Raw genomic sequence first — 283,313 nt, 5'->3', positions numbered from 1 at the left:
CTCTGGCATTGGAGAGTCATCCAGGTTGAAGGAATGGTTGTTGACTGACGTGGAATCATCGACTTGTGTGTGGGAGGTCATAGGCATCACACTCTGAACAGCAGACACTTCGCCAATGACACATTTGGTGGGTAGAGTGACTGCATGATCTGTGGTGTTGCTGAGGACAACAGGAATCTTAGTTGCCGCCCTCGTATCAATGTTGATCAGTGCACATTGGAGAAACAGTCCACCTGGCAGGGAAGAAGATGTAGGTGGTTCAAGAACAAAAGTGCTGGTTTGACTAGCTTTCCGCAACCTTACATCTCCAAAGAGATACATTTTGTGTCTCGCTGGGATGGTGATGGACTTTTCCCCATGCACTCTCACAGGACATGCTTTGGTTTCACTTATGTGTACCTGAGCCACATGCTGGAGGAGTATGGCAAAGCTGTCTGATCTTCCAAGAAACTGGGACTTATCATGGCTTATTCCAAGTTCATATAATCTTAGTAAGACATTTGTGCCAACTAAGATTGGAACCTTGCTGTTGAACTGGTTCTCTGGGACAATGAGAGCTAAAACTGTCATTTCCTCTTCAGTTCCAGTAACATCTTCAGGAAAGGTCAACTGAACTTCTACGTAACCCAGGTAAGGTACTGTTTGACCTCCAGCCCCTTCGACTTGGAGAAGATTATGTATCGACTGGACTGGTAAGTTTGACAAGTGTTTCGAGTGAAAAGTCTCTGAGATTGTTGTTACCTGGGACCCAGTGTCGAGGATGGACTCACATTTTACATTTCCCACAGATATGGTTGAAGTACAACGTGGTCCCACAAGTCCAGGTGGCAAAGTGTGGCATGTATTATCACTGCTCCTCGAAAAACACTCATTATGCATCATCACAATGGGACTTATCTCTTTCTCACTCTCAGCTCCTGGTCGTCCCGCGGCAGGAGCGCCTACATGTTTAAAGAAGTTTGACTCACTGCTTGTTTAGCCCAAAATTTGCTTCTTTTTTCTTTGAGCTCAGCATTCTTTTTACGGACCAGACCAGGATTGGGCTCAAATGTGCACTTTGCGGCTATATGGCCATCACCCCCGCATTTGAAGCAAAACCACGGTTTTGGTGGTGTGGGAGATTGGGGGTTTGGGCTTCTGAAGGAAGCTTGAGCGAGTAAACTCTCACTCTGTGCAGTTGGTTCACTCTGAACTGGACGGCTGTGAATCTCCTCATGTTTTTTCTCCTTCTTGCCATGCTCTAACAGTTTTGCCACTTGTTGCCGCAACTCTGCAACCTCCTTTTCCAGTTTAGAACTTGGGTCACTTTTCTTTACTGTAGCTGCTACAGGTTCGGATTCAAATACAGGCATGCTCATCACCGAGTGAAGGTGTGCAGCAGCTTTGGTGCTTCCAATGTGTTTTTTCATGCGATCAAATTTTGCTGCTCTCCTGTCTTCCTCCGTTCTCAAAAGTAACAGTAGTTCTGGGAATGAGGGAGGATGGTCTTTTTTGTGCTCCAGCTGTAGACCAATTATCAGACTCTGGTCCCAACACCCTCTACAGAATTGTAGGAGCAAGTACTTGTCAGACTCTGCAGGTGGGACTCCCCCTCTAGACACAGCCTTGGTGAGGAGCACTTGGAGTCGGCTCAAGTACATTGAGGGCTTCTCACCTGTGTTTATATTGCAGTCCAGAAACCTAGCAAAAAGCTCCTGTCCATCTTCTACCATTCCGAATGCTGATTCAAGCCGAATGAGGTAAGCTTGTGGGGTTGCATTAGTTCCGAGTGGCCTGACATAGTCAGCTGCTGGGCTGAGGAGGCTCTCCAATATTCTCCTTACTTTCTGTGAATCAGAGAGGGACATGTCATTAAGGAGCAAATCTACCTGAGTGCGCCAGGCTTCGTAATCAACCTCGCCCTTTGGTACTGGAAGTCGGCCAGAAAATGTTCGGACCCTGCTCTGACTGTAACTTGAGGGTGTGGAGTCATTGCGAATGAAATGCTCAACTATGACCTTTTGAACATGTGGTGGATTAACTGTTCCTTCATCCAGAATTGGAGTGTTTCGCACAGATGCAGCCGGTATGCTGCGTGGCATGTGGTCAAAAACATGAGTGGGATTGTTTACTTGTCCATCAATACGTCCACTGTCCATGGTTGATGCAGCGACTGGGCATTCAGTGGGCTGAAGCTGAGTGTCCGGGCTCTGTGGAGAGGGAAGTTCAGCCGGGGTGCTTCGCAGCTCACTATGAAGCGCTTTCCAGAAGCCAGCTTGACTGCCCCCAGGAAGTGTGTTTAATTCAGCCAAATATCTCTGAGCTAATTCCCTTCCAAGATCCTCTTGGCATAACTCACGGATTGTTCTGATAGACCAGGTAACAGTTGGATCATTTGGGCTGGCCAAGTCACCTAGTTGAGCGGGATCAAGCCTGGAAATTGTTTGCTCTGCCGCGTATTCAATGAGGACGCGGCCTTGGGGCTGTTCTGGGTCACTGGGAACTCTAACAACTTTTTTAACGTCCCCGTTAACTTCAAAGAACTTAATAACGTCATCATCAGAATAGGACTCATCAATGCCTGTGACATAGAGACAACTAGGCCCATGAACATCAAACTGGTTACAAAGATCCATTTTATCCAAAAACTTTGTTGATCAAAAACTTATCAATACCGTCCTGGCTTGGAGTGGAGTCTATTAAAATACACGCTATACCAACCTCCTGGCTGGCTCGCCACGTTCTGTAACCCTTCAGATGGTAGTGCTATTGATAAGCGATCTGAATATCTATATATAGGGCTATCTAAATCTAGGTTCAATGAGGAGGCTGGTTGTGTAGGCTATCATAAAGGAATATGATGCATAGACTCCACTCCAAATGAAGCACAGGACAACAAATTGAAGTTTTAAACTGAAATATATATTCTTCTTTCTTTCTTTTGGTTCTTTTATCAGTTGAATCACATAAAAAAGAAAACAAAGGTATTACAAATTCCCCAAAACACTGAGATCTCAGGAACAACAGAAATAAATGTATCCTTGAGTGCACTTATAAGAGTTTTTCTAGACCGGTCATCACTTAATTGTCAAGCGTCCATTGCAAAACCTGATAGGACCATTGCAGCGCTGATGAGAGGAGACTCGGACGATAGAACCAGGCAGCAGATGAAGAGCAGAATCCAGCCTCAGGAACAGCCAACCAGGATCCAGCACAGAGAGGCCGGGTGCCAGGAAACAGGGTTCAGAAGGGCCCTAAAAAAAAACAGTCTTTTGGGCAACATCCACTGGTTGTAGACAGCCAGACTGTTTTTCTTATTCACCTCTTATCCACAAGAGAGATCTTCTCAACCACTGGGTTCTCCCACGTTTCAAACTCTGACACCTGAAGTATTTCTTTTCTTTCTGACTCAAAATCAGTTAAAAACGTTGTGTTTTCGTTCAGCTCCGTTCAAGTTCTTACAAGCTCTCTGCAGCCCATCCAAGATGGAGGACCCACGAAGAAGAACAAATTATGATGCACTGCCCCACAGTGGTGGACAAGAGAAGTGCACATATCCAATACAGAGAACATACATTTCAGGAACATCATCCAAGATTAACTATAAACAAAAAAATACAACTCCAACTATTGCATGGGAGAGAAATTAACAGGGTTACATCAGTATTATTTATTAGTAGTTTTGTACAGTTCCCTATGTGTTCTTATTTATAGTATAATCTAATCTAGATTATGAAACAACAGCGAATTCAGGTACACTTCAGGCACAAAATCACCAAGATACAAATCTGATTTGGTATGAGGAGTCGAGCACTTCTCACCCATATTTGGCATTTAAAGTTTGGATGTTATTCCAAAAAAAAAAAAAGGCTTTTTTTTTTGCAATATCTGAGGAAAGAATTTTAATTCCAGCATATACAGATTAATTCCAAAAAGGATTAAATACATTTTTCAGTCAAAATTCTGCCATATTATCTCTTAATGTAAAAAAAAAAAAAAGTCATTTGGAAATGCTTGGAAATTTATTAGAAATAAAGAAAAGCCTTGTCTTTGCTGATGCACCTTCGGCGGCCGTCAAAGCTGCAGGTCTTTGTAGATTTGCTCCACCTCTCTTTCAACAGTTTGACTCGTTTCTTTATGCAGGAACTTTCCAGCTCCATCAGGCTGGACAGGACACGTCGCTCAGCCTCAGATCTTTTCAGAGATGTTGGACCTGACTGAAGTCTGGGCCGCTCAGGGACTCCTCACACCTGTCCTGAAGCCTCCTTTGATATCTGGCCTGTGAGCTTCGACTCGTTGTCCTGTTGAGAGGCGAACCTCTCACCGCCTCACTCTGAGGTCGGAGTGTTCTGAATTTAATCCACTTTGCAGTCCTTTTTTTTTTTTTAAACAGTTTCCATATTATTTGCCCATTTGTATTGTTGACAGCAAAACCTGCAAGTGTATATTGCTCATGCTCAAAAAGGGAATTGTGGAGTTCTTTATCTGGCTACTCTGATTTCTATCTTGGCTTCTCAGGTCTGCTGGTGACTTTAAATTATGGTGCTGGTGGTTTTCTTTGTATTAGCAAAAATCCTTGTTTTTCAAATTCAGTGTTTTTCTTCAGGGAAATGCTGATACTTCATTTCAAAGCTTTTTCCTGCTCACACTGATACCTGTGTCGATACTTTCATGTATCGCTACTTTCTCACTAAAATCAATCCGTCTCGTGTTGGTAGAAGAGACACTAATGCACGCTTTTATGTCGAGCCGGCTAAACAAAGGGCACGCTGTCCTTCTAATCCACAGAGGAGAAAAATAAAAACCAACAAAGCTTACTCAAAAAAATCTGAACTCATGCTGCTGTCTTTTGAGTTACAATTATTAGAAATGACAAACGAGAGGATACACTGTGAAATAAAGATGGATTTGCAGGTGACCTCGCTTTTCACTAAAGAGAATTAAAGATTCCATGAAGAGACTAGATTACTTTTAAAACATCCACCATGTTATACAAAATGTTTTTGTCATTGTTATTCGTTTCAATTTTACAAGAGCCAAGCACAGGAAAGGAGGCAAAACATGGACCAGTTGATGGTTTTATTGTGAAGTGAGATGGGTTTTCCTGTTAGTCCCTGATCCATGCATACCTCTTCTGCTAAATTGTTTTCATCTGGCAGGGAGCCGTTATCAAAAACTTGTGTTTTCAGTGGCTCCGTGCACCGCTGTCATGTAAATGAACCCCAAAATGCAGCGGAAGTTGAGTTTTTTTTACTTGTAAACGTTACATAAACACAGTGTCCTCTCTCTCAGTCTGAGAGTGTGGTGGAAACACAGCAGCACATGATAAAATCTCTCTTAAGTTCCAGAGAGGGAAACATTTACAGAGAAGGTAAAGTGTACACAGACAGCGCTTCAAGCCAGCCGTTTCTGGGAACCATGGAAAAATAAAAAAAGCCTGTATAAATCATAAGTTGGCAATAGAGGATGCGTTGGAGTCAGGTTCCTCTCGGATATCTGCTCAGCGCATAACAGAGGTGGTCATAATGAATGTGATTACACAAAAAACATAATAGAATAACATTTCCATTATGAGAGTGAGCAATCCAGTCTAAACTTACAGGCTCCAGCAGATCAGGAAGGAACAGATTCAATTGAATTTTGCAGAATTTCCCAGTTTGGGATAATAAAGAAATACTCCACTCTCTACTCTAATTGTTTAAAGGCTAAGATGGAGCGGTTGTTTTTGAACTGCAAGGTTGCATCCAAGTACTGTTCTTTGCTGAAATAAAGGCTTATTTAAGAAACTGTGAAAAGACCCTGATATATAAATTCAAGTATTCTATTCCATTCTATTCTTCTTTGAAGCTTTTAGCTAAAGTAAAAGCGACAGTAAGTCACTGGAACTGACATGTTCTAAAAATGTAAGAACCTGCTAATATTGTGATAATTTCAGCATTTTTTTTTAATCTAAGTCAAAAAATGGAAAAAAAAAAACAATGCTGCATTATAGTAACATTTTGTCAGCAATGTCAAACGTTATTCATGTTTGAAGTGGCGTAAGCAAATGAAAAAATCAATTTACCATTTACCAGTCTTGCATTTTACTTTTTCTATCATTACTCAGTCACATTTATTACAATATTTCCTTCAATAAACCATGCAATTATGAATCGTTATGTTTCAAATGAAATAGCTCTTTTACCTCAAGTCATTTCTGATTCAATCACAACATGCACCTTGCTCATAATTACCATAAATCCTTCACTGAGGCAACAAATCACAATATTTCTTGATCGTCCCCTCTCGTCTGATTGCCAGGCAAGGGAAGTGTTCTCGGAGGGGTGCCAGAGGCTTGTGCTGCTGCGCTGCTCATTCATTCAACAAAGTTAATGTGTGTGTGTGTGCCTGTGTGTGTGTGTGTGTGTGTGTGTGTGTGTGTGATTGACAGTTGAAAATATCACTTGACCAGAGCTCTGACAGACTGTGATAACATGAGTCAATCGATTGCACGTCACTGCAGTAAATTCATTTCACACTTCGTCTGGCATATGAAATACGGCATTTCTGATTCCTCTTCCAAAGCCCGCACACTTCGGGAGACCTTGATTCATTTGACAGCAATTATGCATTCAAACAAAATTAGACATCGGCTGATGGGGAAGTTTCAGAGAAGCTCAAAGGAAAGAAGTGAGCGAGAAAGGAGAAGTGCAGTCGCGGGGTTTGTGTGTCTGCCCTACTTTTCCACTCGCTGGGAGTCGGGGGTTTAAACAAAAGAAAAACATTGATTGCCATCTCCAGCTCTATTTTTTTTTTATACAAAGGCCAGTGCGATTAAAGGCAGGGACAGATGCAGCCACCGGCCCGCTTTTAATCTCGTCCCCTCAGAGGTCCGTCTGTCTCTCTGGCTCTGAAATCTGGACGCTCGCTGGTCGATGGTGATGAATTTAAATGAGGCGCATGACGGCGTCCAGAGCAGCGGTGGGTCTGGGTGGGGATTGGTATTGATATCGTGAGCCAGGGCTTGCCGCAGCCCTTTTGTGAGGGTTTGACAATGGTCCGTTTTGCTGAAGACGTCATTTGACAGCCACTAGACAGGTAATTGCAGCTGAGGTGAAGTGCTGGACCTTCAGGCTCTCTCATGACAGCCGCATGGCAACACATTCCACACATTCCTTCTTTTGCTTTTTTATTGAGGAGATTCCTTGCTTTGCATGGTACTTTGCTTTTATATGCGCTAGTTATTCTAATCGTTGTCACTTTCTTTTATTTGCACTGAATGCACACGATTTTGTTGATCTTTTAATACAATGTAAATAAAAATTCTCATTCTGATAATTAGTTAATATGGCAACATGCAAGACACCTTAAAAAGTCTTCCTTTCAAGCACTGCTGATAGATATTGAAAATGACTTTGTTGTGATTTCCTTTTCTCTGATGGATTATAGCACACAAAAAAAGAAATTTGGCCAATTGACTTCAATTGAACAATCTAAAAAGAATCTCTTTAATGCTTTTCAGTAGATTCTGAGAAGTGGACAACATCACAATCAATGCTGCAATGATAAAATGTGAGAGAAGCTGTTAAAGCTAGGGTAGATGATGGTGTCCAAAAGCACTTTTTGTCATACTCAGTGAAATGCATAGGATTGTCCGAGTTGGAGGCAGACTTATAACTCCGCCCCACGGCTGTGCCGTCTACTTCGCCTAGCTCCGCCTACCTCTGGCTTTGCCATCGTGAACGCACCTACTGATTGGAGGAGGAGGAGCTTAGGGGGGATGGCTTGAGGTGTGCGACTTACAAATCTTGCAGGCTCTTCAACATCGTCTGCCCTAGCTTTCAGTGTGTTTGTTTTCTTTTATTCTGACAGACTGGGCCGTGAAGATTCAGTCAGAATATTTGTTTACCCATCCATCCATCCATCCATCCATCCATCCATCCACTGAGGGTCTCGGGGTCTGTAGTCAGTCCCAGTCAGCATTGGCTGAAAGGCAGGTCTCTGACTCTGGACAGGTCACCAGTCCGTCACACGGCGAGCAGGGGGAGGGGCAGCCACACACACTCACACACACCCCTGCGGGCATGTCTTCTGACTCTGAGGTGCAAAGGCAGTACATGCATGAATACTCCAATAAAAGCACACAATCAAATCCAGGATTTTTCCCGGCACTACACCACTATGTGGCCATATTTTCTCATTTTATTTATTGCGAAGATGGTTTGCATTGCTGTGCCAGCAGAAACCTTCACAGTGGACGAGCTTCACCTCTGACTTTTGACAGATTCTCCAGGAACACATTTCTTGTGCAATGCAGGTTTGACCTTCAGTGGATTAAAATTCTTGCAACAGATTCACATGTATTGAGTAACTTAATTTAAATCATGTGCAAATAAACAATTACTTTATATATTAGGGATGCACCAGTAGCTTTATTTTGAAGGAAAAATAGCTACCAAGACGAGTAGTTGCACCAAGCAACACAAAGACTATATGACAGGTATTACTTAAATGAGGAATTTCCCCAAAAAGTCACATTGATGCAGTGGCACTGTTCCAGTCGCTGGATTTAAATAAAACATTTTTAATTCACTTTACATCCAGAGCAGCTCAGTTATCAGGGACAAGGTTGCTTTAATGTGTAGATTAAAAATGTGTGTCTTTCCAATTTTCCTGCCACAAATTAACACATTTCAATCAGCCTCAAGGAACATTCAAGTGCTAATAAATAAATAAATAATATTGATTTAATGAGTCCGTGATTCATTATCTGTTTGCACAAGCCAGCCCTTTCATAGTTGATGCTTAATCACAATGTTTAATGTAAATAACTAATAAAATTTGCTTCAGTGCCTGGAAAAGAGGTTAAGCACACATTAAAATGACTGTGTCTGCTAAGGCTGTTGTTTGAGACAGTGTGGGGAAATTAGTCAGGTCGCAGTGACTCCTTCACTTAAAGTGCTCCCGTCTCGATGAGCGGCGGCCTTCTGGGCCCGGCGGCTGCAGGACTGACGAGTGGCCAGTGTTTCAACTGGAGCAGCAGGAGAGACGGTTTGAACAGGACTGTGAGGATAAGCAGTCCAGCAGAGGGAAGGTGTGTCTGACGCTCCGCCAGGAGGCAGTGGGCCACCGGGTACCTCCAGAATCAATCTGACATTTTCTCCACTGCGTGTGTGTGTGTGTGTGTGTGTGTGTGTGTGTGTGTGTGTGTGTGTGTGTGTTGTGTGAGATTTCCATGCAAAAACAAACAACAGCTCCCACTAATGGCCCAACTTCAAATCTACATCATCTTCAGTGTTCCTGCTGTTTGTCATACAGGCGGACATCTTTTCCAGAACGTTAAATCAAAAGCAATGAGTTTTCACTTGAAACGTTGCTGAGTGACAGTTTTTCGGTGCCTATTTTTCCAGAACTTTTTTCCTCATCGTATTTGTGAAAGCTCAAATCTTTATAAGAAGTGGCGAGGGAGCCGGTCCACACTGTGAAAACAGCATAACGCCGTGTAGCCAGAATGTGCAGAGAAACAAGTGTTGTGTGTTGTGTAACAGTTGCTTTGCAGCTTTCTTCCTCTGTTATCAACTCTCCTGTCTCTCCTGACACTTCCACCCCCCACCCCCCCCACCCCCCCACCATCCCGCCTCAGCTCCTGCTCACTCCTGCCTTTGCGCTGTAACCTTGCAGGAAAACTGTTACAAAATGTGACGGTTCGCAGCAGATGCCAGACTCCATAATTCACAGTTTTGTTACCAAAGCTTGCCAGCGTGTTTTTGCTTCTGGTAGTTATTTCCCAACACCTGGCAGAAGTGAGAAACTACTACAGCTGTGTATCCTTTTCTAAATACATTTACCTAGAACATTTTGAACATCATTATCAGTTGCTATGCATCATTAAGTGACTTTCTAAAATGAAATTGGAATTTTGGAAACAAGTAGAAGTCCCAAACACACAGGCACAGGGCAAGCAAACGGTTAGTGTAATTACAGGAAATGAGGAAACACAACCAACAACATGAAACACAAACATACCAAGAACTATGAAACCTAAGGAAAGCAGTCATGAATACAAATTTAACATATGAAGCAAACACCAGCACTAAAGCAGTCAACCTGACAGCAGAAACAGCCTCAAGAAATGTCCTTCAAAAGAACACCGTTTCATTTGGAGTGCATTTTACAGTCTGCAACTTTTTTTGTCGAAAGAGTAAGAAGAGGTTGATTCAATATTTCTACTTGAACCATTTTTACTTCAGAGCAAAGTAAATGAATAAAATGTTGCCAGGAGCTGCGATAGACACGATTCGGCTTTTCTGAGATAAAACACAAACAAATGCGGAGAAGTCTCAGATGATATAATCCCCAAAGTGATAGAGAAGTTTGTTCACATGCAATTCTTCAGTATGTTCTGTTTGCCACTTTTAGAAAAAAAGAAGCTCTTTCAGACTCTCAGAGCTTTAGAATCAGTGTCCTTGAATTTTTCAGTCTATCGAGAATGTCCTCAGCAGTGAGGTTAAGGATTCACACAGAAACTTCCTCAAGCTTTTCCACCTCTCTGACCCAGTTTTTCTCTTCATGTTTTTGCTAGTTTTCTTTCTGCTGGATGGACTTTGGGCCATGTGTGACACACTGATCTACTCCCAGGCTCCACCAGACCTTTTGGGGAATTACTGTGTCAAGAAGGGCAGCCAGCATTTCTCATTTTACCCCATTTTTCTGGATGCGTACACTGTGCTACCACCAGAGTGATTTGTGATTTTGTCACTTCTGTTTCCTGGTAAGCAGAGATCCTGTCCCTGGATTTAGCGCTGAGCTGACAGGCCGATGATGGCGCCTCCGGCAGCAGAGATGCTTCTCTCGCTTAATTTATCCGAGGTGTGTAAATCACCCTTAAGTGCTTCATATATTCAGATCATGCAGTCTCTTCCCAAATGGGCTTTCGAGGTCGTCTCTTCAGTGCGTCATAGCAGCCATGTCGCCCCTCAGCTGCGAGCGAGAGGCAGAATCTGGCCGGGAGATGCATCTGGTGGCCTCCCCTTGCCCACGGTATCCTCCAGGGCCGCTCCGTCTGTCACCACTCATTTTGCTTCTCGGGCAAAAGTGAATGCTCAACCTCGGGTGGGTGAACAGGGATTTGTGTTTCATGAAAGGAGGCGTATTGAAAAGCGGTTTAGATAATTGATTGTCCATGTTTTTGTCACCGCATCCCTCGGGCGCAGCCTCCACTCCCCTGAAATCCCTGACAGCTCCGCAGGAGATGTGGGGCCACTTTGGAAGTGCTTGTTGTCATTACATGCTGCTCCGCCTCTGAAGGACCACGTGAAGAGTAGTGCGCCAGTGAAGAGGAGAGAGATGCCTCCACCCACACACACACACACACACACACACACACACACACACATACACACACTGCACCTTTGCGTTGTCCCCTCATCACGGAAAGAGCCTGATGAAAGTTGCAGGGGTGCATCCATAATTCATCAAACAAAACAAACACGGAGTGGCAGGCGGCCTCACGCTGAGTAGTAATTGACTGGTTAAAGGTATAAGTCTTGCTCTCCGAGGGAGGTGGGGGCTCCTGAAGTTCCCACCCCTCATCCACCCCTCATCCACCTCCCCCCTCAGTTATTTCACAGGTAACTAAACATCCGCATTAACATTCATTGGTATTTTGTGGACGTGGATTAAAATTCAGCGGAGGTGTTTCGGTGGCTCGCAGCACGTCACCACATTGAAGCTGCTGCTTCTCTGCTCACGTATCTGAGGATGAAGGCAATTAAAGACTGAATTAATCAACTGCTGGTCTGGTTTTTTTCTTTCTTTTTTAATATCTTTGTCATGTCAGGATGGCGTCATCTCGAAGCTTTAAGGTTTAATAAAAGGTGAAGGGGAGAAAAAGGGTCCTGAATTTATTGCTAAAGTAAACTTTGTTTAGTTAGTTATCTGCTTTTGAGAATCACTCTAACAAATTTACAGCACAGCTTGGAGGAAGTCCCTGTGGCTGTTTTGTTGTTTGTTTCGTTCTGTTTACCCGCCGGGGAGGCAGCTGGACGCTATATGATTGCTGTGATTCACTCATGCAGCCAAATATCAGTAATTCCTCCCACATTTCCACACCTACCTGTCAGCCGCTGAAAGCCTCCAGAGCTGGACAGCTCTCAGATTCTCAGGAAAATGAATCCTGCCTGCTGAGCTGTGTTTGTTTTGCTGAGGACGCCAAACATGACGTCAGTCATTTGAAAGACAACCACACTCAGGTGAGGACACTCAAGGCCGCCATTGTTGTCATTGCCCGTGTGTCTGTGTTGCATCTGCCATGGCAGCGTCTAATCCTTCCACTCAGGACGGAGCCTGAGAAAGTGTTGTTTTTCCCCGTTACCATGACGACAGACCCTGTGCTTTCTTAAAAAGTTCTACCTTGGGAGCGGTATATATCCCAAACGTTGTGTTTTCAGTGACTCTCACCACCAACACCCGAAATGCAACGACAGTTTTGCTTCAGAGAGCTTCAGGATTTATCTGGTTATATTTCACTTTTACAACAATATATGTATTTCTTATCAATGTTCAGCTGAGAGAGCGTTTGGCAGGTCACTGCTGGCACTGCAAATGAAAAGAATAAATAATACAATTATATAATATAAGATCTCAAGTCTTGTGTAGAGGAGGAAGTGGGAGGAGTGGATTTGGCTGCTTCAGGGGTTAGAAGAAATTAAATTGAAATAGTGTTTTATCTTCTTAGGTTGGCGGTAAATCACTTTTTACTCATATTCAGAAATATACAGAACTTCAGGACATTCAATTTAAATAAATCACAAACTTTTAATTCTGTATTAATAATAATTATTATTAAGGCTTGTATAGATATAAAAACCATGGTAACTGTAAATAAGGTGTGAGCTGTTTTGTGTCACCTTCTGCCACCACTTAGGCCTTGACATATGTGTTAAATGTTTCTATAAATACAAATCTTGTCTTTCTGTGTTAGCTCTGATATGAACTTGTGACCTGTCAGTGGTTTATCCTTCTTTCAACCTGGATTAGCTCCAGTTCCCAGTGACTCTGAGTTAGATAAGTGCGCATTAAAGCGACAGACACAGCGACAGTTAAGGATTGTTATCTTCAGACACCCAGTTGTTTTCAGAATCGATCCAGAAAATGTCCCAAAATTGTCCTAAACAGTGAGTTGAGCGTGCAGTGAGACGTGTTTCCAGAAACCGTTTTGTGACTCAAACATGAAGTTCAGCCACAGTGTTGCCTGTGGATATAAAGTATTCTAACATTACCTTCTCTGAGAAAGTGTCGTGCTGAAATGAAAGCTTAGAGAGGGCAGCATAAAGCCAGAAGAGCCTCAAGGTCAGAGTTTGACTCCTGCGTAAAACCATGAAGAAATACAGCGATTTATTCATATTAGTGAAAAGAAAGTGGCTTATTCCTTCATCCCTCAGGCTTGTGAATCGTGGAAGCTTTCATTTCTATTCACACGTGTGTGTCGTGTGACGTGAATATCGTCTGTGCACTTTGACTGATCATCACATGTCGCAGCTTGTTAGGCTTTAATCAAGACAATAAATGTCTCAGCCGCCCGTTGCTGGTTGTCACCAATTTTCACATAAATGATGAACAGCATTAACGATCTATTACCCCGCTGATATGAGTTGATCAAATTCTGAGTGAGTGTCATTTGCCACAGAGAGAGTGTACTGATCTGTCAGTCACACTTTTTTGCTAGGAGTTTGGATGGTCATGTGTAAATTCAGAATAAACCCATATGTAAAATATATACCAGTGCATATGATGTGGGACCAACAGATGTCAGTGTATGACAATAGATTGCCGAGGATGCTCAATTTCTATTTTTTTTGACTGGCTGTGCAAGAAAACAAAAAGATAAAATGTCACCAGCTTCCATCCAATTTAAATGAAGATATATACAGTAGAAGAAGGACAGACGTGGGCGTATAACACATAAACTGTATTCGAGCTGCCGGCCAAAGCTTATTGACGAGTGGTGGAGTGCAGCTACATTTGAGAATTAGAAAAATGAATGCAAGTCACACACCACTGTAATTTATATTGATTTTTTTATTCTTCGTGACACATTTTTTGACAGATGTGACTTACACTCAAGTGCGACTTATCATACAGTAACCCAGCTGGTGCTTTATCTCTATTTTCACCTGTCTACTCATAACAAAACTGTATAAAATGTGACGTTAACCATTGAGCAGTACGAGCACATTGTCACCGTGGTTAAATATCCACTGTGGTCGGAAGAGGCAAACCAAAGAAGAGAAAAACTGCAGACTTATTGAACTTACAGTGAAACTTCAGACTGCAAATGGCTCTAAATTGAGTTCTCGTGCATGTGACTGAGGGAGAGAGACAAGGTGCACGTGGTGCGACTCGCAGTCCAACCAAAGGTTAACAAGCTGACTGCAGCCGTCTCCTCCTGCAGAGATTATGAGAGGTCAGGCGCTGACAGGAGCTGCCTCCAGAGGTGTCAGCAGACGAGACTCGATTCTCATTACCAGCAGTGGCTGCTTCAAATGTTCAGACAAAGCAAAGAATAATGCTTACATTCAGAGGCGGCTGGTCCTTTGGGAATATAGGCAGAAGCTAATGCAGCCCTGTCTGTGCACGTGGCGCCAAAAGAGAAATTTAACCTTCGATACTGTTTTGGTTTATTAAAACTAGTTGAATTCCTCTAAAGGAAAAGCTCAAACTGATTCAAAAGTAAAACCATGCCTGATAATATTACTATAAATGATCATGCTATAGAAGTCTGGACGAAGAATCAAGGTGTCGACATCAAAAAAAAAATCAGGAGGCGCTCTTCATGCACTCCAGAAATCTCAAAACAATGATCGATTTCACAGCTTCTGTTGTAAAATGTTTTCAGAATGAGATTACAAATTGAATTGGGAAGGACTCAAGGACTGGAAACATGTAAACCACTTGCTCAAGTAAGTTTTAGTTGTATGTAGGTGTTTTATGTTGCTTTCACATATAGATATTGCACCTTATGTTATTATGCACAAAGTTATCATGTGCAAACTGTGTGTTTTTTAAAAATGTTTGATGCTGATTATTTTATTCATAATTCATTACAGTCATTAATATTTTTGACATATTTTCAGGGTTTTTGTGGAATAGGGTATCTTATTTCAGATTTTTTTTGGCATTGACTTATAATTTTTTGAGTATGTAAATTGGGCGACTTGCCAACTTAGAAATGAAAGACAGAGGAAAAGACAACGCCGTTGGATTTCTCTTGCAAGTGTATGTTAATCACAGATGGAGGAGGCAGCCATCTGAGAGGGCGCCATGTTGGGTGGGGCTAGCTCTCCTTTGGCAAAGCAGGAAATGAAAGAAAGCAAGTACGGTAAGTCTACTGGAATCACTTTTCAAAAGAGCAAGTTTTATTTTTTTCCCCCTCATCATGAGACAAGGGCGCCAAGAAGGGTAACGATACATTACCACAAATCATTTCTGATGATGACCAAGTGATTAATGATGGAGGAACAGGCAGGGGAAGGCGGGCTGACAAACTGGAGGGCACAACCTCTTAGCATGGCCTCATTGTTGCCATGGATACAGCAGGTTGATGGATGACCTTGTAGTGATGAGTTTCTTCTTCCCCTCCTCACCCCGTATACAAAACAGGTCATTAAATTTCACCTCGTTCAGTGATTAAGGAATAAATGTGTGTGTGTGTTTGTGTGGAGGCATGGATGTGGGTGTCGCGAGGCTGAAGGTGCTTTAAGCCACATGGGTGTGGCGCCTGCAAAGGCACCATACCACTACATTTAATTCCTATAGTCAGTACGTCTAATAACCTTTCTATGCCTTTAAATATGTGTAATGATCACCGTTAAAGGGATCCGCAGAGGGAATTTCAATGACCTCCTCTAGATAACCCCCCAGATGTCTGAGGAACCACAGGGTGAAGCCAAACAGCGAATCGCTCCATCACTTCAGTGCTTTCATAATTACTTTTAACTCGCCCGGTGTCAAGGTTAGCTCCCACTGGGAGTTCAGTGGTTTCATCTTTGGTATTTAATGTTCCTTTCATAGGTGTGAAACAGTGTTTGTTTACCCATCACGTTGCTTCTCTTCTATTTTAGTTATTTGATCGTGAGATTTTATTGAGTAAGATTTTAAGATGAGTGGCTGTTTGGATCCTTGTTGAAAAGCATTAATGTTTTTGTGCTCACTGAATGCAGTTGGATGCATTTATTTATGAATATTTGATCTTTAGAGGAAGGTGCGCAACTTCCGCTCTTATGGTTTTGCTTCTGTGTTTCCTTTAAAACCCTTTTTTGAACCTGCGCTCTGATAAAATGAACTGCTTCACACTCCAGTCATTTCTTTTTAATAAATTCCTCTACAAATCTTTAAAGGAAAATCCTGCTAGTCTGCTCTCTTCCCTCCGACCTTCAGATTTTTCTGTTCTTTGGAAACCCCCCCGAACTTTAAAAACTACAGAATCAAATGTTCCACACTAGATATGAAGATACTACTTTTTTAGGATTCATTGATGATACAAATTTGGTTTAAAAGTGATTATTTTAGACCAGGGGTGGGGAACCCTGGTCCTGGAGGGCCACAAACCTGCATGTTTTCCATGTCTCCCTGCTTCAACACACCTGAAACGAATCAAGATTCATGGCCAAGTCCAGCAGAAAGCCAGATAACGAGCCTCATTGCAATCAGCTGTGTTGAAGCAGGGAGACATGGAAAACATGCAGGTTTGCGGCCCTCCAGGACCAGGGTTCCCCACCCCTGTTTTAGACGTATAATATTTATTTTTGATCCTTTGTTTCAATCAGGATCACTCTTGGACTGTCCTTCATTACAAATAGGTCAGTTATGATTATTCTATTAATACAATCAGGACACAATGTATTAATCGTCATTCTGTTGGATTGATAAAGGTTCAACGACTGCAGAGATGCACATATTCATTCCCATACAGACACAGTGGATGAGTGTGTCGTTCTCAAAATAGTCCTGTTATCTTATTCCACTCTGCACAGTCTCCAACTTTTCCTGCCCCCCTCCCCTCTGCCGTGTCACTATTGATCGATGGCTATTTGTATGCATGGTGGTGCTGACAGTCCCACACCAAACACCCGACTTTAATCCCAATCAGTGGCGTGACATGGGTGTGGTGGCTGCCGTCATGAAGACTCTCAAAGGGCCTGCAAACCAACGGCACGGCCACGCCTGAGTGCCCAGCTCACTTTGGAACAGCAGCTGTGATTCGGTGTTGAACACACACTTAAATCCACACATGTAGAAGATTTAGAGCCACCGGTGAACCTGGGAGGAAACTAGTTGAAGCCAATTAAAACAGAGTTTGGATTTTTTTTGTTTTGGTAATGAAGGAAAATGAAGAGATGCAGAAAAAATAAATATCTGCTTTTGTCTTTTGTAATTGTTCAATCTTCCATTACACACAAATATTGACAACACTTGCTGCATTTCCATCCAGCTGAATATGTGCACCATGTTGATGTGGGCACTAGATGGCACACAAGCCTCAATGATCTGCCAGTCAAAAGATGATTGGCTCATTTAAAGGTTTAGTTTTTGAACTTACTACAGTTTTAAAAATGCACTCCAACGTTATACCCTGGAGGCATGCAGAGCTTCAAAGGCCGAGGTTGTCGGTTTGACGCCTAAATCAGCTTTGAAGATGCTTCCTTGGTCTCGTCATCACGAACCGAGCGGCCCGTCTGGTGGTTAAACTGTTCTGACAGGAACCACGGCGGTGTCAGTCAAAAGACGTTTCAATATGATAATGAATCAGCTTACATATAAATCATTAAAACTTTACATCAAGGGTATTTATTTGTTATTAATTATCTGAAAAAGTTTCAAACTCACCACAAGCGCATGATTTTTGATTCATTGCTAAAATATGTGTAAATTAGATATATTCCTCGCTGGATTTCTGGATCTGTGCTTTACATTTTAAGGTGATATTTCCTGCTATGCTGCTAATCAGACACCTTGAATATGAGACATTTAAAGCAGAAGAGTTATGTTTCATCCTTATTCATATAAATCCTACAAAGGCAGCATTAATTTCAATGTTTAATACAACTAATCTTGCAAGTCTGCTGCAATTGTCATCAGATTTGGAGAACTTGTGTTGCTACACTCACACACACACAAAGCACCTGTACTCGTTAACTTTGCCGGGCCTGAACCTGAACCGCGACCTCTTAATACCTAACAAAAACTTTCCACATGGCTTGCTAAGTCAGTGAAATTGGTTTAAACATATAACAAAAGGTTTTCATGTGAGATTAAGCTCCAGATTTCAAAATCAACATCATTTTGCTGCGTTCGCCGATGTGATTTCAGTCATATGGCGACCGTATTGTGACTGCTCCACTTTCTGAGTTGTTAAACTCTTCTAATAAGGTTTATGTAATTTAGAAAAGCTGCCTTGGATCGGATCGTTTTAGGGCTTTAATGGATCAGTTAGCATGCAAGGATTAAGCGGCAGGAATACTCCCCTCTAATATTGTGTATCAGCGCCAGCTTGGGGGCCCCGCTCATCGCCTGCACACGCTGCCAGTCATTATGAGATGAGGTTGAATGAGAACAATTAAATGACCTGCACTGTTTGTTTTTGATGAGAGAGTTTTGTAGACATCATCACTGAAAAATGCATGAAGCTGCAGCGAGCGAACTTGATGTCAGTGCAGTTCATTGTTTTTTATTTTCTTCTTTCTATCAATCATTTATAAGTATGTGAGGAGTTTTAACTTCAAACAACGGTCTTCTGCAACATGGTTGACTGATTAAAATGAAGCTCAGGAGGAACCATTTACTTTAAAATTGTTTTTCTCAACATTTTCCCTCCAGTTCTCACTCAGTTTTCTGCTGTTGACATATTTAACATCTCGCAACTGCTTCTGGGAATTTCACAGAAAAAAAAAAAATCCCACTTGCCCAGTGGGAAGCTCCCAGTTTGGCAGTATTTTCTGGGATCTTTCCAACGCCCTTCTCCCTTCTGTTGGCAGTAATAAACACATCGGGAACATTGCCTCGGGGCTGCTTTTTAATGTAGGGCAGCAACTCCGCTGGTGATGCTTAGACAAACTTTTTAGCTTTAATGGCAGAAGGAGTTACTCAAATGTAACTGTGCTTTAATACTGAAACTGTAATTGAAATGGGATGACAATAGGCCGAGAAAATATATTAACAAACTCTTATTCTTTTGTTGATGTAGCCAACACTTCAGAATGGCTCCTAACCTCACCTTTAAAGTGCTGCTTTAATGCAGCTTTGAACTGAATGCATAAGTGGATGCTCACTGAATAAATGATGTGGTTTAAGTAAGATCTTACTCTTTCAGACCAAATGCTGTTCACAGTCCATCTCATGCAACAGAACGGTGGAAAAACGCTGATTGCATGAACAGGATTTGACATTTTTGTGATTTAAAACAGGCAACAATTCCCCAAAAATAGTGTCCAGATCAGAATGGGACACATGTTTTACACTTTATGACAGATGGAGACAGAAACCAGGTCTGTCTAAAGGGTCACTACAGGCCACACAGACGGCTGCAAAGAGTCCATAAAACCCTCCAATGCACAGATACTCATTAACTTTATGTTTGGAGTTGCAGACAAAGTTCACAGTCCTCTGTCTGCTGTCAGTTTATGGAGGATTGTGTGATGGCAGGGTGCCACCCAGTGGTTCCCCATATTACAAAAACATTAAAGACGCATCGTCCTGGAGATATCTGCTTGGCTTGTTCCTTTAAAAGAATGACGTTTCGAACCACAGTCATGGTTCAGTTTAACACACCATGAAGAGCGAATGTGTGGGATGTGTGTTTAATGGGATCCTGTCAGAAATATGATTTCAATGCTCTTGGAAAAGAAAGTGTTTTTGTTTCATTCTTGTAAATCCAGAATGAACTTTTACTGAGTGTTTTTGTGGGAGAGGCTCCCAGAAAGAGTAGAACTGCCTCTCAGCACGCCGAGCAGCTTTACAGTAAAGTATCTGCACTGAAAACATGGGATTAGGCTGAGCTGCCTTTGTCTTTCTGGCTTTTATCAATGAGCAGAAAGATGCACAGAATAGCTCGAGAGTATGTGGATGAACATTTTACTGACCTTGGACCTGCAGACAGCAGGGGATTCAGATCAAAGCTTCCACACTGAAACGTCCCGCATCTTTTATTCAGATTTACTGCTGCAGTTAAATGTAAGTCTGCAGAGAGGGTGTTTCTGGGATTTATTCCTCACACCATCTAGCATCATAAAATTGCTACAACTGAGTGGAACGACACTTTCATTTTTTTGCAAATGGCAAAATGGCATTAAATTCAATATCATATTCCCTGAGTAAAACAGAATAAGGATGAAATAACTGAGAAACGTTTATATCTTCAGTTGTTGTGTTTCAAATCAGCACTGAATAATTAGAGAAAAGATAATGCTGTGTGGAAACATTTCTATTAATCAGACCTTCGAGGTAATCAACACGTAAAATTCGAGCGACATGGAGGAGCCGTTTCTCAGCATGATTCACTTTCTTCTCACTGTTGAGTGAAATGTGAAAGTATGTCGAACGATGAAGCACATTTTGAGACAGAAAACAAAACTAGAACAACTATGTCAAAAGGCTTCCCAGATATCCATCGATCTTCTATAGCACTTCAACTCACTCAACTTCACCGTCTCCAGTCGACCTCAGTTTCATATTTTTTGGAACTGTGGGAAGAAACCAGAAAAACAATGTAAAGTCTACACAAACAGCCCGACACGGCGACACAACTGTTCAGCCTGATTATCTCGTATGAAGAGCATCAAACACTGGAAGACTTCTCCTTTTTGTCGATGAAGTCCAGAATTCAGTCAAGCAAAGCATTGTGGGTGAAAGTTGAGGGACGTTTAGAATACAGCTTTAAAAAAGAAAAAGACTGAAATCACACCGACGTTCGTCCTCAATGCGTTTTTCTTCATCAGACTGACTGATTTATTTCTTTTTCCCCGGCTTGGTGTGTGTGTCACGGCCGACTCACGGCCTCCAGCCGCCGGCCCTGAGCGGGCCATGTGACATGTTCAGTGACCGTTTCTGACGAGGCGCTAATGATCGACTGGCACGCAAGCGGGTCGTTAGCCAGCCGGACGAATTAGCAGGTTGCATGCAAAGGACTTGGGATCAGGCCAGACCGCAAAACCGTTGAGTCATTTTCATTCTTCCTCTCGCTGCCCTGGGAGGGAAGTGCGAAGGCAGATAATCTCATTAGTAAAACATAACTTTTGTAAAAGAGCTTTGCAGTAACCCTTGGCTTCATTGGAATCTCCCAAAATAAAGGGATTAGTTTTATCAGCCGGCTGAGAAGCTCTTATTTACTCTCACTGTGGAGTTTTATCTGGGCGCTTTGTGAGTTTTGCCTTGAGTGTAAAGGCCCCGGGATAACCTCTGACCTGACCCTGCAATGACGGATGGAAGCTGTGCGACCCCCGAGGCGCCGCACTCGGCTCCACGTCCCAGATCTGAGGATAAAGCACAAAATCTGCATCCTCTAATTGTCTAAACTTTTCCTTTTTATTGGTCACAGCAGTTTGAAAAGCCAGTTCTGACAGAGCAACAAACAAAATAGAGCCACGCAGAAGTTTAACAAGCATCGCAGAGATTAATCTCACTAAATAACTCAGGTTTGGGTCCTCGGGCAACACCGAGGGCAGCTTCAGCCTTAATTGTAGTTGACGCTCATAAGTGAGGAATGTTCTGGTGAAGTGCTGAGGCCAGGGTGGGTGGTCCGCAGATCGGCTTTAAGCCAACAATGGAAATACTCTGAGAAGACTTCAGGGTAAAACAGTGAGGTAGATCGTGTGTGTCTTGAATGATTGTCTTGCAGGATCGTTAAGGGTCATCAAACGGAGCCTACCAGCAGAGGGCGCTGCTGGTTTACTGATGCTGGAATCACTCTGCAGGCTGCTCTTCCAACACTCAGAGGTAAAGTTTGATTCTTTTTTAACTTCCTCAAAATGCATTCATATTTTAGTTGTAAATAACATAAGAAGAAACCGAGAACGCGCTGATTCTAATTAAATCTGCTCGTAGCTTTGAAACACAGATATGCTGGCAACTTTATATGCAACATTGAAGTTAAGAGGTTCACGCCGAATTCAATTGACTGTAAGACAACAGAAGGCTCATTTTTATATTTAGATAAATCTCTGCAATTCTGAAAGCTGCTTTAAAATAAATCAGTCAATCTGTTAAAATCTGCAAATAAGAAAAACTGAATAAGCAAAGTTTTAGAAATAAAAAAAAATCGAAATCAGATTAATATCTTAAGTTCACTAATGTTTAGCTGCAACTATAATATGAACAAGAGTAAAAGCAGAAGAAATATGTTTTGATAATTCTCAGAAAAAGTGTCATTTCAGTTCAAACATCGACAAACCCAGTCTTCTTAATTGTCATCAACGTTGAGCTACAGAATAGAACAACTTACATCTTTGGATTGTGGAGAAAACTGAAAAGAATTGACCTTTCAAGCACATACATTTTTAATAAATATGACTGCTTGTTTTGGAATATACAAATCTGAAATGTCATTGCTTTAATCAAGCTACAAGTGAATTTTGGGGATATTCAGTTTACAGAACTGTTGATGTGTCTGCTCCTAAGTCAGGACTGACTTCGGCGTCAGTGACTGTTCTTTCATCTGTACAGTTCATGCATCACAGGCGAATATAGATCATTTAATGGACTCACAGTGAAACTGCCTGTTGAATATGAAGTCAGTGACAAGAAGAATTAAAAAGAAAATCAGAGAACACTGATGACAGAGCCGATTCAGAGCAATATGACATCTGCTGTCGACATTCAATGGGGACATATTTTTTCTGGACACTTTGCTACTATTGGGTTCCTTTTGCCAACGAATTGCACCAGCAAGTGTGATTCTTTGATTCTGAATGGAGATCTTTGAAATTCTTCATGTCAGTGATGCATCACATCACAAAATCTTAAAAAAACAATAGTGCAGACTTCTCTCTTACAGGTTATTATTAATGCTCATATTCCATTCATCCCCCACCACTTAAAGTGCAATATTTATTCGTCTGTGTATAGATTATTTATAGATAAGCAATGGATACATTTCAGTTTGTGTCAGTGGTTTTCTTCCTCTGTTATCCCTGTGTTGTGCATACAGAAGGAACAATATGCTGCACTTTGAAACCGTTTGCAACTTCCCTCCATAAAACACATGTACGGTACATACACAAAACACAAATACTGCAGGACCTCATGAATTTGTGAAATAAATCAAAGTAGTCAGAAAACAGACTGGACTGGTTGTCTCAGCCTGACTTCACATGAAGAGAACCCCAGATGCAGAAAATCACCTCCAGTGCTTCTATTTTGTAAAATATACCACACGTGATACAGAAATCAATCTTGCCGATATATTCTACGCTTTACAGTGAAGGTTTTTGCTGCCAGGATTTATCCTGGCTACCGTGTGCCGGCCCCGATGTGATTACAGACCAATAATTCATCAACATGACAAACTCAAAAACTGCAACTCCCTTAGGCCGTGAGCGCTCTGCTCTTCGGAGGTCTTTCAGTCTGACCCCGGAAATCCATCTTCAGCTTGGAATATTCCTAAAAAAAAAAAAAAAAAAAGTCCACGTCCTTGGAGTCCATCCCTGACAGCCAATGAAATAACTGCCTCTGGGAGACGAGACCTCAATGCTGGTTTTTATCCCTTCAGCAAGCAGAAGTCCTGCGATCTCCTGGGAAAGGTCAGTTATGTAAGAGCTGGTGTTTGCGATTAATGAGGACGCTGTGCAGCAATGTCACAGAGGTAATGTCATTAGCCGGGAACACCTGGGGTGGGTGGGAAAATGGACTTTTAGGAATGACCGTCCACTTTTTCCATGTTTCTTACGAGAAATGAAAACAAACTGGTGACATGTCCAGCCTTTCTGATATATAAGGTGCTATAGTCACTGTTCTTGCGTACATCTACTATGTAAGAACAGTTTATCCTGTTTTTAGTCAGTCGTTGGCTACAGTAGGCATCATACTGCTATAGATGGATGGAGGGACGGATAGATAGATGGTTCCATGTTTCCTTGGTCCTGCAGGACCAACCATTAAGTAAACAGAGGAACAGTGTGTTTTCACTTGAAATGTCATAAACCTAGACAAACCGGTGCACTGAGAGAAGACAGGTGACTGCGATGGTCTCTCAGCCTTACAGTTATCAGCATGTCGCCTTGGCCATGGACCATGGTGAACTGTTTGCAGGATGGGTGAAATGGTTGAATGGTGGATTAACTCAATGACCTGAAAAAAGGAACAATAGCTTGTGACTTGTAGCAGTCTTGCAAACACACCCTCCTCCATTAAAACACGTCACAATAGGAGAGCAGGACGTAATATCAGTTCTAAAACTTTCTTCTAATAATCACCGTATCTTTTTGAGCCCAAATCTGCAACATTTCCTGTAACTAGACATCTTTCCAATATTATCCAAGTCTTTGTTTGTTGTTTGTTTCCACTGGCTGATACATGTCACTGATTATATGTTTCATACTCTCTACTTTCACCGTGATGTGGATGTGAACACTCCTATAGAGGGCGCTGGTGTGTTCAGACTGTCACTTGAGTTTCTGTTTTTCCTTCTGTCACTCTGTGAAGTCCTGATTTGAATGACTGTCCCATGGAGAGCAATATATAAAGCTGTGCTTTTTTTTATATATAAAGAAATACTTGTAGAAAATGTGACATTTCACAGACGTTGACTCTTATTGTATTGTTGGTCTTTTTAAAACTCCTGATGCACACTGGGAGTCTGTCCAAGACATTTTTAAAGTTGAGTGGGGTTTTGTGGAGAGCCAGCCATCACACATGATTGACAATCCAGTGAACGAGGCTGAAGCATAAGCCGTTATATTGCTTTGCTCCCCACGGTGTCAAATGGAGATGGGATGTATTTCACAGACGGAGCGTGGCGTGTTTCAGGTGCGAGCACAATGCCGCTCTTGAGAGGAGGACAGAGGTCGCAGCTCCGCGGTCATCGGCACTCATTCATAGCTCGCTCTCTCTTTTTGGAAGTTTGGAGATCTCTCCCTGCCCGCTGCCTGTTGTTCTACTTTACAGACACGGCTTTAATTTAACTGTGCGAACCTGAAGTGTAAAAGTTCCTCCAAACAAAGCGTAAAACAAATGGCCGCCAGCTGCCGTTTCTCTTCAGGGTCGAAGAGAGGAACCTGCTCGGAAACTTCCTGCAGATGTGATCGCATGACCGGCTGGGGACAGCTTATAAAAAGAGTCTCCGGGGCACCCGTGAGCCCCCCGAGGGGGAGACAGACAGACGGATCAGGAGAGCTCGGGGATAAGGAGAAACAGACTGAGGTCTTACCTTAAAAGGTAGAATTTCAAGTGCTGCAGGCCAAACTGACCTGGACCTGAATGCTCTGTGGTTTCACACACTTCATTACTATAACCATGTAACTCCCCTCATATTAAAGGCTTGCTGTAAAAACTATGTCTGCGTGATATAAAAGCATTTCTGAAGTATTCCCTGAACTGCTCAACAGTCTTGAATAGTTCAGTGGTGAATCCTTCCTCTTGAGGAAATAAGACATTCAGGAATTCATCATAACAGCAGACAGTAAACAGGAGGCCAGCTCTTCAAAGCCAACTCCGTTTTCTGGCAATGTGGCGGATTTGCTTTTTGAGAATTGTGAGCTTTACAGCCGTCCTCACAGGGGTTAAAACATCATGCTGACCTGAATGTAATAGTCTATAACTCAGCAGTCCGTTCACGGTCAGAGCAGCTGAGGGATGTAAATTTGATTCAACCAAATTCCCTCTTTATTTTTGGCCGGACCGACACAGAGCAGGAGTCAGTCCAGTGAACGCGAACGTCGTATAAAAGTGGATGACATATTCAGTGAAAGAGGCGGACAAATGAAGTCCTCAACGATCTGTTAATGTTGAACCTCAGCCAGCGGCGGATCTGGTCAAAGACAGATTCAGTGAGATATTAATAGAATTTAAATGAGAGATACTCAAGTTTGTCGTCGGTTATGCTGCTGCAACACCAAAGAAACACTCTCTTTCATCAGGCACTGTTTTTTTTCCATGATGCAACTTTTTTCTCCTGCATCCAACATTGTTTTTCAAAACACTTTGCATTAGGCAAAATGTGATCATTTACATGTGACAGAGCTTCTGCAGAGGAGATAAATCCAACATGGCATTTACATGGAACCACAAACAGGTTCACACTATCGCCTTTGATCCAGTTGTAATCCCAACTGGCTGCTGGAGATGGCAACATGTTCATTAAGTCATCAGTCTTAATGCCGATGCAGCGGCATGTATGTTTGACTAAACCATTGTCAGGACTGAAGGAATCATTGCGTCCAAGATATTGGCACGTCATTTCCTTCAGTGGGTCGCCAAACCCATCGGGGAATATAGAGAGAATTCTCATCCAACACTTGAAAAGCAATAGACTAAATCAATCATGAAGTGAGTGTCATAATTCAACGCAACTGATAAACAGCCTCTAAACTATTAATAGGAGAGCTGAGGGCCCCCGGTAAACCTCCACAGGCCGACTCAGTGACCCAGTCTGATGTTCAGATCCCAGAAGGAGACGCTCAGCAGGCCTGTCACTGAGCTGACAGACTCTGCTGATCAGCCACAAAACAGGATGGTGAGTGATGTCACCCCACATCTATGAGGGCTATAAGGGGAAATACCCCCCAACCACCCCCCCACCCCCAATACCCTGCCCCATCCACACCCTTCACTCTGCCTGGCATTAAAGGAATTCTCACAGCGCCGTCTGGAGGAAATGCATCAAAGAGCAAATATATAAATACTTCCCCTGGGTGAATATAGACTCCAGAGGAGAGCCCCAGAATGGACAGTTGCTGCCCTGGGTTAAGGGCGTGCCATTTAAAAAGAAACAAAATACAGGCACGGGGGATCTTAGAAAGACTTTCATCATGATGGCTGTCTGTGGTTTTCCTCCTGTTCCCATACAAGGACAGCTCAGAAACGTAGAGCGAAAACACGCTGCAGCCTCAGCCCGGTAAACATTCTCAAGTCTTTTCAGGCTGGTAAGAAGTGAGAAAGAAGAAAGAGAAAGCACAATCTGCCTGCAGCGTGGCCGCTATTGTAATTTACACACTTTCAGATTGTGAGCATGTAGTTTGTGTGAAGTCTGGTCAGGCAGAGCGCTCTCGCAGTATTTGTCATTAAGTCGACGAGAACAAAGTTAATATCAGGGACTGCAGGCTCACCCTCAAACAGCAATAAATATTATGCAGTGTCCAAGAGAAACGCTTGTACAAGATAACATATACTGTCTGGTAATTTCATCATTTTGCCGTGTTTCTTTATAACAAATCATCATAATTTAATGACAGAACTCTTCCCTTTTCTTTGAAACAGTTTTTAATGGTAAATATTTTGTCTAGATATTAGACCTACACACGGGGGATCATTTTTTTGTGGTTTGACACGTCCCTAAATATCCAAATTTAATGAAATTGTATGTATTTGTGTTTGTATCCACTGACTTTGAAATATTGTAAAACTAAAACAAAGCGAGTCCTGAAAGTGACTTTATCAACACACAAGGTGAAATGAAAAGATTAAATTAAAGCAGGTATTATTCAGATAGAAAACCCAGAATATCTAAACTCAAAGCAGAATGCAGAGAACAAAGCAGAAACGGGTAAGATTCTGCAGAACTGCTTGGAGCGACAGAGCTCTCGGCTTGATGAGACACACCAGACAACGATTAAAGGTAACGGCACACAGGTAGAGCAAAAACACACTGAAGACAGGTAGGGAGAGCTACACCGGACATCAGGAAACATCAAGACAAGACAAGACAAGGAGAAGCTCTGAATGAACACCGCTATGGCACAAGGGTGAAAACAGCCGAAGGGATTTCAAGCCATGTGGGAAATGTCCAACTTGTGTCCAGTTAACGTGAAAACAGTAGAAATGCTGAAAATGGTGGACAAGCAGAGTCTCAGAGAAGTTGTCCTCCAGAGTGTTTTTCAAAAAGTTTTGAAAAGCTTTGTGAAGACATTGAAAGGTCTGCTGCTTAAAGTAATTCACTAAAAAAAAAGGAAGCTGTTGACTTTATGTATTTTTTTAAATTATCCATAACAATAAATCTGTTTGTTAGGTTAACATATAACTTTCCAAAGAGGTGAACAAATCCAGGTTGATGAAGATAATATTTTTGCTCTCGAATGAAAAAAAAAATGCATGCAACCTCTTCTGTGCATCTTTTTTTAGCCTGTGAAAATGCAGCACAATAACAATAAACCTGCTTGAAAATGTGTCACCACTCTTAAGTCACCCTCAAAGTACCCGTAAATATCCAGGGTCACCATAAAAGCTTCACGGGTGTGTTTTATTTACATGAGAAAAAAGACGAGCAGCAACCAGTTTTAACAGTTCTGCCTCCTCGGTGAGTTTTCTTGTATTTTCAAGCTTTATAGAAGCAAAACCAAGTGAAACAGATTAATAAAATATATTTGTTTGACTTAAAAAAAAAGGTGACTTGTTTATAAGGTCATAAACCACAGGTTTAATCTTTGTGGGTTTGAAATATCTTTATAAATCATACACCTCATCTCAAAAGTATCTAATTCTGTCAAACAACTGGGAAGTCGAATTTCAGCCCTGAAATGTTTTTTAAATAGAGTAATAGCATCAAATGAAAAAGAGGACGCAAAGGACCTGCTCCTAGACTTGAAATGACTTGTAACCTGATTTCATCCTTTTGTTTCACCTCCAAAAGTAGCATCCCATTCATTTAAACTCCTGCAGTTCTTCATATAGACTTCATATAGTCCTCAGTTACCTACTGGTAGCAGTTATTAAATTACTTAAGTAAGCAATCCAAGACTACTCATGCAAATTAAATAAAAATCAAAGGAAAGTTTCCCAGGTCGGCTCTACAGTCGAAAACACGTCTTTTTATGTGCAGCCTCAGAGCACCACTCCACCCCAAAGGGCGTCTTTACCCCTACTTGGGAAAAGCTGATTAGTCCTCAGTGAAATGAAAAAAAAAAAAAAAAAGGAGGATCAAGTGTAGAGCAGCTCTTGTTTTGCTCAGCATTGCGTGGCACCTTGATTAGCTGGGCCTGGGTTTTGTCACTGTGGTGCCCTGAGGTGACACCCCCCCACACACACACACACACACTCACACACACTGCCCTCGTTTTGGCTCATCCCTCACGTGCAGAAGATACAAACTATCCTCGCTATGGTAACTGTCAGCCAAACAGCAGTCAACAGTGCAGTGAAGGTGAGGCATCCTCCGCCTGCCAGACACGAAGTGCCTGCGAGCTTCCCCCGTATCTGCACTGCATCAGGCTCCGGCTCGTCTTATTTACCCCTGAGAAAAACCTCTCTCCCTCCCCGTTGTTGTCTTTTGAGAAGGGGCTGCAGCTCGGCGCTGCTAGATCAGCAGATCTGCAGAACACTTGATTCCAAGCCTCATGCTCAGCATCTCAAAGTAAATGTTCCCAAGAAACTCCAGCAGCAAGGCCTCGCATTATTATCACGGCCGTGGCTTTCAGTTTTTGGAACATGTACAGTATGTATCAACAATCGAGGATATCTCCCTGGAAAGAAAAATAAATATTTAATAATCATAGTGCCGTGCTCATATCTCAGATATTTCCTCCTGCCAGGAGTATTGGCTGGGTGGGAAGTGCTGTATCTGTTTGCTCTCATTTCGTGCTTCAGGACTTTCGCAGTAGGTGGAAGACAAGGGAGCTTTATGCTCCCACTCACGTCTCTGCTGTCTCCGTGTGCAGCTGGTGAGGAGGGAAACATCTTATTAAAATTTCCCCTCTCATCCGCCTGACGCAGCTCTAGTCAGGCTACAAGGGGGCGCCTACACCGACACCTCTGTGTGAAAGACAGTGTGCGCTTTATGCAGCGCTGCTATGGAGGTAGGCTGGAAAATTTATGCTGGGTTTGAGCTGTGCTTTCTTTGGCACCGCTGGCCTCTGGGCCAGGCTCGTTCGTCTGTGAACTGACAGGTTCACCTTAACCCAAGGAACCCACGAGCCGGATCCCAGGGATTAGGCACTCCTCCTGAACGATTTACCTTGCAGTGTAACGGCAGAGGTAGCAGCCTTTGTGTTGTGGAATTTGACAGTTTGCAAAATAACACGTCAAATCTAGACTATTAGCATTTTCAGTATTTTCAGGGTCTCCTACAAACAAGTTCTATTGAATGCCAAAAAAGGGTCATTAGCATTAGCACTATAATACAGTTCCTGTCTGTGGGTAAATGTGAGGAACGCACAACATAAATGAAATACATTTATTCTTTGCAGAACAGGTCCAAGATTTGCTGGTTTTTACGTATATGAACATGTATGAATTTTCAGATTGAAAACTTTTAGAGACAGGTTTTCCGATCTTCTTTCATTTTCAAAACCACCAACACCTAAAAATATATTGTTGTGAAAATACAGAAAGTTTCACATTCACTCTAAATTGATCACTAAACAAGAGATGAAATATGTGATATGAATCTTGAGTTGATCAGTTTAGCGTCACTTATAGGCATGAGAGTTAACAGTCATGCTTTACCATCCATCCATCTTCCCTACTGTTTAATCCTGTGCAGGATCGCGAGGCGCTGGAGCCAAACCCAGATGACTGTGGGCGAGGGCAGGATGCATCTGGATGGGTCTCCAGTCCATCACAGGACAGACACAGAGAGACAGACGACCACACAGACTTACTTTCTCACTTCGAGGCAGCTTAGGGTTCAGTTGTCCTCACACGCATGTCTTTAAACTGTGGGAGGAAACCAAAGGACCTGCAGGGAGAACATGCAAACTCCACACAGAAAGTGAAATGGCTTTAAGTTAAGAAGAAGAGATGCATTTGATCCTTCAAACAGGAAAAAGGATTCAGCAGAAAAGAGTAAAAGAAGGTTGGATGAGATTGGTGCACCCCTCCAGCCCATATCCCCATCATCATACAGCTCTGGCTATGTTCAATGTGGTTGTTTAAAAGAAAAAGAAAAGAAAAGAAACATCCTCTGAAGTCGAATCAGGGTTTTTTTTGGTTTTGTTTTGTTTTTTTGAAATCCCAGACCAGCCTCTGTCAGGGTGGTGGTCTAATTGAAGCTTTGCACCGTATGAGCTCTGAAGTTGTGTATGTTCTTTTTCACCTTCCTACAGAACCGCAACTTTGAAGTCAAAGAGGCAGACTTTCAGCAATTAGCCTTCTTCTCTGTTTTTGCCCAGGCGGCAGCTGGTTGGGAAATTACAAGGCAGCAGGTAGTGGAAACTCCCATGTTAACTCCCTCCCTCTGCTTACATAACAGACTCGGTAGTTCAAAGTAGCACACATTTAGGTTATCAAAATGCAGCTATGCTACACTTTATTAAAATAAAGCATTTTTTCTTTCCATTGATCAAATCTGAAAAGACATTTCACCAAAGCAATAGAAAGAAGACAGCCAAGTCAAACTGAGCCACAGATGGGTCGCAAAACAAGCAGAATATTGTTACACGTATGTGGGTGTTCCACAAAGAGCTGTCTGAGTGCGCTGCTTGCTTGGCATCTCTGTCCCATTAACGTGGAATATGGTAGGAGGCTGGAATCAAGGTTTCTTTAGGTCAAACTTCCACTCTGGCCTTGTGGCTAATGAGAAACAGTCTTCCTTCCAGCCCGTTTTCCACCTTTCGCTCTGGTATTTTCTCATCTGCCCTCAGGATCCTCTGAGAACTGACGCCAGAAACAAGACAAGAGACTCAAGGACTCAAAGCAAGTTTCACAGTTTGGACACCAATAGTGTGATTTTCCATCTCTGGAATATTAGAAGTTCAACTTCAGCATAACCTTTACAATTGAAAGGGAAAAAAAAATTGGTCTCAAAAACAGAAGAAATCTTTCTCAGTTCTGTTTGTCATACTGTGAACTCCAAATAGTGAACATTAGTGGATCTTACGTTGAGTATTTAGATAGGATTTTGTAACGCACTGATATTTCCTGGTGTCAGAGAGCGTTGGGATCTATAAAGAAATATATAATTACACAATGCGTTACACTGTTGTAGTTTACTTTTGTCGTTAAGGGAGTTTGTTCAGGGTCGAGTGAAGGCCGTCATCAAGGTAGTGATGAAGAATGAGCGTAGTAATTCTAATTATCTCAGTTAGATAAGTCTGTCACTATTCACGCTTCAGCTCAGATTCTGAGTACTGAATGATATCTACCATGACAGTTTTTTTTTCCTTTTCACATCTGGTTTCATGGCAGCTTCGGTGGCCTCAGTCGGGCTGGTCATGGTTGTGTTCTGGACATTCTGTGGTATTTTGATGGCCTTGGAGAGGTCAGCCACGTTGGCCTGCCCCATGATAGTAATGCAGTTGACCTGAGGTAATTATTTGCGTATGAAATTAGTTACCCAACATAAGCAGAGTTGGAATGATTTTGTCTAAACAAGCATGGCTCCATGACACATGGGTTAATCTGGCCCGAGGCCTCTGTTGGGTCTTGTTATGACTTAGCCTTCATGTCTGCATTGGAAGGCCCATGGTGACGGGGGATCTGGCTTTGTGGTGGTGGTGGTGGTGGTGAGGGGGCTCTGCTGAAGGGTGGCTCGGTTCAAGAGGGCTGCATGTGAGGGTAATCGCTGTTCTTACAAGCTGTTGCTCCAAGCACTGCTGGGTCAACATGTCTTTTTTTGGGAGCCGGGCAGAACGCGCAGAGCGGCGTTTGCCTGTGGGCTGCGAGCGTGTGTCTTACAGCCTCATCCCTCTATATGCTCCAGCTGATGGATGGCTCAGCTCCACGCCAGAGCCCTTCTTCCTCGCTCCAAACAGCTGATTTATGTCTGGCCCCGGACACTTGCGCTCGATGGCTGGAATGCGAGGAATTTCAAAGACCCCTCCTCTGCTTGTCCCGTCCACACGCAAACAAATGGAGCAGGCGCCTGGTTGGGCAGATGAAGGGCCCACCGATGCTCCCACAGCGGGGCAGGGAGGCAGAATGCAAGGAATGTCAAAGGCAAGAAAATAAATCCGCCTTGTCTCCCTCTTTCTGTCAGTCGGTTCCTTTTTCTCTCTGCTTTTTTCTTTATTTGCATTTATTTTTAGTTTCTTTTGGAAACTGTTGGAGTTGTTACACAACAGTGGAAAATCGTTGCAGCATAAATTACATATTACTTGGCTGATTCTTAAGATTTCATGCAATCCATGAATGCACAACTTCTATTTCTGATACTGTCTTTATGGTGTCTTCATTCGCCTCTGATAATAGGGACACACACAAGATCTTTCTTTAATGCTTTTCATTAACTTGTGAAAATATTTTTTATACATTCTCAGCAGGAGCAAAATCTGTGGACACCCATGTGATCTCTGGCACCCCTATAAAGAGGTCTTGGACCCCAGGAGGTGAACCACTGATCTCAATCATTCAACAAAACAAGGAAATGTTGTGGTAACAGGAAGGGTCTCCTACTTGCGCAGTTGTCACATTCCTGTGAATTCCTTCAACAGTAGACCATTCTGCCATTGGTGTCCCGTCTCCCATGTGAGCAAAGGTTACACCACAGCATGAAACAGCACGAGGAGAGAATGAAATGCACATACAGTATAATTCTTCTATTAGTAATAATAATTTAATTACTGAATTTTTAACCACGTCACGCTATGTGTTGACACACTGCACTGCTCATGAGTTCCGTCGCCTAATGGCTCTGGGACTCGACGCTCAGTCATGGTTTGTGTATTGTGTTTGCTGCAACAAAGAGAAAAGGCAGAGTAGGAAAAAACAAATGCATTTATTTGTGTTACATTCAAAAACTTAAATATGCATAGTGTTCTCTTGTTTGAAATGTGGCAAGTGAATTGTGACAACAGTGCTTTGATAAACACGCTTAAACTCGTAAAATGAAACAGTCTGAGGATGAAGAATGTAAAAAAAAAAAAAATCCAACTAAAGCAGAGCCTCAGTTATCTTGTTTATACTGGAGGAATTGAACATAAGAACACCCATCTATCATGAAGCATTCTGACAGTAATTGAAACTCAAAGGCACAATGGCTGTGTTTTAGCTTTAACTCAAACGCACGTGCATCTTAAACAAGCTGCTGGCATGGCAAACAAACGAAAGAAGTGAAAGAAGAATGAACACTCCATAGAAGCTAATATAGTTAAATGTTTTGACAATAAAAACATAAGCAGCTTTCTCTATCGCAGCTGATTTTCATCTCAATGATATATCCAGACACCATTTTGATTGCTTTGGGAGTCTTTCTCTCCTCTTATGGCCATATTATAATAATTCCCTTTCTCCTCTGGGGGCCCCCGATGCAGCTCAAGGCCTGCTCTTCGCTGCGGGTTTATCCATTATGTTGAGCACGTCATCCAAGATGGATGGGCCAAGATCGAGTTCGAGAGAGAGGAAAGACCCTGTGATCTGGGCAAGGGAATCGTGCGACGTGCTCTTTTCTTTGGAAAACTCAAATTCAAAATCACAGATGCGGCCCTCCTCCACGCCGCTGTCTCTGTCCACCCACTCTCCATTGCACTTGGAAAGCTCCTGCTTGAAGCCCAGGGAAATATCGTTGTTAAAGTGTCCATATCCGTTGCAATTAGAGTTGCCATTGAGGCTCCCGCTGCCGTTGCAGATCTTCCCCTGGAAGTCCCCTTTAAAGCTGTCGAAGCTGTCACTGCTCGTGGTGCTGTTCAGGCTTCCGTTTGCTTTATAGGTGCTTTTGCTGTGGCCATTGATGTAATAGGAGGATGGCTTGTCAAATCTGCTTTCGCTCTTGTTTAATTTGTTGGCTTTGGCCACGGCTTTCAGCGCCTTGGAGTTGGGCTTGTCTGTGCTTTCCAGCAAGTCCAGGAGGACGTCTGGTTTTGACTGTATATCTGCAAGAGAGGGAGACGCGGGCTCGCTGCTGAAGACGTCTATGGTGCGCAGCAGGGCATCCATCTGCAGGATCTCTACCTCCTCTGTGCTGTCAGGCTTTATAACAGTTGCGGGTCCCATGATGTCCTCCAGTGGCTCCGGTGGCATGGGGAACACAGAGGTAGAGAGTAATGGAAGGGTCAGGGCCTGGCAACCACCGATAGTCGGGAGGGAGATTGCGTTCTTGAGTACTGGAGAAGGAGTTTCAGAGAAGGAAGCGTCGCCTGTACTGTTAGCTCGCAGGGCATACTGAGGATGAACATCCACTTTTCCTGGCAGGAGCTCATACTTCCCCTGAAGGAAGGACATATCACCAAACGCATCTCTCTCGCCGCCCCTCCCAATGTGGATGGTGTGGCGAAAGTCTCCCAGTGGCGGACTGATCATATCAGGGGACAACATATCCCTCAGGCGACATTTTTTTCCTTTCTTGCTGTTGTTGGGTTTCAGATATATGGGTGCTTTGGCTGGCATGGCGGCTTTTTGCGGAGGAGATCTGTTATTTGGGGTGAAACAGTTGGAAATGCTTTGTCAGATGTGAATGTTACAGTGCCCCAGGGGAGGAGCTCAAATTACATTCTCAGAGACATGCAACTCATGGAGGACTCCAAAAATAATCGCAGCATTGATCCGGAAAAGGCTTTCCGAGCGGGGCCGCTGATGTCCGGTGATCGAGAAAGGTCAAATGGGCACTTTTCCTGCAATCAGAGACAAAGACAGAAGAGATCTGCGTTTAATGAAAACACCAACTCAGCAGTGATAAACTTCCTGAAGGTTTCTTTGATGAGAACTATCTGTCATTTACAAAAACAAAACACTGCAGCTTTATCATTATTAAAAACAAATCTGGCAATGAACACAAATCCCAGAAATAAACTCATGAAAAAAAAAACCTTTCTCATCCTCTTTTTGCATCTGGCAAGCTCAGAAGCCAGAACACTGGAGGATGAGGCCTGCTTCTGAGGGCTCTTTTTGCTGCTCTATTCACATTTCCACACACGAGCCTCCTTTGGCCTCTATAACTCTGGATGTGCTAATGTGGAACAGCTGGACTGCAGATTGGGAGAGGAGAAGCAAAGGGGGGACTTTAGGAGGATCAGAGCAGTGCAGCCTGTTTTAGCAACGAGCTACTGCTCAGACACACTCAGGGATAGGAAGACATGGGCCAGATTGGGAGAAAGAGGGGAGGAGAGGGGGAGCCTTAAGGGGTTTAGAGGGGGATTGTGTGTGAGAGAGAGCAAGGGATTTCAGGGAAAGTGGATCTTAAGAAAGAAGGTGGTGCAGATTGCGATTTGATTTGGCTTTGATGAGTCAATGGTCAGCCGCAGCTTTGATCAGCGCCGAGATGCCGGCCAGGCTGCACAATATGTAAGGACAGGTAAATATTATTAAAGGATGCAATAAAAGGTGCCTGATTCTATTCTGCCTTCTATAAATGTTTCCATTACAAAGCCAACTAAGAATGTCACCGTGTTGGCAGCCAGCTTTACATAGCACGATCTCTGTTAAAAAGAGGGAGAGCATTGGTTGGACCATTTGAAATGACTTGGCAACAGAATAGAAGGAGTGTTTGTGTGTGTATGTGTGTGTGTGCGTGTGTGTGTGCGCGCACGTGCACGACGGAGGGGTGAGCAGCAGTAAGAAGAGAGCTTGCCCATTTATAGACATATTTACTTATGGGAGATCTGTCAGCAGTGACCGTCTGACAGAGTGCTCCGCTGTACCAAAGTGTCTGGGCGGTCAAGTCCACCCCAAAAAAGAGAAAGGGTTTCGCTGGGAAAACATCCACATTCCTGCTGCAACCATACAGACTCCTACAGGCGCACTGCCTCAGCCTTATCAGAGACGCTTTAAGGAGACTGTGTTTATTCAGCAGGAACATTAGTGTGGAGCCAGAGAGACTGTCCACTTGCTTTGTATTTGAAGTTACAAACCGGTTCAGGGGCTAAAACCATAAGAGGTATTATAGGATACATTTTCAGCTCAATAAAAAACGATCAACAAAAAGCAAGGAAACAACAGATGTGGTGCATCTCAGAGTCACACCTGCTGAATTTAGAGGGCTGTCTGTGCTGAACTGTAATACCGCTTTGTGCCACAAGTTGGTGTAGTGAGTCACTGTAAATAAGCAAAGAAGCAATGTGTTTTAAAACTGGTATAAAAGTATATAAGAACCAAACCACTAAAAACTGACCAGATGCTAAAGTGATTCTAAACTACAAAACACACAAATCGTTCAAACTGTAAAAAGTCGAAATTGTCTGACTTAAGGGGATGCCATTGCAACACAAATAAACCCGTCAGCCAACTAGTACGACGATTCTATATTTAGAAATGACAAATACTGGGGGGATGCAGAACACGTGTGAGTGTGTTGAACGACAATGCTGCTCTCCAAGGGTGCTTGTCTGTGTGAAAGCGTGTGAGTGAGTGTTTGTGTGAGGTGACTGAGATAGCAGATTTGAATGCACACCATGTGTGAGGTGAAGGAGGAGGAGAGCGTTTGTTTGCTAATCGTGAAGCAGGGAAAGAAGTGCGGGTGAGAACCGCCACAAAGTCTGTTTCAAGGTTTTCTTACATTTGTCTTTACCACAGTTGATATTATTTTTCTGTTTTGAGCATTTCTTTTCCCTATTGCTGCCACTCCTCAGTCCTTTCTGACCTTGACAGCTGATGCTCACTGCAGTGGGGAAACTGGCCTGAATAAGAAGTGAATCCAGCCAAGAGCTGCTTCCTCTGTGCTCCTGGAGTGCAGTGCAGTTTTTCTTTTTTTGGTGTTGCTGTTCTTAGGAAAAGAAGGCCAGAATTGTGCAGGATGGCTCAAACACTTTCTCTGGAGCATGGATCATTGATTATTGGTTTAATTTGGTGAAATTCGACAAATAATCAGCAAGTGCGTGCTGTGCTTGGACCCTCCATCACTCTCCTGTGGCATGGAGAACACCCAGCTCATGCATTACAATGGATGATAATGCTGGACGGAATCAATAACATGGACCGATATTTTTCCCTGAAGCAGAGAAATCTAACTCTTGCAGCTCTTCAAGGAGACATCTGCTGTGCATCCCACCCAAGGTCAAATTTGTGGCCTGTGAGAAGTCAGCTGGTACGGTGAAAGCTTGAAGTTTTGACCTTCGCGTCAGCCATCCAGCTGGAGCTTAGTTTGGTTTTTGTGGCAAACATGAATGGAATTCCAGAGGCCACCAGTCAAGTATGGGGGGAAACAATATCCTCACGCCAGGCTTTCATGTCTTTACTGCCTCCATATTGTTTATGAGAGTTAATTTAATGAGCGATCGGGTGAATGAGTATTGATCTTTGATCTGTGAGTACGAGAATCTTTTGAGTCACAGCAATGTTTGTTCAGCTTATGTTGGCTCATGAGGACATTAATCAATTACAACAGTTCAGGAAGGACCCCCATAGCCTGCTGATCCGGAGAATCCTTAAGCAGGTGTACGCTAGCATATCTCATGGCTAAGGCAAACTCCAATAAGAGGCAGCCTAGCAAGCGTCGAGAGGTCCCAGCCCAATGCAGACCGCGATCTTTGGTTTCACTTACACCTCAGGGGAAGTGGGGATCTGATGGCACCAGCCTCTCAAAATTGCCTGCTCCGAGCAGCCATCCAGTCATAATGGGAGCTGCAGGGTAAAAAACCACTGTGTCATCGGGTCAGCGACAGCTATCAGTCTGGGCATGAAGCAGTCTGGAGCCGCTCCAGCCTCTTTTAAAGTGGAGCGTTGCCTCATTGGTCCGTTGCTGCCCGGAGGGTTAGATACCAGCGAGAGGGCAGCAGAGGGACCGAGGTGATGAAAGTTGGAGGGTGGGAGCAGATAAATATGGGGTTGGTATCTGGTAATTAAACTAATGGCTCGTGATTTGTCTGGGTATTTCTAGACACCTCAAAGTCACGTGCGATATAAGTGGGTCAGAATATCCTGGGACGGAGTCAAATCCTCCGGTAGCCTAAATAAATGCCACAGTTCGATGACGCTCTACAGTTCATATGCTCAGCTAGAAGAGCAGCTGTCCAAAATATGACCTGTATATGACTTCCTGCCTCCGCTAAAATAGAAACCGTGCATCCCCAAAATATTCCTCTCGTGATGGGATTACTGAGAAGGAATTTCACATCAGCGCTGTTGAAAATTAGCAGGCTATTCTGAACTTCTGCTGCAGTTGTGGTCAGTGCAACATCATCAGGATGTGGGCGACAAATGCCAATCCCCCTACTGTCGCCGCACAACTTCGACAGAGTTTAATATCCACAAATACGCCACAGACATCTCATCGGGGCCCTGACTTCTTTGAATCACAAAAAGACCCTTTTTCAGGGATGTTATAAAAAGCAAAAGCACATACCACAGAGTGTAATGGTAGCCTTACAGAATAGATTGAGCTGTTTGCTACATAAAAAGAACCTCAATTATAGGCAAAAGGCATTACTTTCGAGGGGCCTGGTGGTGGTTCTGGGACCGGGGTGAATAGCAGGGTGGAGTATTTTGTTCTGTCTTTCTCTCTTGCCTCCCTTATGCCACCCCGCAAGCATGGCCGGCACTTGCCAAAGTTATCATTGGCAGAGTTGAGCAGGAGCAGGAAGCCGAATCAAAGGGTACGAAACATGAAGAAAATGTCAACATGTGCTGGCAAAAAAAAGTCCTATGCGAAAATCTGTTTCTCTTGAGAGATAAAGGCTCAGTCACAGCTCTGATTTTCAATAGAATGAGCCTCAAACATGTACCTTGAACAAAAAAAAATGACTTGCTTGGAAAGCTGGGAGAATATCATGTTGCTCAGCTCGTGTCGGAGAGCCAGACGAAACGTTTCCGTACCAGCTTAACTTACCATGCACGCATTCACTGCTTCTAACCACGCACTGTCTCGTACTAATGCTGATGAAAAGACCTGTGCAGTTAAATGACCGCAGGATATTTCTAGCATTGTTCTCATCAAGCATGTTCAGTGTCTGACTCACCTCGGATGGGAGAGATCTGGATTCTTCCCAGGGAGCCACTGGCGTCCTCTTGAATGCTGCAGCCTCCGGACTGATGTGTCTGTGTGTGTCTGTGTAATTGTGTGTGCTCAGTGGTTGCTGCGCTGCTCCTGTGGCTTGTTGACACTGCCCTGCCTCCTGTCTCAGCCCCGGGGCTTGCACTTCTGTCGATTGGGACGTCTGCCGGACAGCTGTTTTGGAATTGCTCTCCGGCTCCTATTCCCCTCTGAAGCAAGTCAGTCTCCTCCTACGCCTCCCCTCACTCCCCCTGCCTCTCTCTCTCTCTCTTTCTCTCTCTCTCTCTCTCTCTTTCACCAGCACCTGTGCGTGCCTGTCGTCTCTCTCCCTTAGAGCTTGGATTTTTTTTAAGCAACACTGTGGTGTTTGAGAACCCTCCTCACTTCCTGCAGCACTGAGCTTTCAGTCTGAAAATTTAGCACTGCGCAGAGAGATGCAGATGCCTCCTGGGATGTGTGGTTCTCTCTGTTCTCTAAAATAATCCCTCAATAAATATACTGCAAGTGTCTCACCCCTCTTCTTCTCTGCTGCACCCTGTCCACATCTGATAAAAACCGATTCTGTAAATGCAGCTGGCCGGAGATAAACTGGACTCACCCCTGTGTGTCGTTGCAGCCTCTGCTCGCCTGTCTGTGTGTCACACAAGCACACACACTCAAAAGGAAAACCTCTGCAGAATCCCTTCTATGTGAATCATCTTGCAAGTGGTTATTTTTGAAAGACGCAGCCAGGCTGAGGCGACACAGTGCGAATGGGCCAATCACTGCAGAATACTGCAGCACTGCAGCACGTGCGGGGCTGGGGGGGGGGGGGGGGGGGGGGGGGGGGACATTAGTCAGGCTAATGGACAGCACATGGCTGGCTGGAGTCAAAACAGACTTCCTTTCTGATTCTGCATAATTATTTTTGACAGGGACGAGAGACAGCATGTCCAAATGTTTTAACCTGATGGCCTAGAGTCAAGTACACAAAACTTTGATTTGCATCATTATTTTTTTATATAAAAAAAACCAACAGTCCCCTTGATGACTGGTGCAGCCCGGAGAAAAGCTCAAGGAGAGGTGTGTGCCTTTGCTTGAAAAAAAGGGGGAAAGAAGGTACATGTAGGGGGATGGGTGAAGTAGCTCAATCAATGTGTCTGCAAAGAAAAGCGCTGAATGCATGTCTTCATGAGCTGTAATGGTATTCACACTGTAATCCTCAGTATAATGCAGCACATCCGTCTGCAAACATCCACCCACCGTCTGCTTCCCAATAATTTTGGCCAGTGCCGCTCATTTTCCGTCACCTGCTTTCTCAACACGGTTGTGTTTTACGTGACTTTTGCACTTCTGTAATGACGAAACACATGTAATCCTTTTGAAATACTGAACGATGAAGTGAGTGTAGGGCTGTGTCTCGTTTGGGAGCAGCTTACGGTTGGAAAAGACACCCTCTATTTATCGTGCGCAGGCGTTATTTAGCGCCACTTAAACAGCAGTTGTGAATGGAGCCCTTTTAACGTGGCGATGTCGTGTTGCCCCCAGGGTGAAGTCATCGCGGCATCCATGTGGCCGGCACATGATCTGTAAGTAGAACACAGGAACCCTGTCTTCTCATTTCGGAAGACCATTAAACCCTGGAAACTCCAGTCCGTTTCTGTAGTTTGAAGAGGAAACGATAAATAATTGGCCCTAAAAAGATAAACAGGAGGGAGATGGGAAATTCCCGAATGTCCTCAGACACGGGGATGCCACTGTTTGATTTCCAGCTTCGATCAGGTGTGTTGGACCTTTGCAGTCGTGGCAACTGTAAAAAAGATAGTTCAAGTTGGGCAGTGGTCACAGATCGCTCCGGTTTAGGAAAACAAATGTGCATGGTCAGACTTTGAATCACATCCTGAACTAGTTAGCTAACTATGATGCACTGATAGCTGTGAATTACACGCTAGCTTACTTGTAAAACAAGCTTTCTTCAGTTGTTTTGTTACCGTTCCATCTCATCGTTATTGGTTTATGCAATTGAGATTACATAGCATCGTCCTGAAACTGATCTATTTTCAATGTTGCTGAAGTTTATTTTAAAACTTTATGACTTGTTAGTGTGAATGAACAGCTAATGTGCTATTTCTTTTTATAACAAAGTAGATTTCTTGAAAGCAATCAACTGTTTCTGCCAAGTAGTCCTTAAATTTAAACGTCTTTCTGTTTTCATGAAAGACTGACTACAGATGGATTATTGGCAGATAATAACTAACTTCTAAGAAGCATTGAATGTACATTTGAAAAGGGACATAAGCAGTATCGTTATGTAATCTAACTGATTTTTTTTCTTTTAAGACTATCACAGTAATTCCATCGATCATGTGCACTGACTGGGAGGAAGTCATGCTTTTCCAAACTCAACTTAATCCTGTTTTCTGTGAATGCCATGCATTCTTCTGGATGAAACAGTAGGAATGTAGTAGAAATGCGGAAGTTACCAAAAATAGTCTCTTTCATGATAAAAGGTTGATGAGTGAATCAGGTTTCACAGACTCACCGCTCAGTTAACGTGTCACAGCAGCACCACAACAATCCAGTCACGTGCACACCAGGTGAGCGTTAGACAGACACTTTAAAGAGCAAGAGTTGGTCAACTCAATTTTCATTTGCAGTGGTTACAAAAGTCACTTTCACAATACTGTAAGTAAGCACCAAATAATTCTGTGTTCACGGCCGGCTCCAGTCACGTCAGGGTTGAAAGCGCTTGTTTGATCCCTCCGTCCGCCACAGCCCGCCCCTCCCAGGCAGACTTCATCACTCGGTGTACATCTCTGAACTCTCACCACCTTTCATCGTTACTCGCACCACCAAACACTTCAATAAACATCATTTTGATCTGTGTAGTAAACAATAGGGTTCTTTGAATATCGAGACAATCTTCTGCAAACATCCAGAAACATTTCCCACAACAAATATTTCAACTTATCACAGTAGAACGACTCCCATGTACAGAGGAGTCGCTTCCATTAAGCCTTGAAAGTGTGACAACGATCAAAGCACAGCTAAGTGTTGACAACTGGTATCAGATGAGCATTCTTGAGATTGTGTGTGATACATGGAGGTGTGGCATTCAGCAACAAGCAGTTAACACCCTGAAGTCATAATACATCTGTAATAATGATATTCCACAACAAAGCAGCATCGCCGTTGATAGAGAAACACTAAATAAGCTGCCAATAAATGGTTTCAAAGCACGTTCATTCAAGAATTCCTTTACTTAATGGAAATCGAATGTGTTCACATAGGAAGCTGTATAAATACATGTTGCCAGACTGTGGGAAAGGGAAAACATTTCTGAACACTTTTATCCATAAGGCCTGCTGTTGTAAATGTCCAGTTGAGTGACTATTTTTACACATAGTATATTGAGCTGGCTGACGTTTAACTGCACTGAAGAATTCCACTGAATGTATGTTTTTTTTATGTATGTTTTTACAAGCATGAGTTACAGATGGCACACATTTTATCCATTTTTCCACAATAGATAGTGTTACAAAAACGTCACACCCACATGAAAGCAGATCGTGCCTGAGGTTTCTTTCTTTGTGCGGCAGCTTGCTTGTTGTTTCGGTGTGTGTTTCCTCCTCTTCTATCCTTAGATAGTCTTTCACCTAACCAGAGACAGCAGCTTAACCTAGCAGTGCTATTTAGTGTTTTCTCTTAAGAAAGCAACATTTGCCAGGAATATTCCTGTCATCTAAGTTTTATGTTTTCATTACAAGTTATGTTTGTGTTTTGGGAAGATTTACAGTTTTTTTTCTCTCTCTCTCTTTTTTTTTCAATATATTCCAGTTCAAGACTAATTTGTCTTGGCCTGTTGGGCCCCTTCAACAACAAGGGGGTTCTCTGTGAGCGCGGTTTCTCTGCCGTGTTTAGCTGTCCTGTTTGGACCTTTCCACTGATGTCACTTTTTTTTTTTTTTTTGCACTAATCCCTGGTCAGGTAAACAAGCCTGCGCTTGTCTGCTGAAGAGAGTCGACTCAGAAAAGCAGGATTTAAAAGCTTCTTGTGCTTCTCATTAACATGTATTGCACAGTGTCTCTGTTTATACATGCTGCATCTGCAGTAAGTGGAGGTAAAGCCTTTCTCCCGCGTTCCAGATTTAGCTTTAATTTCACGTTAGCACCTCGCTCGGGTGACGCGTCTCCAGACTCCTTCCGCCACACGTGTGTTCACACCCATTACGGAGTGAGCGCCATCATTATCACGAGTGCGGTGAGCAATATGAAACAGGAACACAAAGCACAGCTTCAAATTGTCCTTTGGTGCTTGTACTCTTTTCGTCTGAGCAAATATTTGAAATTAATGATAGTGCGGCTGGAACTTTGCCCGGTCCTTATGCACCCATTCATCATATGAACACAGCTGAAAAATGAGGTGAAGATGAAAGCATACATTATAGAAATAATAATAATATTAACCAGCAATTAGAGATGTATCAGGCATTTTAAGGCAACTCTACATCGGAATTCCTTTGCTTTCAAAGGGAGTAACTTTCGAAAAATAAAAACAGTCTATATGCTGCTGGATCAATAACATTCCTTCTGGAGGCGGGAGCAGTGGCGGTTGTCAACATTGTCATGCACAAAATGTTCTGTACAGTGGGTCCAACACAGTAAACAGCTGGGGGCTTGACTCCACATGTTCAGGGCCTCGTCGATAACGGCCCCATTTACATTCTTATTGAAGCCTTCTGTCAGCTTTGCTCTATTTCACCCAAGCTCCTCGTGCACGTTCACTCTCTCCTGACAGAAAACAACTCACGATGTTCTCAGCTGGTGCCGGGAGCACGCAGGGAGGGACCCTGCACTGAGGGCACTGGCCAGCGTTTCTGACAGCGGGAGATGTGCTGCCAGGCAGAGGAGAGGATTGTGGGTAGTCTAAACACCAGCCTGCTCTGTGGCTGTGTCCCAAAGTGTTTAACCCTGCGTGCGTGGGAGATACACCATCCTGAATTACAGCAGACCACACGCACCAAAGGCAGCACCTGGGCTTTTTGTGTCTGTTTTAGCAACGGGACTCAGTGTCCAAGTGAGGAGTAGAAGTTCAACTGTGAGGAGGCTCGAAGCATTGAGGAACAATAATGAACAAAAGACCTTTCTTTAACCGTAATAACACAGCTATCTGTGAACTTCTAAAGAGAAAGACTTCAGAGAAACTCCTTCAAAAGTGACATCTATAAGGCATCTGACTGACTGTTATGTTGCGATTGCTCCATGTGGCCCTGAAATCAGGCCTGACCTTCAACTGATAGACGTTTTTCTGTCTTTGACAAAAAATTCACTTTTAATGCCAATATGATGTTTTTATGCCAATAGATTACACTTTTGATCCACATATGGTGCTTATATATCAGAACTGAAACGTTCCACATTTCTGAGGTCAAGTGGGCGGGCTTTGGGACTGTTGCCTGCGGACCCTTTTACTCATTTGAAGTTAGTTTAGTAATTTAATTCAATGTGTTTCATATTAAACAAATTTGAACAACTGATTACGATGTGAAGAATTAGGACCAATTCAAAAAAATGACTCTACAGTTAAAGAATTTCAAAACCAGAGTGAACCATGGAGCTCTTAAGTAGTGATCGCAGTACTCATCCACTTGATCAGTGGGTGAATTTAGACCGGGTAACACATATGCAGGATTTGGTCATTTTCACATTGAAACACTGACAGTAATCCACTGATTGCACCTGTCTTTGAATCAAAGTCAGGGTAGAATAATCGATTTGCTCCCCTGAGCTGACCCCGAAGAAGATGCTGCTTTGTTGTTTACCTCCTTTATTCCTCTCATCCTCTCATGCTTACTCTGGCCTCTCGAGTTCGCCATAAATTTATTGCTTGAAAAGGTGCGCTGCAGTAAATCTCAGAGACTGATGATAAAGAAAGTTATGATGAGCATAAATACTTTCACTGCAGAGCCTTCAATTCCCGGAATTACCACTTTAAACCAGAAGTAAACATATCTATATATTTTGCATCTCATTTTCAAAACATTAAAAGCATGTTTGATGTGTTTATAACTTGTTTTCCTGACCAGTCAAACGAGATCCCTTCCAACTATACTGCTGCCTGTATCCGTAGACCAGAATGCAGAGAAGCCACAGACTGTTAAATCATCTTAATGGGACAACTCATGTAACAGTCACACACCTCTCCACTGACATGACGTCCAAACACAAACATCAGACTGAGACGGAAGGCGGAAACAGGAAAGAACCATACAAGAAATTGTAACTTCATGTAAAACTTCATCTTAAAACACCTCCAGGAATGCATCAAGCATCTCGGGCTGATGATGGTGTATGGATATAGAAGGGGGATTTTTCCATAACTTTTTAGAATTGAGGCTTTTCCTGTGCGACTGCAGTATCTGACCACATCCATGCTGGTGCGTAGATGTCTGGCTCGCATCCTTGGAAAAAGAGCAAGTGATACGTCGCGGGGAAAGCAGTGAGTCTTCCCACTGGAATTCTAGTCAGCGTGCCACAGGCCACCCCGGGTGCAATCAGCTTGCGGTTGTCCGTTTCCAGCAGCCCTTACATCCTGCTCCTTCCAACGCCGAAGCACCATTCTCGTCCTGAGAATTGGCAGGCTGCCCTCGCCCATACCATGGAGGAGCATGGAGCGAGTAGGATACCAGCTGGAGTCAAGCAGAGGCCAACTGGAGGTCTAGACGAGAGCTATGTTCAACTCACTGGCTGTGAGAACCGTCGTGAACCTTTCATGTCGGGCTGATAGAGATCTGCAGATAGGCTGAAGGACAGCGCGTACTGTACAGTGTCCTCAACAGATCTCTGATTCCTTCTTTTGCCCCTGGCAGAGTCTGTTTCTCATTAGTGAAGTGTTTCAGGCTCTGGGAACATATTGGAATTTGGAGTATGTACACAGCAACAGTTTCATGTGAGGAGATAATGTGAGTAAACTGATGTTGTATGTAATTATTGAATCAATGAAGTTTATAGTGGTGTATCATACTCATCATGAACGGAACAGGAAAAACATTCACTGTTACTGTGAAATACTGACTTAATAGCTTCTCAGTTCTATTTTTGAAGATGGAGTATAACACAAGGTTGTTGCATGGCTGCTTTGGGAGGGGGGCAACCTCAGCTCAAACCCATCATTGTTGAGTTCTCTCTAATTTGATTGAGTGATTGCTTTCCTGTTTTTCTTCATACCTTCATGGGTGTCCACTGGGACTGGAGTGGTCTCTGCTGTTTGGCTCATGAGGATCTTATCTGCCCAGTCAGTAAATAACATTCCTCAGTGCACGACACATCGCCTACTCCTTTGTCCATTAGAAAAAACAAAATGCTACTGAAGACATCAGCAGAAAAGATGAATCACTGACACACAGTTATGTCTTTGATTTCATTTGTTATGGACAGAGCCAGCAATAATAATGAGTATTTATGATCTCGATAAATGTTCTGCAGCACTGTACATCATCGCAGAGAGTGTGTGTTGGCTGCTGTTCACCAGCTTGAGCTTAAAGCATGCATGGTTTGGTTTCCAGCAGCAGTGCTGCGCTTTGCAACATCTGGCGAGATTATCTCCGAAAGCTCAGTTCATTAGAGGCGTTGGAGGGTTCCAGCTGCCAACTCACAACACACTTTGATTGAGTTGATTGCATTCATGCTTCTTATAAAATTGCTTAATTGTGTTATTTGAAATGAGAACACATTGTTAAGGGGTTCTCGGGCATTGTGTTTAGTTGCAGCTCCGTGCGTGCCATGCATCCCACAGTAAAGCATGTGAGCAAAGCACGGAACGGCAGAGCGGCATGGAATGATTGGACTCAGCATTGTTAAAGATACGCAGACGCCATCTGCTGCAGTCATTATCTCGACTGTTTTAATTTGACAGTTTGGGTCTTTTAAACACTGAGCGTAGCTCAGCATGCAAACCTTGTCTGACCTGAATGGATCCAATTCATCTCAATGGCAGAATGCGTACAGTATTTTCTGCATCTCATTTAACAACCACCACTTTTTGACAGTGTATTTTTCTCATGACCTTTGGCTGTATGGGGAATAGATCAATCACTGAATTCAAATATTAGCATAGCAATCATTGCGATATTATAAAAATTGGGTTGGAATTACTGTGAGACTGTTTTCATAGTGCTGGATGAGTTAAAACTCTAATGGTTTTGTTTTCACTTTGTTTCAGCTTTGTTTAATATCATTTTGCTCATTTCTTCTTTTTTTTTTTTCCTATTCTGGTCTCTGAAGAGCAATGCAGAATTTACCTCTTCATAAAACCTGATGATGACCAAATTATGAAGTATGCACACAGCAACTGAAAAGTGGACTCAGAAAGATTATATGAGTTGCATTTCATGTTTTTTAAGTTTAAAAGACACTCACATTTTAGGTGATATAGACACGGAAAATGCAACTCTTTGTAAACGCTCAGACTGTCCCTGTGTAGATGTACAGCAACACTTTCTGGAAGCACTCAGGACCCATCTCCATGAAGCCCTGCTACTGTGCATGTGCACCTTGACCACAGTAAATAATTCTTCCCATGCACAATATAGGCAATAACAAACATGGCAGCCTCCAGAGTGTCATGACTCCCAGTCCATATTCTCCTGGGACATGAACATCTTATCGCTGGCAGTCGGTCCTAATAGTTATCCAAATTGGTCATCTGTCAATATGAGTGTTCAAGTACTCACCATTGTTGATGTTTTTATTCTCCTCTGCTGTTGTGTCTGTCTAGTGCCATTAAAAAAAAAAAAAAAAAAACAGCACCCACTAGTGACGTAACATGAAAATAACGCTGTTTCTTGATGTGTAACGTGTTTGTGTAAAATGTGAAACTTTTCTTAAATGAAAATGCAAAAATTATGTATTTTCACTGAAAATGTCGTGTAAACAAGGCCTCAGAGTCAACAATTAACATTTCCCTTCGCTATGTAGCGCGTACTTACTTGCACAAACAGGGAGAACATGCAAACTCCTCACAGAAAAGCGTCCAGGCCTGGACTCAGACTAGAGAATTTCTCACTGTGAGGCTAGAACGCCACTGCATTTTATTTTGAGCGAGCGAGCAGTGATAAATGTTCTGTTTTTCAGAATTATTCCGGGACAGAAAACGTTCCATGCTGACGGCGGCGATATGACGGGTGACCTGTCCCAACCTGTCCGGAAAGGGAGTAGCACTGTGGGTAGTTTAGCTTGACACCTAACATCTAAACCAAGTCCACTGACCCTGACATTCCTCCTCGCCTTTGTTCAACCTCACAAAGTGACCCCTTATTTTACTCAACAATACATGCCACACACAGCAGCGCACTCTGCATTTTCTCAACTCAAACATAGAAATTAGCTGGTGGGAAGGCCTGTAATAATGGCTTGTTCCTCAGGAACTCTGGGATGTGTTGAAGGCAGCGGGAGCCGCTGCGGGGGTTGCGCACATGCCAGGGATACCTCAGCCTTTATTGTATTCAGAGCCAGTGAGCGTGTATTAAAGTTTTCGGACACCGAGCGTGTGCAGTGAAAACGAGCGTGTGCCAACAGCCGTTGCAGTGAGGCCACGGCCGGCGTGATGGTGCGAGAGGAAAAGGCATTTCACCGTGTGGAAATCCACTGTGTGTGGCACGAACACGGAGAGCATCAAAGAGGAGTCGCCACTGATAATTAACTGACAACGCCAGCCTTCCAGCTAACAAACTGCTGGTTTCAGAATCATTCGGCTGAGGTTCTTATGTTGCCTGTAACCATCCAATATTGAGAATTAAAGGTTCACTTAATGAAAGTCCTAAAACATTCGGGGCCCTCGGAGCTGCAGGAATATCATCACATCAGGTCCGTTCTTGGAATAAAATTTGTATGTTGCTATAATTTAACGGAACAGTTCAGTCCATTACAGGATACGATTACATTGGCTTGTTCTGTTTAGGGTTTTATGAACTAAATCAACTTGGAAAGATCAAGGTTTTATTAAAATAAAACATTTTCGCATGACATTACCTATATAAATGTACATATGTTATACACACTGCATAGCCTATGTATTTCAGATTCTCTTCAGGATTCTGTGTTTACAGCTTTTTTGTGCTTAGTTTTTTATTCTAAGTTTAAATTAAAAAATAGAGAATGCTCTGATTGTGAGAATTGTTGTATTGTGTAAGCTTTCACTCTATATGTTCACAAATCACAACTGGCACCAGCTTCTTTTCTCTGCCATTATCAATATGGTTTATTGCAAAATAATAGATAATAAGGCAGGTCAGAGAGATGCTTCTCTTCATACGACACTGTGTGTTGCTCTGACTGGGCCATCGCTCATCCTCTCCGCCTTTATCTGTGGTCATTTTTCAAGCTTGCTTTGTTTTACTGCAGCACAATGTAATGCATACTTCTAACCTTACCCGTCAGCAGGGTCAGAGAAAGAGCAGACGACTGTAAACGGAAGAGACTGAAGTTCAAGAACAACGCATCAGCTTTCTACCGCTGGCATCATGACAGCCCACACTTTGTATCCACCGCACGGTGAACTATGCTGACCTCTCTCGCTGGGTCAAACAGAGGAGCTCGTCAAAGCCCCATCTGGAAATCCTGAATCCCCTGAGGGGCAGATCAAACGGGCGATCCACATCTCTCCCATGTGGTATGTATTTGACATGGGACGGTGGAGGGGGTACAAACTCAGAACTAGTCCCCTTCATTGTCCCAGACTCAGGGCTAAATCATGTGTGCAGACTCATCCGGGCGGCCCCCATCTGGGCCCGTTTAGCTCCTGCTTTCTGGAGCCAAGGCGAGTCGTCAATCAGAGCCCTCCGCTGCCGATACGAGCAAAAGGTGTCTGAGCCGAGAAGTGCGCCGCAGTTTCGGGGATGGATGGTGTGAAGCTTTCTTTACGTCCCGTGGCTGAAATGTGCTAGATTTGACAGTATGGGTAATTTAGGTGAGTACAGCAGAGGGAGTGGGCCTCTGCAGGCCGTCATGCCTGTAATGCACAGTAGTGAAATACAGTAGGCCCAGTCGGCATGTTTCCAAACCATTAAAGTACAGTGAGCGTGCGTGCGGGAGGGGAAAGAGGGTGACAGAAGGGGGCACGGGTATTTGAGCGGAGATACAGCAGCAGCCCGTACAGTTTTTCAGCAGACGCATTCTTCCATGGTGAGTGTGTGTGTGTTTGTGCTTCACCAGGTGCCTGGAATGCATCTGGACAAACAGGCAATATTTCACTCATATGGCCCTTTGTGTCGCTGAGTGCTGCACATTTAAGTCGGCAAAGAAAGCTGGGGGAATAACAAATGTTAACTTAAGGCCTCCCTAAAACAATACCACTCTGTTGGGCCGGAGAATTCCCCCAACAGCCTGCCATTACATTGTTTTGAATTTATATTCTCCAGCGGTGCATTTTGCGACTGCGTTCAGACACAAAAACAAAAGGAATGTTTCTCCTTTCTTTCTTTGTGCCTCGAGGCCGTTAAACATTCATTAGTCACTGCATTCGGCTCAATCAGCCCCGTATAATTGTGTGATTAGCAACTGTAACGCCCCAAGAATGTCGGTGTTATCGTTAACTCTGATGACTGATGCTGTGATTAACTTCACCACAGGGTGTGTTTATCCTTTCCCCTCTCCGTGCTGCTTACATTTTTATACTCAGAAATAGTGTCATTCCTTTAATGCATTGCATTTTTTATTCGTTCCATTTACATTTTAACCACTTTCCCCTGTTGTCTAAGTGCTTTACGACAAGGAGGGGAAAAAAGACAAATGTTCTTTTGTTTCATTACAGCACAGATGCCAGATATGAAAGGTTTGAAAAGACATAGACTGAGGAGTGAAAAAGTCAAAAACATTCGCCAAAAAGATGTTGACTTCATAATAAATCCTTGTACAGAATCAGAGTGGGAACGGGGAAAAAGAAAGAAACAGGTTTGTAGGTGTCTGCTCATCCGGGAGAAAGTTTGAGTGACTTTAGATCTTTTTCTCTCTCAGACCTCGAGTTCGGCTGCTTTGACATTCACAGCACGGTCACACAAATTACAGAAGTGTGAGAGACAGCCGTATGAGGAAAAGGCCAGGAAGCCAGGACTGAAAGAGAGAGAGAGAGAGAGAGAGAGAGAGAGAGAGGGAGACAGGAATAGTTGAGGGTGTGTAGGCCCGGCTCTGACCGCTGGCATGCATGAGGAAGCAGCCTCCATTCCACAGGCCGGTGGCCGGTTCAGAAGCGCTGCAGAGCACAGCTTCAGCAGCCCACATGCGAGTCCACTGGCCTTCCCCACCCTGGGCTATTTCTGGGCCTCTCTGCCACCGCGGTGGACTTCACTCGGCAAGTCCACAAATATAACCTGAGCGAGAAAAACGTGATAAAACTCGAAGCTTGGCAGAGGACAGGACGGGATGATTGATTAGTGTTTTATATTTGTTTCCCACTGTCCTGCAGGTTGAGTTTTACGGGACAGCAGGATCGGAGATATCCAGCTGCAGACGAGGGTTTTGGCTGCAGCATCAGAAACACTCTTGTTTGAAGCGCACATGTGATTTATGCCTCACAAACCACAAATGTCGCTGCACTCTGCCGTCAGTTATGACCACAGTAAAAGTGGAAAGGGAAGTGAGGCAGGTCAGAGGAAAAGTTAAAGGTCAGTCATAAACACAGATCGGCAAAAACGGCGGTCAACGCAAAGGAACAAGTTTTCAAAAGCACTTGGTTAACAAATTTAAATGTTTTTTAGTACCTATCACTTTTTGTATGTCTGCATTGGTACTCTGGGATAAGTGGATGAACTTGGGAAAGCAGGCAAACGTAGGGAAAAAAGGTTTTAAAACAGGTTTCTTACTTTTCCATTCAACTGCTGTTTACTGGAGAAAGCACATATCTTTAACTAAAGCTCTTCAAGTCAAATCAGAAAACCTTTGTGCCGCTTTGAGTGTCTGTTTTGACAACAACGGTGCTCAAAATTACTGAAAACTCAATTTTTTGAAAACGACCAGCAAGGTGGAACTTTTCAAAAATACCCTGACTCTGTCTCCATTAAAACAGAATAAAGTTTTTAAAAAGGTAAATACACAACTTTTCTGAAATGCTGCTGCTGCACCTGCACACTAAAGACTTCTTCTGCACATGCACAAGTCGACGGACATTAACAGCAACAACAACCGAGAGTCATGATTCCCAGGGACGTGGCAGTTGGACAGCTGAGAGTCAACCGGAATAGCAATGCTTACAGCGTGTGCCACGTCTGGAAAACTTGATTTGATTAATAAAATCTTAAATGAATTAAATAATAGAATATCCACAAATCTTATTGATCAAATCTTATTATTGACAGGAAAAGGAAAAAGCATGTCAAATGGCGGCATGTATTTCATGATGTGGTAAATACCTCTGGGTGCTGTGTCTTCTCTCTTGGAGCTGGACACATCAGGTGGGGACAGAGTTCTTTCACCTGTATTGACAACATCAAACATATGACAAAAGTTCAAATGATACATTGGAACAAAATCAACAGTAAATACAAATGGTGATCAAGTGAAATGAAGAGGACAGGATGGAACTTATCAGAAAGTGGAGTTCTGCTTGGCCTCAGCGGTGGGCACGGTGACTCTACCTTGAGGGTGAACTGGGAAGACTGGTTAGGCCTTCAGAACTGCACTCTCTCCAATTACAACACAGAAATTGTCATATAAAATCAAAACACTCCAAGTAGCATATGCATTTAAACAATAAAAAAAAAAGAATTACCTGTGAATATATACATATATATTGTGGTGTTGAGCAGCAACTTGTGCGCAGGAAGTTAAACTAGAGAGCTTTCTATTCCACACTCCAGGGCTTTTATTTGGTAATGCACACCGGAAACCACACATTATGTTGGCTCGCAGGCCTCGGGTCATTCCTCCCCCCCAACAACTCCTGTTCATGGTCCGACATATAAAAGTGAACAGCACAAAATGAACTCAAAACACAGAAACACAAATGCAGAATGCAACCAGTAATAAAAGAAATGCCAAAAACACAAACAACTCCACCAAACAGCCCCAAAAGTCCCAAACAGAAAGTTCCCAGCATGATGACCCGCGGCATTCAGTGCACCACAGCAACCCCCACGGTCGCTGCTAGCTATAGATATATATGTATATATACATATATATGTATGTATGTATGTATGTGTGTATATATATATATATATATATATATATATATATATATATATATATATATATATATATATACATATATATGTATGTATATATATATATATATATATATATATATATATATATATATATATATATATATATATATATACATATAGATAGATAGATAGATATAGATATAGATATAGATATATATATATAGATAGATATAGATATAGATATAAACTGCTTTCTCGCCCACCCAGCAATAATTGATAATTGTATCTCCTTCCTCTGCAGTGCTGACGCTCCTGGCATCCGTAGATTATAATCCATCAAAATTAAATTAAAAATTGGAAAATCAAAAATGAAATACTTCAGCTATGAAATTTGTGACAAGAGAAGACAAGAAATTTGATTTGATTTAAAAACTCACAAAACTGATTAAGTTATGTTTTCTTTATGTTCTATGTACATATGTTTGGCTTCCTTATAAAAACAAACTTCACCCACATGCAGATCAGCTGATGTAGATGCTAACTATATCATCTTCAGTGTGGTTTTCCATTTCCATATAAGCAGAAATAATTTTCAAAACTTTACTGTTGCAAACGTGAAACTGTTCTTACTGTAAATAAACATGCAAAAACGTCGTGTGAACAGGGTCTAATTCCTAAAGCAACATGAAAGTTGTCTATCTGAGAGTAATATGGACATGTGACAATATGAATAGAGGCCGAATAAAGTAAACCCTCTAAGTAATGCAGTACAGCTTTTTTATGTACTGTTACTTTATTTGCATTAACATTTGAAAAAACAAAACTATTTTTTAAAGTAACTGCTGACTTCCGTCACAGACTAATTTCAATTTCAATTTGAAAAATAGTCACAGCTCCCATTTACGCCACTGGAAACTGAGGCTGATTGAAAAATTCATTCCCTTTAAAGTTTACAAAATGTCTTTCAACTTCAATTTCTGTTGTGCAGACAAATACACAACTTGGTCCATGTTTTTCCCTCTTCAGCCAACATTTGATCATCCAGGTGGTTTCTCCGATCGTATTTCATGTTTCTCATGTTTTCCTTGCCCTGTTGGTCGTTTCTGTAAATCCCTCTCGCCACATTCCCACATGTCAGTAATCACATTGGTGTGTACAGTGTTATTAAAACTTAAAGAAAAGGGGAAGAAATCTTAGAAAAATAAGATGCAGAACGGTCCTTGAAGGAAACGCCGCCCAGGTTAAAGCTGCGTTATGCAACACACTTACTTAAAATCCCCCCACCGTTAACGCAGTGATAACACAGCATAAACTGTGGTATGTGGCGCTGTCACCAGTCCGCCCACCGGAAACGAGGAGGTCGGGTGTAATCATGAACCAGTCATCCAGAGAGCATGAAAATGTGAGCCAGTGAACCACAAAAACTGGATTTTCTGTTCCAAGATTAATCAAACTTTATTTAAGGAAACATTGTCCACTTTATGTCAGATTCACAAAGGTCCATGAATGCCATAACGGAGACCAACAACACAGTTGGAAATTGCGCAAGAAATTAGAAAAGTTATGATATTAATGTAACTAACCATAGTAAGCAACCATGAATGACCGAAGGAATGAATGAACCACCTATAAGAACGAGGATAAATAAAAACAGTAAATGAGGCTGAAAAATGATCCACTCTGGGATAATTGTGGCAATATTGTACAAAGTAAAAACTTCTGAAAATGTTTTCTTCATGAAGACCAGTGTGTCCACTGCGTCTGATCTGTCCGAGTGTGTAAAATAAACCATGAATGAGTCAAATGGGAAAGAGCATGCCGATTGGACCGAAGGTGACTGAAGCAGAAAGGAAGCAGAGAATTAGATGATTAGTGAATGAATACCCAAAAAACTGACAAATGACACAGTTCACATCCCAATAAACAAGCAACCCGATGCCAGGATATCCGTTGAGCAACACCAGAGGAGCTGCTGTTTCCTGTCACTGCTCTTTCTGGACTGTTTTGCCTGTTTCTGTTCAACTGTCTGGATCCTTCTAACTTCTCTGGTCAGTTCGTCAAGGAACTATGTGATTTGGATGCAAGACATGAATAGATTGTCATTTTGAAACAACACACAGCTTTGTCCTTCATTTGGTCGTTATTCTTAATGTTATTATGTTATTATAACAAATATTACATAATCTAGCATCAACTACAGAAAGAAATGTGTCTTTCTTTGCTGACGACTGAGTCTGAGACGATGTCTAATAAATGAGTCTTATCTTCTGGTTTTAGTTATTCTTTAGGCTTATTCAAAACAGTTCTTTTGACAAATGTAATTCCTACTGTTGGACAAAAATGACAAATGAAAAAGTTCTGTTGCAAAACTAATGGTTTTTTTGCAGTCTATAACTACTTTCTTTGATACTGAACATTTTTTATGTGACAGTAAAAGCTGCTGTTTGATAAGGGAGCAGTTCATTTGTATCGGAAATGTAAGTCGTCTTCTTGGATACAGAACCATTGTCAATGTCGTCTCTTAGTTACTTTCATGGTAAGTTACCTATGACAAGATGAAAAAAACATTTCCCTCTGATGAAAAGTACTGTTTCACTTCTTTTTGCAGTGCACTCAACATACATTCTTTCAGAAAACAGTGATGAAAACAACCAAAAGTTTCAATTGCAATTTAAAGCTGATGGATTTCTTTCAAGTATTTCCCAAACACCAAATTACTAGTTTTGTTACCTTTTGGGTTTAAGGTGTAAAAATCTTTCCTAACAGCCAGACAAAGACCTGACTGAGCCGGGGAGCTTAGAGGCTCAAGTTTATGGGTGGAATGTGTGATTTCATGGGCCTCTAATGTGATTTCAAATAAATAAATCATGCATAATCATTCACCTGAAGTCAATTCATCTACAGCTTTCACTGAACAAGTTAAATAATTCACGATGCATTGAAAGACTTCACCAAAGACTTCATTCCATCAGATCATTAAAGGCAATTATCATGTTTTGGCCGACTTGACGAGAGCAAACATCATTTAACTGTCTTTAAATACATGACTGAGAGTGCACACGCACAGATGCAGGCTGGGTAATGTGTCTGGAGCTGTGTTTAGGTGCAGATGATCTTGGTCGTTGCCTGAAGCCAGCCTCTCAGTCAGTGCAGACTGGTGATGAAACCCACTCACCCACACAAGCAGCATTTCTCACTGCTGACATCTAATGTATACACCTGTGCTCTTCTCACACAGTTCATCCCTGCAGTCTGAACTCAACAGCAATTCCTGAGGCGCCACCTGCTGGAAGTGTTGTGCATGCACCCATGCAAACCTTTCTCATGCATTTACTGTATACAATGCAAGGAGTTTTTTTCATGCAAAAACGTTCTATCTTGGGCAGGTTTTTGATATAATAATTAAAGAGTGTACTAATTTGTAAAGGGAGTCACTGGAAGTTTGAATAAATTCAGGATGAAGAAAGTATTTCTGTTTCATTTCAATGTTTTGTGCTTTAAATTTATTAAATGTTGTCAACAAGTCAATAAAACAAGTTTCAGTTTAGTATTGTGGAAGGCGGAGCTCTCCAGAAACCTGACGGAAATCTGTGTGACTGATGTGTATCTGTGTTTCGCAGGAATGCACACTGCCTGATGGCACGGCTGATTGTCAGACAGCGGAGGACACAGGAAGGAAGAAATCATTAAGCCACAAAGTCAAAAGTCACTGAGTGGCCTCTGATACAGTCTGCTTGGCTTCGACTTTCCCAGAACTGAGGAGAACAAACTCTCCGCTGCCACCATGTTGCATAAGCTACTGTTAACTAACAAAAGTGAATGATTTGAGAGAGTGATACTGTATCCCATTCATTTCATTGCAACAATAAAACTTGATGAAATAAAAGTTTTACTTTAACCGAGTCCTCATAAGGTCTCTCCACTGTGGCAGCTGTTGCTGAAAATTCACTCTGTTAAACCAACAACTCTTTCAAATTGGAATCACTTTAATCCCAAAGTACACAAAGTTACTGTATTTCTGGTCACGAATCCATGGCTGAGTTTTTTTAAATCCAGCTCTGACCCCAGGTTTAGGATGAAGTAAACTTGCTTTACAAGTTAGTTTCAGATTTGTTAGATCTAAGCATACAAACAGAGACCTTTTCTGACACTAATTCATCTCACGTGTCCTTGAGCAAGACACTGAAGTGGACGGCTTGAGCATCTTGCTAGGCAGCCTTTTCCATTAGAGTGTGAGTGTCTGGATGGACATGATGAACAACGTAAAGCCGAGGAAAAGTGCTATAAGGTGAAATGCCTTCACTGTGTTTAAACTGTGTTTCCTGGTTTTATTGTAACGACTCCAATGTTTAAAGATGCCTGAAGGCAGAGCTCAGTCTCATCAGTGGAGACTGCACTGTCAAGAGCCTCTCAGCTGTATGTTGATTTTTGCTGGCGTTTCCTTGGTGACATACCTTGATATAGCTGAGACTCCTGAAGGATAAGTACACGGAGTACTTGGATGATGATAGGCATCAGCAGAACAAGTGTAGGCCTATGGGCTGGACTTCCCCAATTCCTCTCAAATGCTGGAGTGGAACGATATTGTGCCTTCAGTTACACAACACTTGCCACATCTTTATGGCTGAATGAATTTTTAAACTATCTGTAAACATGGCACGCAACTGCTGCAGAGGTTGGTTTTCCTTCCCCTGAGGTTGGCAGAGAGCACTCTGAAGACTGACAGCAAACAATCAGGCTTCACACTCCGCGGTGTGTCAGAGCCGCTCTGATAGTGATGCTGTGTTTCAAAAGGATTCTTCTCCTGTGTGTTGTTTGACAACTGGAATAGGCCTATGTCTGTGCAGAAAAGCAGATCGGAGGCTGCTTTCATTTCGCCCTCTGCGGTGTGGGAGTTTTGGTGGATGAAACAAAATTGTTGACAATATCTATTCATCTGCTGCCTTTGACCCAATGGCTGAATGCACCTCCTTTATCGTTATATCTCTGTCAGCAGGGCGAACCCCGGACCGCTGGCCAAGGTTTTGTATTTTTTTTTTTCTCACTGCCATGCCTCTGAGTTTCAGGTGGGCTTTTGTTCCCTGTGTAGGATGGATGCAGGCTGTGGGCGAAGGAACAATCCCATGTTCAGAGAGCAAGGAAGAAACTGCACGTATACAATCCCCACATGGTATTATGCAATGTGGTCATAAATGACCACGGCTGAAACACGGATACGCATGGAGTGGACGCATGCTTCTGTTAAATCAAGTAAACATCTTCATCCTGGAAGGAGAACATTCATGCTGAGGAAAACCTGAGCTCATATCTTAATACAACAAACTAACTAACTTAATCTTGTCAAATAATTTGCCTTATATAAATATATCCATGAATTTCACTTTATTTGAATAAGAAACTTCCAAGAACGCCTTTTTTTCACAACTAAGCAAAAACTCTCGACTACACTGCAGTAAGGAGAGGTGATTACTGTAATAAGATTCTAACTTTAACCAGTGCATCTCTGAGTCAGACTCAGTGAGCTGCTAGATTACAGTTTGGAAACACCTAATAAGAAAAAAAAATATTTCTATTTCACAATATCTTAAGTGATAACTGATGTTTCAATGCAATGAGACAGCATTTCTGAAAAGTCAATTTCACAAAATATCCTGAACAAGTTTTTACATCACTCTTAGTATAAAGTTGCACCCAGCTAGAGGAAGTTGCTACTTTTGGTCAGTCGTATATTACAGTATTTATTGTTTTCAGGTGGAAACCCATCAGAAAATGTGCCATGCTTGTGAAACATGACACATTTTCTGTGGTTCATAGGATGATAAGAGATGATACGTACCCTGCTGGATTATTCTTGCATGATGATAGCTTGGCTTTTACGACAGTAAACACATCAAATATTACACAGCTAAACACCATAAAACATCTGGTTTAATGGTTCATACATCCGGCCATTGGATATTGTTATAATAGAAGTATCTCAGGTTCATAGATCTTGGTTTATTTCTTTGTACCTCACAAGTTCCAATACCTCAGACATTGCCACTACACGATGGCACATCTAATGAATTTATGGTAAGCAGCACAGTGACTGAAAAACTGCCACAGACAAAACAGTCTAGCAGCTAACTGGGAGTTGCACACAGTCAGCATCAAGCAACAATTGCTATAAGCTATCCAACGCCACTTTTGCATGAATTGAGTTGAAAAAAAATAATACAGCAAAGGCAAATGATGCACAGCAACAAACTAACCCTGGAATGCAGCACATTTGACCTAGAGATAGTTTACCAGAGTAACCCAGATTAAGTACGAATTATGAAAATATGGGATTAAAACAAACGGTCTCAAACAGGAAATAAAAGCATATCAAAGGCCAAGACTGATAATGTTTTTATAGGATTTGCAATGGTGATGTATTGGTTACTTCAGCTGACAAACCTAACTTTATGTATAAAAGTATTTCAAATTGAGGTTTCATTGTTATTGCAGTTTTTAACCCTGTGCCCATTGTAGCACTTTGAGATTTGATTTCAAATGTAAAGTGTGCTATAAATAAAACTTATTGTTATTATTTCACCCTTTTTCATTTCATTAGTTACAAAACCTAACATCTTAAAAATCACAAACCATAAAAATAGAAAGAAATGCACTTCACGTTTTTTTCTTGTACTTTGTAAAACATGAAGTAAAACATGCCTATTCATCCTCACTTCAGGGAAAAGGACAGCACTGTGTTCCTTGAGGTCCAAGGTTGTGATAACATGGGTTTTTATTTCCCTGTTTTTTGGTTTTTTTTTTTTTTTTTTTTTTTAATCCCAGGGGACATTCTTCTCACTGCAGTTTCACACTATTGAGAGGAACAATTCACAATGGTAAGTCCTTGCTTCTGCTTGTTTCTTTCTATGGAATAAATGGCTGCAAGGTGTAAACATATATACATAGATGTTTTTGACTCATTTTTACCAGAAACAGAAAACTGTACAAACAAGAAAACAAATTTTAAGTCTGAAATGCAAAAGTTTAAATAGTATAATTGTTTGCATTTAGTTGATCTTCTGCTCCACAGCTATTATAAAACATGTGGTGATCTTTAGCTGTTGACAGTGTAATCAGAGCTTTCTCTGGACTATGACCCAAAGGAGAAAAACAAAAAACAGGAGAGAGTTTATCATATAAGGATAAACAGCATGAATACCACAAAGGAACTATGTGCATGGAGTTGGCATTAAAATGGAGACTTTGCTTGTGTCAGATCTAAAGTATTTTTTCTGTTACATTTTATAAGGATTAAGTTTCATTACTGTACATTCAAATCTGCTTCGAAATGCATCAACTTCACATTAAGTCAGCCATATGTATAGATGGTAAAGACTTTTTACTTGAGGAAATCAGCAATGATGAAAAACAGATTGAAGCTGTTTAACTGATTCTCCCAGTTATAACAAGGAGCAAAGAGAAGTAGGTGAACTCAACAAGTCACTAGCTTGAAGAATGGAAAAAAAAAGTACGAAACCTTTTTTAAAATGTACCATAAAATTTATTCATTATAAATTCATTCCAGACACTCCCAAAGCATACAAAAGAATCAATAAAGAAAAATAAATGAACGGATACATGCAAAAAATGATTCGTCATCATTCGTTTGAGTCGGCGAGAGAGACTTACATAACCTTGCAAGACTTCCTATTTATTTATTTATTTATTTATTTATTTATTTATGAGTGAGTGAGTGAGTGAGTGAGTGAGTGAGAGCGCTCACGTTTCGCAGACGCTATCCGGAACGTTTACGTGAGTCCTTGTTTCCGCACGATCTATAATGACCGTGGAACCACAGAGAGCATTTAAGTCAACAGGACTCTCTTCTTGTACACCTGTACTTTAAAGGTTCGTTTCAACTTCATTTCTCCTTGGAAGCGTGTGTGTGTGTGTGTGTGTGTGTGTGAGAGAGAGCTCTCGCTGTAAGAGTGTGTGACTGTCACTGAGCCTTCCGCCGTCCCTCGACCGCCCCACCACAGTGAGTTACTTTGTTTTGATTCTTAGCACAGCTGGCTAATTACTGCTAGCACCAAGAGCTTGTCATTGGCAGCTGATTTTACCTTGTGGTATTAATATTAACCTCATTGCTATAGAGCAGGGTTTGGTATGCTTAAGACGCTGACAGACTTCTCATTCCCCAGGTTGTAAGAGCTACTGACCGTTGGCAAACACGCTGTCTGGCTGATTATGTGCTGATCCAATTATGTGAGCTAGTTGGCCAGCCATTCTTAAACAGTGTGCTGGAGGCTTGTGACAAACCCTTCCAGGACACACACTTTCACACGCATGACTCATTTCTTTGGTGGAGAGTTTGCTTACCCAACAAGAGCTCAAAAGCTGAAGTAGGACAGTTGTGGAGTCAAAGGGAAAGTTGTTTATAAATGTCGTGCAAACAAATGAGAAAACAATCACGAAACCTGGATGTTCAGAGCCCGCAATGAGGTTTGGTTCCTGGCATGGTTTTTCTCTTTTGTTACCCGCTTAATTACAGGAGAGATTTACTGTAAATCAACACAAACTTGTTGAGAAAGGTGCCCTTTATCCTCAGAATAAGCATTTCTATCCTGATGACAGTGTTCTCTTCCAGAATCACAATAACCCCATTTATGATTCCTGAAGGGACACTGAATCGCTTGATGAGTGTGAAAGTGATGCAAAACATGTGATGTGGCCATCACTAATCACCAGATCTCAACACAGCTGAACAGGAAATTTCGAGATTGACTGCAATAGAGGCAACTTCAGCAGAGTGACTATAAAGCAGGGGTGTCAAACTCAAATACACAGTGGGCAAACATTTAAAACCTGAACAACGTCGCGGGCCAACACTGAACACATGAACCCTTTAATATGGACCCAAACAAATTTTGCTTTAACATTGAATATGGAACAAGCAACGCTTATTACCATACAGTACAATAGTATTAATAGTTACACTATAGCTAGCCTTAACAGCAGCCTCACTTTGTGATGCAGCTTTTTTGAACAGCCGAACTTCATTTCATCTCAACTTTCTGGCTCCTTTGAGTCCTGTCCAGGCACTTGTATTTGTCATGGTGTTTCATTTCATAGTGTTGTCTAATGTTGTACTCCTTTGTAACTGCCATGTTGACTCCACAAACAAGACAAACGGGTCTCTTTTTTACATATGTAAACAGATATTCTACATCCCACTTGTCCAGAAAGCTCCTGTTTTCTACCTTTCTTTTCGGCATTTTTGGGAAGCTGGAGCACCGTGACAGTTGCAGTGTAAAGTCGCTATGACTACTGTCACCGAGGAGAGGGCACTTCTGGGTCCTGTCCTGCTTGACATGCCAAAACAACAGCAGGGCATTATGGGATTCATAGTATTAGCGGTGAAAGTGCTGTACAGTAATATTAGGGGCCAGCTGTAGTAATCATTTGATATTGTCTTGCAGGCCAAATATAATTACAGCTGCAGGCCAGAGTTTAACACCTATGCATTGTGTATTTCATTGCTTGTTTTGAAGACTTAAAGGTGCATTAAGGAGTTTGCACGTTTTATGCAAAACAGCAGCCCCTGCAGGCCTTGGGCGTAATGAAGCTTAGTGAAAAACTCATGCCTGTGGCTCGTGTGCATGGAAGAGGGGAACTCCTTCCTCGCTCGTTTAGTAGCGCTCCAGTAAAATTTAAGTTTCTTTTACCTGGTGGAGTCTGTGCTGGAGCTGTGGCAGTGCTAGAAGCCAGTCTTTTCTTACTTTCTGGAAGCTCCTGCTCAGTTGTTGCTCACTAAGCATCTGGCGGAGTAATGGCGGACAAAACAAAACTTAAGAAGCCGGAGCGCGCATTACGTCATTCCTTTCAAATTCTCCCAAAAAAATACTGGTGTTGGACCGGCACTGCAACTTTCAAGTGACAATTTAGCGCTGTTAGAGGTACTTGTAATGAATATGTCAGGGCACATTGTACACATCATTAAAAATGTGTAACATATTTATGGTGGAAAATAAGTATTTTTAAGGTTGTAAAACTCCTTAATGCACCTTTAAAATAGGTATGCAAATCTGACTAAATTCAAATCAGACGTTTGATATTATGTCAGTTTCAACCAGCATGTTGCTAATCTAGTGTAACACAGTCCTAATTATGACTGACTTGACTCTCATAGCAACAGCAGTGTTATCACCAACACATAAACCTTGATTAATGAATATGAACTAAGACATCTGTGCATCTTCTGCACTGCTGTTGTGTGATCAAACCCCACACACGCACACAGAACATGCAAAGGCCCGGCCAGTATTTGAACCCGGATCTTCTTGCTGTGAGGAGAGAGCACTAACCACCATGCAGTCCATGAACTGAGTAAAGAGTAAAAATTATATTTGACAAAATGTGGAGCGTGAGACATCAGGAAACATATTTGGCAGTAACAGCTGACCCACGCTGGACTTGTTAAAGTTAAAGCATCCCTCTCCTGAATTCTTGTCTTTGACTTATTACAAAATAAGTGCGTTTTTGTGGCAATCTGTCAAACAGTAATCGGATGTCCTTTTTGCAGTAGTTGTATTGATTTGCCTTTTATGAATTTGACTATGGCATATCTTTGACTTTTTATTTCTAAACCGGTTTTCTTCCATTTTTTCCCCCCTTTGTTTTTTCCCTTGTAACTGCATAGTTATATAATGTGTGGTAACTTGCTTCGTACTTCGGTTGGACACAGTTAGAAACTAGGTATGTTCAAAAGACACTGATCAGTCCAGTCAGCCATTGACAAATTCAGAGCAGACGAGAATCGCACCCCATTATATGTTAGAAAAGGTCATTGTCATTGCTGATAGAAATTGAACCCTGAATCAGTTGTACTTGAAAAGTGGTATGAAGGAAATTGCTCTTTTTTTCAGTTACTCAAACTCTAACATTTTGACGTAAAGTACTCGTTAACATTTTAACCCATTTGTAAGGTCTGCAGCTCAAACTTGATTCTGCATTGAATTGTGTGCAGGCCTGCAGGATGGCCCAAGCCGACAGTAAGCTGCTGGTCCTGGGAGCGCTAGCCGGGGTGGCCGGCGTCAGCGTCGGCTTGGCCGTGGTCTACTTCCGGGGTTTGAGGTCAGAAAGAAGAGCCTCATGTCCGGGCTTCTACCTGAACCGCACCAGCGACCAGGGGCCCGGCATCATGGTAGTGGACGGTCCCGGCATGGCCACGGGTCAGACCGAGGTGCTGGATCGTCTCGAAGCCCTGATTCAGTGCGTGTCCGAGCTGAAGGACGAGATGAAGGCGCTGAAGAACGCCCTGCCCACGCTTCAAGATCAGGTGAGGGAGGAGCTGAGGGGACGCGACGAGGCGCGGCGAGCCACGCCCCAGCACAGGGCCACGCCCACACGGAGGAAAAGGGCGCCGGGTGCCATCAGTGGGGTCAGAGCCGAGACCCGGAGTTCAGAGGAGGCAGAGAGTGAGGGAGGGTGAGTTCCTCTCAAACTGGACTTCATATTTCATTTTATCATCACTGATCACACACCGGTTTGTCTTTCCCTACTATTCCTCACTCAGTCACACACAGACAGTCGGTACTTCATGTAAAGCCAGTAGAAGCAATCAGCTCAGCACGTTCAGCCCACAGCTTCACACCCAATCACTCTGTCCTTCGAGAGCATTTAAATTGAAAATGTCTCCATTTAACTTTCCATGCGCTTGCTGTTTTGACCACAGGCACAGATGCTTATTAATAATAATAATGCATTGGTTTTATATAGCGCTTTTCAGGACACTCAAAGACGCTTTACATTGCATTGCATTATTCATTCACTCTGTACTGGGTGGTGGTAAGCTACTACTGTAGCCACAGCTGCCCTGGCGCAGAGTGACGGAAGCGAGGCTGCCAATCTGCGCCATCGGCCCCTCCGACCACCACCAACCATTCACTCTCACAACTTTCATACTTAGGCAAGGTGGGTGAAGTGTCTTGCCCAAGGACACAACGACAGTTTTACGCCTGCGGGAGCAGGGATCGAACCGCCAACCTTCCGGTTATGAGACGACCCGCTCTACCAACTGATCTACTGTCGCCCCGACAGTTAGCCTGAACAGACTCCTGTGGGAGAAACACTTTCAGAAATTTGCTAATTAAATATATAGAAATATTTCTGTTGCTCTAATCAATGAAAACTGTGAATTTCCTGTAAAACAGTTCTTGAAATGTTAACTTCGTGTCCCTTCTGAGAAAATGTTTTGCTCTCCCACTGCTGTGACCGACTGAAACAACAGCAGAGACGTGACCCTTTAGCAATGTACGGTTACGAAAGAAGACTTTATCACTCCTGATATGAAAATTGTTGATTTTTTTTTTCTGCCAGCCGCACTATACAAAGTGATAGCTTTATAACTTAACAATATGCAGCAGCTCATTCATACAGGAAATGAAAACATTGAGAATGGCTACTGTTTTTCATCCAAAAATAGGGACATTTTATTCTTATCAAATATGATTTGTTTTGCTATAGACTCTGCTAAGTATAGTAAAGTGGTTTTATGCATGTGCTCATCTGTCTCTGCTGATCAGACCAAAGTGTTCCACATCCAGGGTTGGAAACCGCTGCTCTAAAATATTGTGTGGACACATTTTCTTGGATGTTGCTGCGCAGGACGTGTAAGTGAAGAGGTGGAGTTTGGAATAACAGAGAAGCAGTGTCACCATTACATAGTTCTACCAGCAGACTTCACTGTTTACTATATTTAGCAGCACTTCATGAGCCGTCGTTGAGTAATGACACAAAGCAGATGTTGCCTTTAACGGCTGTATAATAGCTGTGTGAAGTGTGTCACTATCTTCCTGTTGCTTCTCTGTGTCAGTCGGCCAGTTTGATCAAACTCAGTTTGACTCCTAATGTAAAGTCTTCCCATTGACACCACAGTAACAGTCATTGTAAGCCTCTCCATGGGTGGCAGCCGGTATTTGGAAATTGATTCAAGTTAATTTCTATTTGAACTACCTAATTTGTCCATGAGTATGTATATTTAAAAAAAGGTTTAGTCCCCTCTATTTTACCAGCCTAACGCGCTCATTGATTCCACACACTAAATTCTAGTTGTGACAGTGCGTACATTCGCCTCAGGTGCTGCAGAGAACAGCAGACTAATCAAGCATGCCCAATCATCCACCTCAATCCCCAGCCAAATCCCTTGAACTCATGCCAAACCCAGGTAACATAAACAGCAGATGTTTCTTTTCAAACATTTAAAACCCTCACCTCGTCCTACCAAAACAAATAAGCAACAGGTAAATGATGTTGATCAATCTGACGCCTGCAATGTCAGCACGGTCTCAAAATGTAAGTTTCAGCACACGGAGACCTTTACTGTTGCGATGGACCATTTTGACATCAGTCTGTGTTTAACCTAGATTGACCTCTGCCACGTTTCTGCTGGAAGTAGAGCGTGCAACGTGCCAACCAGACATCGTCACACCGGCTGCAACCGCACTGCTGTCCAGAACGCACAGAGCTGTATACGTGTCCTCACACACCAGTGATTAATTAATTGCCTTCGAACAGTTTTTTTTAACTTTACCAACATATACAGTAGTAATCATCTGTCACGCCCTGTATTGTGTTAAATTGTGTCTTCTAAGAATGGCTTTTCATGCAAATGTTATGTTGAGTGTGAGGGAAGGGATGTTTCGAGTCAGTCAGTTGTTGTATGAAGTTGGATGTAGTTCTGCGATACATTCAGACACATGTCAACACATCGTTTACTGTTCAAAAAAGATAAATTACACACCTTCTTCCTCCAGTGCGAGCGTCATTTGTCCAGGAGCAAGGGTTTTCTGGCGTGTTTCACACTAATTACCATTAAAACTGTTTCGGGGTCACGTACATTTCACGGCACTGGGAGGAAGGCAGTTCACGGAGAGGTAATAACACCGCAATCAGATGAGTCCTCTTTCATGATGGATAAACATTTTGCATCGCGCTGCCTTTAATCAGCACTGTTCATTGGCTGCTGGTGCAGAAGGCGGCGTGAGGCTGCCCTCTAGCAGATGTGGCCCGAATGTTTTGAGTGGCAGTTGTCGGCCGCATCAAATGCTTCTAATTACAGTCGGGGCCATTATGCTTGAAAAGAAATCGCATCACGCACACACCTCCCATAATTAAAGATACTTTCCTGCCGCTCTGTTATTTGTATGAGCAGAGGGCGCGGGGGTAAAGTGGGAATGGTGCCGCCAAGAATTTCCAGCCCCTCAGGGAGCATTTAACCCCCCCAGGAGGAGCTGGTTATCATCCCTAATCCTCACATCCTTTTAAAGAGCTCGTTGTGTCTGCTCAGCTGGCTTGGAAGATATTTTGTGTGCACAAGCGCTCACTAAATATCTCCAGTGAGATCAAAGACAGGGGCGTTTGGCAAAGAATATATTCAAGATTAGCAAGCTTAGTGCATTTGTAGCTTGCTTCAAGTTGTAAGTTTGCAAAAGATCTGTGCTGAGCATGTTGCTGTTTGAGAAAGGCTGCGCTGGTTTAAAGAGATTTCACAGTAGCAGATGGAGTGGGAAAAAAAACTTTCATTCGATTTGAATGCCATCAGTGTGTGGGCACATTTCCAACAGGGGGCATCACACATGTATAGTCGTAGGCCTTCAGCAAGCTCTCCAACCAGCGCTGTTGCAAACCATAAATAGATGCACAGCAAGAGCAGATTTTTAATTGTTTCTTAATTGTTTCTCTTAATTGTTTAATTGTGTTGAAATTCTGAATGGGCATTTTAGAGGTTAAAAAATTCACCAAATTCATTCTTTTTAATTGATAAAAGCAGTGTTTTTTGTATTTTACTGAGCTTATCAAGTGTGATCATTGTTGGAGCGTCAGTGCAGATCCCACCTGAGTGGAGGAGTGTGTGCTCTCTCTGCATGGCTTAGTGTCAGATCTGAGAAGCATGGCTGTGTCCATCAAAACGGAGCACGAGGTGGAAAGCTGCAGCTGTTTATGGCTTCACTCCTCCTGTGTCACAATAACTTCCTCAGAGCTACCTCTCTGCAGGCGGAGGAGACGCATCAATCACCCCATCGGTGTGCCAAGCTGTCAGAAGCCTCATTTCAAAGTGTCTTGTAGGAACTTGTAATTCCTTGAACAGTTCCCATTGAGTTTATTCACATCACGTCGCCGTAGCTCAAGGACATTACCACTTCTTTTTTCCTTTTCCAAAAAGAAGAAGAAAAAAAAATCACATTTATGGCACTGGATCGTTGTTGATTTAAGCAGATTTAGGCAGGAGGTCTTTGTTTAGTGACGGGCAAGTCCGATCAACACGCAGGAGATGTTTAGAGAGAGAGAGAAGGAGCTTATTGTCTGCTTTGTGATTAAAAGCTTTACTCTGAATTCTCTGTGACGTCACGGAGGTGTTGCTCCGCAGCTGTAGGCACCCCAGACGTTCTCAGGTATATCCTCAGACTTGGTCTTCAATGAAAGGTTTTCAGCCAAACAAACACGTATATTGACAGAGGGTTCTGGAGCACAATGTCTGCCGTGCATGCAGAGCAGACGTCTGATGTTGCCCGGCACACAGCGGCTGCTCTCTGACCTTTTGAGTTTGACTTTGGCCACCCACATCAAGTCATTTTTCTCCCGATGACCCAGGCAATGACTGCAAAAGGCTTCCATTCGGTTTCCAATTTTAAAGCAATTGAATCAATGTGTAAACTGAAAACAGGGTGCAATGATTTGCAATATTCAGTAAGCATTGACAATGTATTAGATTTTGGAGTTAATGGTTTCACCATTTCATTGCACATGAATTTAATGGTTGCGTCATCCTTTAGTTTATGAATTGATCAATGTTTTTCATTGATGAAATTCCTGGAATGCAGACAGTCCTCTGCAGCAGCCCACTCTTCACTGTGAAGCCATGCTGTTGTCATGGAGATAACGTGGTCCAATACTGTCCTGCAGGAACATTTGATTCTGTCCCTGAAAGAGAAGTCGTCTGGACAGAAACAGCTTTGTTGATAGAGCCTCTCATAGTAAATACTCAGCCATATGTACCAATGCAAAGATGGCGATTCTTTGAGCTTTTAGTTGACAACAAGCTGGATGATCACTTCTCTTTTGGTCACCAGGATATCATGTCTGCTTTCTGGATGATATGTTTGTTTGTACTATGAAATAGCGTATCTTCTTAAAGCAATCCTTCCAGAGTCCTGTGTCTTTTGCACACATGATTTCCTCCAGATCATTTAACTGTCTTCTGCTGTAAATACGGGATCTTTCAAATCTTGAAATTGAATGTTGAACATGTTTTTTTTTTCTTTCAAGTTCAGCACAGGTTTTCTTTGTTTTTGCAGTTTGGTGAATCATGACCTCTTTTAGTCTAATATACTCTCTTACTGCTGTGGTTATTGGTACTATCAGTTTCAAAATGTGGTAATGCTTGACATGAAGTCAAACGAACGTATTCACACACTCCTACACCACTGGGAAGGGTTGCATAGCAAGGCATCATTGGGTGCAACTTTGTGTTCATCGTCATTGATGACATTTGGACGTATGGTCATGGTGAGAGGAGGATCATTGTACCAATTAAACTACAAGTCTTCAACATTCCTACGTAGCTCCAGAAGTAAATCATGTTTTTGCACCAGTGAATGTGAAGAGAATGTTTATTTATGAAGAGATTTTGCTGATATCTGGGTTTGAGTTGTTTTGTTGATTAGTCTTTTCTTGTTTTGTCTGCTCAGTAAAAGCTGTGTGCGTGCACACTGTTGGCTGTCGTTCTTATTTGTTTTTGGTCTCCAGCATTTGGCGTTTTGAAGGGATCTGCTGAGTCATCGTCGATTGGCCTTTTGTCAAGAGCTCAGCCAGGAGTCCTGTCCGTCCACACCGTGGTGGACTGTTTCAGTGTCTGACAGTCTGGGATCCACGTCCAGATTTGCAGAGACCTCCTGAAGGATGAAGCGCCTCCTCTGTGCTTTGGGCTAGAGGACATGACGCTTCCCCTCTCGTACAGAGTTTTCCTCATTAATTTTGTCCTCTAAAGAGCCCCCGACTGGTTGTGTGACCAGCTCGTCCCTGTATTTACTAAACACGTTGTATTGTAGGAGAGAAGCCTCTCTGTGAGAGATAAATAGATGAGTAATTTCCCTGGCTCACCACAGAATTGCTGGGAAAGAAATAATGTTTTGCAGCACACAATTCACATTGAGTGTTCAATTTAAAAACATTGCAAGGTAAACTATTTCACCAGCCATCAGTTTTATTTGGAGGTTTTGCATTTCCCTGCAAATGAAACCATCTGTTACACAATTAGACTCTTAAACCTCAGTTGTAAACAACTTGTACACTCCAGCCCAAAGTTTTAGGACTATTCTGGAGAAAGTATGAGCAGACATTTGAAACACTGTCTGTAGCTGCAGATTGGTGCCGACAACATGAGCAAGTCAGATGAAATGCTGCTTTCATGACTGACTTCTAATTACATCTTGTATCTGTGAGAAATGCCCGATACCTTATTTTCACACATTTCTTTCGTTTTGTGCCGCTTCCCCAGCGCGGTGAGGGACCCGCTGATGCTGTTGGCTGGGTGAAGAGGTTCAGTCACTTGTGCAGCCTGTGGTGGGGGTGTGAAAGGGAGGATACAAAAAAAAAGAAAAAGAACTGGACTCTGTGCACTTCGCTGGGCATTAATGCCGAGCAGGCCTTTAGCAGATGGTGAATAAGCTGGCTGGCGTGCTCCAGGGCTCGGCGATGTTGGGATGGTAACTGGGGTTTGTTTTGAACGGGGTAACCACAGAGACTGCTATTGCTAAGCTCTACTGAGAGATCTCTGCTTTGCCCCTTTGGGATGTGCACACTGATTGGCTGCTCTCCCCTGGTGAGCAGTTCAGCCTGTTGGAGCTGAAAGTTTAAAGCTTTTATTGAAAGTGAATGGTAGAGGGGTCCATGCCTGTGCACAGCTGTGTGTGATAGGCGACACAAACAACCAACTAAGTTTTTCACCTTATCAATCAGTTTTCCATTTCAGGTAGAAATACCACTGCTGTGTTATTAAAGTAAAAACTAATATCAGCATTAGCATTATAAAGTTTTAATTATTTAGTTTGATTCAGAAAAAAAAAAAACCTGTGTATTGGATTTCAGCTAATTCAGGACAGGTTTTTTTTCCTATCACCAAATGGTGAAGTTTGACTAGTAGTGGTAGGAGGCCTCCGTCGGTCGGTGTCGACTATGGGTGATTGTGCCCTAGTTGGATGTCACGTTGGAGCCACAGCTCGAACAGCTTCGGTTGTGACTGGTGAGGCCGATCCAAGAGTGACAGACTCTGCCACAGCGGATGCAGATGTGAGCGGTCGCCGGGTTGTCTCCAGGTGTGCGCGCCTTCCGTCTGGCTCTCTTGTCCTCTGCCAGGCTCTGGATCTTCTTTTCGCCCGTCTTCAGCTGCTTCTTGAGTACACTGCACCATCTGCTGTGGTCAGCTGCTGTGGTCTCCCAGCTCTGTGTTGATGTCCAGAGCTTTCATGTCGCGCTTGCAGACATCCTTGTAGTGCAGCTTGGGTCAGCCAACAGATCTTGTGCCAGACGCTGGCTCACGGTACAAGACGTCTTTCGGGATTCGGCCGCCTTCCATCCGGCGGACATGGCAGAGCCAGCGCAACCTTTGCTGTCTGAGCAGCGTATACATTGTGGGGAGGCCAGCGCTTGTGAGGACCTCTTGGGTTTGGCACCTTGTCGCTCCACTTGATGTTGAGGATATGGCAGAGGCAGTGCATGTGGAAACTGTTCAGCCTCTGCTCTTGCTTTGCATAAGCCGTCCATGCCTCACTGGCATACAGGAGAGTGTACGATGGAGGCATTATACACTGCCATCTTGTTCGTGGTTGTCAGCTTGGGGTTTTCCCAAACACGTGTAGTGAGTCAACCAAGTGTAGTTGCAGCCTTCCCGATGCGCTGGTTGACTTCCGCATGGAGGGACAGGTTGTCGCTGATTGTGTATCCGAGGTAGGTGAACAGGTGCAGAACGCCTAGTTCATAGTTGTTAACGGTGGTGACAGGTGGCGTTTCCACACCCTGGGCCAACACATTGGTCTTTTTCAGGCTGATCGTGAGCCCAAAGTCTTTGCAGGCTTGAGAGAATTTGTTCGTGAGTTCTCGGAGCTTATGCTCTGTGTGTGAGGTGACTGCAGCATCATCAGCAAAGAGCAGGTCCCTGATCATGATCTCACGAACTTCAGTCTTTGCTCTCAGCCTGGCAAGGCTGAACAGCTTCCCATCTTATCTGGTATGCAGATACAGGCCTTCAGTGGCAGTCCCAAATGCGTGCTCTAGGAGCAGGGAGAAGAAAATCCTGAAGAGGGTGGGCACCAGGATGCATCCCTGTTTCACCCCGTTCTTGATGTTGAAGGGCTCGGACGTACTGCACCGTTGCTGTCAGGCTGTCCTGGAATGACCTGATCATGCTGTTTTGGGGTCATCCAATTTTCATCAGGAGCCAGAAGAGCCCTTCCCTGGTGACCGAATCAAACGCTTTCGATAGGCCAATGAAGGCAATGTACAGGGGCTTCTGTTGTTCTCTGCACTTTTCCTGCAGCTGTCGAAGGGAGAAGATCATGTCCACTGTGGAGCGCTCTGCTCGAAAGCCACACTGGGACTCTGGATACTACATGACGTCCTTTGTCATTGTTGGAGAGAAGGTGGTGTGCCTCAAAACTTGAGATGCCAAGATAGTCACCCTGTATCAGAACAAGGGTGAGACAAGGACTGACTGCAACAACTACAGAGGCATCTTACTTCTGAGCATCATCGGCTAAATGGACGCCCGAGTCGTGCTAGCGCACCTACAACAGCTAGGAGAGTGTGTGTATATATCCAGAGTCCCAAAGTTTGACAAAATTTTCCAATGAAGCTAAAGTTTTCTGTCTGAAAGTGGTTTGTTAAACACTCACTTTCTTTGAGCAGCAAATGTATTTTGTTTGAGATGGCCAGATATGTCAAAGGTCATCTTCAGAAAACTCATTTTGTGTGCTCTCCCTCTATATATTCCTGAACGCCTGCAAAAAATAATTTCAGTATTGGCTGTTGTGTGAGTCATGGCGGGGCCCGCGCCGCATCGTGCCCCCGGTCAGTGTTGAAATACTACTGACAATATTTAGACATGTTCTTTCAAAGCCACACACTGCTAGTAACATCGCAAGGATAATAATGGTTCCTGCACAAACATATATGCATTACATAAACACACAAAGTAATACAAATAGATCCTTAGCTTCTTTTTTTTCTTTCAACTCAAGTGATTCATGAGCCGTGGAATGGCGTGACAGGAATGCGCTGATCACTCAGTACTGCGCTGCCTGTCTCTCCAGCTCCACTGAGTAAATAACTGCGGGGAGCGAGGGAAAACGGACTGCTGAATGAATACAGGGACAAAAGGATGAATGAATTAGAGGATGAATGAACGACACAGGTCCAGCAATGTTCCTATCTCTTGCCACACACTTATTTGTTGCCAGGTACTCCTCAGTAAACTGGTGCAACCAGACAATAGTTCAACACAAAAGCACACCCGTTCAGAGTGTTTAAAGCCTGCTTGTCTTGGCCAATAAATGATTTGAGGCCTGGCTGCAGGTTTTCGGATTTACAGAGGAGTTAGTGAAGAGAGGAAGATTGTAGCAATGCTTTGGCACACTATCCCTAAATGACTGGAGATTAAAATAAAGATGCTGTCAAATCTTGTTCCTCCTGCAGAATGATTCTCATGTCAATGCAAAGCCACTGGATGTGCAAAGCACTCAGATGTTTTTCCCGTACTTCACTACTGCTCGTCTTAACTCATTGAGATTTTTTTTCCACCTTGTGCCCTAGATTTAATATCTTGACTTTTGCACAGACTCACCTTTTACATACACGTGAGATTCATTGTTTTTACAAACATATTGACTGAAACTTCCTTTCGCATGAATAAGAATGCGTTTGACCTGAACAGGCGGCATTACAGCGCGCCGTGAAAAGTCGGGCTGAATTCCTTCATCTCAGCACACCATCATGTTCCCGTTGCGTTGTTGACTTTGTCAGTCTCGGTGCTCTTTTTCTTGACAGTTTCTCTCTGGAGTGAAGCAGAAATGCCCTCACGTTGCTCCTGTAATCAGGTTGTAGGTGTGTGTTATGGGGCGGAGCCAGCGAGTGGCCCCCGGCGCGAGGCACCTGTTGGGCCCAGAGTGTTTCTGTCTGTGGCCCGCTCCGACACATCCCCTCAGAACCGTGGCTGGCAGCCCAGCATACTCTCCTAACCACCAATGACGCACATGCGGCCGCTGCCAGCACTTAATAGACGCGTTTCATATTTTTTACCTTTGTCTGCGCCTTTCATTTTCCCCCTGTATCGTTAATGTAGCTGTTTTTCTCCCCCCTGCTCCCTAAGTGTTGGCTCAAGGTGTCGGTGCACGCTCGCAGTCATTGAAAAGGCACCATAAAACATCAGTGCGTGCCCCACCTCGCTAAACAAGTCTCCCTGTGTCTGAAGAAAAGCCTTCAGGTGTCCGCGTTCGGACGTCACGCCGTTCTCAACAGCTAGCATTTATAAACAATTACGTGACCTACTTATATAAACAGGCGAAATGGCCTCGGCGTGTAAACAGGCTGAAGATGGGTCCCGTATAATCAGCACCTTTGAGGAAGGCAGCTTGTAAAAAAAAAAAAAAAAAAAAAAAAAAAATTGCTCCTTCTAACAGGATATTACGGAGCCCCGGACATGACATGGTAAAAAAAAAAATTTAATTGTGGCCACGAATTACTAATTCGTTCCTTCGAATTAATAAATCGTGCGCACGAATTACTAATTCGTTCCCTCGAATTAATAAATCGTGCGCACGAATTACTAATTCGTTCCCTCGAAATAATTAAATCGTGCGCAGGAATTACTAATTCGTTCCCTCGAAATAATTAAATCGTGCGCACGAATTACTAATTCGTTCCCTCGAAATAATTAAATCGTGCGCACGAATTACTAATTCGTTCCCACGAATTAGTTATATCGTTCATATACTGAACAGTTCAGTGAAGTTGGCAGCATATTGACAGATACGGACTTTCATTCTCAATAACTCTTTAACAAAACGTCAGTAACATACAAAGGGCACTGCATCCCATCGTTGTGAGGTGGACGATATGCTATAAGCTCATTTTTATTAAAAATATCTGTCTATCAAGCAGCAGAAACAATATTGATTTCAATCAGCACCCGGTAGTGCTGCGGGCTTCAGGGACCGTCTACAATTTACAAGACGCTGCAACAGTGAAGACAAATACCATAACCAATAAATTTGATAGGAGACAAATGAAGGTTGTAGCGGTTATGGTGGCACTGTAGTAAATCCCAGTGGTGGTATTACGTTTTTTTTGTTGTTGTTGTTTTAGTTGTTGTTTTTTTGTTTGTTTTTTTTAGCTATTTGTCTTCACTGTTGCTGCGTCTTGTAAATTGTAGACGGTCCCTGAAGCCCGCAGCACTACCGGGTGCTGATTGAAATCAATATTGTTTCTGCTGCTTGATAGACAGATATTTTTAATAAAAATGAACTTGTAGCATATCGTCCACCTCACAACGATGGGATGCAGGCGCCCTTTGTATGTTACTGATATTTTGTTAAAGACTTATTGAGACTGAAATTCCGTATCTGTCAATATGCTGCCAACTTCACTGAACTGTTCAGTATATGAATGATATAACTAATTCGTGGGAACGAATTAGTAATTCGTGTGCACGATTTAATTATTTCGAGGGAACGAATTAGTAATTCGTGCTCACGATTTAATTATTTCGAGGGAACGAATTAGTAATTCGTGCGCACGATTTAATTATTTCGAGGGAACGAATTAGTAATTCGAGGGAACGAATTAGTAATTCGTGGGAACGAATTAGTAATTCGTGCGCACGATTTATTAATTCGTGGGAACGAATTAGTAATTCGTGGCCACAATTTAATTTTTTTTTTACCATGTCATGTCCGGGGCTCCGTAGGATATGAATTGATCTGAGAAACTCCTCACCTGAGGTGTGTTTCCTCCGCCTCACAAGTCGAAGGTGCTGTTAGAAGTTTCTTTATTGATGCTTCCCAAGGCCAAAGTGCTGACGGCAGGAAGCAGACTGTCTGACCTGTTGACTGGAGTCGCCGAGGCGTTCGGGGCCCTTTTGGAATCCACATCAGTCGTTTAATTGCACTCGCTGACAAAATGCTGAAGTAGGATGTTTTTCTTTTGTGCTTTCAGGTACATTACTGCTCTGACAGACTCCGAGGAAGACGAAGAGCCGAGCGATGAAGAACAGTCTGAGGACAAGCTGTCCGCCCTCCTCGACAGGATCGATCGTTTACATCAGGGCAGCGAGTCAGACAAACGAGAAAGCCTCGGTGTCCTCCTGGAGCACAGGGAGGAGGTGTGTGTTCACTCAGTATAGAGATGTTTGTGTGTATGACTGGATCTGGATCTGTGTGGCTCAACTGTTGTGTGTTTCTCCAGTTTGGACGCAGCTCACCGTTTCTGTGGCGGCTGGTCCGAGCTTACTGCGACGTCCACGACATCAGCTCGACCCTGGAGGAGAAGAAGGCCCAGGCAGAAACGGGTAATCTACCAAAGCCTTGCTTTCAGGCCAAGCATCCCACTGTGGATCTGAAACCCTGTAATGTCATACACCCGACGGTTTGGCTCGCCAAGCCACAAATGTCAGTGTCTCATGTGGAAAACCCAGATCCGCGCGAGCTGAGATTTCTGCAGCGCTCTCAGTCAGTTGGCCGGATTAGTTCTGCCACAAAGCACTGATGAGGCTTTGTCAGTGGTTTCTGTTTACATTAGAACAAACAGAACAAACGGTCACAGTTAAGTTCTGTAGTGTATTTTCACTCCTTATACATGAAAAAATCCTGAATGGAAATCATTTATATTACACATTTCTATCAGAAAGAATAAATCCACATGAATAACTTCATAAACAAACAGTGTTTTAAAAAAAAAAAAGTATCATAAATGTATTTTATCAAATAAACTTTATTAGATATAAATACAGATATATACAGATACAGATATAATTACTTCAATGCATACTTTCCTTCTTTTTTTTAATAGACTAATATGCCAATATTAAATAAACGATAGAAAAGCTCCTAGCTGCACTCAACCATCACACTCTCCCTACTGTTGGTTCTGTCAAGGCCAGATTTAAACAATTCAAACCTCATGGAACAGGTATATTTAAGCTTGTTCTGCTTGTCGTTTCGAATCAGACACAGTACAAAGACCAGTTCACAGCATATTTATAGATAATACAGTTGCAGCAGTTGTGTCCAACAAGTTTCATGTGGGTTCACAGGCGTTTAATAAACATTTCTGCTTTACAAAGTCAGAACAAACTTTTTTCATTTTAGTGAGTGATTTACAAGCTGAAGCAACCACAAAGACAGATCTTATCAATGTCGGTTAAGTGTCAGGTATTTTTAGCCAAATGATGGAATAAAACATTTTCTTTTCTTCAGCACTCAGACGTTCACCGGAGATCACCGTGTTTTTTTCCCCTTATACAGAGCCTGTTTTGTGATTCTGCTGGAGTTTAGACCGGAATGACCTGTTTCTCTGTAATACCTCCTCATCGATGTGCCTGAGATCAGAGCAGACCTGGTGCTTCCTGCAGAGACATCAGTGTCACAGCATTTGACAGTTTCAGATACGCGGTTATATAAAGCAACGGGGCATCATATTTAACACTCATGCGGGTATTTATAGACGCATATGGAATGAGACGATTACCACTGAGTGATGAAGGGTTTAAACTTGAGCTCCTCTGAAGCATTGTATTTCACCTAACTTCTGTTGTCATTGCTTTAATCCATCGCCTGGTGATGTTCCTTGATTTATATGTATCCTGCTGTGTTTTCTCAGCTAACACGCCCTTTGATTCTGCTAATCCACACTTTCTTCATTCATCATGTGAACAAGAATGTCCAGGGCTCAGTGTGCATTGGTTTTATGTTTCAGTACATGATCACTATCTCTTTTCTTTTCTTTTCTTTTTTTTTTCTTGTCCCCCTTTCTAGGAAAGCGAATCGGGGAAGAGGCAGTGAGTCTGAACCCTACGTGTGCTGAAAGTCATCAGTGGTAGGTTTTATTTGTTTATTTTTCTTCCCATTTAAATAATAAAAAAAAAAAAAAAGACCGTTAATTAAAGATCTTAGAAAGAAAAGCACAACCTTTGAAGGTGGAGCTTGATGACTACTTGCCATAACTTATCACAGATACGTGAGAATCTTTGATAGTTGTTGCAGGAACTTTGTGGAAAAAAAGTGAAATCCTCTTGAGCTGGGATGAAAGCGTCGGAACAGGTACTTTCCCCAGATGAGAGGCGCTGCGGGGCCTGAGCGTTTGAGTGATGTGTCCCCCAGGAGCAGCTGCTGCTCTGCGTTTTGGACGGATGGCTGTCTGACTCGCGTTTCTTTTTGGGCAGTTCAGCAAACGTACCAAATCAAAAAGAAACTCACTCAGAGAGCAGATGAAGGATCAACCTAGTTATGTTTTGTTAGTTTACCAAAGCAAAAAGAAGTGAAATATCTAGAGGAAAGTGCATATTTAGTGAAATGAAAGAGTGAAAATGTGTCTTTCAGCGGAGCACTTCTGCATGCAGCGCAGACATGCGTGTTTACCAGATAACAGTAGCTTACCTCCCAAACATCTTCCTTCAGATCGCCCCCTCGTCCACCTGATAGCGGCACATTCAGCTTCAGGAATGTAAACACGGCCCGGGTTAACACGACTGTGAGAGAAACTGATGCGTGTACTGGAATAGCTCGCGTGATTAATGGTCCTCTCTTATTACAGTAGCCTTTATGTTGGCGGTTGCTTCACGGCAGGAGCTGCACGCTGTTATTTACACCTGTGTGTTTGCGGCGCTCGGGGATATGCCGATGATAAATGTCGCGACAAGGCGAGCGCTCACATTTTGTGTGTCCTCGTCACTCATAAATTGCAAGAAGTTGATGCCTGCATAGATGTTTGTGCGTGAATCTTTGTTAGTTTCTCAATGTTGTTATTTTTTTAACACTCTATTTCTAACAACTGTCTGATAACTTTAGCGTCACGCCGAGGTTAGGGGAATTTTGCAGCCAGAGGTCATTCGCAGGCAGATCCAGGAAAGCAAGCCGGCAGTGCCTCTTCTCATCCGCACCACCCCAGCCACTCGGTGACTCAGGCAAAAATCCCCTTGCTTTTAATTATCCGCGCGCAGTGTGGCCGATGGCATGAGTCCCGTTTGTATTTGTGCAGGCCCCAAAGCATTCCTACCCTGAAACACGGCTCATGTCAAAACTTGACTGCCTATCACACGTGGAATCCACGGCTGGAATAGAGAGATGAAGATTGCTCCAGACGCAGCTCTCAGATCGGCGTGCTGCAGGAAGAGCACCCTCATGCTCGGCTCCATTAAAGTGATGCAGGGCCCCCGTTCACTAATCCTGCTTCATTCTATCCTCGGCAGTGAAAAACGGACGTATCAGTTCAATACAGTCACTAGCATGTCGTGTGGGTGGGCTTGCTTTTGTAACCGTTTCCCATTGTGGGTATTTGTTACAGTTAATCACATGCATGAATTAGTGTCCTCCATAATTGAGCTCGTGTGGATAATTTTCTGCATGTGAAGTACGCTCATGGAAACGGGCGAAATGGCCCGCTCTATCCCCGTTTGCTCTGTTTGTCGGGGGAATAATTAGCATTAGCTCATGCACATACCGCAGCACTCCAGACGTCAAGTGAAATAGAAGGCCGTGTTTGTTTAGTTAATTAAGAGCAACAGCTTTGAAAAAGCTTAATGCTTAATCCCACATCCACTAATGGAATTTGTAAGATTCTTAAACCGAGCAGAAATGCTGTCTAAGTTGAATGGACAGGACAAAGTAGGTAAAGCCGCACTCGGAGAAGGGAGGAGGCAGGGAACTGGGGACGGTGCCAGGCAGTGTTGCAAGGAAGTTTATGTCTGAGGTAACTGTTTACTTAGTGTGCCGATGCCGTGAGAAAACTTGTCACCTGTTTTCCCGAATGCCGCTCAGCCCGTCACAGTTTGGCAGGAGTTGTAAAGACGCGCTGCCACTCAGTTCCTGCTCAGCCACTCAGACTACCTGCACAGGCTTCTCTCTGCACATCGCCTGAAGTACTTTTTAACCTCTGCATCACGACGTACCCGAGTGCAGTTTGTTCCAGCGGATCTGTTTGAGAGAAAAAGTTCAGCAAATTTGTTTTGCAACAGCATTTTGAAGTATCTGCAAAAACAAAGCGTATGATCGATGCCGATAGCTATTTACTGAAGAACTGGCCAAACTTATTGCAAATGCTTGAGTAACCACAAATACTTTCAGCATTTTTTAATTTGTCATGAAGTTATTTCACGTTCAGAAATCAAAGCTAATAAACTCTCACGACCTAATGTGTGTGCTGACAGTGACATGTGAGTGAGGGCTTACAGGTTGGGTGAGGAGGACAGTCTGAACCAACCGGCTCCGGTGTATCTGCAGCTCGTTTCATATTGAACGACGCGGCTCTGCACCCCCTCGGGGGCTGATCTTCAAATGGATCAACCCCAGCCGTACCTGAACACACTGAAACCTGAGGCGCGGTTATGTTTTTGCACCTTGGTGATTCAGCAAATGTCTCGTTGGTTAAGAAGCGATGTAATGAAATGCACTGAAGAGGGATTCAGCTGTAAAGCTTCACACTTTAATTAGCAGACAACACCAAAGACCAACCCAAGGAGCATATTCTGAGCATCTCAATTAGATAAATTTGCTTTGGTTCAGAATGTTTCTGAAGAATCAGCGACCCTACCAGTCTTTACACACTGATCTAACATGAAAACATTACTGATCATGCAGAAGAGCCTCGTTAGCTTGATGCCGCTCCCTTCAGGGGTCGCATCCTCTCCCTCTCTTTGATCCAGTATATCCTCTCTCTCTCTCCCCAGCATGTCCATTTAATCAATAACTTGATAACCATTGTCAAGCGCATATTTTTAGTGGCAGTGCAGATATTCCATATGTTATTCTTATGTAGGAAATACAGGTTTATTCATCTGGTGTGTTATAAATGAAATCGCCATTCGGCTTGACTCTGGCTGAAATGTGTGTGTCGGTCATAACACTGCCATGCAGTGGCCAACAAGAGTGAAAGCACCTGTTTTCTTTGAAGTTGGGCAAAAAATGTTTGTTGAATGTAAGATAAAGTGAGATAAATAAAATCCTACGTCGTTCTCATTGCACCACAATTTGAATGAAGTAGGATTTTTTTGGGAGAAAAAAAAATACTCCTGATATTGCCATGCTCGTTGTATCGCAAAATAAATTAAATCCCTCTAGAATTAATAAAGTATTTTCAATTTTTTCCAGTTGTTGCTTTCTGTGGTGGATTAGATCACAAGACTTAATGCTTACACCACATTTATCGGTCTGAAAGTGTTTTTCATGGTCATTTAGTCATCCATTTACTCTCACACCACTGAACTTCCAGGAAAACTAGCAACCCCTCCCTTCTTTGGGGCTAACGGGCAGTTTGCAGTCTTGCTAACTGAATCTCAGTGCAGTTATTGACCTGATTTTGATTCTACATCAATAAGTTGGGAAGGTTTTTTTTTTTGGTTGTTTACTGCAGGTACTCGTATAAACAGCCATCAAATGGAAGACATGTTTTTGCTCTTCATTTCAGGATGCAGTGTTAACACTAGTCGATTCGTCTTATTGAATTAATGCATGTTCAGCATTAGAGATTTTATCTGACTGGACAAAGATTTTCTTTTATGGTTGTATCTCTTTGCAATGTCAATAAAGCAATTTTCTATGTTTATCAAATTAAACATGTCCTGTTCATTCACTAAAGTCACACTTCATCAGACAGTAGTTGTAAATGAAGCCAACTTGCTCATTTTCAGAGTGAAATCTTTGTGGCATTCATCAAAATCTAACCTTTTTAACTTTTATTATTCATCCGTCTTCATGTACATTTGTTATCTTTGGAGGTGTTCATATGCAGTCAGGTAGCATAAAGTGGGATTGCCACACAGTTTTATTTCTTAACTACAAGTTTGAATACATACGCGGCTCAGTATCTGCATTTTCTGTATAGCACCCTCATGATGACAGATCTGAGCGTGTTTTGATAAAAATCCAGGTTAATGCTGGATGTCCTCAAACTTTTCTCATTGGAAACTGTTGATGTACAGCTACAAGTTTTCCTTTGTGAACTTCACACGTCAGAAAAGATCAGCCAGCAACCCTTGTGAGTCTGCACACCGGCTTTTTGAAGACCTGAAGTGATGAATGAACGTGATGTCCCTGCAGCAGTCATCACTTCTCAGCGGATTACGCATACTTTCCCACTCTGTCATGCAATAAATCTCTGCACACAGCCCAGGACAAGTGGATGAGCACTCTGTTCAGATCTGATGTGCGTGTTAGCATTAAGTGCAGCATTCAGATGGATATTACCAGTGTACTTTGAACCTCCAGCTTTCATATACTATTTTTGTAAATGTCTTTACTAAAAAAAAAAAAATGCTCTGAAGGTGTGCTTTTGTTTTTATATACATACGTATATATAAATATATATATATATATATGTGTATTATAATTGGACTGACAGTCTATGCCTGGTTTTCTAGTGTGTCCATCACTAACGGCATGAAGCTCCTATACCGTTTCAATATTAAAGGTGCTGTAGGCAGGATGACCCATCTAAGATGGCGATTTGAAACCCAGCACAGCCAATCCTGTCCTGTTTTCTCTGACATCACGCCCTTACGCAAGTTAAGCCCCTCCCACAAGAACGTGCGACGAACGCCTCTCAACCAATCATGGTTAGAGCCTCATGGGCTCTTCTGATTGGTCAAAGATACCTGGAGCTGTCGAGATTCCTTTTCAGCTCAGAACAGAGACAGATGGAAACGCTGCACCCTCGCGGTAGTGCAATTATGCTACACTCCTAAAGGATGATCAATGGATACTCTAACATCTAATCCAAAGAAAACACAGAAAAATTAGCATTGTTAGCAAAATCCTGCCTACAGCACCTTTAAGTCTGATATGTGATCAGCAAACAGAATGAACAATATATGATCTTTCCTCCTGCAGCACAGAAGTGAAAGTAATAAATTGTTCTAAAAAACTCTAATGGTATTGAATTTATTCTTTTTGTTTTTTTGTTTTGTTATCAGGTGATTGCTGTGGAATTAGCTGTGAGGTGGTGTGTGTGACGTGAACAGTGAAGAAAGAGATGTGTGTAAGAGCTGTGACGTGTATGGTCATATAATCTGTGGCTGCATTTCATCAGTGTCCGTGGTTACTACACGCTGCAGTAAAGGTTAACGGATAATGTAGTCATCCTTGTTTATCCTATTTTCTGCTCATGATTGCCAATAAGGTTATAGTTCTGGGAACATGTTTGGTGAACCTGCCAAGTACAAGGGAAAAAAAACCTAATAAATCTGTTCCAAAGAAACAAACGACCATCTTCAGAGTTTACAGAGAATGATCCAAAATAGTGGAAATACATTTATATTTTCATTGTCTTGGCAATAAAACAGGCTAGTTTATTTTCCTTTTCGATGACATATTTAAAAAGTACATGCATTTGTAGGATGAGCTACGGAATCATTTGTTTGACTTAACAATCGATTTGTCAAATCTTCTTTGCATTTACTATTCGTCCACAATCTTACATTGACACTTAAGCATGGTCAACATGCAGCAGATGCAAAGAGCGCTTTGCTGCATGCTCCACAGTCGAGTAGCATCGTTTCATTGGCGACGGTGAGAAAAGGAGGCTTCTCATTATTGTCATTGAGAAGTGAAATTAATTTCAGCACCAAGTTGTAAAACCATATCCCATATCATATATTGATAAGCTCTATTGTCAAAAAAAACCAGTGCTCATAAAGAATCGTAGACATACGTTCACACTCTCACCCTTGTAGCTGACACATCTTTGGATTGTGTGTTGGAAGCTCGGGTTCCTTGGTTGGAAACTGAAAATCTGAAATATATGCGACCTGGTTTGGATTACAGCAGAACTATTTGGTCAAACTCACTCAAATCCTTACACCCGACCCCGGCCAATTTTCCCAGTTGATGCACATCAACATGAAGGACAAAATGTTCATTTTCACCCACAATCCAAAGCTGGCCTGGTGTAACGATTTGGAATCTTTTGTGACTGCACTTTGTGCATGTTGCAAAAGGGGAAATAACTATCGGTGTGCTTTTAAAACACAGATATATTTGTTTTTGCTAAAGTATTAAGTTTATTTACTTTATTATATAAAAAATAAAAGAAAATTGGCGTATTCCTAAATAAAATGTTGACAAACCTCAGCTAGCATGTGGAGACCATATGTGGTCCAGCTCAGGTGGCTTTCAATGTGATGGTCTGCGGTTGCACTGGGGTCCATGGGGTGGGCTTTCGTGACAGTGAGCGTGAAGCCTGGTTGTATAATCTCAGCAGGCTGACGCCCGGGAGATGTGATTGCATGGTTGTATCCCTCGCTTTGTTTATAGGTGTGGTTTCAAAGATCCCACTGTGTGAAGTCAGCCTATGGTAATCCCTGACTCCAGGGCCTCGCTGATGGTACAAAGGCCCGTGGATTAGCCAGGGAGACCGCGGCAGTGTCAGTCACAGGGGGGCTTGGTGGAGGGGGGCGTCGGTCCGTTCGACCTCTGGAAAGACAACTTCAATTTCAAACACGTGGCCCCGTTGTTAGCGACAGCTTTGTACTCTGTTTTCAGTAGCCGTAGTAACCCGTGTGTGTGTGTGTGTGTGTGTGTGTGTGTGTGTGTGTGTCTGAACTTCAGACCTCACTGTGCTTGTGGCTCATCACTGTGGAAACACTTAACGCACAGACACCTCCTGTGCAAAAACAACACTGCAGCGCTCTGCCGTAGCGTTCTGGCCACTGACAGGTGAAGACAATAACACTGCTTCTCTCATTTATCCCTCCCAGTAACAACGCATGAAGGTGCCAGCGAACATTTTGTGCTTAATCTTGATTTGTTACAATTGGGTAACTGGGCTCACCATGAGAAGGCGTGCTAGCAAGATGTTTTATGGTGAGAAAGTAAGCCTTTGAAGGGGGTGGGACGCTTTGGGCTATGTTCTGCTGGGAATCCTTGGGTCCTGGATTCCTGTGTGTTACATATAGTCCACATTTCACCTACGGAAGCTTTGTGGGAGTAGAATTCATTGAGGACAGTGACCTTTTTGTGTATAATAAGCAATATTAAGTCTCATTTATAGATGCTCCACTTGTCAACTTACAATACTCAAAGGGTCTGGCGGTGGTGTCTACCAAAGCACATGTTAAGAGCCTTGGTATAGTCCATGTTCCAGTGGATGAGGACAGAAAGAATGGGGGAACTCCACAACAGGGAGTATGGGTTCTAATGTTGGGGCTGATCCATGTATCCTCTCATTTTTTTATGGACAAAGTGTATTAGTAAACTTCTCGTGTTCTCTCAGGTTGTTAGTTTCAGGTCTGAATTCCTCCAGTTCCTCCTGCTTTTGTGCAGGTTTTGGCTTGGCGGTCCCGCCTGCCCCTCTATGTTTGGCTGAAATCAATCTGCTGTTTCTGCCACTTCGGGCCTTTTGTTTTTTCCCAGTAGAGTCGGGGATTTCGTTGAGCCCATATAAAACCACAGACGAACCTTGCGCAATTAAAAGTGCTCCGTCCTCCTCTCTTCCTCTCCTGTCATCTTTCGTCGCCGCCCACCTTCCCTCCCCGCTTTTAATATTTCCCTTTTCTTCCCTAAGACAGTCGAGGAGAGATAGTATTTCAACTGGCTGCAGAAAGAAAAGGATAAACAGCAGCAGCGAGGCCCCCGAGGCCTGACACACCTCTGTACACCTTCACATCCCATCTCCTCATTTGCTCGCTGCCCCCGCTTCTCTCCGCCCCCACCGAGGGCCCGGTGCAGTTTCACACAGCGACAATAGGCCTGTTGCATAAGACCAAAAACAACACTTCATCTCCTGCAGGAGGTCATTGTGAAACTTCAGATGTTTATGTTTGACAATGAGACTTTGTGCAGGATGCAAGCTCTCAAGAAGGACCAACTTTGACATAATCCCACCTGCTGAATAGTTCTTTTTTTTTTTTTTATCTCCTGGAAGCAAAATGAGGTCTTGCACTTGGATGTTGAGCAATTTCTCCCACATGGCTCACCTGGGTACAGCCCGATCTCAGTAATGATTACCATCCCTCTCTGGTATGCTCCTCTTGTTGGTGTCCTCATCGGTTTAGATTTATTGCATTTAATCACATCAGCAAATTACAACATGCTCTTAACGGAGAGGAATGACTAAATGGTTAGTGTAACTCCTCCAAGAAAATTGTAGTGCCAAAGTCATTAGTGCGTTTTAGTTGTTTGGATTTGCAGAGGATTTTAGGTCATTTTAATGATTGACGATCAAGGGTTGGAGCGGCTGTGCTAGAATTTCATACGTCCATAATGCAGTTAAACATTTTCAGTCATTCAATGTATTTTAAATTAAGTTCCACATTTGGAGACTACCGTAAAGAAATGCAAAACTGGACGAACCATGAAAGTTTTCTTTTATAAAACTGCTCTGTCACAATTTTGTTCCCATCTTAAAGGGATACTTCAACATTTTGGCAAATTGGCCCATTTAGCGCAATTCCTTAATCATTTCGAAGAGCATACTTACCTTTTTTGTGAGGGCGCGCTATTGTATATTCAGAGGTGAGTCGGGGAAGGTTTTCGGGACGGACACAATGGAAGTGAATGGTATTTTTTGTTCCCCTCGTCAAACTCGTCAAATACACAATCCAACAACCCCAAAACACTTTGGTGGACACGTTATAATCCGCACGTTCACTATGCTGTGGAACACCAACAAATAATATTGTAGCGTTACGACACTGAAGCAAATACTGGGAACTACTTTTTCTTTTGAAATCACTACGCCCAGACGCCATGTTTAGTAAGTAGTTCCGTCTTGGCAATCTTCGCATAAACAACTCAATCTGGTCATTTTGCATTAATATTTCACAGCGTAGTGAATGTGCGGGTTATAACGTGTCCACCAAAGTGTTTTGGGGTTGTTGGATTGTGTATTTGATGAGTTTGACGAGGGGGAACAAAAATACCATTCACCTCCATTGTGTCCGTCCCGAAAACCTTCCCCAACTCACCTCTGAATATACGATAGCTCGCCCTCACAAAAAAGGTAAGTATGCTCTTTGAAATGGGAATTGTGCTAAATGGGTCAATTTGCCAAAATGTTGAAGTATCCCTTTAAAATTCTTTTCATCTCACTCCTGCCACATAATGACTTTTCAGTGCCTCCGCACAGTGTTGAGCCCCAGTAAATACGAAATATCATTTGTGATTATTTTGGACTGAAGCTACTCTCAGTAGTACTGAACTGGCATCAGGGGTTGAATATTTCCTGCCGGCTTCGGTTTCATCCAGCGTTCAGGACGTTTTGCTGCTCCCCAGTTCAAAAAACAGTTTTTTTTAAGGTTTCCATTTTACAACTTGGAGAAAGAGTAGAGTTCTGCTTCCTGCATCAGGAGCTGAGCGCCAGATCCAAACAGGGACTTCTCATGGCATGATGGGTTGAAGCGTGTACTCTGTGTTCCTTCCTGTGCAATTGGAGAGGTGCAATAACTGCTTTCCTCGGCCCCAGTTTCATTTTATTATTTTTCTCAGAGTGTTGTGTGCATATGGCACATCGAAACACAGTGAAATTTGCAAAACATTTCAGCAAAAATCGTCAAAAATCATAAAAAAAAATTCTCATTCAAAGCAGGTGGTAGTTTAGTGAAAACCGCTCAGAATCATCCCTCTTTAAGGCCTTAAGGCTTGATTTAAATCTTCAACGTTTCCACATATGTCCATTATTCAGACATGAAACCGTTTAAGCTAATTTTAAACTGTTGTGCCTTTAAGTTTTTTTTTTTATTTTCAACCGTTTTTCGAGCTTATAATGGCAACATTTTTTATCACCATGTGATATCTGGAAAGGCATCTAATAGAATAGATTTTCTTTGATTTTCAGTAAACGCAGTGTTGTTTGAGTGTAACACTGAGGTTGCACATGAAACCTCTATTCACTGATATTTTAAATCATTGTAAAGCTGTTGAGTCATCCCTTCTTGTATTGGAGCGACTTTACCTGCTGAGAGCAACTTTGCGCCGCCGTATGAAGTGTCCCGGCTCCGTCTTCCTCTCTGCGGCCTTTCAGTCCCCGCTGATGGACGTGCTCGCAGCCTTTCCTTCCAGGAGAGTGTTATCGTTGGAAGCCAGGCGGTACGACTGCAGACAGATAGCATCTCTGCACCTCTGATGTTTTGGAGCTCGCCACTCATCGAGCGCCAACCAGCGGCAGTGTGTTCGCACCCGGCGCCGCCTTGAGAAAATAAACATCGCTCTTTTTAGTTACAGTTACCCTTAATTCTGCCTTTGACCACTGAGTGAGCTTAAAAGTGATGCGGCGCTATGGTTTCTAATGTTTTTTTTTTTTTTTAATCTTTGTTCTGTTTCTCTATAATTGTCTATAGTCTCTGCCACAGATCTTCTTCTTATCCGTGCTTCCATCTGGGTGTTGTCATCTGTATCAGCATGCTGTGCTTGATCAGTCTGACGACAGAGCGGTGGAAGCAGTGACTGCAGTAGACCATCAACATGTTGCGCTCGCTTTAAAAATCCACACACATGTAGTAGGCACCTCCACTACCACACACACACACACCCCGTTGGTAGATTCCATCTTGCATCAGCACCACCGTGTCGGGCGATGTTGTCTGGCGACCTTTGTACACACTGATCCTTTATATAAAAAGGTGTTTGTGTCAGTCGGCAGTACCGAACAGAGTACCAGCAGGATGAAAAGAGCCCGGCGGTGAAAAGACTTTGATCAGCTCACTCCTCTCCTCTCCAAACCCTCAGCGTCATGCCGACTTACACATCTCCAGGCTGAACTTGGCCCTTTGTTTCTCCCTCCACCTGCCCGCTGGTCCCAGTCAGCAGTTTAATCACGTAGTGAGGGAGGGAGGCGAGGCGGCTTATCTCCGCTGAAGCTGTCTAATGAGGAGTCTCGCCGAAGGCCGAGAGTCGTGATTTTTCAGCAGCACTTCGTTAGCTCATTGCTACTGACCCAGAGGAAAGGTGGCGTGATGGAGAGGTTTTAGTGGAGGTGAAGCACAAAACGTCCGTCCGAGTTTATCGTGGTTCTCTTTGTTCAGAAAAGCAAGTCGGAATTTAATCATCTTCATTTATTGACTGTTACTTCTGAGCTGCTGTTGTGTGAAACATCCTCCCTGTACCTCTGTGATGTTTGTAATTCCAAAATGTATCTCACAACACACTTTCTTTTTTTTTTTTTTTGAACTTATGTAAGTGTGTTATTGTTTTCAGGTATGCCATCATGTGTGGAATCATGGCAGAGTATGACACAATCCAAAACAAGATCAAGAACGGATACATCTTTAAGGTGAGACGCCCCTCCTCTCTGCCCTTTACGTCAAGTTGGCCTGTTTACATTATGGCCTGCATAGCTTCTCTTCATGTGGAACAGCATCCTGTCTGTGACTGGCTGGGAGAGGAAAAAAGGAAAATAATTAACTTTTTTTTGCTTAAATTTCCTGAATGTTTTGTATCAGTTCATTCTATCTAAATTTGCAAATCTTAATCCAATGACTTACTTTTCATTCTAATAGTACTTTATTACCTTTTATGAATGCCTACTCTTTTCTTTTACCTGAGTAGTATATAGTATATATATATATAGTAGTATATACATATATATATATATATATATATATATATATATATATATATATATATATATATATATATATATATATATGCCGGATAACGATACTTTCAGGTTGCCGATCTAAAATCTCTGACATGGTTTTGTGGCGTCTCCTTTCTGGTGTAAAGAAATAAATCCGGATCAGTCTTCAGTTCTGCAAACGGAGAAATTTCACAGATCAGTTAAATTCACCTGTTGACACAAACAACCATGCACACTCACACATTCATGACAATGACTGATTTGCAAGGCACACACACACACTTTGTTGAGAAGGTGAGCTTTAACAGCCGAGCCACAGACTGACCTGCTGCCTAATGGATTTAAAGAAATCCAGTCAAACAGAGATGCTGCGGACTGAACTCGGCCGTCTGGAGGCTGAATGGCCGAACGGCTCAACACTCTTCCTGAACGCCGTGCAGGTCTGATCAGCGGCTCCTGGAAGAGCTTGGTTTTGGTTATTGCTGCCAAAGCAGGTTCAAGCAGCTATTAAATCCTGGCTTTACTTCCATTTAATGGTTACAATGCGAATGTTTGCTGGATGTTGTCATTGAAGACTTGAAAGCTCATGATTGTTAGTTTGGCATTAGATTAATCACATTGTGTTTGCCTCTTGTCTTGACTTAGAGATCACTTCACATTTTTTGACCGGTTCATACAGAAATCTGGGGCATTTCAGAGGGCGGCCTCGCCACTGTACGCGCCGGCTATAGCTTCTCCTGTTTGCTCAGACTGGAGGGGCATGGCTACTCGTATCACTTAAGCCAGCAGGCCACTCCTCCAACTGTTCAGTTGCATAAGATGGAGTGTGGAACAACGGCACGTAGCATTTTATCTTCTGTCAGCAGCTTACCCCCCAAACACTGTGTGCCTTCAAAACTCCTGACAGGTGAAAGAGAGGAAAAAAGAGAAAGAGAGCTGCTGAGGGAGGATATGAAGAAAAAAAAAAGAGAGGGAGAGCCTGAATCAGAGAGGAGGAGAATGGAAAAGAGCGAGGGAGGGTGCGTGACAGCCAGGAGTGTGTGGTGGCTCGGGTGAGATCGCGTGTGTGAGAGGTGTTTGTGAAATACTTGTGGGTTGGTGAAGCAGGAAAGATCAGGTCAGAACAGAAGGCAGTGGAAATAGCAGCCGTGTCATGAATCAACAGTGAAAATCTTCTCCGTCTTTCTGTCTGTCTGTCTGTCTGCCTGCCTTCCTCACTTTCCCAGGATCATCTGGATAAAGCCATCGAGCTGAAGCCCCGGGATCCCATGTCCTACTACCTGCTGGGCCGCTGGTGCTACGCCGTACGTAACGTTTCACAGAAACAAAGTCTGCGCGCCGCGGCCTCCGGCTTCCCCTCATTCATCCCCTCCGTTTGCTTTGTTTTTCCCTCTTCAGTGTCCACAGAAAGCTCTATGGGAGGTTTGCAGCAGCCATTGTTAGTTTCAAATCAGATTGTGCCAGGGAGATAATTTCATCCTGTTTCTGTTCAGCTCGTGTTCTTTCAGAGCTCTGGGTTGTTTTTGATGCAGCTGGCGATTGTTTTCGAGACGATCGTGCCTCATTTGGTAGTCTTCCATTCGCCAGCCATTTATTTAAAATTGCCTGTCAGGATGAATTACACTTTAAAAGTGGTCAAATGTCGGACCTGAAAGAAAGTCAGTCTTTGCTCTGATTAAATTATATTCAAGTCATTCCCGGCAGCGAGGGGACTGAGCAGCTTTAATGGAGCAGTAACACCTGATATTTTCGGGGATGGAGTTTTACAGGCTGTCTGTGCTGCGTTCACGCTCAACAATGATCTACTGTTTGCATTCAGCAGCGGTTCTGTTTGAAAGGTTCTGCGATGACGCCAGAGCAACGCTACACCTGCAATTAGACGCCGCTCTGATGAGTGGTGCGCGGCAGGAACATTACATGTTCGACCCAGGCTCCTGCTGGTCATTATCGTCTCTCGCTAACACAAAAACAAGGGGAAAGGATCTGCGTACGATGTAGCAGCAGTCATGGAAGTACTGGAAAAGTCACAGGAAATTGGCAGCAATAGTTAAGAAAAAATGATACATAACCAATCCTGCAAGGAGATTTTGTGGGGATTGCTTTCCATAAACGCGTTCCCACAAAATTCATTAACTTAGATTCCAGCGTAACTGTTAAAACACTTCATTTCACTTCTGGTGGCTTTGAATGGAAAAGTGGATGTGAAATAAAAACTGTGCATTATGTTGACTTTGTAGCAGTGGTAGAAAAATGTCTCACCGAGAGCTCAAAAATACAAATACTTTCAAGGTCATTTTAATAGGGTTCAGGAAAACAAACCCACTTTAGCGTTGTCACTGTGATGCTTGAACTATAAAGTAAAATGTGAGGTTTAAGGCCAAATTAGCAGCTGCTCTCTATTCTGCAGGTGGCCCAGTTGTCGTGGATCGAGAGGAAAGTCGCCGCAACTTTATTTGGAGAACCTCCGAGTGCCACAGTGGAAGATGCACTGAACAATTTCCTGAAGGTAATGCCATTCTTTACACCGTAGCTGTGTTGCGACAGCTCCACACGCTCAAAGTGTCCAAACTCTCGCTTCTCCCCATGTCTGAATCCAGAACTGCTCATTTCTTAGTTACCAGACGGACAGTTTTTAAAGATTACTTGTTTGTTTTCTTCAAGTTACCAGGGCATTTCTTTTCTTCTTTTTTTTTTTTTTTTCCACGTTCTTTCTCACACCGGTGATGGCAAGTGGTGGTTCATTGTTCTGCCCAATGGCACTTCAACATATTCCCACATCGGTACGACAGAGACTCTCTATTTGAGGAGTATTTTAATTACAGACCTTGAAATATCTGCATCTAACGACATTTAGATTTTTACTGCTTCTTAACCTCTGAAACCTTAACTGCTCCTCGTTCCCAGAATTCAGAAGTATTAGACAGTTGTGAGCATAAAGGCGCTACATTATCACCCCCAAGGATGTAAGGAGCTCTGTGAAGAATATTGCTTTGTTGAGATGGGTTTTAAAAATTATTTTTTTATAAGACTTAAAGCTTGTGTCCGGAGTTTTGAAAGAGAGAGGTTTTTTTTTTTTAATCTAATGTCTCGAGGTTCCCCCTCCCTCTACTTTCATGAGCGACAAAGCCACTCCCCTTTAATTGTGCACGCTATTATCCGTCGGGTGAAAATGAGTGCCTCCGAGTCTAACAGCATCCTACATGTTTAGCTGTTTACGGTGGATGTTCTCAGACCATGGATATACCTGAAGTAAGCGGTCCGGCTGCTGCGTAGCTAACTCACCTCTGCCTGGGCGAGTGGCGTGCTCTCTGGCTGCGCGCACATTTTGATTGACAACACGAGAATGCGGAAGCTCGAAATCTATTGGCTGACGCTGACCGGCGCTTTTTCAGATAACATGGGGGTCTAGGAGACGAAGGCGGGGCTCATAAATAAATTTTTATATTGCTATATGCTAATATTATATTGTAGTATCGAACCAGACTGACACATTGAAGCTCTGTTGAAAAATGATACATACATTGGAAACGAACGGAAACTCCGGACACGAGCTTTAATAATTGTAAAACACTGCTTCATGTTCCAACGGTTAAATACAGGTGATTTTTCAGTCTTAGTTAAAATCACTTTGTCTTAAAGCTTGCTTATGTCTTGTTCATTTGCCAGGAATTGTGTGTTTTCACACAGACTAATTGATTACCCACCCCCGATCATCGGAAGGTGTAATGTACAGTGGGTTTTTCTTTGCCGTAGTTTTGAGTTCTCCAAACCAAAACCCTCTTCGTTTACAAAATCTTAATCTGAATTCCCACATTTCACATGTTTATTTAGCAGAGAAAATACTGTTGCCCCTGGCCAGATGTAGAGTGCGGGCCTCTGCGTCACGTCGTCTGTATCTCACCCATCTGTTTCTTTCTGTTACAACACGTCACTGGTGACTGGGAGCAGGAGAACCTCGCTAACAAACACAGCCTACAGCGCTGCACCGGGCCCGAGCCTCTGATTAATACTTCAGGAGGCCACATGAAAAACAAGCGCCGAGGTGGAAAGTTGAACCAAAACACACCCTATATTTCTTTAATAAAAACAACAATGTTACGTGGTTTGGAAAAGCTACTGTTCCCACTCTGCATCTGTCATGTTTTCCTCTGTATATTTTTCTAGTAATGCAACTCAAATTATGAGAGTTTAATACCGCAGTGTGTTCACCACAAACTGAGCAGAAAGACAAATTCCTTTGACTTCACTACATAAATACTTCCATGTTTGAATCATCATCGAAATATGATTTCTGGTTGACCTCCTGCAGCTCTGTCAGGGGTGCTCGAAAAGCCTGTACAGTCGAGGTAATCTGTACTTGACTAGTAGTGCGTAGACATATTTTAAGAAAATGTCAGATGAATCAACATTTAAAAAAATAAATCCAGGCGTTAAACTGAATCAGTCAAACATGTATGGCTGTGCAGTGCAGCTGTGCTTCGCCCTGTGAGGAGAAGCTGTGAAGGCTTCAGATTCAGCAGAAAGCTCCTGAAGTGGGTGTTTCTGTCTGGTCAGTGCCGCGCTTCAAGTGGCTGTGGCGTCCTGCGAGCCGCTCGTGTCTGTCTGGATGAGTGACCGTCCCATAAACAACATGCTGCCAGTGGCATCTGCTGCGCTTGTGAGTGACTGCAGGCTGGAATCTACAGGAAGTCATATCCAGGAACGACTCCGCTGGGAGAGAGCTCCGTTAGAATGTCCGCGATGCATTAATGCCCAAAGATCTGCAGGCGTCACGTGACGTTTCCTCCTGTTTTCTGTTTGTGTTTTTGACATCCAGGTGGAGGAGATCCAGCCGGCGTACTCCAAACTCAACTACATCTTTCTCGCCAAAGTAAGCCGTGCAAACTTCAGAGCTGTGATCGCCTGTGCAGCGTCTCACCGCGGCTGAACAGCGCTGTGACCGTCTCTGGTCTTCTCGTTGGCAGTGCTACAAAGACCTGGGGCGGCGGGAGAAGGCCCGGGAAATGTGTGAAGCTGCTCGGTCCATGAACAGCGACTCCAAAGAGGTGAGCTTCACCGCACTCTGCCTGCAGCCTGCGGCTTCTCCATTGTGTTTCCCGTGTGTGTGTGTCTGTGTGTGTGTGTGTGTGTGTGTGTGTCTGTGTGTGTGTGTGTGGTTATTCAGCAGAAACACAGCTCCTGCTGCATAGAGCTTGTCAGCTGTCTTAAGTTGTGTTTGTTTTCCAGGATGCGGAGGCTCAGAAGGAGCTGGACGTGCTCTGCCCGGCACTGGGACTCTGACCACACACACGTCCTTAGAAATACAATATTTTTCCACTGTGTGTGTATGTGTGTATGTGTGTGTCTGTGTGTCTGTGTGTCTGTGTGTGTCTGTGTGTGTCTGTGTGTGTCTGTGTGTGTGTGTGTGTGTGTGTGTGTCTGTGTGTGTCTGTGTGTGTGCGTGTGTGTGTGTGTGCTATGTATTATGTATTGATAGGCCATCATTTCTGATTCACTCTGTGAGTGTAGGAACGTTCGTGTGGCGTGATATCATTAATGGGAGCCGTTTGCCGCCACATTCTGGTCCATCCTTTGTACTTTTTATTCAGTTTTAATATTCCGCATATCGAATTTTTAATCACAAAAGGAAAGCTCACTGGTTGTACAAAATCGGTGCTTTTGGTTTCCTTCTTTTTAAGAAAGTGGGCTGAGATTGAAGCATATCCGGTCCGTGTGTTGGTGTTTGTTGGTATTGTGTGTGTGCAGCAGTGCGTGACAGACACAGATAGCGACCGCAGCTCCACCGTGTCTCATGGATACTGAGTTTCCCCCACAACAAAGACCTGTTGGGTTTTGGCAAAGTGAGCCACGGAGGAACTCTTTGTCTTCTTCCTGTTTTCTGTTGTGCCTCCCGCCACACATTCAACCGGCAACAACAGAAGGACACCAGACGGTGTTGCACCCAGACGTCTTGGAATGCGGTGGCCACGGGGCGACCTCTGCGCCCGGCCGACCGTCTTCATCGGCATCCTGCCACACGGCGGCATCGTTAAACCGCCCTGGCGTGGAGCTGATGCACCACGGTTGTTGGATTTTGCGTTCGCTGCTTCCTGCGTCTAAGCTTCCCCTCATCGGGAAGCTGCAACCTTAGAGTGGCTCTAATATCTGAGTCGGCGATCAGCGCTTGGTCAGATATTTCCTGCAAGTCACATGATTGATTGTCACCCGTCCATCTGGAGCCTTATTTACATTTGATGTAGAGTTCATGTGTTTTCAAAAGTAATCTTCACATAGAAAATCTCACAACAAGGCAAAAATCACACAGTGACTTCAGCCTGATAGGGAAAGTGTTTTTTGCTTTGTTTACCAGTTGTTCTGTAAAATCTGTGATTGATTGATTTCCTTCTGAAGCCTTTTCTGAAGCGTCTCAACAAAACCTTCCTTTATTCTTAAACTCCGTACTGGAATATTCCAGGAAGGTTTTTCTTTCTTCTGAACTTTGATTTCCATCCAGTTCTTCAGAAGCACCTCTGATGTCTTATTGGTCTAAATCTCTTTTTTTTTTTTAGGACTTTGTCGTTTAAAACTAAATTTGTTTAGACATCTTTTTTTTCCCCAGTGAAGTTGAGAACCATCCAACGGCCACCACTCAAACTGGCAGCTTCATGTTTATAGAAAGGCTCTCATTGCTTTACACATATACAACACCTCGTTGTTCGACCACGGGCTCATTTCGGGGCCTGCTCAGATTTCACTTAATGCAAAAGACAGACGGACAGCGGCATGCCAAGGTAGCAGCCGCGTGGTCACATTCTCCGTCGCTGTTCGTAGCTGGGAAAGAGTCAAAAGACCAGAGTTCCAACAGGCATACAGTCAGCTTTTGGAGCTTCTCGTTGGAAGACGCTGAGCTCTTTGGTGCTTGTAGTGTGCACGGCTTTACGAGCACTGAAATAAGTGACGGCCGCTTAGCTTTACGTCTCTTGAGGTTGCTGTTGTTGAATCAGAGGTTTGTCATCCTCGGTTCGTCTTCGGCGTCTGAGTTTCCACCCGTCCTCTCGTACCTGAAGTCAGTCCCAGCACCACCTTGGTCAGGCCGCCAGTTCATCTCAGGGCTAACACACACACGCACGCACGCATCATAATACTGAGAGTGACTTCCAGTGTTTTTTAAAGATTAAGTTGCAAGTAAACACTAAGATTGCTTGAAGTTTTGTGGCTTAAACATTTTACCTCTGTTTTTTTTTTTTTTTTTACCTCCAAGCTTTACAGAGAAAAAAACACTTGCATGCTGCTGCACTGTGGTACAATGGGACTAATTAATGCACTGTGTGTCGAATAAAACGACCTTGTTGGGTGTAAAGAGGTTGAGTCACTGAGGTGGGCACACGGTGGGGTTCGACCATCACGGCTTCTCGCTTGCTGAGGAGGGTTCAGAGTGAAATCAGTGAGGATGGCAGACAAGAGGCGACCGATCCCGTCAGACCAAAGTCATGTGTGACAGTCGCGTTTTATCTGAATCATTCCCAGATGTTTTCTTAAAGGGGACATATTATTCTTTTTTTTTTTTACTTTGTGAAGAGTTTCTTATAGTAGTATGTGTTGCTGTAGCTTCATTATGACGTTCAGATTTGAAAACTGTCTGTTTCCTCCCTGTCTTGCGACACCATATTTTGTGAAAATGCCTGCTGAAACGGTTGAGTTTGAGTTGGGTCCGCTTATCCTGAAATAAGCGGATTTAACTCCTCCCCCTGACTGTGGCCCCACAAAGAGTGTGTGTGTGTGAGAGTGTGGACGTGGACAGATGCGTTCAAGTGCATACTGTAAAGCAGGCTCAGAAACAGCCTGCTCTGAGGAGGGCTCGTCAGAGCCACTTTTTAGACCGCTGAAACTCCGAACAAAGGATGAATTTGGGGCAAACAAACTTAAATGTTATGTTTTTGGGCTTCTGGGACCGATATGACGTGACTGAAAAATAGCATAATATGTCCCCTTTAAAACCGAATGTCTATTTGATTTAATGTCATGTATCATGTGTCTGAGAGTGTGTTATTACAGGAGGTTTTTTTGTTTTGTTTTGTTTTGTTATTTTTTGTTTTGTGGATGGCAAGTGTGTTAAATATGTGAAGTCTACCTGAAATGTACAAATGACATGGGAAATAGGGATTTTTTTTAATTATTATTATTATATCTAACTAGCACTACGAATGTTTTTAGGGTTTTTTTTTTTAATGCCAAAGCGAGTTCAATGTGCTTGAAAGTTCTATCAGATCTATCAGACAATAAGCTGTACACTATCAGAAGTTATGTGGTCTAAATTATTACTGGTACCGGAGTCTATGATTAAATCTGTGCAATCCCCAAAGAGCTGTCGGCGTGTCATTTATTCTGTTTGTGCCATCTTCAGTTTCGTGGCTGTTTATAAGGAATGGTGCGAGACGAGTTATATAATCTGTAACTCATAATTAGGGATTTCTTTTATAAACTGAATAGATGTGTTGCTGGTTAAGACATGTGGGCTCCTGCAGGAGTGTAAACGAAGTGAGATTTTAATGCATCTTTTCACATTTTCTCCTCCAACTGCACTTTGTGTGCCAGCACGGTTGGGAACTTGCTGCTGGATCAGATTCAGGTCCGATTCCCGCCGGTCTGGTCATGTTCCAGCCTCTTCTGTCTCGTCCCTCCTTCTCCACAGTGGAACCACTTTAAATAGGTGACTCCCCCCGCCAGCGCAGGTGTTTGTTTATACAGTCATGAAAACTTCACCTTTACCTACCGGCGGTTTTTATGAGCCCACTGTGCTCTTTAATCAGGAGCCTCGGCTGAGACGTTGGTTCCTAATGTCTGTACATGCTGGAGTTTCAGCTGCTGTTGATTCCTTCACACACTATATATCAACAGTAATCTTTGATTCTGGATCAGGAGACATCAGTTACTTGATATAGACAGAAAAACAGACATAGATATGAAGGAAATGACTCCTTTTCTGTCACGTTTATTAGTAAACTTTGAAAGATTTAGAATAATATAATTGTATATGCTAACTTCCGTTCTGATTTCTTCATGTGTGTTAAAGTTAATATCCATGTACATTTCTTGAGTGTCTTGAGTTTGAAGATGCAGATGAACTCCGATGGAGCGGCCTTCAGCTGTGTTATGAACGGCTGAACTGACACCAACACCTTGATTCCTTCAAACTCTTCTCACTGACACTTCTTTGCCCTCACTGAACATTCTAGGTTTTGCCTTCGGAGTCGACTTCATTAAGGCCCACATCTTCAGACTAAATACTCTGTGGCTGGTCTGTGTAACTGTAGAGCCGGTGAAGGCCAAACACTTGAGTTTCACTGGGCCGCGACACGGCCGTGGTGCAGGAGGTCTGGGAGAAATCTGGGTCAAGGAGTTTCCATGCATGTTACATATGACATTGTTCAGATGGAATTGGGAACATTTGGTGGTTTTGAGCGTCCTTCAGTAGACACATGAGTGCTGCACAACGTTTCAGCGAAACAGCTGAATATTCTTCATCATGTCAATACAGGCTCTGTCCACAGTCCAGGTCGTATTTTGTCATCAGACCTCAAACAAAATGAAGCTCAGAAAAGTCAAGGAGCTGTTTGAAGAGGCCGTCGACCTGGGCGAAGCTGCGCCTGATCTTCATTCTTCGTTTAATTCATGAAAACTAAAGCTTCGTTTGCACAATGCCACAGAAAATGGAACTTTTTGACTACACTCTCCATGTGGACGATAGAAACGCTGTAAACGGATGCATGATTCAGCAACAGTTGACATGCAAATCAGAAACCTATGAAGTTTTTACATATCAGAGATGCTCGGATGTCACTCTATTTATTGAACCATCAGGTTTACTACCTCCAGACTTCTGGTAGCTATTTTTGGATTCCTTCTCACTATTTCCAGTAGCAGTGTAAACACTGAGTGGCTGTGTTTACTAAAGGGATGGAATACTCAGATTGTTTGTGTGGTTTTAGGTTGAACACATGCTGTTTGTATCCGTGACTCAGATGCAGACGAGATCACATTTTCTGAAATCGGGGAAAATGCAGAAAATTCCTGGCTCTTACCACTTGATGCATTCTCCCGTTGAAGTACTCTGTTGCTACATGTAGATTTTTGATAACATTGGCACTTTTGAGTTATGCCGTCCGGATTTGTGTCAACCAGTCTTGATCGTTCTTATCCCGTCTGCCCTGATCTTTAGAGCTGAATTCATGAACATTTTCACTCCTGCTGAACAGAGAATGTCTGAGATAATCTGAAATTGAACTCTTTGGGACATTTCACTGCTACGGTATCAGTCCTGAGCTCAAGCCATTCAGGCAGTCTGTCCTCAGGTCTCCATGTCTCCCTTCCTTCACAGCCTGAGCCCGGCTTTGTCGGGGTTACATAACTTGCAGTCAGCAGCCGGAGGATGCTCGCATGTTTTACCTGCTTTCTTCCAGAGCAGGTCTCCAAACACAGAGGTTCATGCTCATCTTGACAGGTCTCCACCGTAATGACACAGAATAATGTGTTTCTCATCTACCACCAAGCATGTGCAGCACCTGCTTTGCAGCTTTAAATGACATTTTCATATTTCTTTCCTTTAAAGCTTCCTGAAATGTAAGGAGGCATGCAGGCACCGTAAACCTCCAGGGGTTTTTGCTTTTGTTCTGTCAGCAGCGATAACTCCGATTGTTTCCCAGCTGAATTTGTTGTAGTAACCTCGACATTGTAAGGCTTTCTGATGGTCTGCTGTCTCCATTTGAGAGTGTTTTCCCTCTCATTCATAAAGATTATTGTTGGAGCGCTGCCACACATGACTTCACTGCCATTTATTTAGTCTCCAGATTTAATTCTGTTTCTATAGAAGTGGAGATATGCGGCGATCTCCAGCTGTCTGATTTTGTCACGCACTGGCTCGTTGGCTGCCAGCTTCCCGCTGATCAAGAACAGGATGTTCTGGAAGGGCCAGATAAAGCGCCGTGCGTCGGGAGGGATCTCCCCAACACTTCCTCTTTGCTCCTACCTGACATGGCCGCTTGCCAGGAACTCCGTGCATGGAGTGGGTTATTAACGGTGGTCAAAACCAAGTTATATCTGTGTCATTTAACCTTTAACGAGGTCAGGAAAACACACCAGTGGAAAAACAAAAGAATAGCATCCGTTTATTATGGAACTGTACAATATCATTCAAAACAACTGTCAGGGTAGCAGATTGAAGAGAAACTCCAGAAGAGCAGCGTCTCTAATGTGGAGCCTGAAGCTTAGAGGACTGGAGTTCAGCAGGCAGCAGCTCTCAGGGTCTCTTAATGCTCTCTATCACTCACCTCATTTGTATATTTCTGGTTAAATTTGCAGTAAAAGAAGAGTTAAAGTTGGATTTGAAGTGTTTTATGTATTTTTTGTAAATCACAGAAATGAAATACATGGAATCCTCAAGTTATTGTACGATTGTGGATTTCTTTTTTGAATCATTTCTCTATTTTTGTTCTCTGTTATTTTCTGAAATCAAATCTTGCATTTTTTGATCATTTTTTTTAATTTATGAACTACTTTTATCTATTTTTTTAAGCTGTTTAGATCTAGCTTTGCTATATGATTATCTTTTCAATAAATTTGATTCACTGAGACTATCAAATTATAGTAGCTCTGTTGTCTTCATTTTGATGTTTGTCGATTATTTTATGAATTAAAAAAAAAATAGTTTTCAATGTATATCTAATAATTATTTCAGATTTTTTTTTAACAAATTCGACTGACTGAGACACATGACTGACGTAAAAGTGCTGCTAGTTTTAACGTCTAAAGTCGCCTTTAATATAAAACAGTATAATATAAAAAAGTCAGAGCATTAGTGTCTCAGCATAAGAGAGTAATCAGCAATTAGATGAGCTTAGAAACAATAAAATGGAAACTACCCCCTGTGTCCCGACCTTTGACTTTTTATTAAAAAAACAAAAAGATGATTTGGTTACTGGCACTTATAAAGAGATATGTCACGATTTTCCTAGTTCCAGAAATCTGCATCTGTTAATCTTATACAAAAAGAGTAGCAGGTGTCTAAATAACACTGATTTCATATTTTCATCCATGCAGTAGTTGCACAGCAGTTGACAGACACGCTCACAGCAGCTCTGCTCTTTCGACCCTTCATGCTCCTTCTGCCTTTTTATTTCAGCCTCTGCAAACCAGGGTTCAGAATATATTAAATTCTTAAAAATCGTGTGGGTTGAAATAGTTTCGGCTTCTCGTTTCAGCCTCTCTTCCTGAGTAGCGACACTTATTAGACTTACTGAATTGCACGTTAGTTGTGTATGTTTGCTATGAGCAGGCACAGGGCGGAAAGGGCCAATGCACTCCATGAGCTTATTCACCTGTTGTTCGGCCAGCAGTCTGACCATGGCACATTGTATTCATCATTCAACAATATAGCAACCTCAGCTTTTGGTGTTTACCTTCAACCGTCACATATACATGTATGTTTTAAGGAGAGTTCAACACACAGCATGAGCAAAAAAAAACAAAAAAAAACAGAAGTGACCAGATCAGTGATGATTCAGAGAGTGGGATTTCCTGTAACCTGACAGTAAAACTATTGATAGGAAAATAGAGAACAATCAGACGTCCCTGTACACACACTGGAGAGTTTCTACTGGATGATATGACAAAGTGGCAGTCAGAGAAACATCTGGAAGGCGTCCCGGAGCAGTGGGATCACAGTGCAGGTCCGTCCCAGTCTGGCTGCTCTTCTTCCGTCTCCGTGAAGCAAAGTGTGTGTGTCTGTGTGTGTGTGTGTGGCGTCAGACCAGGTGAACACACCGCCACGTCTCCTCTGAAAACAGCTGCCACGGCTGCTTTTTTTTTTTCTTTTTCGTTTTTGTTCCTTTCGTTAGAAATAAGTGAGTGATCACAACAGAACCTCGCCTGAGATTTCAGAGGATAAATATATTTTCAGCCACAGAATATTCTCTCGTTTAAGGTTTCTGTGCCAGCCTTCATTTGTTATCATTTTTGATTGGATCAGATGTGTTTTAGTCCGTGACGACACACTGTCCCGGCCCCCTAACTGGACGCCTGGCTGATGGCGGCGTCCAGCCGCGTCATGTCGTCGCGCAGAGTCACCGCTATGGAGTAGGGGTTCGGCTTCAGCGTCAGCCCGTAGCTATAGTCCAGTTTGGGCGGGCAGGCCGGGTCCGCGGTGATGTGGCACTGGTGCACCAGGAGGGAGGTGAAGAGGAACAGGTGCAGCTTGGACAGCTCCTCTCCGATGCAGCGCCGCTTGCCCAGGGAGAAAATCAGCACGCCGTTCACTAAGTCCTTGTTCAGGGCGCCGTCCTCGTCCAGGAAGCGTTCCGGGTCGAAGGTCTCCGGCTGCGACCAGATGGAGGGGTCGTGGTTGACGGACCACTGGTTGACGAAGACCACGGTGTCCTTCGGTATGGCGTAGCCCATGATGGCGGTGTCGGCGGTGGTGGAGTGGGGGATGGTGAGCGGGACGAAGCTCGTGAAGCGCATCACCTCGTAGATGAAGGCCATGACGTACGGCAGCCGCGGCTGGTCCTCGATGCAGGGGATGCGGCTCCGGTCCACCACCTTGTCCACTTCCTGCCGGAGACGCACCTGAGTCTCCGGGTACCTGCAGTCACAAGGGAAGGACGCGACTTCAAGTACGGAAATAACATACAAGGATCACCGCTGGGAATAATTAGGAGTTTGTGAAAAGCAAAGGTCTGGAAACATGATTCACACGTGTTACAAGTGAAACGCTGTACAGTGTCTGAGAAACATCTGCAGATGTGTTTTTACATGTAACTGTATCTCTGTGTTGTGTTACACCAGCATGCTGATCAAAGTTTACCCACAGACCCGATTAAACAAAAGGCAAAAAAAGATCAAACCTTGAATTCCTGTCAAATCTGCCATTAATCCCCTTTAGTAAAACGCTGACTGGGCACTTTCTTTCTTACACTTATATTGTTGTTTCTTTTACATTATTCTGCCAGTGCCTACCTGTGCTTCACCTCTCCTCTCCCCTGTTATGTAACAGCCTGCTGCTGAACTTCCTCAGGCCTGCATTCACTGCAGACTCTCATTTACTGACATTCTCCATCATGTGGAGCAGAGGTGGAGCTGCCGCGGAACTTAAAGATTAACCGGAGAAAAAGTGATTCGACTCTCCGCAGGACTTATTATTTCTTGCATGTCGTTATTTTTATTTTAATGTCATATTCTGTGATGATTGACAGTGCTTGTCCTGTTTTGCACCACTTAAGGTGTCCAGGGCTTTTTTTAAAATATTCTCATGGCTAGAATTTAATAAAACACTTTTGTTTAAGGAAAATAGATAAATAAAAAATCGGTGTGAATACAATAAATGAATCATAAACTACACACACGCATACAGGATATCTATCAAAGTAATCATGCATATTTAAATGGCGTTGTGCTTACTTGACCAGGATGAGGATGATCCAGTGCAGGGCAGTGGACAGCGTGTCTTGGCTGGCTCCGAAAATATCCCCGACTGCGGAGACCACGTAGTCCCTCCCGGGTGAGTGCTCCGTCTTGTCCGCGATGTGCTCCAGCGCCACGATCAGCGCGTCCGTCACGTCCCGGATGATGCTGGACTGGATGGACTTTCTGTGCTGGATGACCTTTTCGCGGATGAACTGTTCAAACTCCCGGTTGAGCTTCTTGAAGTTGTTAAAGATGGTTTTGATGGGGTTGGGGAAGTACTGGAGCCAGGGCATCACGTCCACGATGCTGCCGGCCCCCACGGTTTGCGTGAACTGGTCATTGCGGCCCACCACCTGCCGGAACTCCTCGTCCTCGTAGGAGTACCTCTTCCCGAAGCACACCGCGCTCATGATGTTGGCCGTGGACACCACCAGGTACGCCATGGGCTGCAGGTAGCCGTGCGCCTGCGTTTTGCCCACGAACAGCCGCAGCACCTCCCTGACCTCGCTGATGATGTGCTGCTCGAAAGTCCTCTTGGTGTGCGGGTTCCCGGTGGAGAACATGCGCACGGTGGAGTGCGCGGCTCTGCGCTGCGCCTTCCACCAGTTCGTGATGGTGCCGAAGGCGAAGCTGCTGCCGCCGGAGATGTGCTGGAAGGAGGTGAAGTCCGGTCTGCCGGCAAACTCGGGCCCCTGCTTGACGAGCGCCTGCTTGATGGAGTCCCCGTTCAGCACCACCACGGTCCGCGAGCCCAGCTTGATCTGGAACACGGAGCCGTATTTTTTCGTCATGCGCGCAAAGTACACGTGCGGCGCGCTGCCAAGTTGCGCGGCGTTCCCGATGACCGGCCAGGGGAAGGGGCCGGGCGGGCCCGAGCCGGGCCGCTGCCGGAGCCAGCGGCACAGGTGGATGGAGAACAGCAGGGTCACGCACGCCACTAGCAGGGCTCTGAGGGTCGCCGGCTCAATCCGCTCCAGTGTCACCTCCATGACAGATGTCCTGCAGGAGAAGAGCAGATTACATCTCAGAACTGGGATACTTCATGTCTCACACTTGATGTTGTTACACCTTGAAATATGGGAAGATCAAATACCTGTTTGTGAACTTGTTTCATTAAAAAAAAAGAGAGAGGAAGGAAAAAAATCACCAGCTTTTATGACTTGTGCAAAAAACTAATACTGTTGCCAAAAGAAAAAAAAATCCACATGAGATGTGCTTCTCCGACAGGTACATCTTACTGAACCTGAAAATCTCAGGCATCAGTCTCCGCCTCTGACGGGAGAGCGCGATGCAGACTCCTCGGCAGTGCGCGTTGCCGCTTGTTGCGCACCTGCAGACAGCGTGTGCGCTCGGTGCTCTCCGCGCGCAGCCAGTCCATGCTGTGAGGCGCCGGCGCTCAGACTCCACTCATTTATCCCCGCGCGGCGCAGCATCACTGCCCGTCTCCGTCCGTGCGCGCTCCGGCTTTTGTTACAGTGGGCAGGTTTGTTGCAAAGGGTGTCACCCCACCCCCCTCCACCCACCAGCGGCACCATCACCTCCGCCCCCTCCACCCCCTCCACCCCACCTCTCCTCCCTCCCTCTCTCCGTCCCTCCCTTGGCGTTACTGTACTCCTAGGCACGGGCTGTTGTTTTAGACACAAGGACCATTAAAAAAATAAAATAAAATTAATAATAATAATAATAATAATAATAATAATAATAATCTCTGTTGTGAGTCAATAACAATGGAATATTCAGGAAAATACTATGTCACTCCCAAGAAATATTAAGTCCATAAACGGTTTTTTTTTAAAAAGCAGATATTTCAATACATTTTAATAAATTGGATAAGCATATTTATTGTTTTTGTTCTCAATCTGTGTCATTTAAAAAATATATAAGGAATTATCGAGATAAATCTGTGACAAAAGAAATTTCAAGAGTTTCAGTCAAAGTTAAAGGTATAATACCTGGTCATTTCTGCTTTTAGAGGTTATTATTGTTGTTAAACAAGAAAGGATAGATTTTAAAAGAAGCATGAGCTGCTAGTGAAAACTCAATGAGCCCGAACCCCCATTTTCTGAAATAAGACGGATACAAGTCACGAGAGACTTGTGTACCTTTTAAAAATTCAGTCACATTCAGTTATTTTGCGGGCTTGAGGGGGAAAGGGAGAGCTGGAGTGGAAGCTGCTTTATGTCCTCTGATGGTTGTAGATGTACATCAGTGTGACACGCAGGGTGCGTTTTCCGGTCAGGCCACCAGGAGGAGGCGAACCCCGCGTTTTACCTCATTAATTCCTCCAATTAACACACAGACTGGACGAGAGATGAGTCCAGGCTTCATCCTCAGTCTGCTACAATTATTGCGCAAACATCATATTCATAGGAGAGTGTGGGAGCTACAGTGTCACAGTTGATCTCAGGTGATTACTGATAAATCTATTTCACAATTTAATGAAATCATGAAATTATTAGTTTTCTGTTTAGCTCTAAAATCATTTGGATTTCATTTTCGAGCATATAATGCGCAAAGAATGTCGGTTCAGGTCTTGAGAGGACACTTATCTGGGTATGCGTTTTTCTACATGGGTGATTTCCAGGCATTCTTGTTTGTTTGTTTGTTGATAATGTGCGGTTGATATGGAGGCCTCTGCTGGGGCTTTCCAGCTCGGATCAGCGGTGTTGCGGTGGGACTGTAATCCTGGAAAACCTCTTCAGCACCGCGGACAGCGGCTCAGTGTCCTCTGACCCTGAAGGCCGGCCTCTCACTCTGAAACACAGCCTGGGCTCAGATTCCGTTGGAATTAATCCAAAATAAAAATAATAAAGAAAAAAAGCTACTTTAAGATCTGATCAAATAAAACGAATTTAAATGTTTAAATACATCAATTAACAATTTTTCGGATACATTCCAGAAGAAGGCCCTTCTGACTTCTGGCCTATTTTAGTATATTTCATTTTATTTCACAAAAACTAATTTAATTCCATCATTAAAAATGCCATATTAGTTAAAATAAATTTAGGTTTCACACACGTAAAACGATTTTTCCTTTAAATTTAAAATGCCTAAAATGTTAACACAAACAAAAAAACAAAACAAAACAATTATCCTGTTTATGCTTTTTCTAAACTTAAGCCTTTCATGATATTCTTAAAAAAAAAAGAAAGATTTGCTGCAAGATTTATATTAATTTAAATTGAAAAAAAAAGCCACATTGCTTCAATGGTGAACAATTCCAAACTTAAGAAATTTCCTGTGATTTTGAAATGTATTGACGGATATTTAAAGCATGTAGGTGAAGTGAATGAAGCAGACTTACCGAGTCCTGGTCCTGCTCTAGTCCTGATGAAGCTCTCATCATGTGTGTGATAATGTGTGTGTGATGTAAAGAGGTCTGTGAGGGTGGAGACAAGCTGGAGCTGGAGAGCTGCTTCCAGCCTCCTCCACTGGCAGAGTCCAGATCACTCCATAATAGAATAGAATAGAATAGAATAGAATAGAATAGAATCATCACTGAACACCGAGAGACCCTAACTCAAACCCCAACATAGAGAATAAATTGAATGGAGTTGAAATGCCAATAGAACATAATCAAACCAAATAGGTAATATTCAATATTATGTGCAGGGACATGCGATAATTTGTGACCGGTGTAAGAACAGAGAATGGAATTCTCTGCCCGGATATGGAACTTTATGGAACTGAAAAACAATCAACATTTTTTATTGCTAAAATACAACAACAGAGAGAAGGGAAATGTTGTGTTTCTGTTGAAGGAGAAAAAAAACTCATAAAGTAATCTGCTCTTTGTTTCCGATAAAGCTTTGCAAATTAAATCGATTAATTCAGAAATCTGCATAAAGAGCAAGATGATGTTTAACACTTATCATCAGTTTCACAAACCTGATTATTCCTTTTGAAACGTTTCAAATTAAAACAACTCTATACTTATTTAAGTTGTTGATGGATGTGTTTCAAGATTCAACTAAAATGTTTCCAAAATTTTTTTAGAAGTTTTCTGCTGGATTTAAGTGTGCATGAAATCTAAAGCTTATGGTCCAAAAAACAGGTAAACTATTCTAGAAAACAACAGCCTGGACATCAAAGTAGTAAACAAAAGTATAAACACAGTATGTGAGTGAACACATCGTCTGTTAAAACACCATGAGCACAAAAACATGATGTGTTGCACAAATTATTCCAGTGATTCTTGGCGATACTGCTGCCGAAGTCTGCCTCTTCCTTCCCACTCTCCATCTACACAGTGCTCACTGCAGTAAGTCATTAAAATTTGCACACTTGGCTCATTTTTACACTGCATGCAATTCTCCCTGCAGCCTGTGTCCTCCAAACGCAAAATCAATAATTAATCTGCTGTGCCGACAGCGTTTCGCCTGTTTTTGTTTCTTTTAAAACTATAAGGATCGTGCGTTTGTCTAATGAAGAGCTGAATAATTAAAACTGTTCCACATCCAGAGCTGTCTTGCTCTAAAACCAGTTTGATTCTCTCTCTGAGGCTGAATTCCTCTCTGCTAACAGAGTGTTTGAAGAATCGGTAGCCTTCCAGCGCTCCTATTGGCCAATCTGCTGAATGAAACACAAACCATCTCCGGTTTACTGTTTCCTGCTCAATAACAGTGGCTTGGTGAACTCTGTGTGTGTGTGTGTGTGTCTGTGTGTGTGTGTGTGAGGCTTTCAACTCCCGCAGTGCTCAGAGGCGTTGATGTAATCCTCTCAGAGTTGCAGTGAGGTGACTGGCGTTGCAGATGGAGCTGCAGGGCAGGCGGGCCCACGCCGGGGCCTCCGCCTCGGGCCCCCGGAGCGCCTCACCGCCGACACTTTCAACAGCAGCTTCCCTTCCCGCTTGATTGACAGCTGAATTGCTCATCGCGTGTGAGTGAGCATGGAGGTCAGGGAGGGGCTCGGGAAGGTGTGTGCAGGGAAGGTGAAGGTACAGTTGCATTGTAAATTCTCAGCCACGCCGGTCTGGGAGCACGTCTGATTCCGACGGCATTCCCGGCATAGTTTGATACGGGGGGGGGGAATCAAAGCGAGCCACATCAGGAAGCTAATGTCATCCGAGGATGATAAATGGAACACGCCATTACTCTGATTTATGCATGTTATTAGTGGGAGACCTTGGCGGAGGAGCGCGCCGTCTGCAGGTCGGTGGGGGCTCATCTCACTCCTTCAGAGGAAAACAGAGGGGACGGCCCAAGGCCGCTCGAAAGGTGCCGAGCAGTCACGCACATGTGCTTCATCACGGGGGTGCCAACTGAAAGGAAAGCCACTGACAGCTCCACTAAACACACTGAGGTCAGCCTTTCAGGCTCACGCACACAATAGATCTCCTGGCTGTGTTGGAGGCTTTTTGAGGAGATGCTGATGTGACGTGAGGCTTTGTAAATCACACAACAGTTAACACATTTGCAACATGTTCAAGAGGAAATTGCAGTGAAAAAGGATTATGTGAGTGATAAAACTGAAATTTATTTCGTGAAAATCCTTTATTTTTAGACTAAATGTGTCAAAGACAAACTCAGACAGAAGAGTAAGGTGTGGTGAGTGCGAGGTGTTTAACACAAAGTAGAAACTTCTGACTACACACTGGCAATTACTTCTACTTGTCTTCGAATAGTAAAGTCTATTGAGAGAAAATTATAATTCCACCTGAGATAAAGTCCTGTTGCATGATCTGAGCAGCAGGCGAACTCGCCACTCATCTGGATCAGCTGGAACCTCACTGTTTTTATGCTCCTGTCCAAATTTGACGTTTAGTGCATTTAGTTAACAGTACAATGCTGTAGCTAAAATAAAGAACCTGATTCAGTTATAAACAGAGCTGAATTGTGGGTAGCTTGTCCCTCAACCTCCATGGAATCATTTCCTCACTTCCTCACTTGCTTAAAATTAACACTCATGATCTTGTCATAACCTTTTTCAGAGGCGTGACTGTCATCAACTCTAATATCAGCTATTTTTTTCATTCTCATCTGATATTGTTTGTCTCTTGTGAAAATAATAAGAATTTATTAAATTTGCAATTCGTCTATATTACACATCACTATACATTTATGAAATGGAGCTTTGAAAGTCAAGTGAAAATTTAAAAGACAGATATTTTACTTGTTAAAACTCCACTTAAGTACAGTGATAAAGCATTTGAACTTTGTGGCTTCCATGCGTGCTCTGGGTATAACATGAACTGACAAGCGCCGCAGCCTGGCATTTAACCTGACGCGACCCTCCGCCGTCCCAGTGTGCGCTTTAAGGAGAAGTTTACATCCCTCTGTCGGCCACTCGTCTACTTTAACCACCCGTAGCACGACATGTGGGCAAGTGCGCGCGCACACACACACACACACACACACACACACACACACACACACACACACACACGCTCATCGGGATTGTCTGTCCGGCTCTGTCTTGTTAATTACTCTCCATTAGGGATGAAACGGCCGGCCGCCGCGTGATTGGTCTGACTACCACCAAACCAAGCGGCCGTCTATCTTGGCGTCGAGGCGGGGAGAGTTGAGCGCCGGGGCAAACCCGTTCACTTTGGTCTGACCGCGAGCGCCTCATTACGACCGGATGACCCCGCTGACTCCAAATGTCAAACTGTCCCACAACAACGCTCCCCCAATATTTCCCAGAAGTCCACAAAACCCGTGTTTCCCCTTTAATTTACCACCGCCGAAAGAAAAGAAAGTCCATGAGAATGATGCTAATGAGTGTTTGGAGTATCCTAATGAAAGCGCCCACTGAGGTACCTCTATCTCTCTGGTCTTTTTTTGTCCGACCAGGGGCTACAGAGGCCCTCGCCAAAGCGTAGTCAGCAGCCCGTGAAGGCGTCTGCCCTCCACTCTCACACTAAAAGGGCATTTTTCCCCCCGAATCCTCAATCCGATGTTGTTTTCTTTCTTGTCTTAATGGAGGAAAACTTTTTTTTTGAAGGGTCCTCGGGGTCTGATTGAACCATCGGCGCTTCTCCGGAAAAGAATGGGAGGTTTATTACGCATTCAGCCGCATGACTGCGCTTTTCAAACCCACGCTGACTAAAAACAGCTTCGGTCCGCGCAAACCGTTGACGTCATTCATTGTTTTTATCGGCCTAATTGAGGAGACCGAAAAGAAAGCCCATGGAAAATCACCAATGAATGGGACTGGAATAGCTTTTAATGAAGGCGGGGTTGTTTTGTTTTTGTGAATTACTTTGAGAAAGGAATGAAGTGAGGACTATGTGAAGATGAACATCAATGGCATGTGTGATCAGGGCTGCAGTTAAAGTAAAAACTGGCCAAAATATATTTTTATCTCTTTGAAATTTGATCCCAGGCTGCATATAGATGCAGTTTGTTATTTTTTTCTTTCTCACACCAAACAGAATAGCCTCTGAGACGTGTGGTTTTAGTGCAAAAGAGGATACGGGTAAATGCTGCGTTCATTTGGCTAACACGGACGGATGCAGATGCAAACAGAGCCAGAGAGGCTGCCTCCTCTCCTGATGAGGCCTAATCCTATCTGAACTCAGCATGATGACAGTGTTTGCTATTCTAACCCAAACTGGCTCTGTCATTAAAAGTCACTGAAGCTTAGCCGTCTCCCCCCTTGTGTTTATCTCGTTCCCCCTGTGAGGGGTCAGAGGTGAGGCAGCACTCAAAGGGAAGCTCAGCCTCTCCCCTGCGACCCCCTGCCCGAGCCTGTCTTTGGTGTTTTTACAAGAAAGTAATGATGACGGACAGCCATGCACGATAGGCTGCGGTCCGCGGAGGTGGAAGTCACGCGAAGTGCTGCCTCTTGTCCCACACAGAGCAAACCATACGAGCTGGAGCAGGATGTGTCTGGAAAAAGGAGGAAGTAGGCAGCCGCGCTGAGCAGTAATTAGCCTGTAATGGTCCTCGAAGATGAAGAAATCCTGAAAAAGGGCAGCTGAGTCTTCCAGTTGAGAGTGTACGATCGCAATCAGTACAGATCAGTGGACTCAGAATGAATCAATTATACTGAAAACAAAATCAAAGCATCATAGGCTGATCATGTAAAAACTACATTACCAAAGAGTTCAATTTGCTTTTCTAAGGAAATGGGGGGCAAAATAACCTTCTTTTTCCTGTATACTCCACGTCATTGAATTTTGAATTAAATTATATTTTTAATATTACTCCTATATTTTCATATTAAGTGATATCAATGTCCGTTTCTGGTGTTGTCCAGCGCTCACTGGAAGCTTCACATGTGAAAGTAAAAGACACGGCCTGCAACCGTCAGCCCTGGAACATCATTTATTCAGTTTGAAATTGTTACAAATTATTAGTGCTTTTACGCTTTCTACTTATAGGTTTTTTCATCCTGATTACAAAGACAGCCTTCAGTTCTTTAGAAATAACAGAAAATGCAGCAAGTCTTCAGCTGGGAGAGCCTCTGGATCTGATTTCCAGCCGAACCCTGGGTTCCAGCCTGAAGAGCGGTCATAGGCGGGTGTTTTGGTAGAACGGAGCCCATTGGTTCCAGCGGCACTCGGCCTCTGTATCACATTACACTTGTTGTCTTGTGTTTGTGTCTTCATGGCTGGTAAACCCCAAACAAATGCGGCATCAGTCCTCTGAAGCGTTGAACTGTGACTTATTTTGCCAGTCATGTGAAAACCAACGCTGTATAAAAATGGCCGGCGTACAGCTGAGGAAGGAGCCCATCAAGGAGCTGAGCGCTGCAGGCAGAGCGGAGACAAATGCTTCCTTATTTTTTTTCTGATCTTTAATAATGCTGCATGAATCTGCGTCAGATTGCTTTTGTTTTAGTCTGAAGGGTGAAATCAGAGAGTTTGGTCTTCAGTCACTTGTTATTCTGACCTTTTTCTGGTGCGTCGAACCTCTCGGACTGTTTTCTCTGATGGTTTGGACCACTGACACCTGAGCATCCACATGCATCCACACGGACGACATGGAGATGTGTTGATTTGCGCCAAACTGCTGGAGAAGTCAAAGTTGCAACATGTCCGTGGATCTCAGTTGTTCTGTGTGAACTCATTGGGGAGAAAAAAGCAGGAGGACACATGCCTGTGGAACAGAAGGATGGATTCATTAATTAAACTGAGTTACGATTTGACGGATAAACTGAGCGTCGACACACGATCTTCATCAGTGGAGGTTTACAGAATGGACTCATTGATTAATCTCACATGGTGGAACTGCAAGAGATAATAGAAGACGGACTTCAAAGAATTAAATCAACAGAAGTATTTTCAAACTGAAGCTCACAATTTTTATGAAGTTTGATGCTTTTCTTGACTTCTGCACTCATGGTTTTCTTTATTTGTACCAAAGTGTCACCATGCTAAAGTGACCCTGCTGGTATTATTAAAGTATTCTGGCTCTGCCTCTGTTTACTGAGGTATTTATAAAGTTGAAGCTTCATATTCTGCTTCTGTTCGGCACGGTTCAATGAATTTTCAAGTTTCTTTCAGTTGCTCATGCATGCATCAGTTATATAATATATCAAATGTGGACATGATTTTAAAACAGCAAAACGAAATGATGAACCACATGCTTTAATTTAGTTGATGCTTTCACTTCAGACTCTGGAATCATAAGAGCAAAGTTTTCAAAAGCCATTTGAGAAAGAGTTCCGCCGGTGAATCTGCACAATGTTTCAGTGAATGTCTGAGTTTGCTCTTGAGGACCTTTTCTGTGTTTGTGCTTTGAGTTATCCCTGTGTTTGCCTGCATGATTTTCTTTCCTTTATACTACACCCTTGTACACATAATCTAAAAAGTGGTATTCGAGGTTAACCAGTAACTCTAAACACTCCTAGGTATGAATGTGTGTGTTAGATGGGCTCCAGCGCCTCTTGAAGATTAAGTGGTTTAAAATATAAAGTCTCCACAAATCTGTAATCCACCAACCTGGATTGCACTGATTCGTAGCAATGGTAAAAGAAGCATGTCTCTTTTTTCTGTGTTTGCGTGGCTCCAGTCGGGCGGAGTCCATCGGGGGCCTCGGGTGGCCGCAGGCGGAAGCCGCCTGAGTCTGCACTGAGGGACCTGTTGAGGCTGTGGACTGTAAGCCTCCAGCTTATTGTTTCATCGGGGGATTGGTATTTCCTCTGGGTCTGCGCACGCTGCTGACCCAGCATCCACATCCATCATGGAAGATGATGTATGCGGGTTTTTCATATTTAATACAATGTCTCGTTGTGAATGTGGGTATTTATCATGTGTGCAGGGCAGCAGGACTCAGGCCAAAACAAACACCTGCGGTCTGCTGATAAACTTCTTTTCTGAGTGATTTTACCCACTATACGTACATTCATTTTCATCATACTGTTCTCCGGAATTTTTGTATATTTTCAAGGAACTGAGGCTTTTTTCTTGTTACTGTAATGTTTTATGGAGCATTTACAGTGTTTTCACATGTTTTACATAATGTTGGCCCACTTAAGTGTTGGGGCTTCAAATGTTGCTCTGATAAATCAGTCTGTTGAGGTAAGAAGAATATGGCTGATTCTCATGAAACTTTTTTCCTGAAAGCAGCATAATAGGTACACACTGCCTATCTTAGTTTCCATAAAGAGAATGAACTCAGATCAAAAATCTATTTTTTTCAAATTTTATTCTATTTTTCATAATTATTTATCAAGATATATGGTAAATTCTCCAGATTTCTTGAAGTGCTTTTCTTTTCAATTCTACTAAGAGCCCTTTTGTAAAACAAAAAAACGAATAAAAACAAAATCCCAGTATTGAGTAGAAATGTGTGTATTTATTTTTAGGGACTGAACCCCGACGCGAGAGGACTTTATTGTAACTAAAATTGATATTCTTGAACCCATTGTCCTCATAAATGTAATCTAATTTCTTTGGCCTGTACTGTGTCTTTAAACTGTGTGACGACTCCCATGATGCATCACTTCACAGCAGAAGATATGAAATTGAGTCAGTTTCCTCTCTTTTCCCACAATATCAAGAATTTATCAAATCAGGTTGCTTACTTTGAGGCATTACTTGGACAGAGTTTGTGAGAATAGCCCAGATATAGTACACAGTATTGGGATTTTTTTTTTTAAATCATACTTTAAAATAAGCCTATATCACAAAAAACATTCAACGTCTTCTTGTTTCTTGACATTGTCTTTAACTTTTCATTGTTTGATTAATTTATCAGAAAATACAGTGAAGTTGGACTCCAATATGTTGGGCTTTTTTCATTCATTTAAAACAATGAAGAGAAATAGAACAAAACTAAAGTCAGTGTAATTAGAATCCAACAATGGGAGCACAAAGGTGCTTTTTATAGGAGGCCTACAATGGGAAAAAAAACCCTAAACTATATGAAGACAAATAAATATCAATGTGTAATATGTGAGTACAACGTACAGTGGAAGCAAACTATTTCCTCTCCACCCACATCCCTCTTCCCCCCTGAAGACCACCAGACAGAAATAAAACCCATTCCCAGCGGATCAGCTTCTATTGAGAGAAGGAAGGGTGGAGGAATACAGCAAAACATGGCTTATCAGCACAGCTGAAGTCTGCACACACACACACGCACACACACACTGACATACACAGATTTACTGTGATCAAAAGTCATGTGGAAACTGAATAAAAAATTATATATATATATATATATATATATATATATATATATATATATATATATATATATATATATATATATATATATATATATATATATATAGAGTTATTTGAAACATTTCTGATCAAGGGTCTTACACTTTTATTGAAACGGACCCCTGACTGAACTCTTAATTACATTTTACAAGTGACACTCAGTGCACATCTTATCGATCACATTATACATATACTTTTTGGATAGATTAGAATGAAAATCAGCATGCTTGTTAATAAAATCAAACTGTCAAAAACCTTTTATTGTCTGTGGCTACTAAAAACAGCCTTGCAGCACATCGCTGGTCTGAATCTAATAACCTCATACAATTATTATCACATCTGAACAACATTTCATCTGTCATGAATTTGAGGTTACATTAATGGTTGAAGTGCATATTCCCTGTATAAAGATGCTTTTATTGTTGATAATAATAACAATAATAATAATAATATTGCACCATTATTATTTTTGATGACTTACTTTCTCTGATGAATAGTAAAACACATTATTTCTATCAATTCGATTTGTTGTGTTTGTTTTAAAGTGGAGCTTGATCTCAGACTCTTGGTCACAGATGGGTTGGACTGAATTTTAAAGGAGCATAATGGTCACAAAAGAAGCCCCGCCACGTGAACAACGGGCAAAGAGCGGCGGACACCCGTGGCGTTCGGCAGGAACTGTCTCACGGACACACAAACAAAAAGACTCCGAGCTGACTGTGGGACGGTGGGGACGGATCTCTCAACCATGACGTTCTCATCGTGTTGCCACAACACAGTCAGAATGTCAGCGCTCCTCCGCATGGCGACGAGGAAGGTGACATAGAGGGTCCGGGCACAGTTGAGCAGTCAGCCTGAAAAGGGGGCGAGGGATTTCAGGGGCGTGGGAAAGTAAGCAGGGGGGCGTCTTTGGTTTATTTGAGGTGAAACAAGAAAAAGTTCACAAATTTTTCTAATAAGTTAAAAAAAAAAGCCATCAGTGGATCAGATGATTAATGTGCAACATGTCATTTTCAGCTCTCACCAATAATTTGCTATGAACAAGCTGTTTAATCAAGAGCTTTTCATGAATCTCTTGTAATGTTATTTGTGTGGTGAAAACCGGAACTTTTAGCAGGAACTTTAAATTCTGGGTAGATAGAGGACCCTAAATGGATGTGGAGCTCTATATTTGAAAGCATATGTTGGGCAGATGATTGAGGTCAGCTGTGTGTAGGTGCCTGAGTCACTCCTCGGGCGTGTCTAACGGCCGACATGCTCTAATAACCCAGACTAGGCTCTAATTGTGTTCTGGCGTTGGTGGGTCTTGATTTCGTCCCTCCCTCTTGTCCGGGCTGACAGAAGGACCACTGTTTTGCTCAACAGAGGCTGTCTTCACCCTTGTCTAGGTTTGATCCGACTGCAACGACCTCTGGTGCGATTGTTGGTTTGGCGCGGTCTTTTTGAAGAAATGGGCCACACTTGCCAAGTGTGAACGCGGCCGTCCACGCCCTGGTGCACCCCACACAAGCAGGTTCGGTCTGTCTCCCGACATTCATTGTGGAGCAGTAAAAACCATGTATGTTTGGCTGCATCATCCAGCGCCACAACCTTCATCTTCATTGCTATGCAGACGACACGCTGATTTACCTTCACCTCCAGAGCTGCTCTTTCAGGACTATCTGATGAGCTGCTGGGTGGATCCAAAGCTTCCCAAAACTCAGCAACTTAAAGTCTGAATTGATTGTGCTTGGGTCCTCCTCAGCCCTCGTCCATTGTCAATGATCTCTCCGTCACCTTTGATCAAAGGTGAAACTTCTATTAAATTCCACACATTTCATTTCTTTAGAAGAAAAATAAAATGTTGCTCTATTGAACAGAAGTAAATAAGAAATCTTTCTACAGAATGTAGCGGTGTTTTTCCATCAGATCCTCTCAATTTTGAAACAGATTGCCCAGATATTGACTGTAGTTTCTGTGATGTTTCTCTGTTGACGAAAATATCCTGTAAAAGTTACTTTGATGTCACACTTTCTTATACAATTCTTTTTTAATCCCGTCATTGTATCCTTCATTTGCTCATGATCTTGAGATTAAACTGTCTTTTGATACATTGGATAACTTCAGTCCTCCACACCGAAATTTAACAGCATGACGGTACCGAGGTTGTGTTTTACAATTGATGGCTTTATTTTGGAATATTTTATTCAGTGGTCTATAAACACATTCATGCACTACATTCTCAAAGAGCTTTTTGCAGCAGTTCTGTGCTTCATATTGTACTGAGGTTAAAACAAATGTTATAAAATCAGAAAAAATTGTTTATTGTTTCAAAGTTGCAAGAAGAGCTTCGGTAGTTCTGAAGGGAAGAGATAGGAAAAACAGACAAATCAAACAGGAACAAATTTAACCTCTTGCCTGTGGTTATGCCAAAGCCTATTGTCTACAAATCTTATCAGATACATCCTTGAATGTGGAGGACAGTCCTGAAGGGGTTAAAGGAACAGACTCATTCTCTTCTTTCAGCCCTGGAGAGGAGGAGGCCTTTCTCTGCTCTTGTGATGAATGACTGGACCATCAGTGTGGAGTTTGACCTGTGCTACACTTTGGAGGACACTTTTGATCTCATTGAGTTTGTGAAACCACTTAAGTACAGAAGTATTTACCAAATAGGGATATGAAGTGGGGTTTTTTTTAATAGCTTATATTGTTTTATCCAGTTCATGGTCTCAAAAGTTGTGCGCAGGACAATCACAGAGAAGCAGACCACCACACACACTCACACTGAGCATTACGGGAAATTCAGGGCATGCTGCCTACATCACTTTCAGTGTTTCTGATATTTCCGTATGAACAGACATCACCTTCAAAATGTGGTCACGTAAATGTAAAACTTTTGTGGAACGAAAACACAGAAACGATGCATTTTTACTTGAACCATTGCCGTGTAAACGGGGCCTCACAGTCACCAACTGACTTCAGTGTGTGAGATAACTGGAGTACCTCCTACACAGGGACAACATGCATGCTCTGCACAGAAACGCCCAGACCTGAACCAACTACCCAAAAGAGTAAGTCTTTTTAAAGTGTTGGGGTGACAGGAGTGTCTGGATCCCTCCTCTCTTTGAAGAAATAGTCAATTTCCCCCTCAAAGCATCATTTGTGAACCTCTTCAGAATTCCCTGCTTTATTGTTCAAAGTGGTCAGTTTTTCACCCATTGTTTGTTTATTCACTGTCAGAATAATGTAATAATATAGCTATATTAATACTAACTAAAATAATAATGACTATTTCCATGGAAGCTTTTTTTATCCAATATTTAGAAATATGCTTTTGCCGAAGGACCAGCAACCTCTCCTGCCTTACTCTTAACTGGCTTGGACTGACTTGAGCACCCTGCAGCTCTTAATCTGAATAAAATGTTCCAGAAGATGGACGGGCGTGTTGATCATGTTTATTTTATTTGATGTGTCCGCTGCACTTTATTTCCCAAGCTCGTCCATGCACTGCAAGTGTAACTTCACTGTTGCCAAGGCGCTTCCTGGTGCGTCCAGTGTGGTTGGGATTGTGTCTGTTTAAAGAACAGATTGAGGAGAAAAGAAGAAGTGTGTCATGTCTTCAGTACTCTGGCAGGGAGCGGCTGGCCTGTCGATCTGGATTACTTCTGTCTCAGCACGACTTTGACGAGCTCTGACAGCTTCAGATAACTTTTACTAGCAGGTGGAACACACGCTTCCTTCCTGTGTTTCGAATGACTCCATGGACACCAGACACACACACACACACACACACACACACACACACACACTGCTGACTGCATCTGAAGACCAACATGAAGTTGTGCACGGTTTTAGCTTGATGTCTTTCTTCTCTTCTGCGGTGCAGACTCACTCTGATGTTTTTCTCTGTGCATTCAGGCGTATTTATGAATGGTGTGAGATGAGCTTTTTCCCATTCATAAAACTCTCTCTGTTCTGTGCTTGGTTGACTTTTTTTTTTTTTGCATTCTTAGTAGTTTACATTCCTGTGTGTGTGTGTGTGTGTGTGTGTGTGTGTGTGTGTGTGTGTGTGTGTGTGTGTGTGTGTGTGTGTGTGTGTGTGTGTGTGTGTGAACCGAACAAACCAAACTGGACGGGTAGGGTTGCAGCAGCTCACAGCACACGCGATGCTCCGCAGTCCTCTGACTCTTGTGCATTCACGAATAACACGCAAACACACCTGCTGGGAGATGCACCCCGCAGCTGCAGAGCATGTGCATATGCCACCTCTGAAGAGAGCATTGGAAATGGCTTTAAAAGCACCACAATGTCACAGAACGTATGTATTTCCTTGCTATGCCGCATGGTTTTTGCTCAGCGTGAGCAGGGCTGGGCGGACGGGAGCAGACGAGGCTGTTCAGCGGTAAGATGAGCTGTCGACGAGTTATTGTTACAGAGCAACCATCACGTGTGGCGGCTCTGCCCTGACAACTCTCTGTTGCAGCGTCTTCTCACGAAAAGATTGAGCGAGGGAGGGGAGGATTTGCGGAGCGGCGCGATATCTGGCGAGGAATCTTTCAGAAGAGTCTATTAGAGTCTGGGGCATCAGATAAACAGGGAAGTTGTGGGGATGTTGAGATTTTAGCTGAATGCTCGGTGGGGCGGTGGGAAGAGCTGGAGGACAACAGAAAGGGTGACAGTTAGTAAAACCTGAATTTTGCCACATTATAGCTGTATGAAGCGTTTAAGCCGTAGACGAATGGAGGCACTGAGCCTGAGCAGCGGTGACTTCAAAATTTGTGCTACTGAACATCCAAAAAATATTTTCTAGCTCTTTGCAACCTTTCATGGTTGACTGCAACTTTTAAAATACACTCCTTCCCATTTGGTGCAATCATTTCTATTTTCCTCATAGGATCTATAAGACTTGTTGCATTTGTATTTCTTTTAGGTCTTGTTGTGCATGTTTGTGGTTGTTTTGTTATTTTCAGCTGCTTTGAATCTCCTGAAAGTCTTTAATGGGTTCATTTCTCATTTTTCCTTCAGTTTTGTGTTTTTCACATTTCTGCTTTTACTGTTGCTTCTTTTTAAGATCATTTTACTGTCTGTTCATGTTTTGTGATTCTTTTTATAGCAGCCCCACATCTCTGCGTTGCCTTGTGATTTAATAAAAAAAAAGGCCCGCCAAAATGAGTTTTTGCATTCATTTGGCATATTTTCTGTCAATGCTTGTTGTCTGTTGATTTTTTGCTCCTTTTACTGTTGTATTGCAACTCTCTGTTATGATTTCTTTAGGGATTTATTCATCACTTTGATTCAGCGTCTGGTTATTTTGTTTACTGTAGTGATTTCGTGGCTTTTGTGGATCGTTTTCAGTGTTTTTGGAGTTACTTTTTATGGCTGTCTCATTTCATCCTTCATTTTTCAGAGACTTTTGAACCTTTATGCAGTTGTTTTTCCTCTTTTATTTTTGTGTCTTTGAACCATTGTTTTGTATCACTGTTCAAATATTTGCTTGCTTTCCAAGAGTTTCACTTGTGTGTCTTTACACCGTTTTCTATCTGTCTTGGTCTTTCCCATGCATATTTGTGGAAGTTTCTGTGTTTTAGTCTATTTCCTTCTATTTCCAGCCATTTTGCTGCTTTTTTCTTTATTCTGTTTTTGAGCATTTGTCATTTTTGAGGCTTTAAGTCTTCGATAAGCTTTAGATTTACATTTATTTATTCACCTGAGTCTGCAGTAGAAAATGTATCGCCTTATTTTTGCATTTTTCATCATACTGTGAAAAACATAACTCACTTTGCTGAATATAAATATGATGTTCATGTTGCTTAACTTCAAATTTAAGGCTAGTTTACTCAACAATTTAAAGTAAAAATGCAAAACTTTCATCCTGTTTTGAGTGTCCAGTTACACAGCTGTTCTCAGATACACTGAAACACAACTTTCTGAAAATAATTGCCAAAGTACAATTTTTGCAAAAACACTCAGGTAAAAATGAGACTTTTTGAAAACGTCCAAGATTTGTTTCCTTTTTGATGATGGGAATGCTGCTTCTGGTCATTTGCACCACAGTCGCGATAAATTGTTTACAGTACATCCTGTTTAATGAAGCACTGTAATCTCTGTTTACCACACCCGACACTATATTGCCAGCTTTTAGTAGATTCCGTATGAAATTACATTTTACTGTTACTTTTCTATTTTTAACTGTGCTGCTGTCACTGATGCGGACTGCTGCACTGCTACTACTGAATACGGAGGTTCCAGTGTTGGGAATTAAGTGAGTGAAACATTATCTATGGACAATTTGGTTTGTTTTTTTTTTTGGTTTTTTTTTTCTTTTTTTTCTTGACAGAGGGACAGAAAGACAGGAAGAAAGACAGAGTCCAAAGAAGACAAGTGAACAAACAAGCAAAAGCGGAGAGAAGGAAGAGAGAGCAAAGATACAATGAGCCTTCAACTGGAACCGACACTCCAGACGACCAGAGATATAACAGAGAACATCTAAGGACTTTTGTTAGAGAACATCGCTGGTAGCTATCTGGGAAGTGCAGGCTGAAGATCCAGGCATCAAATTAGAAGCCAGGGCGTCAGGAGAGACCTGATGCAGATAGCCATTAGTCTAACAGCCCACAAGACAACAAGGTGACCGAGTCCACATGCAGAATATGAGGAGTGATCAAAGATCACTGTGATCATGCAAATGTGACAGTGATCATGAAAATTACCTTTGACCGCTAAGAAGACCAGAAGCAGGCCAGGAAGGCCCTCAGGGCCCAGACAACCGGCGGTAGTCCCAGAGCCAAGATTCTAGCCACCCTCCTCAGGAAGACATCCAAACATCAGACCCCCCCCCCACCCCACCCCCATTCCTTTCCACACAGGCAATATACAATTCACACCAGTTTTTAAACACACGCATACACACAAGCTTCAGTGCATCGGTGTCAGTGAGGTCAATATGGATCTACTTGTCGAAGTTCGTACAACTTCACACATCATTGTAGTATTTGTATTGTAAACATGGAACCTCCTAATAAATCATCATGAATTAAAATTAAAAGATGCAATTGGTGACGGTCGGCCCACAGCTTTAGCATATTAATACATCACAGTAGGTGTAATGACGGTAATCCATTAACTCGAATCTCTCAATTCGAAAAAATAAAAGACATCAAAGAGTGAGTGATGAAAATAAATTCAAAAAATGTTCTTTCATGAGGTTTAAACAACATGCAGTGGCCTTGTACCAGATGTCTGCAAGTGCAGCAACACAAAGACGCCTCCTGATACAATACATATTTACCATATAGAACACTGACATGTCATGAGAAACATAATCTGGTGGCAGGATTAGGGAATAAGACCCAACAATTATCTTTGCTCCGAGCTCGATGCTCCTCTTCAGAGACAATTTGAGTCACTAACATTGTTCCAGGAATGTAACCATAATCTGGGTCATCATCTGCAAAGCAGCCCTGACACAGCCAAGCCCCAACACATCATTACCAGCTTACTCACCATTCCTTAGTCATGGAAAAGTCCTAAAATCATTTTCAGCACCTTCTTTATGCACACCAGGGTTATGCAACATTCACAACACATGCACGAACACTCGGAAAGCACAGTTCAAGTTGATACAGAAGCAAGTCTGCATTGAGGCTGCATGTTTATGTTCTGTTGCACATCATTTTTAAAAGCCAACAAGCAGAAAAAAACTGAGTGAAGTGGAATTTAGAGGATGTTTTCGAGGTTTTGGGGTAAATTATCACCCTTCAAACCGATCACTGGTTTTTTTAAATATGGTCCAATTGTCACTGCTGATTAAGTTTCTGGTGTTGTGTGAGCTTTCTTTCTCTTGTCTTTTGATATTTTGGCAGAAGATAATTTACAGTCTGTCTTACTGTTGTCATTCTCATCAATATTTATCTGTAAACTGCAAACATGGCTCTTCTCTTGCGTACCCGCTGCTGCTGAAATAACATTATGTAGTATTCGTCAGGATGTATCAGGGAGATTTCACAAGTACCAAGACGAGTACTCCGTGCAGCATCGGACCCAGTGCTGGTATTGGCACATCTCTACATCTGGCAAGACTAAAACGCTTTAATGCTGTACCTCTATTCTAAAGATTTGGGGAAATGCGAATTTCGACAGTAGAAATATATAGATTCTGGAATACATAAAATCTCTCCTCATAATCTTAATAAACCACATGTAGGAGGGAATATAACTTAATTTATCCATGTTTCAATGCGTATTTGGCGTCACAACGTAATGCAAGACCTAATATATCAGATGTTTGTTGCTTTGGACTGCTGAAGCAAATTCCAGATCTGGATAGTGGACACTGACATGTTCAGACAAAAGAAAATGAATAAATTTGTAAATTGCACGAGTGAGCCACACTTTCTTCCTTAAAACATTATAACAATCACCATGTCATTGACAGCAGATCATCCCACTGCAGAACCTCAGTGGCTGAAAGCGCTGGCTTTACCTCTACAACTCACTGACACACTGATCAATGTAACCTCTGTTACCTTAAATATTCCCAGTTGATCCTTGTTGCTAACATTACATCATTTTACTGAGATACAAACACTGGAATAGCAAGTTTCCTTTTTTTCTAAAACTGACTTTATCTTCTGACTGGAGTGTGACTCTGTAATCAAATCAATAATGCATACAGCTTGAGAATGAGATGGTGTTTCAGCTGCTCCACCTCAGGGTCACTTCCATAAAGTGGGTAGATTCCAATAAGTGGCTGGATTGTACATCCAGTACATCATGAAGTGTAAACTTTTCAGCATTTTTCCCCATTTCATAAAAAATAAGCAATAATTTACATTGACATACAAATGAATGAAACATGGAGAAAGATTGAAAAACACCAACAGCAAAATTTGAATAAATAGCTTAAATTTGCAGTTTCATTATGAAGTGATCTCTGTTTTTGTTCCAGGGTCACATTTTAGGTAATTTCTGCTAAACCAATGTGAAAGTGAAGTGTCCTTGTCTCCTGAGCCAGATATTGCTTGTTTAAGTTTCATTTTGACTGTTTTATGAAGCCACTTGTGCTTTCAGAAATTCCCATATCGACTTCGCACGCAGAGGAGGCATTTGTTAGGAGTTGTATTTGTGACTGATCAAGATAAATCCGATCAAGTCAGTCAAGTCACTTCAGCTCTGAAACTGAACACAGCATGCTACTATTTAGCTCTCATGTGCACTATGTTCACCAGCAGCCTGTCTGCCTGTCTTTTGTTGGTATTTTGATTCACACCTACAGGCAAATGGCTCACTGACTGTCCTCACATGCATGTTTCTGGACTTTGGGAGTATGTCAGAGAGCATGCTGCAAAACCAAACATAAAGTCTTCGGTACGATATGAACCCATGGTCTGTTTGCTATGATGAATGCATGCTAACCACAATGTCACCATACGACCAGCCTGTGACCAGTAAAGCCACAATAATGACTAACTAAGCAAGATGTAGTGAAAATATAAATAAACTGGTGCAGCTTTCATAGCTTTGCAACCCTCAGTGTATTATATGATCTCTTATTTTTTCCTCCTCTGCCACATCAAGACTCGGCACACTGCTCAGAAGAATACAGCCCATATAAGTTTATTAGTTTGACCATATTATGGTGTGCAGCCTCAGTGAGCCATAGCAGGGCCGATCATTTGATATACCTCTGCAGATAAGCGCAGCAGCTGAGCCCACATGGTGGACTGACCGCAGCGGGGCACAGGTGTAGCGCTGTTGGAGCAGCAGTCTCAGATGAGAAGAGGAGCACAGTGCGCCGCCACAGAAGGCCTCTTTGTTGTCCGCCGTTACTGACACGCATGCATGACAAAGATTCCCTTTGAGCCCCCGCCGAGCCAGGCCAGAGGCCCTGTTCTTCTGGGCCAGGTGAGATAAAAGAAGTGTCCAGCTGTCAGGCTCCGCCGGGGCCCTCAGTCACCAGCTCTTATCAGCGCCTTGGATCCAGCTTCATGAGAGAGTCCTGTGAAAAGACCTCCAGGAGGCTCTGTGTGGAATGTAATCCACAAACCTTTGATTACCTACATAGAATCCCCTTTAAACTGCAATCAAATACTGGTCTTTATGCACTATGGACAGCATGTTGATGTGGCCTGCTCCAAATATGATCTATTGCCTGGGAAAATAAATCCACTTGATCCAATTATGTAATGACCTAAGCCGTATTTTCAGGCCTCGCAGAAGAAATCTTTGCTGACTTTTCCACGTCCTCCAGGCAAAGCATGCATGAGAAACATAATCCAAACTACCGCAACTTTTTCTTATTCTTTTGTGCCTCATACAAGTAATACGTGCCGTTATGTGGTTTCTGCATAACCTCCGACTGTAAACATCACAAAACAGAACCAAGAGCGGGATCAGCCTTATGTAAATGACTGGCATGGCTTAGTAATGATAAAGGTTTGGGGAGATGTCTAAGCTTGTGCTGAAATCATGCATGCTATGAACATGAATAGAATTTTCATCTCTCAAATGTTTTAAGTTCAGTTAAACTTGATCTGTGTCTTTGGTGGCTATAGGAGCTTTTTTCATTCTAACTGAGTCAGAAAGGCCTGCAAACATTTTTAATTTCCAAAAACCCTCAGGTCAGAGGAGGACCTCAGGTGATGCTCAACATTCTATTATCTTCGAAGTACTGAATGATTTTTTTGAACTCTCTGAAACACAAAAACATTTCGATACAATTAGATAACTGTGATATTCTCATTGAAGACATGGATCAATATGTGGTGAATGAAGTTGACAAAATAAAAAACTGGTCTCCATCCATCCTCTGCTTTCACTTTATTCAAGTGTGAACAGGTCAGTAGTCAATAAGACAAATCAACATCTGCATAGTTGCACCTTCAAACTGCATATTATTGCCAACTAACCGAAGAGACATCTCTTCTGTTTGTGAGGAAAAGCCTGCATATGATGAATTTCCTTCCTCTAAATATCCTGCGAGTATGAAGTGAGTGTGTGTGTGACGTAAAAACTGTTTTAAGTCACAAACACTCACCTGCTTCAATTACGGATTCCAAGAAAGCCCTGGTCAAGTGGAGGCCAATCCTCTGTCTAAGAGTTATTTTTGTGTGTCAGGAAAGTCAAACAGATCTAATGAAACAACAACAGTCTTCTTGTAGGATGTCTGATGTGAAGCACTCTTGTCCAAATAAGAGTGTTGGTTGGTTTTTTTTCCCCACCTCTTCTGTCAAAGTCATATGTCGGAGGTGATGGTTAGATGAGCTCAGAGCGATTTCACATACAAGGACAGGCAGGAATGACACACAGAATCCATACGGAGTCACGTCTCCTCCACGCCAGACCCTCCATCTGGAAGCCTCTCTGAGACTCCTGCAACTGACACAGGGCGCGTCATGTCATCAACACTCCTCCCTGAAGAAGGAAAAAAAAAACCTTTGAGTGGAAAGTGTGGAGCAACGAGACGCCATCTGTTCTCGCCGCCCCTCGCACTTCCAGCATGATGATCCAATCAGCGGGTGCAAGGAAAGGGCGACTGATTGGGTTTGTTTTCTCGTCCTTGAACAGAGCACTTCAGAGGGATCCCGAGTAAATGAAGGGCAGATGGAGGGGCGAGAGCAGTTTAGCTGAAAATGAGGATTACACAGGAGCAGAGTGCTGTTGGGATGTTTGTGTGGCTATGCAGAGCAAAAATTCAAAAGAAATTTCTTATCACCAGATATGTGTTCGAATAGGTTCGATTCCACCTGCTGAAAGTGTATGTCAATTTCTAGCAGCTCTGGGTTAAGTGACTTGCTCATGGACGTGTGGGCAGACAGAGATGGGAATACAACCTGAACGCAGCACCACCATCCAGCCCTCCTCCTGTAACGATTCATCCAGCTGGAGCTGATCCCGACAAGCACAGCAAATCCTGGACAAGCACAAACTATTCAAACCAGCGGTTCATTTCGGAGTATAAAGTATATTCCAGCAGGTTTTATGGGACGGAAGCCCATACATCCTCAAGGGAAGCATGCAAACACAGCCGATCCCAAAGGTCAGAAACAAACAGTGGATGTTCCTTCTTTAATAAATGAATATGAAAAAAAATCATGAAAATGAAAATAAATAATGCAAATCTTCAAAAAAGTGAATAGTATTTCATAGAAAAAATAAGTTATTATGAAATCGATGAATTTTCATTTCATTGAATCGATCTTGCATTCTGACTCAGCCATCGGAGTGTCGTTTCAGCCCTGTCCAAAATGACTGGTACTCCAGCCTGGTTGACACTTTGTGCAATTTTATATTCATTTTCAAAAGAAACATTCCGGGTTTTATGATTAACGCATTCCAAATGTCCCACACCTCCAATCTTGTCTTATCCAGATGGAAACGTCCTGTTCAAACCCCTGATATTAGAGTTTAGGGAAGGCAGGAGTCACAGATCAATTTCAGCTGATGAGTTGTTGGCCTCAAAGCTTTCTTTTCTTCTGGCGTCGTGTTCGTGCCACAACAGCCTGGATATTTGTATTGATCCCAACAATGAAAAGAGGACCCAACTCTTGTTGACGTGAACTTCAATCTTCCTCTATCATCACAGTCTTCTGAAACCTGACATTTGATTTGATATGGGATGATGCAGCTTGTCACAGGTTCGCCGACTGTGTCGAGGTTTTCGGTGTTTGTGTGGCAGACAGAAGCATCAAAGCCTCTGATCCTCTTCACAGAGTCGGCGTCTCAGCCTGTCTCATCTCGTTCTCGCTCAGTCAGCCTGAAAATTGCACCTCCGGGATACAGTGACGTGATACGGAGTCGCTTCTATACCTCCTCCGGGTTTATTGGAGCTCCATCACATATGTGCTCATTCAAGTGACTCCAGGCTACTCATACGTCATGATGAGTCTCAGAATGAGTGTAACTCAGGTGACGTTACTGTTTATAAAGACGTGTTTTGAATTCTGAGCCTTTGTGATTCCCTTTTATTAACTCTTTCAGAAATTGATCATTAACTTAAACATTTGACAAAAGTAAATTATTGACTAGGACTTCAGCCAGAATTACCTCAACGAAAGAGTTAAATTCTCACTTTTAAGACATCAAAACAGTTCAGAAATTGAAAAAGGTCTTGTGCATTGTTTCACTTTGTTTTGTTTTGTATGAAGAAATCGAGTATATCTTTAATTCCTTCTGACAGATCAGGCTCGCCTGTAATGCATCGCTGTTGCACGCATGTCACGGTATAACGAGTGAGAGTGACGTGCCAGCAGCTTAGTGCCAGATTTCCTGTTGGTGCAACCTGTTTGTGTTAAACTGAAATCAAGTCACAGATTGTACTAAGTCACAGTGACACAGCATTTTGTAGCTGTGTTTCAGCGTTCTGATTCACTCCTTGTCTAATTTCCAAAACAAGAAAGAAGTTAATTGTTAAGCAGTAACAGTCAATAGTTTCTTAGACGAAAGAAAATTACAAAGCTTTTTTAAAAAAAATTACTTCATTCTATTCTTTGAAACTTTTGTGTGGATCTGCTTTAACATAAAAGAGACCAATAAAACATGAAAAATTAAGAGAAATTCTTTCTTTGTAGAATCACTGAATTGGTTGTGAATGTAGTGACACAGACTGTGAACCACATGAACCAGCTACCATTTCGTTAAATGGTGCTTTAATGGCCATTGGTATGTTTTGTCTTTGTGATTTGAATTTCGTTTGTCTGTTTTGGAACTGGGCAACAGCCTTTCCAGAAAATAAAAACTGTAAATTGGAAATCACGGATGTGGCGTTTTGTAAAATGCATGATTTATGACAAGTGAGAACATTGGTAACATGTGGTGGAGTGGTTTACATTCTTGCATTGATCAGGCCCTTCTGTGTGAAGTCTGCATATTATACCTGTGCATGTAAATTTTCCTCCAGCTGACACAGCTTCCACATACAGTCCAAAAGGAACAAGCATTTGTGGCTGAGCGATGGGCTCACTGAATGGTTTTCAGAGGATGAATGTGTTTTTACACTTTTAAACTGCTTCTGCTAATATTTGATGCGATCAGAAAATATTCATGTTGCGCATTTGATGATGATGGATATTTGGAGAATTATCATTAATCAATCTGGATCAGTCATTTTTGACTGAAACAGGAGGACTGAGCTGAAATAAACTAGACGGTTAACATTTGAGTCTAAGGTTTTCTTTGTACCAATTCAACCCGCACTACATTAAAAAACAGGATTTTCCTAATTGAGCAGCAAAGATGTGTGAAAAATACAATTTCACAGTCAGTAGACTCTCTGTGCAGCATCCTGGCAAACAACACTGGGTTGTGAAAGGAGGATTTTCCAGAGTTTGGACTCTCAGTGCTATACTTCACTGACCACACATAGTTGGCCTCCCTCTCTGTTGCTGTGCTGGTTCAGTGGCCGGTCAGGAGAACTCAGGTGTATCAGGACAGAGACGGGGGCTGGTGGAGGCCCTGGCAACCCGCCAGGCAGCTATGGGAGGTCCTCTCTTCTCACAGTACCGGCCCTTCAAATCATAATCAGCCTGAAAAGTACTTCATGAAGTGACACCCATAATATGCTGGTGTGCTTTTTCTCACACTGGGTCACAAGCGATTGACACTGATGTGAACTCCTTACGACGGGACTGCAGGGCTCCAAACATACAATTTACATAAGCTTCACAGAGAAAGCTATCGCTCCTTGATCGTGGAGAGCATTGCATAACTGGCTGAGGAGGCACCATCCTGCCCCAGAACATGTTGTTTTTGTTTGTGTGTACGTGCAGGTTGCCAGACGCCCTCTGTTACCACGACAAGTGCCATTAGGCACACCGGCCTTTCTCTGTTTAGATTGGAGTTCATACATTCCCCCAGCCTCGATAAAATCTCAAATCTATGCGTGTGCGCGTCAGAGTTAAAGCTTGATTTGCATATCTCGTTGAAGAAAAAGACAGCTTTGCTCCAGTTATCACTGTCTTTTCTTTCGCTGCAGCGTCACCGGCATATTTTGATGCAAATCTTTCCAAACGCTCAAATATTTGGAGAGATTTAATGATGGAAGATAATAAATTGTGTTACTCAGTCAAAAGTGGGAATCCTCACATCATTTGACCTTACTGTTAAACATGTCTAGAGTCACGTAGCACTCTGGACGGGCCAAAAGATCAGAAACTCCACTATCCATACTTCACAATACTGGAGGAGGCCTGTTAGGCTCATTTCCAGGATATGTCATGAATTCTCCACATTACAGTAACTGGTGTAGCGTTTCATGATTAAATTCTTTAAAAACTTTTCCTGTCTTACAATGTCTCTTTAAGAAGCTTGCGCACACGCAGCACTTAGTGCTGGTAATTTGACATAAGCCTCTTTTGCTTGACTGTGAATGACTGTCATGACAGAGAAAAAGTATTATGTCTCCCTCTCTTTTTCTCTCTCTCTCATATTGAGCCTGTAGTTTGACACCAGCCTCATAGACAAATGCTTTATTGATCTTCTTTAGGAGCATATCTCTCCACCTGTAACCCATCCTGTTCACGATCAGACTGAACTAGACAGAGTAGAAGCAGTGGAGCTGCCGGGCCTTCCTCAGGGAGCCACAGTGGGTCAGGGGCTCAGAAGTGGGATTTGAACTTGAGGATATTAGCTTGTCATCAATATATTGTATTATTTCCTTTAATATCAACACTTTACACTTTGTTTTATATATATATTGAAGAATGAACATAGCAGCTTCCAAATCCATCAAGTCTCCTCACCTGTACTTTTGACCTGGGCCATTCAAACCCAATGCAATCTATTTTCTGAAAAAAATTATTTAAAAAGACCAAACGACAACAGATGCAGTCAGGAGTTATGGCCTCTTCTGCTGTGATGTGACTATAAAAAATGTAGCAGGTGTGGCGCCCCTCATGAGTGGCCTTTACCAGGACTGGTGCTCCTCTGAGGGATAGCGTGTGACTGTGCCGCCACGGCCACCCACACAGATAAAAGAGGAAAGGTGTCATGCAGACAAAGACACCAGGCCACACCGCTCCTCCGCATGCCACAGCATTCTTGGAAGTGTCACACAGATACAGTTAGGGAAGTAATTTGCCGCCGTTTTCCCCCTTCTTGACATCAGCGGGGAAATTCCATCTTCAGACTTGTGTGTTTGCTCTTCTGCTGTTTATGTTTCACTTCCTTTTTTCAGTTAAGGGTCATTAAAAAAGAGATTTTTGACTTAATTTGCTGCTTGTCTGTCATTTTGAAAAGCACATCTTCTCATGCAAGCAACAGGTGTTGTTTGTTCTGAGATAATAGCAGGTTCGTGTTGATTTTGATTTATAGTTTATCTTTGCCTCTTTTTTTTTTCTTCCAAGGCAATTGAAGCAATTATGTGAAGCTCCTTAAAGACGCAGCAATCAAAATGCTCAGAGGTAACGTGAGAAAGGCCTGCTGTGATTTCTGATTGGGCTTGGAGCAGCGGTGCAACAGGCCTGCACACTGTTGTGTGTGATCTTCTGGCCCGCTGCCAGATGTGAGACTGAGTTAAAGGACAGGTTGCATAAGAATTTAGGTATGTTTTTATCTTGAGAGGATATGTGTCACAGAAACTTTAACTGGCGAAATGCAAGGACGAGTCACGTAACCCATTTACTCAAACATCGCTGAGACAGACGGGTTTGTTAATTATCAACAACAAAGTTGATGTAGATGTCAAACGAGGTGACCTGCTCCATATTTTTCAAAAACAGGTTGAGGGTTCAGCTAAATGAACAAGATGACAGTGTTCTGTCCTAACATTATTGTTAAATACGTTTCTTGACTGCATCACAAATCGTTTCCTGATAAAATTGTCTGTGATACGAAATAAAACATATAAAAAGGTTCCACTGTGCTGATCTACATTCATCATTAATAAAAAAAACCTCACCTGAGGCATCTCAGTCCGTCCACCTCCTTCCTCTTTCCTCCTGCCTCATATTTTTCTTGCATCATCAGTCTCCTGAAAATATATTATCTCACATATCAATTATTATAAAGTACAAGGCTTAGATTGACTGAGTAAGATTTTATCCTGACATATGTGTGTAAAAGCTGTGGTATATTTACATTAACTTTCTTTTTATACTGCTGTTTTATTTTCACTTTGGTGGTGACATTGTGCTTATATGCAGTAACGAAACAATTTGTGTTGTTAAAAATCTGAAAAACTATACAATATTGAACTGTGACAACTACTGTTCAAGCTGAATTAAACTGCAACAAATGGTTTCCTTGCATGAGTATTTAGTGCCCAGACCACAAGTTTGCTTAAATGATACAGGACTTAGGAAAATAACACATTAAAATCTTGCTCTTTCAGTGAAATGTTAAAAATAAAGAAAGAAAGAAAGAAAGAAAGAAAGAAAGAAAGAAAGAAAGAAAGAAACAAACAAACAAACAAAGAAAGAAAGAAAAAGGGCCACATGGTGGCACAGTGGTGATTGCTTTGACCTTGTAATGATAAGGTTCATGTGTTGGCCGGAGCCTTTCTGTGTGGAGTTTGCATGTTCTTCCCATGTGTACATGGGTTTATTCCAGGTGCTCCAGTTTCCTGTCACAGTCCAAAAACATTCATGTGAGGTTAAGTGACTATCCTAAATTGTCCCTTGATTTGAATGTGAGTGAATATGGATGTCTGTCTCTTTGTTTTTGTCCTGTGATGAACTGGAAACCTGGGTGTATCTTTCCCTCACCTATAATTCACTGGGATTGGCTCCAGCAACAGGACGGATGTGGTGCAGTAGATGGATGGACAGATCAATCAATAAATACAATTTAAAAAAAAAATATCTGCTATATTTTTGTGTGGTATCAAGTATTATAGATTGGACATGTCTTCTCCATCTCCCACATGGTTCCTACTTCAGTGTATGGCTCAATTTTTGCAAGATTTAGTCAACTATTTTGTATCTTAAAATATTACATCGAAATGTATGTTTTCTCTAAAGGGTCACTTGGATTAGTGATTTTTATAATCTACTGTTTATAAAATTTACGGTGTACTTTAATCAAATGACGCCATCGCGAGGAGGAATGTCGTAAGTGCGTGAAGTCTGTCAGGACTACAACTCCCATGATGCATTTCAATAGGATGTACTTCCGTGAAGGAACCACTGCATCGGCGATGGACGACAAAGCTGTGAAAGCGATTTTATTTGACCTGGACAACACGCTCATTGAGACGGGTCGAGCTGGTGAAGTGGCGATTATAAAGGTAAAATAAATTAATTAATTTAAAAAAAACTTTTTTCAGGTGTTTGTTGAGAAGCTTTTCCAGTCTGTGTAAACCTAACCTGCTTTCCATGAATCAATGAGACTATATTGTTATGGCTAAGTAACTGCAATATAATAAATACTGATATTCATCTAGATATTCTGAAATGCATAAAGCTGTTTATTTAAGCGACAGTAAAGTCTATTGCTTCCCACTATGTCGCAAGAGTACGGAGGCCGGGTGGGGTCAGAATTTCTCTCTTCATAGTCACTTTAAACTTCACTAAAGTTTCGGAATATTAAATAACAGTAGAAATCAAAAGTTCTATTTTCACAGGGAGAAACAAGCAGAACCAGACAGGTTGAAATTTTCTTTTATTCCGGTTGAAGTCAGTGGCTAGAAAGAGAGAAAAGGAGAGGAGAGAGACAGAAAGCAACAGATTGTTACACCAAAGTCATAAATCCACTATAAGCAGATGTGATTCGATCAGGAAGCTCCAACCATAAACCTCTAGTTCTGCTGTCAGAGATCCAGCAGGGAGAGGAGAACCAGAGCACAGCAGGGAGACGATCTGATAGTGAAACATGAAGAGAAGAGAGGAAAGAAGCTCACTGCAGGAAACAGTCTTAATCTGTAGCAGCTTCACTAGAAAATGGTTCAGAGTGGCCTGAGCCCGCTTTAACTGTAGAGTTCAATAATCAAAACTTTTAATCCTAACCTTAATTTTTGTTCTTCAGTTAGTTGTGCAACTTTGTGCAAATTGTGATTATTCACTTTTACATCTTGAATTTTTTGCCATTTTGAATTTGCAGAGCATGAACATACAGTGCATGGAAGCATAACTGTGACTCTGATATGACTGTTGATAATAATAAACTCTGAAACGTCTGATGTTGGTGCCTTTGTGTTTTTGCCGTGTGTGAATTCTCCAGACCGGTGAGTTTTTGAAGACCGCTCTGGGGATCGAGGACAACGCCGTCGCCAGCATCTGTGACAAGTTCAAGCTGAAACTTTACCAGGAGAGTTTTGACCCCTCGGCCGGCAGATCCATAGAAGATGTGCGTGTGGGTCACTGGGAGGAAAGCATCAGAGAGACTCTGGGCAGCTGCTCGTCACCGTCTCTCGCCTCCCAGTGCTACCGCCTGTGGAAAGACAGTCGGCTGGAGCTCCTCCGCCTCTCCCCCGAAGTTTGCGCGCTGCTCAGACAGCTGCGCGGCAGATACAAGCTGCTGCTGCTGACCAATGGGGTGGCTAAGACGCAGAGAGAGAAGGTGGAGGCCTCCGCATGCGAGGAGTTCTTTGACGCCATCGTGGTCGGCGGGGAGCACGCAGAGCAGAAACCCTTCCTCTCCATCTTCACCCTGTGCTTCGACATGTTGCAGGTGGAGGCCCGGGACTGTGTGATGGTGGGAGACTCTCTGGACACGGATATTCAGGGGGGCTTCAACGCCGGAGTGCGGGCCACAGTTTGGATTAACAGCGCAGGAGGAGCTGCTGTGGACGGTTCAGTGAAGCCAGATTATATGATACCCACTGTGCTGGACCTGCCAGACATCCTGGACCGACTGCACTGAGCGACGGCCATGCGGCAGACTTCTCAATGAAGAATGAAAATATCGGGATCACTTTTACACATTTTAACAAGATTACTTGATGATTTTAGGAATGACGAGGGGAACTTTTCTTTGTTGGTCAGGTGTTCCATCTTATTTATCAATTTTATTGTTAAATCAATTTACGGTGCTAAATTGTAGGAGTTTTTAAGGAACAATGAAATTAAGTGGGAGTTTTTCCCATTGATCAAATAGAATTAAAAAGAAATCATGATTTTTTTTTGGGTCATTATTTGTAAAGATCCTTTTTTTTTTACTTTATAATATTTTTACATAATGACCATTTTGTCTGTTTGTATGGGCAGCTGTGACTCGGGGTTGGTCGTGCTTTCCTGTGTCCTTGAGTAAAACGCTGGTTGCAGTTTGTTAGAGAATGTGATAAACAGAGTTACTTCAGGACACATAAAGCAGTGTAAATGTACTTTGTAAACACAAGTGAAGTCTAAAGTATTAAAATATTAGTACTTTCCTGAAACCAATTACAACTGAAGATGACGACAATCTCAACATAAAGTCAATTTTAATAAAACCTTTGGTTGCAAATTACTGGTACTGTCAAGAAAGTGTCTCCGCTAAGCTTTTGCTTTATGCATGTTTTTGTATGACAGCATGGCTTTGAAGCTAGTTTGATAGCAACAACGTAGCTAGCTTTCCCAGCAGCATCACGGATATCTGAGTTCAGGCTGAGTGCCGTGTCTGCAACTCTTAAGAAATTTGTTCAAAGGAAAAAAAAATCAAGTTTTCTTCAAAATTTTTAAAATTTGCTTAGTGGTTTGCTGTGCCGGATTAGAGCCTCTTTTAGGCTAGCTTTGGCCCACGGGCCTTATGTTAACACCTGATTTATAAGACCAAAGAAAGCAAAATTTAACACTTGAGCTATTTGTCTAGAGAAAAAAAGTCCTCACTAATTTTATTTAATAGGAAATAGTAAAGAAAAACTAGAAAATCTGTTCAGTCGTGCTGTTCCTTTATAATAACCACCATTGAGGAGGAGAACGGTGGTGCGACACGCCAGTTTTATTTAGGAGAACTCAACACTGTCTCTTTTATACAAACATTTCCACAAAACAGACAAAAAGCTCTCAGGCACTTTGCTTTGCAGGATTCGTCTTTTGACTCCATCCAACTCAGACACTCTTCATCTGTCCTCCATTACGATCATTTAATGTCCAACTTGACTTTGATGTTCATGGCGGCGAGCTCGGCTATAAAGTAGCGGAAGACGTACGGCACAGACACCGAGTCAATGGAGTCACTTTTGCCGCACAGGGTGCAGACGGTCTTCCGGTGGCGCGTGGCCGACCAGAACGGCGGCGGCTTCTCCAGCAGCGGCGACAGCAGGCTGCCGCAGTCCACGCACACCTGCGCCACGGAGCGGTCCGAGCAGTTGAAGAGGCGGTCGTGGAGCAGGAAGGAGGAGCCGTGAGCCAGCAGGGCGTCTCGCTCCATCTCGCCGAAGCGGATCCCTCCCTGGATGTTCCTCCCTCCCACCGGCTGGTTGGTCACCTTGTCTCGCGCCCCCGTGGTCCTCACCTGGAACTTGTCGGAGACCATGTGGCGCAGGCGCTGGTAGTAGACCACGCCGATGAAGATGTCGGCCTCCAGCTCCTGGCCGCTCAGCCCGCTGTACAGCCGCTCCGTGCCGTAGTAGTTGTAGCCGCCCGCCCTGAGCATCTCGCCAAAGTACTCCAGCGCCGAGTTCTCCTCGGAGAAGGAGAAGGGCGTGGCGTCGTGGCTCAGCCCGTGCAGGGCGCCCGACTTTCCCGCCATGCTCTCGATCAGCATCCCGATGGTCATGCGAGACGGGAAGCCGTGGGGGTTGAACAGGATGTCCGGAGACATGCCGCTCTCCGTGAAGGGCATGTCCTCGGCCGGCCACAGCCGGCTCAGGATGCCCTTCTGCCCGTGGCGGCTGGCGAACTTGTCGCCGATCGTGGGGTTTCGTGGCACCCGCAGGGTGATGCAGATGCGTTTGAAGTGGCCGGAGCCGGCGTCGTTGCTGCAGACCTTCACGTTGTCAACGACGCAGCCTTCTTGGCTCCTGCAGACAGAAGGAAGAGTCCTGCGTTTAGGTTTGCATGAACACAAAGTCCTGACGTCCAGACACAAGACTGAACATTACTGCAGATACATTTAGCCTCTCCTGGCACAGTTCACACACTTCAATCAATTTATAACAAGCCTGTAGAGCAGTAGAACTAGAACTGCACTAGAACTACATGTATGCGTGCGTTGGAATACAGTCACGGGCTGGATTGGACGGTTCGGCGGGCCGGCAGTTGCCGACCCCTGCTTTAGCCGCCTGCAGTGGTTTCCACTTACTTGTAGTAGGCGACGAAGGCCTGGCCGGTGTTGAGGTTGATGTAGCTGTAGAAGGGGTCTCCGTACTGGAGCGTAGAGCCGATGAACGGCAGGCCGTCAGCGTCCAGCTTGCCGCTTGTCTTGGGGTCGTCCGGCTTGGTCCCGAACACCACGCAGTCCTCGCCCCTCACCTTGTCTGCCAGGTCCACCAGCTCCGTCTTGTAGATCATTCCATGGGCGAAGCCTCGCTCCCACGACGACTTGTTGACGATCTAGAAGAATCGCTGCAGCTCAGGACTGTTTTCTCCTCACGGGAATCAGAAAGAAGGGCATTTTGCGTAACTTACCATGGCGTCCTCCATGTCGTAGCCTGTGTATGATATAACAGCCACAATGGCGTTGGTGCCGCTGGGGTAGTTGTCCAGGTTGTAATGGTCGTACATGAAGGGCCGGACCAGCGGGCTCTGAGGGGTCTGGAGCCGGTACAGCTTGTTGTCTGAGCGATCCATGAAGGAGTGCAGCGGGAAGCCCATAGTCTGCTTACCTGCAGAGAGAACAGTCTCCAATAAATGACTGAAAGAAACAGCTTTTCACAAGCGACACATTTTAAAACCAATAAGAAGAGTCTATCATGGTGACGTGTGGCGCTTCAGACTTACCCATCTGGCACTGGTACATGTTCCTGGGACTCTGGTTGTGGTCAGAGTAAGGGATGAAGTTGGCCACCACGCTGAGCATGCTGTGAGGGAAGAGCTCCTGGTGTGTGGTCACGCCGGCTTCAATCTCGTCCTCCAGGATCCCCACGTTGAGGTAAAGCTGCAGCAAGACCAGCTCTGGTCAGCACTAGTCAGACACTTTGTATGATATTGGTGAAAACGCAGTTTTGAGAATCATTTCAAACGATAGTCCAGCAATTGGACCATCTTTCACTGTTAAATCAGCTTACTGTTGAAGTCATCACTCATCCTGTGACCTTTTCTTCAAACTGGTGATATCGTCCATCCAACAACATCAAATCAGTTACCTGCTCAAACGTGCCGATCAGCTCCTGCTTGCCGAGAGTCAAATTTTGTACCGGGCGCACCATCCTGCAGGGCGTCGTGAAAAGGAACAGGCCTGGATACAGGCTGGCTTTGCCTGTTTTTGGAACCAGAACAATCTCAGTCCAGGAAGGGATCTTCTTCTCTCTTTGTACCTGTTGGTATTGAAATTATAAAATCAGCTTTCTGTTTGGGTGATGTGCAGAATGTGGCTTTATGCAGGTATTTTACTTTGAAGGTGCGCAGTGAGTCGGCCACTGACGGAGCCAGGTCTGCCTCCACCCAGCCTATCACGGCTCCGTCCAGGATGACAGGGTAGCAGTCTGAGAAGGGCTGACTGGGAGATCCATCCACCGGGGTGACGCCTGAGAAATCAGACAGGAGAAACCTTCAGTGCAGCGGAAAGACACCGAGGCGGGCGGCGGTTCCACCGTCTCGGATGGCGTGATCGTCGGCTTTTCTTCTGCGTGACTTCAGCGCTCACCCAGAGAACAGAGCAGGGCGGGCAGAGACATGGTGGACAACGTCGGGGCCACAATCTCACAGCTGGCCGTCATGTGGTTCATCAGTCCGCACGGCTCCCCGTCCGGCGTGTGGACCGGACACAGGAAGCCCCAGGACTCGGGCAGCAGCTTGCGGACGGAGGTGGTCCTCATCTTGGCAAACGCCGCCCCTCTGTGCACGCAGCGGAAGTGGGACAGGTAGCGGATGAAGTTGAGCTTGTCGGCAACGACGCAGAGGCCGGTGTTCTGCAGCAGGCCGAGGCCTGTGGGCGGAGGGTCAACGACGAAGTGATGCACGTTAATGAACAGCTTCATTCAGATCGTTCAACAACATGCGGCACTTTGAATGAACTCATGGAAACCTCAAAGACTCTGGGCTGACGAGGCCGTACCTGTCCTGGAGTTGAGGTTGCCAGTAGCCAGCAGATACTCAAAAGCTTTGGTCAGATCCGAGCCCGTGTTGAGGATCCTCATCATGTTTTCGGCGCCCCAGCCACTAACCAGTTTACTGCCTCTTTTGTCAACAGAAAGCTTCACAGACACCAACCAGGCAGCCATTCTCTCCTGGGGACAGAGATGGAAATGTGTCCTTTTAGTTCAGTTCACAAATATTTCCACTGACACGTGCACATTACTGTGCTCAACACATGAGCATAATAATGTTGGGATTTCATCAAAATTCTCAATGGGAATTTGAATTGACAGTCCACTTTACTATTCCTGCGCACGTTCATCAAGACCAAACACTGATGGTGTTAGAAAAACTGAGAATAAAGCACACTTGCCTTGAGGAACATGAGGTAGAGCTGGCCGGGCGTGAGCACCTCCTGACACATGATGCTGTCGCAGTTCTCCTCCATGCACTCCTGCTTGGCGAAGCTGAAGAGCTTCCTGGTTATCAGGCAGAGCAGGTAGAACTTCTCCACGTTGGACTTCAGGTGAATACAGATGCACTCACTGAGAGAAACAACATGAGAGAATCCCCAAAAATATGTCAGAGCGCACTGCAGTCACCCGGGCAAGGATCAACACGTCTGTCCTCACAGTTTACCTCAGCAGGAAGTTGGCACACTCTTCGTCTGTGTACCACTCGGGCAGGTTCATCTTGACCCTGAAGCGCTCTCCGAGGTAATTGAGCACCTTGCTGCGGGTGGTGCAGCCCTCCTCCGACACAATGCGCAGCATCTCCGACACGCAGGTCTTGTAGAAAGAATTGTCCTCGCGGCCTTTGATCAGCTCCTGGTAGATCTGGAAGTCTGAGAAGTCCACCAGCGCCTGAAGAACGCAAGAGAGTATTTAACCTTTACATACTCTTCAGGCTAGTATGACTATAATAAAATAAAAGGGGGGGGGGAGCTTAAAAAGGAGGAAAAAAAAAAAGAAGCAAAACCTCTTAGAAAGAAATAAAATTGTTAAACTTTCTTTCTGTGGCCAAAAGGCCTTAAATCCTCCATCAGATAAGAAAAGATTTTTAACGTTGAAAACATGATTATTTATTCATGCCACCATCATGGATTTAGTTTTTAATTTTGTACTATAATCAATACTGGATGGAGTTCTATCTTCAACTGAAACAAGTGTAAAACTGTCATGACCATTTGAGAGATAATTAGATGAACAGTGGGATTACCGTAAATCCAATAATAATGTACCTGTATTCCATTAAAAGCCCGTCTCCTTTAATGACCGGGTGCGTCTTTGAAGAAAGCTCATAAAAGCCGCCTCCAAATACAAGCCTGTTTTTTTTTTTTTTTTTTTTCTCTGTGAAGCGCTACAGCACTGTACTGACAGTAGTCTGTGCTCCAGAGCCAGTCCTCCTGACTGGCGAGGCGACTGTGTGTATTACACCCGTCCGGTAAAAACGGCGGAGGGACAGATAACATTAAACTCGATGTTTTCAAGTCGATTGAAAAAATAAATGAGCTCAGTACATTTTACTGGGTTCAAATTACAACAAAAGATCTTCCTGCTCTTTTTGAACATTTTAAAATACAAGCCTCTCTCTTATACATGCCTCCTTCCATTAAAAGCCTGGTGCCAGCTGCAGCTGAGAGAAATAAAAGTCCCGGCTACTATAAGAGGATTTACGGTAAATACTGTGCCTTTCCAGCTGATAGAAATACCTTCAGTCCGAAGCCGAGAGGCAGGAAGTAGAGCTCTTTCATGTAGATGAAGTTCAGCATCACAGTCCCGTTCTCCAGATAATGCAGGTTCATGTTGATGGCTGTGTGTTCTTCCTTCACACAGCGCATAGAAATACCTACAATGAGAAAAACAGAATCAAAATCAACTCAAAGGTTAAAAAAAAAAAAAAAAAAAAAGACACAAGACCTTTTTTTCGCAGTGCTACAAATCCTAAAAGGTTGTATTTACCATACTGAGTGTATCCCTGGCCCCTGCTCTTCCACTTCGGCCTGCACATGGCGATGGGATAGTTCCTCCTCGGCATGATCAGCATTCGGATAACCTTCTCGATCCCGTTAACGATGAAGTAACCTCCCATTTCCTGTTGAGGTCAAACAGAATTCAGACTGATTCTACCTAATAACAGCCTGCTCAGGGTGCCATCGTCGCACCCTACCTCTGATTCCTCATGATGCTCGACAAGCTCCTTGGGAGACAAGCCATGCAGGTTACACAGCTTGGACTTCACCATGACGGGAAGGAGGCCCAGCGACTGCTTCACGATGCCTTTGGGGACGCCATTGACCGACCAGCTGACGTCTGCCTGAGAGAAAAATGGCTCTGTATGTTTGAATTTCACTCACTTTCAGTTCTACATGACCAGCAGTGGCTTTAAAGAATGATCACAAAGCGTTTTTCTTCTATTACACATAACTCATGTCTTTTTTTTTTTTTTTTTTTTTTCATAACTCATGTCTTACCACGAGCTTTCCTTTGTATGAACATCTTCGGCCCCGGCACTCTGCTGGAAATATCTTCATTTCCCGACAGATGTTCCCTTTGGCCACAGTTGGACTGTGCATGGAGGCGTCCACGAACGAAAGACTGATCTGGTCATTTTTGTACATAAACTCCAAAGGAGGAATGGCCTGAAAAACACATTTTTCAACACAGGGTTAATATTATGGACTTGTTAAGCCATGTGGCTCACTCTCATGTATTTTTAGGATAAGTCCATAGTTTCATTGATCATTATCTCAACTTAATTCAATTGGGTTTTGTTTTTCCCCCTTCTTCCGACAAGACAATAGGCTGACCTGATCTATTTGTTCCTCTTTTTTCGCAGTGAAGAGGATTTACGATTCATACTTCTAATAACCATAACTGATACACTGTGCACGAAATACAAAAAATAGAGAAATAAAGAGCATCTAATCTCAGACAACATTCACCAAGTGCAACATCAACTTGGACACAAGTTTCTCAAAATCAAACCAGAAGATTGAAGAACTGCCAGAGACTGAAAGTTGAGGTTATGTTGTAAAATGAGGCAGAAGCACTCACTCATTACACACCGTTTATAAAAACTACAGCAATAAAATCAAATGAATCCAGGCTTTATTTTCACTGACATTGAAATAAAAAGGAGAATATCTGTACTGCTGGCTTCTTATTGTGGTCTCAGTAAACATTTACAGTTCAATTCTTTTCTCGGGGGCTTTTCTGTCACAAGTTTGTTTTGTTTTGTTTTTTTAAGCTTTTTCTGGGTTTTTAGAAACTGGTTGTAGATGTGATGTTATGCCTCCCCGATGGATGGACAAAATGACAGACAGGAGGATGAAGTAAATAGAATCAGTGACATTATCAAGTCATCTGCCTAAGTCTGTATTACAGCAACTAAAATCAAAATTTTCACAATCGGATGAAGACACTCATATAATGTGATTGAAAGTTTATCTACTCTCGCACGGCCGTCATTTGTGAGAGTCGGGTATTTTTAAGTGGAATTATTCTTTTTTTTTTTTTTTTTTTTTTTTTTTTTACTAATTATTGCTGTCGTGGCTCTCCAAGAAGCCTCTACTCCACATTTTGGAAATTACTCATTCATATAAAGTGTGAAACAAATCGATTTTGCTGGGAGTGAGCAGTTGAAGTCTCCGGGCTGATTCTGACCTGCACGACGCGGCTCAGTCCGTCCGTCACCGCCTGGTCGAACGACTCGATGTGCGCCTTGGTCAGATCCTGAACGGCCGCGTGCTGCTGCTCCTTCAGCTCCCCGAAGCGGCCCTCTGTCAGGTTCCTCAGGCTCGGACCTGTAGGCAGATTACTCCACTTCTTTGAGAAGTCCATGCTGCTGGCAGTGCTTGTTTACCACACGTGCATGGCTACCCGGAAGTACTTCTGTCAGGCTCTTCTTCTCTGGAGGGTTTAGACTCCAGGTTGTATCTTGTACTGCCACCGTGTGGCCAGACAGTGTATTTCATAATTGTTTTTTTTTTATGATTAGAGGACAAAAAGGAGCAGAGAAGCAACAACATGCACTCTTTTTAACTCTTCTTCCAATGTGTTAATAAGGATGAATATCATCAACCTTTCACATGAAGCTTCTTACATACACTTACAAAAGAAACCGAAGGCCACTGTTTTCACTGTTGTCTTTAATTTATACGATAACAGTACAAAAAAAATGCAATATTAATATACTCAACACAAAAGAATCCAGGAAATAGGCTAATACATGATAATAGTAATAAACAACAAATGCAACAATCAACAGCAATTGAAACAATCAGTTTGCACATGTAGGTCTATATATAAGGTATAATTGCATGATGACATGCAAAAACTAACATTTTGCTATTTCAAAATTAACCATATAAAGAGCTTAAAAAACCCTGAATCCAAAGTTTATATTTATATTCATATTATTTCTGACGGCCCAAGATTTCTTAAGACTCTCCAAGGTGCATTTGAAGAAGGGAACGTTACGTAATAATGATGATTCCAAGACAAAGAAAAAGAAAGACCTAACAGATACGTTGCCTACTATGTATCTACAATGTACAATGTATTTTTTAGATGCATATTCAAATAGATACAACTTTATTGTCATTACAGAGAAATGTTGATATACTGCAGTTTAATCTTGCATGTGGGAACGCTGTTATGGAGTATTAATGACAATAATGTGTCTTGATTTCTCCAGATAAATAGTGAAAAAAGTCACATGCATTAAAAAAACATACAATAACATGTATTTTTCAATAAACCAACAACTAAAAATGCAACACTGACTCAATGTATTTGGGTTATATCACAGGCACAAGGAACTGGGTATTAGGTCTCCATCGAAAACCACTGGATCAACACTTCTCAAATCTGGACTAGGTTATCATCTTTCGTATAATAGTCTTGAGAAGAGTCAGTCGAGTAGTTTTCAGTCTGCACCTGATTCATTGTGGTCTGTCTGTGAAAAACACAGTCATGTATCCTGGTTTTTCCATTTTCACAAATCCAAAAAAGGTTTCACAATTCACAAATTTTGTTTTAATTAAAATTTAAAATCTGCAGAGTTACCTAGTCCAGATTTGAGAAGCACATCCCTTAAATCAGAATCAGGATCAGATTTACTTTCTCAATCCCCAGAGGGGAAATGTCGAATTGGAAGCTAAATTCAGCCTCGTACAAAGAATCAGATTAGAGAACAGAAAACAGTAGAAAGCTTTATCACTTTAAATAATTTTCAGATCGAAAATCATGTTTTTGAAAAGTAAAGAAAGTAATAAAAAACAAGTAATTACTTTTAAAAAAGTAATCGGTAAAGTAACGGGATTGTTTTCTTAGAGAAGCAATCCGTAACTAACTGACCAACTTGACCAACACTGAAGAAACACTGATTTTGCGGATGAGCTTCACATTTGTATAACTTTCTATCTTTGACAGTGATTGTTGGTTATGATTCCCAACATTGTATTGCAGGCATCTCTCCGGAAAATCTACAACCAGTCAGGAATTCCAGACACTGTCTCTCGTTCAGAATAATTGACTGATGTTGTTTCACAGATCATGATCATTAAATTGACAGTTGTAAAACTCACAGGACAGTTCTTTTTATAATATAAAGGACTCCCCGCAACTGCAGTTCCTCGTGTGTCCAGTAGGAGCCAGTATAAAGCTGGAGGTTGTTTGTGAGCCTCCAAAAAAAAAAAGAAAGAGAAAAGCGAGAGAAGAAGAAGAAGATGCAATTTTGGAGGCTGTTTGAAGCTCGTGAGAGTCTCCTCTGTGTTGTCGCATCTCACAGAAGATTTATTTCCTCTCCTGCTGCAACAATGAGTTCAGTCCAGGCTTTGAGAGAGTTTATAAACGAGCGACTCGCTGCCGCTGCGGGAGAAATATTCACCGTGTTTCAACAAAGTATCGTGCAGCTCGAGGAGGAGATTGATCGACAGCGCGTGCTGCTCCAAATCATCCGAAATCCTCAAGTCAAGATACACAGAGCAGGTAAGCACATTTTTTGAAGCAGAAAGCTACCGAATTAATCAGAACATCTGTATCAGAAACAGAGGAAACGGTGTTTGTGCTGTTTGCAAATGGTGGAAGTGTCTTACTGCTTTTGAGTCTGAGTGACAAGTCAGGCTGTTGTTTCAATGATGCGTTCAGGTGTTGCTGGAAAAAAAATCAGATCCAGGTCAAACTGGAAACTTCCCACTTCTAAAGCTCAGAGAAGCTCATGTTGCATTCTAGTCAATTTTCTAGTTTTTTTTAAGCCAACCAGTTATTGTCAAAGGGAGCAAACTTTTCATTCCTACTAGTTTTTATTTTAAATGGAGCCTGTTTTGTCTCATGAATCCATTACTGTCAGATGTTGAAATGCATCAGAGGACTAGTGTTTGTTTCATTTTGCTTGGCTTCGTGCTGTCTGTGGCTTCTCCTTAAAACCACGCACTCTTGCTGAAAACTGTCTTGCCCTTCAAATCTAAGGTCAAATCTAATCACAGTTAAGGTAACTGTGGAGATACTTCCTTAGATTCTTTCTTGATACAAGTGAGTCTTCGCCACTACATTTTTCAGGCATGCTTCAGTCATAAGGTGAACTGCTGACCGAAGCACAAGCTATTAGCTGACTTACTATTGATGCCACCTGGTGACAGCGGTTCAGTTTGGCCTAGGTTAAGATTTTTAAATGAGGATCATTAAAATCTCATATCTAAGTAGTGGTGTGAATCAATTCAATAAAAACCCCAAAATTAAAGAATTAAAAATATTGCCACAATGATCCAAGTACTCCAGTACCAAACATGCATGTCAGGTTAATTGGTAACCCTTTATTGCCCCTAGGTGTGAATGTTAGTGGGTGTGTGGCTGTTGTGAAGGCTGAGCTGAAAAAAAAAAACACAATTCATCCTCACATATGTGTATGGGTTGGAATTCATGAGACTGTTTGAGACCTCGTGAGCTGGAAAGCCAATGATAAATGCTAAATGTAAACCTCCATAAAACTGTTTTGGATCACATTGGACAGAATACGCTTGTTATGGAAAATACCCTGAATCAGTCGAGCAGGACATTCCATTCTCACTCCATCTCCGGTGGCCTGGTGATCAATTAACAGGATGCTGTACAAACATGAGAGAAGCTAAGTTAATATATAGCACAGAGAAAAAGTTCCTCCAAAACAGCAATGGCTAATCCGTTCAGCTATTAAAGGTGCACAGCAACTGTATGCTGTTTTTCAAATTTGAATGAAGTTTTCAATTTCATCGCTTGAGTAATGTAAGTAACCATTTATCTTGTACTTTTTTGTCCATACAGAACTCCCACAACACCCTGATTGTAGGGAGGAGCAGCTGTTTAAACAAAAAACAAACTGCTGTGTAGAGCAGGAAGAACCAGAACCTCCACTGATCAAAGAAGAACAAGAAGAACTAGGAATTCAACAGTCGAAAGAGAACCAGGTGGAATCAGAACCTTCACAGAACGGAGAGACACAAGAAGAACCAGGACTTCTACAGTTGAAAGAGGAACAGGAGGAACCAGAATTTTCACAGATCAAAGAGGAACAAGAAGAACCAGGACTTCTAGAGTTGAAAGAGGACCAAGAGGAACCAGAAATTTCACCGATCAAAGAGGAACAAGAACCAGGACCTCTACTGTCTAAAGAGAACCAGGAGGAACCAGAACTTTCACAGATTTCAGAGCACGAGGAGCTGGGTACCAGCCAGGAGGGAGAGCAACTTATACTTAAGTTTGAAACTGATTCGGTTAGGGTTCCTTCTACTGAGGAGCAAAGTCACCTGAGTGAACCAGAAGAAGAACCAAACACTGAGCAGTTCCTCTCTCATGACTCTGAAGTCCACCATGTGAAACAAAATCATGAATCAGAAACAACTAGAATTGCAGAGCTGGAAAAAATCAGCATAATTAATAGTGACAGTGTGGAAGACTTACCTGTGTCAGAGAAGCAGACTGAATGTGAAAAGCTTCCTTTTGAGGAAAAATGTGATAAAACAGTCAGTAAAAAACATAAATTAACAGAGAACTCAGGAACTGTGGCTGTTAAGAAGAAGAAATTACATTGTGAAGTCTGTAGTAAAAAGTACAGCTTTCAGAGTGAATTGTTGGCTCACATGAGAATTCACACAGGTGAGAGGCCGTTCTCTTGTGAAACATGTGGAAATAGTTTCAGTCGACGGAGTCATTTGTTGACCCACGAGCTAACTCACACAGGTGAGAAGCCACATTCTTGTGAAACATGTGGCAAACGTTTCAGTCAACAGAGCAGTATGTTGCGACACATGAGAACTCACAAAAATGTAAAGTCGTTCTCTTGTGAAAAATGTGGAGTAAGTGTCAAACGGCAGAATCTGTTGTTGCGACACATGAAAACTCACGAATGTGAGGAGCATTTTTGTGAATCATGTGGAAAAAGTTTCAGTAAACAGAGCGAATTGTCACGACATACAAGAATTCACACAGGTGAGAAGCCTTATTCTTGTGAAACGTGTGGGAAACGTTTCAATCAACAGAGCAATTTGTTGGTCCACAAGAGAACTCACACAGGCAAAAAGCCACATTCTTGTGAAACATGTGGGAAAAGTTGTAAGTCACAGAGGAATTTGTTGGCCCATATGACAACTCACACGGGTGAGAAGCCATATTCATGTGAAACGTGCGGGAAAACTTTCAAGGCACAGTGTTATTTCTTAACCCACATGAGAACTCACACAGGTGAGAAGCCTTATTCTTGTGAAACATGTGGGAGAAGTTTCAGTCGACAGGATACTTTGTTGGTCCACAGGAGAACTCACACGGGCGAGAAGCCACATTCATGTGAAACGTGTGGCAAAAGTTTCAGTTCACAGAGTAATCTATTGGTTCACTTGAGAACTCACACAGGTGAGAATCCATATGTTTGTGAAACATGTGGGGAACGTTTTCGTTATCTTAACTCATTGAAACGCCATAAAGAAGTTCACAAAGAGACGACGTCCTGAAAGACTGTGTGTTTTCACACCAGCCCTGTTAGGTCGAGACCAGAGACCACTTCAGGGACTGTCTGGGAAAGTCAACTTCATTTGTACATGTGTGAAAGCTCTCCTGAAATCTGAACTTGGTGAACGCTGGTTCCCTTGAAACCATGAGTTTTAGCTGCCTTGCAAGCGGCAGAGTTGGAAAATGTCTGGTGGACAAGGGTTTGGTGAATAAGTGTAGGTACTCTTTGATATATGGTCCGAAGACTATATATCGCAGCTGCCGGTGCCAAACAGCTCGCTGGTTAGTGCGGTGGGGCTGCTGCTTTCAGTCTAGATGAATGTGTGAGCCGGGTTTCTGCTTCATCAGGCTTCACCGCCTCTCTGGTCAGTGTTGGTTTCAAGCAACAGTCAAACCAAATGAAGGTGTGAAAATTCAAAAGTGACCAAAGTTCTAGACTATTCTGGTGTGAAAGCAGCCTAAGATTCGTAATGCAACCAGGGGAAGCTTTGTCAGCCCTCAGCGCTGTTCAAAACCAGACGTGAAAGATGATGTGCTGTCTGAAAGCTCACAAAGAGATGAAGACATGAAAGACTGAGAGATCTGTCATTCAGAAAACCCAGCTTGAGCCCAAAACCACAACTTTTTTCTCCAGTTTAAAGGAAATGTTACTGATTGAAACATTTGAAATTGTGATTCAGGAAAATATTTTGTTCCTGAATTGTCACAGCAGAAGATTTAAATAAATTTGCTTTCGAATGACGCAGAGGCTGATGAACCACCCCTTGGTTGCATGATGACTCCAACCTCCGCTAGTGAACAGTGCAGCCGATGCAGAAGTGCATAAAAGCTGTAATCCTGCGGAAATTCCAGCAGGGGGCGATGATGTTTGTTTGAAAAAGAGCCTGAGTCCTATTAGAACCCATTCAAAAATGCTGCATTTCAGAGAGCAAATAAACATGTAAATGACTTTCAGACCTTCATTTGGTTTAATTTGCTTTCAAACTGCACTTTCGATAGTGGATCGAACCACCTGGACAATAACATGCAATTACAAGTTGCCCGTTTGGGGGTGTGCTCGCCCCAAACAAACACTGAAGCAGTAAAACTTGGCAAAGAAGAAACCCAATTGGACGTTAATTGGTCCAGACCGGAGTAGGAGTCCTGCCTCAGTAGCCACAAAGCCCCACGCAGCAGCGGTATATAGTCCTCTGCCAATCTGTCCATGAGGACCTGCACTTCCTCATCACTCCACGTCTGCCCACAAGACATTTTTCAACTTTCTTTGTGGCTCCTTCGGACTCATGCAATTGGCTTTGTGTGTTTTGCTACCCAAAATGCATTGCATTCAATGTTGTGTCCTCTGACTTAAGCCGCTGGAAAGTGGGCTTGTGAGGAAGTTGAGACTCATGGTTTCAAGCAGACCGGCATTTGTTGTCTGATCCAGATCAGGGGAGCTTTCACACATGCCCAAATGAAGTGGACTTTCCCAGAAAGCACCTGAAGTGATCTCTTTCTGGATACAGTTACACTGCAAGTCTTGGGGGGAATGCAAGTAGATGCTCCAAGCGTTTGTTTTGGTGTGCTTACGGCCAGCAGTGACCACGCTTGGAAGTAACAAACCGGCGTTTTGATTGACAACCTCTGTGTGATTCCTTTGACGATCATGGGCGTGTTACAGTATTGTTAAACAAAATTAAATAAATCACGTTTTAAGATAAACCAAAGTTACCGAACAAATAATGATTTTGATTGAACCATTAGGGTTATGTGTATGATCCTTACTTTTTTTTTTTCTCTCTAAAGTTTTTTCTTTTATGCTTTCAGCATTGTCAACAAAATTGTAGGAACACTCGAGCTGCTGCACCCTGCAGCCTCTCCGAACAACTGGCTATGTGATGATCGCTTTTCCTTTACATCATGTCCCTACAGCATGTTCGTGTTTGTAAAATCATGTCCAAAGTTCTAAGATTGTAATAAAAACTTGTTGCCAATTGTGATGGAAATTTCTAATGAGTACATGCTAAATTGATTTGTAATGCTTAGATTTACTTGTTAATACTAACCGTAGCTCTCAGATGTGAGGAACTGCGAGTGCTTTGTTTTAGAATTTATTTTTCCTGATCATCTTAGCTGAGCAGCTGCGGGCACTCTGGGGAGTCTTCCCGTATCCAGCCTCTGGCTGGGTGCAGTCAAGGTTCCTGGGAGTGAACATGGCGGATAGTTATTAGAAATTTGCACGCCCCTGCGAGGGCAGAACTCACCCTGTTACTTTAGTGACTTAATACATTGAGACCACCAAGAGATCTCCATTTGATGCACTTTATTAAACTGCCATTACACTGACTATCTTAGGACTTTGGACGTATATATATATATGCTTTCTGTATTTGTATATGACACTAATGGATACTAAGCTGCAAAATAATGTACAACTCACCAAGTGCCTGTGTTAAAACAGACCCCAAGTTGCCCATCCTCTGGTCATTGGAAAAGAGAAGAGACCAGCCATTTGTTTTTGTGGTGGGAAGAGTTGAAGTGAAGTGTCTGAGTGTTATCTTTCCTTTGATATCAGTTCTTTCTGAATTGGTAGGTGGAGATGTTTTTATGTCAGCTTTAGAGCAGAGGTGCTGAGCTGTGCTGGAATGAATGTTTAAGCAGTCACTTCAAATTCAGAATGTTTTCCTTTCTATCCAGTAATCCAGGTTTGTGCTGGCAGTATTCACATCACAGGTGATACAATCTGGTATTTTACAGAGGCACAACACAAAGACAATTATCTGAGAAATTCCAAATAAAATGCTTTTTGAAACAGTCCAAATATTGGTATTCTTTTATTGAACGTTCCCTCCAGCATTTTAACTTTTTGCATCAAAGTTGAATGCTGCTTTAGTCTAGATCCTGATTTCTAATGAGAGCGGATGAAACACACACACATAAAACAGGACTTAAAAACACATCAAAATGAGATTTATTGTTGTTGCTAAAGCAGATCAAATGAGTTGTTTTATCCCATCCAGACTTTATATTGATTGAGCTGTTTCTATTCAGACTCTGACAGATATCTGGCTCCTGGAAACAGAAGCGAGGATCTAATGAAACAAAGTGAAGCTGGTTTAAAGGATTACTTCACATTCAGCACACTTTTCCAGTGTTTGTGACAAAAAACAAGCTGTAAAGAGAGAAAGGAAGCAAGCACAGTACCACTCCCAAAAAGATTTGGATTTCCATTGAGGAGAAAGCTTTGCAAGAAAAAAGTCCCTAACAGCATCTAGTTTTGACAGTATCCTCAAGATGTGAAAACATCCAGTGAACAAAAGACTGACTGAAGTTCATTATTCACTGCATGTGTGCGGAAAAAAAAGTCCATTTGAAGATGACTGTGAAGGAGCAGATAAAAAATGAGCATCGACGCTCCGACAGCCTCTGATGAAGCTCCTTACAACAGATTCAAATGTTGTTTTCAATTTGCTGACTTCCCATCTTCACTTGTCTTTCTGTGGACGGAGAGAGAAAACTATAGAATATATCTAACATGAGCACGAAGGAGTGAGAATAGTGATGTGTTTGTGCTCAGAACTTACCTTTTCTTGTTTGTCAGCATCAGCTGAGCCTGCAGAGAGACAGACCAGACAGCAAGGTCACATACAAAAGAGAACACGTCCAATCTTTGACTGTTTTCTTTTCATTTCACTTCTTTCAGGATTCTTGTTGTTCTGGACCAAACTTTAGACAATTTCAAAGAAGTGACTGGCTTTAAATGAATTCTTTCACACTTCATTCTGACCTGAGCTGCTCAGACTCCACCACACAACCTTGATGAGGCCGTAGAGCACGAGCGCCACGCCAACCATGGCCATGGAGTCCTCAATGGAGGGAGAAGTGAACCCTGGGAAGACAAACACTTCATCCATTTGTGTTGTGGTACTCGAGACTGGTCTCAGTCTCAAAACTGGTGTCGGTCAGGTCTCGGACTCTGACAGGTTGCCTAAAAACTCCACCAAATAATAGCTGAAAAAAGTGGTTAAGTTAAATTTGATTACCGATGACACTGAGGCTCACGCTGGCCCGTGCCGTGCCTCCAGGATGGAGCGCCACACAGATCAGCTCCCCTCCCCTGCCCAGGTCCAGCTGGGACGTGTGGAGCTCCAGCCGGCTGCTCTGGCTGTAGGTGCCGTCCCAGGCCTGCCTGTGGCCCGTCATACCGCCTGATCCCAGGGACCTGCGCTTCCCATCAGCACCCTGAAACTCCCAGCTCAGGTCCAGGGAGAGCGGCGCGAAGCCAGACGCCTCACACTGGACGCTGAGCGTCTGACCGGGGACAGCGAGGGCCAGAGGGGAGGGCTGTAAGGAGAGGGAGGGGGGTTCTGGAGGGAAGAGAGCAGATCGTTTGGCTTTCTCCTCAAACTCGCCACTCGTCACCGTGAAGAGCACACATCATTTTGCTCACCTATGATCTCCAGCTCCACCGCCACCTGAGCCAGCAGGTACGGCAGATACACCGTGCAGATATATGTCCCAGAGTGCTGCACTTCCGCCTCCCGCAGGATCAGGGACGCATTTCCTTTCTGCTGCAAAGCCTCAAAGTCCAGAGTGGCTTCCCCCTCTCGTGTTTCGGTCACGCGGTCCGTCTTGCCGTCGTAGGCCAGCACGAGCCGTCCGCTGCCTCTGAACTGGTACCGCCACTCCACCGCAAAACCCGTCCCGGACAGAGGCGAGGAAGGATCGGCCCAGAAGCCGCAGTCCAACAGCACCGGTTCCCCGAGTCTGGACGTGACCGACAGAGTTTTACTGCTCACGCTCAGGGCCACTGAGGAAACATGCAGCCAGAGAAAGAAGAGCAAAGTCAACATGTTGCTTGAGCTGAAAACAGCTTTTTCGAAGCTTTTCTGCTTCCCATCCACACATTGATCACTGCTGGGCCTCAGCATCTGGATCTGGAAGCGCAGTGGAATTATCAAACATTCTGTGTCAATTCAATATTGTGGTTTCACATCAGACTGTTTCTTTCAAAGCTTTTGACTTTGTCATTTTCACTTATTTTGAAATTTCCAAAATAATCCAAGCGTGGAGGAAACCTTTAGAGTTTTTCTTAGATGTTTGTTTAGAAAACAGGATTTTTTTTTTTCTGCTTGAACTTCTACTGTTTGAATCCTCCCATGGTCAGAGACAGTATGTGATGTTTGCCACTTGCTGAGTCAGAAATCATTACCATTGGTGTCTTTGGATCCTGTGGGTGCTCGCAGGATCGTGGCACCACCAAGCTGTGAATGAAGGCCCAGATAGGAAACTGACAACCAGTCAGCCTGCAGGTAAACGGGGCTGATTGCAGACTCTGTGAGCGGTTCGGTCCACTTCAGGGTGGCGGCCTGGGGCACAAAGGAGTTGATCTCACACTGGGGCTTCTCCACAGAGCCTCTGGGAGGGTTGAGAGAGTCGTGGCAGAGAGTGGCTGCTGGGTCTGAGGAAAACAGAACATCAGGAAATATCAGTACCACAGTACACACACAGGGACAACATGCAAACTCTCCACATAAAGACCACCAGACCTAGAATGAAAGCAGAAATCTTCTTGCTGGCAGACAACAGCGGAAACCTCAATCCCACCATGTGGCCCAGACACCAAAACCACAGTCAAATATCAAGAAATGAGTCTTTCCAGCTACTGGATGAAGCATGTGGACTCACCGCTGACAGAGTAGATTCTTTCGGGGTTGATGTCAGGTGGAGCACGTTGAGACTCTGCTCTGTGGCTGTGTGCGTCTCTTTGGACATAAAAGAGGGATTTTTCCTGCTTTGGAGCTCCAGTTAGTCCTCCTCCTCCACCTGCTTTGTCCAGCATAAACCAGCACTCCAACACCGGACAGCTGCTGCTGCAAACTTAAGCAGGGAGAGGATTCCAAATGAATAGCAGTGGAAACATCAAGGGGAATCCTGAGAGGAAATTTGATTGAATTGCTGCGTCATATTCTACAATTAATTGATCTTTTCTTTGGAGTTCAGGCACTTTCACACAGACTGAAGGTGCTCAGAAGAATTCAGATAAAAATGCTTCTTGTCACAAGAATCTTTTTCAGTGGACAGATAAATATGGAAAATCAAATGTACATTAAAATACTATCAAAATAAGTTTGGAAAAAGCATTTTTTTGCCTAAAAGTGTTTGTAAACTTTTCTGCATTTATATTTGTAGATTTTTGAGTCTTCTTAAGAAATATCTTGAAACCCAAAATGTGTTTGTGAAGTACAAATGTTTTTTTAACATAAGTTTGACTCCATAATTTGGTCAATTCCTGACTGAAGACATGGGAAAGTTTTTTTCTTTAAACTTGGAGCACAAAAAATGAGTCTCAACAAATGATCATGTGATGAAGATTCAGACAGAATCATGAATAAACATGGAAATCATTGTCTATTAAACATACCAAATAACACAGTTGTAATAATCACTGATGTGTTAAAGTCAAATATGAAAGTTCAGAAGGAAAAATAATCTTAATTTATCTGCCTCTTTTACAGAAAATCAAAACACCTTTCACAACGAAACAATATCAAATAATTTCAACAACATAAGTCAACCCAAAATCTCAGGATTTTTCACGATTCTTCTGTAAACACATTAATTGAATCCAATTTTTTTTAACCAATCAAGTTTCAGTTTCGATGAAGGGTCAAACTATGTCTGTGTGCAATACCGACTCTGACCACCAGGCGGCAGCCGAGATCACTAGACAGCGATTCACGCCAGACTCCACAGAGAAACTTGTGTCTTTCAAGAAACTCTTGGAAAAGGGGGACTTACATGCAACTAACACATTATTGAAGAAGTCACACTAAGTATCTCGACTTTCTGATAAAAACGGCCCTTACATGGCACACAAAATATGAACATTACGATATTTACAAGCCGAAAACTACATGAAGTATTAAAGTGCATAACACCTTTACTATCATTTATGCTTTAAACTCCCTTTACTAAATGTGTCTGAAGTGCAACAACAGAGTGACAGACCTACCTTGACAGAGGCACGTGAAGGCTAGCAGGGAAATAAGATAAATAGAGTAAAACTTGTCCATGATGTTCCCTCTCCTCTCTTCTATCAGGTAATGCCACACAGGATAAAAGATGATGTAGAAGAGGCTGGTTTTCCCCTGCTGCTCACTTCACTTTCACTTTCACACTCGCTGATCTGCTGTGGATTTAAAAAGATCAATATAGAAGTGATGGCTCACCAGGAATGCTAATGCAAACACGCCAGAACGATATGAAGATTCAGAAATGTATTGAAAATTTGATGTAGTGTCACTTTCGTTTTCAAAACCTTCGTCTGTCACCCAGCAACACTCACTCAAGTCATTGGTTCGACACCGTTCCGCCCGGCGGACCTTTAATTATAGTTCCTCGTCGGACCAGTTTCAGTGACGGAGAAGAAAATCATAAGTTGGCTCCTTCTGAAAACTTGCTCAGATCTTTGCGCCAAGACAGACCTCCACTGTCGCGACCGTCCCTTTTCACTGTACGACTCCTCCGCTCTCAGGACCGGAAGTTGATATGAGGCCTTTCAAAATAAAAGCGAGAATACCGGAAGCATGATTTTTTTGTTCCCCATGAAAATACGGTTCATTCCTTGGATTTTTATTCAAATGGGCATACAACAAGTAGCATCTATATTAGGTTTCTGGTTGGATAAAGCAACTTGAAGCCTAAATTTGCCTGGAATATGAATCAAATGCAAACGATTGACTCGCTGTCGCTCCATCCACGAAAGTTGCTGATTTTAAGCCCATGCATGCGCACTCTTTTCCAAATAAGGCTACACACAACATGAATCCATGACCAAAATCACAGAAAAACTTTTTAATCCAGCATCTAAGCTTCTTGATATTGTTGTTGATCTGGTGAAGTTGTCTGCAGAAGTTTGGGGAAAGGAAACTTCCACTGTATGTTACTAAAAGGCCGAGAGGGGCGTTTACAGAAGCTGAACTTGTGGACGATTCTTACTGCTTTTTTCTGCAGGATAGTCTTTGTAGTGAATTTGCATAAGTGTTTCCTCATACTTCCACACAAGAAGTTAATTATGGGAAAATCACATTAACATTGACTTTAAACATTTTATCTCAATGAAAGGTGGACCTGAATATGTAATTTTATTCTTTCTTGTGCTTCATTTAATCTTTCAGTCCTTTGATCATTTTTGTTAGACTCAAACAACCTCTTTGTATTCAAACGTGCCAAATAGCAGGCAGTTTGATTGGTGAAAGAATTGCGGATGGAGGGAGGGGGTGGGACGAGATAAGTTTCAAGTTATTGACCCTGGATGGCTGGATTATTAAACAAAGTGGCACTAAAACACACACACACCCACACAGACAGGTTTTGCCAGCATGTGCTGTCATCTTGTGGTTTCTTAGAGTAACATTCCTGCCCATTTCATTCCAGATGCACCCTGATAGAGTCCAGGGACTTTCCTTACAGCAGTTCATACCCTCTCTCTCTAGCAATGTGTTGAGCATCAATAAGTATGAAGTACAGCAACAGAGAGAACGGACTCCCAAGAATAAAACTATTTAACTGGCAAAACCTCAACAACCAACTCCAACAATGCCAGAAAGATTTCTTTTTCTGTGTTTTGTTGAATTTTACTGACTTGTGAAGTTATGGTTACAGCAAAAGGGTATAGAGTACATTCTCCTGGCCACGGTAACCTCATGTCTTTGAATTAGCATTTCATGATTTTCCATACAATAGTTGTAGCCACTGTATTAATTTCGAGAAGTCTCCCTTATAACGTCACATATTGCTGGGAAACCCCTTTGTAGGCACAACCTATGACAACAATCAAGTTTCTGTTAGGGGGATTCCACCATATTGTTCCTGATATGGCCCAGTGTCCGCTCTCTGTGGGGGTTCCTAAACTTCCATAAAATATGTCTGTTTTTATGATATCAGAAAGCACCAATATTGAAAAATCTTATTTTGATCAGTAACACATTTCCAAATAGTAAAGAATCTCTTTTTTTTGGTCAAAAAGATAAATCCCAATAAATGTACTGAATAATAGACTCCAAGAATACCTTTAAACTCTTGTGGTTTAGAATTAAAGTGCAAGTATCAAATATCATTTAGCTTTTAGACAGTATGTTCCAGTCTTCTAAATTTTAATCATTATTTTCACTTTCCTGGAGAGTATGATTTCAATGTTTTTCACTTTCGAACTATTGACAGGAACTGTTGAAATGGTTTCACTTTTTTTTAGAAATTACTGAAGTGTTAAATTGACTGTAGACAGCAAATAAAGGCAAGCAAATTACTATCTTTCAGTATCTGTCTCAAGTATCTTTGAGACAATATGAGTGGAGGAGGAAAGATTTAAACAATTACAGCTAAAACCCAATAATAAACAAGGTTTTGTATTTACATCATCTTGTCCTGGCCTCCGATTTAGTATATGATGCGTGTCTCTACAGACAGTTGTTTCCTTTGAATTCTCACTTCCTCTTGTTAATCCCCCGATTTGTTGTCTTTACTTGTGAATGATCAACGATAAAGTAATCTGTTGTTTTAGCACACTCTGTTGTGCTTTTTCTGCTTTCTGGAAGCAGGATAGTATTTAATGGTAGATTCAGGGTCAAACAACAGACGGCATTGTTTTTATTTTTTTTCCAACACAGTATTATAAAACTACTTTACCTTAATGACTGTGTCCTCTTTGGTGGCAACTCTGCTAGAAAAAAAGCAAACAAACAAAAAACCTGCAAACAGCATGTCAAGACAAATAAACATTCTTTCAATTTCATGATCTAAGAATCTGTTCCATCGTAATTAATCAGTGAAAAAAAAAACTCCTAACTTATAGAGATCTTTATTTCAGCTAAAAGAACCAATAATATTCACGGAACACTACTGAATAGCAGAGTTTATAATTAACAGAAGCTATTCAATGATTCCTAATTTTCATAAATAGAAAACATCTCTTTGATTTTAAATATCATGATAATATAAACAAATGTTTTATTCATTACGAGTGGCAGACTAGCAGTTGGGAAAGTCCCATTTCCTAAAATAAGTCATTTAGCTCCCAAAAAGGATTTAAATAATAAAGAATTCATCATCATCTTTATAAGCCCACATACACATGAAATCCCGTAATGCTTGTGAAATAAAAATTATTGTTAAATGCTTGATTGTACCGAGTCCTGTTTACCTTTCTGAGTGACTCTTTACTCATTAGTAACGACAGGCAGTTTTTACTTTACCTACAGTGAGGCTGGCATACATTGTCAGGAAATATTCTTTCTCATGTATACGGACAGAAGCTGAGAGGGTTGAGTGCTGCTCCATAAACTTCTGGAAACTCTCTAAAATTTTCAACTTTCCTGCTGTATGCTGCTAATAAGTCATTGTTCACATGGATTTTCCCATGTCTTTCTGAATGCATGTACTGTATGTATGATGATATAAACTGAATTAGGACCAGCAACCAGTTATCTGATTTTAATTTGGTGGAAAAAAAAAACTTATCTGGCAACTAGAGGTGACAAATTGGCACTTGTATGGTTTAATAGTTTGCTTTTATTGATAATGGCAGAGGTTTAAGAGAAATTGACAATGCTCTGACAAAACAAAAATGGCTAAATTTGTTTAAACTAAAAGTTGCAAAAACATGAAACTGTTGAAATTGCGTTACTTGCTGTATTATTCTAATTATGGAACTTATTTGTGTATTCTGTGGTGTAAAGTGGGTAAAACAGCTTTTTGAGTCAAGTCCTCGACCACACACTGTTTCACCTTCCTGGCAACGCATGATGCGTCAGCAGAAGCAACCAATCAAAAATCAAGTTTGGAACAATCCCGTCAGGACTCGATGTGATTGGTCAGATAATCCTTCACAGTTATTTCGCTGTCATTAAATTTCAGTTCCCTGTTTCCTCTTACCAATAAAGGTCAAACTTCACTGGATTCGGCCATTAACAAGAAGAAACTTCTGCCAGCCTAACCTGATCTTTTTCAAAAAAGGTATAAAATCTAATTTAAATCGTTCCTTAATGACATGCACCTGTTGTCTAATTTCAGTGAGTTTATCCTGAAAGGAGTGTGTTTATCGAGGTGCTTGCGTGTTGATCCAGGTGTGCGCGCGTGTGAAGATGTCGGACCCTGATACCCAGCGCCTGATGAGGGCTCCCTCCCAGCAGACCAACGTGGACGTCGAGACTCCGAGGTGAGATTTAGTATTTATATTTACAACAGATGTGTTATAGGAATTATAAAACTCAGAAATGCGTGTGAGAGTCAGGTAATCATTAATTTAATAGAAACATCCGTGTGTGTGACAATGTAAACTAGACTGTCGACTGTAACAAAAAAACAAACAAAAAAACTTAGTTTTTAAAAAGTGAAAGTGAAGAATCCAATTCTGTAGCTATAGAAGAATAAAAGTTAATGTTATGAAATCGACTAAAACATTGAGATATACTAACACATTAGAACCTACTTCAAATAAACTTTTGTGGGGTGGTGGTGTCAAAATATGTGTCAGTGTGGATACACCTTAACATTTATACTAATCACAAATCAGGTCAACAACTTCCTACTGAAGAATATTAGAACAACCTGGCTGGACTTAGCATAAAACACAGTGAAGTCCATTTAAAAATTTTACTTTGAAGAAAAGTATTATTTTCAAAATATTAAGCTTTAATTTTCAATGTAACCTGATCATTTCCGCAGTCACAGCCCTTATCAGCATGGACACCTTGCTCTCTGAACCTTTTGATTTAATGTTGAATTGAGTGCAAGTTACAAACCATAATGTGCTTTTTGGGTGAGAGGAGCGATTGAATATTGTCAATGCCGTATCTAAAAATCATTATTATTGAACGTTTGGGTTTGGAATTTTTATGCTGAAGTCCCATCTGAAGCACAAAAATGATTTTAAGTCAGTGTAATGTGGTAAAATCCCTTTAAGTGAGTCCTTAATAAAGATCTTACAATGTTTCACAATACATGTAGGTATAACAGAATATTTGAAGCTAATCTGTGATTGTCAGTGATGCTCAGTTGAGGTTTTGAACACATCATTAATTCATTTATATTTCAATTGGAAAATATAGACTTTATTTAAAACGTTACAAAAATGATTTGTGTCTTAAAACATAATTGTATTAAATTGTACAGTTATCTTGAATTTTACTTTGGGGTATGAAAAATGTGTTCGTATTGGGCTGATTTAGTCCAACATGATTATGTTGGTTGCTTTGGATTTGGACTTTTGCCACTCAAAATGTAACTACAAATAAAACCCCAGATGCAACTGATCCTGGAGGAGTCTGTTTGACTACAGATGATGCCATCGCTCACCAAATTTGCTTTTCACATACCTTGACCACACATCCTGTTTCATATGAAACAGGCTCCATCTGCTCTTGAGCTTTGGGAATGTAATGAACAACACATACTCACAGTACTGTGAAATAAATAAACAAAAATGAACAAATCAAAAGTCATAAAAACTGGATATCTCAATCTTGGGTTTTATTTAGTGACCGTCTTTTTTTTTTTTTTTTTAAATAAAATAGTGTTTCTGTTTTTATAAATAGCCAAAGCAGAAGTGTTGTACAGTGTTGTAGCTTTACATACATCACCTTACACACATCAGCTTGTCATTATTTATAGGACTCAAACCTTTAGTAGGCAATAGGTTTATTTTTCAATAAAGAAAATTCTAGCATTATCACTGCATCCTTTGAAAAGTATCGTTCTCAGCTCCTCTCCCTGCGTCTCTGTTCCAGCGCCCGCTCGGGACGAGCGTACAAGGTGGCCGGCATCACCCTGCTGGCCTGTGTGCTGATCGTGGGTCAGGCTGCCATCGCCTACTTCCTCATCAGCCAGAGGGGAGACATCAAATCTCTGCAGGAAAAGAATGACGAGATCAGGGTGCAGATGGGCAGGCCCAGATCCGGTGAGGGCCACAAATTCAAGGCTTCACAGACAGTTTTCTGTCAATATGTTGTTTTCGGTTACTGAATAGAATCAACCAGAGATTCTCAAACTTTAAAGTGTTTGAAAAAAAAAATTCCATGATGATGTGATTATTATTATTTATTTATTTATTTTTATTATTATTTTTTTTTTTTTTGCACTGCTGGATGTACTTTAGTTCTGACTTCAATGCTTTCCTGAAAAGAGGAGTTAAATGTTTAGCTTATATTTCTACTGTTGGAAATTAAGCAAATTATTTTTCAATAAATAGTGAAGAATAGGTACGCCCTTGACATGTTGCTCTCACTCATTTTCAGTTTATGCTTCTAGCTTTTATGTCAATCAACATTTTATATTCTATTAAAAAGCCATAAAAATCAGTCATTTGATAGAGTGAACCAGGAAAGTGTAATTCATTTGTTAGCAACCTGTTGAGCAACTGGTAAAATAATCAGTAGTTATAGGAAACATCCTGATTTTTTTCGTCCATGTCTGGAATAAACTGTGCTTCATGTGTAGGCTGGCAGGTCAGGACACGTCCTAAGTAGCTCCGCATTTTCCCTTAAATATAAGTATCTAAGCATTTTTCAGATGTGAAAGCATTATTACGACCTTTCTCTCACCTGTGTGGTTTTTCCCTCTGTAGCTGCTGTTCCTGTGCGCATGCAGATGCCCATCAACTCCCTGATGACAGATTTGATGGATGAGGTAAAAACACACAAAATCCTACCGTTAAATTAGTTTTTTTCCTTTAATCTTACATTATCCCTTGGAATAGATAACAATATACAGTAGGTATTTAAAAAGGTGTGGATTTCAGAATCATAGCATAAACTTCATAATTTAATACTTATTTTAATTTCATTAGTAATGTCAGTTTATTTGCTTATGACTTGTAAATTATTTTTGTTTCACCAATATAAATTGATTGTTTTGCAGGAGTCTTCCTCGGACGGTACCAAGAAAGGTATATCTTAAACATAATTAAAATGTTGTGATTATGCATTTGCAAGTATGTTTCCTGTCGCTGCTCGTCCACTTTCAGACATACAAGAAGTATTCACACCAGGTCATAGTATAGATATTTCTTCCAAAAAAAAAAAAAAACATTATTTTTTTTGAAACTTATAGTATTAAAGGTATCATGGATGATTTTCTCGAAAAAGTCAAAGCCAAACGTCTGTTACTCGCTTTTTGAAAAACGCGCATGCGCCAGACCATCCTACCTGCTCTGCTGCTCCTACGAGCGCTTGACGGCGTTATGCAAGCATTTCTCCAGCGTGATTGACATGTTGGAGGACCAATAGTTAAGACTCGCATCACGCCATTAATTGGCTAAAACATCATCCATTATACCTTTAAGCCACAAACACACAATTGTTTTTTTTTTTTTTTTTTTTTTTTTTTTTTTTTTTAATTCTGTGTTGATAAAGCTTGCCTCCACTGTTCTTGCAGAACCTGTCCCCCTGACCACCTGCCAGCAGGAGCGTGCAGGTCAGAAGACCCTGCCGGTGCCGGGTTTCTACCCCAAGTGTGACCAGAATGGTCTGTACAAGGTCGAGCAGTGTTTGAACGAAGAATGCTGGTGTGTGAAGCCTCTGACTGGGGAGCAGATCCCCGGAACGGTGACAAGGGGACCGGCCAGCTGCGGCTTCACTGGTAGGACACCTGCTTTTGAAAAAAATCTTCATTATTTAGAGATTAAATTTTTTTTAAGAAATGATGTACAGTGCAGATATTAGTTTTAGCTATAAAATGTCATATTTTGGCACAAATGTTTTATGGTTTGGTTTCAATTCTGCTAAATTCAACATGCATGAACATTCAATTATTTGAAGCCAAAAAGCAACTAAAAATCAAATATCTGTCTTTGTAGGTGTTCGTGCTGCGCTGCCTGTGCTTAAGGCTGCAGAATAAATGTGGTGAGTAAATATAATTACTGTTCCTCTGTGGAAATATGTAGGGGTATAATATTAATCAGAACACAACATGTACATTCATTTTCCCACAGTGTATATCAGACTTGATTTATTATATAAACTGAAATATATTGATCATCTTTTTTTTGGTTAAATTTTATCTCATAAAACAGATTAAGATTATTTTGAAACATATCTCTGCCATGACTATAGGAATAACGAACAAAACCTCAGTGCGATCTGTACTAGTGCTTCTCTGGAATGTATAATTTGTCTTCGATTTTGACCATTTGTAATCATTGAAAGTTGATAATGAACCTCACTTGGTGAGGTGATGTATTGAAACTATGAGTAACCCTATTTTCTCTCTTTCTCTAGGTCACTGAAGCTGCCACATATCTGATCAACTCAGAATTAAAAGTTGCAACTTGCATAACCAAACATATTGCTGATCAATTATTAAACTGCTTGCTATCATCTATTTACTGCAACTATATATCCTGTCTTTTGACCAATTACTATATTCAGTGGCTTTTAAAAGTCAAAGATTTGAAGATATGCTAACAGTTGCTCAGTAAGCTTACTTTCTATGTTCAAGTTTGTCAAAAGGAGAGAAAATGAAAAGAATAAAGTGCATGTAGCAAATAGAAGCAAACTAAAAAATGATTTTTTTTTGGGGTGTTTCTTTTAGATTTGAGTAGTGACAGATATTCGGACACAATCTGGATGTTTTAGGCAAGTTTTCCCATTTTATTTGAAATAAACTGAGTGGTGACAGAGTGTGGTTTTTATTTCAATCTGTCTCACAGTGTGGATGTTCTGTAAAGTCAAGTTGAATGTTATCGCGTCGCAAAAACAAGTAATGACCACAAAGCACCATCGACTGAGTTTGTTTTCAGCAAAAACTATGGCAACTCCCCAAAAAACATGCAAAGACAAAAGAAAAAGGAAATTCTTTTCAACTAAACCTAGGCCATGCAAAACAAAGATGGACACACAATGATTGTCAACAGGCACAAATAGTTTCTGGGTTCCAGTTACAACCAACATCATCAGTACCTCAAACATGGGTCTTCTCAAAGCTTCTGTCTTTCACAGCACGATTACTGCTGCTTAAAGGAAGCAAAATAATATCAATAGTGCAACATCATTTCCGACAATAATTTGAGTGCAGTTTGATTTCTTACACAGAAATCTGTTCGGTCATTTGTGCAAAAGCAGTATAAGTTGTCATTATAGCAGAGTGTCATTTGGGGAAATATTGTCCTTTAATCTTTGAAAGTTGGAGTGTTTTGGTATTATTCTGTACAATAGTGTCCTGCAGCAACAAAGAGCTCTCATTTGGAAAAAGACAACCTCAAACGCATGCAAACACCACATTTCACAGCCCATTCTTGCCGTTTGATAGATTCTGACAAAAACAGAGAAGTAAGAAATGTAACATATTTCGATCCCTGAACTTCCCACTGTGCAAAACATGTGGTTTCCAGCATCTGAAAAAAAAAGGTATCCCAGTCCCATCAGGGAAAGGTCATTGCACACACAGCATGAGATGATAATGTGGAGTCCACACTAGAGGAGGCACTCTCAATGTCAACTTGACACAAAAATACTCTAAAATCCCCAAGACCATTGGAAACTATGATCAATATGGCATGCATCTTATAATCAGCTTCCTGTGTTCCCTCAGTGAAATACTTGAATTCTCATCTTAAAAGTTAGAAAAATTACAGATCTATGTATAATATCTTTGTACCTGCAGAGTTTCCTCACTTGAGATGTTTAACGTGATAACTTATACAGTGCAAATTATTTAAGGCTGTTATTATGGTTTTCTGACCACTAGGGGGCAGCAGATATTCAAAGAAAATTTCTTAAACTCCATACCAAATCTTGATCAAATGGTTTTATAAAAAGATTACTTTCGAGAAAGTCTGAGCCAAATTTCACATGTAAGATTGAAACTGAACAGATTTAAAGCTCAAGAGTCCAATCTGAATTTGTCCTCAAAGGTTTGCTACTTTAGAAACTTTCGACATTCATCCGTGTTGAAGGTGAAAACTATCTGTTCCCGTATGTAATGGCACCTTCTTCTTAAAGACATCTGCCTTTTTCTTGTCTTCTTTATGTTTCTCCTTATTTGGATCCAGTCAGGCTGCGCATGTAGTCTTTGATGGTATTTTCCACGTTAGGGACTTGATAATTTTGCGCTGCATAAATCCCAGTGCATGTTCCCACTGCCACGCCCAGCAAGGCAGAGGAGCGTAGCCTTGCAACGACATATCCAGCCAGAAACCCCTTCAAGAAAGGAGAAGCCAGCAGACTGCCTCCCTGGAGAGGAGACAGAAGAATAACAATGCATTTATTTGGAGGTACAAGTTTGGTGTCTCAAGATCACTGTTTTTAATTCCATCAAATCAATATTACAGATGACCTGTCCCCTCTCAAGATAGAACCATTACTTTATCAGATAAAAGCATATTAGGTGCTGTAGGCAGGATTTTGCTAGTCAATGCTAATTTTTCCTGTGTTTTCTTTGGATTAAATGTTAGAGTATCCATTGATAATCCTGTAGGAGTGTAGCATAATTGCACCACCGTGAGGGCGCAGCGTTTCCATCTGTCTCTGTTCTGACCTGAAAAGGAATCTCGACCGCTCCAGGTATCTTTGACCAATCAGAAGAGCCCATGAGGCTCTAACCGTGATTGGTCGAGGGGCGTTCGTCGCACGTTCTTATGGGAGGGGCTTAAAGGAATACTCCACCCAAAAAACGATTTGGCCTCATTTTCTACTCACCCTCATGCTGAGAAACACTCTGGAGCACTTTTTTGACGTTTCAAATGCAGTTGGAGATGTTTGGGGATTTTCGTTGTCAACAAACAGGGACCGACAGAGCCCGACAAAAAAAATGGTCCATAAAGTCCACAAAACATTCCCATTTTCCTTCATACTGCTCGTCCGCTGTAATCCAAGTGTCCTGAGCGCGTAACGTCCATAATTAATTCTTAACGAGCTCATTTAGTACATTTTAAGAGCCCAAACAGTGCTCTCTCGTACAGCTCCATTGCATGTCTGCACGCGCACCCTGAACTACGGAAGCCGCGGCAGACCAAGCCAGACGCTTGCGCGCTTTCAGCGACTACTTTTCTAAATTGCAAGCGTAGAAGAAGAAGTTCCGCTGTTTATATTCTGCTGTGAGTGACCGAGCTGTGGACAATCACAAAAGTGATTGGCTACTGTTTTAAAGCTTTGAATTCGGTGTCCTGCTGAAAGACATGCAATGGAGCTGTATGAGAGCGCCCTGTTTGGGCTCTTAAAATGTACTAAATGACCTCGTTAAGAATTAATTATGGACGTTACGCGCTCAGGACACTTGGATTACAGCGGACGAGCAGTATGAAGGAAAATGGGAACATTTTGTGGATTTTATGGACCATTTTTTCTGTCGGGTTCTGTCGGTCCCTGTTTGTTGACCACGAAAACCCCCAAACATCTCCAACTGCATTTGAAACGTCAAAAAAGTGCTCCAGAGTGTTTCTCAGCATGAGGGTGAGTAGAAAATGAGGCCAAATCGTTTTTTGGGTGGAGTATTCCTTTAACTTGCATAAGGGAGTGATGTCAGAGAAAACAACAGGATTGGCTGTGCTGGGTTTCAAATCGCCATCTTAGATGGGTCAAAAGATGCCGAATCCTGCCTACAGCACCTTTAAGTGTACAAATGCTCCAAAACATGAGGGCTCACACAGGAGAAAAGCCTGAAGACTTTTGGCCAAATCTGTATTTGTGTGCGTGGAACTTACAGGAGGAACCCCAGCTTGTATTTCATCCTCCATGCGCTTCTGGATGTCTTCTAGCTGGTCCTTCAGCTCCACCAGGTCTTTGAGATGGTCCAGGGGATTCTACACACACACACACACACACACACACACACACACACACACACACACACACACACACACATATTAGCACATATTAGGAGGCACATATAAACAAGCAGAAAAACAACTTATGGAGCCTTCATTGGTGGTGCACAAATTTAACAAGCTCAGTGAATCCTCTAAGCTGTTTTTTTATCATTGCATTCTTGTCAGGTTGCTTTGAATCCCTTTCTGATTTCAGACTATGCTCATCATAGATCCTCTTCAAATTGTATTAAGTTTTGGCCCACTCTGATCTCTGGTGGCCCCCGAGGTAGTCCTGGACCCCACTGGTTGAGATCCACTGCTTTTTGACCTGACAGAACAGCAGAATTTATCTGATGTGACTGGCAATTGAAAATGAAATAGTGGCTCAAGAGGTGTATCCAGGATTGAGGACTGTGAGTGTATTATGACACGCAGTTTTGTTTCACACATCATCTGTATTAAAGAGAGTGTCTTTCAATACAGCTATAAGGAATTTGTTTTTCTAAATGAGTTCAACAACGCAGAAAAAAGCAAAAAACAAAAACAACATCCAATTGATAAATGCAACAGCTAATCCTCATATCAAATCTTTAATACATGTAAAATATACAGACCATTGTCTTGTTTTTGAACATCTAAAACAAAGTTAAAGGGTTTTTCTGCACTAAAGACAATACTCACGTTACCTATTTTAATGTTCTTATTACATAACTACATGTCAATTGTATGTGTAATTTACGTGAAAATGCGTCTTTTTTAAATGAGAAATTGTATGTACAGAAATCGTGCCAGAGTGGACTTCACTATTTCATATGATGGTAAAGTGTCATCTGTGACATTTTCATCTGTTTACTAATAAAAATGTCAACCTTATTATTACAAGATGATTGAACATTTCATTATAATATCAACGACAATATGTGCTTTATTGTGACATTTGTAAAACACATTAAGAAGAATCACTAACTTCCAAACTATATAGGTCTTTGTTAAGTTTGACACAGCAAGGACGAAAAAGACCGTGAGTTTGCTTTATAAAACTAGATATTTAAATTATAACGAATATTTCCATAAAACTTTTTTGACGCCACTCAGCTCGTAGGGTTAGCAAATCTTTTATTTTAGCTCTAGCTAATTAAACGTGACGGTGTTGTTTATGACATTAGCACCACACCGAAGGTACTTTAAAAAAAAAAAACCCACACAAATCTTCTATTTATCATACTTTCAGGAAATCAATCTCATTAAACGATGGAAGCTAACAGTTGAGCTAACTAGCGTGAGGGGGCTACACTTCCTTAGCCTGCCTGCTAAGCTAACAGCTAACGCAGCTAGTAACTGTGCATCGAGTTAAACTTTGAGTTAAAAACCGTCTTTATGAAGCAGAAGCTTCATTTTAACATGAGAAACTTTCCAAAACTTTCACACCAACCTTGTCGTTAGCCATAGCTTCACTACAGTGTTGATCTCCCTCTTCTTCTGCTCTCTCGTCTGCTTTCGGTGGAAAGTGAAGCTTACTACCCTCTAGTGGTCACTCGCAGAACGTGCAGACTCCTGCTGTTTAATTTAAGAAGAATAGAATAGAATAGAATAGAATAGAATAGAATAGAATAGAATAGAATAGAATAGAATAGAATAGAATAGAATAGAATAGAATAAATAGAATAGAATAGAATAGAATAGAATAGAATAGAACAGCCATATTGCCATTGTATGTGTCTGTCAGGCACTTTTGAGGAATGAAATGGTGCATCCAACTTCAGTGCTGGAGGTAGGTGACACACATCTCCAACCTTTCTAATGTTTAACATTCAGCAGGCGCAAGATTGATAGAATGCAGCCATTACATTTATCATTTTAAAAGTTTAGTAGTTTATCTACAACTTCTGGTCACTGGGTCTTTTCATAATAGGGGTGAAACATATTTAAAATCTGTCTTGATGCTTTTTTCAAAGTTGGCACTTTGTTGTGTAAACACGTGTGAATGTGTTTGTGTGTAGGGAGAACAACAATAACCGAGTTACTGTCCTACAATACTTGTTTTTTATTTCATATCTGAGTACAGAGGGTTTCTATGTGTTCATACACACACTGACAAGAAAAGGAACACGATTTCCCATGTTGGTTTAAGAGGGGTTTTTTTTGTTTGTTTGTTTTAAACAGAAGATCAGTGTGAAATACATGACCATTTATCCAACTCTTTTGACACCCCACAAATGCATATTGCTGGCACCATTTGAAAATGGAAGTAGTCAAGAATTTCAATGCTATAGCAGTGATGATAATTTCAACAACAACAACAACAATAATAATAATAAAACAATCAGTTAATATTTGTGTGTCATATATTATGTTTTCATGTTTTCTTATTGGGGGATACTCTGCATCTCACATGAGATATCCTTTGAAGATATTCTCTGTTTGAACATTTTATCTTCAGTGCACTTGGTAAATTTCCCTTTTTGGCACTCTGAGATAACAGAGGAAGCCGACAGTCGTCGCTCTGTCTAATTAGCTGCTGCTTCCTGCAGGTCTGTGGAGAAAAACAAGACGAGGAGGAAGAAATAGGAGTGTGTGGAATAATTGTCAGTGCAACAGCACGATCTTACTGCTACGTTCTTCTCCTCTCACCTGTGGCCTCCTGAGACCCTGGAAGACGGGTGTCAAGACGCTGAACGACTGATCCTGGAGTCACAGAGGCGAGAAAGAGGTCGAGAAAGCTTTAAAGACTCGATAGATAACATGACTTATTCCCAGGTGATACAGTAATAGGACCAGACTGAAACTGTAAAAAAGGGCAATGTGTGAGAGCCTCCGCTTTAGATTAAATTGAACAGATTAATCTTCTACAGAATGTAAATGATTCACAGTAAAGCAGTTTCTTCTGTTACTCTATAGGACATAGAAAAATGTTAATCCTCACTCTCATCCAGACAGAGAGTCTATTAACCTTCCTTTATTCTGGGTTATCACAGGGCCAACCGGATATGGCCCGGGGTATTTAATGGTCCGTTCATGCTGGAATGAAGCAGTCTGCATACCTTGGCTGCACTCTCCTCTGGACTGCAGGTGTTTTCAGAGCTGGAAGCTGCGATGGAGGTAAGGTGTCCCTCCCTGTCACTGCTGTTGATGGTTTAGGAAGTTATCGATTCTGGCTGAGGCATATTTGGCTGACTAATCTTTGGACACCTCCGTGAAGGAAAGGTCACGGAAGGTTATGGTGCAGTCATTACAGTGATGTGCTTTAGGGAAATGGGCATTCAAGTAGATTTATGTCCGTGTGGTCAGCTCGACGTGAGACACTGGATAACAAGCTCTCATAAGGCATTTATGAAATGACCCGCATGATCACAGGTTTTTTTTTTTTATATATTAGAATGCATCAGAACAATAAATAACTTGAACTTTTCTGACACTGAGACTGAGGCTTTATCTATTATTCAACAGGCAGAGATGACTTTATACACAAGAATAATGAAAATGGGTTGTAAAACTGTGAAGGTTGTTGGTGCAGAAATAATTCAAAAGGTGGGAAAATAAAGTGCGCCCACCGAGACATGAAGGCAGTCATCTGTTTTGCAGAATAACAAATTAAAAATTTACTAAACAAGCATATACAGTGAGAAAAAAGTCTAAAGGCACAGTTTAGAATGTGCAAAACAGGGAGAAGGCAGATGGTTTCATTAGAAATGAATCTCTTATGACAGCCACAGCGATGGCTGTTAGGTGTATTAAAATACTGAGAGTGAGCTGACTGAGCTCTTCATCAGTCCCTCAAATGTGATTCCAGGCTTTGTAGACCATAAGGCACAAAGAGGGAGTGATTCTAATCTACACCAGCAGTGAGTTGTGTGGTTTGAATCTACCCTGGGTGCTGCACAATGAGGTGATTTCAGCCAACAAAATGAGTTTCCAGTTTGAAATTGCTGAGGATTTTTTTGGAACAGAAAGAGTTTACTTAAAAAAAAACAAAAAACAAAATAGGTTTCTGTTCTTGAGTTATGGTTTGATAATATCTGTTTCTTGCCTCAGCAGCATTGTAGCTCGAGCAGTGTGATGTTGGCAGAATGCTGTGTGCTTCTTGTTCGGTTTTAGATGGGATGTTGTTTTGATTTTGGAAGATAGTACTTTGCATTTATACCTGTTAAACATCATAACGCCTCAAAAACAAAACAATTACCATAGAAAATGTCTGCAATTTCAATATACAAAGCCGATTTTGATGAAATCTTCCCTTGCTCAAATTACAATGAAATGTCCCAAAAAATGTCAGAGTTGTTGCGTCATGCATGTTTTCATAAGCTTAAGCTGACAGCATGACTTTGACAGCAGCAAAGTGGCTACTTCTCATGGCAGCATCACCAATGTGTCAGTTTGTTTTTTTGTCTGCTATCAAGAAATTTGTTTAAAAAAATGTTTTCTTGGAAATTTTTACCATTTGCTCGTTGTCGTTGTCGTTTTGGGCCGGTTCAGAGCTTCTTGAAGGCCAGTGTAGGCCCATGAGCCTTATATTTGACACTCATGATCTAAGTAATCCCTGATGTATGAAAGGGCTGATCTCGGGAGAAATCCCAGGTGACGTGGGATGCAGAGTGGGCTGCCGGATGAATAGAGGATGGAAGATTTGTTCCAGGATGCGAGACAAAAACAAGTTACTCTAACAAACTCTTCACCAGAGCAAATTCTCAATCTGAGAAGTATTGGAGGTCTTGAATCCATAGAAAACTGATGAAATGAAGTGAAGAGCAGACATTGTAGATCAAATGTTTGGCATTCAGATCTTTACTGAAGGCAATAAAACCTCAGAGAAGTACCACGGCATGTCCCAGCCATGATGCTACTCCTGTTTCCAGAGAGAGGTTCGCGTATAGTCTTTTATCTGTAAGAATCAACCTCAGCACGTACGCTGATCAGTTGTAACTGTGACTTTTGTATTTGTTGCATATTATCTGTGCGTGATTCCTCTGTGAGAGACAGAGTGATGCTCTAACAGGAGTGAAAGATGACACGATGCAAACTCAGACAATCCCGCAGTGAGTGGAGTGAGTGGTTGACGGCTGCTAATGAGGCAGGTGACCATTTCCACCGAACACAGAGAAACGACAGAGCTCAGATCGTTGCACATTGTGCCGGTTGCTAAGTGGAACAAAGTTCAATTTTTTTTTTTTCCTTTCATCGAGTTTCCTGAACCTGGAAATCCCTTCTGATTAAACGAAAGGAAAGTGTTTCATCAATCAAAACACCTTTAAAAAGAGCCTTTATGATGTGATGGATTTCTACATGGCTGGAACCCAAAAGCCTTTCAGGGAGGTTGCAGCGTTTTTGAGTTGCTGAGCTTGGCTTGTGTTCAGTTGAATTTCCCTCATTAACCTCCATGTTATGTATTCCGCTGGCGTTTTCCGCTGATAGCCACTCGTACTCTCTGCTAGTGCAGAGAAATGTGACTGGGAAACAACAGGAGTGAGTAAGAGGGAGTGGGACTTGTTGGAAATGTGTTTCCTCATGATTGTGCATGACTCAGCTTTGTGGAGAAAAAAAAATACAACAGCGACTGAAAAAAATTCTCAAATTTCATTGATCAGAAGAGAAAAACCTGAGCAATACAGACCTCCCACACATGTTCAGGGAGAGTCTGTCTGACATTTCAGGGAAACGTGCGATATTGATTGAGCTGTAAGTGATTGATCATAACCCATTTTTCCCCTAAACAGCTCGTCAGGTTTGATCCAGAGCTGTTTGTGGGAGCAGACAGATTTTATGCTGCAGCACCCTTCAGAGTGAGTTGTGCTTCTTAATTCTCCTTGAGGTCCATTTCCTGAACACATATATAAGGTTTTCATTTGGGAATAAACAGAATAAAAACAATCTACATAAATCTTGTTTTCATGTAAAGACAGTTGCCAGCTGGGGCTAATGGATTTTCTCTTTCCAGCTGCTAAACAGCTGCTGACTGGAATGCAAAGTGTTCAAAACTAAAAGAGTGTTTTTTTTTTCTTAATGCTCGCATACAGGATGTCTTCATGATAACTGCAGCATTTCTGCATTTTGCATCATAATGCCATCAGGTATTATTGGTGTTACTACTGTCAATGAACTCTGCTACCTCTGCTCCACTCAAATCAGACAGATCAGTTTGAAAATTAAAATCAACAGCTCTTTTATTTCACAGAATCCAATGTTTGCCTCTTTTTTAAAAAAACAACAAAAAAATGAAGCAGTAGACATATGTTTTGCCATTCTGTTGCAGGCAGCTTGAAAGCCGGGAGTAAAGGCATGCAATTAAAATGGATTGCATCCATTTCTGTGAGTTAAGGCTCGGTTGCTGTTAGCCTCTAATGATTTCAATGTTTAGATGGAGGACACATGTGCAAAGTGGTATTACTCATATTGAGGGGGACATAAATCTGTTTACACAACCACACTGCAGGGACCAGCTTCTCATCTGGGAACAAAAAGTACATCGCCTGAACGTAAATTATCAAGTTTTAGTACTTGGTTTAATGTTAGGTATAGATTAAGGAATTAGGGTCCAGTGGCAATATGGTTTAGGGTTAAGGGAAGATGTTTTTCATACATGGACATGTGCTCTTGGGTGGATCTAGACCCTGAAATCACATCTTCTGTTCCAGCTCACTGGTGGGGCTCAGTCTTTTGTCTGTTTTTTAGAGCCAAGAAGTATTTGAATGTGGTTACAGACAAGTGAAAGCTAAACAAAGACTCTACAAAGATGTGTGTGAGTGTGTGTGTGGCATATATAGGGTTTGTCCATATTCCAGGTATAAGCCAATTACACTTTTTAAGCTCTGTTGCTTCCGTGGCATGACGAGGAAAGCCAAGGTAAGAGAAGAGAGGTACTGCAGCCTCACTGCACCACTCTGCTATGATGTGCCAAGGTGTGTGTGTGTGTGTGTGTGTGTGTGTCTGGGTTTGTGTGTGTAAATTTAATCACAGGAACATGTCTGTAATGAATCACAGGAAAGAAAAACTACTGAAATGGGAAAGTGAGACATTGATTTGCCAGTAATTGGAGGGAATGACTACTCCTGGGTTCTCAGGAAGACGACGGTCAAAGAAAGTGAGAGGTTATTAAACCGAGAAATACTATAGAGAACATGAGTATATAAGAGGGAACTGCTAAAAGAAGTGGCAAGGTTAAAGACGGAGGGGCCATTAGGTGAAAAGAGAGTTGGAAAAAAGTGTTTCGTGCAGGTTGGGGTGTGCCCATCCAGTTTCATTAGAGTCTCTCCTATCACCATCACCACAACTCTCATCTGCCGCCCTCCAACCACCCACCCTCTCTCTCTTTCTACCTCCTTCTCTCTCTCTCTCCACCCCTCCCTCCTCCCCTCTCCTTTCCTCTCCCTCATACATACGCTCCGCACACCGGGGAAGCCTGAATCGGTGGAAGTCCCGATCAGTGCTGCCGGTGCTCCCCGATCTGCCGAGAGCTCAGCCTCAGCCTCACAGGTCGGCGCTGAGCTGCAGCTCCCTGTCTGGCATTGCTCAGCATATATCAAGGATCCCTGCTTGGTCATGAGAAGGTGAAGCTCTGATTTATGGAGGCACTCAGGAAAAGGATTTCCTACAGCCTGTGGAAAACTGCCAGCAGAAGTGAAGACAGGGATGTTCCCACAGAATGGTGACGGTGACAGCCATTGACTGATGGACTCAGATTTTGTTTAACTGACTGAGTGGAGGTGAGAAAGGTTCTTTTTTTTTTTTTTTTTTTTTTTTGATGTATTTTGATGATCATGAGAAAATGTATTGGAGCCACGTGCTTGCAACAGAGAACTTTAAAACAAAAATGATAAGTGCATCAAAATGCATGCATTGACTGTTTTTTGTCCCTCAGTACATAAACAAATAAAGTGCAGTCGAGCAAAATGTCCACAAATCGATCGATCAAAGGAAGATTTTTTTTTTCTCTACTAATAACTGGAGCTAATTAATCATTTTTTGCTGAAAGAGTGACACTTTGCTATTCACCGAGCTGCCCATCCATGGATCTGCGGGGGCCCCGCGGGCCCATGATCGGCCCGGACCCCAGGGGTCAGGGGTTAGGCTTCGGCTTCTCGGCCAGCGGGATCACAGCCAGCTCCGTCATTACTGCGGTGCAACAGCAGGACTACTCGGCCAGCGTCTGGCTTCGCCGACGGGACAAACTGGAACATGTAAGTTCTGATCGCTGGAGCTGTGGGATGAGAACCAGATGGAGGCAGGGAGGTGAAAGGCTGTGAGTCAAGTCTAAGACAATGAATATTCAAGTGATGCAAATGTGTTTAAAGTCCATTTAATGAAGGTTAGGGAGGACACAGAAACAGAAAGAGAAACAGAAAAAGATCAACACTATTATACAAAAACATGCTGTGTGGGGAATTCTTTCCTAGCTAAAATATTCATCTGTGCAGCTCCAGTGGAGCATATTTCTACATACTAATAATGATTTATTTCAGCAAAGTAAGGTTTGTTGGTCTGAGAATGTGTTTCAGACTGACAACATCAGAGTGGTTCAAACTGTGATAACATCTGAGAGAAAATTGATTCTGGTGACTGCACATGTTGGCTGTATGGTCCAATCTGCTGGAGACCAGGGATTCGTCTGGAGCAAAATATCTTACAGTAAATACTAAGGCTTGTGGCCAAAACTCCCAAGAGCCAACTGACTCTTCAACACGTAATAAGAGCTAAAAAATGCCCCCAAAAAACTGCTTTTTATGCCATTTGTCACTGATAATTGAAAATATTTAATTTGGGATTGTCACTTGCGAAAACGCATGACAATGGATTTATTATTGCAATTATTCACAATAGTGACTCATTTCATGAGCAAAGAAAGGATTGCTTGTTTTATTCAGAAAAGCATCTAATTAATCCAGAGCAACTCTGAGAGGTTCATCTTGAAGAAAAGGTTCTGATAGTGTGAGCTGCTGGGACAGCAGTCCAGGGGTCTGGGGGATGCCTTTTCAGCAAATAATGACAAATAATTTCATTCATGAGCTATCATTTTGGCAATATTAGCACTATTTCATTCAATTCATTTCAAAAAATGAACTTTATTCCTTTGTTTTAGCCTGGTGTTGTGCACTAGCCGTGGATGACTGTGGAGCAGGCGCAAACTGCTACAGACTTACTGCTTCTCTTGAATGAGGATTGTTTACTTTCCTGTACTTAATCACCCCCTACATGCAAATAAAACCAGAAGTTAATTAATTTACTTTTTTTGTTAGTTCTTCAAAGTGTGATAATGAATGAGAAATGTTTGGAAACGGTCAGAAACGAAACCAGTCTTCAGTTTGTTTTTTTAGACAAAAAAAAAAATACTAGCATGACATCTCAGAAGAAGACTCAGCATACACTTCATACTAGTAGCATCTAAGTACAACAGGAAGCTGTGCTTTTTATTACCTATGGGTCAGCTTGTAACGTTAACATCGTATAATGTGAAGCCATTAGGAAGTCTGGCAAACGACCAAGAGCTTGTTACTATGAGACAATGCCTGTGCAGAGTGAGATCGGGTTTACTGTGGGAGTTGGGGTTCATTCTCCCACAGTTTGGTATGGTGCAAGTTTTAAAATTTAGCATTAGGAAGGCAAAATCATGCTGTAAGTGTAAGTTCTTTTTTTCCTTCTTTCGCCAGCAGCACAGAGCCTTTCCCTTTGTGTTTGCGGTATTTAACAGTCACTTTGGTTTTCTATTAGAAAGGAGTTGAAAGGTCCTCGGGAGACTTTCTGCTTGCAAGTAAACAGTATCAACATTCTGCAGAAGGCCTTTAGGTGTCGAGATTTAACGTCCAGCAAAGCAGTGAAAAAGGTGTGCGTTGAATATTTGATGCTGGAGGCGAACGGCACAGCGTCCGGAGTGCTGCTTCTAAGTCTGTCTGCATAACCAACGAGGACGGTGATGAAGCAGCCCGTCCACTTTCTGCAGACTTGCACGCACACACACGCACAAACACACAGCAGTTATCTAGAGGAGCATAAATCACACACACACTTACTGTGAGTGATTATATACAAACAATCGCCTGCACACAGAAACAGACACTTAAGAAAAAGTGTTTTTTTGAGGCTTCACTCAGTCTCAGGATACACAAAGACCCTTTCACTTCCTCCGTGCAACATTGAAAAGAAATCTTGACCATATGTCTTTGAAATCAGACAGTGTGAGTCTTTTTTTAGGATTGTTTCTTTGGCAACATTTGAGGGATTCGATTGCTTATTCAAGTCACAAAACAACCCATTATTTTAGGGTGGAATTTCCTTCAGCAGATGCAGCTCTTACTGCATACTTTTAAGAAGAGAGGTGCTCTGGTGACAGCGATGATAAATAGTGGGGGAGTAGAAGGAGAATGAGATAAGAAGTGAGCCCGTCAGGCACACTGAGCACCACCGTCACAGCAGTGTGCTTCCAGTCACAAGTTCAACACTGTCTTGTCAAACTCTGCATTTACCCAATCTAGTGAAGTAATGAGACTGAGGGACAAGAAAAGCAAGCAAAACTGATCTCCACATCCAAGCTTTCACCGTATTTGTGCTTTTTCTCTCGTTTCGAAAGCTGAATGATTGGTGCGTGACAACACTGAAACAATGGCCAATTTTCCACACTGAAGTTACTTAAAATCAGTATTTTGTCCGTCAGACATGTCATAGCGAGAACTTGAATCCTTTTTGAGTTTAGAAATGATGCACAACAGATTGCATCACCAGGAAACAACGGTGAGAATAGGGGATAGTGTAGGCTCATTTTTCTCACACAGAGCCCTCAGTGAGTGACAGTCACCCATTCAGCCATTATCTTTATTGGGGATCCACTGAATGAGGTCTCCCATTATAAAAGAAAACCTGGCAATTGCGCAAGTAATTCACTGACCATAAAGTAATGTCAAGCCAAGTCCTTGAGAAATGCTGCAAACTTAGAACCAAGCTCACGCATGGCGACTGCAAATGCTCTCCAAACCCCCCCAATCGCAATATATATGAAACATCTCAGAGAATGTTGGCAAGCCAGTGCTATGCAGTTGCCAGAAACATACTTACTCAATGCGTACACTACGTTGACGTCGTCATCCTTCCCCTCAGCAGACCTACAGAGGCCTGCTATCCTTTTGATTAGATTTGATGCATCGGAGTTGCAGTATATGTTGCTGCAGCTTATTTCATTTCTGATCCATCATTTAAAGCTCTAAAAGCATTATTGTGGCACAACGGTGGATGTTTTCATGTTTGGAGTTCATTTTAGGTGCTTTAGTTTGTCTTAAGATCTAAAGTCTGTCCCTTTGATTAAAAAAAATGGCTAAATGTAAAGTTATCCTGTTAGTGTTCAGTCTTTAAACATCATTACGTCCAGGCTTAGAGCTTCAGCACTAAAAGTCATTAGCCAGCAGCCTCTCTGCAATATTTTCTTTTACTCCTCTCTCTTTCCTGTTACCTGAGCTTTTCACTTCATGTGCTGTGAGATTTCTGTGGTTGCTTTCCTAAAACTATGTGAGTGCATTTAATGGCCCATTAGGAGTCTTTGCTTTATGGCCGGATGGATTCTTCTTCTTCTGTTTGCATTGTTCTGCATCACGATGTCTCTAATGAGGGCTTATTTCTCACATGTGATCTTGAGATGCATGCGTGTTTGTGCCCAGATGGGTAAAGCTCCATTTCAAGTTAATATTAATGCTCCCGTGCGTTCACTGTACACTGTTTAGGTGGCCGTATATGAAACAATGAATCAGCAGCTGACAGCCAGGCTGCATCAAAGACAGTCAAAACTCCCAGAGGACCTTCAAAGACTGGCAGCTCCAAGAAGAGCTGGCTCCCTTCTCTGATTGCATTTTCAGCTTCATGGCGACGGTGCTGATAAATAAGCTCAACTCTGAGGTGATACTAGTGAGTGAAAATTGGGCCCTGCGGATTTCCCTCCCAGATACAAACTACTGTTATTTCTCTTTCTGTGTTCAGTCTTATTGAAAACAGTGGATCACGACGGTGGAAACAGTGATTCTGATGGTGCTAATTGCTGATCTTTTTCAAAATACATTTTGAGAGGATAGTGCTTTATTTTTTTGAATTATAACTTTTGGATAGTTGAAGCCTGGGACTTTTTGTTTGTTACTACTCTTCTTATTACGTTTTGTTCTTTGGGGGATACGCTTTTATTACCACTACTGTCATGATGAAGTAAGAGGAACAGATATATTAGCTGCACATCAAGTCGTCGTGACATGTGTACCAAGCTTCTCAGTTCTACTGCTAAAATGTGAACACAACATTCTCTGGAGATAACAACACTCACACATTAGTGTCTCAGACATCCTTGAGGCTGGTTGCACTCGCTGTCCTGGAGTACTAATTCTTCCTGTGGCTTCCTGTAATTGGATTTTAGCCAGCTGAACTTTCAGCTCTCGCAGCTGTGTCCTTTTTTGCTCCTGCTCGCTCTGTCTCTCTCGTTTGTTAAACCATTGTCTGCCTGTGGTCTCAGGAACTAGGTCCTCACACAACATTGTTGTTGCATCAGTCGTGATTTTACTGATGCACAATATATATAAATTATCACAATGAAAAAGGGTTCGACAGACACGGATGGTTTTGTCTGATGTGGTCTTCAGTGGGGGACATAGGGTCCTGCTATCCACCACGTCAGGGATGTTTGGGCTTCAGCGGTTTCGTCCGTTTCCCCGTTTCCAGTTTAGAATTTGGTTTTGGAGACTTATTATCTCACCCTGTGTGTGTTATATGTGGTTTATAACATTACATGTGGCTATATAGAGAGAAAAGACTAAGCAGTCATCACTTACAACTTGTAAGTGAAAATCCTATTACTTGTAAGTTACAACTTGTAACTTACAAGTATTAGGATTTTTCTTCCAGGCCTCTGATCTCCGCCCAAACAACAAACAGACCGACGTCTGGCAGGAACTTTAGAAAAGAATTTTGTTTATCTTTCAGTTGGAGCTACTTTGTTGCTGGTTGGTGAAGACAGGCTCGTCTGGAAAAATCGTGGTTTTGAATTAACCTAGTACCCAGAACAATCCAGGCCACGGCACCGTTTGTTGGAGCCTGGGACTTTTTGTCCGTCACCCTCCCGGTTATTTGATTATTTTCTTGGTGTGAAAAATGCCAAACAACTGACTTGAGATTATTACTGTTTATTTAAGTATAGTCAGATGTAATGGTCAGCATGTTGGACCCAGCAGGGAGAAACCCTCTCCTCAGAAGGATTCTGATCTTTCATACAACAGACCTTTGATTCCATTTCCTTCTGGGCAATTTGGTATTGGGCTTGTTGGAAACAAAAACAACAAAAATTTATCAAAAACCAGACAAGTAACCAAGTGAAACTGTCAAGGAGAAACTTCTAACCCTTCCAGACTCAAAAGTTTGCTATCATCTGTCTCGACAGTCTGCATTATGTGAGAGTGAACAGAAATAATAGAAAGCCTTGACTCCAGCAGCCTGATAAAGGGAGTCTAATCAGCTGCCGAGAAAAACAAGATTTCTCAGAAGGGAGGAGTCACATGAGTGTTTTGGAAACTGAATTCAACAAGATGACACATTGCTGTGTGTGACAAGGTTTTTATGATTCTTCACAGCAGTGTCATTTACCTCTCCAATGGAGGTTATTAAGATATAATTCACTTTACTTTAAAGAAAACCTTTAACAGCTTTGTCCAGAATTGCTATCTCAAGATAATCTACAATCACTGTCAACAGCTTTTAACATAAACAACAGGGATGTCAGGTATGAAAAGCCTTACCAAAACACCGTAATGAGCTCGGTTATGCTGCTGTGCTTTCTCCAGATGAGTTAAATGATTTACACCCACCAAATGTAATCTTTACAAAGCCCTCAGATAAAAGGTGATGGTCCTGTGGGGAGCGCGGAGCGTCGTTAATACCGCCGTCGTCTGTGTGCATCACTCCTGCGGGCTGAATAAAGAGCTGCTGCTCATCCCCATTATGTGGTGATCGCCTCAGATTCTCTCCTGTCTGTCAGAGCGGCTCAGACCTGACTGCTGCAGATAGAGACGGACGTGTTTTCAGACTTCCTGCGGTTTCTGTTTTTATCTCGTGGTCATGTAGCAGGAGAGAGGACACGCATTTAGATTTTTCATATTAGATTCAAATCAGCTTCCTCTTATTGCTTTTTGATGTCTTTGATCATTCAGAAGGATGCTCAAAATGCCACTTTCTGCTCTTCGACACGAAGCAATAAATACAACACATTCTCTATTTCCTCTGTCTGACAGACACTTGAAGTTTTACTACGCTTTCTACAAAGACTGTGGCTGGATAATCAGATGTGTTCTCTCCCAGCAGACTCACAGGATCCTCTCTCATTGTGTGTAGTAGACGGAAGATAAACGGCGAAAGAAGTCATTTGAAAGAAAGCACACTTCATTGGCTGCAGGGGCTGATTTACATGACATCCTGCCGCATTTTCGGATTATTTTCCTCCTGCAGCACCCTTCAAACAGAAAAGAGGACACAGGGAAATATGTCTTTATATCTGCACAGGCTGCTAATCTGCAAGCAATCAGACTCTATAGTCAGTAGAAAATCCACTTCCCATGTTGTTTATATGTCGATGTCTTCGAGCACAGGCTTACAATCACCAATCATTTACTCTCTCTGAGTTCAGTGTTGGATACCAATTAAATTGATGCTTGGGGTATTTGGCTCTCTGTTTGACAGCCTGGCACAAGTTCAGCTTCACTTCACTATGACAGCCTAACTTTGTGTCCAGGCTTCTCTGCTTAATTAACGTTTTTCCTTCTCCCATCTGCTCCAACTGTGAACAGAACACAGTCTTTAAACAATCTGCACATAAGCATTTAAATACTGGAGCTCCAGTGGTGTATTAGTTAGCACTCAGAGAGATTATCGGTCTGAGTCCAGACTGGGCTTGGTGCCTCTCCGTGCGGAGGTTGCATGTTCTCCTTGTGCACACGTGTGTGTGTTGTTGTTGTTGTTGTTGTTGTTTTTTTTCAGGTGCTCCTGAATCTAAAAACGTGCATTAGATGTTGACTGGTGACTCTAAATTGTCAGTTTCTGACTCTGAAGTGGTTATAAAGTGGTACTGAAGATCAAAAATACTGAAACCTATTTGAATTCAAAAAGCAGCACTTCAGAAATGTGGCTTCTTCCCTGAACATACTTATTCAAATGTAAGCAAACGTAGAATTTTTGGTCTTGTAATTTGTATTTGTAAATCATTGGCGATACTTCCTTCCAACAGATAGACAATAAAACACTTCGGGTGCTTGCCAGATGGCGCCATGCTGTGTAGGTTAACAGAGTCTCTTGACACTAAGAAAATGCAAGTTTGCTACCAAGCTGAAGCCTCAGGGGAGTTTGCATGTTCTACTTCAGCTTGCATAACTTTTCTTGGGCTTTCACACACAATAAAATATAAGTTTGTTTTAACAAAAGAACCAGTAATGACAATAAGCTTCATAAAGGGGTGCATTTATGAAATGTTTGGTGTCTCTGGCCTGTCCAGAGTGCGTATGTCTTTTGAAGACTGGGATCGGCTCGTCATTGAACCCATACTAGAGTAGGTGCACCTATGATATCTGACAAATATTTACTTAAATCAGCTACATCAAATCTACTGACCCAAGTTGCTCCTGGTGCTAAAATATCCGTCAGTGTGGTGAATGCTACATTCATACAAAATGTATTATTATTTACTTAAAATCTTCCAAGCTAAATTTCTACTTGCATTGTCTATAAATGTAAGTAAATCAAGAAAAATGCACTGACAACAGCTGACATGATAATAATAATCGGAAGAAGAAGAAAAAGAAGATTTTTTTTTTTTTTTTTAATTATAGCTGCTGATTTGTCATTAAATACTTTTGATCCGAGTTTTGTTTACTCACTTGTTCCTAATGTAGCTCACACAGTTACAGGGAACAATTAGATAACTAACAAATGACAAAAAACACCTAGAAATTGCTTCCAATTTGAAAAATAGCATCAAATCTATTGCAAACTATCCTTTAAAAAACAATCCATGTATCGTTTCTTCAGGTTTTATGGTTGTTAAAGTGCTAATGAACATCAGTAGTGGCCAATGAACCACTGTCAAGCCCAATAATATATTAATATTAACTTAAGCTCTGTACGTATATTATGCAGTATGCTGCCCAGGTATAGACAGCAGTCAGCCAATACAGTATTGGTTTTTGGAGTTGAGAAAGGTTCATTGCATAGTATTTGTAATGTATATGAGTAGGGATTATTCTGTAATTATTATTCATTGTCATAGTGTTATAAATTCTGGATTTGGTTGCTTCAACTCCTTTTACTCTGGTGTCAGCGAACATAATATACAAACTACAGCTTCTCCTGCTGTATGTCACTAACTGTCTGTGAGTTTTACAATTGATTTCAGTATTTCATTACTTGTTAATAATCCATAAACAAGCTTTTAACTATGTGAGCCTGCTGAATGAGATCCTTGACTAATCTCAGTTAAAATCCTGAATTATCAGATGTGAACCTCTGCCTTTGTGAAGTCACCACCTCAGATCGACTGTTTCCTTTTTTAAAATCTGCTGTTAAAACAAAGTTTTACTGTGGTTTTTATGGATTGATGCCTGGATTAATACTATATATATATATATAACTCTGAATTTTGGTAGCACATTCACACATTGTGGTGGCCTGAGCTGACTACACTGAGGTGCTTTTGTCCTTCCACTTAATGTAGAGAGGTCAGTCTTTGTGGCTATAAACAGTGTATCTATATGCATGGATATAAAGGGAAACAACAGGCTCAGCAAACAAACTGCAAAAACAACACATCCATCAATCTTCTTGACTGCTTTCTCCAACTTTGGATAACGGAGGGCTGGAGCTGATCCCAGCTGGAGAGCTCAGGGTCCAACCTGGGCAGGTTCACAGTCCATCACACACGCATTCACGCTTATGAATGAAATATACTGTTTTCCATTAGAAAAACATGTTCAGCAAAATTTAATTCGACTTGTGTTGTGGCTTTCCGAAGAAGTCCTCCTTCACATGAATTGCCGACTCAGCAGAGGATGCTGTCGCCCAACGTGACAAAAAAGTGCAGCCAGAGAAAGTTCCTTGTTGACAAAGACAGCAGTGTGTCCCAGTTCACACTTGACAGGTTCTGTTTAGGTGAGTGGTGAATATAACGTACAGTGATGATACACTCCCGTTTGAGCACTAATTAAATGTCTTTCCGGGATGTGAGAGTTTGAAGCATGCTGACTCTCACTTTCCTATATGTGAGCTCTGAATCTCTTTCACCTCAGTAATTGGCTGTTTTCTTTCTTATTTTTGTTTTTTTTGGCTACTTTCCAGCAAAATATCTTAGATTTAATTTTTTTCTTCCATCCAAATATAAAGACGTGCTGTGAATTTGTACCTAAAATCATTAAATCAGGCTTGTCATGAATGATCAAGACCAAGATCAGCCCATCAGATTGCCATGTCCAGCCCATCGATGACCTTTAGCTGAAGTAGCTGCTGTCTGTGGTTTATTTATCACACTGGGAACAGGCAGAAAGCTTGAAAAGAGTAGCAAAGCTCACAGTGAGGTTGAATTTGGACAAAGAAGCATGCTGAATGCATTGAATTTATGCAGACTCAGACACCTGTTGCTTTTATTGTCACAGGCTATGGTTATGGAAATTTCACTGCATTTTGCTTAAAAAAGCCACATTATTTTTGTGCAACTTACAGCTTTTTTCGAATTTGTTAAGATACTGTATTTTATCAAAGTTCCCTGTACATATACTAAAACAAGGGGGAAACACTTGTAGTTGTGCTTCTCTCTGAATTATTAGAATCTCATTTTAATTTTCTGGCCCATTCTACATCAAAACAGGCTCACTCTCACAATTATATTAGCTGGAACAGTGTTGTAGAAAGGTGTTAAAAGCAGCGTTTCCAGGTGTGAGAGATGAAAACAGGCACATAGTAAAAATGAGCTGGAAAACCAGCCCATTACCAGAATTGAAAATATGCCCAAACAAAACTACAAGTACTGCTCGTAAAACCCAACAGTGTTTCATCACAGTAAAGTGTGAAACAGAACAACACCACAATTATTCAGTGGGCAGGAATTGGAAACATTTTCCCCAAAAAACTGCTCTTCCACCCACCTCCAGATAACTTCTCCTTGAATCAAATGCAAGATATTACTCACAATTCAAGTGTTCAGCTCGATGTTTTTCTCCGGGTTTCATATTTATAGACCTCAAACAACGTAACAGTGACGAGTAATTTCCATTTCACTGCATCATTCTTTTGTGTACTTCCTCATAATTTGCCCACTTACTGTGCAAAATGTTTCTCTCCTTTGGTGTTGACACCGTTTCCATCTTCTCTCTGTCTCCTCTTCATTGATTTCATTGATTTGCTCTCACCTGAAGGTGGACGAGTTCAATCACTGTGAGGGCTGCAAAACTTTCATCCTCACTTCAAGAAGAGTGAATCATGACTGAGCACAGCAGCCCCAAGGATTTATGAGGAATAAGGAAACTCATTTTAAAAAAAGAACTAATTGTATATGTGTAATTGTAATCAATTTATGTGCATTTGAAACATTCACTTGATTTCTGGTTCAAATTTAAAATAGAATTAAAAATACTTTATTAATCCCAGAGGGAGATTCTTGATCAAGTGGAGGCAGCTGCCATGCAAGATGCTCTATTCACTGATTGAGAACAGTCTGGGCTTTAAAGTCCTGCTCAAGGAGACTCGTGGTGGGAAATGGGGAATTGAACATACAACCTTCCAACTGAAAGACAACCACTCCACCAACCGAGTGACAGCAAAACAAAAACAAATGTTGTGGAGTGACACTAATCATTACCCATGGAAATCAATGAATAATTGGATTTCTTTGAGGAAAAGTGAGCAAAAGCATGAAAACTATTTTTATGCAGATTTTATCTACACATATCTTGTCTGCTCAGGTGTAATAATGTCATTCATTTCTTCCAATCTTTCCTGATAATCTACTTGAACAGAAGAGTCCCAGCTTTGGGGGACGAGTTGCAGGAGATCCATCCGTCTTCTGCTCCATTTTCTCCAACATGGGGTCGTTGAGAGTTCTCTATAAATGATCAGAAACGGCTTGGAGTACAAGACAGACTCCTGGAGCCAGAAGTGAGATAAACTGCCTCGTGGTCATGAAGCAGCGGGACACTCTGACCTGAACCCATCAGAGTCAGGGAGGAGTGGATCAATAACAGCTGATTCGTAACCAAAATATCAACATGAAGCACCTGAATACAAGGACGCATGACGTCTGTTTATGTAACAGTGTGATGTGAGTCTGAGACGGTTTCCAGCCACATGCCTGGAGCTGAATCCTGAAGAGCGGCTGTGAAATGACCTGAACCACACAGCGAACTGTCAGTATCTGAAAGGGTCAAGCAGCGGGTCAAACAAGTTGTTTATTTTGTCATGTCGTGGCGAGTCAGCTTTGCAGTTCAACAGAAAAACAAAAACATCCTGTGCAGTCGGATGGAAAAGAGGAGACAGATCCCACTGAACTGAAATGTCACTGCTGCTGCTGATGTGCGTTTTATATACAGTCATACAATGGTGTGTGACACAACCACAAAGTGACACATCCTGAAAATATCTGGACATTGTGTCTGATCCAAATTATCCTATTTTCATGGACTATTCAGTTTTGATGCATCAGCTGTTGTGAACTTTTTCTGTGTCCTTGAAGTGGTTGGCGTATTCCTTTTTCGTATTTGAACATATCTTATGATCATATGAACAAGCTCATATTATCACATTTCGAGTGAAACTTTATTGCGCTGATGCTTTCTGCTTCACGACACTGCGGTGAGAGCGCCCTCCAGTCGTGCCGATGTGGTTGTTTGCAGATTGAAAATGACGTATTTGAACAGTAGCCTGTGTAACCAACTGATAATTCTAAATAAATGTACAGCTATGCTGATCAGGACTGGAGTTGATTCAACTCCAAACAGAGGTCCGAGCTTTTCATGTTTCCCTACAGACCCATTGTGGCATTTGGTCCCTATTAAAGACATGATCCTAGTGCAGCATTATAGAAAACTTTTTCTTTTAAATAATCAATGGCAGATTTTTCAATTACAGCTAATTTGAATGAAACACCAATAATTGAGCTCGATTCAGGTACAGTATATTCTGCTGATGTTGACTTCGAACAGCTGGGATTTCACATGCCTGTGATTACTGTCATGTCCTTTAATCTGTTGGAATGAATTATTAGATGTTGCTCTTCCAAACAGGTTAAAAATATTCCTTGAAATTTTTTTATTTTTTTTCCCAGTATATTTATGTTTCTGATAAAAAAAAATCAAGAAAAAGACCTGACTAAATTCTAGATTAATTGATGATATTTTCTTCTACTAATGAGCGAGTTTAACAATCTTGAACTTGAGCTCAATGTGATATTTTTAGTCTCATGAATGATCTGTGAAACCTGCCGGGGTGTTTGTTTATGGGCTGTTATTGCTTTTGCAGTAAAGTTGTTTCAAGCTACAGGCTGCTGGTCGGCCATAAAAGTCAAAAACAATGAATTGTAAGAGCTTTAACTTCAGTCCTGTCACGACTGACTTAATTTGTTGAGAAATAAAGCTTCTCATCCACATGCTGCCCATCATAATACAAAAATCTGCTGCACAACTATTCAATCGAATACCAGATTTACTGGTGTGTCACACATTTTGACATGAACTTCTGAATAATGCTGAAATTTTAATGGCATTTTTTTTTGTCCAGTTATCATGGCTTTAATACTTTTTCAAATAAACTGAATCAGTCTAGCAATAAAAATAGTTTGCCTGGGAAAACAACCTCATGTAATTTTAATATGTGCTAAATTTCCTTACTTTGCTCTCATCGTGACATGCAAGACATGCAAGAAAAGCAGTGCTGCAAAATTTTAAATTGGAAGTTAATAGACTTAAATGTGCAATATCCAGTGCAGTGTAGCCTCAGAGTAGCTGTGATTGGGCATGGATAAGAAAAATTGTGCATCCGAACTCAATGAGATCAGGGGCTCAGTGGGACTGAAGCAGAGTTCTCTGCAGCAGCAGCTGGAGCCACTATGGTGTGGACGATAAAAGCTAATAAACAGCCGTTTCTCTGTATTTTCTCAGTGCAAACCCTACCAGCTCAGCCCCCCTCCTCGCCTGTTCTTTTACACCTGACGCGCTGTGATGTTTGAGAGTTGAGCAGTGTAGTGGCGCCCCCTGCTGGCTCCTCTGTGCCAGTACACAGCTGCAGGGCGGTGAGACTGAACCAGATCTGCATCACTTCAATGTGCTGCCATTTACCTCACTGAATACCAGGAGGTGGAGGGCTTGCTTTGTGTGAGTAAAGCCTCTGAACTCAAGCGTCAGGCTTTGTTGATTCCTCTCTCGTCTGCCGTTCAGTCTCAGCTAATGCAAGTCTTTCACCAGGCTGGATACCTGCTATTTTATTTTTCCATGCTTTGCATCATCATCTGCAGCTTTCACTGGGTGTCTGTGTCAAGATCTGAAGGAAACACACAAGCACTGACAAGAAGGATGACTGTAATCAACACAGAAAGTAATCAAACAACTGTAAGAACAAAAGACTGTCAGGAAGGTAAGAGGAGACACAAAAAGATGGACGAGGGAAGAGAAGAGCAAGTCATACCATCTATTTATTCTCCTCCCTCTGTCTATATGGGAGAAATGTGAGCTTTCTATTCGAGGGAGAGGGTGGTGAGATAGGAAATGGGAGAGAGATGAAGAGAGAGAGAGAGAGAGATGGAGAGAGGGAGGAGGACAGACATGCGATACGGCGAGATGAGAGGAGAGGAGGAAAGTGAGACAGAGAGGAAAAGGGAGTGAAGGAGGGATGACAGGAAGCACATAAGAGGAAAGGAGTATCAGATGATAGAAAAAGTATTACAGCAGATAGATAGATAGATAGATAGATAGATAGATAGATAGATAGATGTTTTCATTCATACAGTAGTAGGACAAACTAGGAGGAGCAGCATTTTACCTCTCCACACACACACACACACACACACACACACACACACACACAGACAATCTCATGTCATCTCATACACATTCACAAACACCATCACACACATTTTTGCTGCGGAGAGGGACACACTCCACTCCCCAGTGACTCCAGGAGGAAGAGAGAGGGAGAGAGAGAGAGAGAGAGAGAGAGAGAGAGAGAGAGAGAGAGAGAGAGAGAGAGAGAGAGAGAGAGAGAGAGAGAGAGAGAGAAGCAGCTCACACAGACTTACACTTTTTGTCTCCTATCTCACACACACAGGCACACACATGCTCATACACACATACACAGAGTAAGAAGCTCACATGTGTTTCAGAGTGGATGAGAAACGGAGGGATGCATCATGAAGGTGAGATCTACTTTCTGCAGATATCTTAATGTTATCTATCTATCTATCTATCTATCTATCTATCTATCTATCTATCTATCTATCTCCATCCTTCCATCCATCCTCATTGAGAGTGTTTTCAGGTGTTCAGGCTGCTGCTTGGCTTTAAGTGTTTCACACTCCAGCGTCTCTTTCAACTCCTGGCGTGGGGTGCATGCTTGTGCATAAAGTGCAGTGTTGATCAGTCAGTGTCGTGCTGGAGGACAGCTGTGCTGGCGCTGCCCACTGGGGTTCTGTACTCCCCGTGCATCCAGGGCATGCTTTTGTTGTCTCCACACTCGTGTTTTTTCATCGGCAGTCACTCGGATGTGAAACAATTGCCTCCCTTCGGTGCACCTCTGAGCCGTTCAGCCTTGAACTCATGAGTAGAGCAAAGTGCTGTTTTGAATTGGTCGTGTGGATTTCTCATTCACCGGTTGATACATTTCTCTGATACTTCCATGCACTTGATAATCACAGAATGAAACCAGTCTTGTGCTCGTGCCGTTTTAAAGCAGCTCGGCAGGGTTTTTTTTTTTTTTTTTCTTTTTTTTTTGAACTTCCAGAACCTGTGAAGAGCATCTCTGATGCTGGGCTGAGGCAGCAGGCGGAGGCAGCTGCTTTGTCTGGCAATGGGAGGTAAATGGATTCAATGCTGTTTCTCATTTATTTATAGTGTGAATCATTCCTTTTCTATTTATTTCTCTGGGGAGAAATGCAGACTTTAAGATTGCGAGGGGAATGAGCACAATAGGTAAATTTACAGCATGTAATAAAAGTGTTAAAATAATGATTAGGCGACACAGTTATGACGCTCTGGATAATACAATGTGAAAACACATGTTCACACTCATTGATCCCACAGCTGAGTCATTATTGTTGTTGGATGTTAATTTTAGCGTAAATTGGATGTTGCGCCAGACGCTTATAGTGTCACATATCTTCTGCACAAATTAAAACACAAGTAAAGAAACACTGGTCTTTATTTACATTTAGTGGTTAGCGCTTTCAAGACTTTTCTTTGGGAGCCTTTCTGTGTAGTTTGCATGTTCTTCCTGTCCAGACATTGATTTATCTCCAACAAGTCCAAAAACATGAATCTGCTGTGAACACTTCCATCCAGCAACTATTAACAAGTATAGAAGACCCTTGTCACTACAATAATGGCTGAAACTTGAGTCTTATGCACCAATTTGACACAATGTTCTGTCCAATCATATGACAATATGATGGGAACTGATTTATTTACTAGCATAGACAGGCGCTTTAAGGCGTAACCCTAACCATTGGTGAATACATGTGATTCATTTTGTTTAGAAAATAACTAAAGCTCCATGAATAAACTCGTAAATCAAAAGATAGTACAATGATTATTTATTTGTAAACTGCGCAACTTACGGTAGTTTGACTCACCTCTTTTTAAGCTGTTTCAGATAAAACCACTCATGACTTCTCAAATCATAACTCATGCGGACATCAGGCATGTTTCAGCCCTTCAGAACTGATGCTTCATATCTCAACCTCTGATATATCTGTGGAGTAGTGTCTGCTGTCATTTGCTGCGTAGTTTGGTGTGTGTGTGTGTGTGTGTGTGTGTGTGTGTGTGTGTGTGTGTGTGTGTGTGTGTGTGTGTGTGTGTGTGTGTGTGTGTGGAACAAAGTGGCAGAGCATTTGCATCAGAAATATGACAAGTGGGTGTGACAAAATTACAGCACTTAGATTTTGGTGTTTGGTTAATCATTGGTTGTGGGAGTTGAGTTTGGAGCATGCAAACTCTTCTTGTAGCAGAGTTTTCCTGGTTAATTTGTGTTTAAAAGTGTAACGCGGCCGTATCTTTACATTGTTTTATGTTGTTTTAGAGCATTTCAATTCGGGGACCATCGTTTTATGAGGTGAATGGGATTTGATCCAGCAGTAACTAACTCTTAGGGCCATTTACATGAAGACTTCCTTTCACCATTGCTCCTTGTTTCGCTCAGTCTCAGTCTCTGATTCCTCCTCTTCATCTTCGTTTGCCTCTGTCTCGTGGTGCCATCAGTCTCTCGGCCTGGATGCACACAGCACCGGCTGACAGGTGTGCTGCTGGGCCAGGTCTGGCCTGCTACACCCAGACTCACTGCTCTCTGCAGGGGGCATGGTGGAGGGGATGTAGTGATGGTAGCAGAGAGAGCTGAAGATGAAAGAAGAGATGAAGTAATTTGAGGTAAAGAGGAGTATAAGTATAAAAAGCAGCATGGGAAAGAGAGTTACAGAGAGAGACATACGTAACTCTGCACACAGACGGCATCAATTTGCTGAGTGCACACACACACACACACAAACACAAACACACACACATCCAAATGCATGCACACCCACAAGCATGCAAGGACACAAACACACACACACACACACACACACACAAAACACACCCAGGAGCCATCAGACCATGGTGCAAAGCATCAGTGCACAGTGGAGCCCAGGAACACCTGAAACGGTATCCATGGCAACCAAACTACTGGCTTCTGCGTGTTAGTCAAAAACATTGGAACGAGACCAGCGAGTGTGTGTGGTGTGTGTGATGTTTCTTCAAAGACGGGGTCACTCAGGCCATAACTTCAAGTGGAGTGTCTGCAGTGAAGGTCAGAGCTTCAATTAGCCGACCTGGAGGGTAAAATCACTCCGACCGGTTGCGTTTTGACTGCAGAGGCTGCCGTGTTATGGCTCCGTCTGCCATCTCCTCTTCAGCTTTTTCTGTTGCCACTCCGAGAGAGAGAGGGAAAAAAAGAAGTGGCGTATTCAGCTGACAAGCTGCACACTACTGATGAAAGGCTTCACAAAATATTTGAAATGTGATTAGCAATGAGTCATATGGCAACACGGAAAGCACTAAACATGCAATTTCAATTTCATCCAATTCAGGTTTTATCTATACAGCAGCAGTCAGAACAGCCATCTCATGTCACTCTGCATTCAAGTGAAACGGTGACAGCAGAGATGGAAAAACTCAGTTTTGATGTGAAGAAACCTCCATTAGACCGGGACGGGACTCAGAGTGACAGACAATAATAAGAAAAGCAAATATGATTGATTGAACAGATGGGATAGTATGAGGGTGGTGACAGTAGAACCGTAATGTTTAGAGAAGTCACAGATGACAAAATACAGACTAAATCACTTTAGATACACGTTTTTAGACTGTGGAAGGAAAAAAGTTCATAATTATTGTACAAAGCCTGAATATTTGGGACGTTCTTTCTCTGCTCCGATTTTATGACTACATCTCTAACATTCATTGGACTGGTCAGATTCATAAGCAAAGATAGTTCACTTGAAAAAATTGGATTAGAAAATATGTAGTCGACCACGTGCTCAATAACGTCTCACAATTTTTCATGATATTAAAAAGGAGAAGAAATACTTGGGTAACAGAGCATGGAGGAGATTTATACGTCATCCGCTGGGAATGCAGTTGTTCAAGGTGCACCAATGTAAAGACTGACGTCGATATAGTGTTTGCCTCTGATCCTTTCGCCTGAGGACTGCCCTCTGGTTCCTTACTTGCATGCTGAGCATGTCAGGAAAAATTGGCTTGGTTCGCTTTATTTTTATCTCATAATTCCAGCTGGAAGAAAAATGAATTTAAAACCAGAAAGTAAGGGGAATGCAGTGAGCAGTGGATGGCTGTCGTCTGACAGTTTGTGCTGTGATTGCCGTCACTCTGACAGTTGTCCAAAGTTTGATATTTAGCTGAAGTAACGCTCCAGCAGAGTGATTCAGAGCTGCATGATTTATTTGTTTTGTAGCCAAATACTTGCACAAAATGAACAGAAGAAATAGATTTTAGTCATTCAGAAACAGTTTTGTGACATTCATACACCCAGAACTTTATTTTTAAAACACACTCATACATAATTAACTGATCATCATGCACCTGCTGCCTGTAAATCAGGAGTGTGCAGGTCTGAGGTATACATAATGTATGCAAACAATATATATTGGAGCTACACTGCAACCACATAAAGCACAAAAAAAAAAACAACTGTTGTATTATAATGTATTGTTTTGCATAATTTAAACTAGTCAATCAGAGCAGAGGAGTTTTAGCCACACTCTTGTCTTGGAGTGATGTCTGAGAGCAGACCGCCTCGCTATCACCGCCACTCAAGCCCCTGGATCACTGACAGGAAGGCACAGTCGAGCAGCAAAACATGATATCTTATACACTACAGTGGCTGATGAGGCTCTTGGGTGATGTTAATGACAGTAAATCCACAGGAGCCTCCTACCGCCAGCAGATATTAGCTGACGATCAGCCTCGCAAACAGGAGCAGCAGCTGTGGCACCAGCCTGCCATAACATCAAGACCAACTAACTCATGTCCAAGATGCTTTTCCTTTCGCAAACTCCAATGCATTGTGCATTTTAAACCTTTCTGAACCAAACCACCGTTAGCTTAAAGTGTTTGGTCGTTAACTTTCCCTGGATCACTTTTGAGAGCCACACTGGGATGGATGGATGGATGACAAAGAAAAATTTCACACTGTACCTAAATAACTTTGAGGGTTTTTTTTTCTTTCCTGTATGCATATGTTACTGGCTTCATGACTCAGGTCTTGGTTCCCTTCATGTCTTTCCTGTGGGTGTTGGTGGTGAACGTAAATGAGATACAGAGTGATGTTGCTATTCTTGCATGGTGGAGTATGTTCCCGTCGTTAGAACCTCCGACTCAGTGGTGACATTTGCCTTGTGTTGCTTAGATGTCCGCTGATACTCGCGACCGGCAGTACTCTGTTTCATTTTGTGTGGCTCTGTCCCACTGGATTCGGTATTCATACATCAAGCATAGAAATATCTACACCCTGTCATTATACCACACTGGTCAGTCTCACCAATGAGACTCTTAAAATCGCACCAGCTTTTGAAGGCTTAAGTCATGATTTTTGAGGGGAAAATGTTCACTTTCTGCCTGTTATTTACTACACATACACAGTTGCATCATTGCTATTTACTTCACCTGTCACTGGTCGTAATGTTATGGCTGTCAGTGTTTTGTGGAGTGGAAGTGAAAATGGGTGTTTTGGACATAAGGAGGCTTTCAGGTCACTGGAACAAAAAAGCTCACAAGGAAATCTGGCCGACAATGAAAGCAGTGAGTTAGAAACTGGGACCAACAGACATAAGACTATAAACAAGTCAAAGTTTGAGACGCTGCTCTGCAGGTTTAAAGCCATTTCCAGACATCCAGTTCTGCCTGCGGTTGTGAAGTTGGCTCTTCTTATGAATGAAATACAACCGAATACTTTTGTTTGTACTGAGGAAGAGCTAAAGCGAGGAGAGATTTCCATGATGTGTCCGTACTGTTTTGCAATGCTGTGAGCAGCTGAATCGCGACAAATGGAGGACAGGAAACAGTCAAGTGGTGTTACCACTTCTGAACCATTCAGTCCCATTTAAAGTAACTAAAGGAACTGCTTCAGGTGTTACATCCTAACTTCAAACACTTCTGCTGGTTCACTGTAATCTCAGGTCACTCTTAAATAAGAAAGCTTGCTGTCCTGCGAAAATACTTGAGTCCTTTGAACCTTTTTCTAGTTTGAAGGCATTATACTTTAAAAAAAAAATTGGCGGAACTCACCAAATATTAGGTTAATATTTAGTCCACTTCACCCCTGCACCATGGAGCAAGATTCACTTACTGCAGTGAACGGTGCAGTAATGAAGCCAGATTCATTTCTCTGGTTTCCCATGGAAAGCTGAACAAACAAACCCTGCTTAACAACCATTGTGTGAATGCATGCGTGTGTATGTGTGTGTTTGCTTGGTTGCATATTGTACTTCTAAACAATACCTGGTGGTTTTTATGACGCATGCCATGAGCAGCAGGCAGCTTCAACGTACTTCCGGCTCCTGATTGGACGCTTTCTCTCTCCTCTCTTTGTCTCTGTCTGTTGATAAACACATTATTCATCATCGTGTGCGAACAAGGCTTTAACAAGGAAAAACAAATGACACATCTCAGAACATTACAGGATCTGAGCACAGAATGCACAGTCTGATTTACCAGAGCATTAATTATGGATGAGGCTGATGGGGAGGGAAGAGGAGAGCTGTCCGCACTGAACTGCATTAGCAAGACAAAGTTGAGGATACAAAAAGCCAGATTAAATTTTATTACAGTAAGCATGAGAAAAACAATATACATGTTAACATCTGTCTCAGTAGATATGGATGTGTATTGGTAGTTTAACTTTACTGTATTTTGCTTCTTTTTCTCATTGTTCCTACATTATTAAGAGACTTATATAGGACTTGTTTTACTTTTTTGATTTCCTTTTTTTTTTTGTAAGTAAACTACTGAAGCAGGCCTGGCATCATCAGGCTCAGGCGCTATATGTGGGACTCATGGAGTCACTGGGAAATCCTTAATCCAGTGAAAAAAACTGTTTTCATTGACTTCATTGCATCTAAAATAGTCACATTGTTCACATTACTGGCCATCATTCCATTATTCTATTATTAGTTGTGTCTGGCAAATTGTTCCCTCACAAAATTAGTGTTTCACAGTGGAAAAAAAGGTTAATGATGCAATATAGTTTGTATTTACTCATTTACTGAACTCAAAATTTAGAAAAATGTTATCATGATTTCCAGATACAGGCTTTATAAGAAAGAGTGACTGAAAGCAGCTATAACTTATAAAATTCTGTTTAAAAAAACACAACCTGCTTTTTATGCAGCAATAATTGTAAAATTAGTTGCCCAAACCCAGAACTAAATGATCCCATTAAACCTCCCTAACACTGAGTGAAAAAAACATGCAAAACAAGTGTTTTAGATCATAAGATTAATGATGGCATGCGTACATCTGTATGAACCAGCACTTTCGTTGCTTTTGACTTCATGACGGACGGCTCCGTCGTCAAACCTGCCACGTGTGTTTTTCCATTGCTGTAAATCATGCACGTGATCAAAGTCAGGAGACGTCTGTCCTTGATTCATGTCTCTCACCGTGAACTGCTGAGTTCAACACAAAAGAGAAGACACTTCCACGATGAGTCTGTGTCGGCGTCGCCCGACATCATTTCTCATTACGCTTCTGTCACTGGCGAATTAAAAGCTACATTAATTTCAACACAGTTAACCAAGCGAGACACAACATGCAGAGCGATGATCAATTTTCTAAAGTGATGTGCTGGATAAATAATCTGTGTTTTATTGATGACTTACTGTGATCAAAACACTCAACAGAGTGTGTTCTTTTTGAAGGAAATACAACTTTTAAGAATCAGCCTTATGAGAGACTTAACATCCTCACAAGAGGAAAAATGCAAGTCTTTTTCATTTTCTTTCTCACTGTTGATTAATCACCTGCAGTGAATGAGCAACAATAGACTTAATAAAATACTAGCGTGCTGGAGTATGTTCCCTTTGGGAAATTTATCAGTAAGCAAAACATAACATCTCACCGTAAAACAAACCCAAAACTTTGCACAGACCCCAGGAGACTCCATAGACAACTAAAAAAGCACAATTCCTCAGCCTCAGGCAATGTTTTGCATTGTGCACTTTAATGGAACAGAAAAATGAAAAGACATCGAATAAAAACACTATTAGGCAATAAATAAATGGATGAGCATGCGAGCGACCTACCCAGGCTCTCCGTGTTCTGCCCATTGTTGGATGACAGTCTCATAAATCTGCCTTGAATAAAGTGAACATAGAAGATAAATGGATGGATGCACTTAATAGCTTTGTGTTAGCTTTCAAAAAACAAATATCTGGTACTAAACACTGAACGAAGAATGAAGTCTCCACATAGGGTGCAACCTTTGCATGTAGGTGAGAGTGAATGTTTGGCTTCGCTGTCATGTTTTAGTCAATCAGATCTCGATGATGGGAGATGCTCTTTAGTGAAAACAGAAACCTTTTGTTGCATTTTACGGGACCATTTACACAACATTGATAGATAACATCATCAGTTCCGGTTCTGGAACAGGAATGAGGCAGCCCATGGCGAGTTCAAATCTCTTCATTACTCTGTTGAGTAACTGTTGATACTGTTGAGGAATTCACTCGTTAAAGAATTTAGTGGACACATCTATGGGCTGGATGTTACATGAAGACACACGTCTGCAAATAATTATTTTAATGTTGCCTATTTGGGACTTATATTTGAAGTAGTTCTGCTTTAAAAAGTCTTTGTAGAGTTCAAGAGCTGTTTGAAACGAAGGCTGACCTTAACTGTACCAAAGTGAGAGGCTGAGATTTTTACTGTATGGACTGAAACTTTAATGGTCCCATCTGGATTTGTTGGAGCAGAGCAGATAAGGTGCAGCAGGTGAAGGTTTTTGAATGTAACAGCATTATTATCTGTGCAAAGAAAGTCCAGACTCAGTGATTTTAAAGTTAGGAGCCTGTTCTGGAGTTGACTCTGCTGCTAAACTTTTTTTTTTTTAATGTGCTATCTCATTACTGTGAGTATCAGGGTCCCTGGAGCCTGAATGGGAGGAAGAAGGCCAGAGACACAAAAGGCTGACAGACTGTCAGGGACATACAGTCAATAAACCTCCTGTCATATTTCCTGCTTGAGGTAGAAATGTAGTGCCAAGGAAAAAAAAAATTGGCTGCATGGAACAGTGACAGACTGCAACAGTAAAAAGTGTGCCATGATTAAAAAACTAAGAGCACAGGAAGAACATAATAACCTTCCATCCAAAATTCACTATTTACCAGCAGGTTTGAACCCGGAACTTTGTTTCTGATCTAAATATCTCTTATTCATGCAGAACCCCTGTTCAGCAATACATTACATTACACAGTGAACAAATAAAGCTGTAAAGTTTCATTTTCATGTATTTTTTTTAATTTCTAATATAGTTTTCAGAAGCCACACTGTGCATATGTGCATCAGCCAGTGCCATCCAGCTTGTTGACAACGTATCTGAATAGGGACTTGATAATCCCAGACTCAAGCACTGGATCATGAATGCAAACATTCAAACACCTGGAATTAAACCAGTGCTTCAAACTGTGCTGCAGATCACCACCGAGTTCTGATCAATGTTGGAAAATCGTCCCTCATTCATTCATTGTCTCCTTGAAATCAGCTGAGACGTTCGTCCAGAACTTCTCCAAAGTACAATAATGTTTCAAACCTGTCAGTTTCATTTCTGAAAGACCTGCCTCAACCCTGCATCCATTATTTCTACCAGGGGTCGGCAGCCTGTAGCTCCGGAGCCACATGTGGCCCTTCAGCCCCTCCGCAGTGGCTCCCTGAAACTTTCAAAGTATTCTATGTAAATAAGCATTTTGCTTTCATTCAGTGTGCATGCCACACTGATTTTCCAAAATAACCTAATCCCCAGATGAAAAAAAAACAGCTGAAGAAAGCAAAGCAATTGGAACAGAGGGAATTGTTCAAAGCAGATTAAAATTGCTAAAACTAGTAAAAAATAAAAATAAAATACAGGAAACTGCTAAAACGACTGATAACATTCAAAACATGTTAAAATTGCTGGAACTGTTCTAGCTATTAGGAGATGCACAGTGGCTGAACAGAATAATCAAGATGACTAAAGTGGGAAAAATCTATGAAAAACTAGAAAAAACTTACAAAAGCAAAACAAAAAGGAAAAATGTAATGAAATATGTCTAATCGTACCTACGAAACCATTTTTTCCAAGAAATGTTTTGTTAATTTCAAATAATATATCTGATAACATGTTTTGTGAGTCTAGAAAAATTTTATATGGTGGAAAATTGCAAGAACGGCTCTTTTCATTGCAGACCCCAGATCTATACCTACTTAATCCAAACAAGGTTAGCGAAGGCCCGAAGACGTCCTGGATCTCTGAGAGTGGGTGAAAAACAGACAGACTTTTACTGGACTAAGACCCAGAGGCAAGCAAACACACACTTACGCCTTTACAGGAAAACTGGAGTCAGCAGATACTGCTGCAAAAATGTCTTTGGATTGTAGGAGGATGTCAGAGTAAAGCTCAGATGGTGGAATCGCCACGTCAGGAGATGGAGTGAAGGTACCTGCATGGAAACTCTGTCACTATGTGTGTCTGTGTGTGTGTGTGTTAAAATAATATGAGAAAGCTAAAGCAGTGACAACATGCTATATCAGTAAAATCTATTTACCATTTGCCCTTCTACACAGACAAGGATTGGGTTTCAGCAGTGCTCCTCGCTGAACAATCATCACCTTTAACCTCAGCCCGTCCATTTATTCATCCAGTCATCCATCTTCCAAACCTGATTCATCCAATTTAGGGTGGCTGGAGCCGATGCCAGCTGATATCCGGTGAAGACAGGGTTCAATCTAGATCTATCACAGGCCAATTACAGCAAGAGGAATCAGAAAACAGAGACAGACCACCACACATACAATCAAAACATACAATTTAGAAACACTTCAGTGTGCATCTCTGGACTGTAAGGAGATTTTTTTAAGAAAAAAACAAACATTACCTGCAGGGATAACGTGAACTCCACCAAGCCCAGCTCTGGCTTGCTTGTCGTTGTTGTATCGCGATGACAAAAGTTGTCACACACACTTTATTTTGATTTGTTCGAGTTGTTCAGTCATGTCAGAGTCCAATCATTTCAACTTCAACTTCTCCACTGTAAATGAAACCATGGATATTCTTGTTGACAGCGCTAACCACTACAAACCGGTGCGAGCTTGAAGATTTGAGGTGCAAATTGGCTAATGCTGCAACACACACACACACACACACACACACACACACACACACACACACACACACACACACACACACACAACGCACACGCTGTTCCTGTTAAGTGACACTTCGTCAAAGGACTGCGGCTTCCCAATTCATTACTGTCACACTCACTGACAGAAACACACAAAACACTGCTTGATATAAAAAAGAAGGAAAGAAAAAATATTAGTGTTGTAGTCTCTAAAGGACCTGCTCTGTGAAAAGTTGTGACAAGTCACAAGTCTCTTCAAAAGGTCACAGTGAAGTTGCTGCTGAGTCGTGTTCTCGCTGCACTGCAGATATTGCCCCACAGCCCCCGAGCAGTTCCCTTCGTCCCCAAGGTGATAACTTTACTACGGCAATAAAAACACACACTTTGAAGCGGGAAAAGGACTCCAGTCCTGAATTCTGATGAATCCTCATTGGAGACCGTTCACAATCTAAACAGTCACTGGAATACTCATATGGTACGCCTGATGATGTCCTCATTCGACCCCTCAGAAGTCTAAATGAATGAATTAAACAAGAGAAGACTGAGGGCTGGGCTCTTATTGTGAATCAATTCATGACAGTCTCTCTCTCTCTCTCTCTCTCTCTCTCTCTCGCTCTCTCTCTCAGCCTGTCTTTGTTCCCTGCCATTGTGGTAATTTAGCCGGGGCCTGTGGCTTGTCGAGGGATCAAGTCCAAGTAGCTCTACTGGCAGAGCTTTAATGAAACACTTTTGGCTCTCAAAGTGTGTGTGTGCTCTAGTGGTTATGATTGTGTGAGTGCGTACGTACGTACGTACGTGTGAGTGTGTGTTTATGTGTGTGTGTGTGTGTGTGTGTGTGTGTGTGTAAGGGTACTCAGTAAACCATCCCCTCTGTCTATACACACCGGCTGAGCCAGTGTAATTGAACATCCTGCTGATTCCACCACAAACACACACACACACACACACACACACACACACACACACACACACACACACACACACACACAGGGACACAGGTGGTGAAGCGGCGTGACCAGTGGCAATAGGATACCCTCAATATCACAGATATGCAAAACAGCGTAGGATCAGGAAACGCCGTCAGAAGATTGGAAGTGTGCAGAAAAATGTGCAAGTCTGCAAAAATATCTACTTTTTAGCAATATGAGACTGTAGCTGAAGCTATAATTGTGTAGTCAACAAAAACACGTAGCCGTCTCACGTATCTCCACACCAGCAGCATCTTATTGTAGGCGTGGCATTATTAATGGTCTCCGGGTATCAGTTCTGTTTGTAAAGTGAAGAAATTGCAAAAGGGAGGTAAAAGAAGATGAGAGGGGAATTTCAATGCCGTCTGTTCAGTATTTCATGTGTGTGACGGAGGGAAAAGGCCATCGTCATCTTGTCTGAATACTAATATTATGAAGTTGTCTCTCAGGGAAAGAAAAAAATGCTAAATTTGTGTGCAAAACTCTGTGTCAGACTGAACAAGATGGGAAGTGGGGAGAATAATAGTGCGGATATTGCAATAGGAAATGTCACAAGTTACACAACCAATTACCTGTTCCCTGGTTTCCACTGTACCGGAATAAAAACAGTTCAATCAATAAGAAAAGATCAATACAAGTTATTGAATTTTAAGGTTGGAACAGGCAGTGAGGTTGTTAAGTATGCAATACTTTGAATAATGTTTACACTGTATTATCAAAAGCAGTGTTTTTTTTTTGTTTTTGAGTGCAATTTAACCATATGAAGAAACGGTAACACAATGGAAACTGGAGCTTCATTTTTCATGTTTGAGTTAACTTGGTGCAGCGACTGAGGGTTGACTGGAAGCTTTAACAAGGGGCTCAAGTCTCATCATGGTCAGCACAGTTCTCGTGTCATTTAATGGGACTATAATTGACTTATTGATTCTGCTGGAAACACGGTGCACGGCTGAGGTGGGAAGGAGGGAGAAAGACAGAAGTACATGTCAGCAGCCGGAAACAAATGTAAGAGCGCAAACACAAGTGCAACATGTGAAGATTTTACTGCACATTTTACAATGAAAAAGTCTGAGGTTTACAATATTTATTCATGAGCCGCTTCAGTGTTGAGTGTTATTTATCGATTGCTTTGAAAACTACATAGGAACAGGTTCAAAGAAGACCTTGACGTGTAAAGTGTGGTTTTGTAACCATAAGAGTACAATGTCTCCAGGAAGAAACATCACTGTTGATCAGACTGAACAATATTTCATGTCAAAGAAAATGTCATAAAGGAACGAAGTTACAGTACAGTATAGTAGGTGATTATTACATCAAAAAGTGAATCCAAATGCTGTTAAATGCCTTTAAAGCGATACTTCAACATTTTGGCAAATTGGCCCATTTAGGGCAATTCCCTAGTCATTTAGAACAGCGTACTTACTTTTTTTGTGAGGGCGAGCTGTTGTTTATTCAGCGGTGGGTCCGAGGAGAGCTTCACGGCAGACATAATGGAAGTGGATGGTACAGTTGCTTCCCTCGTCAAACTCATCAAATACACAATCCAACAACCCCAAAACACTTTGGTGGACACGTTATAATCTGCACATTCACTACGCTGTGAAATATTAATGCAAAATTCCGAGATTGAGTGGTTTTTGCGAAGATTGCTAAGACGGAACTACTTACTAAACATGGCATCTGGGCGTAGTGATCTCATAAGAAAAAGTAGTTCCCAGTATTTGCTTCAGTGTCGTAACGCTACAATATTATTTGTAGGTGTTTCACAGCGTAGTGAATGTGCAGATTATAACGTGTCCACCCGAGTGTTTTTGGGGTTGTTGGATTGTGTATTTGATGAGTTTGACGAGGGAAGCAACTGTACCATCCACTTCCATTATGTCCGCCGTGAAGCTCTCCTCGGACCCACCGCTGAATAAACAACAGCTCGCCCTCACAAAAAAAGTAAGTACGCTGTTCTAAATGACTAGGGAATTGCCCTAAATGGGCCAATTTGCCAAAATGTTGAAGTATCGCTTTAAAATGAATTTTTAAAATTATACTGATGAGACATTTCCAAATTTGGCTGGGACTTGTGAGGTCTGTGATTGTGGTTTTAGAGTAAACGTAGCCTCAGGCTTTCCTCGGATCTCAGGAAAGTTGACATTATTGCTTTGTTTCAGTGAAAATCATTTTCAGAAACAGTCACTATTGACTGTTGACAAAGTCATTATTTCTTGTTCGCAACAATCTGTCTGCAGTAAATTTACTTAATTTTTCTTTAAGAAACTGAATTGTTCTCGGACGATCTGAGTCATGTAGAAATGGACTCACACTCAGACTGATAAAAATATACATTTTTGTAGTTTAAACAATATTTGCTACTATCAGGATAAAGTTCCATCTTGCATTTAGGGACATGTGCTTAAACTGTCCTCTTTAATGTCTATAAAATAAACCTACATACATTTCTGCACTCTGTCCTCTTCTCCATCTTTCTGTTCACAAGAAGACATTTTAATGAATAAACCTGCATTTGTAGATTATCTGGACCAAGTGTACAAAGAAAAAGAGGTTAAAACAGGGATACATGTCATGCACATGCCAAAATACCTTTTTATTCACTTTGTTAGACCAGAAAAAATGAGAGTAGAAGCAGAGAAACTGCAAACTCTTTAAAATATTTTTGTATTAGATGTGATGAATACACTCTGACTCCAGAAGTGGACTTTATGCATGTTTTATTGGTTCTCTTGCTCTTAAATTTTTCAGATTGTTTCGGGGTAACAAGGCCAATGTGGTGTTGTCAGGTTAAGTTTCTTACCTCCACAGCAGAGAGACAGTGGAATGTGGCCTTGCAGAACAACAAGGTGTGCGTCCAGAGATTTCTGCAGTTTTATCCAGAAAGAGGCTCATTTTGAGTGAATCTTTCAAAATCCCTGCTTTTCAAATCAAAGGTAATCAATTAACTGGAGGACCCCGCCTGAGTTTGGACCCTGGTGGTGGTGGTGGTGGTGCAGAGCGACAGATGGCTGAAGGAAGAGATCTGCGGCTCTGTGGCTGACCTGAATGATAACACGGTGATGGGGGGAGGCGGGTCCAACATCAGAGGCGGTATAAAGTGCAAGGACCTGGACTGTTTGTCCCTGAATGCACAAGAAGTGAGAATAAAATCAACACTGAGTTGAGTTTGAAAGTGTTGGAAAGCAGAATGAAGGAAGACGAAGATCAGAATGTGAATGAACCAAGCCTCTTTGTTTAACTGAAGCAGAAGTTTCCTCCAGTCTAATTGTTCTGGATGGAGGCTCCTATCTGCAGTGTGTGTGTCTTTATCTTCAGTAAGACAGTGTGCTGTTGCTGTGTGACTCCACACTGTTCTGAATTTTTACATTAATTTTATAACAGGCAGATTTAAAGACATCATGCACACACAGAAAGAGAAATACAGCAGCTTGAAGTAAAGCAGATGAGACTGCCGCGGAGAAGTCCCAGGGCTCGCAGAACACAGCAGATTTATTTTAACTCTACTCTCGGCTCTGCTCTTTATAAACTCAGGCTCTTTAAAGGCAAACCGCTTTGGCCCAAGGACAAGCCCACATATAAGCACTGATTAGTCTCTACTGTGTGTTAAATCGCCTCAAAGGAGAAGATGAATGCATTTACACTGATAGAAAACATCTCAATGTTGTAATTCTTTCCTCTCTGGAGATTGAAGAATCAATACTTTTTTTTCTGGTCTCTCATCTTTTTCTGCAAGTTTTAGCTTGCCGTTATCTTGATGAAAGTATGAAGCCTAAGCTTGATGTGCGAGTCTCTCTTTTCATTAATTCCATTTGATGGTGCAGTGGCTAACTCTCCTCTCACAGTGAGAAGGTCATGGGTTCAAACACCTACCAGGCCTTTCTGTATGGAGTTTGCATGTTCTCCCAGTGTGTGTGGGTTTCCGCCAACAGTTCAAAAACACACGTGAGGTTAATTGATGACGCTAAATTGCCGCGAGGTGTGAATGTGTGTGGTTGTCTTTCACACTCACACACACACCAACAGGGCCTGAGTTGGCTGTGAGTGTAAGTTTCTGTACTTTCTGGTGATTGTGTCTTTCAGTGTCGGCCCTGTGAAGGATTTGCTATTCGTGTCGGCTTGGATCGGTTCCAACCTTTGCACCCTATCAAGGCTGAAGCAGTGCGGAAGATCGATGGCTACAATTTGTGATTTTGATCGCGTTGATTTTTTGTTCATTTGACATATAAAGATAAATGTGAGCACTGAGAGGGCAAACAATGAATCAAATAAGCACCCATCACACTTATGTGCTGCCATTAAATCAGTCCAGATTGGTTAGGAAACACACACCTGCCCAGCCAGGGTCAGTAGATGTGTTTTCGCTACAGAGGCCGACCTGTTCAGAACAGGAGGGTGCATCAGTCACATCCCGTGGTGTTGTGCCTGTCTTCCCCATCATTTACTCTGTATGACCGCTGCACTCTGATTAAAATCATAAATTCCAGTTTTCATTGCTGTGTAAAAGTTTCCTCATCTGCAGCCTCCAGGCTTCTGTATCTCATTCTGCTGCGCTTGACGATGTGACACATGGGATTAAACCGGATGACGGATAATTCCAGTTGGATCTTGAACAATCCATTGTGCTAAGTTTCAACACAGAGCAAAAATCGGGAGGCATGATCTCGGGATGAGGAGTAGGGATAGAGAGATGCAGCGAACAGATTCAGAGACTGCAGCACGCCTCCCAGCTGAGCGGGGATTGATGAGTTTTTTTAGTGAAGGTGTGAAGGTGTTCGACTGTCAGAGTAAATCTGCAGGAGATTGGAGCCGCTGGGACAGTGGAGCTCCAGGTCGCTTGTTCTCACACTGCCTTGAGAAGTGATGGATTGCAGCCCTCTTCTGCCCTTAATTGACACAGAGGCAATTCAATTTAAAGTAGCTTTATTTATACGGCTGATAAAGGTACAAGAAAAAAAAGGGTTCGTACGTCGAAAGTCAGCGTGTTTGCAAAGTCATTTATCACATAAATCAAATTTAGAGACACAAAACAAACTGCGCGGCACCTTATTTGACTTATGGGCTGATTTTAATGATTGAATCAGTCATCAGGCGCACTCGTACAGTGACAGCTCAGCTAATGTGGCACAGAAATGCAGCTACATGCAGACTAATAGACATGGCCTTTGTGGGTGGAGTTCACATGTTGTCACCAATACTTTAATGCAGATACTACCTTGGTAGGCAGAAATCAACACTTTTAACTGACATTATACATTGCTGCTTTATTCGTTGATCTCACAGCCTCTTTTAATACAACTATCAGCAAATTGCTGTTCGAAAAGGGTTAAAGGAAGAGTTAATACTGAACTTTTATCATCCAGCCCATAAAGCTGAATTTAATGGTAATATAATCCTCTCTGCACTGAAGGAATAAATCATCAGCTGCCTTCTGACACATTTGCAATCCGAACAGTTTTTATAAGGCAATAATAATGTGTGCTATTGTTGTGTTTATGATATGTTATGCAGGCCCCATTTGGCCATAAAATCATTCTCGGTGGGTTTACAAGCTACTGTATGAATACAATAAATCAAATTTACAGATGTTATCTGGAGAATAGACAATTGTATTAATCCAAGGGTGAATTTCCTTACAGCATTGCTCCACAATTAATATAATATTAATATATTAAAATTCCAAAAATGTAGAGAATAAAATATTGAATAAGTATAAAAGTTTTCTCCGCTCTTGGACGCTTCAAGGTTGACGCTCCATCTGTGAGAGCTGCAGACTAATAAATGCTCAGGGTTCATGTCTGTGGTTAATGTTCGCTGCGAGCAGAAGCTGACTGTATTGTAATTATGTGATATAGAAGCAAAGAGGGAATACATTAGTGCAAGGTGAATGTCTTTTCTCAGATTTATAACTGCTGCTCCTGAGCTCATTAAGCTGGATGTATATGAACTTCTTGACTTTGGGGGATCAGGAGAAAAGCTGTCTGATAAATAAACATGAAAATTAAAAGATTTGACCCTGGCAGATCTGGGGTGCCAAACACAATTTTACTTCATGGGACACATGCAGCTCAATTTCATCTTGTGGGTCAGACTGGTAAAACAGTCCCATGATAAACTTTAAATGTGAACTTTACAGTTTTTCTTTGTTGTTGCACAGTGTGAGATACAATTTTTTTTTTGGAAACCCTAATAATGACTACAGAAAATGACAACAATCTCAACATAAAGTCATTTATAATCAAACCTTCTGGTGCAAAGTCTCGTGAAATGTCTGCAAAACTTCTCCATGCATGATGCATGTTTTCATTTCAGCTCACTGTGACAGCATGGCTCCGAGGCTTGTTTGGTAACAGTGACGACACACACCTACAATCAGTGTGTCAGTTTTCCTTTTCCAAGTATTAAACTTAGTGCTTTATAATGGGTTAAAACACAGCTTTTGTAGTTGTAGATGTAGTTGATTAAAATTTTACTCTTTCAATAAGATGATGCCTGGTTAGAGTCTGTGTTTGAATGCTTTTCTGAGTTTTCCATATGTTTCTTTCTGCAGTATAAAAACATGTCTGAGGTTTACTCAGGGTTGATTTCAGAGTCATATTGGTAAAATATGAGCATTATTAACCTTAAATATAAAATCAAAACTGCAAAAAAATCCAAATATGTTCTGACAATGTTCACTTAATTCAGTTTTTTTTTTTTTTTTAATTTGTGCTAAACAACTAATTTCTTAATAGAAATCAAAAATCTGAATTCATTGTGCTTTTCTCTCAGACTGGAAAAAGTCTTGTTTCTCGTGTTTACACCAACTCGCCCCCAGAGTGAGGTTTTAGTGGATTCTTTCATTAGCTTCAGCTGTTCAGTTCTGGTTCTCTGTGTCACTAAAACTTTGCAGACATTTAACAGTTACATTCATTGACAAATAAATCTGTTAAAGCTTTATTTGTGTGTGTGTGTGCGTGTGCGTGTGTGTGTGTGTGTGTGTGTGTGTGTGTGTGTGTGTGGATTGGTGTAAAGAGTAAAATGTCTCTCTGTCCCTTTAGCATTCCAGCTCATACTCCGCTCTGTTGTGTGTACCTGTCTTAAAGACAGATTGTGTTCCTGGTTTTATTGATTGGCTCGTGCGCATCGAGTCTGAAAGTGAAAAAGACAGAAGTTGGCGTTAATCCAACGTCGGTTAGTCAAAAGATTTTCAATACATGTGCTGGTTTTTAAAGCTGACACAGAGATAAATGGGAGAGCGGCTATGCATGTTTATGTCTTTCTATTCTTCCATTTAATAAAATGAGAGGATAATGGCTCCATCAGTCCTCAGCCATCAGAATGCATTGAAAATCTTTCTTGGAGAAGCAATAGACCAAAAAATAAATAAATAAATAAACCTGCCATTCATTATTATGCTGTGTGAGCAAAAGGCCATCTGGCCTCTTGGATGCATCACAGTGTTTTTTTCTCTTAAATCGCATCTGAGTTTGCAATATTATGAAGCATCAAAATACCATGACACAAAGTGTAATTTACATAAAGCCAAGCGGAGCAATAATGAAGGCCTAATAAAGGGACACGTGGCGTACAACAGGACAAAACTCTCAAGACGTGGTTTTCATGACAAAAGCAAACGCAGCGTGTTTGAAAAATACATGAGTCATATGCTATGGCCTTCACGATCCCCACAACTCAGCTGTTGTTGCAACTGTGAGTCTGACCGAGCCAGGTCGGCCGTTTCATCCCGTTTCTTCTTCTTCTTCTTCTTCTTCTTCTTCTTCTTCTTCTTCTTCTTCTTCTTCTTCTGGCTTCTGCACAGACACATGAGTGCTATTGATCTTCTAACTCTCAACAGAAAGGCCAATAAACATATTTCTGAAAATGTCAAACTGTATGAAATATCATTAGCGGGAAGGATATGTCCCTTTTAACTCGGGAAAAACAGCAACAGAAAGTTTACCTGAAAGAGCAAACCCTGACAGCTGAAAAGGTCTAAGGCTGAAGAGAGGGACGTTTCTGATGTGCCGGTCGAACGAGAGAAAAGTGAGCCCCCACTCTGACAGCAGTCCCGGTCCCAGCGTCAGTGGTTCGTTCTCTATCGCTGCCTGTTCAAAACCAAATGACTGAAGCTGCTTCCCAATGGTGGAAAACTGCTTTGCATGTCAGCAGTAAAAGCTTCAGAGCGTTTCAGCACTACAAGGCTGCTGAAAGAATAAATACGGAGCAGTTAGGTGACATTCATTCAAAGTATCAACATTAACATGACATATGTAGTTTTTTTTTAAGCAATCTGCAAATTTAGAGACGAAACTAAAGTGCAGCTTGTTTTTTCTGTTGAAGTTTCTGTTAATCTACATTTGGGATAAATAACCGTAAAGAAGAAAGTTCCATCACTGAAAGGTTGTGTGGATGACTCACATATTTAATTCTTAAACAAATGTATCTATATTCATGTAAAGCATAGTAATATTTACTATTAAGATTACCGTTTTTATCACCTTTAATAGAATTATTGAAAACATTTGAACAAACTACGACAACCGAAATTACTCATCTATCTTTCATCTATAATTGTGTTTCCCAAACTATGGACTTAGACACAAACTGGTCACAGAGCGATTGTGAGTAGGGTGAATATCCTAGAACCGTCATTCACTTCTGACCCTGGTGACAGATCAGTCCACAGAATAAGTTTGTTCCTGTGTGAACAGCAATGAAAAGTCTGTCTTCACTGCAATCGGCATCGTATGAACTAAACAAAAAACACGAGAAGGAAAGGTGCTGGGCCACAAAAGTCTGACATTAATGACAGGGTCAGATGGTGGATGTGAAAGTATTGAGGTCATTGTGTCTGTCCTGTGATGGACTTGGCGTCTCGTCCAGCCCGTCTTCTGTTTTCCATCCAATTCCACTGAGTTGTATTCCCGCCCAGAAAACTTCATCTACTCATCTTTTCCTTTGCTTTATCCAAAGTCGCTTGGTGCTGAAGCCAATTCCAGTCGACCACTATATCCTCACATTTCTTCCTTGAATAAATCAGTGTGAAACTGACGAATCGATGTTTTTCTTCTGAGAGGGAACAATTGAACCACAGCTACAGCCGAGCATTTTCTGTAGAAATTGTCATGTACGGTCATTACATGATGTGAACACTCTCATCATCATGTAACTTGACAGGATTTAGAAAAAAAATCTAATCTTGTGTTTAGTTGCTATTGTGTTGTTTAGATTATCCTGACCTCTGTTCTCTGCCACTCGGTGTAATCGCAGACTGCTGTTGAGCTCCGGGCTCTGCGAGGACAACACCATCTGTTTCAAGGCTCCCTGTTATCCTCGTTAGTGCAGACAGCTTTTTGTGACTGTTGCTGTTATTGTTTCCCTGCAGAATTAATGTGAGATCGAACCTTTCCTGTTGTCGCTGCACTATGGGGAAATAGATAAATAAATAGAGCGTACCAAGACAAAACTTCACTCCAGGACTGTCTGAGCTTCACACCTCAGAGGTTAAATGAATCAAAGCAACAAGCGTTTGTGGGAACAGCTGCGTTTCCACAGTCATTAACACAATAGAGAAAAGATGTATAAGTGCTGTCAAGCGGAGTGATTGTGGAAAATCTTCAAAGACTTGCTGCTCTGGGCTTCCAGCCATTACGAGCCGGGCGCCAAGTGGCCGGCCGTCCCTTCCTTTCTTTGATTTGACCAGTGGTGTCAAGCTGAGCCGATTACTGTTCCTCCTAGATTGAGCAGAGATGGAAAAACGGCCCTCGGCCATCCTGCTTCTGCCCTCCTAATTCAAACTTAACTCCATTTACTCTGGAGTTTTTTTCATTCTCAGTTGCTCGTTGCGTAGCATGAGCAATGGGAGTCTTTATGAGCACCCTGAGTGAAGGTGAGCTCTGTCATCATGGAGTCACTTCCTTGTGAAGCGGCCGCCGTGGCGCTGCAGCGCGGCGTTCACTCAGGAGACCCCGGCAGTCAGCCCGAGCTGAACTCGGAGCACACCGTCTCCCCGGAGAGGAGCACTCACTGTCACTTTCTATGAGGCAGAGGCACGGAGGTGACGTGCCATGACAGCAAAAATGGTACCGCAAACTCCGTTTTCTTTCTTTGGGTTTTTTTTTTTAGAGGGGCCCAGAGTAATTGTTTCTCCTCTGTCTCTGCTGAAGTAATATTAAACCCTGCAAAGCTCAATTTAACAATGACTTCATGGAGATTAGGAATAATCTTCTCTATGAACAACAAATCAAACATAAACCCTAATTGGTTTCACTGATGGAAGGTGAGATATTTAATAAATGTTTTGAGTATGTCATCTGTGATAAGCACTGAAAGGAATCTCTATATCTTTTCTGCAGTGTGAAATAAAATTTCAGCAAAAAAGCCATTAACATTATTTGCAATTACACCAAATAGAGTATTGGTTTAGTTTTATTCAAGGTTAAAAGAATAAGAATGAAAATTAATGATTAATTCAAAATTTTCTTCTCACACTTTCACTCCTGTATGATTCACTGGTGGCTGATTTAAAAAAGGTAAACAGACCCTTTAACATCCGGCTGGGCCATATGACAGTGCACATATGAGTCACTAATTCCTGTGATGAAACAGTGACTGCATGTTTCTCTTGTAACTGAGTAATTATACACAGTTACCAGTGTGATGATCTACAGCTCAGGACTGTGAAAAAACACAAAAGCCAGTATATGATAAGGGCGCTCATGTAGGCGGCTCTGCTCACAAAATGTTTGTTAAATTATCTTTTAATATGAATGTTTTATATTTCTTACATCATTACATAAGAAAAGCCGAGGAGATATTTTGTTAAAGTTAAACTTCCTAAAACAAAGTGTTATTCAGAACATTTTCTCATATTTATTTCATCTATTTATCCATGAAGACTTTAAAGGTTTGCTGTTTTTGTTACTACCTTGGTTTTCTTTGCAGATGAAGCTTTATTTCTCACAAAATCCAGTTCTGCATAAAACTAACCCAAACTAAATGTGAGTCAGATAAGACTGACATTTCTCAACAGACTTAAACGCCTTGTTTTTAGATATAAAAGCATTATCACCTGTAGCTTCACAAGAGTGACGTGCGCTGACATGCTGCCACTTACATCCTGTTGGAACTGCTGACGTTGCTTTTATGAGTCTCAGGCATGAGTCCCTTTGGAGGCAAGTGCTTGCTGAAGAAAATAGTTCACCTGCAGAACAGCCAAAGATTATTTTATGCTGACCGTTTATGAATTCAGTCATTGTTGCTGCATGGCTACATGGTTTTCATTTGCTGTTGATGCAAAGTAATTTTATTATATTCTACTTTCTAGAAAACTGTAGTCATAATAAATGCCCATGCTCATGTGTCGCACATGTAAAGAGAGCATGTGACAGAAATCCATTATGCACTGAAAACCACTCTGCCTGTCACTCCTCTGTCAGTCTGTGTTCCTTTAAATGTCCTTCACATCTGTGTTCACTTCACTTCTGAGCAGAGAGTGGCCAACATTAACGTCTCTGCGGTCTGCTTCTCAGTTTCTCATTTTGAAGTCCTGAAGCTACAAAACATTTTTTCCTGTCCTTGCAGTGAAAAATAATGAGTCAAAGTTAATGTCTTTGAAGATCATTTCAACGTCCATCTTTGGAAAGCTTTGATAAATTTCCAAGAGGCCATCATTTCTCCGCAGCCCCGAGTGAAACGTGTTACCTTGATCACACACTGTGCCAAAAGACTTGTGACACCTCATGATGATGAACAACCGTCTCAGGATCAAACATCAAACCATGAATCCTTGTCCTCTGAGCAAAATCATTCCAAACTGTAACTACCGCCAAAGACAGATGAGGGCTGTGGGTTAAAAACATTCAGGAGGCAGTCCAGATCAGTGTCAGATTCAACATTATCTCTCATCAAAACAGTCACTTTGGAATATTAGTAATAGTCATTTAAATAGTAGATCTGATCATGGAACAGAAACTACAAGTGATGCAGGTCACACCTTAGCTGTTTCCAAACTTTATAGACAAGCTGCTGACTGCAGTGTTCATTGAGCCGTTCACATGCACGTGCAGAAGGACTCTTGATCACAGCCGTGGTGCATATGTACAAAAGCAGTGTTTCAAAAAAGTTGCATTTTCCCTCGTTTCCACAGAGCTGGAGTGTTTTGGAAACGTCCCACCTGAAAAACCGTTGTTAAAAAGTTGTGTTTTCAGTTTCTCCGGGAAACACTGTTATAAACGGACTCACAAAAGTAACAAAAGCTTCCAAGCAGTCAGCATGAGTGCATGCAGAGATGTTCATCCCTGAGAGCAGATCCTGTGTCCACCCTCTTCTCACCTCCCAGCAAAGCGTGTCAATCAGAAACCTTATCTGGTTCCTTACACTGCAGAGAGAAATCAGCACTTTGAGCTCCTCATAAATTCCACTAACGTTGCAGGGTTACTTTTATTATTTATTGGGTCTTCACAGAAAAGCTGAATTCCCAAAATGTGGCGCTTTTTGTGGATGTAGCAGAAACATAAATTCACTCCGCGAGGGATAATGTCCAGTTGTCACAGGCTTAGAACTTCAACAGAATAAGAATATGTCACTGAATTTGCTTCTCCCATTTTATTTCTTCTTGTGATGAAGAATGAACACATCGGAAAGAGAGAGAGAGCAGGCAGAGATAAGAAACAGAGGAGACAGGAAACAGACATAAACCCAGACGGTACACATTGGATAATAACAACCATAAATTTAATAAATCTGGCTTACCTCAACATGCAGAAAGCTAGAGAGAGAGAGAGGGAGAGAGAGAGAGAGAGAGAGAGAGAGAGGGAGGAAGAGAGAGAGACCATTTATTGGAAATAAACTGCTTTCCCAGCATTTTGCTCAAACCATAAAGATGTGCACACGCACGCGTGCACGCACACACACAAGGTTTTCCCACCTTTCGGGAACATTGCATTGACTTATATTCATTTGCGGCACACACACTTCAAATCTGACCTGGTCCTAATATTAATATTGTCATAAAAGATGGCTTCACCTCAGTAGCACACTTTGATTTAGTAGAAAAAAATGACGAAGCAATAATTTTTAAAAAAAACAACACTTCTTAATGGAAGTGAGTTAACAGATTTGGTAACACTTTACTTTAAGCACCCGGTATAACACATTATAAGTAGTTACAAACACTCATACATGATCACAATGCTTTATAGCTCACTATACAGCACTATACAGCATAGGATTAGGGTTAGGATTAGAGTTAGGGTTAGGTCCTGGCATTGTGATCATCTATGAATGTTTATAGCTACACGTGTTATAATGGCATTATAATGCTCTATAAATGTACTTAAAATGTGTTATACAGGGGGGCTTCAAATAAAGTGTTACCACAGATTTTGCTCCCCAGTAAATGTATACTGAAACGCACACAGATACATACACAGCACACAAACTTGCTTCCTCAGCGCTTTATGGGAGTGCGTGACATTCTGCTCTCTGATGTTGCTCCCAGCTGTCAGTCATTCTGCACCTTCAGCATTCAAAACACACTGCACCTTCATACACACAGACACACAAACACATGAAAATACTGACTGCCTGTTCAAGCACATACATTTAAATTCTGGATTTACTTAGTGATGCTTTTTGTTTCAACTAATGACATTTAATGAACGTTATGTTCATTGGTTCATGGTTGGAGGAGTTCACCAAAAACAAACACCAACAGAAAAATGTCACTTTTAATTAAAACCTGCTGCCAAACTCTGCCAAACCAACTATATAAATTACTGTATATTGTAAATTAGAGTTAAAAAAAAAATCACATAAAAACACAGCCTTTATGGACATTTTCACTGACTGCACATCAGAAACCCGAACGCTGAGCCTAACATTTATACCGATGCTTTTAGTTTGCCTTTATTTTCATATCAGTAGCAGATTAGTTCATCAAACCTAAAGCGTATAGTTCAGTTTTTAGCGTTTTGAAAGCTGGTAAAGCTGAAATAGGTGAAAAACTGCACATTTCTTCACCTGGATGTACATTTTATGTTCATTTAACATTCATGAGAGTGTTTCATGATTTTGATGAATTCGTTGGTATTTTAAGTCAAGACTGATGAGAAAACAATGAGATGCGGTTGTTTGCCCTTTCCGTGTTTTCGTTGCTCTTTAACTCTGCAGCTGCAACTTAAATACCATTCAGAAAAAGCAGTTTTTGGCTTTTATGAGTCTGTGCGGGAGACAGGATCAGCAGCTGCACGAACACTTTTTATTTAAACAGTGCAAGAACTCTGTGATTTTAGTTCTGTGTCATTTAATAAAATGACAGTTTCTGAGGATGACTACCAAGCAGAGGATTCACCTCCAATGTCATTGTGAGTGCATCCAACATTTAATGTGCAATTTTCCAAACATTTTTTGGAACTTAGAATTGAGAAACCATGCACTCTCTACTATAAAACCATGCATACATTGATCACATTTGCAGTTCTTGCATAAGACATAGAAATGTTTAGGGAGCGGTCACCATTGTTAGATGATTTGAAGTTGTAAAATAACTGACTTTCACATTCAGTGAGGTATGTTTTATGAAGTATATGGAGTAATCAGGGTCAGAACTCTCAATTTTTAATGAGAATACGTATTCCCAGGTCAGCTATTTGCTCTTTCTGCACTGAGTTTGTTTGCATGTTCCCCCCTATGGAACATGCAAACTCTGGTTTTCTTTAAGTGTACCCTGCTGTCCCTTTGAGGTGACTGTAAATTGGAAAAAGCACTATTTAAAAAAAAAAAAAAGTCATACGATGAAGCTCTGCATCTTCTTTGTGACCAACAGCTTGAACATTTTGTTTTATATCATATCAAGTTATAATAGTCTGGCCACTGGGTGTTTGAAATTTAAATAAAGTTCAGTTATAAAACAGTACAAATAAGATAAATCCTAAAAATGAGCAGGATTGAATTTGATTTAATGTCTTTTTGTGTCTGGCTTTGATGGATTGAGTGTTTTTCCTGAAGTCACTCTGGGATGGATGAATACAGCCTTACATGAAGCAAATAGTGACCTCAGTAAACAGTAAATAAACAGTCTGATATGAGTATATTGCATTCACATTATGACTGGGGCTGCAGGACAGAGATAATGCAGCAGAATTTCATTTGATAGGGATAGTGAAGGAAAGAAGACAAGACATAGTGTGAGTAAAATCAACCAAGGCTTTCAAGACACAAACCAAATGTATTCTTGTCCGCAGCACGCAGCTTCTCTATACCCTTAATAAAAATGCAAGCTGATTTTACTCCACTGAACTCTGTTTTAATTTGCTGCTTGGGAAGAGTTTTTTGCATCTCCTTTCCATCAGGATGACTGTCACTTCGAACCTTATCGAGCTGCTGGTAATGAAGGAGTGGCTCTAAAGAAACCACTGGGCTTTAAAACTGACGGACCGGTGCAGAGCTGCAGGACAGATGAAAAGACAGCTGCAGTATAAAGCTGGGACACCGTCTGTGTTCGTCCCAATAATCAGAGATTTAGTGCTGTGGGATGTGCAATAGATTTAATCCTTTGGTGCCTTGTTTTTACTTCAGATTTAGCCATTATTGATCTGTAGGTCATGAACCTTGAAGCAATTCTTAGAATGGGAACGATCGGAGCCTGGAGCCAGATACGTTTTTATTTTACTTTACTTTTGTTGTTGTTCGAGTTGCTCATGATTCATCCGCTATGTGCTTTTTTTGTGAGTATGCTCCAAGCAGGATGCAAAGAGGAGAGGTTACATATGAGACTTTGTGCAAAAGGTTGCAAACCTCAGGAAAACAGAAGACAATCAATGAAGAACTCTTAAAAATGGAAGCATGGAAGCATTCTCGTAACTGAAAAAATGCTTAGATTTCATAATTGTTTCAGAAACAGGAGGAGGGGACGATTAAGGCTCACATTGCACCCAATCTCTGCTGCAGAGCACAGTCACGTTTCCTTTTTTGTCATGGATTAATGCAGCGTACTTGTGAGATAGAACCAAAATGCTGATCAAAGCAGTCAAAATTGTGCCATGCCATGAAGACTGTGTTGCTGCGCTGTTTAAAAAATAATCGTGCAGATTCAGCGGCGTAAACACGTCGATTACAAAAAGCATCATGACAACAAGGTGAAAAACATGTGGAAGGCGTCCGGCCAAGCGATGGCTTATAGAGACAAGGTTATTGAACCTTGAGTGCAGCAGTATTGACAGCTCAGAGTTTGATTACCACTCAATCTTCACAGAATCTGTGTCATCCTCAACTCTCCACGCAACAAAAGGCTTATCCGCCTACATTTGATGCATATCTGGACCAACGTCTGTGTTTGCGGTTGGAAACAAACTCGACTGCTCGCGAAGCACTCGTTATCAAGCTCCCAGGCGACTTTTTGAACTCCACTCTCCCTTCATCAACAGAATCTGCAGCGCAGCAACGAGTCACAAGACAAATTAGATCCAAGATGTGTAGCTGGTCTGTCCGAGTCTCTGTTTTTGTGTTGCTGCTGTAGATTCTTCTTCCCCTCCGAGCAACATGGGTCCTATCTGTCACCATCTTTCAGCAAAGAGGGAGCACAGAGGAGAGGATAATTGGGCCCCGGACACAATCCTCAGGAGAAACTCATTCTGTTTTTCTTTAAGATCTCCTGAAATGTACTGTGAAAGCTGCAGGGACCATCTGCTTTCTGCAATGTGTTTACCAGTTTACTCCCGCTCTCTGTACAATGACACAGAAAAGTGAGACGATGGATAAAAGTCACCTCACTTTGTTTTCAATTTCACTTGTAGATGTGTAGAATGAGTCACTCTTTCACTGTACGGTAAAGGACAGACCTAAATCAACTTAGAGGGTTGACAGAGAGCTGCAGGAGAAGGGCAGAGAGAATCTGTTTAAAGCGTCCGCCTCTGATTCCTGCATATAAACATCCAGCTCGTGTGGTTTGGCCTTCACCTCCGTCTGCGCCTGTCTGTGTGCACAGACGTGCCAGGAGACAGCTACAGTCGTAGTACGTGTGTTTGTTTTAATGTGTGTGTGTGTGTGTGTGTGTGTGTGTGGGTGGGTGTGAGTGAGTCTGGCTCTGAGCCATCCACCTTGCATGGCCCTTTTTAGATGGACTCAGGGGAGCTTTTTAAAACAGCCAGCGAGCAATTTCACTAAACCATGTTACTTATGAATCGCTGTTTTGCAAGTCACTCAAGGCCATCTTTGCTTCTGGTAAGAAGAGTGGGATTTTTTTTTTTTTTTTTTTTTGCCTACTTCTGTGAAATAAGAATAACTAAGATTAAACAGACAAGAAAAGAAAATACCCTTAAAAGCAATAAAACACAAAAGCTTTTCATATTTTAACTTGGAAAACGATCTGAGTGAAAATCAGATGTGAGGAGTGAGCATTGGAGATGAGACTTCCACAGATTAACAGCTTAGTTTAAATTGAAACATTATAAAGGAAGCACAACCAATAGTGTTTTTTCAACAGGAACCTATCACCCAATTCAGAAAGCAAACTTCCTGGAAAAAGTCCCCCCTGAAACTATCATTTTATAGCATCTTATAGTCTACAAAGTATGGCATACATAGCATAGATTGTACGATATGGTGTTCATACATATGAATGATCATGGTTATTATTTATTGCAGTAAAAAGCTGCCATAATCACACAGCTGTTCCAGATGTGTCCTAAGATAAATGTCTTTGCTCCCACTGCAGGCAAAAGTGACAAAAATCTGACATGTTTGATGTAAATCCAGTTTTTCATGACGGACTAAACAACACAACTGAAATGTTTTCAAATCAGGTCCGGTTTGCCTTCATGTGGTTCTTATTCAGATCCGTATTGGATGATTTTCAAGTCTGAACTATCATGACTCATTTATTTTATGACTGAAAGACACGTGGTGCTTTTATACGTGGAGTGGGAAGAGAACAAGGCACAGCTGACAACAATCAGGTGAGACACATGGCGGGTGGAGCAGCAAGACAGCTGAGATGATCTGGGAGGTGATTCACATGAACGGACTCATTAAACACAAGAAACCATGGGAAACCGAGCAAAGCATAAAAACATTCAAACAGCACCAGGACCTTAACAGATATTTATGATACAGAGCAACTTTTGCAGCTGAGCTCCATAAAACAAACATTTTCAATAGAAAACGCTGCAGTGATGTCTGCAGATGATCGTTAAAACAAACAAATCTTTCTGAATTTATTTTTTTGTGCACGTTTAATGTGCAATTAAAACTACTGGAGCAAATTAAATTTGTCTGATGGATGACTGAAATGCATCACAACTACAAATACAGATTCAGTTTAATCTCTTGTAAAAAAAAAAAAATGCATGCAGAATCTCTTTGATGAAAAAAATCAATGAACTCAAGAAAGGATCCATGAAGGTCAAGTAAAGCCACTATTGATGTTTTTCATTCTGCATGTTGTGCACAAAGTGCTCCAGTATTATTTCAGTTATTGCGCCATTATGTAAAATATTTTTTAGATAGGACAATAAAAGTGAAAGAAGCAACAATCAACTTCAGAATGTCACATAATAAAAATGTAACACACTTTCCTTGAAAAACTGAAATTAGCTGCTGTTGTCCAACAGATGAAACAGGTGTTGTTAGTTATTAGAGTTAATGACTGTTATATTAAAAAAGGAAACATTCATTTGAGAACGAATGGAGACCTGTCATCCATTAGGTTGAGTCACAATGTGAAGGTCTTTAGTATTTTCTCTGTTTCAGTACCAGAATATTGGAGATCTTCACATTTTCCTTCTTTCTTTGGCTCTTACTTGTAAAAATGTCTTTATATAATTCCAAACGGCTCCAGTATTTCCTGTAACAGACGCTGTATTGATCCGTGGCCCGGTGTGAATGCAGCAGCAGCACTGAGCCTCGCTCTCCTGCAGGTAAACCTTGATCTATAATTGCTTTTATTCCACTATATATGCTTCAGCTGATGAGTGGCAGTTTTGCTTTAACCTCTGTTTGCCCTGTGAGTGTGTGCTGAGTACGGGCTTGTGAAGTGCATGTGGTTAGAGGATAGTCTTTTATATATTAACCTTTATGTTTGAATCAGGTTTGTTTTGAACCAGCTGCCGTTTGGAGAGGTCAAACACTTTCCCCTTCATGCTGCTGTAACCTTTAGAAACACCTCTTACAGCCATGAGGAGCAGAGAGATGACACTCTGTTGTGACTGCTGTTACGGATAAGAAACAATATAACAGGGAAGAGAAAACACTATTCCCTTGTCAGACATCGGCTCAGACTCAGGGCGTGGAGCTGAATATCCCTGCCAGCGGCTCTCCATTGACTGGGCAGTGGATTAATTTAATTCCCAAACGAGGATCTATGAATCTCTTTAGCCAGATAAACACTGTAAGCTAACTCAGGCTTCGTGTCGGTGTGGCTCGCAGGGTCGATGGCATATGATATGAGGTTTGTCTCTGAGGAGGATGAGTTCGGCTGAGTGTGCTAATGATCGGCCGTCTTCAAGATAATTGGTTTTGGTTCCACTGGCAGCCTTCAAAGTGATCGGGAAACATTTGTTATTGTTTTATAAATAGGTGGGGTATGTCCAAAGAAAGTGGGTCACATTTACTTTACAGCTCAACAAAGGCAAACAGGCTCGACAGCATGGTATTGACCATCACCTCAAGAGTGAAGATGTGATTTTACAAGTCTGAAAACTTCTGATTAAGAAAAAGAAAACATTTTGTCAAATCCCACTACATAAAATTTATCTCAGTCTGCAAAAAAATGTTTAACCTTAATTGGAAAAACAATACTCTATTAGTGGGTAAACAATCCATCACTTGATGAATTCAGATTCTTAAAATATTTAGCTCTTGGAAGAAGTATAATTACTGTCCTCCTTTTATTCTGTTTTGTAATGATTCCTTCATGCACCCCCACATCCCAGATGTTTCCTGCTGCTGTGAATTCCTCAAAAGGCTCTCTGGTGCTTTGTGTTTGTGTAGATGATATTTTGTTTGTGAAAACTATTTGTCCTTATCTGCCAACTTTTCCCTTGACCTTTGACTTTTTCTCATGGATGTACTCGCTTCATGAACACTAGCATTGTGATTAAATGTCCCTCTTGGATGTAAAGAAAGCCAGATGTTTCAGGACACTCACATGTAATGGACATGCATGATTAGATTAAAGGGGGGTTGAGACAGGATGTGCATGAGAACATGAGGGCTGCTGTATTTTTATACAACATACTATAATACATGCAAATGTTATTCAATCCATTTCACTTCGATCTTTTATATATATTTCACCAATCGCCCCGATGCGACTTATAAACTATGCAGGAAAACCTCGGCTTTCAACAAATTTAGGCACTTTATAATGAAGAATACACACAATTTTCAAGGAGATGGTGTTGATAGAGAAATCTACTCTCAATACTTAAAAGCAGCTTGTTCAGCTCAGAATATGAAGAGTTCTCATCTTCACAATAAATAGCCCATCTAAAGGACCTGAGCACTAATGATTAAAAGTGTTTTTGAATTTGATATGAAGTGGTTGAAATTGTTACTGATTAAAGTGAATCTCTGACACACATTTACCTGAATTCAACATGGTTGAATTCAGGTAAAAAAAAAAAAAAAACTTTTAGATTGCCTCTGTTTTAGTGTCATGAGTGGTTTTGTTTTCATGGCATAATGCTAGAGACAACTTTACACAGTTATCAGTTAACACAGCAAAATATTCTCAGAAAGAAGCAAAAAGGCTTTTCCCTTCTGTCAACAATGAAAAGTGTGTAACAGGAAGTAGATTTTCCTCCATTGGGACTGTGTGGCTGAGGTTACTTAAAGTTGACCAAATGAACATGAAACATGAGCCAAAAAAATACATTTTGAGATTTTGCAGAGCAATTGAACCAGCAAATTAAACCTTTTTTTTTTCTTTCTCAGTCGCTGTCATTTTAAGAAATAACATAGACAAGACATACTCACACACCAAACTGTAACACAAAGCCATTCCATGCAACAATTGCAAAGACTAGACATATCAGATGTTGTTTTTTGCTACGATCCCAGTTTTACTTGGCTTCATCTGTGCTCTTTTCCTGCTGATACAGTGGTGTGATCCACCATCAGGGGGAATCCTAGATGTTGGGTTGTCTCTGTAGAAACACCAGCTGGTGGGTGATCTTGTGTGTCACATCCTCTGAAGGCAGATGGACGGAGCCGTAACAGCTGGGAATCACTGCCCTTCATCGTGGTTCTCTGGGCCATATGGGATTGTTCTAAGTTAATGAAAACATGCTTCGTTAATGGATAAAATAACATCAAAGAGAAGATTGATCGTCCACTGCTTTTCTTCTTCTCTATCATTTTCCTTGACCTTCAGTCTTTATTTCCTCCCTCGCAGTGCTGGAACTTATAAGGTCAAACAGAAACCTTCTGCATGTTTGTGTTAAAGTCTCGTCTATCATGCTGTGACCTGCTGAGCTGTGCATTAAATCACTTCCGTCAGCCAGCCGGCTAATGGCAGCCGAGGTACGGGAACTTTGGCCTTGTTTCTGTTGCCGAGATGAAGCGCAGAAAAAATAAAACACGCTGGTGATCAATGTTGTTTTGCTTCTCTTTCTTGCAGTCTCAGCAGAAGTGCATTGTGATCTTTGCCTTGGTGTGCTGCTTTGCCGTGCTGGTGGCGCTGATTTTCTCGGCCGTGGACATCTGGGGCGACGACGAGGATGGGATCACGGAGGAGAACTGTAGCAGGAGCTGCAGGTGAGAGAGCTGGACAACCACGCGGCATATGAGACTACAAAAGTAATGCCCTTCTCTGCAAGTTACAGGAAATAAGTCTTAGGCTTGTGTTAGTAATGTGCATGTAGCTGCATTACCGACAATGCTGCGGCACATCAGCTCAGTGAGGATCTGCCTGCGGCTAACAGGCTCCCTCTGACTTATCGGAGCGTGGATTTTTTATTAATTAAAAAGAAAAGATTTCTTCTTCTTCTTCGATCAATGCACTATTCTTACATCATTTATTTGGAGGAAGATGAATAACAATCAGGATGGTAGCAACCCCTGAGAGAACCTGCGTTGTAACTAATGATAAAAACACCACCGCACGCTGCTGGTTACTAATAATTTGCTCGTCACAACCTTGCTTACACAAGTGGCTTTTTTTTTTCTTCGCCTTGACTTAACTTGCAAATTAAAAAACAAATCACCACTACTGTCCACAAATGCCTCCCAGGTGAAATGTACAGCAGTTATTGAACACCTCTTGAAACAACTTTATAGCACATCATATTTTACATCAGAAAACATTCAAACATCCCATAAGAAATAAGAAAATGTGAGGAAACAGTCATTAGCCCCTAATATTATAACCAGAGACAAAAACAACAAGCATCATTATTCCTGACAGCTGAGTTTTCCTTTTAAATAGTGATTTAAAAAGCAGATGACAGAGATACACTCAGGGCTGAGCAGGCATCAGGAGACTGGAAACATTAAAAAGTCAGAAAACAAATTCAGGGCAACAAAGTGTGCATTAAAAACAATCTATTACCTTAATATTTATGATTTAGTTTCTAGTAATTATTAGTTTATTTCCCTTGATTTCATCATGTTTTTGTTGACGCATACAAGTCTAATTTTGACAACCTCAGAAGAGCCTTGTGTGACGTCTGACGGCCCCACAGCTGTTCCCGAACCCTGGCTGGGAACTTAAGCCAACTTTGTCAGGTTCCTTCCCACCAAAATAACAATTGCTGAGGTGAAGAAAGGTCTGCTGAAAAACAGACGCAGTTCTCAGAGCTCAGCAGCTTCTTGAGATGCTGTCTGCTGCTTTCAGGTGTGTCAGAGTAGCATTGCTGATCTGTGAAAAAAAAGAAGACAGAAAGACAGAAAGACAACTCCCTTCGAGTGAGCCGAACCTGGGTGGATGTAACACACCCTGACACCTTTATCCTGCGCCAGTTATACGCTCACCTACTGCCCTGAAATGCTTACTGCGCTGTTATGAAAGTAACTTTAAGCCGGAGCAAGTTCTCGCCGTCTTGTTGGAGTTTTCAGAGTTTGAAAACCACGGCGCCGAGCCGCGGTTCACAGTGAAACTGGCTGATGCAGCAGTCCTGCTCTCCGACACTCAACTTCTAACTGGTTTTTCTCCATTACACTCTTATCATTCAATTTAGCATTCAGTCTTGAATTACCCCCCTCCACCCTTCTCTCTTTATCCATGTCTGTGTCCATCTACTGTCTCCCTCCTCTTCCTCAAATCAGCCATTTAACAAGCTTTCAGGCTCGCCTCGTTTCCTCTTCAGACTCAAAGTACAGTCCTAACTTGTAAACCTGAGTTGGACTCCTCTTGTGTTTGGAGTAGAATGAAAGATGAGGACGAAATCGTGGGGTGGGGGGGTGGGGGGGGGGGGGGGGGGGGGGGGGGGGGATAATTGAAGGAGGGTGGAGCAGATGGAGAGAGGAGGCGAGGATATCAGGGAGCTGAAATGAGCGAGCAGTGAATCGATGCATCAGCTGTTATTGGAAGTACAGTCAGTGGAGGATTCACCTCAGAAATGTGTGCTTGCTGTCACTTTTAGGTGTGTAATTACCGATCCAATGACGCATTTCTGCTCAAAGCAAGTTGTTGCGCTAATAGAAAAAGGGATCTATCAGCGTGGGACTGACACTTTTATAAAGGAGGTGCAGTGAGGCATGATCAGGCTCACTCTTAAAACTCCTACAGCTACGTGTAAAAGCAAATGCATACAAAGCCCATCTGGCATTTCTTCATGTTGACTCTGAAAAGGACCCAGTGATTACTAAAAATTTAATTCAGCTCTAGAACCAAAACACAGCGGAGCAGCTTCACTGGCTTTGATGCCATTTCTTTCCACTCACTTGAGAAAAAAAAGCTTCTTAGCTGCTATAATATTGACTCAGCAGCTTTTTGTTTGCAGTGTTGTCATTTAGACGCGTCGGCTGGATGTTTTGTTATGGAGATTTCTTTTTAATCTGTTTTTGTCTGCATAATAAATGATAATCCTTGTAACACGGGAACAGGAGACGTGAGATGTTTTGTTACTTATGCACAGAAAAAAAATCTATTTTCTCCCTCTCACCGATGTGAATAGTTTCTATTCTGATCATTAAGATTTCCATCTATGTTTGTAGAAAATCGTGAGTCCTCTCAGACTTACAGCAGTCTGTGCTAGTTGTTTGTTTGTTGCATATTGTCTCATCCGATGGCAGCCTAATGCGTCCCTGATGCACACATGTAATTACGTGGTGTCAGACGGCTGGTAAAACGGTTAGTATTGATTTACAGCTACTTTGGGGAAAGGTAGAAATTATATTAGGGAAAACTAGATGGACACAAATCCCAAATATGACTGAGCTGTTGCCCGTTTCAGGATACAATGCTTTTAATGTGCTTTACGATTCACATTCAGGATTTTTCTCAGAGAGATTTTAATCTAATATAGGTAACTGTAAAGCCAACCACAGAAAGCCTGAATACGGTATTTAGCCAATCTAATGTTTAAGCAGGTTCTGATCAAAGTTGCAGCAGTAAGTCCGCCATGCAAGTTACAACGACTTGCTGTAAAAGAGACACGGTAAAATTGTCCATCTATCTTGTATATGACTTTATTAAACTCAAGGTCCTCGGGGGGAATGAACATCGTAAACACAGCGTCATTCTAATCTCAGGGAAATTTGTTTTCCTGAATGTTTCTCAACAGAAACAGGAAACTACAAAAAAAAAACAAAACAAAAAAAAAAACCTAAATGCACATGGGCAGAACATGCAAACTATGGTTTAGGAACAGGATGTCACTCAAGTTCATATGCAGTCAGGCGAGCAAACACTTTTGGCAATATAACAATATCTTGGCTTTTTATATGATGTTGATTCTATGAAGAATTTTATTTTATAATTAAATGTTCCAGTGAGTCTTACAATAAATCAATGTTTTAAAATGGTATCTTAATAAAAGTTCCTCCTTTTCCTTTTTTTAATCATGACTTATTCTCTGAAGTTAAAAGGAAAAAACATGATGGGGAATGTGACCCTCCTGCAGAGGCCTGTCCCACACAATGACAGCCAACGCACTGTAGATTTCACAGAAACACTCTGTTAAAGTAACCTGTTCGCCCCTCCAGCAGTATTCATGGCTGATATGAAACAGTGTGAACCAAGTATTGGCAGTCCAAACGCATTTGCATTAAGCGCAGATGGTCGTTTTCACATAAAATATATACAAACAATGGGATGAAATTTACATGCTGGATGTGCAGACAGTGCCAACAAGCTCTCAGTTGTACCTGATAAAAGTAAAATGAACAGCATGCAGGCAGCAGCCACTGTGATCCCCATATTAATGTCCTCAATGCCGTACGCTCAGAGCTCAGGGCAGCTCATGAGAGACTGGATAATTTATAGCAAATGTCAGACTCGGTGATTTTTTTTTTTTTTTTTAACCTCCCTGTGTGTGTGTGGGTGTGTGTACTATGCTTTTACTCCAGGTGAGTCACACGCTGTTACAGACCTCTGCATATATAATTGGCTATACATACATTAATTGAAGACGGCACAGTGACTGTTTATCGTTCACTTATTGCGCAGCACATTCCCTGAACTGTGTGATGCTCTAAGATCTGCTCTGCTTTGCGGAATAAAACATCAGGCAGAGAAACGTCACTGCCAGAGAATAAATCTCAGACTCCCGACTGCGCTCACCTACCACACTGTGTGTGTGTGAAGATGGAAATCCATTGCCATGCAGAGCGAGAACATTTTACATTCAAGCACAGCCTCTTGCTTTCTGTTTCAGTGCGCTGTGCATACACACACACACACCGAGTGAAGTTTACACCACTTAGGTATTGGCTGCTGGATTTGAATCACACCCTTGAGTGCACAGATGGGTTACAAAGAAGGGAGCTAGCCATGGACAACACAGGCTGCATAAATCGATGAAGAGGAAAAAAAAAACGACCGCTGCCTCCCTGCGCGCTCCACTTTTAATACCAAGGCCTGTTTGACTGTTGGAGCTGGTCAGAATCACTATTCATCATAGCTCACAGCCATTAGAGCGGCCTGAGAGGATTCCTCTCACAATGAGCCGACTCCTCCTCTTCTTCACTCTGTCCTCCATCCATCCTTGTTTTCCTTATTGTGAGGTGTTTACTGCCGCTGTCCCAGTTTTTTTTTTCTCTGCCTGTTTGCAACAAAGAGCTTTGCTGTACGCTGGTGTAAACATAAATCTCCTCTATAGTTTCATCCCCGTTTGCTATTTTGCTTTCTTTGCGCCTGTTCGTTGAACTCACGCTCAGTGTTCAGTTCTCAGTGACTGACAGGTGTGCTGAAGTAAAAGCCCCCGGCCACATATCAACTAGCTTCACTTGTTATTATCGCCAGCCCTGCCTCACTGAACACATCGATTGGGATTTCCACATGGAGATGGCATCATGTTACGACCACAGAGAAGGCGCGTCCTCCAGTTTGGCCCTTTAGCGGCACTGAAAAATCTGACTTTGCTTTAATTGTTTTAGCCAGGAATACATTTTTCTGAGCTGGCAGCTCTCCTCTCAATGTGATGCCACTACATTATCACCTGCAGCACAGGCTCCCTCCAGTGCGCCCTTGAGCCAGGCGCCCGTGTGACCCCGATCTGTCTCTCTGTATGTGCTCCACAACACTGACGTGATTGCCAGTAGTGAGACAAAAGTCAAACACACGGAGGAACTCTTGATTAGCTGAATGAGCATCACTCATGCAGTGAGACTGCTCTACTACTTAACCTGTGTTTTTAAATTGTTATGTAATAAAAATGACTTTGGTCCAAATATTGCATTAAAAATGGAAGTTCTGTATTTTTCTTCTAATATTATGTAGCCCATTGAAATGCTACCATAGTATTTTAGGTGGAGAACATTAACAGCACGTTTTATTTGCCATTAAGATGATTTTACCCTATTCACAGAAAAGGAGCTTTTTTTTTGTCCTGCTGAGGCTCCTGTACAACGCAGAAACTCACCTCCCACAGCTGATGGCAGCGAGAAAGAAAGCCAAGCCACCCTTGGTGTGTGTTTGTGTGTGTGTGTGTGTGTGTGTGTGTGTGTGTGTGTGTGTGTGTGTGGGAGGCATGAGGGGGTCAGTATGGATGTGTTTAATCTGCATGGAGAAGGTCAGCCGACCCCGTCTGTCTACCAGGTTTGGGAGCAGATCAGACTCAATCAGCTGCTGTATAAATGTCATCGTACAACCACTGTGAACGGGATCACAGCAACATGGTGCTGAAATAGCAAGAATTACCACCAACAAAGCAAACAGTTAGCCGTTTAACAGCTTGCGGGCCTCCATTTGTTTACTCATCTGCACTTTTCTTCTCAATTGAACTTGAACAAAGAAACATGTGTCCTCTGTCTCCCCTGTTGGTGGAGATGACTGTATTACTCAAATTACTTTACATTTACTTTATTTTGGACTGTACTAAAGTGCACAATACACCGAGAATACAACCCTCCCTCAAAATAGACTTAACGATGATTAAGGAATGGAAAATAAGAGATTTAAAAAAAAATAACTGACAAAAATTGTGTGATGAATTGATTTTTTTTTTAAATTATTCAATTGACAACCTTAATTTCTAGCAATAAATTACATTAGATCCAGCTTTATTGACATTGCATAAAAAAAAGTTAAAGGTATCTAACCAGCCCTGCAAATAACACAGCATGATAGTACAATATATAGCCTGTAAGTCAAACACATTTTAGTTCAGGAGTCACAGACAGTAACATTTTTGCTTTCCAGTTTTGGCCCACTTGTGTTTGACACCGCTGCTAAATAGGACAAGCATACGTGCCTTATTTTGTTTTTGTGGCATCACTTGTGCAGAGACCATTTATATTGCGTGTTTGTGACTTTTACCTTATATATTGGACCACTGAAACGATCTGCAGCATGTTTACCACAGACTCTTCTTTCACATCTGACTGAACAAATCCTCCTGTACTCACACAAAAATTCACCACACCTCAAATCTGAGCTGTTCATCCGCTCCAAAACAGCCTCTCTGCCCTTTATGTTCCTCCCCGAAAATCCAATTGACCAGAATGGATGTCTGAGGCAGATGCGGAGGGATTGTAGTGAGCGCTGGAGCTTGGTAATGGCCCAGTTCTGAGTGGCTGCATCCTCATGTCTGCCACTCTTAATTCTGTCTGTTGACGGCAGCGCTAATGCTGCTGTCATTTCCAGATAGCTTGGCAAAATACGGTCAAGGGAATCACTGGGATTTATAAATTGGCTTGTATGCAACTTCAAAATGCAAAACCAACTCTCACTGACATTATTTTGGTTTGACAATAAAGAAAAATACGATATAGTGTCTCATTTAATCCACTGTAGTGTGGTTTTGCTTACTCTACAGATGATGTCTGTACATAATGCTTGCTGCAACCACAGCACATTGCCCCAGACTGCTGATGATTCCATTAAAATGCCCCTTGTGATGGAGTAGTCTACGAGACACCAACACAGCAAAATGTGTTATTTACCCCAGTCCAGCTGTAATTGAATCTCTGCTGCTGACCAGGAGTAAAAACATTCCACTTTTTGAGACATTTCTGGATAAGCTGATGACTGGGGGCCAAACAGAGGTGAATTCAAGTGTTATTATGTTTTATTCTCTTGAAAAGTAGAAGAAAACAATAGTTGTAATGAGTGAATGTATGAAAAAGGATGAAGCCACTGTGAGGCACATGGGGAAAATATACTTTTATGACATTGCAAATGCATAGTTTTGGTCACATCATTGCTTTAAATGCTTAAAATTTTGGTCTTATATAGTTTTAAATTCCATGGTTTCTCTCCCAAGCTTATTGAAAGGGACAATTCTATATTTTTTTCCAAGGAAATAAGGAGTCCAGACCCCAAAGCTGCTGACAATGCTGCACACCAGCCTTCAATTATTCTCGGCCCGTGCCGGAGGCAACCTGTGCGAGATTTAATGGCGCTTGATAGAATCTGAGGGCATGTGTGGTCCTGAAATCTTGATTCCTCTCATTAAGCTAATGATCCAGAGAAGGAGCAAGAAGGATGCCATTAACCAATTTGTCACGTAGCAGCAGGAAACGGAGAGCAGAGCCTCATCTCACTGGCACCAGGTCCCACAGTCATTCTGCCGCTAATACAAACACATAATTGCTTTTTTAAAGTCCATAAACCCTCATATTACATTTACCAGTTTTTCTATTAACAGGTGCCTTCGGTCAAGACTAACGATGGGTTTGTTTCTCATCATTTTAAAGAAAGAAAGTTTTGAGCACACTTTGTAACAGCATTTTTTTTTTTTTTTTCACAGAGTGGTGCTTGTGGAGAACATCCCAGAGGACATCTCGTTCTCAGACAACGGCACATCCCACGTCCCGCTCTCACAGGGGCTGTACAGCTTACTGGACCAGGCAATCCGGGTCGTAGAAATAGTTTCTCCGCTGTGGCTCCTCAACTCCTCTGACTATGAATCCAGCTTCCAGCCGGCTGCCAGACAGGTAAAACGGGAACAGGCCAACAGAGACTCAAGTCTGCAGAAGTTTTGACTTTTTTTTCACAAATTTCGCACATTTGTAATTTTATTGATGCAACGATAAACCTCTTGAGATTAACTGTTTTGTTTTCAAGGAGAGTCCTTATGTTTTTCTTTCATTTGCACACTAGATTCATATTACTCTTATCTCTTAGCTAAAATGTTATTAATGTAATTTTGAAAAGGTGTTAAAGTGGCATCCATAGCCAAATATAGCTTAAAAAAAGGTTCCAGTGCCAAGAAATGGCAAAAAATAGCAATGGGTAAAACTGTTTGAATTTCAGAAGAAAAACAAAACAGGAATTGATAGAGTTAAAACTTTTTTTTGAAATGTCATTAAATGTTTACCATTCCAAATCGTACTCATGAAAATTCAATGCAGAACACAATTCTGTGTACTTTTTTTTTATCATTTCAAACATGTTTTGTGGCTTTAGGTATATTTTATGTGGTGAAAAGAGAACAAAACATCTCTTTTCATCTTAAACTTTGAAGACTTTGGTCAAATGTGTTTTGTGCTTTGATATAATAGATTACAGTTACATGATATACATTATTATGTATAGATATGAGTGGGGAAACAAGTTTAAACCATTCTGTTACATTTTGAATTTTCTCACATTATCGACGTACTGTAACAACAACACCAAACAAAGCACTCCCGTCGGTTTCTGCATTTGAAGTCACATTGACTGTGAAAACAAAGAGAAGTGTGGAAGCACTGAAATATAAATATCAGAACAAACAAGCTTCACGGTAGCTGTCTGTACGCAGAGGCTCACAAAAATAGCTCCTAAATGACTTCAGCCGGTAATATTGCTCAAGAAACTGTAAGAGATCTAATCTGACGCGAGGGCATGATGAGCTGTGTGTGTGACGGCAGCGGTTTGTTGGTGTGTTTTCCCTCAGGGACGGGCTCTGCTGTCCCGGCTTCAGGGGCTGAAAGCGAGAGGAATCCACCTGAAAATCTCCAGCGGGATGATCGACTCGGATGAGCTCAGGACACTCGCCAAACACTGTCAGCTCACACTCTTCCGCTTGTTTGTATTCAAACATGCTGCGACTTCGCTCCATCTCTTTACTCGCCCCCCCCCCCCCCCCCTTTTCTTTGTGTCTTCTAATCTCTTCCCATCATTCCCTTCATTTCAGTTTATTCCGCTTTTTTCTCCTTTTTCTGATCCTGTATCTGCCTCTGGCAGAATCTGTCTTTATACTTCTCCTTCTGTCACATCTGACCTCTTTCATTTCCATTTTCTTTCCTCTCACTGATTTTGCTCTTGTACTAAATCTTCGTCGCCGTCCTCTCCTCTCACTCTTCGTTTCCAGATGCTGAGGTGCACTCTTTGAACATGACGGCTCTGACCAAAGGCAACATGCACTCGTCCTTCTGGGTGGTGGACAGGAGACATTTCTACATCGGAAGTGGCAGCATGGACTGGAGATCACTGGCCACAGTATAGCCGACGCACTGCACTTCCCAACATGCATCAGTAGCATCAAACGCTGTCAAACTCAGTCTAATACCAATATATCCCGCGCCCTTACAGGTTTTATGATAAAGAGGTTATCAGTCATTCACTTCATAATGTTGTGGCTGATCAGTGTTCATTCTCCCGGGTGGATCGGGGTGTCTAATGGGGGCAGGTGGTGCCATACAAAAGTGTGAAGTCTCTCTTCAAAGCCGGGTTTCATGATGGATCATTAAAGACCGAGCCTCTGCGTTAGTCACCATCATTTATCTGCACACATCTGAAGGGCCTTGATTTAAAAAGATGAATTGCGCGGATCTCAAAGTTGCCCCGATCTCTTTAGTCAGAATCAAAGGGCAGACACTAATACTCAACAAAAAGAGAGTGTTTTCGTGAACCAGTGAGTGTTTTTGAAAATTGCACGGAACGGATAAAAAGCTAGACGACTCAGAAATGCCTCTTTAGAAATCAAATCACTACAGAGGGCAAAGGAAGTAAAATGAGATGAGGAAAAAAAGGTCACAGTCGTGTGTTTTTTTTTTTATTAGGCTTGTAATTGGACGAGACCAGTAAACAATGTTGTTTCAGAAAGGTTTTGTGTAGGTGGGTGGAAGGATAAGCGTGCTGGAAAGAGTCAAACAGGTTAAAATGAGTCTGGAAGGATGTGTTGACAGAAATGATTGATGGCATTTTGTTGCAAACACACTGGTGTGAATCTGCCGTCTGGCTGCTGACAGTGGTGTTGTTTGTTCTCCAGAGGAAGGAGCTGGGGGTGTTGGTCTACAACTGCAGCTGTCTGGCTCTGGATCTCCACAGAGTGTTCAGCCTCTACTGGGGGCTCCAGTACAAAGACTTCATCCCCTCCTTCTGGTCCAAGCGCGTCTTCGCCCTTTTCAACAGGAGCACGCCGCTGGAGCTCACCTTCAACAGCACAAAAGCCGAAGCCTACATCTCTGTGAGTGACGATTTCCATGAGATAATCCAGGAAGATCTCAGAAAACAGGTCATGGATTACTTCTAAAAAGACCTCATGTGAAATCTGCTTTCCCACTGAATAAATCTACATGTATTTTATGGCTGGGACTTAAAAAAAAAAAGTAAAAAAAAAAACATAAAAACCGATTAAAACTGAAAGTGAAGACACAGACAGTCTGAACAAAAATTACAGAAACGGCTGCTTTTCCTCCTGGGTACATTGTATGAAAATGCACCTCTGATTGCGCCTGGATGTGAAGGACCTTCAAATGAATCTTCATCTCTGTCTGTTCTGTTTAAAGTCAAACATCCTACCAGGTAAAGGTATTTCAACAGAAATATAGAGAGAAATATAGGGAGCAACAGTAACAGAAAATACAGCCAAAGTAAAAATTGTTAAAATTAAATCCAACTTTTCTATGATATTTTATTTAGGATTGCCAAATACCAAATCATGTACAGCCTTCGGTAGTGTGAAATCCCTGCCAAGCTTGGTTTTAAGTCCCAATTTTTTTGACAGCGACTGAAAGGGACTCAGGATTAAAATGAATTGTCCTCACTGTAAATGGACCCTGAAATACAGACGCCAACGTGCAGGAAATGCAACATCTTTGTAAATTAAAAGCACATTTTTCATCATGTCTGTGCAGGCTGCTGTGTCTTTCAGTGTCGTTGTTCTTCCCGACGATGACTGATGTTGATACCGTCCTACCTGCTGCGTAAAAAGCTGATTTGGTCCGGCTGTTTATTTCCTCAGGATCAATATCAACACAGAAAGAACGCCGAAGCACACAGTTCATCATTCACATGTCAAAAAGATGTTTGAAGTGAAATTCAGACACAAATACGATGGAAGTAAAGATTAGGATTATTTGTGTTTGTCTAACCCAGAAATCTGATTCGTCACAATCCAACCAGCCGTTCTTTCTCCCTTCGCGCCCAATATAATTTGTCTACAGCTGCAAAAATTCTAAATGAAGATGGCATCGCTTCTAAACTTTTATTGGTCACTTTTCTATTGTATGTTTACAGAAACTGTGGTTAATGGTACATTGAATCCTAAACCCTGTAATTCTGTACAAGAGAGGCGTTTCAAACCAACTCACCAACTCAGACACAGATTTTTAGAACTGACTTTAAACGTAATGAAGTCAAAATAAAACTTTGGTAAACATCCTCAAGTGTAACAGGAGTGACAGTTCAGATCTTGCTTTAGGTTTAAGTTTATTTTAAGCTTGTAATGTGACTGAAAAGACAGTGTGAGACGTGTCACATATTTTCCTGGACCCATCATTATGATTGAGTATAAAGTAATAAATAGAAATGAAATTGTTGCCGTGAACAGACAACTGATTTATTTTCACTCTCACAGTTGTCTGACACGATGTTTCCATTAATGCCTCAATCCTCGCCCTCTCTCCTCCTCTGCTGTCAGACCTCACCAGATGGTTTCATCCCTCGAGATCGAAGCACTGATCTGGAGGCCATTTCTCGAGTCATCCAGGAGGCCCGACATTTCATATACATCTCTATCACTGACTACTTACCCCTCCTCGGCAGCAGCACCAAAAGGTCAGAGCTACTGTACGAAGACTTGGCAGGCTTGTATCATCAAAACGCCGGCTGGCTCCCTTTGATCGGAGGCATTAAACTCCGTGTCCGTCGGGCTGCATGCCCATTCTTCTGATTGTGTGTGTGCGTGCGTGTGTCTCTGCCAAGGTATTGGTCCCGTATCGACGGGCTTATCAGGGAGGCTCTGATCCTGAGGAAGGTGCGGGTTCGTTTGCTGATAAGTTGCCGGGAGCAGACTCATCCACTTACCTTCAACTTCCTCTGGTCCCTGAGGAGTCTGTGCATGGAGCAGGCCAACTGCTCGCTGGAAGCTGTGAGTTCAAGGCCTCTGTGCACTATTTTCAGCACAGATGAACCTTATCAATGCTCAGTGCACCACCTCTCTTTCTGTGTGTGTGTGTGCAGAAGTTCTTCAACCCCAGAGTACAGAGGGATGGCAGCCTCCAGGGAGTTAACCACAACAGGTTTATGGTTACAGATAGAGCCATTTATTTAGGTGAGCTCATCGATGTGACTTTATGACTGTGGCCTGTGTGCTTCTGCTCTCCGTATTAAATTTCCAGTGGCTTTAAAGGAATTGTTCTGCATTTGTTCTCTTTACAGAAGTCAGATTAATTGTCTTGACAGTAAACAAGTTTGGTGAATGAATAATTTTCTATTGAAGATATACCGTGTGTAAAGCCAAAAAAACACCTCCCTTACATACACTCTATTACGTTGTGGGGATCTGTCCCACTTCAGACATATACCTACATAAATCCAGGTGCTTTAAGGTCTCATTTTTTCATATTTGGCCTGAAAGTCAAGCTGAGTGCACCCTGCTGTTATGGCTTCTCTGCAATGATGTTTTCCTCTCTCTTCACTGTAAGGTAACCTTGACTGGGTGGGAAACGAGTTCACCTTCAACGCAGGAGCGGGCCTGGTGATCAGTCAGCCGGAGGGCGTCGAGGACAGGAACGCTACCGTGGTGGAGCAGCTGCAGGCGGCGTTTGAGCGGGACTGGTTTTCCCGTTACACCCGCTCCGTGCAGGCTAATAAAATCCCTGTTTGCAACAAGCAGCACATCAACCGGGTGGTTCCGGGCAAAGGTAGACATCTTGACAGCGGGCCGGTGCCCCTGAGGAAAGGCCAACAGGATAACGGACCCATGCCGCTGAGGAGCCATCACAGAGTCGACGGGCAGAAGCCTGATAAAACGAAGAATCAGGACGAAAGACTTGGCAGAATCAGTCGCCAAGGCCCGGCCAACGGACCGGCGCCGCTCGAGGACGGGCACCAGGAGAAGGGTCCATTCAAAATGAGTCACTTTGAAAGCAGTCAGGTAGAAATCAGAGGTGGGAGCCACGAGAATCCGACAGATCTGCCGGGTCAGATGGCCGAAAGCAGCGGCTGCAGGGAGATTTCCAACACTTCTCTGTGACCGGCTCCGTCTGCTCCTTTCTAATAACATGGACTTCGATCACTGAGTCTTTGTAGCATTTTAATATTATCATTTTGTACAAAACTTTGACAATTTAAGTATTATCTTGTCTCCAGGACTTGATTAAGTACAAAAAAAAAAAGAATTATATGAAGAAAAGTGAAAGTTTATCTGCAGTATCGCACTTTTGATGGATCCTTCAAAAAGGGAACCGTAACGTTTAGATTTTAAAGAGAAACATATTTATAATGTTGTACATCCTTGATGCGTATTTAATCTTTTACTGAGGTCTCGTCAGCAAAGGAAACAGATGACATTGTATTGACAGCCTGAATAGTCTGTGTCACTTACGCAGTTAGTGACAGTCGTAATTTATCACCCTTTAAAAGGGGGAATTGCACCTGCGCCTGCAAGCCTTTGCAGAGACAGGAGTCCGTGCAGCATGTCGAGCTTCACAAGCTACATCGAACGCTTAAGTTTCCCTCATATAGAGTGGGAGATCTACCACACAGCAGATCCAGCTGCCGGGGATCTTTCATCGCCTGTGTAGTCGTAGTGCTGGATACTTTAAGCCTCTTGTAAATAGTTTTATGTATCCTTAGAAAGTTATATTCAAACCTCAAGTAACTTCAGATCTCTAAACCAAGCAGAAACTACTATTTTCAATATTCACATGTAGCTAGATTCAATCGGTTGAAAAACACAAGCCCATGTTTCCTTGCCAAATAATTAATTAAACGTGCTATTAGTCCTGTGATGGAAACAACCTCATAACTCATTCTGAGCGCCGACCCAAAGTCGAGGAACTGGAGCACTAAATGGATTGATCAAATCATGTCCACCGAGCTTTAATCTCATTACAGCGAGCGGCTGCACAATCCAGGACAAGATGCATGGTTCCACCGCGGGACGCCCGTATGAACATGCTTTATTATAGGGAGGCTGCAGGTGGATTGAATGACACACCTGTTGTGCTTCGACTTCACATTTTCATCAGGCAATGCCTAAAAAAAAAAAAAAAAAAAAAGCTGTTTTAACAGACGAAACTGCATTTTAGCATAGAGTAGAAGAGGCTATCGTTTTGGAAAGATCCTCACAAATAACTGTCTCCATGCACAATCCTGGAGAAAGAGGTGGAACCAAATGGAAACCCTTCCAAATGCTGTGTTGTGACTTATCGAACAAATACTGGGGGAGCATTTAGAAGAAGGGACCAGAGGGTTTCTGCTGTCAGACCAATCAATACAATGAATTTTTAACACAGCTCCACAAGCTGCAGCAGTTTAACCTCAAGGGCGTGTTGGCCTATAATGTCAAGTCATATATATAGATATGAAAGCTTGAAGGAACTTTATTTGCTTTTTGAATGACTACTGCATGTCTGTTTACACACTCTTTGGAACAAGTGCCACTTTCCACAGCGACTCTGGTGCTGTGGGGTTTACATTCATTTGTGCCGCATTCACTGAGTAAACAAAAGCAGGAAAGAGAGCGGCGTATTTGAGGTCTTTATCAACAATGTACAGGTTGTTGAGCTCAGTACTTTAAAGGGAAAGCAGCACATGTGTAATCAGGACTCCGCCTGGAAATAAAAAACAATGTAATTAAAGCTACAAACTGAAGCACAGAAAGATTAGCTGCAAACAAAGATTAACAACACTCACAGAATTTTAATTGACGACTTTTGTAATGGTTAGTCTGTGAAACTCCACAGTGTGTCATGTGTGAACAGTGGCTGTTTTTTTTATGCTTTTTTAACTCAAACTTCATATCTTTAGATCTTTTATTTGAGTTGATAAATGTTTAAATGACTTTCTTTGTAATTATTCTCAAGTTAATCAAGAAATGAATCTATTTAAATAACAATAACTTGCTGCAGTCTTGAAGTAGAGTTACAAAACATCTCGGGGAGGTCCGCAACCTGTTGCTCTGGTGCAACATGCAGAAATTTTCTCCATACAGCAGAAACTCTTATAAAGTAGTGGTTTCAAACCTTTTGTGCTCTTATATGCCAAAAATCCCAGTGAAGCCAAATTCCAACCTCACATACTTAAAAATTAAAGATACAAAAAAAATTTTGGGTCTGATTTATGAATTATGAACCATCTTACTCTGGTTTTCTTTGATTTTGTCTTCCGCAGATCAGGAAAAGTCACTATTACAGAAAAAAAGTCAAACTCAAACTAAATGCATGTTTAATATGATGATAGAACATAGATTATATATACATAAAAAAAACTGCAGTTTTGATATAAATACCCAAATTATATGTAAAGAATTTGCAGCTCATATGTTATGAAGGTTGCAGACCCCTGGTCCAGATAATCATTGTCATTATTCTGCAGAGCATTTCTACAAATGTGGTCAAATGTAAAGCTTTATGAAGATTTGGGTTTGCTGTATCACATTTCTACTAGATCACACCAGAACACACAACAGTGAAGATCAAACAAATCCCTTTCCTTTCAACACCATCCATCATGGATAACCTCTGCCACCTAGAGGATGTCTTTAGAAATCACAGACTTTTTAAGAAGTCTTGATCAAGAAACCCTGAATTTTATTGTATTCCATATTAAACATCTAAATTACATCATCATAGACATGTTTTGGATTTATTTTTTCAATTTATCTACATACATTCAAATTGGAATTAGGCGTACCAGAAAGTGGAGAAATAGATCTGTGATCATGTTACACATTTGTAGCATCTAAAACACACAGTAAGAAAATGAACTTTAAAAATCTTCAACATAGTTCAATCTAACAGATTCCATCCATCAGAAATCAATTGATTATTTTCTTGCTTAATAATCTTTATTAACTCACTTTTTTTATTTAGCCTTTATTTTTTAATTATTTAATCCTTGAGTTCATTCATAGAATACTTTTTTTCTAGTTAATGTGAATTTAAGTGTGTATGTATCTGTAAAGCACTGCGTCACTTCACTCCACTGCTGATCTCAAAGTTAAAATCACAACCTCTCGCTGCTAATATCTATGATTGTCAGATGTTGGGCAGGAATGCTGCTAATGTGCCCTATATGTGTTTGTGTACAATACTTGTTTACGAGTTTTCAAATGATTTTGACTTTTAAATTCAGTGACTATTTTCAGATTCAGGCTCAGGTGTGGGGACCAGGACTACACTTCACGTGTGGCTTATTTTGAAGAGAGATTATTATTTAAACTCTGATACCAGAAGACACATACAAAGTTTTATAATCAGGCACAGCCTGCTACAGGAAAGCTATGAAAAAAGAAAAAGCATGAAACAGGAACGCATTGCCAGTGAGTTTTCTTATAAAACTGTAAAAGACACTGTTTTTCTTGAAGACAAAAGGGTTACTGGAGTGTGTGGAAGGTACAGTTGAAGCAGGTTGAAGCACTTTCTCTGAGCAGTTGATTTTAAATATTCACTGTTGAAGCTTTTTGACGTCGCCTTCCTTTATTCTGTTGGATTCTTCCAGCATGACCGCTGCTTGCATGCCTTGCCTTTCTGAACTGTGCACAGTAGCTTCGAGCCTTTCCAGAAACGATGCTGAAAATGAAATCTTGTATACCTTTAAAGATACAGAAGGAATGTATATTTATTGAATATCCTTGTTAATGCACACTATTGAAACATGATTACTCACTTTTTACTCTTAATAAAAAACAAGTATCTTAGCTCCTTGTCTGTGAATTCATTGCCATATATCTAACTGTGGTCATCCGGAGCAGAAGATGGGACATCTTGATTATTTTTAATCATGACTTGAAAGTTGTGGAAATCTCATATTTGTGCCGTGTAGCAATAGAAATGACGATCAAAGTGACACCAGAACGGCATCAAAACAAGAGTTATCCTTGAGGATTTAAAGTATATTTTCTGCCTGCTTCTAAACTGAGCTCTTACTCTTGACATAAAAGACTATGCTTGGTTGCTTTGTTCATTTATTTACTAAATGAACCTGCAGTGGATCTACAGCGGGATGGCCAATTATTTCCTCTAAGGGCCACAAAGTAACACTGTTGAAAATCAAAACGTGAGTTGATTTGAGTTTCACACAATAAACATTTTATCTTCACTTAACAAAATTTCTTAAACAACTATTGTTCTGCGTCACTTTTGTTCATGCTCTGCTAGACACAACCAATAATGTAATAATGCCAAATAACTTGAAAGATTATGATTATCTCAGATGTAACAAGGCCAATAACAACAGTAAATTTAATTTGATTCAGGGTTTCCCAGAGACACCATGTGGGCTAAAGAGACACACGTGGCAGCCAGACCTCATGATGTCCAGGTCTGATCTGCAGGATAACATTGTTTTCTTTGCCTGTTGATTTATGTCACAGTGGCCTTCACCCAAATGAATGAAAAACACATTGCACAGAGGAGCAGATAATGAAGTTATAAGACTGCTTAAACCACCTTCAAACAAAGGCCTTGATTTAAGCCAGGTGTGCCCGGGTGTTTTGTGTTGTTATCAGTCTCTCAGTGTGTGTTGCCCTCTTTTCTGGTTTCCTTCCCCTCATGTGTCTCATCCTATTTGATTGTTGTCAGCTGTGCATGTTATAACCCCCCCCACTGCCTTTGTGCACAAATGTTCTGTCCTCAGTCTCATAAGCTGCCAGTTCGTCACATGCATGTCACCTCGTTTGTGTTGATGAGCTCCTCACCTTGCAGCCTTTTAATCCCTGTCTTGTCAAGTCTTGTAGTTTTCTCGAGGTGTACATCCCATGTCATAGATTTTAGACTTTGGGCTGTTCCTTTAGTGCCTCTGTTGATCACACTGTTTTAGTGTGTGTCGACCTTTGCCTGTCCAAATAGACTGCCCAAACCAATTTTTTCTTCACCCTCCTGACAAGGTGGCTTACCCTCAAACTTAATCCTTTGTACTTTGCTTCACGGTGGCTGTCAGCCAGAATCTCTATAGATGGATCACTACCTTAGCAAATTAAAATCTAGGTTTCTACAGGGACACACTGTGTGGATATAGATTAGAAGTGACAAATCTATTACCGGTAAATTAGTTTAGAGAACTGACTAACTTCAAGGTTAAGATATGCCTACGAATGATTCAAATTACAATGATGAGGATATGAACTTTTTGGATCAACTAAATCAAATAATTTCATGTTCATGTCTTGGGAAGATAAATATATTGAATACTTTATTCAAAGTGGTTGACTATAGCCAGGATAAAGACTCAAACATTGAATAACCAGAATATATGTTTTGAAGATTTTGACCTACAGTAACATATAGGTTAGGTTAATTGGTCACAGTAAATTGACCGTAATCAACTATTTGAGCATGTGTGATTGTGTACCTCTTTGTGTTTGTAGTGTGATGGATTTGTGAGCTGTCCAGTGTGAGCATGAGCTGGGATTGTCCCTAAATTAATCAAATTGTATAGAAAATGGGTGGATGACCACATATTTAATAATGTGCAAAATCACTTTAAAACGAGTCTGAAGCAGCTTTAAAACACACAATAGTACATTTTTTAAAAAAGCTTTTAGTCCTCTGAGGGACCCATTCTCGATTTTCTGGTGCGCGCGCTCGCGTGGCAGTCAGGCAGAACTCGGCATAACACCTGCACGTGAACGCGCCACAGAGTCTATGGGCGTAACGTAATGACGTAAGGGTTACCTTAGCAACCAATTAGGCGTCACCACCGTTGACTCGCCGTTTCATGACTGCGCATTTCTCCCCCGAGCGTCCATCCCGTCCCACCGGCCCCAGGAGAGGAATAAAGACTTCCGACGGGCTCATGGGGACGTGTTTTGATGGAGGACGGTAGAGCAGATGTCTTTCCCCTCCGCTCCGGGTCGTAGCGAAGCTGGACGACGCGCAGACCCGAAGACGAAGACCTCCTGCTCCTGTTTGTGTGAGCGGACCGTGAGCGGACCGTGAGCGGCCAACATGGCTGAGGATGACAGCGAGTGGGTGGTGGAGAGCATCGTGGGCTACCTGGGCAGTCCCGAGTGGGTCATCCCGGTCACGGACTTTATGGAGAACAAATGCACAGGTTAGAAAATAACAGTACACACATGATAGCCTTGTTCCAGTTTCAGCCCGGGACGTGTGAAGTCTGTGGAGGAGTTGCACTGTTAGCTCCTCGTCGGCTAAGCTAAAGCTAAAGTCTGCATGTTGTTGTTGTTGTTGTTTTTAAGTTGTTGTGCGAAAATATCCACCAGTTTTACTAAGGCTTTACTGCGATCCTTATAATGCACACCTTTTTTTCCTTTTTATTAATTACAGCGAATGTTTCAAACCTGTTAATCGACTTAGTTTTGGTACAAATGAGTTTGAAGTTTCTGCGGTAATCAGCTGCCAACAATATTGTGTAAGTGAACTGTCTGTGATCATAACATTTGATCTGCCCTTATATTATTATCTAAAGCGCAGTACTCCTCAACTGTACCTAAAATATCAGATCACGGTTAATAAAAATCAGAATAACTTTACCAAAATTTCAAAATGTTAACTTATGTTGCAGTGTTAAACAGTGTTTCGATTTTAGAATTGCCATTTTTTATTCACAAGTAATAAAACGACTACCCTATTTGAACTGTGTTTTTTAAGACTGTGTAGCGCTAATTGTACCTTAGACATGGTGAGTTTTATGCTGAACATGAAATGTTCATATTATGTTTTGCCCCTTTGCTTTCAGTGAATGCATGATTTCCTCCCAGTCTGTGTATTGATTGAAGCATTTACCTTGGAAGTATAAAAGAGAACCAAGTAACCTCGTAAAGACACTCCCATTGCTTCCAGCAAGTCAGATTTAGGACAAATTTTTGTCTATGATACATTATTTAAGAATACAGTGGTACTCAGTTGTGTGTAGCCAATAATTTACAGACATGCAGTTTGAAATCTGTCTCATTTCAGGATTTATTTTGTTAACAATTGTGATTGATTGTGAATTTGTTAATTTAATCAGTTCAGTGCTTTTCAACAAAATTTATTTTGATATAAATGGTGCATAAGGGCTTTTAATTCACACTTGAAAGGCTAAATGTCTAGAAGGCTAAATGTCTGAGTTTTGATAAGGGAGTATCCTCTCAAGAGAGAAAGTCCCTTTTTTCAGTATGGGCACTAAAAAATAATCAAAACTTCACAACTCAATGTACATTTTTACTTATTCAAGTTACCATTTTTGTAGCATTCAGTTGCTTCATCATCATATTCTTACATAAGTAACAGCCTCACAGAATTGATTACAGGTTGTGATGTAACAATGCTCTTAAACGTGCGTTCTTTAGGTAATACCTTCAGTGCACTGCTCCATTTACAATGTAGACAGAACCTTCAATGCACACGTTTGTGTGTATATATTACTGCAGTTAGAAATTGTTAACCATTTGTGACCTTAAATGTTACTTGTGAATGACAATAAGTCAAATCTACCATCGATGTTTATTTTACAGCTGGGAAACAGCTTTTTCACTAGATTTAAATATACACTCTTTATAACATTTACATCCTTAAAATGTTTTGAATTTGTTTTTTTGCCGATGAAATGCAAATAGCAAAGAGGCTTTTGATAATTGTCACATCAGAAAAGGGGAATTTCCACATTCTGTTTGGTTGTAATTCTTCATTTTTCATTTTCCACAGTATTTGATGATGAAGATGAAAATAAGTTATCCTACACAGAAATCCATCAGCAGTACAAGACCTTGGTGAGTGCAGACTTTGGTCTCAGTGTTTTAAAGCACGCTAACTAAAAGTTACAGGAATTCTCTTGCATTTTCCTCACCGTTCCCTCGTTTTGCATAGTTGTTTTGTTCCTACTGACTGCTGTAATCTGCCGGGTTCTTGCAGGTAGAGAAGCTGTTAGAGCATTACATGCAGGAGGTTGGCATCAACGAGCAGCAGTTTCTGGATGCGTGCACGTCTCCCTTTGCCAAGTCCAAAACTCTGCAGGTACTTTTAAGCTCTGCCTCTCTTCGCACACTACGGTCAGCCTGCCAGCGAATCTGAATGGAGAATCAGGAACGGCGCTTTCTTACATAACTTTCCCCATCAGTGCTGAAGACAACCGGTTTCTGCCTCCTCCCTCAGTTATATCCTAATATGAACTGACTGATGTAGATCTATGCTGTGACTCTGTCACCTGGCCTCACAACGGTGTAGTGGTTTGATTTCTGGGCCTTTCTGAGTAGAGTTTGCATGTTCTACCTATGCAGGCTTTGTGCAAATACATATCTGGGGTTAACTCTAACTGGCTCTTTGTGTTGGCTTTGTGATGGACTGGAAATCTAGCTGAGCTTGACTGCGGTGCCCTGCAACCCCAAACTGGATTTAGTGGTGTAAGAGATGGATGGATTTACGTGGTTACCTTTAAGTGTTTTACTAAAACAGGTTTATTCATAGCTCACACATGAACCAATCTAATGGTCAAAACATGTTTCAAGTTACACCTTCGCATGAGTGCAGTGGCTTTCTTCTAATCGTTCATGTCATTCAAATAAAATCTGTAACAACTACAAGGCAACTGTGTGTGTCGCATCAGTGACGGTAAACATATAATGAATGTGAGCCAGTCAATCAGGAGAAAAGGTTGAAACAAAGAGAGAAAGATAAAACTCAAAAAGGGATAATTTAAAAGATTTGAATCAGAGCAAAGAAGTGAATGCAACATAAAAGTATTCATATAAAATGATATAAATGCAGGAGCATTTTTTTGTTTTTCAGTTTTCAGGCAGCTATTTCCAAATATTCACTATATAATAAAACAAAAAGCAGTTTCTGGTTCGTTATTTCTGATTCTGGAGAAGAAAGCGGGTTTGATCTGGAAGGTCTGAGAGGTCTGGACGGCTTAATGAATGATTGGAGATTTATTTTGCAACTAAACCTGCACATCTAATCCAAAACCTACATCATAAATAGCTTTTCGGCTGATCTCCAGATGTGTAGACATTTTTTTTTCAATGGCATTTTTAGGGACTTATGCTCTCTAACAAACCTCTCTTTGATGTTGAGCTGGTTAAGATTCAAAGGTGATTTTCTTTCGATTCTGATCATCAGTGCTCCTGATTGATAGATTAGAATCAGAGTGTTTTGAAATGTCCTGGTAGAATTAGTTAAAACATGTGATAAAGGCGTGTGAGCTTGGCGGAGATGGGAATAGAAAAGAATAGACTATTATTCTCACTGAGGAGAAATTTACAGTAACAGAGGCTTGTAGGACACACGGGGGGAGAATTGTCCTTAAACAATCTTGCTGCTTGTTGCAGAACTTTGGTGTTCATGTTCAGCACTACATTAATAAACTTGTCACTGTGTTTTAATAGTTTCCAATCTAGTAGAAACATGGGATTATTTCCCAGTTTGCATAATCTTGTGTAAACACACAAGCGTCCCCCAATATCGCCCCCCCCCCCCCCCCCAAAAAAAAAAAGCCTGTTAAAATAGTTGGTGAGTATAAATTGTGTCTGCCCTGTTGAGGGTGTAAATCACTCTTTACTGAATGTAACCTGGAAGGAAACAAATTGAGAGGCTTTTTTTAAAGAGTCCAGTGTTTGGACCCTTTGCCTCTCTGATTCTCAGTTAGTGCAGCTGATTTAAGCATTTATCTTTACAAATATGAATAATATTCAGGGAATCTTCAGAGACTCTAAAGCTGTATTCAGAGAACTGGAAATGGTCAAATCTGTGCCATGCTGGTCAGTTTTGCAACACTTTGCAAGAGATCGGATTAGGTTGAATCAGTTATTTCTCTGTTGGTCTGATGGTGGGAGAAATTCCAGATGTTTCAGCAGCGGCTTTGAGGGAGTCTGAGGTATGAGACGACAAATCTCCTCAGTATAGAAATACACTCTCAGGGTGAATATTTCATATATCTTTAGTGGCAGAGGGTTGATAAATATTTTTGCTGCAGTGATGGAGTCTGTTCTGAAGCAGAACGTGATGGAAGTTGTACGCCATCGGTATTGGGTACGCTCACGATGAGACAGGAGGCTTCACGAGGGAGGTAAAGCGAGAAGCGAGACTCATAACCCAGTTTCTCATTGCTAAGCGGACCGCCGGTTTATTAGAGGTTAGTCAGAGAGACTTGTTGAGCATTAGCCTAGATAAGGAGGAGCTCTGACTGGAGACAGGAGGCAAATGTCAAAGATTAAATGTAAGTAGCCATGTGTTTGCAGACATGGTCTAATATCTGCAGGGGCACGGGTTGAGTGGACCGCTGACCAAGCAGGAAGTACATCCTGTTCTTTTCCACGAAGGCCAGCAGATTGCTCGTGAAATCGAGTGTGAAAAGATTAAGATCTGAAACTGAGTAAATGTGTCACTGTGGCTTTGCTATTAAAATGCAACCACACAAAGCCGAGTCTTAAGCCAATAACAATGGCTTTACTGAAATTTTTATTTGTTTTCTTTGATTTTGAACTTACACAGTATCTTTTTTTTTTTTTTTTTTTGCTGTCCAGGCAATGCATCTTTCAACTTAAGAGCAGATCACCTCTACCATTGATTTATTATAGATTTCTTTGTTGTAGGCCCTTACTAAAGAAAGCCACTCTCACAATATGGATGTCTGGTTTTTGTTTTGTTTTTTTCTTCTTGTTCAGTCGGTGTTCCAGCCAGTTCTCGCTACAGATGATTTCCAGATGTTTCGCACACTGATGGTCCAGAAGAACATGGAGCTTCAACTTCAGGCCCTAAGGGTCATCAAGGAAAGGAACGGTAAGCCAGATCCACACACACACACACACACACAGATACTGCACAACCAACCTCACCAGCAGAAAGAGAGCTGCCGAGCTGCTGAGGTGTGATCCAGGTTCCAGACTCCCTTCGGGGACGTTAACGGTGGAAAACAGTCGCTCACACCTCAGTGCAGATTTCTCCCGTCACTTCCTTCACAGTCATTAACACTTGCGATGTGCTCAGACCAGCTGTGATCAACTTTCCTGCTGAGAGCAGAGAAACCAACCAAAATCTCCAAAAATCACTCCTCACTACTCAACCAGCACCAGCTTAACTGGAAGACAGTCATCAAACGACTAAAATAAATCCCAGAAGGTTCATTATAAGAGTGTATGTTGAATTTATTGGTTAAACAGAGTTATTTTGTGTGTGTGTGTGTGTGTGTGTGTGTGTGTGTGTGTGTGTGTGTGTGTAGGAGCTCTCCCAGATTGTCTCACTGACGGTGCTGATGTGATGACGGAGCTGCAGCAGCAAGAGATGAAAATCCTACAAGAGGTTCTCAAGTAAGTCACTTCTACCTTCAAGATCGTGCTCCTCTGAAAGGCTTTGCCTCCTACAGGCTGCGTTATTTCATCAGTCTTAAATATTGATTTAAGCCACTCTGTACAACACGGATTTCATCATCTGGGTATGACATATAAGTGCAACTTCACTGAATCTGAGGAGGCGTCCCGCTGCGACGTGCTTCAGTTATGCAAGCAGACCAGCGTCATCCTGTACGTCTCGATCGGAGATGCTGATCTTCGGGTCATTTCCTCTGAGGTCCAGACAGACATCCTTGAACCATCAACCTCGTGTCAGTAACTCCAGCTTTTTTTCCTTTCTATGTATCCGTCCGCTGTATGCGCTCAGGCTTCCTGCGGCTCCCCCCGCCCCCTCCGCTAATGGGATTTTGCTATTGACAGCCGGGCCAAGTAGAACACACCGCGCTAATGGGACCGCAGCTAAGCTCCTTAGGGTCCAGCTAATTCAGGTTGGAGGGATTGACACTCAACAAGCAATCGAAAAAAATAGCGTTTTGATCCCCTTTGTCTTAAAGGCGCTCTGCTGGGGAGAAGAAACAGTGGAAGCATCTGCTTCCTCCCTGGTCACCGCTGGTTTCACCTGATCACAGTTCCCGCTAAGAATCGATCTGGACAGACGATGCAGTGTTTTCCTTTTGTCTTCCAGGTTTTGTTTTGTGACACAATTCCTTAATTAAGTGCTTTTTATGCAGGATTCTGCTTCACACAGCATGAGGAAGCCATTAGTCTGCAGCTGCATCGTATTGCATTGATCTCATGCTTTTCAAAGTGCAAGATGTTTATCACGATTAGTTCTTTTTGCGATTCATTCCAGACGTTGACTTGTGGTGAACTGACTCAGTTAAATCCAGTGATTTTGGGGATCTGTGTTAAATACATCACATTTATCACTTGATGAACACTTTCTGCTTTACTCAGAGTCTAAATGCACTGATTTTCAATGCGTTGTCACCCACCTCTGGTAAAATACTGCAGTTTCAATCTCAACATCTCTGTCAATGTGTTGTAAACGCTGCTTCAAAGTCCTCAATAAGGCCGGTCAAGTATATTAAATAAATCAAATTAAAGGATTAGCGGTGTGTTGTGGCCCGGTGATGACTTCAGGGAACCAAGGGCAGAGCGTGTGAATCACATGGGAATCCCTGACGGAGAGGCCCTCGTCGAGTTTCTGCTAATTTATCTGTGCTGTCTGCTGACAGCTGAATGGACACTTGAACCTGCTTACCTGTAGATTATCAGGCTCTTATCACACCTGAACTATTTAACATACTGTCGAGTGCTCAACTTTCGGTTTAACGCACCCCCTTGCCTCCTCTGCCAATGATTGGCGAAAGTTCAACAGCCCCACATGACTGGTTGGTTTAAGACTGATGTGCGTTTTTATTATTTGTGTATTTTTCCTCCTCCTTTTTGTTTTTTTTCCTCAGAAAGTCCAAAGAGGAGTACGATGAGGAGATGTCCCGGAGGCTGCTGTTTGAGGAGGAACTTGGTTCCACTTCCAGCAGCTGCTCTGATAAGCCAATGACTGAAGGTGGTGAATCCCAGAATACCACGTCCGCTGCGAGCCAACACAGCAGCGCTGCCAAGGTGAGACTTCGCAGGCCTTAAGAGCCGCGCACATGCCCAACACGGGCCTGGCCTCTGAGGAGGTTTTTTTTGGGCACTTTTAAACTTGAAAATGCAATCATCAGTACTTCAGTAAGAATTCAGTGATTTGTCAGATTTTTTTTTTGCTACCTGGCATCCGACATTAGATCAACTCTGTGTTTTATAACTGAAGTGGAATCCCACTTCCTCCCACATGTAGTGTTAATGTAACAACCTGCATCTTTAAAGCCGCTGTATGACCTGATAACATGTGACATTCATTCCATGCCAAGGCCAAAGCGGAGGGGAAAAGTGATGCCGGTCGCACTAACGGTCACCACACCCCACTAGTCAATGGAAACACTCCCAAAGAAGTTAAACTGGTAACTAAACTGTAGATGTAGTGTAAATTAAACTAACTTTCAGGCCACAGGATGCATTGAAACCACTGGATCTTGACATTTTGTGTTTTGTAATACATGTGTTAACAGTTTGAACTCCTGCGTCAATGCATCCTGAGGACTCGTAGTGTCAGTTTTTTTAGACCGGATAGTGTTATTATCATGTAGTTCTGAAGCCACAGTTGTAGTTTCTCCTGTGTTTCACTCGCCACCAGTGACTGGATATGATGCAGCATCTTCGAATGCTGTGAAACCTTCAAACTGTAAACCTGAACCTGAAGCTGTTTGTATTCCTCCAGGTCAGCCCGGAGAGCAAACCGGCGATCAAGGCAGCTGCCAGCGGAGGTGGAGACGAGAAAAGTGCAGCTAAGAAACCCACAGCAGGTAACTGAGAGGTGGAGGAAGCAGTCAAGTCTTTTCATTTTACCAGGAAGTCTCCTGGCACAGTCTTCTTTTGTAAGGGAGACCTGGCGCAGATGGCAAACAGTACCTACGTTTAATCACAGGAATAGTGAAAAACAGCCCAATAAAACACATTCAACTCTTCAGCACATTACTCACTGTGTTTTTAAGCTTAAGATATCTGCCTTTTCATCATGTTTGTTCTGATTTGCAGGTTTTCACTAACCGATCATGTCTCTGAAGCTTCCAGCGTCTCTCACCTGTCTTACTCACTAAATTGAGTCAAATAATGAATCACAAGCAGCACATCGGAATATACGTTTGTCAGTCTGACTTGCAAATAATACTACATAAGTAGTCTCATGTAGTGGTATTTCTATGATTTTCGAACATGTCTCCCTTTTGAGCACTTTAACAACCAATACAAATCCTGGCTGCATCAGACTAAAAACTAACCTGTTCTCTGGCAAACTGGTATAAAAAAGTTATTATGGCACTAACTTGCATTTCCCCAAAAAAAGGAGTATCTGAGAAATATTTGTAATGAAATGAACCTTGTTTCAGATTGTGGCAGTAACGGTGTGGAGTCCAGAGTCCTCCCAGCTGTGAAAGCTCCAGCGAAGTCCGGCGAGCCGTCTCTCAGCAGCAGCAGCGGCGGCGGCGGCGGCGGCCCTCAGACTAAAGAGCAGAGCGGCGTCCGCAGTCAGACTCCTGCCGAGTCGTGGCTGGAGGAGGCGCACAGGGAGGCCGGCTTCTCCGAGCCCTATACCGTGAGTGTGTGTGCAGGAGATTCACACACTCTGCAGACAGTGTGAATATGTTGAGTTGCTCCCGTTTCCCCAGCAGCCCTTCACCTCCTCCTCCTCTTCCTCTTCCCCCCTGCAGGAGCTGTCAGCGTCCCAGCAGGAGCAGCTCCAGCAGAGGGCAGCGTACCTGCGCCAGCAGCGAGACAAGCTGCACGCTCTGAGGAAAGAGCAGCAGAAAACCAAGCAGACGGCCAAACGGGAGAAATCCCCCAGCAGCCGCACGCCAACCCCCACCGCCACCCCGGTGAGGCCCTGCATCTCCCCCTGCTGGAGGCTCACTGGCAGGAGAAATAGGCCTGAAATTCACATTTCTCACATCTGACATGCAAAACAGTCATATCTGCAGCTTTTTTAACTCGTTCAGACACTATTCATTCATTGTTTAAAATGTCATCATGAAGCAGACTTCTATTTTCCTTTCTCAAGTGTGAACACCGCCCCACTCCCCGTGTTTCTCCATCACACTCATTCTCCTGAAGCCTTTCTATATTTTGGTTCTCATCGTTTCCTTTAACCCGCTCCTGTTGATTTCTTTCTGTTTCTTCCCCCCTCCCTCGCTCGGTTTTCTCGCTGCATGCTCACCCTGTCAGGAGGCAGTGGGGCAGTCACAGAGGAACGGGGTGTGTTCCCCCCCTCCTCCCGCTCCTCCTCGCGCTCCACCCGCTGCTCCTCCTCCTGCGCAGCACTCTGCCGCCCCGCCCAAACAGAAGGTGACCCGTCAGCTGCCCCCGGCGTGGAGCGGTGTAGTGTAGTGCCGTGCCCTGCTCCCCCTGTTGGTTGTCGTCCGTCTCGAAGCATCCCGCTTCATTTTCAGTGCAGAAACACACTGAGAGTTTGACGTCATGTACTAAAAGTTCACTAAATAGATCAATCATCTTGGTTTTCTCACAGAAAAACACATTTCTGTGTTGTGAGCATGACGCCACTGACATGTATTTTTATTGCATGCACTATTAACAGATGTTAGTTTTATAGTTATTGTGTCTGTTTTAGGAAATCAGCTCGTGTTCGTGCTCCTCGATACTTTCATCCGTCTGTGCGTCCAGCGGTGGATCATTAACCTGCTGCTCGCTCTGCTGTGTTTGCTCAGGAAATATCAGCTGAGGAGAGGAAGAAGCTCCAGAAGAGAAAACACCTGGCGGACAAACTGAAAGAGGAAGTCATCAAGAAATAACTTCCCCTCCAACTTCAACACTCCTCTCTATATTCACGACCGGCTTCCTTTATTCTTTCTCCTCACAAAAACACGGGATCTTCCTCCTCCTCCTGCTGTCACATTGATGTCCCAACTACACACACGCAGCTTTCAGTCTTTCTCACTAAACCTACTTGCTTTGTGTCCAAAATCTTTTTTTTTTTTAAACCTACAAATTCACTAGATACATTATCAGCCTTTTACAGTTCGTTATATCAGAATATGAGTGTAGTGCTCTCAAAACTTCCCTGGTAGGAGTAAAGTGAGTTCCTTAACTCGTGGAGCAGAGAATTAATTTGGTTGTTTCTCCTGTTTTAGTCGTTATGCAAAGACATTTTGAAACATGAATAATGTGATGTTTTTTTTGTTACTTAATGCAGGAAGATATCCTCTTATATTTTTCTTTAACTATTTATACTTTGCCGACAGAAAATAAGATGACAGTTATGCAACGCTCCATCCGTCAGTGGGAATAATGAAATCCTGACGTTTGGTTGAATTCGTACCAGTTAAACTGGCCGCGGTGGCGTTTTGGACGCAGCTGTGGGTTTATCCTGATCGCAGCTGACCCGAGAGCTTCGCCAGTGTTATTAATGCCAGTCAGGGAAGCGATTGGGACGATCGGATCACACAGCAGCAGCTCGGGGTGGTGAAGATGAACATCAGCGGTTCATTAAAGGGGCCAAGAGGACGGATCGTCGCTTCCTAACAGAGTGCAGTATTTATCTTCACCTCAGAAATCACCATGCACCAGTTTCCATGTACTGTCGTTATGTATGCTGTTTAATAAATCATTTTATAGAAACCAGCAGCACGTGGCGAGTGAGTTGATCGTGTTCACCGTCATCGGTACTGGTTTAAGAAACCTGTTCTAGAGGCTGCAGTAACTCCTCAAATCAAAAGCTCACAAACTCAATGTCAGGGTCACATTTAATTTCAAAACTTATCAAATAAATTCATACAAATGTTAAGAGTGGATAGTGGTAGTAAATGCACTTGGTACAAATTCATCATTGGGGTGGGGGGGGGGGGGGGGGAGGAGAAGCAGAAACAGTCACGGATGAGAGGAAAAGACGATTCACTGCTTAGGTGATTAAACTCCTGGGAAGCAACGCTGGCTTTTCGGTTCTCGTCATCCGCCGCTCGGTGTCCTTCGGTCAAATTGGGAGAGAAAGACGCACAAACATGGACCTGCAACTTTACGGACCTTGGAATTGTTGGAACTGTAGCAGTGCAGACGAGGTGGCGTCTGGTATCTGGTGCAACTTCAAACCGATTCAGAGTGAACTCGATGCGACTTGAAGCTCAGCGACGCTGCTCAGGCTCACCGCAAGCTCAAAACGCAGGCTGCCGACTGCATCGAGAGGCCGCTGAATTACTTGACAACTCCAGACATCCTTCAAATTTTGGTGCCAAAAATAACATTACAACAGTTTTAATGTTATTTTTTTTTCTTAAAACCAGCATTTTGTGACTTTTCTGCATTTTTTTTTTTTACACAGAAATCAATGAAATTGGACTGAAAGGGTGAACAGTGACCCCACCTTTTTGTGCAACAACAAAAAAAAAGAAAAACTACACAGGCAGGTTGGTATCTCTCTCCACTTAAAAAAAAATCATATCAGGGCAAATGATTGAAAAGAAAAACAAACATCTGTACAGTACTTTGTTTTTTTTTGTTTTTTTTAACAAATTCATGAAACGCAGGACTCCTGGCTAACACAGTCCTGTGTGTGAGACAGCGTGGTTTGTGTGTGTGCCTTGACTGAACTGACGCCATGGCTTTTGAAGGTTTGAGTCCCGCTCCTGTGGATCGAAGCATCGTTCTCTCCGTCTCATCTCAACATTTCATTTTGTTTTTTTGTTTTGTTTTTTTTTTAAAGATCCTTCGGTCCAGCAGGTCGTGCTGTGGCAGGCCGGCGTGCGCGCGACTTCAGCCAGTCAAGCTTTCTAGAAACTGACGGCTAGTCCTGCTAGCCTGACTGGCCCGCTGAACAGTCTGTACACTGGCTGGTTGTGTTCGGACGTCCTCCGGAGCTCTTGGAGAAGAAGGTCAGAGTTCAGATGGGGACCGGTGAGAACAGCTTCCTCGCTACTGCTGCGACAGCAAATAAATCAAAGAGGTGGAGCTGCCCCGGCACTGTGGCTTCCTCCACCGCCTCTCGAGGATGGAGAAGGAGGAGAATGAGGAGGAGAAAGTGACGACGGAGGAGGTTATCTTCAGAGAGGAAACAAAGAGGTGAGATCGAAAGACAAGAGGAGATGGATTTATCTTTCCAGAAAGAGAGAGTCTCGCTCTCCTTCAAAGGAGAGGAGGAAAGAGATCAGGAGAGGCGCAGTGAGGTGGGAGCTCATCTTGTCTCGTCTCCTCCGTGAGACTGACGGGCGGCGCCGGCAGGCCAAGGACCAGAGAGACGACCAGAGGAGAGGGTGGATGGAGCGACTCGCGGTCCGTCCGTCCACGGCCGAACAGAGGAACACCCCATTGCTTAAGAGCTCAGGCGAGGTCGCTTCCTGGGAGACTGCTCCTCCTCTTCGTCCTCCTCCTCTTCGTCCTCGTCGTCGGGGTAGTCCACCAAACCCACGAGGGCAGTCTGGGAGGGACGAAACCACGTCAGTTAGTCCAAACACTCGGTCCACACCGATTTACTGATGAATAGCAGATAATGAGACCATCATTTCACTCTCACGGTATGTAAACTTCTGCTTTTTTCAACAGCGTCAAAACGTTCTCACGCCCCCGCCGCAGCGGTTACCTTGACGACGGGTGTGGCAGGCAGCGCGACCGTTTTGACGGAGGAAGCCGAGCTGTTGTTTGGAGTGACGGCGGGAGAGGCGGGGGGGATCGCAGCAGCTTTCCCGTTGTTGTTGGCACCGTTTGCTCCGTTGGCGGCTCCTGCGGGAGACAGATCGGGCGTGAAACGGCGCCACGGAGAAAGGGCTTCGGCGAGGGCGACGGCCACACAACTGCCGGTTCAAACTTACCTTTTTTGGCTTCCATGTACTTGCCGTAGCTGTCGGGAAAATCGTCCTCCATCCTCTTCTCCACCGCCTCGCCGTCGTCGTCATCATCGTCGTCGTTGAACCACAACTCTTCGTCTTCGTCCAACGACCGCGCGTCTCTGCGATACCTACAGGAGGAGAAATTTGTGAATTCAGTCTGATAATGCAGCTCATGACCCTGCTGCACATTATTCACTATCAGACACTCTGTGGTCTCAGTGAAGACTTTCCAGATATGTGTGCGTTAGGAGTCCAGTACCAGAGGAGGACAGGTAAAGGCAACTGTACCTGTTTGTCTGTGCGAAAATATCAGTCACGCTGTGTTAATATATATGCAGATACCTGCACAAAGTGGTTTTTAGCCGTTTGTAGTGAAATGTTTGACTGTCATCGCAGTACAGTGGTGAAATCACCAGGTCAGCCACATTCAGACAAAGCGAGGTGGAGTGCGTGCACTGACCTGTTGAGTCTCTGACTCTGCCGGTCCTTCTCCTGCTCGTACCGCCCCTTCAGACCCTTGAACGTCTGGACGTACTCGATCGATTCCAGAGCTTTGTAGAAGTTGTCCACAATGTGAGCTATGAGAGATTTGATGTCCTCCTGGAAATAATCATGAAGTCAGAAAATTTTGTATGAATAAACGCTCACACACACATAAATCAACACAAGCACTGTGTGTTTACTCACCACTTTAATGAACTCAAAGAGCTCGATGATGGCTGAGTTGAGGAGGTTGTATCGGGTGCCGTTGTCCAGCAGGGCATTAATGACGGGCTCAAACAGGTTCCCTTTGATGATGTAGCGGTTGTAATATTCATCTTTCAGACCGATGATTCTGCGCATGAAGCGCAGGGCGCCTGGGACAAAACGACAACTTTAAGCATCTGTAAAGGCTGCGCTTCATGTGCATCCCAATTCAAAGAAGGGACTTACAAAGAGCAAGAAAGGTGTGCTTGGAGTTCATGAGCACCAGCACTCTCCTGAGCAGGTCCTTGTTCATGATGTAGGTCTTGATGTGATATGTGTGATGCTCCACACAGAAGGTCAGGAGCTCCAGGATCAGAGCCAGCAGCTGAGCTGTCTGGAAGTTATCTACACAAACGACACAGACACACAACAGCCCAGAAATGTATTGTTAAGCAACGCGGTTGCCAAGAAACATTAAACCGTAACGTCAAACTAATTCATTTTAAGGTGTGAATTTCTGACTATCAGCGGTGTTCCCACCTGGACAGACTGGGTTGATCTTGGTAGAACCCTCCTGCAGTTCTGAATTAAAAAAAAAAAAAAAGAAAAAAGAAAAATTGAACAGTGAAGCTTCTGTCGCCACACAGGCTGAAATGCTGCGGTTGAACTTGTCCAGCGTACCTTTTGAGCTCTTGTCGTGTGCAGTGTTGGCCAGCAGAGGAGCAGTCAGGACGTGCATGCAATACTTGTAGAAGAAACTCAGAAACTCAGTTTTCTCTGTTTTCTGGAAGAAACACGCAACAGGAGAATATTATGAGGACATCATTTGACAAAAAGGGATATTTTAACTCCAGAAGATGACACTGGCACTCAAGCATAAAGGTTATGAAAAAAAAAAAAAAAAAAAAGAGTCTGCCACTCAAGATCAACAGCAACTTAGATAAGGAAAAGTTAAAGCTGTAACTTTTTACCTCATTCATTTTATTTACTTATGTGGTTTGTGTGCAGCAAACATGGTCTCTCTCCTGAGCGTTACAAACACGAACGCTGCTTTAAATGTGTTCAGACAAGTCTGGAATAATATTTTACAGTTAAGTTAAAACCACAAAATGAGTCTGCCTTAGATCACTAAAGCAGAGTCATTTTGTGGTTTTAACTTAAAAACGGTGAGCCAACGGCTTGAGTGTGACAGAAGAAATGTGTACAGACAGTCTGAGAAGCAGCAGCAGGTAAAAGAACGACGACGATCTGAGCTCGACTGAGCGAAAAAAAGAACAAAGAAAAGCTCGACTGAGCGAAAGACGATCAAGAATCTACACTCTTACTGGAAAAACACCACAAACCAAGCTGGTATATCTTACGTTGGAGGAAGCCAGCATGTTCTCAGGGTCGATGAGTGTCCTGAGAAGACCCATCAGCTGGACGGCTCCTCCCAACTCCGGGTCGGAGTCACAGATCATCTGCTTTATCACCACATTTATCAGCAAAACATCCTGAAGCACAGAAGACACACAACGTACAGTTTAAACACACTCCTGTTTTCAGAGTGGAAGGAGTTTATGATGGCAATAATAAATGGACGTCAATGCTGCTGCTCGACGTGGAAAATGTGCGACTTGTCGGCAGACGGTGAGGTTTGGATGCTTACGTCGTCCGTCTGCTGTGGCTCCTGCATGACAAACTCCCTGACCATGGAGGGGCTGAATTCCACCAGGTAGGAGAAGATGTCGGTCGCTGCAGCTCTCACCTGCAAGTCATCCATCCCCTGAACCGCAGAGAAAAACACTGTAACGTCGTCCCCGAACAAACGTTCCTCAACAGTTGCATTCAAGAGAAAACCAGAACGTACCATGACTATTTCCAGAGCTGGTAAAATCCCGAGATTGGCCAGAGTTTTGAAAAAAGCGTCCCTGTTTTGAGGCTGCAGCGTTTGTGAAAAAGCACAGAATTCTTTGACAAAGTTCACCTGAAAGAAGGATAACGGGAAAAAAAAATGTTATGAAAAAGGTGGGTGACGAAAACATTACAGTACACTCGTTCAATATTAATCACAACAGACACTTAAATACATTTTTAGACCTGTTATGATAAATTTTCCTGGTTGATATATGGTCCAACAGATAATTGTCGATATTGTCAACATTTTTTTGAGAACGATATAATCACTAACTTGGTCTGTACGATCTGTTATGATCAGCATAGCGAGTCTCTCATGCTGATGCTCACCATCCACATTAGTCAGGTGCTTTTATTTAGATATTCACACAATAAGACAGAGGGAGGCCACGATCAAACACACAGTTCTCACTCCCGGTCCGGACAATGTTCAAGTCAACAGCACTATTCGGGCAAACTACAAGAAAACAACAAAACACAACCACCAATAACACTAGCAACATCACAACATAAAAATACACCACTTAAACATTTGTATTCTGAATTCCACCCCCATTCCCAAACTCCCATGATGCACTGCAGCACAACAGTCACAGCAGCCTGCTCTGCAATATCGTAATGCAAGGATACCCTCTCAAATGCAGTAAACTTATTTCTCATGTTTTACCATTGTAATTGGAATGTTAAGAACTTTTAAATAACCTCATTGTTTAGCTCCTCATTTCCATTACAGTAGCCTCAGGAGGCTCCGCCTCTTTCCACGAGGACAAACATTCTACAGTGAAGAGCGTGCACTGCCTTCATCCCGCTATGAAACTAAAGCGCTCAGGTACTGAGAGCGGTACAGAGTGAATCATCATGCCATGCAGCCTGTCTGAGGCGACAGACAAAAAAAAGGGGGGAAAAAAAAGAAAAAACACCCTGCATGCTTATTTGTTTCCCTCGTGGTAATATGGCAGTTTACTGAACCCAGAAAAATTATGGAGTTCATTCTCATTGATCGCCCCGGGCTTACCAACAGTACACTAATAACATGTTTCACTCTCATTGCAAAGGCTTTACAAGCTGTCAGCTTTGTCTGTTCTACAGTTTTCCTTTTTTAAATATCGGTCTTGGAGCAGTTTCACTTACGAGCTCTCTCCTTTTACTGTCCTCTGTGGCGTCGTCTGTGAGCTGTGCAAAGACCTCCGTGAGGAACTTCTCGTCCTCCTGCGGCACAATAATACCCGGTTAAGGGGAAAAAAAAAGATAAGACTGAGATAAAAATCCACAGTGTAGAAAGAGCTAAATGAGGAAGAGGAAACCTAGCGGGTAGTCTAGACAGGAATCAGAGTGGAAAACCAATACAAACAAGATAGATAGAAAAATAAAATCAACTTCTAGATAGAAGATATAGAAGTGCTGAGTACAATCCAACACGCATTACCCATGATTTCACTTCAAACAACCAGACTTATTAGCATTATAATATACAAAATAACCTTTACAAACAGATTCAAACATAATTTTTTGAAATTCAACTCAAACAAGTATTTTAAATGCGGACAGAAGCAACGATTACTGATAATGATCAGTGTTGGTGAAGGCTGAAGATTAAAGACCGTACTGCATAATGATCTTTTTCTAATTCAAACATTTAAATTCATGACAAAACATTGAGTCTCAGGATCTTGAGTGTGGATTTAAGAAAATTTAACTTGAATCCGGAAACAGTTTGACGATATTTTACTTGTTGAATCCATCTTACCTGTAACATACTGACAATCTCCACCTTATTGAAAAAGATGAACGAGGTGAGTGTGGACAGAAAGTTTTCTTCAAAGACTGATGGCGTGGGCAGGATGATGTCTTGGATGTACTGAACTCGGTACGTCTGATGGATTTTCTGCCGCAGCTCAGAGTCCGTGATGGGAATCACCTCCTTAAACTTGGCAGTCTTGGTCAGAAACTCTCTGTGTCGTTTAGGCTGAACGAGAGCCGGGTCGTACTCGAGGCAGCCCACCACATCCATGATACAGTCGTCAGAGAACATGACCTCGAACAGGGCCGCTTTATTAAGGAACAAGACTCCTCGGACAATCTCATAGAGGTGATGGAGGCCTTCCCTGTTGTCCAGGTCCTCGCATACTCTGAACAGACCCAGTAGTTTCTTGATGTAGCCCTCACTCATCAGAGCCAGGGCCAGTTTTTCTCTCCGGATGGGCGACGACAGGACAGATGTGACCAGGTCTGCGATTTCCTCCAGTCGACTTAGTTCACAAGGAGGGAGCTCGACCAGGTGGCTCGTCTCTGGGATCTCCTCGAAGCGCTCCTCTTCCGACTCATCGATGGGGTCCTGGGTGACGTCCAGAGCAGGGTCCTTTCCTTGAACCTGAATCAAATGAGGAAAAAGAAAAGAGGGAGAGAAGAACCAGTGAGCCGACTTCATACACGTGACAGACTGTACCTTATTAAACCACCTTCAAAACCTGACATTACCTGACAAATCTTCTCCCAGATCTCATCACAGCCCGCCTTTTCCTGGAAGCTGAGGGCAAGGTCATAGTTATCTGCCTCTGACCATACAATCAGCGTGTCCTGAAAGACAGGAAAAGAAACATCAAACTTCGCAAAAGAAAAGAGAAGAGAGAATTTCATTCGATTTACTTGCAAGCATTCAAGCAAAAAAAGTTGTATATTCAGAAAATTCCTTCAAACAATCAAACAGCACATAGACCATATGCAACTTCTAAACAACCATTTTCTTTGAATAACAGAAACAGAAAATTTTCATCACAATAGATTCACTTGCACATAGGAGTGTTGATAACATGTTAGTGTGAAAAACAGAATGGATCCTGTCCTTTCACACACATCTGATCTGGTTTCAAGTGCAACATTAATAACCAAGTTTGAAAGATAAAATGTGGACAGGAGAACTTTCAAGGAGCATTAGACTTGAACGACTTCCGTAAACTGTCAAGGACAAACGGACAGACTTTTTCCTTTCCCCCCCTTTTTTTTTTTTTTTTTTTAACTTTGGGACCCATGCATGATAATTACAGATGAAAGCATGATCCATATATGACAATTATGAGAATGTGTGATACATATTTCACTTAATTTTCATTTAAACCTGAACTTATTACTCTTCACCGAATTACCTGGTTGGGATGGAATTATATGAATGTATGTATAATTATAAGTTTGTAACGGTATTATGTTATTGCTGTTTATGATTGTTGAGAGCAGGGTAAGAAGAAAATGACAAGAAAACACACTAAAAAGAGAAAAGTAAGATTAGTCTGTTTTACTAAAGAGATTTACTCAACTCACCCTAAGGTAGATGGTTCATCAGCAAGTTTTGAAAAAGAAATTAAGTGAAAGACTGCCTTATCACTGTGCCTGACTAAACAAAAATGTATATACTTGTACGCATGTACAGAGTAACCTGGAAACCGAATTCTGAAACATCTGCTGAAATAACTTCGATCACAGTGAAGGCTTCTGTGCATTTTGATGCAGATCAATACATACCTGCTGTTTCTGATATGCGGTATTTGCGCTTATTTTCGATTCCAGCAATAAAGATCCTGAAGAAACAAATAAAGCAATTCAGATACAATCAAAGATTTACAAACAATGTTACCATATGGCCAATCAAATTATTACAACACATAAAATGAAGTGTGAGCAGCAAGAGTGACTGTCCAGAATTAACTCAGCTCCTCAAGGGGTATTTTAGAGGTTTAATGATGCTGATCCAGAAGTTTGTAGATTTGTGAGCAGACTCTGACGGGCCCCGTGCTCTTGACATCACGTCGTCCGTTATAATGAGCATGCTAACACCTGCTAACCCTCAGACTGCTGGTTTTACACGCGAGAGGAGTCAAATAAGACTTTGTCCAAAAGCCTGGACCTTTAAGCCCATTACTGCTGGAATATATTAAAAAAAAAAAAAAAAAAAAGTAAAATTATACTAGAGGAGAGAGTGAACAGAAGGGTTAGCTAAGTGTTAGCATGCTCGAGCATGTAGCGCGAGGGAGAACTTACCGTCCGACTCGGCCCGGACTAGTAACGAGATTCCCTTTAGCCGTTCAACAAATGTGGACGAGACGTGTCCGGTACCCCGATCGTCCCACTGCCGGTCCTCATTCAGCGTGTACACTTTTACCCGCCGCCGAGTGTCCGACATGGTGAACGGAGTGGGAGCTAGCAGGCGAGCGGGCTGCTAACAGGCTCTCACCGTCTAGTGTTTTCCTCGACCTGTTAACTTTGTTTTCTCCCGCATGTTACAAAACATGCGCGTCCGGGACGAGTTCTAAAATGTATCGGCAGCTACTTTGGGGGCATATTCCAATCGGAGGTGTGAATGGATTACACCGAACGGCCGAAGAGTAAAAGTGTAAAAACAACTCCTGAACGGCCTCCGAGCTAACGTCCACACGCCGCCATCTTGTAATCCGATCTTGTGTTCTTTTTCTTCGTCGACGTCAATCAAGCGCAAAGTGCCGCGGGGGCTCCGCCCCCCGGGCAAGATCATCCAATCAGCGCAGCGCCTGGAGCTCAGGGCGCCGCCTATTGGCCAGAAGCGCAACAACAGCCACCTGCAGATACAGAAACAAACAGGTGAGTCTTTCTTCTTTTTACTTAATTTCTCTCAAATGCATCATTATTGAATGGAAAAAAACTCTATATTATTCAACAAGACACATTTACTTAACTTTTAGATACCTTTTTTACAGCAACAGCAAATTCCACATCACAGGGAGAGAATAATAAAGTCGGCAGTATTGATATCACAGCCAACTCTGATACCAGTAAGCTGATGGCGAAATCACACATCAGTCATCACAGCTGCACATTTTCCCTTTACTTTTCCCCAATTTTTTGGTTTTGTGAAAATTTAGACTTTTCATCGCTATTTAGAAAAACTTTGACGTTTAAACTTGAAGGTTATTAAGGCACTATTTTACTGGTCCGGTCCACTCAGGATGTTATTGAGCTGTATGTGGCCTCTGAGCTAAAATGTGTTTGACTCTCCTGATTTAATCTGATGTTGTCAGGAACATATTAGTGCTTCAGTTTCACTGTATGGATTGAAATATTTTACCATTAGATAATTTTGGCAGTAAAAGACAATGTTCACTGCTATAAGTTTCGGTTTGCTAAGACAGGGAGACCAACACTGGACAAATTCAAAATACTTTTCACAAATGTTTATGACTTGTCGATGCAATATGACAACCTGGACATTTTTAAATAATCCTCAAAAATCCTGACACTCTTCGCTGCCTTCTGGTCTCACAAATGGCTGAGATGTGAGAAAAGCTTCCATGCAGTGTGACTCAGACAACCAAATATTCATCATTTACCCTTTTTCTTTATGAGCAGCCCCAAAATATCCAATAATGGCATAATGGCAAAAGGGCCTATCTCACAGATTTAGATAACAAATATTCAAGCTTTTTAATGAAGCAATACTTTTCCACAATAAATAACATTTAATTTTTTGTTGCATCATTTGCAGCTCATAAGTCACAAAACTAGAAAATACAGAATCTGAATATATCAAATTAGTTGTGTAAGTCTGTCTTTCAATTTTGTAACTTGTCATAATGATTGCAGATCAAAACATTATGCCAGAAGAAACAGATTCATCTGTATTGGTCCTTTTAAAAAAAACGAGTCACTGCAAAATACCAGATCAATTATCTTTTCTATAAGTTGAAGCATGAGAGCAATTATTTATTGTAGATCTTTTTTTTTTTTTTTTTAATAGAAACAATCTTGCATCCACACACACAAACATCAGCAATTGTTTTATTTACACGGACTTACAAAATAAATCTTACATAACATGAACAGGATATTTAAAAAAAAAACACACAATTCTCCCTTCCTGTTGTTTGTCTGGAGCTTGATACCAACTGCATGACTGACACAGCAGAAACAAACATGGAGGTGAATATGCACACGAGGCAGTGCTACCAAGGCTTGGATGTAATTTACTGAAAAAAGAAAAAAAATCTTACATTTTTGATGCAGACGTATGAGAGAACATTAAAATAACTTGTTTTTAAGTTTTCAACACGTTTGCCTCTATGTCAGATTGTTTGCATGACAGTCACAACCACTCTTCAGTTCAGAGTGAGATTAGATGCTCCTGGGTTTTCTGGTCTTTCGCTGAAAAATCCAGAGATCAGTGGTCGAAGCAGTCAGGAGTCGCTGGTGGTTGAGTGGCTGTTGCTGGAACCCATGGAGATGCTCTGTTTCTCGCTCAGTGTCTTGACAACGGTGGCGGCAGGAGACTGCAGCACCTTCCGCGAGAGCCTCATGCGGCCGTCTGTCGGGTCTCGTCCGAAGTACTTCACCTGGGAGCAGAACCGTATTTAGAGACGAACAGCCGACAGTACTGACAGTCTGAGCTGACGGACACGTACCTGAATCTCCTGCCCCACGTCCAAACCCAAAGCACTGGGGTGTTTGATCTGAAAGAGGAAAAAACAAAGTACGGTAGTGATTCTTCGATCCATCAGACACTCATAAAGTCAGACAAACTGTTTAAAGGCAGATTTACTGACCCGCTTGTGGTCCAGCTGTGAGTTGTGCAGCAGCACAGCACTCATATTGGGGTACAGTTTCACCATCACACCAATATCTCTAAAAACAAGAAGAAAGTCCAAATAGTATGCATGAAAATGACGCCTTAGCTTAAGTTTTACAAGAAAAGGATGTAAAATATCATTAAAACATCTTTTTAATGGGACTTTTTACAACATCTTATTTTCAGAGAGAAATTGTGAGTAAGTGTAAAATGCTGTGGTTTAGTTCACCTTATTTCTGTGATGGTGGCAGTGTAGACAGCGCCGAACTCCAGCTGCTGCTCTTGCTGAAAAAAAATATTAGAGTTTCAGATTTTGCACAAATATATGCATATTAAAACAACATAATGTTTTCATGTTTGATGGTACAGCTTTTTACATTTTTGTTATAACATATTTGCATCTCAGTATGACATGAAATTCTGTCCTGAAGTTTAAAATGTTTTTTTTTTATTTAAAAACAGTAATCACAGAAATGTCTTTACTCACAAGACAAACAGTGACCCGTACTAGAAAGATATGTATGGGATCCTGGCTCAGAAACATTTTATTTAAAAAGGAAAAGCCTGTATCAACTTTAAATGTGGTCAAAATGACTGTCCTCTTCATATGGACTGTGAAATGTTTTGATATTGGCTGGAGGACCAGCGTCCGCAGGTTTGGACTCACGTCGTCTTTGCAGATCTCGTGAATAAACTGCTGGGCTTCATGCATGGCGCCAGGCGTTGGTGCGAACACTGAAAAAGTCTCCTCATCCACCTGACTTATTGTTACACCTTCAAGAAGAAAATGAAGCAGGGTGCAGTTGCAATAAATGATTTCAGGTTAATTTCTGTGGAACAGGTTTCCATGAGTAATAAAAAGTAAACAACACAGCAATAATCTGTCACAATCCCGGCTGAATTCTTTTTTATTTTTTTTCGTTCCATACATGTTCTTGTTACCTGTCTGAGCCTGAAGCCGGCGAAGGTTGTAGCCACCCGGACCGACGAAGCGAGCTCTTCTGGACACTGGTACCCTCACAGTTTCTATCAGTGGACAAAAATCCTTGCATGTATTACAACAAAAAATGTCCTTCAAGCTTTAAACGTTTTATTGTAACTCCTACCATTTATCAAATCGAGAGCATTTGATAACTAAGGAAAAGTTAAGAAACAGTGCTTCGACCCATTTCACACCCATTACAGTGGCTCCAGTAAAATTCACAACACACACTTGTAACATGAGCTTCTGAGTTAAATCAAAAATACACAGTAATGCTGAAAAAAATGCCAGATACTGTATTGAATTAAGATATTTCAGAGAAACAGCAGTGAGTCACTGTTACTCAGAGCTTCAGCACTTTATTGTCAGTTATGGAACTCGGTGTCGCATTTTCTGGTCTTTTTAGCTTCTGAATTAGATTTTTCTTCTTTTGCACTGAAGACAGATTAAGTGAGAGAATGACTGAAAACATCATCTTGTGCAGCATCAACCTGGTGAGACTGTTAACTTTTGATGAATCGTTACTTTTAATCTGTTTGAGAATGTTTTCCTTGAGTGGAGGGTGAAAGGATGAGGATGATACTTCTGCCGCTCAGTTCTGTTCATTGTCAAGGGGATGACTTTTGGCTGAATGCTGGACTTTCTAATATTTTTCCCCTCTCAACATAATGATTTTATTTAGTCTCAGAGTGCTGGAGATGATCCTGTCCACCCGAGTGGAGGCAGGACATACACTGCACAGGAATTCCTTTGAAACCCCAGGAACAGGGAAAAACATGCAAACTGCTAACAGTCACTCTCTGCCCAACCCAAACTCAAACCGGTGACATTTCCATGATGAAGTGAGTGTGACCACTTTTATAAACCATCAGTAAAAGGCAGCATAACTCTTCTTGTGCGAGTTAGGTTTGTTTCTACTACATAATAACATTGTTGCATTGAAACAAAGTTTTCTCTGACTTTTTCCGCTACTTCACTTCCTCTGAAGTCACAATTCCAGACTACAGATATGAAATATTACACTTTTATAAACACTTTTTAATAAAAAGAAACAAAGCCTACCGATCACAGGTCCGTTCTCTTTCCTGCGCTCTCTGGGTTTTGCGATACATTTGTTCATGATGCCCAAAATTTCCCTTTTTGCCACTGAAATAAAAGAGCATCGAAACAAAATACATCAACATGCTGGCTTCTTGTTTTTGTATGAAGTTATTAGTGAAATGTTGATGTCTGTTGAAGCACCTGTGGCCTGCTGGATGGCCTCCATCACCACCTTCAGCGGTAACCCCGGTATCTTCACATCTGCCTGAATGTTGGAAAAGAAACGGGGACAGGAATTAAAACAGACAGTGTTCATTTACTGTCAGAAACTGTTGAGTCGGCAGATATTTTAAAGCAAAACTGTATTACTATTTACTTTCTATAAACGTAATGAATACAAATTAAAATAAGGTCTCGCAATCATCAAAATTAATCTGACTTCCACATTCTCAGTAAAACCTCCACAGAACCTGAAATATGAATCAGTTTAGCAGAAGAGGGATGGAAAGCAAGGTGAGATCTCCCTCATGCCTCTTGGTAATACTACAGCGTTAATAAATAAATATTTACACTGAAACATCCAAATATCCAAATCCAGGAGTAATATTCCAAAAGAATTTAATTCTAAGTTGTAAGTCAATCTTTGTTGTTCCCAAAATTTCATACTGAAGCTTTTGTTGAGAAGAGCCATTAAAAGTGTGTACAAGTAGTATGCTTTTAAAAGGTATGTTTAGTCTATAAACAGTCTAAATCATTGTTACATTTCTGCATTACAGTTTGATTTGTTGTCTTATTGCAAGTATTTTTCCCCCAATCACTGAGTTGTAAAACATGATTTTCCACTTAAAAATTCACATATAAAGACTGATGTCGAGTTTTTTCTCCAATCATATCCTTCAAAAAGTTTAGATAAAAAAAACTGATGGATCAACTGCACGTGAAAGTATTTAATCATGATCTTTCAGTAAAGAAGAAGACGATATTAAACATGTTATTACCTGTAAAGCAGTGATGCCTTTATTTGTTCCTGCTAATTTGAAGTCCATATCTCCCAGGTAATCCTCTATTCCCTGTTTAAAACCAGAAAATCTCACATTAGGGATCTCTCCTTTTTCCATCACAAAAAAAAAAAACCAACTTGTCACCAATAAGAGAAAGTTTCACACCGACCAGAATATCTGTTAGTAATCTGTAGTCTTCGATCTCAGTGGGCTTGTCTGGGTTGGCTTTAGAAATGAGGCCAACAGCTACACCTGCAACGGCAGCAGAGATGGGAACACCTGGAGACACAGACGTGGACACGTGAGGGAAACGTTAAAGTAAGAGTCTCACATCGTCATGAGAGCAGAAACACACAGTCGCAAGTGTTCTGACCCTTAGCTGAGACGGACTGTTCTAGCCTTTAAAAACTTCAATGGTTTTTCAGTTTTTATGAAATCATTCTTCAAATCATACAAATATAAACCATGCATGCAAACTCCACGTTTTGATCCAAATTTCCCCAAATTCCTTGTTTTATTTGTACAACTGAGAAACAAAATGTGATTCCAGTGAAAAATGTTACCGATTTGTACATTTTCTCACGTTTTTGTCTTGAGCTGTTTCACCACAGTGAGATCAGATTTTAAGCATTGAGCTGTTGAATCGTTAGTTTTCCAATCGGATTTCTTTTGTGCCGATAGTATTATGCATCGTTAATTTGACGACAAGTTACCTGCATCCATGAGAGCAAGACTGCCTCCACAAGCTGAAGCCATCGAGGAGGATCCTGAAAGGAGAAAAGGAGTGGAAAACATGATCTGGATATCGTAACCACAGTTACAAACTACCGGACATCCCTTCACTCACCGTTTGACTCGAGCACCTCAGCTGTGACCCTGATAGTGAACGGGAAGTCCTTCGGAATGACCGGTCTGAGAGCCTTCTCAGCCAGCGCTCCTGCCAGCACACAGATCAACACACAAACGAGTCTTTACTACAGTGAACATCAAACGCAGGCCGAGGACGAGAGACGAAGACAAACCGTGTCCCAGCTCTCTCCGGTTCAGTCCGCCTGTCTTCCCAATCTCATTGGTAGCGTATGGAGGGAACTGAAACGAAAAACAAAGCAAATTTTAAATGAATCTTTTCAACAGAACCAAATTAAATCACATGGACAATTAGTGTGACTTTAAGATAGAAAAAAAAAATTCTCACTTCATAATGTAGCATGAAGTTTTTGTCTTTGACTCCACTGCAGAAAAGATACAAAAGATGAGGAATAAACAGTCTCATTTTAGTGATTTGTTTACACACAATGCTGCTTTAACATGCATTAATCCTGTTGGTTAATTCCTCATTCAAATGACGAAGGGAAACAAGCACATTTACAGTGACGGTGATTAACGTGCGCTACTCTCGTGACTGTGTGGATTCATGTGCAGGAGTCAGTTATTGTTCTACCTCAGAGCTGTGGTGATAATGTCTGCTTTCACACTGGACTCCAGGGAATCGAACGTGACACTGCTCAGCACCTGCAGGAGGACAGCAAACCACCCCAGGCAGTGTGAGCGATCGCATTCTTTTCAAACCGCAAAACGTCTTGAGCATCAGAGGAAAATCAAAGCTCTAACTCCTCCTGCTGTCTTTATAATGAAAACATTGATATTTGACATGTTTTAACTGTACAACGACTAACAAATGATTACTTTTCCAACATGAAGTTTAACTACTGGGTGTGACTTAAAGAAAAATAGTGAAAGTTTGAATTTGACCCAAACCTGCGTCTGTCCTCGCTGAAACAACGCTGAGCCATGGAGAGGCTTAAAAAGGTCAACGTCGCAAGAAATGTTCCTTAAAGTGGTCAGCTCTCTCCCATCACACCTGACAACACATGCAGGGAAAATCAACCACATTTTATTGCATTTCGCGGGCCAGATCATTTCTCATGAGCATTTAGAGCCAGTGCAGGTCAGGATGAGCTTACCTCCTGTACTCGTTGAGAATTAACCCGCGGAAGACTTCTTTGCACACAGTGTTGAAGGACTCAATGATCTCAAAGGGCTCAGCTTGTGGGAATTTTTCTACAGAGGAGAGACATTAGACTGTTCAAATTTGTGATTATGAGAAATAAGAATAGCAAAAGCTGAAATTCTTGCAGTGGATCACCTTTTAGGTTCTCTTCAACTTCCAGACGAATTTTGTTGATTGCTTCATCTCTTGAAATCTAAAATGCAACACATTACAACTGAGACAGGAGACAGTTGTAACCCCATTTTGGTTGTTGAAGCTTTTGCACATCTTCTTATATTATGAAAGAATACCTGTTGCTTTCCGCAAGCACACACTCAGATCAATGAAAAGCCCAATAAGAAGCAGTCAGATGTTTCAAGATGCTACATTTCACTGCTGAGTCTATTAAAACTAACAAGAGAATCAAGTAACCTTTGTCATTTCACTCTAAGTGTTTGAAATCAAACCACACTTATTTTTTGGGGAAATGTGTCTCAATTAATCAATAGAAGACACATGGAACTAGTTTGTATCAAAGTCCTTAGTTTCAGTGATGTCTGAGATTTTGAAAGAAATCTGAAAAAGTCAAAAACACCTCCCCAGTGGCAATCAACTCCTTTTACTGCAAGACTGCATTTAATTTGATTTCTGCAATGAGCAATGCTCCTTTTTCACTAATAATTTCAACTTTCAACATCTGACAGTACACCAGTTTTTTTTGTGATTACACATTTGCATCGCTGCACGTCAATTTAACAACTAGTATGACGGCTCAAAGCTCTACTTTTGTTATTTCTGATTTTTGTACAATCATAAACAATCCAGCAGTTTTGGTTAACACGAGTACGCATGCCTGAACTTGTTAGTAGTGATGGGATAGAAGTAAATGCATTCTGGCTGAATAATGTGTGAGAGAAACAGAGGAAATAGTGGCTGCTTCAAATGATTTTACCAACAATGAGTTACTTAAATGACCACTGAAGAAACAAGAAACAAGGAAGAAACAAACGTGAGCTCACAGTGTTGCCAGGTTTTACCTTATCGTGACTGTAATCAGTAAAAATGGCATAGATCCCCTCAGAAGCTGCTCTGTAATGGTAAGAAAAGGGAAATTCAGAAATTTCTAACATTTGTAGCTCTATAAATTGTACTTCATTTGCTGAGTTTTGAGGAAGTGGGATAAAATATTTCCTCATAAATCAATCGGTAAGACAACTTTACAGGAAAATCACTGAAACCAAAAGGTTTCTGGGTTTTATCCTGATATTTTACATACAGTGATTATAATTTTCATTATCTGCTATTTTTAGGACAATTTATCTCAAGCAAACAGTAAAATCTCTGCTCTTACTTCCGAACTTGCTCAACCATGTCATTAGGAGCTGAAAACATCTTGATGGGCGTGCGCTTGGTGACCTTCTGCTCTCTGACCAGCTGCTGGATGGCGAAGATGATCTGCTGCGTATGTTTGACTCCCACCTTCACCGCATGGCAGAAGTCCTGCTGCAGCACGTTCTCCGCCGACGCCTCCATCATCACTGACAGTCAGCCACATGAGGCAAGTGAGCCAGGCAAAATTATGCATAGAGAAGTGTTGCATATTCTGAAAAACTGAAAACTGCACATGCTGAGCTTGTTCAATGGGAAAACATCTGCATCTGAAGGATTTGAACTGTTGCAAACAAGTTAACTTTTCAATATGGTTTGAATGACAAAGTGTTACAAATTGCAAAAAGTCAGTAGAAAATGGAGAAGTTAGCAGCTTCATAACATTAAGACACTGACAGGCAACAAGGCCGCATACGTTGCAACAGATTGTCATAATAATATAGTAAACAAAATCTTCAGAATGTACTAGAAATGCCAATGGACATATTACAAGATTAGAAAATAGTGACAAGAAGTACAATAAAAAAGAAAAACTTGACGCAAAAAATAGGCAATGATAAAAGCAGCAAGTGAGGTCTTAGAATTAGATTAAAAATGCAGTGATGTGGGTTTTGCAGAGAGAAATGGTGCTATCCTTCAGTGTCATTAATCTGCTTTGCAAGCAGTTCCATGACTTACCCACTTGACTGCTGGGAGCTCCGGCCACTATCAGGTTCAGAGTGCTGGAAGCCATCTCTGCCCTCGTGGGGTTGACCAGCAACTCTCCATTAACCATTCCCACACGCACAGCACCTGAAGCGCAGGCAGTTCAAACAGGTCAGCATATCGCGCTAATCAAATGTGAATAAACTAAATCGGCAGATTAAGATGTGTTAAAGTTAAATCTGCTGTGTGTTTCTCACCGATGGGTCCATGCCAGGGGATGTCGGACAGAGCCAGAGCTGCAGAGGCTTTTATCAAAGGAAATAGATTTAATTAAAGTTCTTAAAACACAAATAAAGGAGCCTCTGAAACAATTATGGCTGAAACATAACTTCACCTGCATTAATAGCCAACACATCCGGATCATTAACGCCATCAACAGCCAGCAGGTTGCAAAGAATCTGCAGGACAAGACAGTAAATATACACAAATTAACATTTACTTACAAAGAATGGAAAGAGATAAAAATAAATAAATAAAATGAATCAAAAAGAATGTCAAACTGAACTGACCTGAGTGTCATAAAAGTAACCGGAGGGGAAAAGTGGTCTAATCGATCGATCTGTGCAAAAAACACAAGATTGAGTCAAAGACATTCACAGTCCCATATTGTGTAGAAAGTCATAAGAACACAGCTGACCGATCAGTCTGCTGGTGAGGATCTCGTTGTCGGTGGTGCCCAGCTCTCGTCTCAGATAGTTGGTGGGGATTCGGCCGGCAGCCGCTGCTTTCTGTCTGTAGTCCACCTGTTCATCAAAGCCATAAATATTTTCTTATGTCATGTCAACACCGACGTCTTAATCATCTACCAAATAAAAAATACATGTGGTTTCAGCAGAAGTGTTGAACGTACCACGAGAGGCATGAACTGAGACGGGGAGGGTTTGGTTTTGCTCACAGCGGTCACCATCACAGTCGTGTCCTCCATCTACGTTAGATTTGTACATTCGAATTAAATTCCACAAATTTTGCAAGTAGAAATAACATTAAATTGCACATAGTCCATTATTTTAGTAGTTTATCACTATGATGCATAGTAACTCAAATGAAGCATCAGTCAGTTTTGTTGTTAATCAGAAAAACATTTTTATTTTTTACTAATTGCATAGCCCTTTGTATCATTAGTGCTTCCATCCTCTTGAAAATACTAGAAGATTATTAAGAACGAATGCACTGACTGTAGTGTGAAAAAAAGTAATACATTAACATTAGGTGAATAACTGAAAAACATAGAAGAAAAAGAAAATGTGGTTGAAAGGAATACCTGCACCACAGCAGATCCATCAGCAAATCTAGCCAATCTTCCGGAAGATATTTCAAGTTTCCTATAAAAATAAAAGTAAAATAAATACATCAAAACATCAACAAAGTGATAAATCACTCTCACTGCATGCAGTAGCCACTGTACATGTGCGACCTACCTTTACACTTGTACAATATAAATGTGCCTGATAAAAACGTCCTGTCATAATGTTAAGGCTGAGCTGAGATTGTCGGAGGTCTTGATTGTTCTAAGTGAATCCACTCATTTAGCACATCCACCACGATACTCACTCAATCACAACCATCGGAAATAACTGAATATTTGCATAATACCTAGCTTAAGACTATCGATATGAGTTGAAGAAAATACTTTATTTATTTAGGCGTGATTTCCCTTTAGAAATGATGCAGCTGTGTGGAAAAACATCAGCAAATGCCAACTACAGTAATTCAACTTTAAATAATGTATTTCTGTTGGACTGTGATCTTAAAACACACACACACTCAAAATCAATGCACTGTTTTCACATAGTACAAGTGTACCTACTGAAGTGGCATCACACGCACGCAACAGTGATAAACAACTAGATGTTTGATCCCCAGTCAAAATCAGAGAAAATAGTCAAGTCGACTCACTTGTCTCCAAGTTCCACTCGCACACTCCGCGGGTTTGTGTGTCTGCTGTAAACACTTTGGTGACATGAGCGTGCATGGAGGCGAACAGCCGCGCGGCTCAGCTCGAGTAGAAGCCGCATTTTTAACGAGTCACGCACAAAAACACATTAAAAAATTGCTCCTGCTGTCGCTGCCTTCACAGCTCAAGTGTACATGTGGGCGCTGCCATGACAGTTCGTTACATTACGAAGTGACGTAGTAAGACCGCGTCCTCTGATTGGACGGGCGGTGGTGGATGTGTAACATCGGAAACGTCCGACAACCATGAGAAACAGTTCCGTTTTACAAATTACACCGGGGATATTTTGTAGTGAATCCAATAACCAACTACAAAACAGACTATAAACAACTACAGAAAGAGATTAGATTAAATGACATTTCTGTTCAGCCTTTCAAACTGGTCAAATCATCAGAAATATGAAATTATGATGAAGATTCTGTCGGAAGGAAGGAATGGCGTAGGTAATCGCAAATATTTATCTTGGAATTTTGAGAAGAAAATGTTGGCATTTCGAGAAACTTGCTTGATTAACACTGTTTGTCCAATGAGAGAATGAGATCATTATGTATTATTAACACGTCTCTTCATTGTAATTCTGTTCTTTGGATCTATTCCTCTGGTATTTGCTAACAATTTTACTTTTCTTCATTTGGTAATGTCATTTTAATGTTTTTGAAAATATCCATGTGTTATTTCTTATAATAGTTATTTAACTCTGAATATATTAATTCATTTCCAACAATTTCTATCAACACAAATTATATTAACAGCGTGTTTTAACTATGTATTTCAGCTTTGACAGCAGTTTCAAAATATGCATGTTGAAAATGGTACCACTAGATGTCAGTATTATAAAGATAACTTTTATTACAATTACTTTCATGCTAAATCAACTTAGCTCCTCTTTTATATGTATGTGTGCATTTCACTGTATCTTTTTTAGTGCTGTCAGTTTTAATCGCGATTAATCCAGTGAGGTCTGCCAATTGGGTCAAAGAAAAGAACTAGAGGATAATAGTGTTTTTCCTGACTTTGGGACTTATTTATGAGGATTAGATTCTTCATTGCGATTAATCTCAACTTTAAAAAAGTTAATTGTTGACAGCTCTCCATGAATTAATCACGATTAATTGCGATCAATGCGATTAAAACTGACAGCACTAATCTTTTTAATGTAATTTCCGAATTACAGTGTTTGACTTAATTGGCACCAGATCATTCTCTTTCAACATATACACACTTGAAATTGGATCTTCCAACAGCAAAAAACAGTTCTTACGATCCTAGACATATTTTCAATGTTTTTGCACAAGATCAACGACTGACAGCCAATGTTAATATTGCCTCATAAATGACTTCATTTTATTTCTTCTTAACAACTCATGCAGACTCCTGCGTGCATGAGCACAACAAACTGTGCACAATGACTGTGACCTTTCCTGCTCATCAGAGAGTAACAATCAAATTTAGTTTACTGGCACAGATTGCAGCACTCACTCAGAGAGCCAGCTCTCTGCAGTTGTTATGGCAACAGATGAGTGTTAACAGCATCCCTAACACTCTCCAAATTACTTTCGCGCAAATGCACACACGCACAGAAAGCAGCTAATTGCAGGGGAGAATAGCAGGATCGCACACAAGCACACAAATACTGGATCCCACACAGTCACACAGTCCCATTATTACCGTAGTGTCTACGAGTATTATCTTGTTTCCATGGCTGCAGGACACAGTGAGATCTCATTAATATCAAGCAGAGCCACAGACTCTGTGTGTGTAATGGGGCAGTCAGTGTCTTGTTGTGGACCACAGTGAACTACAGCAGCTCAGTGGAGGATGCTGCAATGCTGTGGTTTTGAAGAAGATTCGCTCTTTGATGAGCTACAACATAGAGGTTGGTTGACTGCTCAGAGTTAACCGGTATCTGAACACACATTTGTTAATTGACCTGGGACCTTTGTGAACTGTCAAAAAAAAAAAAAAAAGTCACAACATTGTGACATTAAAACACATGACAATACATTACAACAATTGGTGGTTTTACTAGATGCTTTCATGTTTCACAAGATGAAAACAAGGTAATCTACTTTAACTCATCATTCACATGCATGCAGTGTCCACGGGATTTCCAGCAAGAGAGTTTTTAAGATTTTCTGAAAAATCAACAATGCAAAGTTTTCATTAAAATGTTAGCAACAGACGATAACATTTCTTAAATACAAAACTGTTTCATGGCTGTGTGTTGTAACTCTTGTCCACTGCGGAGTGAACACCTTTTATGATACAGCAATATGTATTTTTGTTCTTATCACCAAAAAAACCCATTGTTGATCCCATTTAGCATGGACGTACATAAAGCTTGACGGAGCCACAACACTGACAGCTCTTGGAAGCTTAAGTGGTAAGGAGTCATGTTCTTTGTCACAAGCGTAATAATTACATTGTGGCAAATGGCCAGGTTCCAACTCATAGTCTCTGCAATTTCAGAACATAGCAGGATAAGCATAACCTGTTTCTGAATATGATTGTAACATATTCATCCATCCAATCATCCATCCCTCCGTTAGCTCGACTGCTTTATTCTATGGGCAATTTAGAGTAATCTGTCACCCTCATATGCATTTTATCCAATTAGATAAATTTCTAACATATCTAAAGCTAGAAAAATATCAAAATGACATCTGTAATTGCAGATTTTATAGATTAGACTTCATGGTCCGTAATATTTGCAGATCATATAACACTCTATGGGAACAGTAGAGAGCAACTGGAAGACAACCTTTAGAGGTATGCACTGGAGAGAAGAGTGATGAAGGTCCTTAGAGACAAGACAGAATACATGTGTGCAAATGAGATGGAGGCAGGCGGAAAGGTGCTGATGTAAGGAATGTAGAGAGTGAAGGTGGATAAACACAAGTTCATGGAATCATCCATTAAGTGCAATGGACTGGAGTGGAGTGGGTGGAGGCAAGTGTCAAAGTCTCAGAGCTGATATGTGGCAAATGGATAGCAGCAAGACTGAAAGTGAAGGTGTATGAGAGCAGCTATGAGTTCTGGCTTAGAGAGGGCTGTGGTGTATTAAAGACAGCAGGCTGAGCTCTACATGACAGCCATGAAGATGTTGAGATTGGGAGCGAGCAGGATGGACAGGATTGAAAATTGAACAGATCAGAAGGACGGCTGGGTTTAAATGAATCATTCTACAAATAAATCCATGTTGAGAAGGTTTGGCCATGTGCTGAGGAGAGATAGAGGAAATACTGGAAACAAAGATGTTGGAGATTGAGCTGCTAAGCTGGAGGAAAAGACCTCAGGGAGGATTCCTGAATAAAATGATCGACATGGTTGGTGTAACAGAGTGTAGAAAGGTGTGAGATGGTGGCAGCTGATTTGCTGTGATGAAACCCTGAAGGAACCAACAGAAAGATAAAGATTATACCATTATATTGCAGTTTGTTTTGCATTTACATTTCCTGAGGATTTATTGAATGCAATTTTTCAGAAATCTATACAATGTTGGCCAAAAAGTAATTATTCCTGCTATAGATTAGCTGCTGATAGATCACTCAATTATTCAGTGGATTGATCGGTTTGTGAGGGAAATCCCGTCCAATTTAAATCAAGATTGTCTTGGCTTGTTTTGTACAATCGAAAGTCCAAAATCTCCAAATGGTTATTAATCAGTTGAAATGATTTAATTGTCACTTTTCAGAAGCTGCTCTCATGAGGTTTTTGGCATTTTTTTTTTTTTTGTCATAAAAGTATTTCACTAATCATCAAGATAGTTGCAATGTAGTTTATATCTAATTATAGCTTGATCAAAACAAAGCTTCTTGTTCTTCTTTCTATTGCAGTAAATTACTATGTCTATAAAATTGAAAATGTCATAAAGAGTTCAATGATCATATCATAAATATAGTACAAATAATAATTGCATTTAATTCAGAGGAAAAATAAACGCATGCTGTTTTAAATTACACTCATTATACAGATAGAATTGGATTAAATGTTGTAGTGCTGCTTTCCCTTCTTTAGCCTCATACATAATGCTCGATGAGCTTGTTCAATTAGATTTATTTTTGTTCAATTAGATTTATTTTTGTTCAATTAGATTTATTTTTATTTTTTTAATTAAATTAAGAGGGCCATTTCATAGACAGCATGCAAAAAGTACTTTATAACTGGAACAATTCACAACTAAATGAGGTAGTGATGATTTTTTGAGGGTTATGCTCTTATCATGCGTGGAGTGTAAAAAGTTAATACTGTTGGAGAAAATTGTTCAATTAAAGATTGTTTTTCATTCACAACGAGTCTGTGTTTCACCAAAGAATTACTTTTCTGTTTTGTTTTGTGTTTAAACAGAAAACTGTATTCCTCTTCACCAAACGAGTGGGAAGCCATAACATGTTCATCAATGACAAATCATTTACAAGAGTTTATCAGTTCAAATATACGGTTTTGATATATGTCCAAGCTGTAGTACAATTTGAATCTACAGACATTTTTGCTACTTCAGCCATTTTCAACTGTTTCAGCTTTTTTTTTTTTTTTAACTGTTTTCAGCTTTTCAGCTATTTAACAGTTCGTTTTAGCCAATTTTAGGAGCTATAGCCATTTTCTTTTTAGCAGATCAATTCATCAATTCAACATTTTATAGCCTGTTTTTTTTCCATCTATGCTTCACACACAGCTATCCCATTTTTTAACAGCTTCAAATGTTTTTGTCTTATTAAGTTGTTAATCTATCTTAACAGTTTCATATTATTTCGTTAATTTTCCCCACGTTTAGTAGTTGTAGCTGCTGAAACTAAGTTGAACCTTTACTTTTGTTGGTCGTGTTTTATAACAAACAAATGGTAGAGCAGATAAAATGAAAGTAACAGAATCTGAGCAAACCTGTGTCAAAATTGTATGTTTACATGCTATCAATAAAATAAATTCTTTTATTCTTTACAAAAAAAGCATGCTCATTTGGTTTTAGTGATCAAAAGTTCTAAATCTTAATCCTTAAATTTTGGGATCCCAGCTTTCCTAAGTTGAGGCTCCCTGCTGTGCTGTTGATCTGAAAAGCTGCCCTACAGAGTGTTTTAAAGGCTTGAGGCCTTGAGGGCTGCAAACACATGAATAGTTTTTGGGCTCAGACCGTTAATGCATGTCTTTAAGGCTCATCTTGAAGACATTAGACTCCACTGTGATCATGGTGGGTTAAATGATCGAAATAAAACAATGAAACTTATAAAACTAAATTTTACTGTTTGGTGGATGAGCTGGGAGAAAGTTACAGCACAAGCATGATTATATTTTCATGACATATCTCTGTGTCTGTCATAAAAACAAACCCAGGCTTTTAAGAGATATGTATCAGCATATTGGAGTTGGTAAAACAACTCGGACAGAGACTTTCTTGCTGTGTTGTGTTCTGTGATGAGGTCTTGGCTGTGCCACAGGGGCTTCAGTCAATGGAACTGGAGATTTGAGTGATCAACATTGATTTCCCAGAGCAGGCCTGCAGGATGAGGGCAAACAGAGATGAAGTAGATTGTCAGAGTGACCTCCCCGTTTAGGACAGAGGTCAGACATTAAAATCATTTTGATGAAGAAGAGGGAAGGCTTTAAGACATGAAAACTGTGCTTCCTCTCTTAATTTCTCACCATGAGGAAGTTATGAGGATATTTCCACAGTCTGTGTATGTTGAAGCATGAAGTTATTGTTCAACATACACAAGACAATAGTTACGATATTAATCTGTAAAATGATGCATCCCTTGAGATATGTCCAGTTTGAAGCCCCAGTTTGCCACAAACATGTTTCTAAAAGTGTGAGATCAGAAATATATAAAGCAACAAAAACATTTTTATGAACCTGAATTACAACTTTATGGTCCTGCATTGATTTTGTGGTGGCTTTTGTTGGACAAGACACTTGACATAGTTATATATGTATCTGCTTTTCAGTCCTTTGCTAATGTTGTGCTTTAAAAGACAGCATGTTTTCCTTGCTGGTTCACCTTGGTTAGATGCTGGTTTGCCTGGTTAATTAACAGAGTGATGTATCAGGTTTTCAGTGCTGGTTAATACTACTAACATCAATGTGCTCCTTAACTAGCTGTGCTGAATAAAGTCATTTTTGTTATTTCTTCTTCTTTAATTCTTTATTTGAAAAAAACGCACATTTTATCACAAATTTCTGGTTTTAAGCATGTGTTCCGTCCATCCCTCTTCTCTCCTGTTTTGTCTTCATGGTAGAAATATGTTACTCAAAGAAGCCCGGCAGGACCCCAGGCAGGAGATATCGTCTCTTCAGCGGGTCATTGACGACCCCGGGGCCTCTTTCAAGTGGAACAGGGACAGCAGCAGCAGTGTTTTAGGAGGCGACCACCCCAGCAGGCTCCTCTCAGTGTGGAGGAGGAGCAGTTCCACTTGAAGCCTCTCCCGGATGGCCGAGCTCGTCACGTTTACTGATGAACATAACAAGAACAAAGATTAAACCATACTCCTGGTCATCCATCTCTTGGTTCAAATGAGGCACATAAGAGGGACATCCAAGGGCGTGGTCACAACCAGATAAGGTCACGAGAGAAGAGTTACAGGGGAATCACAGCTCAACACAAAGATGAATCCTACATTCAGCACAAACAATCCTGGATCCTGCAATCATATATTCCTACACTGCATATGACAACTCCACAAAGACAGACCCCCAAAACCCGGAATCAGAATGGGCTCATCACCGCTCCATTTTGTTCAGAGTTATCTAAGATTTTGATATTTCATTCTTGATAATAGTAATATGTGTTGCATGTGCACTTTTACACACTTCTGTCTGTGCCCTCATGAGTGAATGTGTGATATTCAGCATTTCTCATCACTCTTTTTCAACGAAGTGCTGACTAATTTCTCCATTTCAAGAAGCCTTTAGTCATGCTCCTTTACAAGGCAAGGCCTTTCCAGGTTGTGAGTAACTTCAAGAAGGAAGAGGATTCAGCCCACCCTGCATTCAACACAACATGTTGGTGAGGACTTGTAAATTCCTGTGAAATTGCTAACCGGAAGCTGCAGTCATTTAAGAGAGAGTCTCAGTAGGTTCTACAGAGAGGGAACAGTGTGGGTTTTTTTGATTTTTGTTTTTGGAATTTCATTTTTGGTGAGATTAACTGTGGAAAAATGTCTGTTTCCATACTGTCTCTGCAGATCCAGAGGAGGCGGTTGGTGGTTTCAAACGAGTGTACGTGAGGAATGCTGCTGCGCTGAGTCATGACATGGAAGTGGTTGCCGCTTTAAACTTCCTAAAAGCAGGAAGAATAGCAGGCGGGAGTGAAAAAGGCAGGAGAACACTGTTCAGAGTCAGGGTAATGAATCACACACTAATGCATGATCACAAACACACTGCTGCAAGACCCAATATCGTCTCATCCTGAGTAATAATGGAGCGGAACGTGATTGTGTTGAGGCTGCTGTGTGGGTAAGCAGGCGCTGATGGGTTTTCATTATCTGCGTCAGAGTTTAATAATCTTCTGGGGCGACAGGGTGGGACACGTGAGGGTAGGATGCCTCTGAAAAAAGGCTAAAATTAATTTGAGAGGATTTGATGAGATGTTATGCACAAATTTCCCCATTTTACAGCTTGTTATCTGATTGGGGTAACTGAAATTGAGAAATTGAGCCAATTTTCTCTTTCTCAATCAGCTCAGTCAGAGATTTCCTCTAATTGTTCGAATATCTGCTGCGACTGCGCGTTGAAAGTGACCTGACATGTTTCAGCTTCTAGGTTCAGCCACATTTCAGAAAACCCCAGGAATTCAATCAACCAATGATCAGATGTTATTTATTATGCATTTTTCATACAGTTTGGTACAGCTCAAAGTTCTTGTAAGAAGACTGATGCAGTGATAAGAATAGAAAACACAAAGGGCTATAGCAAGAATATATGAAAACAAGGCATTTATAAAAGGTAACTATTATCATTCAAATCAACTGAAAAGGATAAACTTGGATAAACTATTCAAATGACAAAAGATTACATTAAATTCTCTTTTCAAAAGGTCATGATCTTTTAATTCCTTCATTTCACTGAGTCAAGGGAACTCCATTGTCATACCAGCAGAAGGCAACAGATGAAATTCAGAACTGAGGTCTGGTTCTGGGAGTTGGTTTTCATGTTTCACGTTGGCTGGTTGTGCTTCTCAGTCACTCACCTCTTGTTGTCGTGTGCTGTTTTGCAGAATATATGTTTTGACAAATCAATATTTTTTTAGATCTGAACAAATAGCACCAGAAATTAATGCAGTCTCAACATAGTGCTAACATATTTGCTAAATTTTGTATGCATGTTTTGACAAACACACGATGAAACCTTGACTTTGACGCTATTGTTAGTTTGCTCACTTTCACAGCAGCGCCACAGACATCTCAGCTCGGGTCTCAGTGTTGTTTATCCCCCCAACATGTTTGGAAAACAACATTTCCAGCTGAAGCTCTAACAGCGACTGTTATTCATAATGCAAATGAGGCCCTCCTGCTTATCCAGCAGGGCTGCTGAATTGTGCTTATTGAAAGTTTAAGGCGAAGAAAGAATACAATAATCCATTGAGTGTGAGCAGGTTCCTGAGAGGTGAGCC

The 283,313-nt window shown here is 41.9% G+C and overlaps 13 protein-coding genes across 20 annotated transcripts; 6 read left to right on the top strand and 7 right to left on the bottom strand.

The window, feature by feature from the left end:
• Positions 1 to 33,792: 33,792 nt before the first annotated feature.
• cdc42ep3 (CDC42 effector protein (Rho GTPase binding) 3) lies at positions 33,793 to 40,343 on the bottom strand. The gene is made up of 2 exons (XM_030106956.1): positions 39,921 to 40,343; positions 33,793 to 35,642 (listed from the first exon to the last, which is right to left on the bottom strand). The coding sequence occupies exon 2, from the start codon at positions 35,416 to 35,418 to the stop codon at positions 34,348 to 34,350; it is 1,071 nt and encodes a 356-aa protein (XP_029962816.1). The 5' UTR covers positions 35,419 to 35,642; positions 39,921 to 40,343; the 3' UTR covers positions 33,793 to 34,347.
• Positions 40,344 to 60,930: 20,587 nt separating this feature from the next.
• Positions 60,931 to 98,628, top strand: rmdn2 (regulator of microtubule dynamics 2). Of its 4 annotated transcripts, XR_003932711.1 has the most exons (12): positions 60,931 to 60,961; positions 65,092 to 65,552; positions 77,331 to 77,496; positions 77,580 to 77,682; positions 79,148 to 79,208; positions 90,515 to 90,590; positions 92,123 to 92,200; positions 93,304 to 93,402; positions 95,713 to 95,766; positions 95,861 to 95,941; positions 96,123 to 96,273; positions 96,326 to 98,628. XR_003932711.1 is itself a non-coding variant. In XM_030107238.1 (11 exons), the coding sequence occupies exons 1-11, from the start codon at positions 60,959 to 60,961 to the stop codon at positions 96,174 to 96,176; spliced, it is 1,236 nt and encodes a 411-aa protein (XP_029963098.1). In that variant the 5' UTR covers positions 60,932 to 60,958; the 3' UTR covers positions 96,177 to 98,628. The 4 variants fall into 4 exon arrangements, 3 of the variants coding, with proteins under 3 accessions (XP_029963098.1, XP_029963099.1, XP_029963100.1); XM_030107238.1 differs by having other exon boundaries at positions 60,932 to 60,961; positions 96,123 to 98,628; XM_030107239.1 differs by lacking the exon at positions 60,931 to 60,961 and adding an exon at positions 61,913 to 61,973 and having other exon boundaries at positions 96,123 to 98,628.
• Positions 98,629 to 102,014: 3,386 nt separating this feature from the next.
• Positions 102,015 to 106,767, bottom strand: cyp1b1 (cytochrome P450, family 1, subfamily B, polypeptide 1). The gene is made up of 3 exons (XM_030107012.1): positions 106,426 to 106,767; positions 105,327 to 106,331; positions 102,015 to 104,511 (listed from the first exon to the last, which is right to left on the bottom strand). The coding sequence occupies exons 2-3, from the start codon at positions 106,319 to 106,321 to the stop codon at positions 103,938 to 103,940; spliced, it is 1,569 nt and encodes a 522-aa protein (XP_029962872.1). The 5' UTR covers positions 106,322 to 106,331; positions 106,426 to 106,767; the 3' UTR covers positions 102,015 to 103,937.
• Positions 106,768 to 135,024: 28,257 nt separating this feature from the next.
• Positions 135,025 to 137,298, top strand: nanp (N-acetylneuraminic acid phosphatase). The gene is made up of 2 exons (XM_030106396.1): positions 135,025 to 135,145; positions 136,078 to 137,298. Exons 1-2 carry the CDS (start codon positions 135,056 to 135,058, stop codon positions 136,717 to 136,719), a joined length of 732 nt encoding a protein of 243 aa, XP_029962256.1. The 5' UTR covers positions 135,025 to 135,055; the 3' UTR covers positions 136,720 to 137,298.
• Positions 137,299 to 137,755: 457 nt separating this feature from the next.
• On the bottom strand, positions 137,756 to 144,894 carry polr1b (RNA polymerase I subunit B). The gene is made up of 15 exons (XM_030106392.1): positions 144,680 to 144,894; positions 143,488 to 143,655; positions 143,184 to 143,330; positions 142,976 to 143,108; positions 142,726 to 142,862; positions 141,654 to 141,877; positions 141,388 to 141,559; positions 140,995 to 141,166; positions 140,584 to 140,865; positions 140,331 to 140,464; positions 140,084 to 140,254; positions 139,719 to 139,875; positions 139,407 to 139,603; positions 139,081 to 139,331; positions 137,756 to 138,799 (listed from the first exon to the last, which is right to left on the bottom strand). Exons 1-15 carry the CDS (start codon positions 144,854 to 144,856, stop codon positions 137,917 to 137,919), a joined length of 3,405 nt encoding a protein of 1,134 aa, XP_029962252.1. The 5' UTR covers positions 144,857 to 144,894; the 3' UTR covers positions 137,756 to 137,916.
• Positions 144,895 to 146,799: 1,905 nt separating this feature from the next.
• LOC115399163 (zinc finger protein OZF-like) lies at positions 146,800 to 150,507 on the top strand. Its single transcript, XM_030106393.1, has 3 exons — positions 146,800 to 147,007; positions 148,319 to 149,566; positions 149,735 to 150,507. The coding sequence occupies exons 1-3, from the start codon at positions 146,836 to 146,838 to the stop codon at positions 149,998 to 150,000; spliced, it is 1,686 nt and encodes a 561-aa protein (XP_029962253.1). The 5' UTR covers positions 146,800 to 146,835; the 3' UTR covers positions 150,001 to 150,507.
• A 2,291-nt stretch (positions 150,508 to 152,798) lies between these two features.
• On the bottom strand, positions 152,799 to 157,512 carry LOC115399165 (tapasin-like). Of its 2 annotated transcripts, none has more exons than XM_030106394.1 (9): positions 157,326 to 157,512; positions 156,993 to 157,169; positions 155,666 to 155,857; positions 155,190 to 155,438; positions 154,428 to 154,787; positions 154,021 to 154,344; positions 153,765 to 153,866; positions 153,562 to 153,590; positions 152,799 to 153,474 (listed from the first exon to the last, which is right to left on the bottom strand). In XM_030106394.1, the coding sequence occupies exons 2-9, from the start codon at positions 157,051 to 157,053 to the stop codon at positions 153,463 to 153,465; spliced, it is 1,329 nt and encodes a 442-aa protein (XP_029962254.1). In that variant the 5' UTR covers positions 157,054 to 157,169; positions 157,326 to 157,512; the 3' UTR covers positions 152,799 to 153,462. The 2 variants fall into 2 exon arrangements, with proteins under 2 accessions (XP_029962254.1, XP_029962255.1); XM_030106395.1 differs by having other exon boundaries at positions 156,993 to 157,166.
• A 3,346-nt stretch (positions 157,513 to 160,858) lies between these two features.
• On the top strand, positions 160,859 to 165,654 carry LOC115399894 (insulin-like growth factor-binding protein 1). Its single transcript, XM_030107573.1, has 8 exons — positions 160,859 to 160,993; positions 161,104 to 161,195; positions 162,766 to 162,935; positions 163,602 to 163,663; positions 163,895 to 163,922; positions 164,411 to 164,614; positions 164,832 to 164,877; positions 165,253 to 165,654. Exons 2-7 carry the CDS (start codon positions 161,122 to 161,124, stop codon positions 164,870 to 164,872), a joined length of 579 nt encoding a protein of 192 aa, XP_029963433.1. The 5' UTR covers positions 160,859 to 160,993; positions 161,104 to 161,121; the 3' UTR covers positions 164,873 to 164,877; positions 165,253 to 165,654.
• LOC115399895 (SLC35A4 upstream open reading frame protein-like) lies at positions 165,604 to 170,283 on the bottom strand. The gene is made up of 3 exons (XM_030107574.1): positions 170,212 to 170,283; positions 168,675 to 168,773; positions 165,604 to 167,205 (listed from the first exon to the last, which is right to left on the bottom strand). The coding sequence occupies exons 1-3, from the start codon at positions 170,224 to 170,226 to the stop codon at positions 167,011 to 167,013; spliced, it is 309 nt and encodes a 102-aa protein (XP_029963434.1). The 5' UTR covers positions 170,227 to 170,283; the 3' UTR covers positions 165,604 to 167,010.
• A 6,485-nt stretch (positions 170,284 to 176,768) lies between these two features.
• LOC115399892 (inactive phospholipase D5) lies at positions 176,769 to 241,514 on the top strand. 2 transcript variants are annotated; one of them, XM_030107568.1, is made up of 10 exons: positions 176,769 to 176,950; positions 224,458 to 224,594; positions 232,190 to 232,376; positions 233,321 to 233,429; positions 233,738 to 233,865; positions 234,638 to 234,835; positions 236,291 to 236,427; positions 236,575 to 236,740; positions 236,833 to 236,923; positions 237,297 to 241,514. In XM_030107568.1, exons 1-10 carry the CDS (start codon positions 176,780 to 176,782, stop codon positions 237,845 to 237,847), a joined length of 1,875 nt encoding a protein of 624 aa, XP_029963428.1. In that variant the 5' UTR covers positions 176,769 to 176,779; the 3' UTR covers positions 237,848 to 241,514. The 2 variants fall into 2 exon arrangements, with proteins under 2 accessions (XP_029963428.1, XP_029963429.1); XM_030107569.1 differs by lacking the exon at positions 176,769 to 176,950 and adding an exon at positions 190,872 to 191,163.
• A 1,983-nt stretch (positions 241,515 to 243,497) lies between these two features.
• On the top strand, positions 243,498 to 255,112 carry cfap36 (cilia and flagella associated protein 36). 2 transcript variants are annotated; one of them, XM_030107571.1, is made up of 11 exons: positions 243,498 to 243,870; positions 245,466 to 245,530; positions 245,673 to 245,774; positions 248,423 to 248,537; positions 248,977 to 249,064; positions 250,513 to 250,672; positions 251,373 to 251,457; positions 252,040 to 252,245; positions 252,361 to 252,525; positions 252,872 to 252,991; positions 253,372 to 255,112. In XM_030107571.1, exons 1-11 carry the CDS (start codon positions 243,765 to 243,767, stop codon positions 253,453 to 253,455), a joined length of 1,296 nt encoding a protein of 431 aa, XP_029963431.1. In that variant the 5' UTR covers positions 243,498 to 243,764; the 3' UTR covers positions 253,456 to 255,112. The 2 variants fall into 2 exon arrangements, with proteins under 2 accessions (XP_029963431.1, XP_029963432.1); XM_030107572.1 differs by lacking the exon at positions 252,872 to 252,991.
• ppp4r3b (protein phosphatase 4, regulatory subunit 3B) lies at positions 254,880 to 263,507 on the bottom strand. 2 transcript variants are annotated; one of them, XM_030107566.1, is made up of 16 exons: positions 263,095 to 263,507; positions 262,579 to 262,634; positions 261,541 to 261,639; positions 260,810 to 261,433; positions 260,194 to 260,271; positions 259,016 to 259,132; positions 258,815 to 258,931; positions 258,528 to 258,659; positions 257,848 to 257,950; positions 257,707 to 257,748; positions 257,413 to 257,571; positions 257,167 to 257,336; positions 256,940 to 257,079; positions 256,462 to 256,607; positions 256,233 to 256,372; positions 254,880 to 256,070 (listed from the first exon to the last, which is right to left on the bottom strand). In XM_030107566.1, the coding sequence occupies exons 1-16, from the start codon at positions 263,234 to 263,236 to the stop codon at positions 255,966 to 255,968; spliced, it is 2,370 nt and encodes a 789-aa protein (XP_029963426.1). In that variant the 5' UTR covers positions 263,237 to 263,507; the 3' UTR covers positions 254,880 to 255,965. The 2 variants fall into 2 exon arrangements, with proteins under 2 accessions (XP_029963426.1, XP_029963425.1); XM_030107565.1 differs by having other exon boundaries at positions 257,707 to 257,950.
• A 1,343-nt stretch (positions 263,508 to 264,850) lies between these two features.
• Positions 264,851 to 274,859, bottom strand: pnpt1 (polyribonucleotide nucleotidyltransferase 1). The gene is made up of 28 exons (XM_030107567.1): positions 274,653 to 274,859; positions 274,018 to 274,078; positions 273,607 to 273,681; positions 273,394 to 273,499; positions 273,266 to 273,315; positions 273,091 to 273,154; positions 272,954 to 273,001; positions 272,730 to 272,843; positions 272,014 to 272,200; positions 271,700 to 271,751; positions 270,819 to 270,876; positions 270,637 to 270,733; positions 270,431 to 270,533; positions 270,114 to 270,184; positions 269,868 to 269,904; positions 269,695 to 269,761; positions 269,520 to 269,609; positions 269,386 to 269,439; positions 268,842 to 268,951; positions 268,670 to 268,741; positions 267,873 to 267,936; positions 267,693 to 267,776; positions 266,591 to 266,674; positions 266,316 to 266,422; positions 265,878 to 265,933; positions 265,626 to 265,704; positions 265,485 to 265,532; positions 264,851 to 265,415 (listed from the first exon to the last, which is right to left on the bottom strand). Exons 1-28 carry the CDS (start codon positions 274,769 to 274,771, stop codon positions 265,260 to 265,262), a joined length of 2,313 nt encoding a protein of 770 aa, XP_029963427.1. The 5' UTR covers positions 274,772 to 274,859; the 3' UTR covers positions 264,851 to 265,259.
• Positions 274,860 to 283,313: the final 8,454 nt, after the last annotated feature.

This window comes from Salarias fasciatus, chromosome 13 (assembly GCF_902148845.1).
Source record: "Salarias fasciatus chromosome 13, fSalaFa1.1, whole genome shotgun sequence".
Lineage (NCBI taxonomy): Eukaryota > Metazoa > Chordata > Actinopteri > Blenniiformes > Blenniidae > Salarias > Salarias fasciatus.
The sequence above is the reverse complement of the archived record's forward strand: the minus strand, read 5'-3'. Positions and strand labels throughout refer to the sequence as shown.

What these genes read in the sequence shown, in the direction of transcription:
- cdc42ep3 (XM_030106956.1), bottom strand. Translation starts at nt 35,418, where the DNA reads ATGCCAGCCAAAGCACCCATATATCTGAAACCCAACAACAGCAAGAAA.
- rmdn2 (XM_030107238.1), top strand. An exon ending in TCCTGGAGCACAGGGAGGAG is followed by an intron (nt 77,497 to 77,579) that starts GTGTGTGTTCAC and finishes GTGTTTCTCCAG; the next exon opens with TTTGGACGCAGCTCACCGTT. An exon ending in TGAACAGCGACTCCAAAGAG is followed by an intron (nt 95,942 to 96,122) that starts GTGAGCTTCACC and finishes TTTGTTTTCCAG; the next exon opens with GATGCGGAGGCTCAGAAGGA.
- cyp1b1 (XM_030107012.1), bottom strand. Translation starts at nt 106,321, where the DNA reads ATGGAGGTGACACTGGAGCGGATTGAGCCGGCGACCCTCAGAGCCCTG. An exon ending in ATCATCCTCATCCTGGTCAA is followed by an intron (nt 104,512 to 105,326) that starts GTAAGCACAACG and finishes TTGTGACTGCAG; the next exon opens with GTACCCGGAGACTCAGGTGC.
- nanp (XM_030106396.1), top strand. Translation starts at nt 135,056, where the DNA reads ATGGACGACAAAGCTGTGAAAGCGATTTTATTTGACCTGGACAACACG. An exon ending in GTGAAGTGGCGATTATAAAG is followed by an intron (nt 135,146 to 136,077) that starts GTAAAATAAATT and finishes TGAATTCTCCAG; the next exon opens with ACCGGTGAGTTTTTGAAGAC.
- polr1b (XM_030106392.1), bottom strand. Translation starts at nt 144,856, where the DNA reads ATGGACTTCTCAAAGAAGTGGAGTAATCTGCCTACAGGTCCGAGCCTG. An exon ending in CATACAAAGGAAAGCTCGTG is followed by an intron (nt 143,331 to 143,487) that starts GTAAGACATGAG and finishes TTTTTCTCTCAG; the next exon opens with GCAGACGTCAGCTGGTCGGT. An exon ending in TCTACCTCATGTTCCTCAAG is followed by an intron (nt 141,167 to 141,387) that starts GCAAGTGTGCTT and finishes CTCTGTCCCCAG; the next exon opens with GAGAGAATGGCTGCCTGGTT.
- LOC115399163 (XM_030106393.1), top strand. Translation starts at nt 146,836, where the DNA reads ATGAGTTCAGTCCAGGCTTTGAGAGAGTTTATAAACGAGCGACTCGCT. An exon ending in AGTCAAGATACACAGAGCAG is followed by an intron (nt 147,008 to 148,318) that starts GTAAGCACATTT and finishes TTGTCCATACAG; the next exon opens with AACTCCCACAACACCCTGAT. An exon ending in CCACAAGAGAACTCACACAG is followed by an intron (nt 149,567 to 149,734) that starts GCAAAAAGCCAC and finishes GAACTCACACAG; the next exon opens with GTGAGAAGCCTTATTCTTGT.
- LOC115399165 (XM_030106394.1), bottom strand. Translation starts at nt 157,053, where the DNA reads ATGGACAAGTTTTACTCTATTTATCTTATTTCCCTGCTAGCCTTCACG. An exon ending in CTTCACGTGCCTCTGTCAAG is followed by an intron (nt 155,858 to 156,992) that starts GTAGGTCTGTCA and finishes TCCCTGCTTAAG; the next exon opens with TTTGCAGCAGCAGCTGTCCG. An exon ending in GGTGGAGCTGGAGATCATAG is followed by an intron (nt 154,345 to 154,427) that starts GTGAGCAAAATG and finishes TCTTCCCTCCAG; the next exon opens with AACCCCCCTCCCTCTCCTTA.
- LOC115399894 (XM_030107573.1), top strand. Translation starts at nt 161,122, where the DNA reads ATGTCGGACCCTGATACCCAGCGCCTGATGAGGGCTCCCTCCCAGCAG. An exon ending in CTCGGACGGTACCAAGAAAG is followed by an intron (nt 163,923 to 164,410) that starts GTATATCTTAAA and finishes CTGTTCTTGCAG; the next exon opens with AACCTGTCCCCCTGACCACC. An exon ending in GGCCAGCTGCGGCTTCACTG is followed by an intron (nt 164,615 to 164,831) that starts GTAGGACACCTG and finishes CTGTCTTTGTAG; the next exon opens with GTGTTCGTGCTGCGCTGCCT.
- LOC115399895 (XM_030107574.1), bottom strand. An exon ending in TACAAGCTGGGGTTCCTCCT is followed by an intron (nt 167,206 to 168,674) that starts GTAAGTTCCACG and finishes TCTCCTCTCCAG; the next exon opens with GGAGGCAGTCTGCTGGCTTC.
- LOC115399892 (XM_030107568.1), top strand. Translation starts at nt 176,780, where the DNA reads ATGGATCTGCGGGGGCCCCGCGGGCCCATGATCGGCCCGGACCCCAGG. An exon ending in ACTGGAGATCACTGGCCACA is followed by an intron (nt 233,866 to 234,637) that starts GTATAGCCGACG and finishes TTTGTTCTCCAG; the next exon opens with AGGAAGGAGCTGGGGGTGTT. An exon ending in CCAACTGCTCGCTGGAAGCT is followed by an intron (nt 236,741 to 236,832) that starts GTGAGTTCAAGG and finishes GTGTGTGTGCAG; the next exon opens with AAGTTCTTCAACCCCAGAGT.
- cfap36 (XM_030107571.1), top strand. Translation starts at nt 243,765, where the DNA reads ATGGCTGAGGATGACAGCGAGTGGGTGGTGGAGAGCATCGTGGGCTAC. An exon ending in ATCCTACAAGAGGTTCTCAA is followed by an intron (nt 249,065 to 250,512) that starts GTAAGTCACTTC and finishes TTTTTTCCTCAG; the next exon opens with AAAGTCCAAAGAGGAGTACG. An exon ending in GCTTCTCCGAGCCCTATACC is followed by an intron (nt 252,246 to 252,360) that starts GTGAGTGTGTGT and finishes TCCCCCCTGCAG; the next exon opens with GAGCTGTCAGCGTCCCAGCA.
- ppp4r3b (XM_030107565.1), bottom strand. Translation starts at nt 263,236, where the DNA reads ATGTCGGACACTCGGCGGCGGGTAAAAGTGTACACGCTGAATGAGGAC. An exon ending in AGTCCGGGCCGAGTCGGACG is followed by an intron (nt 262,635 to 263,094) that starts GTAAGTTCTCCC and finishes TTGTTTCTTCAG; the next exon opens with GATCTTTATTGCTGGAATCG. An exon ending in TCTTTGAGTTCATTAAAGTG is followed by an intron (nt 257,080 to 257,166) that starts GTGAGTAAACAC and finishes GATTATTTCCAG; the next exon opens with GAGGACATCAAATCTCTCAT.
- pnpt1 (XM_030107567.1), bottom strand. Translation starts at nt 274,771, where the DNA reads ATGCGGCTTCTACTCGAGCTGAGCCGCGCGGCTGTTCGCCTCCATGCA. An exon ending in ATTATCACCACAGCTCTGAG is followed by an intron (nt 269,905 to 270,113) that starts GTAGAACAATAA and finishes TCTTTTCTGCAG; the next exon opens with TGGAGTCAAAGACAAAAACT. An exon ending in ACTTCATGCTACATTATGAA is followed by an intron (nt 269,762 to 269,867) that starts GTGAGAATTTTT and finishes TTTTCGTTTCAG; the next exon opens with TTCCCTCCATACGCTACCAA.